Source organism: Malaclemys terrapin, chromosome 15 (genome assembly GCF_027887155.1).
Source record: "Malaclemys terrapin pileata isolate rMalTer1 chromosome 15, rMalTer1.hap1, whole genome shotgun sequence".
NCBI classification, from domain to species: domain Eukaryota; kingdom Metazoa; phylum Chordata; order Testudines; family Emydidae; genus Malaclemys; species Malaclemys terrapin.
The window spans coordinates 31,502,033-31,790,390 of NC_071519.1; the positions used below are offsets into that span (position 1 = coordinate 31,502,033).

The following is a 288,358-nucleotide window of genomic DNA, read 5'->3' on the forward strand; positions in this document are numbered from 1 at the left end:
GGAGGAGCTGGTAGGACAGTGCACTGGACAGTGTGGGGGGTGGATGCTATGGTTTGGGCATGAGGCCCATTAGCTCAGCTGTGGGAGGGAGAAGACCAGAACTGGGAATTGCAAGAGACGGGGACTGTGGGTCAGGGTTGAGGTGTACTGGCAGAGCTGTGTGGGGCTAGGGAGGCCATGGCTGAAGTAGCAGGGTCTGCTGAGGGTCAGATTACAGGGCATCTGCACAGCTCCAGATGCACTCGAGGACTGGAACAACAAGAGTGGTGTATCAGGACCGAGGGGCATTGTCAGAGCCGGGTGTGGGGCAAGTAGGACAGGAATAGCCAGGATGCTGGTTGGGCCAGGGTGGAAGTGATACGCTGAGCTGCCAGGGGTCCTGGTAGGGCTGGAGCAGGAGTGGGTACTACATGTGAGGAAGACCTAACGTCATTGAAAGAGGTGGGTACAGAGAGCTCACTCAGGCCCAGCCTGTGCTGTGCCTAGCTCTCGCCGAGAGACTGACCCTGCTGACCATGGACCATTGCTGCCTTCCCCTGGCAGGCGTCTATTTTGTCGTGTGCATGGCTTTGCTGGTCATCAGCTTGACCGAGACCATCCTCATCGTGCGCCTGGTCCATAAGCAGGACCTGCAGCCTCATGTCCCTGACTGGGTCAAGCACCTGGTGCTGGAACGAGCCACCATCCTGCTCTGCATCCGCGACAGGAAGAAATTCTCTCCCAGCAGGACACAGAGTTCAGACATCAGCCGGCACCCGGAGAATAACGACAGCACAGGTACGAGCTGTGGCACTGGGAAAGGGGGTAAGGGCTGTAGGTAGCTGGCATCCTGGATGCATGTTACCATCACCACCAAGGGGGGAACAAGGTGCACAGGATTAGAAAGAACTCAGGGCTCACCTGGTAGAGCTAGACCATGGTGCAGTGCAGCAAAACATCGGAGCCTGCATGATGGGGTCAGTGTTGAGCCCAAATCCTCTCAGGGCTTTAGCCCCAAAACATGAGAGGGGCACCCCACTGCTCTCAGCGGGACCCCAGGGAACAGCTCTGCCCAGGAAGTCCATGTGGCACATGAAGGAGCGATGGAGCAGGATCTCCTTTGGGCCACACAGCCCTATTGCACAGGCTTAGAAAGGCACCCTGGGCATCTTCACTCCCTGCTGGCCCCGGGGCAAGGTTGCCAGAGCACGACCCCTCTTTGGAGCTCAAGTCTCTTGGCCTAGCACATAGAGAAAAGGATTTTACCCCCCTGCCCACTCCCACAGGCTATTTGCTCTGGGCCAGACACTGGGGAGGGGGGCTCAGAACCCCACCTCTGGGGTGGTATAATGCCCAGCACAGCCCAGCTCAGCAGTGCAGGGCCGGGACCTCTGAGAGGCTGCCCCTGTCTTGTTCCTGCAGCCAAGCTGAACCACTACGGCTGCGAGAACCTCCGCGAGTACGAGAGGGTGGCAGGCGCAAGGCCATTGCCGGCACCCCCGGCACAAGGAGACAGCTCCCCGGTGGTGGCCAGCATCCTGCAGGAGATCTCTGCCATCCGCCAGTTCCTGGAGAAGCGTGACGAGTTCCGCGACATCGCCCGCGAGTGGCTCCAGGTGGGCTACGTGCTGGACGTACTGCTCTTCCGGGTGTACCTGGTGGCTGTGTTGGCCTATAGCATCACGCTAGGCACCCTCTGGTCCGTCTGGCAGTACGCATGAGCCGTGCCGGCCTGTGCAGGCAGGGTGCTCCGCTGCCATGCTTTAAAGGGGTCATTCCCAGGTCCACAGACTCCCTTGTATATTCTAACCACAGAGATCCAGGGCCTAACAGTTCTTCAGTGGCACTGGTGTACCATAGGTTGGGCTCCAAACACCATGGCCGGGAGATGGTTAGAGAGGGATGAACAAGCTTTAATTAAATCTGAGTCAACATTAAGCTTAGCCTAACCCCCTTTCTGGCCTCCAATTAACTCCCTTCCCACTTGCACGCCGCACACCTGCTCCCCCAGTCCCGTTCCAGCTCCTCTCTCATTTCCATCAGGATGCAGAGAGCAACGTCCCACCACACAGGCTGGCCTCCCTGTGCATCCCGCCACAGCAGAAACAGGAGATGGTGGGAAAATATCAAGGGAGCCTGAATGTGCACAGTTCCCAGGCTCACACACCGCCGAGCTGACCAGAGCCCTTGGAGGGTGTCTCAATCCCAGTCCAGACCCAAACGGGGGTGAGGGGGAAGGTTCACATCCATCCATTTGTTTATGGGGGGAAGCTCTCAGCCACCTAACCCCGGCCTCTCCATGCCACTTCAGTGCCTTGCTGGCTCTGAGGAGTGCTTTCCTGACTTCTATGGCAATCCACGTGCTTTTTCAGCCCCTTACATCTCTTATCCTCGCTCTTACCATACACTTTACCAAGCAGGATTTTCTTGTTCGAGTATTTCTTTCAGGTTACTGTGCAGTCTCTGTGAAGCCGCATGCTGCCAGGAACAGCTGGTAATTTGATGGCATGGCTCTTTTGTGAATAGCATCCCACGTCGTCTACGTGCTGTGTAGGGGGTGTTGTTACCAGTTTCGATGGTCTTACCCAAGAGATCTCGGAAAACTAAATAATAAACTGGATGTTTCATTCGCTAAACTGAAGAGGACAGCGTGTGACTTCATGTACTGGCACGTGGGCGTTGGATAAATCCACTCGGCAAGGCGACCCCAGGAAAGCATGGTAGGGTATTTGGAAAATGTCTCCAGCAAGGGCACGCAGTACTGGCCTAACCCTGCCCCCCTGGGAGCAGAGAAAGTCCAACGCTGAACACGTTCGCACATCCCGCCCTACGTGACTGGCACTGGAGTAAAGATTGCGCCAGGGACACAGCCTACAGGAGAAGAGCACGGATTGAAGGCTTTGTGTGGCGGGGAGGAAGGAAGGGCTGTTTAAATGCTTCTTAACTTTGCTGAGGACTCTCTTGCTCCTTCCCTTTAAGCCAAATTGAGGCAGAGGCCCATTCCCGTGGTGCTTACTGTGTCAGGCTCACACACTGCTGGGCACAGGGGCGAAGAGCAGGGACCAATTTTTCATGCACCTAGTACAGTGGCCTCCTGGTCCAGGACTGGGGTGCCTCAGTGTGACCACAATCTGAATAAGCCCTTGGGGTGGCTGTGGAGGTGCTGGCCATGGGGAGACCACTTTAACCTCACTACTTCCATCTGCTCTGTGCTCCTTGGTCAGCTTATCCCATCAGCTCTCTTTGCCCGTGGATTCTGTTGTAGGGCATGAAATCCGCATAGCGATGTTCACATGTGGACACTGAAGGCCAGGAGCTCAAAGCCACATGGACTGGGGTCAATACTGTGGTGTCACTTCCACCATTCCTGCCCCTCTGCCACCTGGCACGTTGCCCCAGTGCTGCCGAATAGCATTGGCACAGCAGAGCCCCAAGTGCACACTTCACACACGTAACCCATGCCACCACAGTGTCTCCCCCTCTCCCATTCTGACTAGGAGGATCCTTGGGCTTTATACTAAAGCCTGCATGCCACATGGCTCTGGCGCTCCTACCCCACAAGCACAGACAGTGAAATGACCTGCTTTGGCCATCCAGGAGAAAAGAGCAGAGGTTGGGTGAGATCAGGACCAAGCTGGAGGACACAATACTTCATTCTCACGGATCCAGAAACACTGAGCCCTCCTGCAGCCACAGGTCACTTCCGTAGTCCCTGGAGGCAGGGCTCTCTATCTATGTGTTGTCTCACAAGGCTGGTTCAGAGAGAGCTGCCTTTTGCCGCCGTAAGGGGTGAGGCTGTGTGGTGGGATGGGGAGTGAGGTGGAGGGGACTAGAAATTCCAGAGGTGACCAAATGGAGGCAAAGCTGGGGCCAATGCAGGAAGAAACGGAGCAAGGTGGGAACGGGGAGCATAGGACCTGCCTCCCATTGTCACATCCTAGTGCTCTTTATTGTTCACCGACTGCACCTAGCATCTGTTATTGCCTGCACAGCTAGCCCAGTTCCTTCCTGAATGTCCCTTCCTTCCCCTCACTCCATTCGCTTCCGCTGTCTTCATCGCACGCAGTGGTTGCTCTCACTAACTCCATCAGCACAGAATAAAGCACCCGGGCCTGTTTCTGACCCTCTCTTGCCCGCCATTTCATCGCTCACCAGGCTTTGCATGTTTCTTTCCCCCGCCTGCCTGTATTGCATGCTTGGCTGACAAACTCCCCTTCAGATTCCCACTCTGCTGTACGGTAACTGGAAAGCACTAATAGAGTGATGACAGGCTCAGCTTAACAAATTGGTGGGCTGACAGGGTCACTCTCCATCTCCTCCAGGGCCAAGGTGCGATGCTGCCCTGGGTTGAGGAGGTAAAAAGCACCAAGGGAGGGAGCTGTGCCAAGACTCCAAAGGGCATGAGTCACTAGGGTCCACTCAGATCCATGCACACACTTCTGGGCGGTAGAAGGAACGAGAATGAATGAGATCGGCGCCTTTCAGGATCTGTCAAACTTCCCAGAGTTCCAGGAAGATTATTGCCATCTGCCCTCGACACAGGGATGTATCAGCTAGACCCTGTGAAACCTCATACATGGCTCACTCTGCTGGCCACATACCTGGGCCCCCAGAACCATGGCTATCCCCAAAAAGGCTGGAGATGAAAGGAAATGCCTCCTCTTGTTTCCAGAAGCACACTCTAGTTTGTCCTAGTGTTCTAGGCTGAGGAGAATGTGACGAGCATGGCAATTTCCTGCAATATCCTTGGGAGACCTTATTGAAATCCATGTAAGTATCTTTGGGGTCCATTGTATTAGATGAATGGTTTACATATTCATGTGGGCCGGGATCCTATGTAACCTCTTAAGGGGGCAGATGTGATAGATGCAAGACCTGGCAGCTCAAAAGGACTATACTGAACAATGGTCCAGACAAGAACAGAACAGTGTGAAGCAGTTTTCCTGGGGCATCTCTAGGGGGAGGTGAATGCAAATTCCCTACCTCGGGTTATGCCAAAACCCTAGCCTTTCGAAGCTATGCCTTGAGGAGTGGACCATTGTCTGCTGATCGCCTGGTACATGAGTAGCCCCATATGCCTCCGACATTCCTCACCTTGGGCACAAAGCAGAAATCAGAAAGGCAAAAAGAGTCTTCAAGCAATTGAGCTTCCAGGGCTGCCCCCCAGGGGCCTGATGCTGTCAGTGCTTCAGGGTCATAGCCACCGAACACTGCTTGTGGAGAAAGCGCAGTGCTCCTGAAGACACACAGAGCACAACTCTGAGCCATTGTCCACCACCCCAGGGGGACCCCTTGTCTAACTAAGACAAGGCCATGTGCAAGATCCTCCCGCTCCCAATCTGTTCCCTTTCTTCCTCACCACAGCCTGACACCTGATCCCCGATCCAGTCCCCAGGTCCTCCTGGGTCTCCCCCACGTGCTCATGTAGTTCACTCTCAAGCATCGTGGTCCGTAGGAAGCAGCTGTTCCAGGGGAGCCATGAGAAGCGGCACTGAGCTGGTCTCAGCTGGGGGTCATCTCCGTTTGTGGGATGGCTGCCGGCCTGGCTCCATAGCGTAGGTCACTGAGCACATGGCCTCCTGAAGCCTTCACCTGCAAGAAAACTCAGCCCTGAGTGACAGCTGGGGACCGGGGCAGAGTGGGTTCTTGGCAGCACGACCTGTGTTAATGTGCTGATGGTCGGTAAGTGGCTGGCTATTGATGAGGTGTCCAGCTAAAGAGTTAGTAAGACACTAAATCAGCCCATTGATCCTGGTGAGATCGATGGTGCTACAGACCTGATCACTGCAACGGGCAATTAACATCCTCTGGAATGAGCTGCCTTCATGTAACATCAAACGCTTCAATGGACAAATCCAATCAGACCACTGAACTGGGCCCTCCCACCGCGGGGACTACATATCTGCACGGTCCACGCGGATACCTGGAGAGGGCATGCAGACCCTGCTCTAGCTCCTTGATGTACAAGGAGGCCCCAATCTCCCCCCATGGACTCCCATGGCACTGGGTTGAGTTGGGGCTCCAGGGGCCGCATTTGCTTCCCTGGGAGAGGAATTCTTATAGATGAACTAGAACAATAGAAATTTTAATCCCCTTTCCCAGCCCCCATTAATTCCTGTTTACTTGGGCACTCACCTCTCCCACTAGCCTCCCCCAAACCATGTAAAATGGGAACAGGGACAGGTTCCACCCTTCTGGCTCCAACCTCCTCCCCCTGCGCAGCAGAGAATTGCCCTCTGAGTGAGTGCTTTGGGGACTGGGCAGGAGTCACCTGGGACTCACCTCACTGGAACAGGCCCAGGTGCTGCCTGTCCAGCAAAGCCCAGGGCTGTGGGGGATCCTGGAAAGAACCATCCCTCTAGCCAGTCCCACAATGCTCAGGCCAGATCTTGGGGGGCAGGAATGGTTGGGAGGAGGAGGGAAAGCATGTTTCCCTTGCTGCCTTCAAATGCTAAGGCCAGCTCTGTGCCAAGCCCCTTGATTGCTCTACGAGAGAAACCCCAAATAATCTTTACTGCGCTTATGCAGCGAGCACGTATCCCACATCGGGGCATCTGGGGCAAGGGATGGAGGGAGTCCGAACCGCCCCTTATAGGTGCATGTCCATGCAACCAGACAATACAGCTGCAGCACGGAAAGCCAACGACCCCGCTGAAGTCAGATGGTGGATGAGCAGATGTCTCCTGGACAGGCTTTAGGCCCCATCCACACCGCCATCCGAGGCAGCTTACAAGTCTCGGAGGAGCTGCCCCTGTCATGTGGGCTTGGGCTGGGAGGAGAACGCTCACCCACCTTTTAGTAGACACTGGGGTTAAAAAAAAAGAAAATGGTGGGAATCATGGCAGTTCTGCTTGGCCTCAGGGCCCCTGGAAGGTGCTAATCCCACTGCAGAGGGCTGACAATTCAGATCCACGCCATGCACCTCTCACCCACACCAAGGCCTCTGCTGCTGTCCATGCTCAGCTCAAAGCTCTCAAAGAACCAAGGCTCAGCCAGAATCCATCCCTGCCCCTCGTGCATCACACGGGAGGGCCAAGCCATGAGTCCGTAGCCATGTGCTCTACCACCACTCCTGCATGGGACAAGAGGGCCGAACAAACAGAGGGGCAGGAATCCACCCTTCTTTAGGCTGGAGCCAAGGAGCAATGATATCACTAGCAGGATTACAGCTGCAAAATGTAATCCACCTTGGTAATCGCTTACTTAGGGAAGGATCCGCTTAGCAGTATGGTGTGGCCAGGTTCACAATCCAAGTGTCTCCGTGCTGGCCTGTGCTCGGAGTGCCTCATCTCCAGACCCAGCAGGCAGGTGTCCATCATCCCAACTGGCACCAGCTGCCCCCTCGCTGGTAGCCTCAGCAGACAAGGCAATGGCTGAGTGAGCCACGGCGACTGGACTCCCCTCTGAAGCTAGCACAGGCAGGTGCCCTTGTTCCAGCAGGGCTCAAGCTAGCAGTTCGTTGCTACATCTGGTCTAAGCTTGGTGCCTGGCACGAGTCTCCACTGGAGCAGCAACGGCCACGCTGCTATCTTGAGTCTGCGTCGACCCGGCCGGGTGCCTCGTTCCCAGCTGCAGTGTAGGCCAGGGAACAAGGACAGGCAGCGCCTCTAGTTTGGGCTGGACCCCGCTGCCCAACTGCCTCATTCTCACGCTGGTCTCTGAGCCGAGCAGCCTGCCTCCCCTCCTCATGGACACCCAAGCCAAACCCCAGCCTGTGCTCTCAACCCCCGGGGGATTCCCGCTCATCCCAACCACCGGGCTGGGAACCGCGCAGGCAGAGCAAGTGAGGGCACTTGGCAGGGCAAAGGGTGCTGCAAGAGGAGAGGTAAGGAGTTGGGATGGGGCCCAAGAGAGATTCGGTGGGCTCCTGGGGCCCACAGCCCATGCTAGGTGTCCCAGGCTTTCAAGATGGGTCAACAGTGGTGATAGTACCAAGGTGTTTGGAGCTGATCCCAACCATGGCAATCCCTGAGCATAGCTGGTCGGGGCCCGGGGAAGTGATATTAGCCTGTGCCTTGCTGCTTAAGGCAGCAAATCCTGTGCGTTTGTTCCCAAGTAGCACTCATTCAGGCCTGTGTTCTGTAATGGTCCAATAAATGCTGGCCCAGGGACACTCACCAACGAGCCCCGTGTGGCCAAGGGAGCCCACTCCTCACCCCAGAATCCCCAGCAGCACTAGGGATGTCAAGTCAGACTGGCCCAGGTGTGACCCCAGCCTGTGGTCCCATGACCACTAGAGTCCCCATCAGTGGGGATGGGAGCTGGTTCCTCCAGTGCAAGGAGCTACGTACACACTACAGCTATGAGTCAAGGCCCTGGCCCTCTCCACGCAAGATCTCAGGGACTTCCTCAAAGGAAAGGTCAACAAGATCCGACATGAGCTCCGTCCTCTCCCTCCCAATGCCAAGCTCAATCTACTTGATTTCTAACCTGCCCCTTGGTGCTCACCCCTCCCAGCTACTCACCTTCCTTCCCCACAACCTCACCCCCTCCTGTTCCTTCACTTGGGGCTCTTGTTCTGTATGGGTCTGTCCCCTACATGCTACGAGCATGCCCTGATCTTCTCCATCCGCTTCTCAACCTACCGTCCCTTCCCCCATAACTCATGCAACACCCGCTCCCCCAGCTACAACCATTGCCTCCAGTTCCCCGCTGTCACTGGAAACATGCTGTTTTACTCAGGGCGTCAGCATGGGCCGGTGGATCGTCTCTGCTATTGACCACCAGGTGACGTTAAACAAGTCACCTCTCCACTCTTGTTTCTCCATCTGTATAGGGAGACCACTAATGACCTTTCTTCATTAGGTTACTCATTTTTACGACAACCACCACATTAGTGGCAGTGCGGACATTAGACCTACCTCTCCTGAGTCCCACTTCAGGGCCTGAGCCATTAGACCATGGTGTCTCCCTCAATACAAGAGTTAAATATTATTGAAACACTGCCAAACGGTTCTGGTATTAACACATATCTGCTCCAAGGCCAGGCCCCACATGGAAAATCGGGCATCAAGGTTGCACAAGGGGCTCTGGTGTCTTTCTTCAAGGTTAAGCTTTTTCCCTTCTAGACAATTTGGAAAAGTTCAGAGTGCAGGGAAAGTTGGAGACGTCTCCTTGAAATCGCGAGCCTGGATTTTCCTCTTAAAAAAAAAAAATCAATAAATCTGAATCTAATCTACTAATAAAGGTTTAATGAGGACATAATGTTGATGGAACAGAACATTGCCGCAGAATAATCGCTCCCAGCTGCTCCGTGAATGCGCAGACAAAGCCTTGATCCTACGACAATGTCCCTATTATAATAACTTCCTTTCTGTTAGGCCAAATGCTTGGAAGGATTTCATCTCCACTCTCTGAGGGGGGTTGGTGCAGCAGAGAGCCAGTCGCTCGTTGAGCCTAATTTAATTTAGCCACTGCCCCATTCCAGGGAACAATTTTCTAACTTTCTAACCAAAATGGCCATAGGAAAATGCTTCATGGTAAAGCAGCTCCCAGAGGCTGTTGATCAAGGTCTGATCTTAGACCATCCTCACATAACCTGCCATGGCAATATCTTAGCCTCGAGTTTGCTGACATTGCATGTTCCAGTTGGCACACCTGCTTTTGCTTCAGCCAATCCGAGACAGCCATCAAAGAGCCTTTGGGAAAGTTAAACTGGTTTCTGAGTGGCTGGGATTTTAATGGTCCCTGATTAAGGCTCATTCACCCAGAAGTCTGACTGGCTGTTCCAGATTCCACTGGGGCTAAAGCAATGCGCTATCTAGGTCACCCCTTCTGTCCAGGTCTGCTCCACTCTCACCAGAATGCAAAGTCAGCGTCAGGTCTGACCCTCGAGTGGGACATCATCTTGTGGACAACTTCAGCATCCGATGGCTCTAGCGTATTGATACGGTGGGACAAGCCCCAGCCCAAACGTGGGCTTGGCAAGGCGGGCTTTCAATGTCTCTGCTGCAAAGCAGAGAAGCGGAAAATCCACTGGCCTTTTAAAAGCCAGACTCTTCCCGCAGCCAAACTCACCAGCAAAAGTCTAGCGTGGTTCACTGCAGCCAAGGCCCAGTGGAAAAGGGAGTGCGTCCTAATTTTCCTCTTCCGCTCCACAGTAATCCTGCCATCCTGATGCTCACTGCCAGACTCAACCCCCTACAGCACCCTTCCTTAGGGGCAGTGAGGGGCGATTAATTAATTGCCCACAGCTGGCCCAGCCCTGCTACCCAGCAAAGCTCTGTATTCAAGGCAAGCAGCTGTCGTCCTTCCTCTAGCTAGGAGAGCGTTAACCCCTCGTTTACCAGCCTCTGCTTGGGTCTGTGCTCCTCAGCTGTGCTTGGGGGTCTCATGGCTTCCATGTCAACAGTGGGATTATCTGCAGCAATGCTAATGTTGTCCGATGATCATTTACTGGGGGTAGGAGGGGGGTTTCATCATACCTGTCCCCCATACCTGTCCCCCACCTATCCCCATCCTGTCCCCCATCAATCATACCTGACCCCCATCCATTTTTATCCAGAGACTGATAGGCCCAGAAAGATCCCAGGATGCTGAGTAGTTGGGCACCCATCCAGATACATGGGGTTTCCTGGATCCCTCTCCATCTGGTTTCTGACCTGGGTGGGGACCTGAGGTTAGTATCCATGACGGCTGCCCACCTCCTGGCTGTGGCCCAGAGTAAGGTGCGAATGCTGGTTTTGACCATCAATCTTTGCAGCTGTTGGACACGGGGAACCAGTTGACTTGTGTGTAGGATGGGGAGTGGTCCATGCAGTGAGCCTGTATATGCCCCTCAGACGTCCAATTCGCACGGATCCCTGTGTCACACCAGCCAGCAGCTCCTCCTCTAGGCAATGAGGCCGTGGCCCCCTGCATGCCAAAGTTGCCATTGAAACAAACACCTGTACCCGGAGCAGAGGCACCAGCCTCCCTAGCTCTCACCCCCCCCCCCCCCCCCCCGCCCATAGCTTCCTTTCTGCTCCCACAGCCCAGCCAGCACAGACTTCGACCTCTACCCCGACGGAGCCCAGAGCATTTTACAGCTCTGCACTCTGCACCCCAGGTCGCAGGGCTGCCGCTGGCCCCCCCACGACTCTGCAATCTGCAGGAGCCCAGGGGAGGTGGGAAACAAATTCATTTCTCTGGATGCTGCAGTCAGAGCTTAACGGCTCAGCCTCCGGGGCAGCTGGCTCTAAACCATACAGCAGAACAGCAGCCGACTGGGAATGTGAATGGAGCACTGGGTCAGTTAATGCTAATAAACACCAACCCCCCCCCCGGGCCTGCTCCTCTCCCACCGGGCCTTCGCCAGCAGGCCAGAGCGTTTCCACACCATTGCTCCCCTTCCCCACACGGTGGCAGTGGAGCCCAGTGTTTCTCTGGAGCGGGACGGGAGAGTGGCAGGGAGAAGAATCTCAAAGGAGCAGCCGGGCCAGTGTGACTGACCAGAGGAGAGAAAACACTCTGGGCTGTGGCAGTGTCTGCGGGCACTGGAGCCGGCCAGGGGCTCTGGCCAGAGCTGGGCGATAGGACCCAGTGGCAAAACCCAGAACTAGCCTCTGCAGCTCGGGTAGCCCACAGGCCACCCCACAATAAACAAACCAGCTCGCGTAGCCCACAGGGCGACCCTACAATAACAAAACAAACCAGCTCGCGTAGCCCACAGGGGCGCCCCTACAATAACCAGCCCCATAGAGGCCTCAGCAATACAATCTCCCCACAAACGGGCTCAGCGTGGCAAGCGCCATGGAGCTGCTTGGAGGCCTGACCTGTCAGCCCAGCATGTGTTCACAAGGACCTGGGTGTTTAACCCAGCCCGAGCCCCCTCCCTCAGCGCCCCTGCCTGTGCGGAGAGCTGGGTGGTCTCCAGGAGGAATGTGGGTCACTCTGGCAGGAGTATAAATAGTCTGCATTCCTTCCAGCACAAGGCAGCCGCGCTTCTGTCCCAAGGACCTTTGCTAATAGGCAAACTAGCCCAAAGGAGTTTATAGCCATTGTGTGGGGGATCCTGGTGGATTATGGTGCTGCGGTGTGTGTATGGAATTAAGGGGACATGAGAGGGAAGGCTGCAGCCTGGATTTAATGCAGCATAAACTGGGGGCCAAAGCCCGAGTGAGGCCTGTTGGAAACAAGCCTGCCCAGCCATTTGCTTGGGCTGGAATCATGCCACCCCACGTGGGCTTTTGCCTGGCCCCGCGAGGAAGGTGGAAGCTTTCTCCGAGGAGCCACGGTGAAGCTTGAGTCCAGTGGAAAGACTCCTTGGGATGCTGGGATGCAGGGGCCAGGCTGGGGCTCCCCCTCACTGTCCAGCAAGATGGGGGGGGTGGGCGCTAAGAATGGCACTAACGTGCTAGATGACGGTTCTCCTTTGCAAGGCCCAAAGCCAGAGTACTGGGGGAGAGCTCGTCTCACAGTCCATTCCCAGCAAGGTACCGGTCTCTTTTCCTGGCTATCGGCACCTACAGGGAAGCTATGGACTGGTAGGTAGAGCACAGGCCTGAGAGTCAGGACTCATGGGTTCTTTGCCACTGACTCTTGTGTGATTTGATATTTAGCAACCTCCAACGCTTGGGCTCAAGCCCTGAGGCCGAGATTTTGCAAAAATGACTCATGATTCTGGGCACGCGACTTGGGGACCTGGTTTTGCAAGTGGGCTGAGCACCTGCCCTTTTCGGGTGTCCCATTGCTCAGCCCCCCAAAGCACTAGGCACTCGGGAAATTCTGGCCTTCCCTCTGAGGGCCTGATTGTGAAAGGTGCTGAGCACAGACCTCCGACACAGAGACAAAGCGGTCACGCTTCACCCAGCGCCTTGCACGGGCGGTATCCCCACACGCTTCAGCCTGAAACACGGCAACAAGCAGAGGCAGGGAGATGTTAAGAGGGGAGACCAAGTCCCCGGAGGGCGCTTTGGGCATTGAGTTTGGGGCAGGATGCGCCTCGCCTTGTTTACAGCAACGCAGGGCCCTGGAACGCAGTGTGCTTTGCTGGAGCGCAGGATAATGACTACGTATTTCATCAGTCATTTAAAATATAAATAGCACTTTATATTAAGTGACACTAATTGCCCTGGAGCTTCCCCGCAATTAACATTTAACCGTATTTTAATTTCCCATAACTCCCCGGATTGGCTCGGCAGCCCTGGCGAGGGTACCGCACGTGGGCTCGTGCGTCGCACCGGGCCATGCAAAGGCAGCGGCAACCCGGCAGGTGCTCGGGCAGCTGCTCCCTCTGCTGGGAGAGCTTGGCGCTAATTACCCAAGAGGCAGCTTGCTCCTTCGGGACACCCTCTCAAGTGTTAAGCTGGGATTTCGCACTCCAGACCAGAGATGGGGCCGGGGGTGGGGGGAGTTATTTGCACATGGGACACTGAGTCCCATACGTGGAGCCTGTAGAGAGCAGTACAGAGGGGCTACAGGGGCATCACCTCCCCCCACAAACCTACATGAGCAGGGGGCTTTTTAACCAAGTGCCCCGAGGAGCCTTCCCACACTGCTCTTGCTTGTGCTGGAAGGGAGGGAGCGAGAGGGAGGAAAAAGCAGAGAGAAAATATATTAATTATAGCCCCTGCCTCACCCCATGATGGGATTGTATCGAGCAGCTAAATAAGAGCATGAGTGCAGCATGCCATGGAGTTTGCAACTAGATAAAAGGAGCGCAGGCTTTGCTGTTAATGTAGTCAGTAAATAAATAAAGGAGGGTTTAAGCTTAGTGTACAGCAATCAGTTTAGAACTACAGGATAATTAACACAGCAGGGGGCCAGAGTACTCTATAGTCAGGTTTAAATGAACGAGTTCACTTTCATTGAAGCAAACTTGCTCAGCTCCCTGGTGAGCCCAGAACACATTTAGACGAGCCAGCGAAGGCGGCTGAGATCCGAGGCGCGTGCAGGCCTCCAGGCACGCGCACACAGACTTCCACACACGACGAACAGCCCACAGGCGTGCAGGCACACACAGAGGAGAGGTACGGGCGCATGCTTCCCCCCACCCCCTGGACGGACACTTAGAGGACAGGTGCAGGCGTGTATACACACCCACACAACAAAAACCACAGACCCTTCCTTCCCTTCACCCCGGTGCCTTCCCCATGTTTCCTTCCTGTAACAGTCTCCCCAAGATTTTATTCCCTTTACCTCCAACTCGTTTCTCACTGCCATCTCCCTCAGGGCCTACCTGGGGGAGGTCCTGTTCCTCCTTGTGCTGGCCATTTCCTCGCTGCTCTATTGACTCATTTAGTGCCAGGAATCAGTTTATTCTGATACCGGATTAACCAGATCCTGATAATCCTGTTGGATGGGAACCAGGCGGGCGCTGTTTCCTCCCTCTTTGCGCAGACGGGGCCAAACTGGGGGATTGAGACTTTCTAAAAAAAAAAAAAAATATAATCGACCTGGCGCAATTGTGATTCCCCATGGACTCCCCCTCTTCAGCCTCTTTTTGTGTTGGCTTAACTCGTCTACCTGGTTGAGGGCAGACTGTTCCCTGCTCCTGGGGGGGCGGGGCGCGTCATGCTGATGGGAAGAGCGTGGTAAAGTGGTCTGAGCCACTGAAGAAGCTAAGGGGTCTGTTCCCAGGTCTGCCAGGAAGCCTTGGGCAAGGCAACGAGATGGTGATGTTCCAGAGTCTGATTGCAGGAGGTTCCCAGTTCTGGGGCTTTGTCTCAGCTCCCTGAAATCAAGAGCTTCGGAGCACCCCCCAGGCCAATCAAAGCTGATGGCAGCTCTGGGTGCTTGACCAAGCTGAAAACTCAACCCTAAGGTGCATTGTGTTGGGCAGCCCCAAAATGGAAACACCTGAAATATTGGCCGCTTCTTGCCTCACTTTCCCCAATGGCAGCAAACAGTTTTATAAAGCACTTTAGATTGCTGGCTGAGATGCTGTCTAGAGGTGCAGAGCCCCAGTGTGTCTAATCTAGAAAGGGGAAAAAGTGTCCAAGCAGCAGAGTATTTGGGGCCTGATGTTAGTTCACTCCAAAGCCCCTTTATGGCACACTGGCAGTGTAAAGGGGTCTTCTGGGGGCAGTACTGTAATTTCCCACAGGTTAAGGCCCCTTTACTCCGCTGGGGTGCCGCAAAGGGATTTCAGAGTAAAGCAGCATCAGGCCCTTTCTGTTTATTTGTATCTTGCGCTGTTTGTTTTTCTTAAAGTCTCAACTCTTGGAGTCCCGTGATTACGCAAGGAACAGCTTTCATTGGAAAACATACATTTCTAGCCTTCATGGTGCAGAGACAAGTGTGAAAATGCGACCACAGGACACTCTAAAGATTCAAATCCCAGAAGGCAAATAGTGCACAACTTTTATTCCTTGGGTTAAAGAGGTCATGATTTTTAACCATCTCATGATTTCTGGGGCCCCAACTCATGATTTTTGAAGGCGTGGGGTTGCGAACACTGCGAGATAACTGGAGTACAGGAACCAAAATATTCATCCCACCCTCAAGTGTTTATTCTTGGGTCCACAGACTCATCCTTTCCCATATAAAAGAACGTTTCTATTACAGCCCATGGGATGTGCAGCTTTCATTTGGCTCCTCGGCCACTCCTCACGCTAGAGAGCAGCGCCTTGCTCTTCCCCAGAGCTGTAGCATGAGAAGCTGGGTTAAAAAAAAAAAATCTGCTGCCAACTTTCAGTGAAACAGGCCAGCTTTGCGCTGTACACGGGGGACTCTTGCCCATTCTACAGCAAGCAAAAGTAAACTGAAAGTGAGTCTTGCTCACTCTTTTCTGCTAGGTCGTCCCGTCGAACGTGGCATGAGCTGTTATTGCAAAGCGGAGGTCGCTCGACTTCGTGTCCCCTGGCAAAGTGGACAGGAATCTCTCCTTGCGCACCCCGTGAAGTGTCACTCAGACATTTGGGGAGCAGATTCCTGAGGCTGGTCAAGCGCTCTTTGTATGTTCCAATGCATTCCCTTCCCCAGCCCCCGAGCTGTGCACAGCCGCTGAGGCTGTATAAATATGGTTTGAGGGATTTAAATGAAGGGCACAAAGCTTTTTCATGCTCGCGCTGTCAGGGCCCCTTTTTATCCATTAGATCATATCTGGGTCAAAGAGCACATAAGGATGGGAAGCCCTCACTGTCACACAAAGCCTATTCAGCAGGGTCGCTATTCACTCACCTCTTCTCACCCATATCCATGGGGCACATGACCCACCCGGAGCACCTAAGCCTCTGCTTTGATGTCATTTAGCAGAAAACTGCTATTAAATGTTGTTTTAAAGATGGAAATCGTGCTGCCCTCCCATCTGTCAAGAGAAGGCTTAGACGAGGCCTGCTCCGGCCGGGTGCGTGCATTGGAGATATGCACTCAGCATGTTGTGAGGGGCAGCAGAGAAAACTGAGCAAGGACTGGGGGGTTTGCGAAAGAAAAACATTCCTCTCCCTCCCCCTAGATAAGCAGGTGCTTGCCCTTTCAGAGAGACCAACGAGTTTGCTTTGCCTAAACTTCCAGGACAAGAGAGACCACGAAGGGGCCACGATATCCGAGGCGACGAGGTGTCAGCAGTGACAGCTCCCAGGGATGCAGCCACTCAAACAAGCAGCAGCAATTCCAGCGCGTGGAACCAGGACACAAGCTGTGTTAGGAGGGGAGGAGCCTCGTTCGTGATGAAACTCGCTGGCTTCCCCCGCACAACCCTGGCCTACAAAGCTGAGCTCCCAGGGGCCACATAAAGAAAGTATAGATATTTTGTAATGGTTCTTCACCGTCATTTGCAAGGGAGGAGGGGTGGTGAGTACTGCATGAGCTGCAAAAGTTTAGCAGGTTCTTTTTCTCCTCCTCACCAACATTTCCCGCAATGCAGCCGGGCTTCCGCCGAGGAGACAGGTTAGCACCCACCCCACCGCCCTTGAGCCCTGTGGAAGGCTGATATGGAGCAAAAGGAGAGGGAAATCGGGTCAGACTGTGAGCTTGTTGGGGCAGGAGGCATCAGTTATCTGTCCCGGCAGTGCCTGGCCCAATGGAAGCTGGAGCTGGTTGAAGCCTCTAGCTGCACATGATACGTAAGTGACGATCGAGAACATTAGAGCAGAAGGCCTCTATTGTTTCTGTGCATTGTCAAGGACCAGTGCACTGTGCAATAAGCACGGCAGTGCTCCAATTTTAATTGCCATTATAATGTAACCGTCTAGTTAGAGGGAAGGCATTTGATCAGAGAATAACCCGCCAACTCCGTTTTACTTTAAGTTAAAACCATAGGGATTTCAATCACAATTTGATTCTCGTTATCTGACCTGGCTGAATGACCAAGGTATCCCAGTTCCCTATGGTTTGAACAGTATCGCCCTCTGTGGTAAGCAATCTCATCTCCAACTGCAGGGCCGGCTTCCATAGCAATGGGGACAAGACTTTCAACAGTGACCAGCGCTTTATGGTACCCATCTTGAAACAACAGCGAGTGCTCAGAACATTGGGAAAAATCAGGCCCTTTTAAAAGGTGTCTCATATTGGGCCGTCAAAAAAAAAAAATAAAATAAAAAATGGAGCCTCCCAAAATCATTAGCAGCTCTGGAAAAATCTATGGCCTTATGCTGTGTGAGAGACTCAGTTTCTCCACCCATGAAATGGGAGGAAGAAATATGAAGTGGCCATGCGCATGGCAGTGCAGAGAGCATATTGGTGATGAGATCTAAGTATTATTTCTCTAATTGAGCTGTCTTGAAATGATTCATGGTGATTATTATGTCGGAAACACTTGTGTCAGGGAAGAGCGGTTGAGGTCAGTCACATTATCTCACAGCTATTTCAAGGCAGTCCCTCACCCCCAAACCACCAGAGACAAGAAGGGGAACTGCAAACCATCCTTGTTTATTTTAGAAGCCACAGAGCCTGTTAAAATGGGAGCCAGCAGTAGTCCAGCTGCCAACTTCAGCTCTGTTTGAGGCTGACATCTGCTGGTATATAAAAAAAAAAAAAAAAAGCAAAAATCTCTCCAGTGCTCTCTGAAAGGTGAAGGCCATTTGTATGGAAATAGCATCAGCCTTCCAATCCAGTCCCCTTATTTCAGTCCTGTTCAACGGGGATCAGGTAAGGTTTTAGCTCACTCAATGGATTTCTCCTTTTCCTGGCGAGAGAAACATCTGAGCAAAGAATAGAAGGAGGAGGCGGCAGGCAGAGACGACTGAATTAACTTTATTATTTTTTTTTCTAACTGCAGATTCAAGGTATACAACTGAACATTGCTATTTTTCTTATGAGACTTATAAATAAAAATACAAAAAATGTTCACTACAAAAAAATCTACTGTTAGTAGGATGTAAAAAATATTCTCTTTGCTATAGAAGGCACGAACTTCACTTAGTGACACATGGAGAGAAAAAAAACCTGCAGCAGTAAATTCTTTTTTTTTCTTTTTTTCTTTTCCTCTGTCAGAAACACTGAAGTTTTACAAAGAAATGCATCTGAATCTACACAGAACGAAGGCAGATGCGGAGAGCTGCAACTAGGAGACATCACAATTTGGGAAATTTTTTTTTTCCTTTTTAAATTTTTAGCTAACTGCATCTGTGGCTAGAGAACGGACTCGCAAGCAGTGCTGCAAAAGAAATGAACAGAACGAGAAAACAAACAGAAGATTTGTACAAAAAATAGTAACCAATAATCTGAAAAAACAAACAAACAAAAATTGGGCACCTTCTAAAATTAGGCTAACAGGAGGTGCTGAGGTAGACAGAACTATAACATCAATTAATTAAAAACACTATTTTTAATACAGAGCGATCAGACTGGCACTTGTGCTGTCACGACATAAAAGACAAGCAATGAAAACAAGCCTTCGTTTGCTTGGTCCAGCAGGGCAGTTGGTCCTCAGTGCTATAATATACATATATATAATTATATATATATATGGATAGATGTCATGGAGCTTTACCATGGCTTCTTAGCCTTAAAAGATCATGCATACATAACACTATGTGAAACAAATACTATGATGCACACCAAAAGGTTGGTACTCAGTGCGGAAGGATGTCATGGGACCAGAGACTTCTCATCAGCCACATTCATTGGAATGATATTTCAAAGCTGTGTGTTGGAGGTGAATTTGCTGCCTTTTTTTGGTCAACCCTCTTTTCTGTCCTATGGGTTAAAGCAGTCTTGGAATGACACCCACAGAAGCAGATGTCCCGATGAGGAGGATGGGGCGGGGACGGACAAGGGGAGACCAATGAGATGTAAGTGGAGTGAAAAGTAATCAAGTGTTCTCATTTTGTCTGATGAGTTTTTACTCAACAAAAGTTCTGGTCTTTAAATTTAAAACATCCCTGATTTTGAAATTTTTGGGTCTGGTAGGAAACAAACTTCAGTTTGCACAGTGCCAGGTGGTGCAGCCAAAATGTGCCAACACCGGGGGGGGGGGGGGGAGTGGGGGCGAGGAGGAAGAGAGGGTCTTCCAATGGAAAATAAATTGTGTTGGAAAATTAGTTGTTTGCTCCATTGTACCATGACATCCCCCCAGCCAGCAGTACCAATTTACTGCAAAAAGGTACCATATACTTGTGAGAAATCGCAGCAATTTTTTTTTCTTTTAAATGTGAAAAACTGTTTTCAGGCACAAAGATTAAACAAGCCATTCTCCAGAGTTACAACCTGGATTGTACTAAATCAGCATGTGTTCTGCTTCCCATTCCCAACACAAAACAGCAAAGATATTATCAATCCTATGTGTGTGTGTGCGCGCACGCACGCACCTGCGTGTATGCTTTAATATATATATGTATTGTATATGTAATGCATAAAAAGGATCTTCATGGTGTAAATTGAGAGACAACACTAATTTTATTCCCAAAACACCACCAGACACAGCCAGGTACAAGTTCAAAATGGATGATATGAACAGAGTAAGGTGTGTGCATATAGCCAGTTTTCTGCTTTGCATTTGGAGAAGTTTTGAAAGAACTGTTTAAGGCAGTTGCAATTCTAATTCACAAAGAGTACTATATACTGTGATAAGCGGTGTTCAAAATGGTAACTGACTATCTAAAACGGAAATTACTGACCTGGCCAACGGAGCAAAGTGATGCTGCTCTGAAGATAAAACTGCACACAATATTTTCCCCTGTTCCCCCTGCCCGCCCCGTAAGATTGTGCTCTCTAATGGAAGGAGGGAGAACGTAGCTAGATTCACCCTAAATTCCAGACCTGTTCATGTTTGCCTGAGCTCCATGTGAAGTCTGTCACCCTGTCTACTTCTGTACGTGTTTGTGCTCTGCCCCTGACGCATCTGAACTGCCTTCACATATCCTCTAACATTCAACAGCAAATAATATTTTTTAGATTGGCGGGTTGAGGAAGAATTTGCTTCTCTGCAGTTAACAGTAAATACAACTGATGATTGCCAAGGAGTAATGTAACTCCAAACAATAAAAAGAAATTATTGTTAAGTCATCAATACCTACAGTACTGCCTGTTCCCCACTCTACCTCAAGCCTCTGTTAGCAGATGTAGGAAATCTGCATTTGACATGCATGTTTGCATACATTTCCTGCATGTGATTTTGAAGTTGCAATATTTTGATTTAGTACCATCCAAAGCTGCAACACTGGATTACAACAATACTGCATGATTTAATACACAACCACACGCACAAAAAGCATACACACACGCATACGCACGCACACACAATTCCTGTTCACATTACAAAAGGAAGGGCAAGGTCCTGTGGAAACTGACACAGGGACTAACAAATATTACAAAAATATTACACTTTGTAAATATCAGTTCAACCCTTTCAGCTTGGTGAATGGGGGACGGGGTGGATGTGAAGAATGGGTTCATTTTGTGGAATACCTTAAACATTTTTGACATCAGGTTTAGTTTTGAGACGGAGATTATCTCATGGCCATCGCTGGCTAACGCAAAATTGATGCGTTAGTGCATATTTATTTATCCAAGTTCTGCCCTAAGTGATTTTATACTCACATTTTTCACATTATAAACAAGACTCTACTGTTCTAGTCACATATTCAAGTTTAACTCTTTCCTTTTCAAAGCACTAAATCTTCACTAAACGGTAAGTTACCCTGCTCCACTGTCACATGAAGTTATTTCCCCCAGTTTTAAGGCCTTCAAATTTTTCCTGACAGTTGAGACAAGGTTGGGGGTAGGGTGGGCACAGCAGTATAACACCCCTCATTTTTTTCCCTTTACTTCCATCTACAAAACGCTTCCCTAACTTTTTTTTGTTTAATATAAATGCAGCTAAGTTACAAAATAATATACAATTGCAAGTAAAGCATGAGATGAAAATTGAAATGACATCACAAAGCGAACACAAATATTGCAAAATGTGCTTTCATAACTGCAAAATAAAAACAAAAACCAAACATAAGAGGTAGCTTTCAGAATCAACGACCCCAGCTCTGTCAAGGCAGGCCGTTAAAAAAATACCAATTTTGGTAATGATAATGCACAAAAACCACCGTAAAATTACTTTTGCGGCTGTCGTGGCACTTTTGCACTCACCGAGCATGCGATTCTTACACCGCATGTCACCGATCTGCGGCATGGCCTTTTAAACAACCCATCCATTTAACAAAACAAAAACCTCCAACCCAGCAATAAAAGCTCATGAGGTCACAAAAAACCGAGGTAACTTCAAGTAAAATGTGCTAAACAGAAATATTCAAAATTAAAACAAAAACGAAACCCCCCAAAGCCAAACACAAAGAAAAGCCGTCTTTTACCATTCACTCCTTCATAGCTTCCTGGACAGAGGGCTGAGCAAAAAAATTAATTGGTATGTTTCTGTTATGAAACATGGAAAACAAACCCAAAACCAAACGCATCTCCCCATTCAGAGCAAAGCTCTTGCAGCCAGATGGGATGGTTTCTAAAGGACTCTTACTTTAAAAAAAGAAGAGCACTGTTGAATTGCAAGGCGTAGCATAAGCGGAGACACAAAAGTGAGCTACTGAGCAGCAGGATACATACAAAATCCATCACCTGAACTTGTGAATTACTCCCCAATCCTCAAATCTCTGACAAATTTAGGCCAAACGGACAGGTTAGCATTTAACCAGCCTGAGTCACTGTAACGCATTGCAAGCCAGGGGGATATATTGCATGTGCCTGCAGGAGGAGGGAATACGAGCTCACCCATCATTCCTTCAGACCCCTGGCAATACCCAGGCACCAGGGGGCAGTTTAAGAGCATCTTGAACTGTGACTCCCTCATCTGAAGACACACTTGTCCAACCACTGGGATTTGACAAACAGGCTGGAAGTTTTTGCCCTTTTGATCTGGTTCTAATTCCCTCCCCTCAAAAAAAGAAAAAAAAATGCATAGAAAGGTCTTTGGTCAGGAGAGAGGGTTACAGCCTAGAGGCAATTTTTGCAGCCAAGTTCTAAGCTCTTGAACAGACTGGCTTTGGCCCAAAATACCCAAGTAGCTTTTATTATAGCGGGACAACCACCAGCACCAACGGAGTTGGCCATAAGAGGAGCAGTGACATTGATCAAAACATCCAGGGCAACTTTCTGTGCACGAACGAGAGGTTCAACAGCGGTCAGTTTCCGATCGTTCCAAGTGGTAACGTAACAAGAACTTTGCTAATTGAGGAGTCTGATTGAGGGGGGCACTCTGAAGGCATGCTCCATACTAGGTTGAGAAGTCACCCTACCTGTCCTGTGCAGCAGGAGAATTACTATCCTAGTCTAACTCGCCAGCATGCTCCTGACACCCTGCACTAAGAGGCATGCAAGCAATCTGAAGCTCACTTAGTTTCCATCGTCAAATTTATTTTAATAGTTTCCTTCAAATTGAATTTTTATTCAAATTCATTTTCTCCAAAACCGTTTGTTTTCAGATTTTATTAATAAAATCTGAAAACGTTTTCAGGAAACTATCTGCCATCTGAAACACAGCAGCCCAGGGGCAGTGGGGGAGGGGGGGAAAACTGTAGCAAAGTTCAGGTTTATTTTACTTATGCCCAAGCAGGTGCAACATGGGCCAGGGGACAGCCTTCCCTTGGCTGGATCTGAGGAGAGACCCAGCTACGGCCACCCATACTCCAGATAGCAGTTCAGGGTGGCCCAGCGGCCAGGGACTTGCCATGCACCCAGGAGGTAATGGGTGGGGTGCCCAACGGGAGAACCCCGGCCAGAGTCCTGGTGCTGCTGGCTGGGAGGGGAGGCCCCGGCATTTCCCGAGCAGGGAGGGAGGAAAAGGGCTGCAGCCTTGATGCCAGGGCTTTTCACGGGGAATGGGGGCACTGGATGCCCATGGGGCTGCATGGTACCTTCCCGCCCTGTGCTGCCTGTGATGTGCCCTGCCCTGGCATTGGTGCCCAGGCGTGGCACATTCCACTACTTCTTCCCCTGGCTGCAGCCCCACAAACTTGCCTGTTGCTGGCTCTGTTCTCCGAGAGCCACACACCAAACTGAGCCATGCTGCGCCCACGGGCACCTACAGCCCACCGTCTTCTCCACCTGGGGCCGATGCCGGCTCCAAAGGGGTCGTCTCCCTGGGCCCCCTCCTGAGGAAAATTCCGGTTGTGCCTTTACTTACGCCAAGCTCTGCCAGACTGACTAGTGATTCCGGCTGCCCGGCTGGAGTCACCGACGAGGGTGATCAGCATGTTCTGAAATTCAGGGCGTCTCAAGTCGGGCAGGCAAAAAAATGCCAGGCTCCCCAACTCACTAGTTACTTGGGGAAATCTTGACTGCAATGTGACCTGCCACATTATTAGCACGACCAACAAACCTCCAGAGCATACAGCCTGTCATGCTGCGCATCATCTGCCCTGGTATTTCTGAGTACCCCAAAGACAGGGACGTTCGATCTAATTTTTGGGGAAAACCTCTGAAGGGGATTTTAACAATAGGCGTTACACTGCCACCTACTGGTGAGGTTGCACGAGAAGGCAGCTGAATAAAGCTGATGACTGAGGGTAGGTAGGCTGCCCTCATTTTTAAATGTAGATGAGGCCTGAGTAAATTAAGCAAATGTGGCAAAAACAGGACAAAAAAATTCAAACCCAAAAATCTCAGACCCCAAAGCTTGCGCTGGGACTGCCCCTTCCCCTCCCACCCAGCGACATTTCACCTGCTCTTTCCAAAGCCCTTGACATGCGTCGTCACAAAACATGAGCAGATATTTGGCTATGGCTCGATTCGGATGCGTTTTCTCATTGACTGCACAGAGAACCCCCAAATTAAAAAGGGAATTATTCCCCCTCCCCCACACAAACACCTCACGAGCCAGAAACAAAAACCGAGAATCCCTTTAGTAAACAATAGAATAAAAGGCCATGGATGATGCATTTTTTTGCCCAGTCCTTCATGACTTAAAATCTTCCCCCTCCATGTCCCTTAAACATAGCAAAGGTAGAGATAGGTCTTCTCTATCCTCCAGTCAGTGGGGATCTCCTCTGGCTTGTGGCCCTTCATGTGTTTCTGCATGGCAGACAGGCTGGGGCAGTATTCCAGGCAGATAGTGCACTGGTAGGGGGAAGCGCCGTTGTGGGTCCTGAGATGTTTGATCATGGCAGAGTAATCTCGGGACCTCTGGTGACACAGCTTGCATTCAAAAGGCTTTTCACCTGCAGGGGCAACAGGGGGAGAGAGACAAAAGAAGGGTGAGGCGGCAACCACGCTGACATGTCTGTGGCACTTACGCAGCTGTCCAGCCCTGCAGTATCTGGGTGCCTCGCGGTCTTCAAGGGGTTTATCCTCACCGTGCCCCTGTGAGGTGGCGACCCATTGTGCAGCCAGAGAGCTGAAGCACAAAGAGGTTAAATAACTTGCCCCAGGACACATAGGGAGTCTGCTGTAAAGCAGAGAATCAAACCTGGGTCTCCCACATTTCAGGCCAGTGCCCTAAATGCTGGGCCATCCTTCCTCATGGCCTAGGGATGTGGGGAAGGAAGGAAAGGTAAGGTGATTTTCAGGCATAACAGGGCATTAGAGGCTGTTGCCTAGAGGACAGGACACTGGATTCGAGACTCAAGAGAGCAGGGTTTTAGTCCCAGCTCTTCCACTGGTTTGCTACATGACTTTCCCTTCTCCATGCCTCAGTCCCCCTTCTGTGTAGTGGGGATAATGATGCCCATCTCCTTTGAGAAGCACTTTGAGATCTATGGGTGAAAAATTCTATATAACCTCTAGTTGTTATATATTTTGTAGCGGTCTCCACTGAATATTTTTAAACCAACCTGAGTGTGGTGGGCATTATGACCCAGTGCACTATTAGCCTGGGGAATCCATTGCCACAAGATATCATGTTTAGCAGGATCAAAAAAAGACTGGGCCTTTACATGAAAAAAAATCGAGACTATGCAGAGTTACAACAGTGAAAGGTTTAAAAAAAAAAAAAAAAAAAAAACGACAGCAAAAGTTTTGGGAGAGCTAAAACCCCCTGCCTGCTTCAGGGCATGAGCCCAACTCTGACTAATAGGGGTCAGGCGGAAACTTCCCCCAGGGGCACGTTATCCCATCACTGCAGTATTTCTTGCACCTTCCTCTCAAGTAGCTGGAGCTGGACACTGTTGGGGACAGGATGCTGGTTAGATGGACTTGGGTCTGATCGAGTCTGGTAACTGCTATGTTTCCCATACTACCCAGAAGCTGGGTCCCTGATCTCTGCTCCAGTTGAGTTGCCCATATTTTTGGGTTATCGAATCTCAGCAGAAGCCTTTGAATCATTTTGATAACATATGAGGCTGGAGCTGAGATTTCAGGGACTCGTTTCAATGCAGTAATTAACTGCCTGGCCTTTCTGATATTGATACTTGCTCTGTGCACAGACACAGCGAATAACGAAGTAATGAACAGCAAAAGTGATCTAAATATTGATCCACTATTTACAATAGTTACATGCTGATGCATGCAGTGATTCATTATCCCCAGCAACAAGCCTGGATTTCTAAGGAACTGCAGCAGCCTACAGCAAGCGCCCAGGATTCAGGCAGCTTTGGATGTGGGAAATAGCGAAGTATTTAACAGACGAATATGACCGTAATGCGGGATGAAAACACAAAGGAGAAAACTCTCTAGTGCCTCCCAGACTTGCAGCTGCCCCGAAACGACAAGGTAGCAATGAGTTACACAGGGAACCTGAACACTGGGATTAGGTGTGACATGCATCAAAGAATGGCTGGGTACTTCGGCCCCACTTGCAGCTATCATTAATCTAGTAATAGGGACCTTGGTTTAGCCACTCCTAGCACCTATCACTGCCCTATATGGCAGGAGAGCCACATCCCTGTGTAGGAATGGAAGTGAGGCTGGGCTCTGCTGAAGATGGGGGTCTCTCCTGCATCTTCCAGTGGCTAGAGAGTCGGAGGCACTGTAAGTCTAGGGCTGGATTTCTAAGGTGCCGAACTCCCGCAGGAATAGACGTCCTGCTAACGTGGGCAAGGGACTGGGACCCTAGGACTTTTCTCCCCTGACTCCTGCTGCTCACTCGCACAAGCCGCTTTATTGCGATAAACGACCCCAAACGTCCTGCCAGGATCCTTCAGGCAAGAGCTGGCGAAAGCAGGAAGAGTTGTGAGTGGAGTAGCTGTCCAGCCACAGTCACCACACGCTGCAATGATGGAGGAAAGGTCTGCGCTCCCTCTTCAGCTCTTTCTGAGCCTGCCATGCAAAAGGCAGATGGTAGGTGGGCACCATTTGACGGCACCATTTGACCAGGTCAGCTCCTGCATCTAGTAAAAGCAGGAAGAGGGAGCAGCACTGCTTAGCTCTCTTTATTATCTCTCCAGAGAGAGATGAGGGTAATTGTTACTAATCGGCCCTAATCGTTTCAGTATGACAAGGACTCTGGCCTATTCCTTCCCAGCCTGCCCATGACGCCTGCTGGCGCCTTGCAGAGCTTTCGTTTGGCTGGCAAAGGGGAAGGATTCATTTTGAAAAGGGGCTGTGGCTCAGGGCGCGGGGGGATGGAGATGGGGGAGAGGCAGCCATGAAGTAAAAGTAAAGTGGAAAGTCTCAAGCGTATTTTCATTTTTCCCAGCTTTGTACTGCTGTCACACCCCTCAGCTGTCAAATGCCCAAGCAAGACGTAGTTCTTTCCACATCACCTTTTATCTCAAAGGATCCTGAATTGATACCTAAAACTAGATCCAGGCATCACATCATCCTGTCCTGGGCTGGGGCCCAGCAGCTGTTTAACAACGCACATGGCAGGGCAGGAAGTGAAGATACTGTATTTGACAGAAACTGCAGGAGGAGCTTAGGGAAACAGTGCAATTACCAGCATAGAACTTGCTGAGGACACAGGAATTAATGTCCCGAATCTTGGGCAGAAAACCGTGGTTAAATAACTGGTTTGAAAGCTGGGTGCTTTCAGCAGCGTGACATCCCATCCCACCACATGTGGGCAGCAGTTCGATACCAGCTCAAGGGAAGAATGCTCCCTTGCGAACCCCTCACTGTGACCCTAGCTCTGACACTGAACCAGCCCAGCCCTGTTTAGCTTGTGAAGTCTAAGGGGATCCCAGTCCACGGTGGCGCGGCTCACTCACGTGCTGCTAAGGCAGCTGCAGACGCGTGGCAGCGGGACGGTACCTGTGTGCACCCTGTAGTGGGTCTCCAGCTGGTGCTTGAGGCTGAATTTCTTGCCGCAGCCGTTGCACTCGTACGGTTTCTCTCCAGTGTGGATACGCTTGTGGCCTTTCAATGTGCTCTCATCCCGGAAGCAGCTGCCACAGAATTCACACTCGTAGGGGTGGTCACCTGGAACGACACGAGCATGGGGTTAGATGCAGTGGGGAACATGGTACAGCACTACGCAGATCCTGCAGCCTGCACCAGCACAACCCTCTCTGTACTGCCCCCACCTCTCGAAAAGCCATCTATAATTCCCCCCCGCCATCACCAAAGAAGGTCAAGGGGGAGGAATAGACAGTGGTCACTTCACACCCCCATGACATGCAGCTGGCTCTGGGGTGCAATGCAATAGATGCCTAGCAACGTACAGCAATGCTGCACAGCACCTTTGGACTAGAAGTGAAGAAGAATCCTCCATCCAGCTGGAAATGCAGGGAGAGTAAGCATCCCAGCTGCAATTTATCCGGAGCAGTGGGGTTACACACATTCTTTTCTAAGCTCAACACCCAGATGGAGATACTCAGGATAAGAGGCCACCTAATGAAACTTCCAACGCCATCTCCTGCTGTACGTTATTGTTATTTGGCATTCATTTAGACTCTCTTTTTGTTCTGTTTGTCTAGCGCCTAGCTCCTGGAGTCCTGGTCCATGACGATGGCTCCTAAACCCTACAATAATAGAAATAATAACACCACCACCACCCTAAGGTCCCAGGACCCCACAGTGCCAGGCGCTGCACAAACACAGCAGGGAGAGACCGTTCTTGCCAAGGGGGGGGAGGGGAGGAGGAGAGTAATGATAAGATCTGGCTGTTACTTAGGCTAACAATGGGAAGGATATGACGACTCCCACTTGTTTGTAATGATTTACTAGTTATTTACTGCCCCTGCTCTGGCTGACTGATTCTTTACAGGTACTGTGGATTTAGGGGGCAGAGGAGGACCAGTTCAGGGAGCAGACCAAAGGGCTGTCCAGTACAGCAGTCTTCCTCTAATCAAACCATGCCCTAACTCTTCCCCTCCCGTCCCCATGTCGGTTCCTCTCATCCCCTGGCCCCCCAGAAATGGCCTGTCAAACGGGAATGACAGAATGACGGCCATCCTTCCCGCAGTTCAGCAGGGTGGGAAGGACCTGCTGCCCCGCTGCACACAGGAGACCCTCGACCTCGCTGATTGGGTTGGAGAGGTGCTAACGAGGCAACCTGCTTCACCATCTCAGCGCAGCAGGGGGGGGAAAGCTTCACAGAGCGAGCGGCTTCTGACTGGCTGCGGGGAATAGCGCCATGGCAGAGAAGGTAAAGGCTCTCAGTCACACGGCTGCTTCCTCAGGCATTGTGCCTCATCAGCAGAGAGGGGAAGCAAATTGGGGAGACAGCCCGCCTCACCTCAACAAGCCTCACTGAGGCATGAGAATTCCAGCAACGGAGAGGTGTGACTGAAGTCCCACCGCTCCCCTGCAGCGGAGGGGTTTGTGGGCTCATTTGTCTGCCAAAGAGAGGATCATACCCATACTTACAATGGGGAGCAATCACAAGCCATTTCCGTCTCGCTCGCCAGACAAATGCGATGCCACCCCGGGCCAAAAACTTTGGGAGCCAGAGAGGTGTTTAAATATTCCAGATTGGGTGGCTGATAAATGTACTTCAGTGTAGCACCAAACTCGGAATTATTTGAATGAAAGGTGAGGGCTCTAGCTACTTATTTATTACAGAAGTGAAGGCAAGGACAATAAAGATAGATTGATTGCCCAAGACTTTGTTCATGAATATTTAAATATCACTGATTTGTCTTGTCACTGTAATTACAATTTCTCTGTGCTGCATATCCTACAACCACAGTTTATGGTAAAGAATGGCCAACTGTATTTCACTTGTCCTACTGCAGATGTGCAGAGCTGCCAAGCGTGTAATGTTCCTCGCATTTCATACATTTTCTTCAGCTGCTGAAGGCTTAAGTCATCCACAATGACCTACGTTTTTTCATTATCCCCATGTCAAACTGCACTCGTGCTTGGGCATAAATTGTCCTTCTAGTTATATACTCAGATGCCTGTGCTTTCACTTCCTCTTTAAAATGATATTTCACTCTCTTTTCTCTTTAGACCCTCCAACAAAATCCACCCCTCCCAAATGAAGACCTTCCTCACATAAATTCTGATTTTACATTAGCGTTTCCAAATCTTTCAGGCAGCACTAAATGGTTTTTTAAAGCATTGTGTATAATAACTCTGATATTTCACATTATTTTCCCATTGCAGGAGACGAGCAGAGAGCTCACAAGGTTTAAATGCATTTGATCCTTAAAAACCACTACGTACACACAGCTCACGAGAGTGGTTTGAGGCGTGGATGGCGGTTTGAAAGAAGGGAGAGGGTTTCCCTCTTTGGATGCTTTTTAAACGTTCGTTTGTACACAAAAGCTGAGCCCAATCTGGTATAAATCGGGGTAGCTCCACTGACGTCAAGCTGCATTTATTCTTTGTTCTATGCTGGGCCAGACCCCTCACTGGTGTCAATGAACCTGGTTCTATCAAAGTCAGTCCATCAACTGAAGCTCTGACAATTCCTGAATTTCTAACACAGAATCAATATGTTTAACTATGATCACCATCTCTAGATGTGCTGGTACTATGGCGATAGGTTCCATGTATGAATCTATCTAGTAATATAGATTCTTTTTGAAGGGGAGAGAATGGTGAAACAATGGTGAATTTTGAGGTTTAAAAAATCCATGTATAAAGATGGGGCTCCGCTCTGAAAACATGCAGCCAGAACCTCGGTTGGTGGAAAACAGACATAATTTGCAGATTTACACCAGCTGAGCATCTGACCCATGAGTTTTCTGTGACAGAAGTGGGCAGTATGGGGGCTATTTACATTTCAGAATTACTGTTTCAGTATTCCATTCAGCACCTTGCTCAAAAACAAAAGATGCCGGCGTGCTGGCCAGGCCCCTGTAGGAGGGCTTCCAGAATTTGCATTTGTTAAATTAATTTTTTAGAAAAATGTATGAATGGAAACCAGGTGAATAATTCACATTAAGACCCAGCCACTGGCCTGAGTAGAGTTTTCCCCCTCCCCCCGCTGTTTCTTTAGAGCGCCCTGGTACTTTAAATGAAGTGTTAAACTCAGGAGCGAGTTTGACAGGATCTTAGTGAATTTCATTATCAACTCGATCACATGTTAAAGGAGTTTAAATATGGAATCTTGAGAATCAGACCAAATAAAAGGAAAAGGGAAATGCACAGCACCTGGCCTGTAATCCTGACACAGGGAGTTGATCAGACCCACGGCCTTGCAGCGTGCGCAGAACTGGCAGCAGAACTCAAAAAATCCAATTTGTGGCATGTTGATTAACTTTGTAGGGCCCCTTAATGAGCTTGACATTAAGAGCAGGACAAACGGGACTAATTAGAGCCCCCACTGGCCAGCCTTCTGCACCTGTGACCCTGGTTTTATATCGTTACCTGGTGTATTTGTTAGTCTACTGAACAACCAATCGCAGGGCCATAAAATGCCTTTTCTACACAGCTGAGAGTTTATTATATGATCAGCCGTGTAAATCAGGGATCCATCAATGCCAAGGACTCTGCTGGCCTGCACTACCAAACACAGCTGCTGATACTAAACATGCAGCAATGGTGGCAAACGGGCTAGGAACAACGGAATATTAATGAGGCGAGGCACTGTGTGTGTGTGTGTGTGTGTGTGTGTGTGTGTGTGTACATACGAGAGAGAGAGAGAGAAAAAGAGAACACATACACAAGAGTGTGCACCAGGCTTATGGCAATTCAAGCATTAAATAATTTATTTTTTGCTCATCTTTAGTAAATAAGAGGTCTGATTCAAAGACGAAAAAACCTCCAGGCCAGACACTCAGCTGGCGAAATTGGCATTGTGCTGTTGAAGTTGATGGAATTATGCTGATCGGCACCAGCTAAGGATCTTGCCTTCACCTTTTCCAGCTGGAGTGATGAAGGGAGATTATAGGGACATTTTTAAAAGGGAAAGAAGTTGGGCTTCCTGATGTTCAAAAGAGATGAGGAAAAGGAAGGAAAACAGCAAAAGACCCCAATGGCAAAAGACACTGACATAATTCACACTGTATCTGGAAAATATTGTAAAAAGAGTTCCTAATAAGAGATGTAACAGAGGCTACAGGCAAAAGACCTCCTGCATCATTATTACACAAGCATTCAACACCAAGATTGCAACCCATTGAGTAGGTGCTGTACATACGCATTGTAAGAGTTCCTGTGCCCAAAGAATTGACATTCTAAGTACCTTAGACAAAGGATAGGAGAGAGAGTGTGTTAATTATCTCCATTTTACAGGTAGGGAACTGAGGCACCGAGGGATTAGGTCACTTGCATATGATCACATGGGGAGCCTGTGGAGGAACTGGTAACAGAATGTAGATCTCCCGAGTCCCAATCCTGAGTGTTAACCAAAAAACCCACCATTCCTCCTCCATCATCTAGCCCTATTTTCCCATCTCAATACAGGATTATGCACTGAAAAAGTAGGTCTCCCTGAATGGGACATCGCAGAGATGCTGCTAGATATAGTAAGGGTTGTGTCTATTTGGTTTTCTTTAATTTAGAGTCGGAACCCCACATTACTAATATTCACTGTGGCACAGCCGTCTATGTATCTCATGGAGGTTCCAAACCAATGCATGGATTTTCCCCAGCACTCAATGTTTTGGGTGCTAGGGATAAAGTAAGATTGGAATGCTGTTGCTTGATCTTTTTTAACCTTTAAAAACGTGCGTGAACACACTCATATTTAGAAAAAGTGGCCACATTTTACATTAGAAGTACAATTTAAGCATATAAGAGGTTAACGCATGATTAATAGATGTTTTAATCAATGGATAATCAATTATAGATAGTGAAAGTCCAGCAAGTCAGCAGATTGCTTGCTATACCCACGTCTTATAACCATCTAAACACATTCTACTAATATGCTTATAACATCTATAGGCTATACTAATGTCTAACATGCTTATATCATCGATTCACCATCCTTTATTAACGTACTCAATTTAAATGTGACCAAAAACCTTATGCCAAGCTTTCCTACTGGTAAAAGAGATCATCTTCAGAGAGGTCTTTACAGCTAGTGTCTCTTTCCCAAAGTGAATGTGCATCCCTGGGCACTATAAAAATTAGGAAGAACCAAATGAGATTTCCTTGCATCCTTAATTTGTCCTAAACAAAAGCCAAAAGATCACCAAGGAGACTCTGCGAGGGCGGGGGAGGGTCCAGCTGGAGTCCGAACACCTATACTGCAATTTTATAGCCCCACAGCCCAAGTCAGCAGACACAGGCCAGCCGCGGTGTTTTATTGTAGCGTACGCATATCCTGAGGATCGATGGAGTAGTCAGGGAGCCGTTGCTGCCGCTCAGCGTTTCTCCTCCTCCTCGGGCCCATAACGGTGTTGACTTTGCTATGAGCAAGGCCTGGAATTTTGCAGGGGCCAACAGTTTTCAGGCTGACTGCTGGGCTGGGTTCTGCTAGACTTGCCATGGGGAGAGCTCTTTCCTTCCACCTGGTGGAGAGTGGGTTGTGACAAGGATTTGGGGTACAGGTAGTTCTTGTTTTTCTCATATTCACATCATCAAGCCTGACGGGCCAACCCAGGGTTCGGCCAGGCTCATCTGTGGGTCTGGGAATCAGCTATGAGCAAAGCGAAGGTGGAGAATTTGGATAGGATGTTGTTCATGTGGATATTTGAGTCTCCCCAAGGCAATGGGTCTCATGAACTTTATCCCCAACTCAGGTAGGGTCTCTGTCTGCTGCTCTGGGAAGCTCTGGTGCCAGGAGGGTTACACATTAGCAGGATGCCCAAGTTAATGGCCCAGATTAAATGAACAGGCTCAAAGGACTGTGATTTGAGTAAGCTTTTCCCGAATGAGAGCCCAAAGGGAACAGACTAGCTACTCCACCTTCAGGTCAGCCTCTCTGGGCTGTGGGAAACGGTATATTCTGAGGCGAGCCCGCATCACCCCATACACCAGCAGCACCCGTCTGCCAGGATTTGGTGTCACAGCCTAGTTCAGATGACGGACCCATTGCACTGGCGGCAGGAGGCGGAGGTCCTGAGACATGCCTGCAAGGTAGCTGCCTGCACTGGATTGGACATAGCTGCCTAGAGATGCTTTCCTAGGCACTGACTGGCATTTCCTCTGTTAGTTTCTTCCTGTCAGGAGGGTGACAATTAAAATAGGTGGAAATGGAAACTTCCCTGTTTGTGGGCAGCCTCATTGTGAACGGCGTATCACGCACCACTCCCACCAACCTGCTCGCTCTTGTGGCTCCAAACCCCACAGGCATCTCACTGCTGGAAGGGAAACATGAGCCCTTCAGGGAACTATCCTGAGCAGGGGACCATCGTGCAATTACCCTGGTTAAATTAATCCCAAGAGGGGCTGACCAGCCACATCTCCCACTGATCTCAAGGGAGTGGTCGGTGCCCAGCACCTCGCAGGATTAGTCCCTGCATTTGCACACCCAGATTTTGTATTTTCTGATTTCTGAACATACTTTGCTGACCTTCCCCAACTCTAAAACTTAGCTAAGCAGAAGGGTTGTGTCCGGAGCCTCTCCATCCTGAGCTGCCCAGAGTGCTCTCCACTCCCAATGGCACAGTTTCCACTGTGAAAACACACCCGGCTGGGCACATTAAGGAGACCATCCTCTTTCTCAACAGTGCCTGAATGAAAACGCTGAACCACAATTCGCACTGGCCTGAGGCTGGCCACCCTGGGGAGAGGTGTGTGAAATCCCACTAAAACTCACCCCCTGCTGGCACCAGGAAATTTCATTTTCCAGTGGAGAGAGGAACACCCCCTGGCTAAAGCAACAAATGCATCTGACCCTAGATCAGTAGCGAGGAGGGAAAGGGAAATCTAGACGCCAAACTCACCTGCCACCACACCCAGAAATTAAACTGCAAACAGATCAAGCAAGGAAGAAAATTATTTTACCTGGAAAATGATGGGAAGAAAACATTTCCCCCACATATCTGCAAACAATGCCCCTGTTCCCAGACAATGTCATTTCAATCCCTATGATTCGTAACAAGCCTGCAAACTACACATCAGCCACTATACCATATAGAGCAGTAAAGTCCAGATAATTAGTGAGCCCAAACATAAAAGTCACTGTTCTCCTGTGATTCATGACCGTATTTTTTACACATTCATAGGGCGGGTGAGGGTTAGTACTTTGATCCTCACTGGGGCACGAGTGACAGGAAAGATCATAGCTTAGAGAAAACCCTCTTCCCTTTTACACCATGTAATTCATCTCTTGCAAGAGAACAAGCCAAGCCATGAGCAATAATCAACCACCACCTGTTCCATATTTGCACACAAATGGTTTATGGTACAGCAAACTACTCCAATAAATTGGAGGCAGTGTTGTCCATGAGGGACTGGGAGTCAGGACGCTTTGGATTTATACCAGACTATGTTAATAACTTGCTCTGTGGCCTGGGGTAAAGTGAATTCATTTCTCTGTGCCCCAGTTTCCCTAGATGTAAAATGGGTGTAGTAACACTTGACCCAGATCTGGGAAGTGCTTCGAGGTGTTCCGAGGAAAGGTCTTACGCAAGCGCTAAGAACTTATTTGAAAAGGAGCTTTTGATGTACACCTTGGGGAATGCTGCGCTGTTTAAAGAGACATCTACGACATTGTGTTCAGTTTTTCCACAAGGGGACAACAACCGCCACAGTGGGCAGGTGTCATCTTTAAATGTGTTCTTGTCAAAAGTCTGGTGCAAACTACCTGGTGTATATATGCTGCTTGCTTGGAAGGGGTGAGGCGCTTCTGCAGCAGACTTTTACTGTTGGGAAAAGTCGCAGTAATCAAATCTCAAGTGAACTCTTAACCACAGCGATGGCTACTAATGGGAACGGAGGGGCAGTTTAGAGGCACCTATGCTAAATTAAGATGAGAAGGATAAAAGAATTACAACAGCAGCTTTCCATCACCTTAGCCCGTCTCATCCACGGGTCTCGAAAAAATGTATGAGAGTTAATTCTCACACTCCGCCCCCTTAATTTAAGGTTGATAAACAAGGCTGGATTAAGGCACAGGCCCAATAGGCCCATGCGATTCCAGTTGAGCACAGCAGGCCCAGCCCACCCAACCAAGCAGATGGCCCTGTATTTGCCCAACAGCCAGAGTGTGTCATCCTGGAAAAGGCTAAGGACTAAAGAGGAAACTGAACAATATCCTCAAATTGCCTATACACAGAAGAACTTCCACGGAAGACCCTATGTGTTTGGGCCAAAGGTTTTCCAGAGTGATTAGTGATTTTGGATGCTTGATTGGACACACTATAAAGAGGTCTGATTTTCAGAGGCTGGGTGGCTCAACAGGGTCTGAAAAACAGCCCCCTTTACAGTGTCTCAAGCTGGGATTTGAGAATCTCAGCCTTTTCACTCTACTTTAAAGGCTATGGATAAGTATGTATCCCCTCCTTAAAGAAAGGTCACTTTTCATTTGTAGAATTGTAGGCTTTAAAAATTACTTTCCTCAACATTACAAGTCTCGCATCCAAGCAGCGAGTTTTCAAATTTAGGGTGCACATGTTGGGATTCAGGGGCCCAAACACCTGTTCTAGGTGCTCAAGGGCCTTTAGGTAGACTTAGCGGGAACAGTGGATGCTCTGATGTGAGCACTCTGATTTGAAACCTGGAAGTATCTATAGAGGGTTCAAAGACAGGGGCTGCTGCTCACCTGTTTTATATCCCATTTTTACTAGCTGTAGGTAGAAGGATTTGCCTAGTGGAGTTTAGCAAGCTGCTTCAAGTGCCTTATAAAAGTAGAAGCAGAAGCAATGGCATTATCTTCTAGAGTTCGAACAGGCATCTGTTTCCCACGTTTGGGTCTCAAAGACTCTGTCTGAATCCACCACACAGCCCACCCATGTCAGTGGTTTGACTGCCCCACTGCTCTTCTAAGCAAACAGAACTTGACTGGAACATTTCCCGGTGCAGTTTAAATACCACGTACACATAGCAGAGGTCACTATAATCCCATTAAGGCACGGTACCAGGCCGATTATGTGCATCTAGTGCTTTAAGCCGATGAGGTACATTCACACCCCCACTAATAAGGTCACATGCCATGTTACACAGGATAACAAACTTACTGCACACCGCTTAAAAAGCCCAGAAGAGTTCTACTGAGGAAGGACATTGCCTTTAATTTATATTTAAAGAAAATCAAAAAGAAAACCCCACCCCAGAACCCTCCCCCACTTCTCTTTATCACTAAATCTCCACTAGGAATCCTTCATTAGAGTTTCCTTTTCCCAGTCATGAGCCGAACCCATCAAGTCTTGGAAGGGTCGTATCCACTACTAGGAGACTGTACTTAGGGTGAGAGCCATGCCCCACGCTTGGTGTATGCAGCTAGGATTGTTTTGCTGGTGTCTTGCCCTACCACTCCTTCCTCCTCCCCCAATTTGATTCTTGCATCCTCTCCAGCAGTGCAGGTAGGCCGGTAGGCTCCGGTACGCCATACCAGCAAGCTATAGCCGGTACAGTGTCCTGGAATGACACAGCAGCAGCCCCACCGGAGAAGAGGGCTGTGGGGCAGGGCTGGGAGTTTTGCTCCTTTCCCCACTGGGAGGGGCAGCAGCGGGGAAAAGAAGCAGAACACTGGCTGCTCCTCCGGCGGCTGTACCCCCGCCCCTAGCCTCGGCCCCCCAGTCCTGACGCTGGCATAGCCCTCCTGCCCCAGGTAACATGGGATGGATGTGGGGAGGGGAAAGGGAGAGCATGGGGACCCTGGGCTGGGGCGGTGAGGAGTCACATGTGCCCCTTTAGCTGGTGCCCGCCTGCCTCTGGTAAGACATGGATTTTATTTGCACCACTGACTGTAACTTTCAGTATGTCCAGGCTACAGTGGTTCAGCGACAGTGCTGTGGTTGTGCCGCTGTAGCGTAGATGCATCCTACGCTGACAGGAGGAGGTTTCCCATCGGTGTAGTTAATCCATCGCTCAGAGGCGGTAGCTAGGTTGACAGAAGAATTATTCCATTGCCCTAGCTGCATCTAACTAGGTCAAACGAGGACGCAACGTTTTTCACAGCCCTGAGCAACATAGCTTGATCAATCTAATCTTTAAGTGTAGACCCGGTCCACAGATCTTTGGGGCAGGGATTGTCATTTAATAAATATTTGCACAGGGTCTAGCATGACAGGATCCTAATTCCTAACTGAGATCCTCAGGCACCATCCTAGAATAATGACTGCCCAGCCATTACATTAATTTACCTAAGGGAGGAAACTGGGAAAGTTGATGCTAAAGAGAGTTATTAGGCCCACCAAGGGAAGTGACAGAAGCCTCGCCGCTGGACACACGTAGGTCTACACTAGACAACGAACTGGGGATGCAGTGTAGGGAACAATCCTGTAGTGTCAGAGGTGATGCACTAGATGGGTCCTACTGGGGCTGTTCCACAGATCTCTATGCAATGGCTCATGAACACAGGGCTCCCTGTCTTGAGGCCCAGGGCTTGCATTAAGCCCCGCTCCCTATCCCCTCGCAAGGGCAGGCAGCCAGCTCATGGAGCGTCCCAGTGGCAGCTAATCATGGCCACAGTTTACCTGTATGTGAGCGCAGGTGCCGCTTGAGGGCGGTATGGCTGGGGAAGGTGCGGTTGCACTCGCTGCAGATGTAACTACGCACTCCCGCATGCACTTCCATGTGCTGCTGTAGGGCAGTCTGCGTCTGGAACCGCTTCCCGCACAGCAGGCAGAAGACGGCCATGTCAGTACCTGGGGAGAAAGGGAGACATTCTCGTCAGCAACCTTTGCAGCAGATCCTCTGACACGCTGCCATTTCTGCGGACAGGATGCCGGGCTAGATGGCCCACTGCTCTGAAGAATTTGGGCCACTCTTTCTTACTTGCGATTGTCCTGTCAAGGCAACATGCACTCGAACGCAGCACCATTCAACCCAAGGAAACGGTCATAGGAAGGGACAGACCTGAGCAAACTACTGAAACAGACTAGCGAGAGCATCAACTCACAAGCACTTCGGCACAACCAAAGAGGAGTCACGGGCACTGATCGCGTCAGGTCAATGCTTCCTGAAGTGCTTGCCAGTCATATTGCACGTTGGCTCGTAACCCCTCGACAGCCAAAGCCGTCTCCGTTTATTTCCCTATAATAACTCTCCGATTCAGGAGGAGCAGATGAAACGGCTCGAGTGGATTAACAAAACTGGGGTGTCGGTTTAGTACTCTCAAATGGAAACCCCATCGCTACCAATCCCCCATAAAAATGTAAAACAAATAAAAGGTCGATTTGAAACTCACTCTATTTTTATTTCCCCGACACATACTCAGTGGAAACTGGACATCTACAGTTGTACTGGGCACGGGAAACTTGTAACACATAGTAAAGCAAATGGCAAGAATTTTCCTTTGCTGGGTTGCAGAACAATACATGGCAACATTTCCATTCTATTCCTAGAGCAGTATGGCCAAAAACAAAGGGAGACGCCAACCCCTTCATATCTAAGCAGATACCAACCTGCACAGCGTAGCAACTATAAGATAGCTATCAAATGCAGTATCAAGAATGTATTATCACAGTACCCCCGACCTGATTAAACTGGCTGAGAAGCAAATTAAAAAATAAAGGTTATGAATGTATATATGATGGCTTTCAAATTGAATCCGTTTAAATTGGAAGAAAATAACTTTGTAATGTGCATATAGAATATGGAGCACAAAAAGTAATTTTGGGGGAAAAAAATAAAAAGCACTTAACTATTCTGAAAGTGCCTCATTGGTGATCATGGACCAAGACAGAAAAGTGCTTTTGGTTCATCTTTATCTGACACTAATAACAATAAAATCTTTACATGATGACAAAATCCTTCATCCTAAAGAATTCGACAAGAGCTTCATGTGCTATGGAGGAATAGTGGCCTGATGAAATGCAGCTACCTATAAGGCAGTTGGGGCAGTACAGTTAAGTGGAGGGGAAATTTTGACCAAATCAGGACACCACAGCAAGCTCGGATTCTTTCCTCCTAAGCCGATGTAACAAGTCTTGGAAAGTTCACCAGAAACCTTTTATGGAAACATATCCTCAGGATGGTAAATGAAAACAGTGTTGTATATAGCACTTTTTACATTGCAAAGTGATTTTCACAGGGTGGGCCAGTTTAATTGTCCTCATTTTATAGATGGAGGAGAGCAGGCAAGTGACATGCCCATGGTCACATGTCAGCAGGAGAGTCAGAAGTAGAACCGAGGACTCCTGTTCCATCCACTGGGCCACACATCATGTAGAACAAATGCAGGCTTGCGGAATGGTGCAACTAGTTCAAGTGTTTTATGGTGCACCCGATACAGCTAGAAAGACTTCCATCTAAAGCCCAGTCCTGTAACTACAGGCTCTGCAATCTGCCATGTCAGACGCCTCCTTTCCCCCTAACTACAAAGTCGCTGTTTTTAATAGTTTTCTGCATTCCCTCTCAAACGACGATCATGCTTTAAACACTAGGCCTATACACCTATGTGAGATTTAAGCAGAAAGTTCTCCCAAGACACTGAGTATCTCTGCCCCCTTAAACCCTGATGTAAGTGGGACCTAGAGACATTGCTAATGGGAGTAGCTCGGAACTCTGCCCTAGACACTAGAGGGTTGAATGTAATAGAATAACATCCCCGTTATTGTTTGGGATGCTTAAGAGAAATACAAACAGAAACTTAATCCTATGAACCACACACAATTATAAAGTTGGCTGCAACAACAGAAGAAAAAACCCCCAGATATTTACACACTGCCAATAAAAATAAGACTTTTGTGTTATTAAACATTTTTTTTAGTTTATGCATAGCTGATTGTTCAGAATCCATGAGTCAGTGCAAATTGTATTATGCTGGGAGATTAAGCCAATAAATGCTACCTTTTTGGAGACACATTAAAATGTGGGGACTATGGAGATAAAATTATCTAGAAAATTGTATTAGCAATTCATTAGCAGCAGCAAGATGTGCAAGGTAACCACTGAATGTGCATTGCCCTTAAAAAATAAAAAAGCCCATTTTGCTTATTGTACGTGCCAGAAATTAACTCTGCAGGAATATGTGGCGAGGCAAGAAATGCCAGGCAAGCCTTCTCGGGCAAAAAAGCCACCACTGCTGCCTGTTAAAAAGTTAACCTGCGGGGTGGGTCAATATACTAGAGCATGCCTAGGCCAAAGCAACAAATCTGTTCCGATTGCCGGTACAGATGGCTGGGTAGAGGCAATCGAGACGGTAACAAAGCAGCAGGTTTCCGTGCCAGGCATCAGACAGGGCTGGCTCTGCATGCTGAGGGAGGCTGCTGGCAGGGGAGGTCCGAGAAAGCAGGGTGTCTGAAAAGACTAAGCAGGATGCGCCATTGCAAGGACAGGAGCTGTTGTCCTTGACAGACTGTTCAGAGAGCAGCCTGCCCGAGTGTTAAAGGCTGTCTGTGGGTGTCAGAGTCAGGTCCCCAATCTCTCTTAGGAAACCAGGGTAGGTAGTAACTCTAACTGCTGGCCAAGGAATGAGGGCAGCAGAGATTAACGCATTGTGAAACAGATACCAGACAGCTGTCCTGGTTTGTAACATTGGGATAATATTAATGATAAATCAGACTGCACCATGCATATTTCTAGCACCTTTCAATCGCAAAGTACTTTGCTAACATTAAATAGGCCACACCTCTGAGGGTGGCAGGAACACTTATTTTGCAAATGGGGAAACCTGAGGCCCAGATGTTCCCGTATGACCACAGTTAAGATGTGAGTAATTGGCCATGCTGAAAACAAATAGCGAGTTCTGAATCCCAATCCTTTGCTCCAATCACTAGGGAACACTCCCCCTCCCACAGCCAGGAACAGAATCCAGGAGCCCTATCTCCTGTTCCTTGCTCTAACCAGACACTGCGTTCAGTTAGTTATTTTAAAAAAATATATCTGAAGTAAGTGAAAACTTACAAGTTCTATCACTAACAACAATATACACGTTTATCAATGGCCCTGGCAACAGAAGAAGGAGCGCACTGTACAGGTCTCTAAGCTCCACTTGAATGGCAGTGAAGGCAACAAAAATGCTAATTACTGGTGGAAAGTTGTGATTTCATTAAAGTGAAGTCATCCTGTGCTCACTTAAGGAAATTATGCTTAAATCAAATGGATTTTTAAAAATCAAACTACAGGATGACAGATAGAAGTAACGGTAGGGACACAAATCTAGCTGTTAACATTTTGGTGCTTGTTTATCCTCAGTTTCCCCCTTGAGCACCCAGCAAATACATGGAATTAAAGGATGCCCAGGTTAAAGCTGTACTTTTTACCTTGCACTGTACTATCAACTCCCTTGGTTGTACTCAGAAATTTCAGGGGTCTCCCACTAGTGGTTGTTTTTCAGCATCCTGGGAGAAATCCTGGCTGCACTGAAGTCAATGGCAAAGTTTCTATTGAAAATAATAGGGTCAGGATTTCACCCCTTATATTTAAATCCTAAGTATTTTTCGGTCTATAATTTTTGTTAAGTCATCTGGTGTCCCCCTTGGTTGCAAAAGCATTGTTCCCTAGAGTACGTGTGATAACTTTCTTAATGCTTTTCCTATTGCATTATACAAGGAAACCTTAACTCAGAAATCTTTTACTGTTGTGGGTTAAATTTAGGCAATTACTCCCCAACATCAAACGTAATTTTGCACAGGGGAAGGGGAATGTGTGCACACTGAATTGCCAGGCCTCAGGACATGGGGACCTCTCTTTCTGGAACATGCCTCCCGCCTCTGATCTCCAGGGGGAGAAATTTGAAGGGTTTCCTACTTGTTATCCATTGAGCTTGTCACAACGCCCACCCCCCCGTATCCCACTGCCCCAAGAGAGACCTGGGACTCTAACAGTGCCTGCCTGTGCTCTGTGTGATGCTAGCCTCAGATTCTCAGAGGAAGGCACTAAATTCGCCCTCAGAAAATACTTCAAATAAAAAAAGAAAGATGTTTAGTTTGAGGTGAAGCCAGGGGGCCGTCAAAAATGCAGAGGAGATTTCAGTGCACCCAGGTGACTTTCTGGATCATGAATCACAACAAAATCACTATGTTTATACCTGTGCTGTTTCCATACCAATTCGATCTTTAAGGGAAATTACAGAGAGCACGAGAGAGCTGAACACAGCTGGAGAAGATTTCAGGTGCAGCACCTTTCCCAACAGAAGGCTCTTATTATCTTGAGCTATAAGCGTTTCCCTAATCAAAGGAGCAGAGCCTCTAAATATACAGTGTCTTTTTTGGTAACAGTTCAGCAGTTAGCACGGGCATTAGAGAGCCACAGAAGGTGTCGGCAGACCACTAAATAATCGTAAGATCGTGGTTACATGACTCTGACCTTCCGATCATAGCTGGTGTCCTATCCAAACTTTCTACCGTAGGGCTGGTTCCCCTATTAGTCAGCGAAATGGTCCCCTCTGAGAGCCTGCATTCATGCTCATAGGATACAGTCCTCATAAATAACAGGTCATCACCACATTCATCAATAACAGTCACCACTTTCATTCAAGGATGGGCTGGATATGATATACAGGTGCACGCTGACTCGCAGGGAGACAGGTTTCTGTCTGCATCTTAAGAGGATGTAAAAGCAGTCGAGGGAGGATTGTGGACATGCAGTTCCCCTTCCTACCATCTGTATGTGGCAATATTGCCCTTAACTTCTGATTTAGAACCTTGATGAATTCTGTCCTTTCCCCCTTTTCAGCCATTCCGAATGAATTGCAGCAGGACCCTGACAGATTTCAATAATTTTCTGCCATGCATTAATACCAAATAGTCTCTCTCTAACACACACTATGTTAATGTGGAGAGCTTACCAAATGTGTATAAAGTTCCTTTCTTAATGCAGGGTTGTTAGAGATGGCCTTTTCTTTCTAAGATTAAAAGTCTTCAAAGAACCTTATAGCTGTATAATCTTTAATGTAAGCTTGGGCAAGGAGAAGGTATGATATGCTCTCATATTCATTAGTCAGGAGACCAGTGAATCCTCAAGAAAAAGGCTCCCTGTATTATGGATTAAACGAAGTGCAAACAGAATGATTACATTTTAAAACTCTAAATGCAAATGAATATGCCAAACTTCCGTCAGCACGTTCCAAGGAAGACAAGCTCACCACTGCTGCCTCCTGTATTTGTTCTGCAGTGAGCAGACACAAGTGCATTTCATTATATAGCACCTCCAGCTACAGTAAACAAATTTGTCAGCTCACTAGCTCATTAAGGTGTGTGCCCCGGTACATGTGGGATTTATTGGTACTCGTACAATAAAAGTAACATGAATAGATTTACTAATTTTGTCAATCACTTCAAGGGAGGAGGGGGGGAAAAAACGTTCCAGAGAAAGGACTTTGGAAGCAGAGACAAAAACAAACAAAAGCATGAATGAAACGTTCTTGGAACATTTGGACATTGTAAGTATTTTCAGCACAAAGGACTGATATGACAGTGTGCCTTTTTGGATCTCTGCCACAAGCTCAAGTTACAAGGTGGCTCGTGTGTTTGTGTGTATTAAAGTCTCAGTTATTCTGCCTTTGATTGAGTGTATGCAAGGCAGGCAAAGGCTATGTTTTGAATCCGATGAGGGAAGAATTTACGAAGCGAAGAATTAACACGCACAAAGCGACGCAACCGTTCTACCACCCAACAGTAAGCAAAGCCCGTTTCACCCTCTCTGTTGCTTTTTTCCCCCGGGGGGTCGGGGGGGATGCCAATCGGGCTGCTGACAAAACTCTCCGAAGTGTCCAAAAAAACCCCAAAACAAAATGGGTCGCACAAAGTAAATCCCGAGAGGTATGCAGCCTTCTGGTCTGTAACTTTCAAAATGACAGCAGGATTGGGTTAGAGGTCACTGGGTCTGAGGCCTTAAGTACCACAGCCAGCTGTGGAGTGGAGGCCCTGAGCCGGCAGGACGCCTGCCCATATAAATCTGCAATAAGCAGCACCCGCTGAGGGAGAGAACAATGGTATCCAGCAGGGGTGGAAGGGAGGACAAAGCAGCCAGGCCAGTGCGCAGGCCCGTAACAAATCCTCGATGGCACCACAGGACCCTCATTTGTGAAACTAATTGGCCCCCGATTGAAAAATTGGACTAACTTCAACAGCAAGAGTGTTAGAGATGAGCTGCCTTTTGGAAGCAGGGGAAAAAAACCCCACTCAGAACTGCGTACGCTCAAGGACGCACCCACAAAATCAGGGAGGTTGTTTACAACTAAAGGGTACATTGGCTCACAACATATGGCTTGTTAAAGGGGAAACGCACCCACGTTCCAAGTGTACCTAATGTCCGTAATTAAGCCTGTGAATTAAAATTAATTTATATCTGGGGCAAAGGAGACAGACACGCATGCGCGCGCGCACACACACACACACACACACACACACACACACACGGCACAGCACTCCTAGTGAGTGGGTCCGTGTGGACTTGATGATCAAAGGAGGTTCCTTACATGCTGGTGGAGGGGTGACTTTCTGCAAAGAGATAGCACCTGCAAAATATAGTTTTAAATTACACCCCCTTCCACCTCTAAACTCCTCCACCTCTGTGTTGCGATGCTTAAAAGTTAACAGTAACTTCCCAGCTGCCTTTTAAGAATACTGAAGTTGGGGGAGGCATTAATGAAAACAGTGAAAGGAGACTATAAATTAGGAGCAGAGCAGCCTGAAAACACAAGTAGGGAGCATTTTAAGTTAAGCATTAGGAAAGAAGAAATGTTTCTAACTAGGAGGTCACTTGGGCAATGGAATAGTTTGCAGAGAGAGGTCAAGGAGGCTCCTCATCGCTTGAGGTCTTCAAAGAGGCGGCTAGATATGACACATCCAAAGGGTTTAAGTGCAGAAGACAATCCAGCACTAAAGCAGAGGGACACAAGAGAAGACCCAGGAGGTCCTGTCCAGACCTACTGAATTTAATGCTAACAGGCAGGATGCAGTCCATGTGTGGAGCAGGGGGAAAAAAAACAACTTGTTTTCAGTCCTGAGGCAGAATTGAAACACATTTTCAAATGGCTAAGGACAGTGCAATACACAAGAGGGCTCGCATGGCTCTGTGGGGCACTTTCCGCTGTCACTCGGCAAAAGTTTTTAAAATGAAGGGGGTTTTAATATGAAAGAAAGTTTGTTGAATGATAAGTAGACCAGGAGGATGCTTATGCAGGATTGGTGAACGAGGAGCTGGCAAAAATACAGTCTCCTGTAAATACATTGCTGCATTGTCTCAAACTCACCTGACTTTTGGATCAGTGTCTGAGCTTCAATGCTTGGGCCATCTGATTTGATCATTTACTTATGATGCAAAAGCCTTCACTTTAGGGGTGATTAGCATTATACTTTTGTATTACAGCAGGGCTGGAAGCCTCAGCAGAGAAGAGGGCCCCACTGTGCTTGGAGCTGTACATACACATATTGAGAGAGAGTCCTTGCCCCGAGTAGTTTACAGCATACTAAACACATAAGACAAAGGGTGGGAGAAAGGAAGTATTGTTATTCCCATTGTACAGGTGAAGCATGGAGAGGCAACCTGACTGGGCCAAGGTGTTTCTCAGTCTGCGGCAGAGCAGAAATTGCACCCAGATCTCCAGAGTTCCATTCTTCCTCCCTGGTTCACCTTAACGAACCTAGATACACCAAGCTCCTCATGTCTTCCTCGGTATTATTTCCATAGCATCAGCAGTGCGCGAAGGGTTTTAGACAAGGCTGACGAGGCCTCTGATGCAAGGAACTTACAATCCACAAAAGATGAGGGATGGGATAGAACAAAAGCAAGTGACGATGCAGTAATCGTTTGCCCATCTCCCAACCCAGGGTTCTTCCCCCACTTGGAATGATTTTTACACTCATTCAATCCTCTGACCTCCCCACTCCCCTGCCCGCCATTCTCCCTGTGGCCTGTTGGGTTGACAATTATTTGAAGGGAGAGAACCACATTTTACAGGCCTCATGAAGTAAGTGTGTTTTCAGGAAAAGTGGGTGGAGGCCTGGTAGATTGGAGAAAGGGCTTCAGCCGAAGGGGTTAGGTGGTGGAAGGAGCAGAGATCATAGTGACACAAAAGATAGAAATAAATAGCTTCCTCTCCCTCCATCCCTGCCCAATAGTGGCAGATGCTCGGGGGGGGGGGGGGAGAAGAGAGAGAGAGAGAGAGTTTGTGTGTGGGGGGGGGGGCAGGCTAGCTGGCATCTCTCCAAGGGATAACAAGCTTTCTGTAAGTAAAGCTGTGCAGAGGTGACACAGGGACTTGACCCAACTGATGGCAATTGCCAAGGGGATATGTCTAGACTCCCAAGCCACCAGAGACTGCCAGCTCCAGTCCCTTCACCAAGCACCCAGCAAGGTTGGCGTAATTTTATCCATGAGGCCGAGACCAATCTTAGCAATAAGCCGCCGTCCCCTTGTGAACAAGGCGTGAAGATGGCACAGAGTTCTGGAACCCTGCCAGCACTCTGACAGGTCACACCAAAACAGCTCAGATACCTAAATAAGGGCCGGATTTTCAGGAGTGCTGATCACTCAGTAGCTCCCACCTTGGCGCTTATGACCAGATTTCGGGAAGAGCACAGGATGCAACGTGCTGTGCTCTTTGGAAAAATCAGGCCACTTGCTTTGCTGCTTACCTGGGAGCTGAGCTCATTTGAAAATTTGGCCCCAATGACTGGAACATCTGGCCACAGACAGTGAACTTGCTGAGCAGCACAAGAAACAAAACACCGAAAGGCTGAGGAGGGAGGAAAACAAACCACCCACAAACAGAGCCAAGTTATTTGAAAAGCACCTATGCCCATAAAGTACACTGAAGTCTCTGCCTGTCACTGTTAGGAAGCTAGAGGACAACAGGAGTTAGGAACCAAAATGCAACTGATGCACGTAAGTTGCCAGTGCTAATACGCAGAGGATAAAGACTGGCTCAGCAGTACTCCCTGAACTGTAAAACAAGAACCATTGGGGACTGAGCCAGTGCACAAGGACAGAGAATGTTGGAATTCCAAATTGAATTTTATACTTGCTTTTCAGACCCCAAACGTATTGCTGGTGGTGTTCTCCCCGAGCCCCTCGTCCGGGACGACTTCAAACACACATAAAACCAAAATCTCAAACAAAATGCAGCGCTATTGTTTCCAAGCCACATTTGAACACTCCAGCGTTGAAAGAAAAATCACCCCCAGATAAATAAACCACCACCACACAGACACATACAAAAAAAAGAGGGAGACGAATTTATTCATTTCACTGACATTAATGGTGTTTCTCTCCTTTTTTTCCAGGAAGATGATTACAAATTAAGCAGCATTTAAATGCTTTTTACTGTCAACAATTAAAAAGAGAGAATATGGAACAGAAAGTATAGTGGCCATTCATTTCCACGGTAACGGTGCTATCAGAGAACACCAAGGGGCCTTTCCTGTACTGTACACTGCACAATGGCAAAAAGTATACCATTAATTTTGTAGAACATTCAAAAGCAAATTAAAATATAAAAAGCTCTAGGCACAAAGATAGATACCAAGAGAGAGGGCAGAATAGGTCAAGCTTGTGGAATTAAAGTCTTAGCAACAGTAGAGATTTAAGCATAGCCCTATTACACTACATTCAATAGCCATCTTCTCTTTTTTTGAGAGAGAGAGAGAGAGAGAGACTATGTGCTGTTTTCTCAAAGCTTGCAGTAGTAAACAATTAATACAGTGTGTGTAAGCGATGAAGACTTCAAAGACAAGCTATATCTGCCATTTAGATTAGATTTTGGCTGCAACAAACTGTTTGGAAGAGAGAGGTATCCGATACATGCAAGACGCTTAAACAACAGATTATTTGAAAGCTGATTTTTACTGGATTGATACATACTCAAGGGAGGAAAAAACTCTAAACTAGTGGCTGTAAGTGGAGAGATTTGTGGGGTGTAGGGTTAAACTATTGTTTACTCTCCCAAAAGCAGCATTTTTCCACTTACCTATCACCAGAGACTTAACGACAAACTAGGTATTTTTCAAATACACTTACGAATATTTCTCCCTTTCCAGACTCCTGGTGAAGAATGTTCAATTTTTTACAAGGTTAGTGAAAACTAGTAATCCTCCCCCTCTCCCTCGGAGTCTGCAGAGAATGGAATAAAAATAAGATTTGTTTGGATACAAGCATATGGGAGGATGCAGGATTAAAGAACAACAACAACAACAACACAAAAAACCAGGAGCTGTGCACATTTCTGTACCGTAAAGTTTAATATGCAGGAGGTACGTCAAAGAAATAAGAGAGACACGTCCCCTTTAAAAGGAAATATAATTTACAGTGTGCAGCCAGGCGGTCCATAGTTTCAATCTCGTTTACTATAGAGAAAACTCTGCTAGCTGTTCTCTATCCCACAAATCCGATTTAATCAGACAAGCCAGCCAGCGTGGCATGAAGTAAAAACGGATAATTAGTAAACAGAGAGCTACTTCAGTGCTTCATTGGCATTCGAGCCGGGCTAGTGTGTCGCATTTAAAATGCAGTCTGATGAAGTTTACAAAATCAAACCATTTGTTACTCCTATTGAAGAGGCTTCAGGCCACTTGCAATTAAATTGGAATTAGTGCTCAGAATGAGATACAGCAAATTCATACTAAAAAGGGATCTGACTTTGAGACATTTGACTTCAAGTCCCCTCCACCCCGTACGTGTGTTTTACAGAAGCACTTCTTCCTCACCCCTGTCTATCGTAGCTCCCTTACCCCAATTCTCACCCTCCTTCTCCATTCACCTGACGTGGGGTTTTAAATTGATACGGGGAACACAGCTGATACCAAACGCACGGCCAGATGAAGCGTGTATCATTACCATGGCGGAATGGCTGGATCGACCACAGTACTTTGGACCCTCATTGGGTTTTCTTAACTGCATAGTTTAAAGTGATCCAAACGGCCAACTACAGCTATTCCAATTGCGAAAGGAATTGAATGGGAGAAGAGGGGTGGGAATAAGCAATGGTTCTGAGCGGGTTATGGTTTTGGGAAGCGATGATCTCTCTTTAGGATCTCTACCAAGCTCCCATCAACACCACAGTTGCGTTGCCATTCTCTTCTGCAATCTGGTTGTCTCAGGACAACCAGTGACTATGCCTCGTGCTTCACCCAGCAGACCATGCACGAAATGGGCACACGAGGGGGAGGGGTGTGAAATTTACACACCTGCCTAAGAGCAGAGAAGTGAAATGGTGGCATGAACCCTACTGGGAAAAATGAGCATTTTATGGGCGGGGAGGCATATTGGATTTTGAGGCCACGTGGAGTCTCCTTGCTGATCAGGCACCAATCTTTAGGGGAGGGATGTAGGAAGAAAACATTACTATGAATACAGCAAAGAATGTTGTCTCCCAGGCTCAGCCGAAGTCAGGAATAAACAAGAAGGTGCTCCTACATTAGACCACTCTGAGATCAAGTATACCCTATAGCAAGAGAAAACCTGATGCATGCTGAGCTGGTCCCTTGAAGAGCAGGGTAAACGTCTGTAGCTATACAACGCGTGGGGCTTTAATCATGGAGCGGCTTTTATCTCCTTATCAAATATTCATTCTTACATTTTTAAGCAGGTTTCACTCCACAGCCCTGGCACTACTGTAGGGGCCAGAGGACAGCACACGTATTCTCCCCCTCTTCTCCTCCGTTCCCCAGAAAAAACAGGCTCAGGCTCTCTTTGAAGGGGCCTCCTTGCTTTCAGGTTCACAAATCGCCTTAACTCCCCGGGTCTCCCAAGCAGCAGGAAGCTCCCAAGCGCGTGGAGTGAAGGGTGCGAACAACGCGGGGATATCGTGCTGTGCTTTGGATATCCTGACGCAAGTTTCCTAGGGCAAATTACAGGCCATTTAACTCTGAATTGTCCTCTGCATGCAAGTCTAAATTAATATTAGCAGTTTGTGTCTACTAGTTGCCAATGTTTCCTTTTTTTTTTTTTTTTTAAAAACACTGTTCATCTTTTTAATAACCCTGCCTGTCCCAAACTCCAGCAAATCACTACATAGCATCAGAGATCCTCAAATCAGCAATTTACTAGGATGAAAAACCAGAAAGATTCTACGGTATCAACATTTAAAAACAAAGGACACTAATCCCAATAATACACAGTAAGCACGAGTGGCACTGAAATCCATACAAAGCCCTGGGTGGGAATGCTACTCAGCTACTAGACTGTACACCTTTAAACACTTCTTTGGCTGTAAAACACGTTCTGAGGGTTCTACACAAAGAAAAGGAGATTCTGGCCTACACTAGGGGCATGCTGTTTGAAGAGTGACATTTTTAAAAAGCTCAAAGCAGTTTGAGACACTGTTATCAATATGCTACGTACATGGCACGCACCAAAAAAACCTCAAAGCATTTTACCCATCTTCTGTAATTATCATTTGCCCCATTTTACAGATGGGGAAATTGAGGCACAAAGAGGCCAGGTGACTTGTCCAAGGTCACACAGCAACTCTGTTGGTAGAATTTGGAATAGACACCACAGCTCCTGGGTCCTAGTCCTGTTTTCTACCACCACATTATGCCACCTCTTGTACACAGAGATTAACTTTTTCCTGCCACGCTAATAACCTGAACATAGTGAAACTGATTAAACCATAACTACACACACACACACACACACACACACACACACACACACACACACACACACACCCACCCCTCTCTCTGGGTCAGGAGCCTTGTACAACAAGTTTCAGTGTTCGTTCAGTTTGTATGTCTAAACAAACTTCACAAAACACGTGATTTCATAACAGAAATGCCAAATATGTACTCACTATAGTAGGCACAGAAGAAAATAGACAAGATGCCTGGTTCTTGCAATGCTAGATTTCAGAGCAGTTTAATTAATTTATTTTCATGTGGACTACTACTTTATAGAAAGCATCTCATGGACCACTCTGCTACTATTTGCAATTGCACGACATCCCAGTGGTTGCTTACCCAGAAAAGAGATATTAGGAAAGTAAATGTATTTTTAGCAGTCTTAATGCAATGCAACAGCTGGAAACAAGTAGCAAGAGGCAGCACCATGCGTTCAGCCAGATGTCCATGGACTACCAGTGGTCCACGGACCACAGTCTGGGAACCACTGAGCTACAAAATAGCCCTTGTTTCACACTGAACCCGCAGCAGCTTATAGATGGTGAGAATGCTTATTGAGGGACAGATGTTTTGCTTGAGGAGTCTACATAACAGGTTTTCTTAGGTCTTAAACGACCTAAGTTTAGGTTTCTCCTGGTCTTATGCTACCTCCAAGCTTATCCACTGACCTTGGTTCTTGCCCCCATCCACATTTTTATGATCACTTTTCAATGTTGTAATAGTTGTGGTGCTTAGTAGGCTACTGGTAGTGGGCTTTTTATTTCTAGGTTGTCCATCTGATGCTGGCCTACATTGGCCTGATCCAAAGCCTGCTGAAGCCAGGAGAAGTTTTTCCTGTTGACTTCAATGGACCCTGGACCGGGCCTAAGTCATTACCATTTGACTGCAATCCAGTGTCCTAGATGAAATGATTTGCTGTGTCACAGCCCAGTTACTAAGAGGCAGATGACTGTAGCCCATATTTAGCAAAGCACTTACACACGTCTTAAATCCCATCAAAATAAAGGGGACCTCAGCACTTGCTGAAGTGCCTTGCTGAATCAGGGCCTTGATCAGTAAAATCTATACGCATTGGATGTCCCACTTGTTGGCAGTTTCAGAGCAAGGTGCCAAGGACTATCTGAGCACTGGAGACAACTCCCATGCTTAGAGGCTACCCTCCAAGAGACGCCTGAAGCAGCAGGGAGAGAGGTGAACTTCCACCGCCTATGCGCCAATTGTTCCATGGAAAAAATGTCTGTACTCAGACCCTCAATCTGCATCTTTCCCCAGCACGGAGTTAAAGCAATAAAAAAAAAAAAAAAAAAAGGGGCCTTGGTGCATTTTCTACCATGTTGCTATTACAGGAGAAATAAGCATATATCCAACAAAGAGTAGCAATATAGCAAAAGATGGCAAAACCAGTAGTAGCCATGTAATGTATGTTTTTTGAAACAGTACCTGGGCTGTCTAATGGGATGTTCGTTCCCTGTCAGTGGCCCTTTAAAGCTGCTCCCAGGCATCATATGAAAGATTGTACTTTGCCCCAGAACTTTGCTAGATGTGCATTGCTAAGGCGAAAAAGATTAACCTGATTTCAGTGTCCGTTTCTGCGATTCTGTGAGCTCCGATGAAGACAAGAATAACATCTATTAGTTGGCAACATCAAAGCAAGCCTGTATGGAATGTGTGAAAGAGACCTATGCTAATTGCAGTTTTTCTGACCCCCCCCCTTTTTTTTTTTTTTAATAAAAGTGTCATCCCAGCACTCAGCAAACCCATCCTTTTACAATTCTCCCCTCTCATGTCACTCCCGTGCAACACTTCTGCCTGAAACAATGACCCTATTGAGAGATGATTGCTGTTTTCCGTTAATACTATAGCAGTGCTGGAATGCTAAAAACACATTTTTAAAAAAAGGATACTGTATTTGAAGAATCTTTCAAAGGCAACACAACAGCACGGTTTTGGAGCGGCTGAAGAACACAGGACTGTGCTGCACACGGAGTAAGAGAACGACGCAGGGCACCCAGACACAAGAGGACTGATAAATACTATTTTAGCTGAGCACAGGGTTGAGAGTCAGGAAGTCCTGAGTTCTAATCCTGACTCAGCCACTGACTTGCGGGGGGATCATGGACACACCACTTAGCCTTTCTGTCTCAGCTTCCCACCCGTAAAACGAGGATAAATAATACGTATCTATGATGTTGCGAGGATATCTGTACAATGCTTTGAACATTACAAAGCATGACCTAAATGCTAAGTAGTAGTACATGTTAACAATTGGACAAACCATCCAAATGCATTTCTTGTCATGTCTTACTTTACCGCAATCTAACAGACGCAGAATCGAACTACGGACTTCTAAAAGTAATTGTAATGCAATGTTGCCGGTCTCAGTCACCTAGACCCCAAGGATTGCAAAATGCTTTACAAACGGTGAGTCCAGTCTTCCAACGCAATTGACTCAGTTGGGCACTATCGCCATTCGCAGAATAGGAAACTGAAGCAGAGAGCTCAAAGTTACTGGATGAAGGCCAGAGTACGAGTCGCCAGCAGCGCCCGAGCTGGAATCCACATTTCAGTGGAGTGTGCCTGGACTAGAAAAACCATCCTTCAGTTTTCTCTTTGCAGACCTAGTTTGGTCTTGGTCATCAGTGAAAATGGAATTTTGCCCAGAGAAATGTATATAATATGTGACTAAGCAGGGACACATTAATTTCCCCAGAGGGGGAAACTCAACCAAACAAAAAATGCTCAAAGAGATGGGAAACGAATACACAATAAACCACCAAAGATACAATTCCTTATATGCTAGAATCACCATTCATCCAAAACCAGTTTCAAAGCCTGCCGCTGGATACAAGGACTGAGCTTTCGTACTAATTAACATCTTTATATAAGGGAAATTCTCTCAAGGGGGCATTTGCTCGATTATTATTTACTCAGAGATACCACAACTTTCTTCTTAAGTTTAACGGACTACAGAAAATTAATTCTTAAAAAGCAGCACAAGCCACCTCCTATTCGGCTGCTGATTTTCCTTCCTTTTGTGCCGGTTTAATGCTGTAGCTACTGGGGGAAGAGAGACCTACCCTGTAATGGAAACTTCCAGAGTGGAAACCTCTCTCTCTTTAAAGCAGTAGGTGCCTCGTTGTCTTTTTTCACCCAAATTATGTGCAACTTCCCACACAAATATTACGAGCAGAGCTGGCTGGAAAAGAGTCAAAACTTTGATAATGAAAAATGGGGAAGGGAGAATTCCTAATGATTTCTTTTTACGGTGAAATTCTTCCCCCCTTCCCATGTTTTGACTAGTTCTTGTTAGAAGCAACCTCCACTAGAAACCAGTGAAGATGCTATTTGGGAGACTTGTATTCAAGAACAATATCAGGGTTCTTGTGTCTTTGGCTGGCCAGCGCTGTGAATGCCGCAGCCATGGTGCATGCACGTAACAGAGTCTCCAATTTATTTTTAACAGAGTCTCCGATTTTATTTTTAACCTTGATTGTCTCTTTCTACAGCACTGACTGAAGGAGAGAGCAGGATAAGGAGACATCCAAGTCTTCCTCCTTCCCCTCCCCATGGTTGCACAGCTGTGAAGCTCTACCAGATGCCTTAGCTGCAGGCAGGGTACGGCCCCCATTCGAAGGCTGAAATGGGTCGGTCAGACAGAGATACAGCCAGGATAAAACAGGACAGTTGGTAAACATGAGCACCTTAGAATCCAAGTGGGGGACAAAATCCATTCTCAAATCTCAAGACTCCCAGCACAGAAAGTAGGGGGCGGGGAATGATGTCTTTGTTAGAAGACTTTACAGCATATATTTTGGAATCTGAATGGCTATTATTCAAGGGTGGGTACTTGGTTATGTCATTATGTTATACTAGGCAAGCAGTTGAACAAACATTCTTGTACTGGAAGTTTGTTTATGCCTGAGCTGATTAATTCCAAGGACCATCTGGACATTGGGAACAATGTGGTCCCATATCTGAATGACCGGGCACATTAGTCACACCCTCTTCACTCGACCTCTCAGTCCCTAATCTTCACACTTTCTCTCATTCTCTTTTAGTGAGGCAAAATGACCGGATCCGTTTCTCACCTCTCCTTTGGCTGGCGAAGTTCACAGGAGACAAAAGGCCCTGAGCCTCAGTGCATGTTGGTGCAGTAGTCAAAAACGACAGGCTGCATAAAAATGACATATGTGGCTTCCCTCCCACCTCCCATCCTCCACCTCAAAGTCTGGCTTCAAGATTCCCAGCAAAATATTCCTTCTCACACAACCTGTGTATGGAGCCCAAGCAGCTGCTGCCCGTCCTTCCGCCTTCTTATACTGTAGGGAAGAGAAACCCAACCCAGAGGAGACATTTTACCGGAAACCCAACCCAGAGGAGACATTTTACCCCTACTCGCAGTTGCATCATACTGCTGAACTTGGGTGTTAAAAAATGCCTTGCTTCCTTTATTACTGGGGAGGGGGGGTGTGTCTTGTGTCGGTAATCGCTGCTCTGCTTGCTTTTAAACAGGACAAAAGGAGTCACAAGTGCTTGCAAAAATAGCCAGATCCACATAGGAGGCTGCATATAGTTTTATGGTTTCAGAAAACTTGATTGGCCCTTCCGGACAGAGCGTCTCCAATTTTAAATCCTTTGTTCGTCTGACACGCATTAGAAAGTCACTATTCCAAGTAGCTCTGTGCCCCTCTGCTGCCCTTCATCATCATCATCAGTTTACTTCTACTTTATTACACTTTTCGGTAATTGCTCAGGGAAGAATTATTACGAGGGAGCGGGAGAAAAATCAAGTGACTATTAGCAGCGGTAGCTTTATTGCAACAGGCACAGAACTCATTCATTTCATGTTTTGCAGAATATAAAAGCACTGAAACATTTTAATTTTAAATTCTTATCATTGAATTTACTGCTTTTCTCTCACAATGATTTGTGTTGCTTTTTAATTTTTACAGTCTCTACAGAAGCCAGATGCTACCGCCTAGGGCCAAAATAATAAAAACCCACTGCAGTCATGAGTTACAGAACAAAAAAGAAACACGCAGTTGACAGAAGTTAATATCTCAATTTAACAGTGCTGCTTTGCTAATGATCCTTTGATATGTGTTTATTTAGAAAGGTCTGATCTTGACCTTGAAGGCAAACTAAACCACAAAGTCTTTATGAGAAAAGAAAAAGACTTTATTTATAGAATGGCTTTGTGTCAATCACTGAAGCAGCTGGATTTGAGGTAAAAAACATCACTAAGGAGGGTGCGGGTTCATACACAAAGTGTTAATTTACGGATATGATTTTTGGAGAAAAATTAAATTCTAAATAAGGATAGGATGCGTGTGTTTAGCAGCCTTATGAGCTAGGCTAGGACACAAGACCTTAGGTTAGAAATGAGCTGCAATTTCTATTTGCAAACGAAAATAGAGATTTGGTTCAAAAACATTATTCCAGACAAGCATTAAACCGCTTCTGTTGTTACCGCACATAGTGCTGCCTGCTTTTGAAGACAATAGCCTGTAAAAGATGGCCCAAGGGATACAAATGTTACAGTGACTGATTTCGATGCCCAAAGCTGAAGGCTGCAAAGGATGGTCACTCTTCAAGCCCAAAGGGGTTGTTTGTAAGAACTCCTTCCACTCAATAGAATAGCCGCTGCAGGCCAGACTTTGCCCTCAGAAATGCTAGTAGCGCTAAAGCCAACCACATTTGGGAGCTGTACACACGTCCAACAGCACAAAAGCCTGCAAATCTTCTGTGCATACATGCACCTGCAGTATTGGCCATCTTGGCATTTTCTGAAAGCACGGTACATCTAGGCAGAAGATAACCCACTGCTCTACCATCTATGTAAGAACAAGAGTCTACCCTCCAATCAACCTATTTGTTCTCCGTGGTAATTGTACAATCTCTCAGGTTTTTGAACTGGTGCCCATCTCTGTATCTGAGCACCAGATTGCAAGAGGTCTTCATTAATGGGAAGTCATTTATATGGTGCCCAAAACACCCACCCAAAATATGCTAGGCATGTTTATTGGTGATAATATCAAAGGATGCCTTTTGGAAGAGGATGCAGAGCTAAGAGAACTATGCTGGACTGAAAAACCACGGAGCTTCCTAGCATTGCAATAAAGGCTGGGAAACTGTTCTACAGTGTGGTTTTCCCTGATCAGATACTCAGAGAAACACGTGTGCCCAGTATACGAAAGGGGACTAGGGAAGGAGTTCACCCACTTGTATCATACTGCGCTCTTCCACCACCAAAGTGAGTACTCAACCCCCCTTGCGGAAATCCTTTCTTTAGATTATATTGTGCACACGTGAACAGGCCCAATCCTCAGCGTGAGTGGAACCCAAGCATCAGAGGACAGAACTGGACCCACTGGGATTAAATGGGGACAGGGAGATGTACGCTGTCCTCTCTTGAGCCACCTAAGACCTCTGTGCCGGATGTGAGGTTCAGCCCTGCAGAAGGCTGGCAGCGTTTTCACTGCTGCCTTTGCTTCCGTCACAGCTCCACCGGTAGGAGCTGCTCAAGGGTAGGTGCTGGATAAAAGCCCTCCTAGCACATCTCTATCTCTGCTAGTGACCCCTGCTTTCCTTGCTAAGCTGCCCCTCACTGCTACACCGAACAAAATAAGAGGGACTGCTCTCCACTACCTCAACCCCAGCAGATCAGCTGATAGGGTTTAATCCCAGGTAAATCTAGGTCTGTAATTTGGAGACAAGGAATGTATTTAATATGTATTTTCAATAGTATGCACATCTACACAAACTGTAAGAACAAGTTTCTCTTTCCAAGGAAACCAACAATCACACAAACCTTATGATTTGAAATGAAAATAAGATTAACTTTTTTATGGACCAGTTACATTTACTGCATCTTCACCATTCGGTCGGGAAATCAGAGTTTCCCAAATTCCAAATGGCATGGAAAGTCTAAAAACCACACATTGCACCAAAGAGATTTACACATTTAAGGAAGTTTGAGTGTTCAAATTCCATTTATAGGTTAAGTCAATGCACTTATTTCAATAAATGACATTATAAAAAATTCAACTGGAGCCAGTCCCTCTCCCCCTCCCTTTGATATTTTGTTTTAGGAAGCTAGCAAAGGCTCATACCTACTCACGTTTTTACCAAGCAAAGGTCAAACAGTGAAAATGCTCAGAAGCCCAGCAATGCAGAAGCAGGGTTAAGGGAAAAAAACCTTCACATTTTAGCATTGGTCCCAATTAAAAAAAAATATCTTGTCCCATTTAGTTTAGAAGCACCAAAAGAGTTGTAGCAACAGAAATACAATCTGCCTGCAGAGATTGGATTATTCTTTTCTGGGCAATGATAAATGTCAGAAAGAGGTTTGCTCCCTGGCACTGCTAACCAATGCAAACTCTAAACTGAGTCAGTTACAAAAGACCTCTTTATAAGTTGACTAGAGAGTTTTCAACGGAAATAAATGTGATTGAAGAGTCCCATCTGGTCAAGCAACCTAATAGGAAAAGCTAAGTGATATTACACAATACACTCAAACTCATCTAAATGTAGATACATGTAAGACAGCAATGATATTTCAACTTAAAACAGGTATGAAAGATTGATTGATCAATCATAGGTTTAAGATGAAAGTTTTTATCTCAGATGAACGACAATTCTATGTACATAGTTCACTGAAACACACAATGGTGGTGCAGAATTATTCCTGTTATTCGAGCACGGCAATTCTTTGTCCAATATTAATGCAGGAGCAATGGTCACACTATGCCTATCAGGGTCTGTGTGTCCACAACTTAACAGGATAGTGATGAATCTGCCCTCTAAAATCCTGTTCCCAGTCTAGATAAAACAAAATGTGAGGTGGGAACTAATGTAAACCAAAGCCATTATCACCTCTTATCAGATTCCAGGTCTAGACTCTGGCTCAGTAAAGTGTGACTTGGTGCATACCCCAAAGTTTAGTTACAGGCCCATTCATAAATTCAGCCTTCGCACTGTCAGGATGTGAAACTTCGCTAGTGATCCATACTGGTCTGGAATTACAAGTTGTTTATTTAATAATCAGCAATCTCCTCAATGGAATTTCTAGTTTTAAAACAAAATGTGCTCATATTTAAAGCATTAATATAAACACAAACTCTGCATGAAACTACTCGGGAAATAATTTTTACTACTGACAAGTGGAAGAGAGAATAATTTGTTTGTTTTATTTCTCAGGATCACCTACCCATAATTTCAGTTAAGGCAAGGAAGCAGGTTGTGGGAAAGCAATGTTGGCCTCACTTGGAATTTGCAGGTTTCTTAAACTCCTTTCGATGTGGTGTTTCTCCTAGGCAATGTGTGGACATGGCTCCAGTTTCGTTGTTTTTAATTTCCTGGAGGCGGAGATTGGACAGATGACCATCTGTTAGCACCCTTTGGTACTATTGCCCTCTCAGAACGGGGAGAATGGTGCAGCATTTTAACAGCTATGCAACTTCTGGTGAGGTTCCCAAAGATGCTGATGGGCAATTGCTCATCAGAATATAGTGTCTCCCCTTCACATATGGTCTCACAGAGTTCTATTCTCTCATTCCTCCTACTCAAAGCATTTGAGACATGAGTGTTGAGAGCAGGTTGGCTTGGGCTGCAGTGCCATCAATATGATGGAGATCTAGGCCCTTTTTTTTTTTTAATTAACAAGTGACTGGAGAATTTGGGTTCACAAGTTTTTGGATTCTCCGCTAAGGACATATCGATGGGGTTTGGTTTACAGGAGGGGTGTGTGTGTGTGTGTGGGGGGGGGGGGGTGGGGAATAGGGGATGCACAAAATCACTTTTGATAATCATGGCTGTAGTCTCTAATGGAAAAATATGAAGATGGACAAGTGCTTTTATGGAAGTGGCTTGAGAGTGGGTAAAATGGAAGGAAAAGTCCATCCTGGGTCATCTAGGGCACCAGATCCACTCATTTTTAATTTAAAGCAAGAGTCCTTTGATTTAAAACAAAATATCACAGCTGAAGGCTTGGAATTTATTTGGGTCTTGTGCATGACAATGCTGGCAATCAGGTGCAGTCAAAGTATTATTCATAAAATTAAAATTACCACTTGTTTTTATAGCACTCAAACAGCATAAAAGGTTATACTTTCAAGAATGTCTGTGCTGAAATATAAGTGATGGATCAGCATTCACATTGCATTCCCCGTCAGTACCTGGCTCAAGCCGGAGAAAAGTCAATGATCCAACCAGTGGATCAAATTCGGCAATGAATCCTGGTCACGTATCACCTGAGCCATGTTGCACATATGCTAAACAGTAGTAGTGATGCTAACTGGACTGCACTTCCAAATTCTCCAAAAAATCCCATATATTTTATAATTTTAAGGCCTACAGAGCAACAAGAAATGGTTCAAGAAATGGAATGCATGCCAACTGCATTATTAAAAAACAACAAAAAAACCCAACCCTTCCTTTTCAACTAATTATTGTAGGCAAGAACAGGATTTGATTCCCTAGACTACTTTGAGTTGACTAAGAGGAGAACCAGAAAAAAGTACACACAGGAAAAGGACTATCAAGACATCTAATCCATCCCACTGCCAATGCACCATTATTCCAGATGGTATCGTTTTCAAAGATTACCTTAGTCTGCTTCTGAATGACTCAAACAATGGAGTTCCATACCTTCCCTCGGGAGATTATTCTTTGATAGAATGGGCATTTCTGCCAGGAAGTTTTCCTGGTACGGAGCTACGGAAGCTTGGTTACATATAGTCAAACTTGAAGGAGAGAGCAAGTATATAGAGACAATAACCATGAATGTCTCGACTAGCCTCTACCTCCTGGCAAAAGTTATTTGGTCAAGTTACATATGTTTACATCTTTCAATATCTCACCACAAATTGGTCCTTCCAGCTTCCATTTCTGTTACGCTTCTCAGAGCTCCACCCGGTAGGTCATCTTTCTGGTATAGAGATGCCCTGAACTGAACATCACTAGTATGTTAGGTTATATCAGAGTTTCATAAAGAGGAAACATCACTTCCCCTTCCACGGAACGTGTATTCTTCCCTGCTCAACCAAAAGCAAACTGCTGTGTCATTTTGGGCCACCATGTCACACTGGATGCACCCATCTAGTTAATTGCACACATTATGGCTTCCCAGAGATCTTCTTCCAGTTCAGTATTTCAAGTAGAACAGGCTGGGGAAAAAACATTTTCTGTGAAAAATTTCAAAGAATAACTTTTTAAAAAAACATTTTATTGGACTGAAATTTTCAGATTTTTGATGATTGAAAGTTTTTTCAGTTTTCAGGTTGTCAAGTTTTTCAAAAAAATTGGTTTTCAATATTTCAACGAAAAAAACCATCAACAAAATACAGTCTCAACGATTTCTGTTTAGTCAAAAATTATCAACCAGCTCTAATGTCTAGTTATACTTTCCTCAGAGACCTTTGAAAAAAAATCACAGTCTGTTCTTCCTTGCCCATTTCTAACTTGTCTAGATTTCCTTGTATTCACTCCCTTTTAATGGGGTTTGGAACATCTCCTTGATTTAATACTTTCAGCCAATTGCATGTGGTGTTAACCCTCCTATTTGAAGTTACATAAAATTAGGCTCAATTTCCAGGCCTTCGGTGCCTCACCGCACACTCAGCACAGTTTAATTCATTGCCATTTGTTTGCAGTTCAGCAGCAGTCAGCGTTCAGCACACATGACAATAGTCATATCAGCGCTAGCTTGAATTTTTCCTTTCAAGAATGATTTTCTGAGACACCGTATTAAAGGCTTTATTCTCGTCAAGCTGCATTACATCGGCTGCATTCCTGAAACATTGAGGGAAGAGAGGAAGAGCCCTCACAGGGATGGTTTTGAAGCTGTGCCAAAACAATCCATTTCACTTATTAGCACCTACTTTTAGCTTGTATGTTTGAGTTTCCCATTGAAAGTCCATGCTAATGCAAAACACTGAAGTTTAACTAAGGTTGGTAATGCACGTTAAGGTCTTCAAATGAAAGGCGTTTATAATTGCAAAGCCTCACACAGTGCCTCTCTCACTGTGCCTCCACGTTAGTCCCATTCCAGTTTGAGATGCCACCAACAGTCTCATTTCCCCCCTTGTTCGCATGTCCCTATTGCAGCCACTTGAGCTGACCAAGTGGGTAGACAAGTCATGTAGCCAGGTGCATTCAATGCAACAACTTCCCTGTTCCCACCAGACAGAGGAGCTGCCAGCACAAGACTTCCACCATTACTGATTGGCAGAATCACAATATTTTCCTCATGTTCCAGTTGGGGAGGGGGAGGGGGGTGTCTTAATTCTCCTTCTAAGTAGTCCAGTGTACTAGGTTTAAGCAGGGCTGGCGCAACCCATTAGGCTACCTAGGCAGTCGCCTACGGTGCTAACATTTGGGGGGCGGCGACCGGATCTTCGGCCACCCCGGTCGTCGGTATTTCGGGGGCAGGACCTTCCGCCGCCTCTGTTGGGGGCGGGATCTTCCGCCGCCTAGGGCCGCAAAAAAGCTGGTGGCGCTCCTGGGTTTAGGACACCATGAGAGCAAATTACACATGGTCAGCCACATTAAATGAGATATTCCGACACATTTTCTTCCACAACTTGCACATAATGAAACTGACAGCAAGAAATGAAAATTAAAAAAAAAAAAAAAAAAACCCAAACCCAATATTGCCACACTTTTTTGTGGTTTCAAAAACCCAACAACCCCTGCCCTCAACATCCATTCAATAGAAATTGATTAACATAGACAACAGGTATAGTTGGTTTTCCTTTTGTGCTGTTGGAAAATAACTGAAGACATCAGGACAGACAAGAGGAATACTGACAACGTGGCAAAGCTGATTTTTTAAAAACAGGTTATTCAAAACCTTTCACCCTCAATTGCTAAATCTTCTCCACTGTACCAAGTCACAAAGCTACTATCAAGTGAAGTGAAGTTACTAGAAAGTTACCTGCAGTCCCATCACCGTATGCAAGGACCTTTTCAGCACTCAAGTTAAGAAGAAACTGGTACAGTATGTTCAGGGTTTGGCTGAGAGACCTCCAAAGGGCTGGTGATTTGTTAGGTGGTACTCTTCTCTCTGTGTCTGTAGGGAGTGAGTGCCCAAACATGGGTTTAGGAAAGCTGCGTGGTTGACATTTGGCTAAGCTCCTGACCTCCAATGGGCATTCGTATTCCAAGCTCTGTCTCTTTGTATGCATGTACAGTGCCTAGCACAGGGGTCGGCAACGTTTGGCACGTGGCTCGCCAGGGTAAGCACCCTAGCGGGCCGGGTCAGTTTATTTACCTGCCGACACGGCAGGTTCGGCCGATCGTGGCCCCCACTGGCCGCGGTTCGCCGTTCCGGGAAAATGGGGGCGGCGGGAAGTGGCACGGGCGAGGGATGTGCTGGCTGCGGCTTCCTGACGCACCCATTGGCTTGGGACGGCGAACCGCGGCTAGCGGGGGCTGCGATCAGCCGAACCTGCCGCGTCAGCAGGTAAATAAACTGGCCCGGCCCGCTAGGGTGCTTACCCTGGCGAGCCGCGTGCATTAGTGCCCACAATGTGCCGACCCCTGGCCTAGCACATTGTGGGCACTAATGCAATACAAATGAAACGAAACAAAACAAAAAAAACATGGATGGGGGGGGAGGGGAGAAAAGAGAAGAGTAGTGTGTAAACCTGGTAATCTGAACAAACTCCAATCTGTGTAATCTCGTTCACCCCATCTTAAATTTCGTCTTGGTTTTCATAGGGTATAGAAGTTATTTCCTGCCCTAAACTTTGTCAGTATGTGCTGTTAAACAACTGCTGCATTCTACCCCAGAGATGACAGCATATCAACATTGAGTGAAGCAATCCCTGTATATAGTTCATCAACTTAATAAAGCACTTTGGGAGCCTTTGGGGAGAGAGAGTCATAATAACTTTTGTTTAAATCTATTGTCATCTAGCTGCAATGAAGAAACACTGGGGGTGTCTACTTTACACATCAGTAAATAAGATTCTGCTTTGAAAATTTAAAGCACATTAAATTTGTTAGTGCGAAAGTACTGAGCAGACTAATAGTATCAGAATTACCAATAACTTTTAGGCAAATTATTAATTCTTTCTTCCACTCCAACCCCTGTATTTTTTAAAGGGATTAAAAAAGACCTTTCAGAAAAATCATAAAGACATTAATTAGTAATGGAGGGGAAAATCTCTCTCTCTCTTTTTTTTTTATTTAAAGTAGAGAGGCAAGAATCCGAGGACACAAAAGTAACTGTTAAGGTAAGTTAAACCTTGTCAAGATGAACTTTCCTGCTACTTTTAATTAAAAGTTCTTTAGAATTAAAAAGGACACTATTCAGAAAAAGCTGAAAAAAAATTTCATTGACACCAACCCGTCCCCCTCCCCTTTTTCCCAAGGAAAAGAAAAAAGCTGGTTTTGTGTGTCTGCTCACCCAGCCCTCACTGTACAAAAGGAAGCGGATTTGCAGCAAGACACATGAGATGACCCTTTGACCCTAAACTGCTGAAAAGTCCTCAATGGCATAAATACCAGATAATCAATCACATACCAGGAGGGCTGGTCTCACTGCCCTTACCCCAGTGGCCGAGTTTATGAGAGATGCACTGTAAATGGACACCAGCTTCTTAAGGGAGGCCCCTTTCGGCATTCCAAGATCAAGCTGGAATATTTTACTGTGGACTGAGAGACCCTTGACCATCTAGTTTTACACATTTCATCGCTAATTTATAAAGGGCTTGCTTGGAACAGCTGTGTTTCAGGCACACTAGACAGTGTCTACCAACTAGTGACCACTGTGGCTTGCAGGGGAAATGTAAAGATGTAGTTAACAGCCAACGGAGATTGTTAAAAATGAGTTGTTAAAGTCATTGAGGGCTTGGTTATCTGAAGGTGGATGGCGTAACAATCATGCACCCAAAATAAAATGCATACTTAGATGCTCACTAATATTTCAGGCTGCTAGTGCTCTGACTCCATGCCTTGGAAAGCTGAAATCAAGAGATCAATGAGCACTTTTTATCATCAGAGGAAAATGTAGTGTAATTACCGCTGGCAAACAAAATCAAGACATGGGCACTTGTTCTCTTTGCTAGAGCAAATGCTATGGAATTATAACAAACTATTTAAATCCTCCAAGCAGACTGGTACATGAAGAAAAATATAATAAAAAGGAGGGTAAAAAAACCAACTAGTCTAATCTTTCCAGACCACCAAAAGTTTTGTTTGTTTGGAGTGTTTTTGTTTGTTGTTTGAACCCTAGGCAAGTTCCAACACCAACTGTACAGAAGTTGGTTCTCTTATCTGTGCTCTGACAGCCATCTCAAATCTAAATAGAAGAGAGTACTGCTAAATCTCTGAATGTTTCTAAGGTAACAATAGATTTTAAAGCTTTGCTTTGCAAAAAAAAAGTTTGCTGAGATACTAAACTAGTTCAGCTAAACGGGGAACCACTTGGCAACTAAATTTGATAATGCTTTTGTTTGAAGGTCAGAGGTTAAATATGTTCACACTAATCCCCTTCATCTAGAATTAAAGGACAAGAAAGATTTTTCTGTAGCTTAGCAAGAGGGGTTTTCTCATCAGAGTTTAAATAGTATTTGCACAGGAAAATTAAATGTAGACCGTTGGCCATTTAAGTACTGGTTCATAGATCTTGTACATTTTTATTTATTTGCTTATTTTTAGGTAAGCATGTCTGATCAGGTGAGCCTCATTCTTGTTACAGTTCCTGACAACTTGATCTTTACAAACAAACTTGCTTTGAAGTTTATTAGCTTTTTTTAATTAAAATGTTTTTTTTAAAAATGGTTTAAAAGCCAGAGAGATTCCCAGTTTTAGGAATGTGTGTTCAGACTCAAATTTCAAGCACAGCCACAGAACATTACTGTCAGACAAAGAGGCTCTGTGTTAGATACTGAAGAACCAAAAAACTCGCAAAACCCAAGAAATTCTGAGTTAAAGGAAGAATAAAACTGTAACCTTACCTCACCCTGATGTGAGTGCAGCATGTGATACTCAATAAAAGTGTGCTGCGCACTCAGACACCTGCAATACCTAAAACTAATGACAAATGGCTGAAATTCCCAGTTCTCCCCTGCTGTTCAACAGGAGACCCAAAGATTTCCACCCTACAGCACCCTGCTAACATTGCCACAGTCACCGCTGGGTGGAGAAGATCAAGTCAAACAGCCAGGTGAAGTGGAGGAGTAAATATTTCAAGTGTGGGGATATTATAGCCCTGTGACCCCTGATGATCTTAATAGGATATGACCGAGTGCAATTCTTTGAAAGTTTAACCCTTCATTCCTGGTTTGGGCAGTCTCTATGTACCATAAGTTTTAGTATAGTTACATATTACAGGCAACTTCAGCAACCATCTGAGTGGATGTAATCCACCTGCCTAATGGGGAAAACACTGAAGCCATTACAAAAGGTAATTTACCATATTTAATATGTTAAGTTACATACTTTTCCCAAATTGGGTCCATTGCATTCAGCACAAGAGTCAGGTTTCAGAAGTTAGGGGAATGACAAAGTGCGACTCGAATACAGGCAAGTTGTTAACATTATATCATCAGCTGTTGGTGTGTAGCTTAAACCCCACTAGAAACCCAAGTTCAGGTGAGATAATCACTGCCTGTAAAATCACATGTTGCGAAAGAGATATACTTTGGATTAGAGAAAATATGTTCCAAACCAATTCGAGGTGGGTTGTTGGGGGTTTTTTTTAAAAAACACACTTTTTTGGCGTCTTTCCCAAAGTTAAAAATGCCCGAAGCATCTTTCAGAAATGTGTATTAAACAGCAAAAATGCATCTGAATCAACAACATGCACTCATTCTCAGCCTGTTGAAAGCTTTAAGGGCTGAATTTCATAGAGAGCGAAGGGGAGAAAGAGAGAGAGGCTAACAACAGAAATGCTGATAGCATTTGCTATGACACTGTTGGCCAGTGCTGGGCATCACTCGAACATTTCTCTTTTACTTATTCATTTTGATCACTTAAAGGCATGGGGGTGCGATAGGGCAGAAATGCTGGCCCCTCACAATTACAAGCTTCAAATTCTCTCCTTGGGAGTGTCATATCACTAGCTAGATTGGGACTTTGTTTTGCTTTTTTGGGGGTGTGTGGAGCGGATTAAAGGCTGACCGAGCTTTAATTTAGGATTTTTTGGTAGCTCAGTTTGTATGACTGATTAACAGGTGAATCTACACAAAACATATACGGTAACCGAGCCTGGGAAATTGGCTTTTCCCGTCAGATGCATCACATGATAGGCCTATGTTTGGTAGGAAGACATGTAGCATACAGCAGTCACAGAAAGCATGGCGGAGCTGAGACAACATGATGTTACTCCAAAGTAAACCTGCTTAAACTGTAAGCTTTGCAGGGAAGGGACTCAGTATATGTCTGCACAGAGCCTACCACAACTGGGCCCCACTCTCAGATGGAGCTTTTAAGTACTACTGTAATTAATATAATTCAGGACAGAATTAAATTGAATGCATCCCTATGGAAACAAGTCATTAAAATTAATAATTAGTGCTTCTACTCCTGCAAGTCCTTCACAAGCATCCTTCACTATAAACACATATGAATCCTTCAGCGCTACAGCATTAAGACAACACATACTATATTTAAAGCTAAGATTTTGCTTGCTGGGACAGCCTCAGGAGGTGTAGATCTTGTTTTAGGCATTTCATTTTTAAAACAAAGCCAAAATACACACCAAAACATTTTGGTTGTACATCACAAGGCTCTGATTATGTACTGATCCTTTCAAGAGACACTGGCTTGGGTACTTTCTGTTCTTCTGTCAACACATGAATGGCATAGTTCCAAGTACATTATGAAGATTCTGTTACATTAAGCAACACTTAGACCTCACTTGTTTAAACGTAACGCTGAATACAGCAAGTCTATGATTTAAAGGTAGCTCCTGCGTCCGTACTTAGGCACTTAAGTAGGTGGCATGATTTTCATAAGTGCTGAACACTCACTGTCCTCAATATGAGATGCTGGGTGCTCAGCCTTCAACACCACCACCACCACCGAGGCCACATATTTAGGTGCCTAAATATGGATTTAGGCTCCTGCTTTTTAAAACCTCAGGCCGGTTGCTTACGAAACAGGCTGGGTGTCTGAAACAAAATGTTCTAACAAAAAAAGGGTCCCTTTAGTTCTGTTGCAGCCCCTCTCCCTGTAAACATTCACATAAAGTGCACCAAGATCACAGGCTCACAAAGATACATTTCAGTCAGGGAGTTGGAAAATGTCATGAAAAGAACTGCCACCCCGTGCTCATTTTTATCTTTAAAGGCTGCCCATTTGTTAAACTGTCATCGTGAATTATGCTCCCAAATTAAGAAGGCTTCCGATGGGAAGTTTAGCTGTCACAGGCATTGTTTTTATAGAAATAAATGTTTACCCCCAAAAAAGCATCCCTTTGAAGAAGTCAGCTTACATATAAAGAGTGCTCGGGTGAAGGGAGAGGCAAAGAAGAAGAAATTCTCTAGTAAAATAAGTATGCTGTTATTTCTCTCATTTGTGCTCCTTTCAGTCCCTTAGACTGATAAACTTTGTTCAAAAGTCTTTTGCTACCTCCTTCTGCAACTTTATGTTGCTAGTGACCAGATCAGTGCATAACTGTTGGAAACTGAGATTGCAGTGTGCAGGTCAGACCTGTGCAAAGCATTTTCACATGGAAAGTAATACCGGTGAACTTAGAGGGTGTGTGCAAACAGACCATACATTTTCACAAGAACAACTCTGCAAAACTCAAAAGAGGAATGGAAAGTTGGGGAAGGGGGAAAATCACCCTGTAGGGGACAAGTCTGCACAGCCAAGGGGTTGCCAAAGTGCGATCTGTGTGTCACCAATGGTTTGCAGAACACTGCTTGATCACATTGTTTGGTCTCCTCTTTGCTCTCAGCTGTAGAATCCACTTATTGAATGCAAGATTTGTGGTTAATAAAATATCACCCAGCCATGATCAGGTTGAGGCCTCTTGCTTTCTGCATGTACATAGAGCTGGCTTTTGTCTGGAAGGTTTTTTTGGAGGAAGAATAATTACCTGTTAAAAACTTAATGGAAATTAATTTTATTTTTTTCAAAATCTTCAATTTTTTAAAAATGAAAAATATCAGTTTTAAATCCCCGTTTTTTCTTTCCTTCTCCTTTCCTCCTCTCTTTTCCATTGGGTTCCCAATAAACGTTCGGTTTTAGGATATTTTTTCCACCCTTCTGAAAATTTCAGAAAAAAAAAAAATCAACCTTTTGTAATTTTTTTTTTTAACATGCTTACTGTGATTCAACCAGCTCTGTCCACAAGAGACTGGCTGTAGGGCATAGCGGGACCAGTACAATTGGCTCCAGCTGGCTGCTTAAGGCAGAGGGTAAATTTTGGGTCATATTGTTTGCCATTTGAACTGAAGTGCTGGTGGAGGTCTCCTGCACAAACTCAGTTTGAAAGAGTCTCTCTATTCGGTGAGCAAGAAGAAACTTGGGTAGAGATCACGTGTGCTGTGCTATGAAATCCCTGCATGAGCTGATAAAGCTCCTCTGCTGCGGTGATGGAGGCATTGAAGCAGATAGACATGAAAGTTACTGAGCACTATATCCCCAGTGGTTCTTCTGAAATGGCTCAGGATTTGATGGCCACCATAAGATCCAAGGTAACCCAGGCCACACTGTGGATCTGGCGTTTACATTTGATATTATAGTCATGTCACAGTCATTGCAGTTGGGCTGCCTTCGGATGGTCTGACTTCCGATGTTGGTGGAACTGAATTGCGGATCTGTCCAGTATTGTTCACAGGACAGACCATTCTATCATGGCTAGGTTTGCAAACTAACTGTCCTATCCTGTGAGATAGCATCTGACTTTTGATGCTACATAATATATTTTAATGCACTTCAGGGGAAATTAGGATAGCAAATTTTATTTTTAAGTCAATAAAGTCACACTAAAGAAAGCTAAAATGCATTAATATTGCTTCCCTAAAAGGACTTTTCTGTGTGAGAAACTGTGGGCATTGCCAGAGGGATATTATCTGATTGCTAATAGTAGATGGCCCAATACACATAAGCAAGCTGGGAAGTAGTGGAGAACTCCTAGACTAGCTGATTTAGGAAGGTCCTTCCCACCTCTAATTTCTAGGATTCTGTACGTTTTTGCCATGAGCAAATGGCAGTTTTCACCAGTAAAAAAATACTATAAGCAACATTTCACCAAAGTAACTAAGTTATTTCACAATAGAGACTGGCCAGTTTAAGATAAATTAAGTAAAAGACCGATGACTTCTGCACTGTAATACTTTACAAACATTCAGAAATCCAACCGTCAGTTTGGCAGCAAAAATTTCAGACACTGGATGTTCTGTTGATTCTGCTCAGCTCATCAGAAGTTATTTTCTGCCGTTTTCTAGGAGGGAGTGTGGAAGTAGAAATCAAGATTACACACACACACACACACACACACACACAGAGGCACAGCCACAGCCACCTATTTATTCCCCCCCCCTCAAGAAACCGCAAAAGCAACTTCACAATTGCCTGTTCTTATTTTTAGTGATCCCTGTTTTACTGAAATAGAACAAACCCCAGTAGGAATCTTCTGTGCCAAATTCAAAATGTTTCTCTTTTCTTTTCTCTAACCTGATAAACAACTCCTGGGCAATATGAATGATTCAAGGCATCAGGAAAGACGTCCTTTTAACCTTCACAAGAGGTGCTTAAAATTTCCTTATCGATGGTGGCATCCCACCGGATACCAGATGTGTGGTTCATCTGCTAGAGATTACCAATTCTTTCTAACCCCAGGCTCCCACAATGGGAAGTCAGTTTTTTCCCCACTAATTCATTGTAATCCACACACAATTTCTACTTAGAAACCAACACCAGGATCAAATCATTTAGGCCCTGGATGTGGCAAAACTAGGCTGGGATGATTTAGTGGGTGTTGGTCCTGCTTTGAGCAGGGGGTTGGACTAGATGACCTCCTGAGGTCTCTTCCAACCCTGATCTTCTATGATTCTACGAAACTCTTCACTCTCGTGTGGAAGGGCTGGAGGGATCAGGATCTTGGTGTATTAAACTAGGATAGCAGCAATATTTTCAGTATTGTCAACCCCCAAGTGTTTAAAAATGATGAGTCAGGCCCCAAATCATCATGAAATTGGCTTACAAATCATTAGACTTCAAAAACAACAACATTGGGGTTTTTATTTGACTGATTACTTTTTCATGGTTAGTCTTCATGCTTTCCAGATTTTCTTTTGCAGCCCCATGGGCTGAACATATACTTTGTTGCTTTCCCCCCTTCTTTTTAATGATAACTGGGATTCTGGTGTATCCACAGGACTCCAGTTTTTTGGGCTTTTAGAAAAATTCCCAGATTTTCAAGAGTTGCAGTAGAATTGCGAGAGTTGGCAACACTATTTTAAACTTTCTTCATTGGCATTCAAAAACCAGAAGAACAAGTTTGTTACCTTTGTACAAAAACCTGCAATTTTTTTTTTTAATTATCCAATTGATCTAGTCAGGCCACAATGTCATCTTTCTCATTATTAATTATTATTATTATTATTTCAATTGTCAAGTCCCAACAATGATACTTACAAAATCAGTAATAATAATAATAATAAATTAGAGCTAGTTAAAACAGTAGAGGATTTTCACGAAAAATTTAATGGGAAAAATTGGCATTTTGTCAACATTTCTATCAGCTCCAGTAGTTATTATTTAACAGGTGCACATAAGACAAAATATCAACTCTTTCATTCCTGATTTGCAGGGCTTCCCTACTGCCTGCAGCTGGCTCAGAACGCAGCAGCACTTTCATAGAATCATGGAAGTGTAGGACTGGAGGGGACCTCGAGAGGCCTTCTAGTCCAGTCCCCTGCACTCATGGCAGGACTAAGTATTATCTAGACCATCCCTCACAGGTGTTTGTGGAATCTCCATCATTGGAGATTTTTAAGAGCAGGTTAAACAATCTCCCTGGGCAATTTATTCCAACACTTAACCACCCTGACAGTTAGGAAGTTTTCTTAATGTCCAACCTAAATCTCCTTTGCTGCAATTTAAGCCCATTGCTTCTTGTCCCATCCTCAGAGGTTAAGAAGAACAATTCTTCTCCCGCCTCCTTGTAACAACCTTTTATGTACTTGAAAACTGTTATGTCCCCTCTCAGACTTCTCTTCTCCAGACTAAACAAACCCAATTTTTTCCAATCTTCCCTCATAGGTCATGTTTTCTAGACCTTTAATTATTTTTGTTGCACTTCTCTGGACTTTCTGCAATTTGTCCACATCTTTCCCAAAATGTGTTGCCCAGAACTGGACGCAATACTCCAATTGAGGCCTAATCAGCACGGAATTACTTCTTGAGTCTTGCTTAAACACTCCTACTAATACAATCCAGAATGTTTGCTTTTTTTGCAACAGTGTTACACTGTTGACTCATATTTAGCTTGTGGTCCACTATGACCCCCAGATCCCTTTCCGCAGTACTCCTTCCTAGGCAGTCATTTCCTAGTTTGTATGCGTGCAACTGATTGTTCCTTCCTAAGTGCAGTATTTTGCATTTGTCCTTATTGAATTTAATCCTATTTACTTTGGACCATTTCTCCAGTTTGTCCAGATCATTTCAAATTTTAATCCTATCCTCCAAAGCACGTGCAACCCCCACTCCCTGCTTGGTATCGTCCGCAAACTTTATACGATTATCTAAATCACTGATGAAGATATCGAACAGAACCAGACCCAGAGCTATTCCCTGTGGGACCCCACTCGATATGCCCTTACAGCTTGACTGTGAACCACTGGTAACTGGTTGGAAAGCCATTCCCAGATTAGTTAAGCACCCACCTTATAGTAGCTCCATGTAGGTTATATTTCTCTACTCTGTTTATGAGAAGGTCATGTGAGACAGTATCAAAAGCCTCACTAAAAAGTCAAAATATACCACATCTACTGCTTCCCCATATCCACAGGCTTGCTCTTTCTGGGTACAGAAGTTAAGCTGACTGGTCTGTAATTCCCCAGGTTGTCCTTATTCCCCTTTTTATAGATGGGCACTATATTTGCCCTTTTCCAGTCCTCTGGAATCTATCCCATCTTCCATGACTTTTTGAAGATAATCCCTAATGGCTCAGATATCTCCTCAGTCAGTGCCTTGAGTATTCCAGGACGTGTTTCATCAGGCCCTGGTGACTGGAAGACATCTAACTTGTTTAAAGTAACTTTTAACTTGTTCTTACTTCATATTAGCCTCTGACCCTACCTCATTTTCACTGACATTCATTAAGTTAGATGTCCAATTGCTAGTAAACTTTCTGGTGAAAACCAAAACACAAAAAAAGTTACTTAACTCTTCTGCCATTTCCACTTTGCTCATCAGCACGAGCAACTTGGAAAAATCAAATAAGCAAAGAATGCCCTGTCTGGAAAGGCCAAAAAGAAATGGAGTAAGGCTTTTTTCAATCAAAGCCAAAAGAAAATCTAGAGTGTGGCTCATTGCAGCCTCGTGGAAGAGGGAGGCGCTTCCCGATTCTCCTCTAAGCTCTTTGGAAATCCTGCTTTCATTGCAGAACCCAGGTTCTATCTTCCCCAAGCATCACTATCCCTCTTATGAGGAGTGAGGTGAATTAATTAATTCTCCACAGCTGGCTCAATTCTGCTACCAGCATTCACTCAAGATAGGCATCAGTGCTCCTTCCTCCAGCCAAAAAAAGATGGCTAACCCTTTTGTCTGTTGACCTCTGGGTTGGTCCTATACATCATCACACCCCTATGCCTGATGGAAGAACGATTCAGGAACATTGGTGTTTAACTCCGGGGTTCACATGGAATAGAACAGATGTCTGATCGAGGAAAGAATTCTGTCCAGTGGTTTGAATTGCTCCTACATTCATGGAAAGTTTTCTGTTCTTACTGAAAAGCAAAAAAGTGTTTATTGTTCCCTTGACCATATTTCCATCTGAAATTGGAGCAATTACAGGGCAGACACGCCAATTCCTCACGCAGCCAGGCAATGTGCACCAAAGCCTTCAAGTATAATCTCAAATTTAACTGTTTCTGCCGTAACTAGCACAGTTCTAATGATGATTGAAACAGTGAAACAGGCAAGTCCGATCCTAATTTGATCAGCCTGTGGTTAACAGGGGAGAAACTGACATGCAACATATTTAAATATCAGAAAAGTTGCTACCAGAACAACCTGGTGACAAAAGAGTTTGGTCTATAGACTCGAAGGGCTGGATGTTTGCCTCCCATACCAACATAAATCAAAAGGAACTCCACTGAAGTCTATGAAGTTCACACCACTGTTAGGGAGCCAGAATGAGGCCCCAAAAGCCTACCTCTGTTACTGCTCAAAGTCAACTAATATATGCCTGTCTACCATATCCACCCACATTCTATTCTGCACCTGCTGAGTCTTCCCTCCTTTTCTTTTTGTTCATGTAACTAAAATGACTACAGGAAAGATAATTACCCTGAAACATACTTAATACTACAGTACATTATCTCTATCTGTGGAGAAGAATGGTATCGGATAGTATTTTTCCTCATACGCTTAATCAAGCTATTATCTTAAAACTCTCCAGAGTACTGTGAAGCACTAATAGGAAGTCATAGGCAGTCTGGGAAGATTTTATATTTGTTTTGTTGAGGAATACATGCTGACTGTTTGCAGGCACTTTGAGAGGCTTTACACGTGTAATGGTGCCATTTTAGAGAGTTTTACTACCAGTGGGCCAACTGATGCTCAGAACATACGGATCAGCCCAAACCATAAAGTGATCTTTGAAGTTCCAGATATAGTTTATAATATGAAGTCTCTCTTTTCATTTTTGCACACACTTGCATTTTCAGGGGGACTGATCCAAAACCTACTGAAGTCAATGGGGAGATGGAATGACTCCCACTGGGTTCAGTAGGCTTTGGATCAAGCCTTGAAAGAGGAAAAACCAAGATGAGTCAAGAAAGGTAATTCATGCTTCCAACTGGTGTGGACTAACGCTAGGAAATGGAAGGTGGCTTTTGGTAATATCACAAGACCCACCCCAGAAACCTAGGAAAAGTAGACAAAGAAAATGTATCATGAGCTTTCCAGCCGCACATTGCAGATCTCACAGAGCTTCAGATAAGCATTCAAAGTGTTGGGTGCTTAATTGAATATCTCAAGGTTTCTCACTTCCCTTCCACTCCATCCCCATGCCTTCTTCCATAGGTGCCAGAGACGGGGGGTTAAGGGCCTTTCATTGCCCCTCTACTTTTTAGATGAGGGACCATGCATCCAACTTTTAAGAACCTGAACTCATAGGGGGCCCAAAAATGATGGGCAGAGGACCCCCTTTGGCCCCTGACCAGAGCTGGGTGGCGTAAGGGAGAGCCCTTTCCCTGCTGCCATGATTGGGCCAAATGTGAGTGAGTGTTGTGATCTGGCACAGAGGGTCACAATGTCGGTTGCCTCCCCACACAATGTAGCTGTCCTTCCACGCTTACTTTACGTCTTCCTTTAAAATAACCAGACAAATCTGCCACTGAACAGCCCTTGAGAGGGGTCAGCTGTCAAACAGGTTTTAAACAGAAGCTACCATAGACTTGCTCCTGTATAAGAATGGAATGAATAACTTCAGAGAAAAACTGCCCAACAGAACCAGTTCATCTCATTGACAGAAGATATCTGATAATGTGCCATGCAACAACAAGCATAAATATCTCTGCACAAAATACACTGATAGTATAGTTGATTTGGACAGGTGTTAAGATGAAGACCCGCAGGAAGGACCGTAACATCCCATTCACCCCCAATAGCTTGTCTGTTTGGTTTTTTTTTTTAAGTTTTTTAAAAATTGAGATGCTTAGCTTTATGATTTGTAATCCTAACTAATTTAGACAGCTTCCATCTATCAAGATGTCGACTGACTAGACCATGAATGGGTATACTTGAAGGAAGGTGAAAGGGGTTTCTCTTATGTCACAGGAGAACTCAGCTTTATATTACCTTGCAGTAATTACCCTCCTAACCCCTCAATAGCTAGATGTAGAGGTGGTTGGGAATTTTCTGGCAAAATGGGGGTTTTTTTGGGTCAGAAAGTGGAGATTTGATTAAACTGAACTTGCTTGCGGAAAAGCATCAGTTTTGATGAATCTCCTAATTTGAACTTAAAAAAAAAAAAAAAAAAAAAAGTTGTTAAACTGTCAGAAGGTCCTGTTTAGATATTTCTAAACCAAAAAGGATTTGGTTCGAAATAACTTTGTTTTTAAATTTTATGTAAAAAAAAAATTATCTAAATCAAAATGCACCGCCTCGGATTTTTGGTTCTTGCAAATTTGAGATCTCAATTTTTTGTCCTGATTCAGGATAGGAAAAATTGCATAATCTCAGAAGCTCTTGTTGGACCAAACAAGCAAACCATTTCCGGCCCAGCTCTTGTTTGAGGTCAGTTTATGGCATCAGCACAAATTGTTCATGCAAACGCATACACGCTTCCTCCCTAGAATTCTGCCAGCGCTTTTCAGGGCTGATGTGCAGCTCCCGCTCATATTCCAGAGACCGGGCTTTGTCCTGGCACTGATGGGTATAGGAAATTTCAAGCAACACAGCAATTTTTTAAAAGACTAATTTTCTCTTAAGATTTTTAAAATAATGTATCATTAGGTCTAAAAAACTTGTATGTTAGGTTTCAATTGTTCTCACCCAACCGATTTATTTTGATTTCTGCAAAATAGCTTAACAAATAGTTAAAACAAACAAACCAACCAACCAACAACCCCGATTTTCAGACTAACCTTTTAGGGAAAAAAGAAAAACTCCACAAATATCAAGATTAAGTTCAAATTTCCTGGGCTCATGGAGCAAAACGGTACGTGACACCGAGAAAACAAGGGTTTTAAATAAATAAGGGTTAAATAAATGGGAGCCTATTTACCATTTGACCCCCAAATCCATATTTAGACCCCTAAATAGCATCCTGATTTGTCAGGAACACCGAGCACCCAGCAGCTTCTATTGACTTCAGGGGGAACTGGCTGGTGCTCGGCACTTTTGGAGGGGGGGGGGGGGGGAAACAGGCCACTTACAGAGGCACCTAAAAACGGACTTAGAAGCCTAGCTTTAGGACCCCAACTCCAAACAGGCTTGGGCAAAATCCACGTGCATACCAAGAAGATGGGCGGCCATTCCCACACCTTGTGCTATTCCATCCTGTATAAAATGGACACTGTGAAACACTGGAGCCTTCTGCAGCTTATCAGCAACTGGCTACAACACATATACCTTTCTCGAATACGTTGTAAGGATCTCCAGAGTGAAAGCCATATGCATTGTCAACTTCTCCTTTCCCCATTTGTGCACATGTAGAATCTACCCCCCCTCTACCTCCACTTACCACACTACTGTTTTGAATTTCTAAAATAATGTGACAAGTTAATGATGGCACAATTATCTAAATGTTTAACAGACATGTTATCTAAGTGAATCAGATTGAGATTCCATCCCGCTGACAATAAACATCAATGGCAGAGCAGAAAGTGATAGGCAAATTATCGCAAACCCTGCAATTTCAATGCTATTAAATTTGGAGGAATAACAGCCCTGAGGCCTGTAAACTCTGAATAAAATAGACCCTTGTGTTTGTCCAACTATTAAATCAAAATGCTACCAACATCCCCTGGACAACACCAAAGTGATTTATAGCTTTTCTAGTTTCACTTACACATTGGTTTTATTAAATCCATTCTATTATGTGTGCACCGATGTTTGGATGTCATAAAGGAGTTTTTTTCTGGCTAAAGGATGCAATGGGGCAGCAATCAACGATCAGTAGTCAGGTTTATATAAAGAGAGGGCAGGTTTAAAGCAGACAACAACTTCCTCTTAGAAGGGATGGAATAAGTGCATTCACTGTTAGGACCAGTGACATTTAATGTATTTATCAGTGATCTGGCTTGGGCCGGGTGAACAGCGAGGTTGCAAAATTTATAGGTAAAATCATTTTGGTAAAATTACAAAGGTAAAATATCAAAAGAACCTAAGTGATTTTGACGCTTCAGAGTCATTTTCAAGCGTGATTTTAGCACCCACAAGGCTATCTCCCATTGATTTTCAATGGGACTTAAGCTCTTGAGTGTCTCTTTCACTTTTCACAATGAGACTTGGGCTTTAAGGCTGGGTGTCGTTGAAAATTTCACCCTTCACCTAAAGCACAGAAGACTGTGGGTCCATCTACATCTGAACTGTGAGGTATGATTCCCAGCTTGCATGCACATACTTGTGCTAGTTCCGCTCAAGGTAGCACCTAAAAATAGCTCTGTTGGGCTAGCTGCCTGAGCACATACCCAGGGGGTCAGGTGGGATTGTATGTGGGGTGGCCACCACGGACACAGCGCTATCTTTAGCCACTAGCTCCAAGCGCCCAGCTCAGAGATAGATATACTCTGTGAGGAAGTTCAGAGAGTCCTAACCAGTCTAGGGCCACGAGAAGCATAATAGCCGATGAAACTCAGTGTTGACAAATGCAAGGTAATGCATTCTGGAAAGAATCATTTGAATTACTCATACACATTACCAGGTTTTAAATTAAATGCAACTACTCTGGGAAAAGAGATCTGGTTGTCATTGTGGACAGCTCCATGAAAATCACGCCTCCTTTCAAGCAGCAGTCAAGAAAGCATGCAAAATCTTAGGATGCATGAGGAATACATGAAAAGTATTATAACACCATTGTAGAAATCAAGTGGCTGTCCTCACCTGGAATGCTGTGTTCAGGTCTCTGTATCCTATCTGAAAAAGGATATAGCAAAAATAGAAGGGGTACAGAGGATGAAAGTGATTAGTCATGGAAAGTTTTCAGAGTAGCAGCCGTGTTAGTCTGTATCCGCAAAAAGAAGAACAGGAGTTCTTGTGGCACCTTAGAGACTAACAAATAGACTAACAGACTAACATATGCATATGCATCCGAAGAAGTGGGCTGTAGTCCACGAAAGCTTATGCTCTAATAAATTTGTTAGTCTCTAAGGTGCCACAAGTACTCCTGTTCTTCTTTTTAGTCCTGGAAAGACTTCTGTATGAGTAATTGAAAAGACTGGGATTTAGTTTAGAGGAAATGAATGACCGGGGACATGGCAGAACTACACACAATAAAGAAAGCAGATCAGATCAGGTGCAGTCATTCAACTGTTCTGTTCATCTCCCACCTGCAAGCAACCATTCCACTGAATGGAACTGAGCTGAAGTATGAAGTTCTGCCTGGGAACGGTGGGTGGGTGAAGGGACCCTTGCCATCCAGGAAGAGGACAGATAGAACTCCCACACATTGTGCCTGTTTTCTTGGCAGTTCTTCACTGAACCGACATTTGTTGCAGTGTTGTTGTAGCCATGTAGAAAGACAAGGTGGTTGAGAGAATACTTGAAGAGCTCTGTGTAGCTCAAAAGCTTGTCTTTCACCCACAAAGTTGGTCCAATAAAAGATATTACCTCATCCACCTTGTGTCTCAAACTGTTCATTTCATTTTTCTAAGTGAATTTCTCCCATCCCATCCTCCCCCTTTCACTGGAACAATAGGATAGTTCATCATTGTGAAAGGGTTCTCATTAGAAGTCCAAATGCAGGTTTCCTCTTAGTTCAGTTCTTGCCACTATGGGCAGAATACACTCCGGGCGGCCAGTAACCAGGAGCAGCCCTGGCCCATACCAAATATGCCACAAGAATGAAGTGCCTTGCTGAGGCTTCTTACACCTGACAGGGAACAGTAGCGTTGACCCCACAAATCAAAAAGTGGGCTGCTTGCCATGATGGAGGCGAGGGCATATGCTACGAAAATAAATTCTATATTAGGCATAAAACATGCCTCTGTAATATCAGTGTGAAATTAGGTCAAAAGTAAATCTATGCTAACATACAGACAGTCCAAACATATGCACATGACGCTGGTTACGCAGCACTTCTGTATCTGTAGCTTTCTCATGTTCAACATCTTGGCACATTCATGGAAATACTATACAATTCACCTATGATATTTATAAAAGTCAACAGCTATTATATTTTAGAGTCAGCAGCTCACATGAACCCACAGAATGAGTTCCCATACCCCTATGCATGGGAATATGGGTGCAGTTTTTAAAGTTATTTTATTTTTGTTTTAAATTTTAGAAAAAAGAATGCCTAATTTTCCACACTTTCCCAGAGGCATGGCAGTATGCTTCCATTGCTCTGAAGATAAGCCAAAACAGTTGCTGCTTTTTCTGTTACTGTAGGATTCAGGCCAAGTAAAGTGAACACCCAGAAAGAACTTTTCAGTCCTGAACCAACGGAGCTACGCTACACTTATAGGGGGAAAAAACATTAAAGAAAGAAAAAATTTTCATCCTGTATCCAAAACTGAAGCTTCATTTTTCTATCATAAAATTGAGAGGGTCAGTTTGATAGTAGTCAACATAGTCTTAAATTTAAGACAAATTAGGATGCAGCCTGATAACCTTTCTCTAGGAAGCAGTGAACAATGTGAATGTGCTTCCCATATTTTTAAATTATTCCATCCCAGAGCTGTCTACACACTTAGGTGGGAATTTATGAGCTTCCTTTATCTTATCCATACCCTTTGTAAAATCATCATCTTCTGATCTAGGAAAAAAGCTATGCATCATCATCAACATTTTGTACACTTCCTTAAAAGATTTTTACTAACTGATGTATAGTTGGCTCAGAGTCTGTGGCCCTTCTGAAAAAATTGCATTCGGGAACAAGTCAGGTCAGCCCCCCCTGGACACTGCCTCTCTCTCATTTCTCTCTAGAAAGAATCATAGTAGCATGCTTGCGATGATCTGCCAGAGCAGGTTCAAGTAGTAATACAAACTTGCTGCACCTCTGCAAAAGGAAGGTCTTTCACCACGCTTGTCAAACAACCAGCCGACGAGGACAAAGGAGGGACATAAGAAATCTTTTCTGCAAGAGAGAGTTATTTGCAAATCAAGTTTCTTTAATACAGCCTCTATAACTAATGTTTTTGTACCAGAGGCAGCACTATTTGAGAGCTCCTCAACAACAGGAAGCTATCAATTTCTTGGTGAGTGTGGGTTCCTTTTGCCATAAAGCCCCTTTCTGATGTGTAACTGAGAAGCACATGTTTACATCTTGAGGAGGTGATGATAAACCTGTTTAATTTGGGTCCCTGTGACCCAGGAGTCCTATTTTTGTTCCGCCAAGCTAAGTTTTCATGTCACCATTTGATGCTTTGGCATGAGCGTAGCTCTCTTTGGCAGTCTCGAACATTCCAGTCCCAAGGCTTAAATCAAATACACTTAATCGGCTCACATTTTTCAAGGTTATTAGTGAAACCTAGCAGCTGCCCTGTTTTAACTTTATTTTCGTGGGACATGTTGAGCTTCAGTCATCATTAAAGGCCTTCTTAAGAACACACATTCCTAATGCTGCACCTTCTCGTCAGATGTCATAAATGACCTGATTTTCCAAAGGTGCTGACCAGCCAGAGTCCCATTTATTTCACTGGGAGTGCAGAGAGCTCAACAGTTCTAAAAACAAAACAAAAAAATATTAAGCCATGAACTGGTTGCTTCAAGACATTTAATCAAGTACTAGCGTAAGTTTATTTCTTTGACTCCATAATCTCCTTTCTAGCGGAGAAAATCTTTGGATCCATCCAAGCTATCCTAGGCAGAGTGAGAGGAGACACTCTCATATTTCAGCCCAACAGAACTGTCGTTGCAAGCCACAACTCTGTCCCCATCAGTTAGCTGAGCAGGTTAAGGACACAGACAGAAATGTGACATGTTCGGCAAGGATTCCAGTACATCTCCTTATACATGGCACAATTCTAGCACAGAAACACAGGAATCATCAGATCAGATCAAAGGCATGGTCTGTCTAGTCCAGCATCCTGTCTGACAGTGGTCAGTATCAGCTGCTTCAAAGGAAGGTGCAAGAAATCTCGCAAACCACACTAAATTTCCTTCCATTCCCCATCTGTTAGAACCTAGCTTATGCCCGGATCCCATGGAACTGGCAAATTATGTTTATATGTGAAAACTGGTTAAATCAAATTCTACCTACAATTACAATATGATGTCTGGGGTTTGGGGAGGCAGAGAGAATATTTGAATGGATTATTGACATACACCTTCTGTCCTACCCAGGTGGAATTTTCATTGTCCCCAAACCAGCAGCCACCACCAAACTCATGGAGCAGGTACAAATTTTGGGGTGTTGCTAACTGAAAGTCAACTCTGTACAGCATGCAATGGGTCACATATGCCATACATTACTATTAAATACTTATGCTGTAGTCATTTCCAATAACCAAGCAAGTCAAGACCGCATTGCGTCAGGTGCTGTACAAACATGTAGTAATAGCATTGAATATAAAGTACTGTCAGTATTTAATCCCTCCTGTTTTGGTAGCCTGTACATTCCAAATCCTTTTTTCCCCCCTTTCTCTCTCTTCCTAATCCGGTATAGACAGTTGTTTAAACAACATTATTATTTGTAAAAACCAATCCTAATTAGTTTGACTTTGAATAAGGAGGGTAATTATTTGAAAATTTATTAACTGCTACTTGGCCAGTGAAGTTTCCAGATCAAATGACATGGTGAACCTACTCCTGTTCAGTGATGCAGCAATTTATATTACTGATCGGTCATTAAAACCCCTGGCACAAAACCGGTTGTGTTTTCCAAGCCAACATAGTGTCCGGGTGTCAAATTTCAACCTCTGAGTATAAATTAAGACATTAATGGTATTTATCAGTTTATCAGTAATAAAAGACTCACTTGTACTATATTAGGAACAGCTTAATTTAGTACAAAAAGAAGTGGGCTCCTTCCCCACACACTGCTTTTAGTTTTACTTTAGAGAACTGGGTAAAGACTCTGAAATGAAATACTTGCTCCCATTGGAGCTGCCTAGCTGTTAACTCTTCAATGCTCTTTAACAGAAGCATTCTAGAAACTACAGCGTTTGCACTATGTATTTGTCTCAATAGACAACGCACAAGGAGTTCCCTGCATTTACCTATGACTGTACCGAAATAAAACAACCAACCTGCAAAAAAGCACAACAACAAAAGGAAACATGATAAAAACAGTTTGCTTTTTGGTAGAGCTACCATCATTTCACTCACCACTAAATTATTTAAATAGGAAATTAATGGTCAAGTTAACGTATGTATGAATTGGAAATACCATTCTCTACATCCCCGTCCTTCGTGCTGAGCAATGCCTGCAACAAAACCTTAACCACACATGGCATGCATCATTGCATACCACCACTATTTATTTTGATAGATCCGTTTGGTGTATTGTGCATTTACAAACCAAACTGAGCTGGAAGGGAATTAAGACAACACTGCCATATAAACATTACTGTTTGTTAATCTACCGTACCCTTCAATGGTTCAAAAATGACTCAATATGCATAAATGGTTCTTTCCTTGCCTTTGCTTGAACATCGTGTGCTAGTTAGAATCACTACGTACTCAGCTTGTGCTTTGAGATAGCAGATGGATTCGGTTTTTGAATATACAGATTTGCCAGAGCCATCAAAGCTTCATATTAAAACAGGCAATTTATTAACAATAAAACTAAAGCACTCTGACCCAAAAAAGAAAAAAAAAAAAAAAAAAAAAAAAAAGAGAGTTCAGAGTTATTAGCACAGTTTCACTGAGAGGCAGGCTCAGTATACCCTGCAATAAACAAGTATCTATTGGTAGCAACAAACGTTCAGGGCATATAGCTAAACAAGTCAACGGCCAGATCACTAAGCAACCACCACCTACAGCCACGCACAACTCCCATAAACCCCTGCATCTCGCCATGCTCCCCTTCTCCACTAGGTGTCATCACTCAACGGCAGGCCGTAATTGTGTCTTGGAGCCACTCTGTTTCCAAGTGTTTCAGAACAAAGAGCAAAAGAAACAACTCCAAGGGATTCATCCCCCGCATCAGCCACCTATCAAGCCTGTGGTCAGTCTGGCAGAAAAAGGAAGTATAGACGTAAGAGGGAGATACAATGGCTGGCCACTGCGGGGAAAGGAAAGGGAAGAGAAAAGCCATTAGCTTTTGGACTCGCTCTGGGTTTATAAGCCTATATGTGGGGAAGAGCACCTCAGCAAAGAGTCCCACAAGACTCACTCACACGGGGGAAAGAATTAGGAGCTCCCATCTAGAAGCCACTCACAGGAGCTTCCATCTCAGGGACCACTGCACTCAAAGCTTTGCTCTTTAGATCTTCAACCGCAGACCAAGCCCTCTAAGAACCTAGTTCTCTCTCTTTTGGATATATTCTTAAGTCAGACATCAAAGAGTCTCTTCTGCAATGCAGGACTAGGCACTCTATCTATGGTGACGATCCAGTCAACATCTTGACATCAACTACATGTGTCCTATGCCAATGAAACATGGCCTCTATAGCGTCAAGATAAAGAACAATTAATTATTCACATAAATAGGATGAAAAAGGGCACTGATCTGTCAATTCAGAGTGAGAATCTTCTGAAGTACCTAAATGATTTAGGAGTACTAGTCCCATTGACTTTGAGTCAGACTCCTAAAACACTTTTGAAAATAGCACGCAAGTATTTTTGAAAAAAAAAAAACTTAAAATCATCAGCTTTTAAGATGAGTAATTATGGAGATGGTCAGATTTCCTCCAAATCTTCTTGCTGAATATTTCATCTGATTTTGGATTCATACCGTAATCATGATAAAAAACAGTGAACCAACCATTGAAAAACAAAAACAAAACACAAAAACGAACTGGTGAATGTCCAATTTCAACAAAACAGAAATAAATTGTTTGTTAAAGACAGAGAGCAATCAGTGACTAAGAAATGTAACCAAGCAACAGCATTTATTTCAACCCCTGTATTCAAAGCCCTGAAATGATAAGGGCATTACTAGCCATCACCCAACAGGAAAAAATAATGGTGTCCTTTCTCGTGAGTAATTGCAACACCCTCAACACCTCTTGGTTTGTTTTTTGCTAGCAGATGAGAAAGTTCCGCAAGACAAATGTTGACGCAGTTAATAAGTGCTTCCTGTCAGTTTCCACTTCTCTGGTGGTGGTAACGCCTCTGAGCAGCACACGCTCAGACAAGCCCTAAATGAGAATGTCTCCAGCCTTTGTTAGAGACAACGTGGGTGAGGTAATCACTTTTATTGGACCAACTTTGGTTGTTGAAAGAGACAAGCTTCACAAAGCTCTTCTTCAGCTACTGTGACACTTTGAGTACCTTTCCTAGACCTGGAGAAGAGCTCTGTGTAAGCACAAAGCATGCCTCCTTCTCCAAGAGAAGTTGGTCCAATAAAAAATTATTACCTCACTCACCCTCTCTCTCTCTCTCTAATATCCTGGCACCAACATGGTGACACCACCGCTCTATCTTTTGTTTTCTTTTTAAAGGAGAGCGATATTCCAAACAGATACAGAACTTGCAAGAATAAACATCTACCAAGGACACCATTATTCCCATTTCTCTAGTTCTTCTCAACCATCTTTGAGCTGGGGGAGGAGGGTAAGTGTGCAGTTAAATCATTTTAGGGGAAACCCACAAGCATGTAAAACCCAGCTCGGCAAGATGCAGCCACTACAGGTCACTATTTATGTGAATGAGCCTTTCCATAGCTGGTATACATGACCCTATAATGGATTTATCAACAGGTTCTTCATGGAATAGGACAACAGCTCTGGGGCAGGATGTGCTATCATGTAAAAGACTGAAAGCTCCCCAACTCAACTTCTGTTATACAAGAGGTTTTAACTCCCTGGCAACGGCATCCTGAGACTCCTTCTCTTAGATTCCAATCAAACCATCTTAGATTTTTGATAACCGAGCACCGAGTAACATTTTGACAGATCATTTCACATCCAGCGTGTGTAGCCGCCAACCCTTTTCTACACTAAGGTTTCAGGTCACAGCTGATAATACGATCTGATCTTTCAGAACACATTTAGCTTAGTGGAGAGACAGGAAATATTAGTCCTTCGCCAGATTTTTCTGTTTCATCCAGAAAGACCTCTGAGCTTTCTGCTTTCAACAGCTGTACGTGAAATTTAGTACAAGGAGAAAGAGCTTTCAAAGTAAGGAATGGGGGGAAAAACATTGGTTTAGCCTTGGAAAATTCATTTTTGTAGATTTTGTAATGAAATAGGAGATCTCACTGCAAGTCTCAGCCAAATCCCACATGTCAGACAGCTGGTTCTTCTCCTAAATGTTTCCCAGAATGGCCATGGTGGTGAAAATGCAGGTGCAATGTCATACTACACAAATATTCAGAAATATCCAGCAGAACCATACTGTCCCCCCACCATCAGAGGGCACTGAGAAAAGAAACGTTGGGTAACAACTCCTAAAGAACGGTCAGTGGCTTATATAAACTAGAGATGCTAGAAAGCCCCATATAGTCAATCCATTTCCCTGCCTTAGCCAATGTTTGATTGTTCCCTGCAGCATGATATCTAGGGTTTCATTCGGCTTAATTTTAAGTCTTCTCAGGCAACGAGACTTCAACTAAATTCCTTGTTGTCAAACTGACTTTAGACTTGAGTTAAAGGAAGCCAAAATAGTTAAGAGCAATCGTTTAGTTAGTTTCAACGTCTCACCTCTTTAGAGCCAAACAGGGTCCTAGGCGCTGAAACGAAATCCAAAGCAGAAAGGGCTGTGCCTAGAAAGCAAAGCCCTGCATGCAAGAGGGAGACAACACTCAGATCTGGGAGTTATCAGACGGGAGTGAAACCTCTAGCTGGTAATAGAGGCAATCTTACCCACCCCCACTGCCCTGCTCTGACCTGGGTAACTAAAAAAGAGAAGCAGCCTGTATTGTTCTGGAAAAACATTTCTCAGTGTTCCAGAACAGTATCTGAATGATACACAAGACACATGGGCAATATTTCCCAATAGGGACCAAGAGTAAACTTGTAGTTCCCCTGTTGAGCCATTTCATAGAAGGTAGTCAGGTCACTTCAGCTCCACCTCATGACTAGTGTAACCAGGGCAGGCCTAGGTCCTGTTTATTTTTTGGCTTGGCAGAATTCAGGTTTTTTTTCATAATATTGATGGATAATATCAGTGTTTATTTTAAATATTTTGTCGATTTAAATTTCAACAGTTGTGGGAAATTATGGGGGATCAGACCATAATTATTTAATGACAGTAGACGTTGAGATTCAAACAATTAAAGCTTTATAAGCCGGCTGTTTTAGCCGAAGTGTAAATACCTGCTTTAGGCAGCATTCATTACGACGTGTTTTGTACACATTCAAGTGGGACTCGAGTAAGTTCTCAGCAAGATTTCTTACTTTGCCTATTTCTAAATTTTGATTACCACCAAGGGATTTTTTATTTTTTTTTTGCTGGTTTGTGCATGTGCACGTGCAGTGAAATCAACATTTACCGAAAAAAAGCGAATTCTTCCAATCCTATGTATTCTGCACAGTCTTCTACAGAAGAAATTTGAGCATTCTTAAGAAATGGGGCTCCTGTCCCTCCCCTTTGCAAGGATCACCTGTTAGAAACTGAATGGGAAGGGGGGGGGCAGAAATGTTCACCCTCTCCCCCCAAGAAAGCACTCTCTTTTCTCTTGGTAGAAAGAACTATGATTTTGGCTTTTGATAGAAGAGGGCTTTTGGGAACAGTTCTGAGAGTTAAGAAAAATTGTTTGACAAAGAAAAATCTTGCTGTATCAAGCTGTGTGTGAACCTGGGGAGGGAGGGTATGACCTGCTATCTCCAGTTGGAGCTAACAGACAGGTGAACATCACACAAATTGTATCATTTATTCCTCTGTCTGGCTCTCTCCAGGATTCCTGGAAAGTTTTGCTTGCTCAACCAGGTGTCGTTGTGCAGATCAACGATGTTTTTTTGAGGATGTATTTAAAAAAAAAGTCAACATACCGGTGTGTGTCTGTCTGTGCGCCTCCAGGGCATCTTCTTTAGAGAACTGTGCACCACACTGATCACAGACAAACGCTTTGGCACCCGCTATAGAGGGGGGGAAAAATAAAGAAAGAGCATATTACGAAGACACCCAGGCACAATATATGGCTTCAGATGATCCAAAGAAAATACAATCTATAAACATCTTTGTCAGAGAAGATATTGCAACAGGGACCATTTAATGTACAGCAGGAAGGAAAGACAGACACAGACAACTTTAAGGTAAGAGTCTCTGTGCCAAATAAAACCGTGTCAGACTCTTCAGAACACTGCAATTCATGTGGATTTTGTTTGTAATAAGCCAAACCAGAACAAGTTAAACAAGTCTATATCCAACATTGCTAACTAAAGCAGTATTCCAATCAGTATTTGATAATGCAATACCAATTATCCATGCTCAAGAATAGGATAGAGCAATTCTCTATGGCACCACTTTGTGCTATCATTGTGAAAGTGAGACAAACTAGGATAATTTCCAAAAAGGGAGGAAGTGTTCGCTTTGTAGAACAGGAAATCCATTCAGTAGAAGGATCAAATATTTTGCACCTAATAAGATAACCCATAGATCCCAATTTATCCAGGAGCAGTGGGTCTTCTGCAGCACCAAAAGAATAAACACAACAAAAGAAAACATACGGTTGTAGTAGCTCAGAAAAACAGCCTAATAATAAAATACACGATTAATATTACATTGCTCTTTAAAATCAAAGAGCTGCTTTCCAACAAATTAGATATTTGTTTAAAAAAATCATTAGACATCAGTGACTTTCACCAGAGTTGTAACTGATCTAATTTTAATTGGTTTTCCTGCACACTCTGCCAATTGTAGCAGTTATTACCAGTATCTAAAGAAGAGAGGAAGGAAAGAACGCAGCAGCATCTGATAAGAAATGTGGCAGAAACAACACAATTTAGTGAAAGGCACAGATATTTCTCTGACTATTAGAGAGATGTGGTATTTGTGGGAATTCTTAGAAAATTGCTATCAACATGCACTGCATATAGTGGGTCAGAGGCTCTAGTTATAATGAGAAAAAAACAGGATGTCTAACAGCAGATAAGTAACTTACAGATAAAAATAGATTAACAATATACACAATCTTCTAAGCATATGCTGCCAGGACAAAGCTGTGAACGCATGTGTTAGATTTTGAAGTTTGATTCATCTGCTGTAAGAAAACTAAACAATGATTAGAGTATGACAAGGTAACCTTCAAGCTGGTATGATGCAGGGGAAAAAAGCCAGCTACCTCACTTGTTGTTTGTACCTTAGCTACATAGCTTCCCCGGCTACATTTAAAAGCGTTCCCATCATGAGACACCAAAATGCTATGTGGCTTATTTCCAGGAATTCAGAAGGCATTTCTTATCCTCATCCCGTCCCTCCAAATTTAATACAAAGAAAAGTACTTCACTGCCCCCCCTCAAAAATACAGGGCTTTAGAGAAAGGTACAGACAGAACAGGTTCAGAAAGACAGAGGTGCCATGAGATCCATTAAACAGAGAATTCCTTTGCCTTTAAATTGTCTTAGTAACGGCTGGCTCACGGGCAGAAATATTTGGCAGCAGTGAAATTAAAAGTGATAAATTTTCTCGCCAAGCTTTGATCGATAATAGAGGTCTCATCTGTTAATCAATAAGACAGTCTGCCTGTTTACTGTGCATATGTTGTTCTCTGCTGCCTTCGGTATGATGTCAAGTTTGCATTCAAAACAACTCAACTGTGCATAAACCACATGGCTGTTCCCTAAAAAAAAAGGCACTCCAGTGACATCATATAGCCGGTTACACATTTAGAAAGCCATTAATAGGCACTTGCTTCTTTCAGCTACATGCAATTTTTTGTAAGTGTATATATTTTTATTCAGGCAGATTATTTCTTAAGAGCTTCTTTATGGGATAGGACCGGAATACAATATAGATGTGACCAACTTGACTTCCAGCCAAGCTTACGCTACCCTAGTTCAAAGAGGAAGGAGATAAAGGGAACAAGCAAGGATAGGATGCCAGCTGCCCCTTTCCTCCACTAACAAAGTACTGCTTTAATAACAAACACAGCTCTATTACCAACATAATTAGAAAGGTCAGTTCTATTACAGTCTGTCATGCCAGAGATTACCCAGAGAATGTTTTGTTCCTGGATCATTGACCCAAAAGGCCAGTACAGTTCCTATTGGTACTGCACATGCACAGCATAGCCAAAGGCTGACATCTCTGAGAATTAGGGTAGACCAGTCTGATCGCAGACAAATGCCAGCTCGTTCTCAAGCCATTTACTTTTTCCTAAAACAGCACACACACACAAAAAAGTGTGTAGTTCACATTTAACCCCAAGCATATGTTAATTTGTGGCAGGTTTTTTTTTTTGTTTTTGTTTTTTTAAAGAAGATACACTTTTGGGTTCCTGCACATCAAATACAGCATGTCTGAAATGACTCACTTCTGTACTTGCTCTGCTCTTCTGGCTGGCCGCACTGCATTAGAAGCGGCAATATACGACAGGAGGAAGAATGCTAACAAGTTTGGGGCAGTCTGGGACAACTTCCTGCCATACCTAGAAAATGGATAAAATGATGCATGCAGTAGGCAGAAAGTCAGTTTGAGCGGATGGCGTGCCAAAAATGAAAACATGCATGCAGATGTATAGTAGGGCTTTAACAGCCCGATTCTCGGAGGGGCTCAAAACCCCAGACAGCCACGCAACTCAATGGTAGTTTAGGAATGCTCAGCAACTCTGAAAAATCAGGCTATTAATTTGATCAGATAGAATAGTTTGCCCTAGCTTACGAATACAGACATGCATTGTTAGCAATGCAGCCCTGTCTTCCAGCGTCAATCAAGTGGTGTATCAGTTTAGTATTGGCTACCTCCATTGGAGGATTATATCCTGTACTCGAAGGGAAGGACATACTCTTTGGTCTAATAGACCCTTTCAGTCTCTAACTTCCCTGGAGCCTATGATATACAGAACACCTTATTGTTAGGTTTCTGTGCTGTTCTTTATTAAAATAAAAAGCTTTGATAAGCAATTGCACTGCACTGTCCAGGTTTAAATTAATACAGCCCAGTTCTATAAACTCTTGGGAAAGCAATCGGTGAACAACGGATAGGCCAAGGTATCCTGAAGTATGAAGCCACTGAACAATGTGCAATGAAAGGAAAGTTTGGCCAAAGCCTTCAGAAACATCTGTAGTAAGAAGCACGTATTAACTTGCACTTAGAATACAGATTTGTTTGGTTAATAATGGGCAAAAAAATTTCAAAACCACTTTGCATAACTCGTGTCAATGGGAGTTAAGCCCCCAAGTTACATAGGCACTTCTGGAAATTTTACCCGCTGCACATAATGTACAGTAAACAGTCACTGGGGCAACAAAACTACTCAGATGTGTCGAACTCCTTCAAACCCCCAATGGGAGGCACTACCCCGGAAGTTACATCAACCCGATACAGCAGCAAGTTTCACCAACGTACCACATCAGCTAAGACAGCACAGTAAATAGGTCATCACTTAAACACCTTCAAGTCATTTTCCGCTTGTCCTGGACACCATTAAAACCTTGATGTTCACTGCTCATGGCTGTATTTGCAGCATTCCCTGACCCAAGTGTAGCAGTGTTGTCTCTTTTACCCGTGTGGAAGATAAAGTTTCCTGATTGGGTAGGTCCAAGATGTTTATCAAGGGTCAGGGGCAGGTGAGTCAGGACACTGTATGTGCCAAAGAGATCTGACCGGGACCGCTACAATGTTGTGTGACCAGGACACAAACCAACCTACAAGGCTGTGATGCTACCCAAGCCTGACCGCAGACTCTTGTTGGGCTGGAGAAGCAAACAAGCCAACCACCACCACCCCATCTTCAAAGGAGACGAGAACCATCAAGACAAGATGGGAGACAGGCAACACTAGAAAAATCTTATTCATTTTTCCAAGCTCAGTAGGCAGTTTTTGCAAAGCAACAGAAAAATGCTCCCCATCTGGGAGAAGTTGTCTCATGTCCTTGGACATGCCTGGGGTATGGCTACTGCTAACCCCCATATGCCACCCAAAAACCCACCAACAAAAATTGTGAGATCTAACTGGAATGAAAAAGGGGTGGGGGAATCTCAAAGACTAATATTACAAATGCAAAACAAGAAAATAAAGAGCTTGCCAGCATCTAATGGAGGGTTTGAAAAATTCCTTGAGATTTTAAAATAAACATCTTGAATGTTCTGATGAGATATGCATGCTTGGTTACATAAGGAAGTACAGAGTGTACCAAAACAGCATACCCAAAAAAAGCATAAGCTGTCAGAACAATAAGTACAGACATAGGGCATTTTACAACAGGCTATGCCGTACAGTTTTATTTACAGTACCTCTTATCAGTCAGGGAACAGTACACTGCCTGCCAATTTCAAAAGGCCAGTACTGTGTGTTCTTTCACTCAAGTAGATGTGTACTCCAGGCAGGGAATTTTTTTTTTTAAATCAACAAAACAAAAATTGATACAGAGCCAGAATTCCTGTAACGTACACATGCTCGGGCGGGAGAAGGGGGCAGAGAGGAGAAGAGAATGCAGTGATTGAGCATGTAAATAGTTCAAGGTTAATTTTAATATGTGAGTCACCAGGAAAAATGTCATCCAACATCTGCGCTTATTATAACAGGGTTTAGAAAAAAATTGAGATATTTATTAAAGAGAGCTCTGGAGATGCCATGCTTAAGAGCAATACATCAAAAAGGTTCTGGTGTTACTTAAGAAAACACCTATAGAAACTATTAGTCCATTAAAATGTAAATATTGTTTGGGGTATTTTTAATAAGGGGTTTGCATTGCCTACAGTATATATCATCAGATGATCTATCCAACGGGATGGAACTTAGCGTGCTGCCAAGGGTCAGCTGTGATGGAGAACATGCCTTGTAACTGGCACAGAAGTCTCAGAGGCTTACATTTATATTTGTGCAAGTAAATTTATAGCCTGGCCTAATAAAGGTCCATGCTGCAAAGGACTGGCATAAACATACAACGGAGCGGCTGCTTTTTCCATTCAGCAGGATTCTGCATAGTCACTGCTGTCCTCTAGACTGGCTGCAAAGCCCCACACTCCTCATCCCTCTCATTCAGCATTACTCTGTTACCCTGAATGTAGGAAACAACTATAGTCCCTTCTCCACAGCCCCAGAGACACTAATTGTACCTCCCCAAAAGTAACCTCCTGTGGTCACCAGCACCCACAAAGAACAAGCAAGAGATACAAGACAGCTTCTGCTGGCTTTTGGAGAGGGAGTGGTGGCAGTGGAAATAAATAATCCAAGCATAAATGTGGATGAAAATTAAGAACTGCTTTTTTCGAGTGATGTATCCAAACTCAACAGTAAAGCGAAGCCTGCTTCAGCACTTGAACTCCATTATCTCATAAAACCTGAACACGAAAAACCTTTGTGCCTTAGGACCACCAGCATTAGGGGTAGGGAGTCTGGTGGCCAAGAAAGAGGCTGAGCACCAAGTACCACCTAGCAAGGTTTCAGCACATAAGCCTCCTTGTAACTGGCCAGCATCACTTTTTGGCCTTGGAAGAAGAGACTTAGTAGCCAACAGAGGAAACATCGGCATCCATATACTGCACCTACCTATTATTCTCTTGGTCAAAATTAAGGAAGATTGTCATTTGGGACAAAGGGTTACTTTAAACGTTGAGAAAGTGAAGACTAAGCGTGAATCCTTGACTGAACCAACTAGTGTCTGTATTGCATTAGCATCTAGACATCCAAGTGAAGCATCTCGGCCCACTGTGCAAGGTACGTACAGAGGGAAAAGATGGTAGGAGGGAAAGATGCCTCACAGAACATTTAATATTTTTGTTTATTAGTAGCGCTTTATTCATAGATTCTAGGACTGGAAGCGACCTCGAGAGGTCATCAAGTCCAGTCCCCTGCCCGCATGGCAGGACCAAATACTGTCTAGACCATCCCTGATAGACATTTATCTACCCTACTCTTAAATATCTCCAGAGATGGAGATTCCACAACCTCCCTAGGCAATTTATTCTAGTGTTTAACCACCCTGACAGTTAGGAACTTTTTCCTAATGTCCAACCTAAACCTCCCTTGCTGCAGTTTAAGCCCATTGCTTCTTGTTCTAGCCTTAGAGGCTAAGGTGAACAAGTTTTCTCCCTCCTCCTTATGACACCCTTTTAGATACCTGAAAACTGCTATCGTGTCCCCTCTCCATCTTCTCTTTTCCAAACTAAACAAACCCAATTCTTTCAGCCTTCCTTCGTAGGTCATGTTCTCAAGACCTTTAATCATTCTTGTTGCTCTTCTCTGGACCCTCTCCAATTTCTCCACATCTTTCTTGAAATGCAGTGCCCAGAACTGGACACAATACTCTAGTTGAGGCCTAACCAGCGCAGAGCAGAGCGGAAGAATGACTTCTCGTGTCTTGCTCACAACACATCTGTTAATACATCCTAGAATCACGTTTGCTTTTTTTGCAACAGCATCACACTGTTGACTCCTATTTAGCTTGTGGTCAACTATAACCCCTAGATCCCTTTCTGCCGTACTCCTTACTAGACAGTCTCTTCCCATTCTGTATGTGTGAAACTGATTTTTCCTTCCTAAGAAGGACAGTCAATAGTTTCCTTCAAATGTGCCTTGGCTCTTGGCTGGTTGGTTAGTTCTCTCTCTCTCTCTCTCTCTCTCTCTCTCTCTCTCACACACACACACACACTTTTTCAGGCAAAACATTCCAACATTTTTCAGGGCCTGTCGGTCTTACTTTGGGTTTGTACAATGCCTGCCCAATGGACCCCGGCATCTCATTAGGCGCTACCAGAACAAGAGACAGAACAACCGAGTTCAGAAGTTATACAGAACGGAACAGCTCCCCAAAACTAGGTCTCTGATAAAGCGGTGACTCTTCTGACAAGGCTGCAAAAGGCAATTATAAAAGGAACCACTACAATTATTATGGACGAGAGAAAAAAAAGAGTTCATTCTCACGTGGCGAATAAGATCAAACTGGAATTGCGGAACATGCTTGAAATGGAGCATATTAAAAATACTTGGCCAAGGAGTGCCAAGTTTTAAACTTCATTCAAGCACATCTGGGCAAACTCCGACAGGAACCTGGCAGCCAGGAATTTTCTAGCACTAGTTAAATCTGCTCAAACCCAGACGGTTCCTGCAGCTTAGCAAGACCACATTAAAGCCATTCTAGTAGAAACAGGCAACCCATCATGTTTCTGCCCAGTTCTGAACCGGTTAAACCTGAGCCACAACAATCAAATGGAAGCTAGACTGGCAGCTTTTGACATTCTTAGAGTGACAAAGAAGGGGCACATAGGAAAAGCACAGGCTTAAGACAAAGTGGACATGGACTCACAGGTGACATGCTTATTACAAACTGGTTTCTTCCAAGACCTAGAATTCGAAGAGAAATAAAGAGGGTGGATTATCAAAAAACAACCAAAATGTGTCCCAAACACAGTCATTTCTAATATTCATGTAGAGTATCTCACTTTTCTTTGGGAACCAGGTCTAATGATTTGTCGTCTAGCTACCAAATTACTGGGGAAATGTGATAAACTCTCTCCATCCAAGTGAGAGAGCGTTAGTCTACACTTAATTTTACTGGTATATCTATACAAAAGAAAAAAAACACGGTCCCCAGGTCTTTTGCTCTCCTCTGGATGTTACCAAGGTGACACAAGAATAATGTATCCAAGCTCCTCATCTCATCTGGGGTACTGATCTGTAGAACGGTGGTGAGTTTGTGACAGCTTCTCTTTCCGCCTCCTGGAATTTAGACCAAAAATCCAAAGGCCTCAAACCACTGTAACATGGCTTCAAGCCTTGAGGCGGTTTCCTTCTTCTACTTGCAAGATGGTTTTATGCTCTGCTAGGCTTTTCTGGTTCTAGTTGGACAGGTTTACCTCCCAAGGGAGCTGGGCTCATGGGGACAGGCCCACTGTTGTAATTACACAGCACGAGTGACTTTTTCAGTCTTAGGGGGCCCCGTAGGAAACCAGATCCCCAAACTAGTACCTAGGGTTTTCTGTTTGCTAAACTCAGTGCTGGTGCACGATGCTCCTGCAGATAGGAGAAAAGCTACAGAGGCACACAACTTGCCCCTCTCCAATTACTGATTACCAGGCAGTCTGACCCTTTGCATTCCTCCTACAATATGAGCATATTGATATCCTCCTCCTTCTACTGCTCTCCCTGCCTACACAACCACCAGGATTGCAGGCAAAAAGGCATATCAGTTTGGACTGGAATATTCACCAAATTCACAAAACTTCTGGGCAGAGCCAGGGATAACACACCAATCTCACTGACTGTTCAGTTAAGCTGTGCTAGAATTCTTCAAATAGGCTTTATTCAATTTGATTTTGGACTCTCCATCTTGAACTGAGATCTGGAAATTGCATGCATCAATGTGAAGGAATGATTATGAAAGATAAAATGCAAAAACCACTAACAAAACTGGTCTCCCGTAGATCTTCTAGAGGATCTTGTGGGTTCTTGTGCAATACAACCGGATGCTACCCAGGCGTTCAACTCCTTCTTGCCTCTACAGCCAATATCAATGGGATATGAGCCTATATAATCCACTTGCCTTCACAACGTAAATGGGCATTTGACAGTTTCCCAGCCTGTCTGCCCGACCCCAGTCCTTGCTCCTTTCCTTCCACAGGAGAGGTGGTTACCTTAGGGTATGTCTATACTACCCGCAGGATTGGCGGGCAGCGATCGATCCAGTGGGGGTTGATTTATCGCATCTACTCTAGATGCGATAAATCGACCCCCGAGTGCTCTCCCGTCGACTCCTGTACTCCACCAGGCCGAGAGACACAGGCGGAGTTGACAGGGGAGCATCAGCAGTCGACTCACCACAGTGAGTAGATCTAAGTACATCGACTTCAGCTACGTTAGTCACATAGCTGAAGTTGAGTAACTTAGATTGATCTCCAGTGTAGACCAGGCCTTAGAGAGACTCACTAAATGAGTTGGTTACATATACAAGGCCAGGCCCTCCGCTTGTGTGGCTTCACTGAATTCAACGGAGCTTTGCCAAGAGAGCTAAGATCTGGCCATTGTACCTGCCAGAAGCCGCAGATAAAGATGAAAATGCCCTTGGTGATTTTTGCTTAATAAACCAAAGGCACCCAAGAATTTCACTCACTAAGCCCTCACTATTTTTAATCCATTTAAAAGAAAGAACAGAATCCTTCAGACTCCCCTGGGCATTTACACTGCAAAATGCAGAGACAATTGATCAACTGCCAGCTGTCTGGTTCAACTCTGACTTTAGAATAAAGCAAGCAGCAAGCCTTATCATTTGACTACATCTTCTGTAAAATATCCTGAGTCTCAAAGACGCAGCTTAAAGGTCCTGGTTAAGTGATACCACTAGGATAGCCCTACGTCTTCAGAAAACCTCAGCTGATCTGAAAACAGAGCTTTCTATTTTTAGTCACTATCAACCTAATAATACTTCCCAACACTCATTCAGTTTAATTACTTTATTGAGGACAAGAAATAGGCTCTCCAGTTTTAACACTTCTGATGTTAGGAAGTAGTAAAATGTTCTAACTGGTTAAAAATGACACTCGTTGGCTTGCCTTTGGTGTTTCTGAAACCTTAATTGTGGCTCAGGCAGGGGATCTAAAGATCCTTGGCTGTTTCATAGCTTTGATTTCTACCCCCCTTTCACCATAATTGAGGTGTTGCATTACAAATATGGCAGTGGCATTTTCAGAGTAAAAATATATGTTCTGGGAAGCTTGACTTACAAGACCGAATTTTTCCCCATCATGCTGAATGGCTGTGCTTAGCTTTTTTTATTGTTTTGTTTTGTTTAGCCAGGAGAACGGTCCGGGTGTGTAACTGTTTATTGTATTATGTCCTGAACATTAAAATGTACCTGACATCTAGAATGACATTCAAATTGGGGCTTGAAAACAGAAGTGTTTGAGATGTAATAGAGGACCAGAAAATTGTGGGTATGGAAATGCACTGTTGGTAACGGACTCTCACGCCCCTTTGCTACTTGGCAGCACAAAGCATCCAGAGGTGTGTTTCCAACATACAACATGAAGATGAAACCGACTGTTCCTACCTCAAACACCGTGTTTTAAGCAATCTTCCACCCCCTCCCTGCTTCTACTAGATTTCATTTAGAACCATAAATGTTATCAAGACGACAGACTGAGCACATCTGTTCAAATAGGGTTTTATAAAAGGACCCTTTTGCCTTTAAATGCTGCAGGTCCACTCCTTTGCTTAGGTGTTCAGCTACCTTCATAAACCTGCCTTTCCTACAAAGGCAGACAAGTAATGCCTCATTAACCTTCCCAACTAATTTTACAGTTTACTAAAACACTGTTTTCCTGCACCCATTTAACCATCCCTGACTGTGATAAACTTTTATGGGGATGGCAGAGAGGAGAAAGGCAGAAGACAGGCTATGACTGGGGAAGAGATTAACAGACAACAACATGCTTCCGCATTAAAGGGTTGCAATTTTTATTCACAGGAATTGGATGACAGGCACAGCCTTAGAGAACAGTAGTGGCAGGAGCAGTGTCTTTGTGTCAAAGGGCTACCAGAGGTCTTCCTGTCTACAGGAATCTCTCTGCAAGAGGATTCCTTGATGCTCTGACAATTACAAGGCACCTGACTCACAGGTGCGTGAAGGGCGTAAGCCACAGATGAATCTGACCAGGACTTTCCCTGCTAGCCTTGTGTTAAAGGAATGGAATTCTCTTCAGATTTCTCACCTTCGTGGTGTTACTTTAATTCAGCCCAGCCCCACAGCTCATCTCAGAGCCCAGGAAAAGCCCCTCTAATTCACCAAAAACCTCCGCCTGGTGGAGAGAGATTTTCCAACAGGATTGCATGAAGTCTTGCTTATGGTACTCATTTAAGACCTTTGACCAGAAAACTGCAACTGCATATAGGTATCATCCTCACCCTATCCCTCCAGGACAACATCCAACTCAGGGCTCGCATGCAGCCATTAAGTGCTTTACTACTGTCATATAAACAGGAAAAAATAAATAAAGCTACCATACAGGTTAAGGTCGCCTAACAAGATCACCAAAGCAGTCCAGAATTCTTGGACTTCTGTTCTCTCTCTCTCAACGCATCGCAATTGCATGAATTGCACAGGGTGTTTTCTAAGTCTTCTGACTCCCATTAAAAGTCAATAGAAGGAGGATAGCTAAAAACCTACACAGCTATAGAAACAGGCTCCTGTGGTTTCTTAAGTAACAGCCACCAATGACCATCTGTAAGCAGAATGGGGAACCTCTTCTCTCTGACAGGGGAAAGCTGCAGTCTTGGCTGGGCTGTTTGGGAAATGACAGCTGTTAGACCCACTTCCTTTCATCATGCCCTGAAGGCCCAGAAAACCCTCGACCCACTGTTTTGAACACTAAACTTGACTGCCACGTAGGTGTTCCATTTTAATCCTAAAGTGTGGCATATTATGTACCCAAGTTTGAGCAAGCATTTGGAAAGTGCATTCCTTCAAAACATTTAGCCAATTTACTTTAAAATAAAAGTAGGGGATAACACTTACTTCTCTGGCATTGTGTCTAGTGCAAGGAGGCTGAAAGGAATCTGAATGACTAAGTGAATACCGGATTCCCTTCCAGCTGTATTTCCACAACTCACCAGTGAGCGTTTCACGGATAATAAATATAGTCCCACCCCATTCTAAAACACAAGAGATTAATATATAACTTCCATTTTTTTGAAATGCTGTACATGACAAGAATGTGGGGGGGAAATATAGATTTTTTTTTTAAATTGCCAAGTAAATTTATGCATTGTCGTCGCTTTACTACCTAATTAATTCAGTAATTTCAAAAACAATTGTATTTATGTTCCATTTACCACATCAAAAGTACAAAGAAAAAAAAAACCACTGATGCTAAAATAATACCTCAAGGCATCTATTTTTAATCAGTTAAAAAAACTGCTTTCTATACAATCTCTCTTGGGCAGAACACCAACTCTAGGAGAGAGAAAACAGCCAAGCCCTCTATGAGGGCCTTCCTGGCTGCCGAAAACAGAGCTTGTCAAAAAAAAAAAAAAAAAAACCCACACACACGCACACACACACACACACACACACAAATCCATAATGGCCTGAGGCTCCTCTCCAATCTATTTTCTGCTCAGCTGGTTTTAAATGAAGTTATTATGAGTCATTAAAACACCCGCAAGCCTGTGGAAGTCAGCCAATTACAATTTTAAATTTAGCCTGTTCTCTATCCCATTCTCTTGTTTTCTTCTTTTGCCCACATAAAGCCGCTGTGGGTTTTTTTTTTATTATTATTATTTTTTCCCTTTTCCCCTATTTCACCCAAAGTGGAAGAGACAGTTATAAAAATGTCTTGTATTTTATGTCAAAAATACATCAACGAGCCAAAAGAAGGAAACCAAGAATAGATTCTGTGATCAGGAAATGCAAAAGGTTTTTTTTTGGGGTGTGGGGGTTAGTATTTAAAAAAAAGTAATCAGTGAATATAAAAAAAATAAAAAGCATAGGTTTTAAAAGGTAAAGACAGACTTCTAAATTGAGCATGAATGTCAGGGTAAGTCACCAAATATGATGAGCTCATTTCGTTTTTAAATCTGGAAGGTAATGGTCTGTGCTGTGCTATTAGAGTAAAGGAACAATTTTCAGCTTTCATGTAAACCTCATTGTACAATTGCCTGGGATATAAAAGCAGCCCCCACCCAACCCAAGTCGAGCTTGTTGAATACTGTTTCCTGCATAATCATAATGGTTTATGCTGCTTAAAGCAGGTTTATAAACATCTACTGTTATCTTTGGGACAATCTGGCTGACTAGCGCATGCATTTCAAATCAGCCTGAATGTTCTTATTTGCTCTCAGAAGGTGGAAAAAGATCACCAGGGAAGAAAAATAGCATCCAGGTTCAATGGGAGAGCACCACATCCATAAGGACACCTTGGCCATGTAGATTAAAAAAATCCCTGTGGCTTCTGACTCACACCCAGCCCACCCTCTATTCAAAACCTACACAGCCCTCTTTCTGCAACAGATAGATTCCAAGCCGCCCCACAAATAGCCTTGTACAGTGGTGGTGCTTTTGGTTCCGCACAATTAGATCTGTAGCAAGTTGTTATAGATGTTTAGACAATTGTTAAAGCCTCTTGAATAGTTCGCATAAAGGGTGTCTGGATAACCACCTTCACATGCTGTGAGGTTGACGGGGTGACCAGAGCACGTTTTCCGGACACTGCCAGTGCTCCCACATTACCCCAGCAATGGCACAGTGCACAACCTAAATTTCTGACAGCATCTCAAATTTAGAGGTACACTTGACATTTTTATTCCACAATCCATTTCATAATGTCCTAGCATGGACCAACTCCCTTGGCCAAAGGCCCAGTAACCTCCCCTACATGAAGCGAAGTAGGGTGACCAGATGTCCCGATTTTATAGGGACAGTCCTGATATTTGGGGCTTTTTCTTATACAGGTTCTTATTACGCCCCACCCTCTGTCCCAGTTTTTCACACTTGGTCTCTAGTCACCCTAAAGCGAAGGCCCCTTTGCAAGAGAAAACTCTTTGCACTTATCTGTCTCCCCAATTCCCATCCATCGATTGATTTTACAAGATATTTCAATCCACAGACAACCAGGAATGCCTTTGAAAACCCAGTGTGGTCTAGGACTATGGGTAGAGAGCCACCACCCAAGTTTTGTAGTTGTATAAAGGACAAATGCTCAGAATCAGAAACTTTGGCATTCCCCAAGAGGGACCCTCTCAAGATGGTCTTAATGGTTCCTCCATTCTCAGCTTCCAGTATAGGGTTAAATATATAAACCCAGCGAAAATTTTGTCATTGACTGCCATCCCCTTCCATGCTACGGAGATGCAACACGTTGACTTGATTCTGATCTCTGCACTGATGAAGTAATAACTCCTGATTCACACCAGCATGAGAGCAGAATCACTTATGTTCACTCAATAAGGCTTTGGGTGTTGTGGACTAGAGCTGGGGCTCCCTGAAGAAACATTCCTTTGGGAATTCCTGATTTTCGAGGGGCTGCCAACTCCCCTTTCCTATTTCCCCTCACAAAGCTGAAAATTGTTGGCTGGGTGGCCAAGGGATGGCTCTTTTGGGGGACACATGGCTAAAAATCTTTTTCCAAATGGTTCCCACCTAGTCAGTAAATGGCAGCAAAACTTATATAGCTATAATCTCACATACCCAGTGCATCTGAATAGACCCTGAACAATTTCAGAAGCTTCTTACACTCAGAAGAATTCTGGCAAGACGTTCATCCACAAACTTCATCTGATTGAAGGGAGTTCTTCCCAAAACAGGAAAACGGGTTTTGTTTTTAATGCAACGTGTAAGTGGAGCTTTTAAGAGGTGACCCCTTTTGCCACCAACTATGCCAACCGAGAAGCATCACAAGCGCTAGGTCAAAGGAAGAACTATCAGCATTCCAAATCACATTCTAACAGGTCAAATTGGGATGGAGGAAGAGGGAAGAAGAGCATCTAAATGTTTGGGCTTGTTCCTTAAAACGTTCAGGTCCTATGAAGGATTCAGCTTTCAGAGGCAGGCTGTGCATGTGTGATGCAAGAATCATGCCATCATCTAGGGTGCAACTGAAACTGAGAAAGGCACGGAGGTCAGGCTGCAAATTCTGTCCATCCAACTTTGCCCTTGTGCCTAGGTACTGAAGTATTTCTGTGCCACATCGCAGCAGACTCTGAGTCACCTACCTGCAAGCAGGGCAAAGGTCAGCACTGAGTAAGGGACTGGCTGCTCCCAAGTTCCTGGGTTTTGGTTGGCTTTTGTTCTGCCACGAATGCCGTTTAGCATGTCTGGGTGTCACCCACAACATGGCTTCTGCCTCCCAACATCCCTACTCGTCATGGTCAGGCAGCAAGAAAAAAAAAAAAGTTAAGAGCTTTTGTAAAATCTGGAGCATTCCACCATTTTGGCCCTTTGGTGTCCTGCCTCTAAAAAAAGTGCTCCCACCAGCCCTTTAAAAGAAGGAAGCCCCACATGAAGGGGAAAGCTTAGAATTCAGAGAAAAGGAATACATGAGACGGAAAGGCATTTGACTAAGCACTAACCACGTCATATCATCAACTTCATTAGCCTGTTCCTCCCCACATAACAGCTTATGAATTTGTGGGACTATTTTGGGACTAAAAAATAATTTCGGTTTAGCGAAAAATAGAGGTGGTTACACAATTTCCACTTTTCTCTCCACCCTTCAAGTAATGTTCTATCTGACAGCCTCCTCTCAGAGGGGAAAAATGACAAATCCAATCCAAAATTCAACAGCCTGTGTTCTGTTCAGAAAGCACACAGTGTACTGTACAGCCCATAAAACTCCAAACAGCCTCCAGACACTTCTGCAATCGTCCTCCATCAAAACACTTTGTCTTGCATACAAAAATAAGATACAGTGCTGAACAGAATACAAAATCAGCCCATTACAGTACAGGGAGGCTGCTACTTAGCAACAAGGGGGCTTTAAAGCTGCGATACTCTACAGGAAACAAAATCTGTCAAGCCTGTTGGGCAAATGATAAACATTAGCAGTATTAAAAAACACAAAAGCTATGTAAATGGATTGCACACAACATGGGGAGGAATTTCAAGAACACATCTTGGGGTGAGGGGGAGGATGGTTTGATTATCAGCATCACCCCCAAATCTGGATGCCGAGTCCGAGCATGTTTATGTTCTCCTGTTCAGGAGGGAGGGGAGGTTACGGAATGTTTTCTAATACCGCAGCCTACAGTGAACTTTCAGAACTTTCCCATCTCGCATGCATGATGAGAAACCGGAGCAAAAATGGGTTATGGTGTGATGATCACATATCTTTAGCAGTATTAATGTAGACAGATGTGCATAAGATTTATTTGCTACAGAGCACACTATGGTGTAATGGGTCCTGGCATTATGCATAATGCTTAGCAGAACACCTTGAATAACAAAAAGCATCCAGAAGAGGGGGAGGAGTAGTGAAGGCTGCAAAATAAATGTATTTCATCAGGTAAAGGGGAAAAATACCCTGGCTCTGGAATGGCAGCAGGGGCTAGGACTCCAGCCAAAACGGGAGCTAAAAAGCAAACCATATTCTTCCAGTCTCAGCTTAGACTCTTGAGGCAGAAAAGGAAGGCAGGGAGGGGCTGGGGGAAAAGAAATGTATTTTTCATCAGCCAGTGTATAATTTATAAACAGCATTAAACAGTTTGTTTTCTTTTTTTCCTCTCTCCTGTGTATGAGGGTTGGACAGCAGTCAAGCCTGCATTAATTTCTGCTTTGGGTACAGTGTGTTCTTGGATGCACATCTGCGAATGATCATAAACTCTCTGGAATGCTGGCAGAACATCCAGACCTGCCGGCAAGCCGATGACATCACTCTGGGAATAAATTTGGGATGCCAGCCAAAATTCAAAAAGGGAGGGGGGGGGAAAAGGGTAGAGGGAGGGTGAACAATCTCCAAAGAATCTCAGCGCTTCCCTTTCTTCTTAACTTTGCATTGATGCGCACCCCGACTTCAGCAAACAATAACCTTTTTAAAAGGCAGCGGAGAGGGAGGCAGCTTAATTCCAAGATGAACTATCTGCTCCATCTCAGATACTTCATGAGAAAACATCTTCTGTGGCTCAACACTTAATAAGGAGATAAGCGCGGAACATGAAGAGGAAGAAAAGTTTACATTTATTAGAGACAGGTAGCAAGTGAATTAACCACAGCTTTAGATCTTGGCTAGATAAAACCAGCCCACTAGGACACACAACGATCGTGGGACATGCCAGCAGAGATGGGGAGGGCACGGGGTTGGTGATTGCACAACACAGCCGATGAAAGGAGGTGGCTAGTGAACCTTGGGCATCTTTGCTCCATGCATTTTGCCGCTGTTTTTGTTGCAGCCTTTCTGCTCCTTCATGCCAGGCCCCAGATTTCAGCTCCTTTACTCTTGTCACATCAGCAGCTGAAGTCAGAAAGCCTGCATCACCTCGCCTTCCTGTCATGCAGATTATACATCAGGCGGAAGGAAGGAAGAGGCAGCTTCTCTGCTTTGCAGAATCCTATGAGTGCTCAAGCAGTAGCAACCTGGGAGAAGGAGACCCCAAAATCTCATCCCAACTCCACACCACCCAGTCACGCGTGCCAGGGACGGACTTCCCCTCATCCCCAAGAGCTCTCTAACCCCCTGCACGTCCCTAATGCCAATTCAACCCTTCCCCACACCATAGCCAGGTCAACTTTTCTTAGTGGCTAAAAAGCTGGACTCAGATTTTGTCTGCCCTTAAAAACAGGGTGCAAGATAAAAATTATCCCCCCCACCCCGGGCAGAATCCCTGTGTTCCTTAAAGATGAGAGGCCATGGAATTTTAGTTCTGGCTGTGACACTACGGGCCACAAATGGGATTTAGTTCAGTAGGGCCAGGCTGTGGGCAGACTAGTCTTCCCCTCACTGAAATCAACAAGCAGTTTGAGGCCTGCTCAGATGTGAACGTCAGTTGTAGCTTAGCAGTTACTTCTAGCCACGTAGCCCCAGACTGGCCATCTTTGTCTCCTTGCCACAACTGTGTCATTAGCAGCAATCTGGCCGGAAATGCGACTCTCCACTGCCCTGGGCCACGTCACAGACACTGACCTGCTAAGCAGCACAATGGAATTAAGTCAACAAACAACACAGCCACGCTTAGGGCATTATTTTAAGATTGAGAATCTGCCAGTGAGGGGGTTACAAAAACTTGAATGAACACCTGAGCATTCAAAACAATAATTAAAACAAGGAATCACACCTTTGTGAGTGTTCCTTGGCGTTGCCTGTTTGGGATTGCATAGTGGATTAGAAAGCGTGTAGCTTTTTCGTCTCTCACACAACACACACTTTACAATGGGTGCCTCCTGAAGCAATCCCTCATTTTAATACATTGATAACTTTTTGAAACATTCCCCTTCCGAGCTCACTAAGTCCATAACTGGTCTTTACATGGAGAAGAGTTTTGTTTGCCAGGGGGGTGGGGGGGAGGAAATAGGGGTTCTGTTTGTACTCTCCTCATCTCCGATTTTGGACTGGGGAGGGGAACCATCCTCATATATACAAAAATTACAAGCACCAATAGCTGAAGCTGGAAGCATGGAATTTGCCCTGGCCATCCTCCGCTGTAACAGCTAGGCCTTGGTGTGGTTTGAAGAAAAAACTAAAAGTCTACAATGAAGCCCAATGCTGGCGACTTGCTAACTACAACCTGAGCATGCAGAGGTGTTTTGGATCAAGGCTATACAGATGCACTTAAAAAGAGATGCATAGATGTGTAGCTAGCATTTGTTGGTTCAGAGAACTCAAAACTCTGCTCATTAAGTCAATGGAGCATGTAAACTGTATGTTCTAAATACCTTGAGATTTTTCCTTTCCCACCTCCCGCCCTCCTTTTCTTTTCCTGGGAGGAAAAAGATTTTAAAACGTTAACATTTCTTAAGACCCACCTTAACTCAACCCCATGGAACACATGTAAGGCTTTTCACTACTTTGTCCCTCATTAAATGTAAACCTAAATAAACTATGTTTCTACCAGAACACCCTTAACACAGTATTAACAATAGTGTTTGCCTTGCAGTTTTGTAATGATCATAATCATGCAATACTCATGCACACACTATTCCATGAGAAACACACTCCTAAATGGAGGGTGGCACTTCTCCAGACCATGTCCCCACTCTCTCTGCTTTTCACAATGTCACAACAGCCCCCATACATGTAAGCATTTTAGCTCTATTTGACTGTATTGCCACGTTCTGCAATACGCCAGCAGTGTGCTATGGCCTACCCGCTCATATAGGAATATATGAGCCAAGTCCCAAAGAGCTCTCAGGTCAGAGGAAAACCATATGTAAAGGGAGGAGGGACAGGGACAAAACTAGCATTAAAAAAAAAACAAAAAAAAAAACAGGACAGTATCAAGCCATCCCCTGCACCCGTTCTTAGCCATTAGTAGCAGGTGTCACAGCAGAGGTGGGCTTTGATATGGCGAAGACAATGGCTTTATATACCAGTTCTGGGATCCTCTAGACTTGGCTGCATAGCACAGGGCCTAGAATTACCCCCAGTGTTTCATGGACTGAGTCTATACACCTCATAACTAAGCCCAAGCACTTTTTAAAATTTATTTTTAGGAAGGCATTCCATGAGCCTATTAATAAGAGCAGGAAAATGGAATATATGACCAGACCTCAGAGACACGACTGTTTTAAAAGACTAAAGAAAATGGATAGCTAGATTGAAAAGAAAGAAGAGGTGATGATGTTAGACACAGCAGCCTTCGTTTCTAATTCAAGTGTTTTCTTCTCCTTATATAAAAGTGACGACATGGGTCAAGCACGTTCAAAACTGCCAACTCCAAGTGTTCAAAAATCACATGATTTGCTTAAAAATCATGAGATTAAAAAAAAAAACCAACAACAACAGTTGGGTTCTGTTTGCCTTCTGGCGTTGGAATATTTAGGGATCACAGTTTCCAGCTTTTCTCCACAACTATGAGGGCTAGAAAACTTAAAAATACACAAAGCCGAGCTTGTCAAGCAATCTAATTTCGGCAGCTAGAGCTTTAAGAAAGACCACTAAATATTATGGGACTTGCGAAAACATCAGGAGAGGTGGCAACAATGCAGATTCACCCCCTTGCTCTTTTCCTCACTAAATAAAATGGATAGAAACTGAACTGAGCACCAGAGAGTGAGGGCCAGATACTGGAGCTATGTCTATTTATACCAGCTGAGGATCTGGCCCTACAGTCTCTCAGCTTCCCAGAGAAATCTAAAAGTGGGAGAAAGAGAGGAAAAACTTTCTAACTAATCTCCCAAAGCTGCCTCAGAGCATTTCTCCTTTCCCATTGACAGGAAACCCCCCAAAAAGATTTCCCCCAGCACATCACTGAAACTGACAGCAGGTTATGTGAAAGGAGATGCATTGAACTGTATGCTACAAAATAAGCACCGATTTAGTGCTCATCCCTCCCCAAGCCCCTCAACCCCCATTACAGTGCAATATGACCTCAATAGGAGTCACCGAACCAGGACGGGCCAAAACAATCTCGTTAGTTAATTCATTAAGTTTATTGTTCGTTAATTAAACTTCTCTTGATCATCAGGTATCCCTCAAACATTTGATTAGTTGAACACATTACAACTGAAATGAAAAAACTTCAGTTAAACCGAACATTTACTACTGCCATCATCTAAGGCCTTTTGAGGAGCTGGGGGGACCCCAAGTCGTAAGGGTCTCCTACAGGGCAAATTTCTAATTAAACAAATTGTCAATTTGGGCAATGAAAACTGATTTAGGAGATTAATTTTAGTATGCTAGTCACTGAAAATATGAACTCACGTTGTGGCTCCAATATGACCTCATTTCATGGGGGGGCAGGGTGGGGGGAAAGAAGGGGAAATAAGAGGCGCAAAGGTCTCGTGTTTTAATAAATAACAGTGCTGGAATTTAATGCGGCTGTTTTCGAGCGTTCAAACCGCTCCTTCTGTCTCCTCTCCCTCCGATTTCACCCAACCCCAGACAGATTAGAAAAAAAATTAATCTTGTATGATGACAAACTTGGCTCAACGTTCACTGTACATACTGTACCCACAAGGCTGGCAGCCAGCCAGCGACTGGCACGGGGCCAAAACGACAACAACAAACACAGGCAGCGCAAGCCAAAAAAGGGGGAGGAGGAGGAGGAGGGGGAAGGGAAAACACAGCTGAGATGCTAAGTGCAGTACACGCGGCCTGCCACAATGCCAGGCATTAACCAGGGCCTCAGAGGCGGCAAGCGATGCACCCTCCCCAGACAGCGTATATTCATCACCAGACAGCTGGCACCATTGCCTAGAGCACTGCAAGTGCGACCTGGATTCACTCCATTGGCTTCAGGGGAGCGACTCCGGGAACCTACACCTGACCGTAACGCCGGTCAGAATCCGGCCCAATTAAAATGGCATCAAATCAGAGGATCCAATCCTGCAAATACTTACTGCTGGGAGTCGTGCGTATCACTGTGAGGACAAAGGGGGGCAAGTTGCCTACGCCTGAGAATTAGGATCATGCTGAGTTAAGTGCGTGCAGGATTAGGCCTTAAAGGCAGAAATAAAACGGGGCCATTTTCTTTTCATTGATTTATAGCTAGTATTTTTTAGAATAAAATCTATAACGGGACTCTCTTTATAAAGCCAGTCACAGCTGACTCTCAGATATGTCTGAAGGAACACTAGCCTGGGTACAGGACACAGAAGAAAGAAGCAGCACTGGAGTTATTGCTCTTGGTTTTTTTAAGAGGTGGGGTGTCAAGGAAATACAGTTCAACAGCGGCTGGATTCATTTCCATTTGGAATGCCAAACTCACGCATGTGGGAGGATCCAGGCGTGGCAGATAGCCTAATACATTGACTACTATCACCATCATGCACCAGGAGTTCAGAGTCAGCCTTGGGCGACAAGAGAGGAGGAACAGTGAACAGATCTTTGCTCGGTCTGTACAGCGCCTAGCACACAAGCATTCTAGGTATTACCGCAATACCATTCAGTATTTGTGCCAGGTTACTGTGCAGGGGGGTTCTGTGGTGCATTGGTATTCCAGAGACCATTCACGCACCTGACACGAAGTGTTGAGGAGAGGCCCATAAGTAAAGGGGTAGAGATGCCAGAGGAAGGGAGCAAGGTGAATTGCCAGAGGTCTGGGAAGAAACCTGTATAGCAGCTGCAAGATTCCTGGCTCCAGTTTCTGTCATCCATCTCCCAACAGCGCCACGCCCCCAATCCACGCCCTTCTCGGGGGAGGTACTAAATTGCACCTAACACCTCCCCACAGGACAGCTGGAAGTTCAGCTCATTTAGGGCCAGGCTCTCAAAGCTGGGACTCAGAGGTGCGAGCTCTTACTGGGTCAGGAGCATTTCTTTTAGAGACTAGAACAATCCCCAACAACCCTCCAGACTTGGGTGGCTTGGATACAATGGAACAGAATCATCCCTTATTCTCACAACGGGAAAATCTAGCCCTCCTCAACCACTCTCACCATGTGCACGGTGAGTCCTCTTGTGGAGTCTAGCTGCCCATCCTCCATCAACACAGAGCAATAGGGAAAGCCAGGCGTAATACGGCTTAGCTCTGCACAAGCCCCTACATGACCAGACCTGCTGGGGTACCTCACACATGACCTGCTTCCCATATTCCAGCCACACGCCTCCCCCTTAAGCAATGGCTGCCAATTATGCCATGTTGCTGGGTAATTCTGTGCTATGGAGAAGAGACCCTTGGAAACTATTCGGAGATCCTCTCAAACTCAGTTCACTGGTGACTTATGCCAGCTTTGAAATGATACCCGAGAGCTTGCTGTCTTACTCCCCGTGTGCCATGCAGCCCTCTTCCCCCTCCAAGTTTAATTTCTCATAAATCAAGATTAAAAGAAATATAGCGTCAATACCCAGGACCAAGCACACACTGCAGAAAAAAAAAAAAAAAACACGGAGGAATAAGAGAGAGACACTGCGTGCTCATCCTCCACAGAAAACAATTTGTGAAGCATTTGAAAAAAACTGATTGTATTTACTGTGCACCACCTCTTTATTGGTGGTTTATCCCACATTTGTTTGCATGTCTATGGTCAAATGATCGTGTTTATTCTAGCCCTGTCAGGACCTCTAGAGTCCATGTGCTGCTGGTTTATGTCAGAGGAGATTCAGTGATCTGTGATCAACCATCCAGGGATCATCTACTAGGAGATATGCGTGTGCTTCGATTCCCACTCTGACCCAAGCAGAATGGCAGAAGCAGCTCTCAGTGCTTAAAGAACAAGGACAGCAGCAGCACTTCCATGAGATGCAGGAACAGGAGTTAGAGAATTATCCTGTATCTAATCTCTCATACTTGTTACCAGTCACTATTTAAAGCCCTGGCAGGGATCAGAACCCTTAGCATTTTATGGAGGTAGGTGAGTAAGTGTTAATTATCACCATTTGACAGGTGGGGAAACAGACCGTTTGTTCTGTGTTTGTACAGCATCTAGCACAATGAGGGCCTGGTCAATGACTAGGGCTCCTAGGCAGGAAGATAAAACAAACAAACAGAAGGTGCAGTGACTTGCCCAAGGGCACATAGGGAGGGAATAGCAGAGGAAGGATTACAACTCACTGCCTTCTGACTCCCCACCCTGTGCTTATTCCTACAGACCATATGGCAGAAAGTTCTACAGGGATGCTAGCATCCTTCCAAAATTACTCCAAATGGGCAGCCTTGTAAACTCATGTGGACCCTAAGGGTGTGTCCACACTGCAAAAAGCCACCCCAAAGCAGCGTCTCAGAGCCCAGCTCAGCTGACTGAGGTATGCAGTGCACAGCTAAAAATACCAATATAGGTGTTCCCCCTCACTGGGTTTCAGAGCCCAGGCTCCAGCCCGAGCAGGGATGTCTACACTGCTATTTTAAGCTCCCTATCAAGTCCTCCGAGCTGGAGTCAGTTGACAGAGGCTCAGCCTCACTGCTGCCTGGATGGGTTTTTTTGGTAGTGTTGCAGTTATGTCTATCCTGCACACTAAGCCTAAGTCTGCGGGACCTGGGCTTGTGGACTCGGCGTTTCCAAGCCTGCATTTGTGTGTCTGTAAACTTGGCTTTACGATGGCTGGAGCCAGGTCTCAGAGCTGTACTAATGTATCCATACTGCGCTACAGAGACCTTCTGACTCAGGACTGACCTGTGTCCAGACCTGCAAAATGACAGGGCTTGCACCCGAGTCACAGTGGGACGTGGGCTCTGACCCACCTCCCCAGCAGTATTGCAGGACCTCAGTCCTGAGTGTTTGCTGACCCGACGCAGACTGATTTGTGCGTGTGGACAGAAGCGTGGGGCGTGAGCTCAAATCTGAGTAAGCGCCCAGGCTTAGTGAGCAGTGTGAACATACCCTAAGTGATTTAACCTTGAATGAATGAGACATGGATTCGTACGTACACTTCACCTTTGAGCAAATGGATCCAGTGGCTGCCTGCCGTTTTTTTTTTTAAATACAAAAACTAATTGCATATGGGGCTGTGCGCCCAATAGGAATTTCAGACTAAATTAACTTGCAAAACACAACAACATCTTCTCACTAGTTTAGCATTCCAACCTTTCTATATCTATTTAATTAAAGGGCCTGCATAATTTGAACCCAATAGTTAGATTCATTAGACGGAGTGCCTAATTCTGCAACAGTTTTGCTAATGAAACTGCAGTGGGTGCTTGTACGTGGCAAATACAGCATTCACACACACACACACGGAGGAAAACCACTCCAATATCATGGCCGAAGTGGATGGAGGCAATCGAATAGCACTCAGCCATGCAGTAGTCCAAGTTTGTTATTCCAAACTCCTGAGGACCTGCAAACATTTCCCCAGTTAAAGAGCTGAAAACAAAAACTCTGAAAATTGAAGTAACTAGGTCTGGAATAAAAAGGGAATATATTCATAATTTACCATTCTAAAATGGTTAAAATAACCACCCCACCCTACACACATGTGCACTCTTAAAGTTTGTCTGGGAGTTTCAATAGATTTGGGTCAGTATGACAGGCAGCATTCGCCTCACGCAGCATCAATGTCTCTACACCTACCTGAGTGAGCCAGTAAGTGCATTCGGAGCCGCAAGCTATCCAAGAATCGTTTCCCACACAACTCACATCCATAAGTCTTCATACCACTGTGAAGCTTCCTAAGGAAAAACAGAGACGGATTAGTCCTCTTGCTTGTTTGGGGAGAGGGGGAAAAGTTTTTTATTTAAAATGTTAACACGGAGACCTTTTGAATATTTCATGAAATCTACACATTATCTGTGAATTTTCTCATTAGCTCAGCAGGAACACAAATCACAGACATACTTGTTTCATACAAAGCTAGACAGCCGTAGGGACAGAGGGAAAAATGGAACTTCGGCTGGACAGCAGCAACGAGGAAGCTTACCCAGAATATTCAAACATCAAGGCCTACTCAGCTACCGAGGCTGCTAAAAGCAAAGTCATTTCTTGGGTGTCCTTTAAGCAAAGGGCTTTAACTGAGGAGCACATGGGACGCCTGCTTGAATCTTCTCCCCAAAGCTTGATTTGGCGAAGTCCAGAAAGTTTCAGTCCTGTAGGATCCTTCCCCTAACTGGTTTGTTTACAAAGCCCCTATCCTACCTGCCTTTGTCCAGAAACAGAAACCCTACAAGCAAACCCCAGTGACACCATGAAGTAATTAAAGCTTAATGAGAAAGATTACGCTTGTGAAATTTCTAGAGGGACTTAAAGTCCCTTTGGTAATAAAGGGATCAGAACTCTTACTAGGACTGCCAACTTTCCAATCGCACAAAGCCAAACACCCTTGCCTCATCCCCTATCCCGCCCCTTCCCCAAGACTCCGCTCACTCCATCCCTCCTCCCTCTGTCGCCCACTCTCCCCCACCCTCAGTCACTTGCTCATTTTTACCAGGCTGGGGCAGGGGTTGGGGTGTGGGAGAGAGTGAGGGCTCCAGCTGGGAGTGCGGGCTTTGGGGTGGGACCAGAAACGAGGGGTTCATGATGTCTGGGGGCGGGAAGGCTTCTGGGCTGGGGCAGGAGATTTGGGGGGGTGGAAGGGTCCGTCTTGGGGTGCGGGCTCTGGGGTAGGGCAGGGGATGACAGGCCTGGGGTGCAGGAGGGGGCTCAGGGCTGAGGCAGGGGATTGGGGCACGGGAGGGGGTGCGGGGAGCAGGCACCGTACTGCACTTACTTTGGGGAGCTCCTTGGAAGTAGCAACATGTCCCTCAGCTCCTAGGTGTAGGGGCGGCCAGGCAGCTCTGTGGCGTGCGCGCTGCCCTTACCCACAGGCACCACCCCCACAGCTCCCATTGGCCATGGTTCTTGGCCAATGGGAGCTGCGGGGGTGGTGCTCAGGGAAGCGCTGGGGCATTGCACAGAGGCCCCGTGGTTGCCCTTATGCCTAGGGGCTGCAGGGACATGTCGCGGCTTCCCGGGAGCTATGTGGAGCCAAGTAGGGAGCCTGCCAACCCCATGCCAAGTGGACTTTTAATGCCAGGGTCCCTTTTCGACCGGGTGTTCTGGTCAAAAACTGGACACCTGGCAACCCTGAAGAGATTGAGATGTAGAAATGCACCCATCCCTACAAATACTTCATGAAGAACTTCAACGCTATCCTTTCCACTGAGTGGAAAACGTTACGATACGTACATCGATTATGTATGTTCATGCATTTCACACCAACTGGCGCAAGGGCAGCAACAGACTAGCACTAGCCGAAGCAGCAGAGCTCAGAAGCAGATTAGAGCAGTGGCCAGTCTGGAAAGCAAACAGCAGGAACTCCATTACCCTAATACTGCTCGCTACGGCAGTAGCAGAGTCTATGTTGGGGGGCAAGGTCCCTGCTGAGAAGTGCCACCCAGATGTTGCTGGGTGTTTGGAGTGCTGATGAAGCAGAACCACAGCTCACTCTTCTGGCTAAATACTGCACGTGAGAGACACTCCACAAATCTCCAGGCTAAGTACCAAAGGAAAGGATGAGGATGGAAAGAACAAAAAAAACCTCACTAATGCTTCTCCCAAGAGCAGTACAGATGGGACAGAATTTCCTTGCAGGATTGCAATGGAAGAGTTTTACTATGACTGATCCTGAGATGAGCATCCTTAACTCCTATTATCTCAGTAGGAGCAAAGGGAGGGGGCTGTGTCTCTTGCAAGTTCACCCCCAGACAGAGGACAAAGCTATGTCTGTTCCCAGAATGAAGCAGCAGATGCACAATGCAGAGTTTCTATTTAGTATTTTACAGTTCAAATTTGCTTATATGTAGTCAACAGGTTTAATGACAAGTGGCACTAAACAAGGCTCTCCTTCACTCCTTGCTCAGAATCTGAATAGAAAGGTGGGCATTACAGGGGGAAAAGTAGGGAATATTTAGGGCACTAAAATCCTTACATATATTTCACTTAAATGGATCCCCCCCTGTTGAGCCCAGATTGGAGAGTCTGGTGAGATGGGTAGTGCATCAAGGCAGTGAAGAAAGCACAATCTAGCTCAGAACCCAAACCATCCTTGCTGGAAGGATGTTCCTCCTTCTTCATAAAGCAACGAGATCACTCAAGAGCAATTCAATAGGTCCCAGTGCACTCTACTAGATTAAGTAATATTTAGCAGACACTGCTTGTGCAGATCTGGACAGCAGCGTTGCCCAAGCCAGAAAAATATTAAGTTATCATTAAAATGCAAGTGATGTGTTAAAGGCACATGCTCCCTGGCAGCACAAAGCACACGAATGCGCTAAACTCAGAAGTCTATGGACAGTCATGACCCTGACAAGAGAATATAGTATCCTAGCAAACAGGAGCCTTCTTTCCACTCCTCATCTCACACTGCTATAGCCACAGAATTCTTTCAAGCACAGTTTTCTGTTATTCACTCACCCCCCCCACCCCAAACCCATCTTTTCCTCCACCCCCTTTTAAAGCCAATTATTGCTCAATCACAAGTCTCACGCACATTGACATTGCAAGGCAAAGTTCCAAAGTTAACTCACGATCATCTACTGTTGAGCCAACTAAACTCAGAAACGTTAAACAGAAAACATGGTAAATGAACTCTCTTTTCTTTGACTACTTCACAGTGTCAGAGGTTGATAAATGTATTGTTTAGAAGCAACCCATGCTTTGTAGTTGACACAAGCATTGAAAAGCTACCAAGCCAAGTTTGCTACATTTTCCTAAGAGAGATGCACACCCATTTATTGTGATCTTTTCATACAGATGGAAGTGGAAGAGTCTAACAACAAAAAACACATGCAGGTTTCAAAATAAGAGTTTTTTGCTGATGTTTTCATCAGGTGGTACAGTCAAATGACCTACTCAACCTTTTAATCACATCCACTATTTATCATCACTTTGTTACAAGACAAACATGTTTTATTGCATTGGTGCCAAATATAAACTACAAACTCTAGATAATATTTAGTCCTGCCAGGAGTGCAGGGAACTGGACTAGATCTCTCGAGGTTCCTTGGAGTCCTTTGATTCTATGAAACAGGTCTGTGCAGAACTGGGCAGGGTATACGTATCCCTGAAAGCAGGGATACATTGACACTTTCGTTGGCCATCCAGCATCAGAAGACCTTGAAACTCAATGGCTGGGCCCTAGTACCAAGCCACAAATTATGGACAATTAGGAGTCTGGTGGCACCTTAAAAACTAATAGATTTATTTGGGCATAAGCTTTCGTGGGTAAAACACTTCAGCTTATGCCCAAATAAATCTGTTAGTCTTTAAGGTGCCACCAGATTCCTCGTTGTTTTTGTGGATACAGACTAACATGGCTACCCCTCTGATACTTGATTATGGACAATTGTTATCTTTACTGAGGATGAAGTTCCGCTTTCCTCCAGTCATCCTTCGGCTAAATCCTCCAGCACACTTTAAACAAAAAGTGACCTGAAGTGAATTTTGTGCTGGTGAAAGAGTGACTGATTGCCATTGCTAGAGACTAGAATCCCATGTCTACCAACAGAACGGACATGCCAGAGGCCCTGCTGTGCAAGCTACCCTCTCCAATGTGCAGCTTAACCTGGACCGACTGGAAGATGATATTTTAGGTTCAGTGCCCCAATTCAACCCTCAGCCTTTCTGTTAAAAGCTACCAGGGACTGGAAAGAAAGCCACCAACTCATTCGGTTAAATGTTATAGGAATGGCTTTTTGGTGTTTGCCATAGTCACCAATCTGAATTCAGAAGCCCTAATGGAGGAAGGTTCCATACCCTATTACCGGTTTCCTTGGCAACTGGCAACCATTAAAACAGCTTGTGCCATTAAAATTAAGTTGAATAGCAAGTGAAAATAAAGCTGTGACCAGTTAGCCTCTCTTGATTCTGACAAGAGGCTGATAGTGGAGCAAACCCATTACAATTATCTTTGTGATGGGGACAATGTAATGTGTAAAAAAATATGGCTTTGTTGAGAGGTGTTAATTCTGGATCAAATAATGTTCGGTTTTGCTGGTATTTGAGCCTGGATACTAAATGACTCTTCAGAGAAGTTCTCTTTAGAACAGGATCAACAGGAAAATAAACTAAACTAAATTAACCAATTTACTTTTGAGTGAAAAATATTTACAATAGGTCCCCTTTAAGAAATTTAGCACCCTGTATCAGTACATTTTTTTGTCCAGAACGATTTGAGAATAAACACAAACTCTTCAAACTTCTCAACATTAAAAACACACTAACATCATGTGCATTGGCTGTATTTGAAGATCTTTATTTTCTAATAGTCTTTTTTTTTTGGGAGGCTGTTCTAGTTGACAGGTTTTTTTAAACTAGGTTCACAAATGAAGAACAGCCCTTTTCCCAAATATCTACCATCTTTTATTCTAGCTGGGACTGAGTTCACAGGAGCCTCTTAGTTAAGTGGCCCTCTTTCAAAATGGCCATTGTTTCCAAAGAGCATAAAGCCAAGCTGCCCTCAGGGAAGATGGTGGCCCCAGACAGCATCACGTTTTAAAGGTTGAGACTCCGCATCTTCAAACATTAGCAATATCACAAAGTAACCTTCTTCTTTAGTGTTCATTTATGGAATTTCAATAATTTAAACAAAATTTGCCAGATCAAAGTTAAATCCTCATCTTCACTCCAGTTTATCACTAATTTACAGGTAAAAAACACATTTTACAGGGACATGGTGATTATCAACCATGTTTTTAATGTCTGGAAAAGCACAAGTAAGGAAGGCACCAAAACAACTCTAATTCTATTCTGTAGTGGTAAGAGGAGAAATAAAATAATGGGGGGGAGGGGGGGAAATCTAGTGTGTGTCTTTAAAAATCAGTAATCTAATCTGGGACCGTAAAACACTGTTTGGCACTAATCTTTGCTGTAGGATTACTGCATGGTGTTACTACCAAGCAATTTTAAGGACAACTACTAACCTTGGCTGCTGGGGAAGGAAGGCACATGAATCCCAGCCTTCCCAACAGCCCATACACGGATGGCAACAAACCACGAAACCTGGAAGTATGGGCAATTCCACATGGCAAACAAACCATTGCTGCCAATTGCCACCCCTCCTCCAGACCCTCCCCTTATCTAGATCTCAAAAGTATCTCCCAGATGCACATGCACCAATTGCATCCTGCCATTTCTCATGCCCTACAGCTGTATGAGATTCTACCCAATCCCCTCACACAGCGGGTAGTAAGAAAGCACAGTAGGCATACCCAGTGCAAATGCTACTTTCAGGAGGAATGCCTAAAGATAGTCTGAGCACAGGTTGTCAGGAGCTTGAAACAAAAACATTGTGTCTAATTTAGATCTCTCCCAAGGAAGAGACAAACCCTGAAAATACAAACGCTTGCACTCATCTTGAGTCATCACTCAAACAGCACTCCAATGTTATAACGTCCACTTGAACCCCAGGGTCCTTACTGCCGTTCACTTAAAAATAATAATAATGGAGGAGGTGGGTTTAAGAGGCACAATGGTTAACTCATCTTGGAGTAATGGCAAAACTCCCATTGACTTCAGTCCCAAGAAGGCTGCTGCTGTCTTTCCTAACAGAGCTCTGGACTGGGATACAGAGAGTTGGGTTCAACTCCCAGCTCTGCCATAGGATTGTTGGGTGACGTTGAGAAAAATCACTTCCTCTGTACCTCCGTTTCCCCATCTGTAAAATGGGGATAATGGTACTGATCTCCTTTGTACATGCTTTGAGATCTACAGGTGAAAAGCACTATGTAAGAGCTAGGTATTATACCATAGTGGATACACAAGTCACTAACACACAAGCTAGGGCATCTTTACTGCAGAAGGAAGGGGAATATTTGTCAAGTTGCCAACAATCCGCTTATCTTAAACACACACCACACACACCATCTGTGTGTTTTGGCCAACAAAAACTTTTCCTCTCTGATTTCTAGACTAGAATGTCAAGATAGAATGGAGCTGAACACATGGTACCTTGACAGAAAACAAATGTATTAACCTGACCAGAGATACCAAGATTTAAGCCAGGCGCACTGGGAGCAAGGTTGGTTGGGCCAATGTGCAGGACAAGGTGATGTGTGTGTATGGGGAACGAGGGTATATCGGGAGAGAGAACAGCAGTGGATACACGTCATGAGCATCTGCAGCCTGCAAGCCAGCCATACCCCCTTCCTGCCCAGTAAAAGATGTGAAACACACCATCAGGTTTTTCTTTTTTTGGTACAAATTTGTATTATGGAGAGCTATTTGACAAGATGTTAATGCTCCGCTGGTATTGCCACATATTATGCTTGCTAGCAATAGAGCTTGTTGCTCCATGATTAGTCAATATTAATAAACATTACCAAAGGCGTTTACAGCACAATTTACTTGTTTAATATAGATAGCACTTGATGCTCTCCATAAAGTAAATATATCAATAAAAGGCAAGAAATTTCAATCAGATTTAAAATAAAAGCACAAAACGTTAACTAGACAAGTTAAAGAGAGGAAATACAGGCGTTCATTGGATAACTTCTCTTTTAACCCTTTCACTGCCACAGAACCAGGTACTTGGCTTAAATCCATTTGTGTCGATGCACTGTAAGGATGTGGTGAATAAGGCATGTCAGGAGGGTATATTTACTACACTGAACAGTACCCTACCCTCAAGTGATAAATGATGTGTTTGATCGCAATTTCTGTACGGGGACCAGAACACAGTGTTCCTGAGGTTTTTAAGACAGTTTGGACAACACCAAATGAAAAATACTTGAATGCGAGGGATCCTGGGATTGCCAGAAAAGCAGATGCATGCAGCCACGTTGCCTTGTGCTGGAGCCCTGTCAAACCTCCAACTAACATGGACGGGCCAAGTCAAGATCTCTCAGTAAACATCAAGGTGATGCAGGGAATGTGCTGGGGCAGAGGGCCCTCCTCTTAGAGTCAGCACTGAACCAATGCCACAGCACGGTACTAGGGGACACTTGCTGGTGGAGGGGACGTCTTTTTCATGAGACACAATAAATTAACTCCTGACCACTTATTAGATGTTTAAAGGCCCCTCTTCAGATATGATGTTACCCCAAGCTGGCTTCCAACCAGAATATTGGGGTTACCACCTTCTACCTACTTTAAAGCCCACCCACAGTTTCCATTGGCGGCAGTCTTCTTCTCTTCCTGACTTAACCAACCGCTGTTGCCTTCCCCCTCTGAGGGGGCTGCACTTCACCCACTATGGAAGTGTCCCTTTCACAAAGAGCATGTATCCCCTCGCTCCCAGTGCAATCAGTGGGAAATGAAAGAGCTCAGGGCTTTACACAAGTGGACCCCACTACTGGACTGGAGCCAAGTTTATACTATCTTGGGATCTATCCCAGAATCTATCACATTCTTTGGGTGGAATGGTGCTATATAAAGTTACACTTTGAGAAATAGGGGGGGAAACTAAAAAACACAAACAACAAACGTTGTTTCCTGCATTACACTATCGTATTAAGAAACACGCCAGTTCCATTGTATGTACACAGTCTGTAAGTCAGGCTGGATGTTAGTCGGGCTCTGGAGTAGAGCAATTCGTTCTGGTTCTTGTAACCGTAAGGACAGACAATAGCATTTGAAGCTAACCACAATCCCAGTAAAGTGCTTGCAGATAAGACTTTTCCTTCTCTTCCCCCACCCCCCGGATCCTCCCCCACCAGAAAGAGTGTTAGAACAGGGTGTCAGAAACGACAAAAGAACACATTAATCTTAGGAGTGCAGCAGCTCACGTAGAAATCTACATGGCAATCAAACTTCAGCTTTGATATTTCCGGCCGTTACGTAACCTGCTCATTGTTTTAAAATGCTCGAGTTCAAATAAATTACCTAGTGAGAAATATCTTTATCGACAAATTTCACCTGAGCACAAAAGTTTTCTCATTTGGTGTCTACTTATAGGACGATCTTATCGTGCACAATCTTATATAGTCTCTTTCAACAAGGTCTTAAAAGCGCTTTATCTTCTAGGTTCCTGGTAGCAAAATATGATTGAAATGTTCTATTTATGCTCACTGGATTAAGGAGATGTTGCAAAACTGCACAAAAACCTGGCAGATGTAAGCAAGGTATTACAGCCGCTCAGGCTGTTAAGATCTGAGAGAGGAGATCAATACATGTTTCTGCACTTTTACTGAAGTTGTACCTTTAAATTGGGGGGGGGAGGGAGAGTGTTAAGAACATTAAAATAGATCTCTCTTCACGGATATTGTCCAAATTCAGGTACACAAAGATAGACTGAACTTTATGACGACAGCTTGATGCTGAAATTAAATTCCAACTATTCGGTTTGTCCCGAGATGTCCTTATAAGCAAACTAAACTAAACAAAAGGATATTCGGGGATTAAAAGGAACAGCAATCTGGAAAGGTCTTTCTTTCCATACAATCATGCCACGCTTTTCGATATAGTTATTACTAGTCAATACTTACAGAAGGCAAAATTACTTTACTGTGCAACATTAAATGAGCACGTCTCAAAGTATACAATTTTCTGCTGCAACTGCTGGAGAAACAAAGGCCTCGTGATAAATTCCTGCTAAAACCCTAGATTTAGGACACTATAATGGCTCAAAATCCAGCTCTTTTGATTTGGAGGAGACTGTGCTACAATGCAAGAGTATGCGTCAGCCTTGGAATATGTCCAGAGGAATGGCAAGTCGTGTTGTACAATTGAATTTCCTCTTGGAAACGGGGTTTGCTGCAAAGGAGTGAAGAATAGAGGGACATGGATAAGGATTTCCCCCCCCCCCCCAACACCTTTATATGCTCTACTTCAGGATTAAAGCTTCCATTTCCCTCCCTCTTTACCAGCAGGAAGAGGGTGCTAAAGATCTGACCTCAATTCTGTCACATGGATGTAATACCTACAAAAGGGTTAAGTTGGTCAAAAGAGGCTTTGAGAAGTAGCTGGAAAAAATATCACGTGCTCAGGGTATGGCCAACCAATGAGAGTTTGTCCTGGTGACATAATAGTTCTAACCTGGCTTTTCATTAGTGGGACATGCTGTGCCTTCCTGGTCTCCTGATAGAGAATTCTGGGAATGACGTTTCTATGAAAGCTTAAAGAAGCTTCTTTCTTCCAGTTCTTTGTAAATGTTTGTTTTCCTGCCTCACCGCTGGATTCAATTATTAGTGCTTGAAATATTATAGCCCTCAGAGTTCATCCAAGTCCCAGAGGAACTGCATTTCTGAGAACCTCTAAGACAAGAGAACGTCATGGCCTTTCCAGTCTTCCAACATTCCCCACCCTCTGTCTGTGGCCTGCTGGGGACAATCTCTTTTTCTGTGTCCAGGAGTAACCGTTTTATTAGTTCAATACCTTCCAAACCCGTCTAATGCATTTCAAACTGTGTCAGTGCCATGGTCTGGGTTTTTAACTCCCAACAGCAAGACACCCTGCTGAAGATTGGTAGACCAGCAATATCGTGCTACTCCGGCCAATACAATCCATTTACAAGGGCTGCAATGTAGCCTTTCCTTTAGCACAGAGAGAAGGGGAAATTTACCAATTCTGTCACAAATACAAGTGGGTCACTTGCTGACCATGACAACTGCATACACCCCACCAACAGAGCATCTGTGTAACCTCAGTCACACTACATACTATGCACCAGGCTGCTGGGGAGGTGGGGGGGCGGGAGGGAGAGAATCGGGCCAAATAAATAAAGTGAAGTTGTAGAGAAGATCTCACCATCAGAAAAAACACCTGCCCTCGTGGGCGGACATTCCAAAGAGTTTTTTTTTTTTTCCCCTTTAATTATGGGTTATTAAAAATGCACATTTAAATATCAAACCAGCTTGGAGCTAAAGTTTTCAGGTCATCAGATCAGATATTACTCAAGAATGTTTTGGCTTTGGAAATAAACTGTATTTGCTATTCCAACCTTCCTCCAAGTAAGGAAATGAAAAATCAACACATGACCTTGTTTGTGGAGAGGTAGCACAGAGCTGTGATTATGCAACTATCTTTGTTCGAAGGCCTAAAAGCCAGGAAGCGTACACTACCTTGAGGAGTAACTATAGACCATTCAAAGCAAACTTGCTGAAGGAAGAGCCCTTCCCTAAGTAAGAACCACAAAGACAGGTTTGCCAACGAGTTCCCTATACTTAAATAAATAAATAAAAATAATGCAGCAATATTCCTTTCCAACAGGCATTGGAAAGAACAAACAAACAAAAGCTGGAATGGAAGTAGGCCCCTTACAAGCTGTAAGTAATTAAAAAGGCCTGTAAATGCCCTGCAAAAAGCACTTCAAAGAGACAGTAATTCCAGCAATGGCTAGTCAAGAGCGTGTGGTGTAAAAATTATGAGTTTTCCCAACAGGGTGCTTTGTGTGAAAAGGACAGGATTGGTGGCAAGCGATTCTGCACCACTCAGGAGATTTTTATGTTCGGTTGCATACAATGGGCATGTGCAGGCATTTATCAATATGTACTTTATCCACGTGTACACAGGAACAGTGTGTGGAAAGGGGAAATAAACTACCAAAGGCTTTCCTCATTACGAGCTTTGTTCCAACTCTGTGGCAGTGAATTCACGGTACCGAGGCTCCAGACTAATCCACAAGCTAGCCCACAGAGTCAGTACTAGTTACACAGTGACTACTGCAGTAGCTAGGAGGGAGATTTCCAAAAGCTCCTGGGATTTAGGAAGCACAAATCTTACTGCAAACTTACATAAGTGACACAAGCCATGTGATGAACTGCCATGCACATTTTTGCAATGGTTATTTCATACCATCTGTTTGCATTATGACCTTACTGATTTTTTATTTTCCTAAAGTTCCTACAGGAGTCTTTTTTTATTACTCAGCCTTAACTCTGTTATTTCCCAGTCACACAATAGCTAATCTTTTATCCTTCCAATAATTTATTTCTCTCTCCCTCTAAGAGGGGAGATAGGATGTGTGTACAGTCCTAATATGTAAAAATCACAAATAGCAAGCAGCTCGATTCTGCCATAAACAAACCCCTATTCTGCTCAGTTTACAGCCTCACTCTAACTCCGCCTGCTTAAAAACATACATAAAAATGTCTTTTACTATTTTTCATTTAATGAGTTTTCATTCCCTGTCCCCACCTACTTCCTCTTCTTTAAATGAGGAAGACAACAGCCTGCCTCCTAACAGAAGTGATAAACTAAACCTGGGGTAAGCTTTCCAAACGGATTGCAACTTTGTGGGAAGCCCTCTCCACTCCCCACCCCTAACCTGCCTCTCCCGTCCCCTCCCCCCCCCCCAATAACCCCTACCATTCCAAACAAGATGTATGGATTTTGGACATTTGATTACTTTTAAGTATATATTTTTCCCCTCAAATAGACTGAATACAATGGTTAGGAAATTTGACAGAAAGCTATTCTGAGCCATTTATTGCCTTAATACGCACCTTTGTCCAACAGGCAGTTTTGACAAGAGCGATAAATTCCAAATTTATGTCAACAGAGCATATGTTGAACACCTCATTTCTGAGCTAAAGCGGCGTGCTGCCCCATAAATCACAGTTCTGTTTGAAATGAAAGTAGATTACAGGCCTGTGTTATTGAGCAGTTAGAGCTATAGTCATATAAATCAGAACTTTTAACTCTAGGCGATCCGTTGTGCAATTAACTAAAGGGTACTTTGTCATTTCAAGTCTTGTGCACAGACTTGGCAGGGCGCACAGCTACTCGGGAAAGGCAAAAAAGTTATTGGCCACTAACAGCTTTAACACTGCAGAGTTTTGCTAAATACCAGTTGAACCAGTTAATTCTATGAACAACCATGCCAATAGAAAACACAAACATTTGCTTCACAAATGTGATGTAGATACCCAACCATGCAAGCCCTTTGCTCTAAAAAAAGTCACACACACACACACACAAAGTACAAACTATCATTTTTCTTTGAGTATAGAACCCTTGGTGCATGTCTCATTTTGTGTTCTATACAGTGCCAAGAAACATTATTTGAGCTCAAATAATAAATAAGAATAATTTGCCATTCACAACAAAGTTAGCCACTCACTTCCACTATTGGAGAACAGAAAAAAAAAGTGCATTGTAAGGATCTCACTACAGCATCTCTCATCAAATTGAGGTATTTAGGGCTAATGGAGAAGTATCCTCTCTGCTCTTTAGATATCAGTTGGTGTAGCAATGGCAGCCGACATTCTGAAAAGAAGCGTTTTATTGTGTTCAGCACTAGCCTTTCCACCATGCCAACTGCCAATGCAGTCACATCACCGGCCAGATAAGTAGTAGAAATTCTTTTCCTACCTACCTGCTTCATAGTGTTAGTGAAACACCTGTTTCAACACTGCCAGCATCCAATGGGTACCAGTCAAGAACTTTGAAGGGCAATGCCAAGACTGCTGGCCAAACCTGACCTCTGAAGAATGATCCTGTAAGTTTTTGCCTTCATTTCCCCCTCCCCCCCTCCAAACTGGTCATGCCTAACAAAAAAGTATTGAAAACTGTCCAGCTAGGGCAGGTGAATTTATTGATCTGGAAACCTTGACAACATCCCTGGCATTCAAAGATGCTGACTTCTCAAGATGCAATGTTGGTCTAGCATGGTAGTAGAGTTGCATTAATCTAGTTGGCTTTCACCGTGATAGAGGACAAACTTGCACAGAAACTCAGTGTACCTAAACAATCCCAACATGCACCACACAGGAATGCTACTTCCTACAGCTATAAAAAGGGATTTCCAGATACACCAAAAAAATTGGTACACTCCAAAAATTACGACAGAAGGGGAGATATTCAAATTTCCAGCTCCCAGTGAACGTCAATGGAAGCTGGGCACCAATCTGCCTTTAAGAGTTACTCAACACCCAGCAGATTTAATTTGTGATGCAAGTCAAAGAAGTATCCAGTACCATCTATTCATTTGTTTCTCTCCCAAGAAGCCACAAACACTAGAATCCAGCATTTGACTTTGGTCAAAACCAAAGTAAGCTGGGTCAAGACAACTTTTTCCAGAGACAACTACATCCGGGGTAGTTCCATGAATGGGGAGAGGTAAAAGAGAGCACCGGGGAAGGGTGGTGTCTGACATGTCTGGCATAAACCAAAAGAAACCTGACACGTTCATGAAAGTGACAAGGCACGTGAATCATCATCTCCTTGCTCATCCCGGAGATTTCCTTTCTGGGAGATTGTCAACTGGTGACAGCAGCAGGTCTTTATCACCCTTTCCTCATTGCACATGAGCAATGAAGTGATTTCCATTAATTTAGAGCCCATGGTTTTCCTTTATAGGCTGGACCCATCAGGAGAGATCTTACTGTTTAGAATGCTGGAAAATTCATTTCTCACTGAATAAATTACTCATCCAGAGCCAGACAAGTGACTTTTACTAAAACAAAAAATATATAGTTAAGGAAGAGCAAAAAGCACCCCTAGGATGGCTGATATCCAGATCCATCATTCCTGACATTGCACGCTCAACCAGGCCAAAGGGAAGGGATAGAGTTGGCCAGAACACCACACCCAAGTGCTGCATTTTCTGAGGAAAGGGCACAAACATTAATCCCGATCATTCAAGTGTCAAATTTCTCGTGCAGTGCCTTCCACATACATCACCTCAATAGACCCCACTCTTGCTCTCTTCGCTCAGAGAGCAGAGACTACCCTTTGACAGAAAAGAACTTCATTTGCCTTCCATAAGGCACAACTGAATTCATACACAAATTGTCACTTTGCAAGCCTTTAGGCCCTTCACACATGAGTTGCAAATATTTGGAAGTGTCACTGGTTAAGAAATTCTCAGATCTAGTCATAATTTAGTAGCCCCCTGAACATTCAAATTATAATACTTTACAGAAAGCGAACATTTCTTTGCTGGCATAGGCAGACAGAGATGGAATGCAGAGGACACCGGAAGAAACAATTTTTTCCACATTCTCCAAAAGTCACCTAACTGAATGAAATTCAGTAAACTGCAGCTTGTTAGTGGATGTATCTATGTCCAAAATTAATGACTAATATGAGGCCCGTTCAGGTAAGCGTGGGAATTTGTGGGCGTCTTATGACTCAAACCAACATTCTGATATTTGTTATCATTTGAAGAAGCATGGAGGAGATGGCTTCTCACAGAAGTTCTACATTTCTTTAGCAGGCACTGATTACTTCATGATAAAACATTGACCAGTACTGAGTGAAACCTAAAATCGTTCCACTAAATAGGGAGACATCAGTAAGTTACAGACTTCCACAGAAACCAGGATGCCTTGCTGAAGCATAGATCTTTAGGTTTTTCCACTTTATGGGTGGGTGTGCCTCACAGGACTACAGGTACTTTCCCTTAGCAGCCAAAGGATCACAGAGAGACTTGAGGTTCTAAATTTAAACTGGCCACAGGCTTGAAAGAGAACTGCGGAGCTCAGTTTGTTTAGCTTATTAAAAAGAAGATTGAGAGGTGACTTGATTATAATCTCTTCATGGGGAGAAAATACCCGGTACTAAAAGGCTCTTCAGCCTAGCACAGAAAGACAGAACAAGAAGCAACGGCTGGAAGCTTAAGCCAGAAAAATTCATATCAGAAATATGGCACTTTTTTGGGGTGGTTCTCCCCTCCCTCCCCCAACAGCAAGGGTGATTAACCATTGGAACAACCAACCAAGGGAACTGGTGGATTCTCCATCTCTTGAATTCTTCAAAGCAAGATTGGATGCACCCTTCTGGAAGATATGTGGTAGAGAAATACAAGTACTTTGGATGCAATGCAGGTGTAACTGGGTAAAATCTTGTAGCCTGTGTCATACAGGCCAGTCGATAATCTAATGATCCCTTCATAAGCTATGAATCTAGGTAGCTTCACTGAAACAGTCAAGGAGAGATTGATGCACCTTAAAGTCTTGCATCAAAATATCCTCCACTTACTTCAAGGTTATCTACTCAGAGCGTCAAATTTTCCTCTTAACCAATTTCAAATATAACTATCTAAATCCCCAGTCAGTTGTTGTCGTCACTTCCTTTTTCTTTATTAGCAGCCCTGCAAACTCAACCTAGAATCTGAACCAAGCTAGGTTCTACTTGACTCCCGAATCAACAAGTTTCTGCAATCGGATCATAGTGAAGTTTGTTGGGCCAAAAGAAAAGAATTTCACAATCCTAGAGCTGTACTGGCTCTGGAGTTCCAGGAGGAGTAAAACATTTATTTTAGTTACTAATCCGGAGTCAGGAGGCTCATCTCTGAATTTACACAGGAAGCAGATCTATAGATTAACAAGATGCTAATTTTACCAAGTCACTTTTCAGAGTAAAACTGTATTTGAAGACATTATAAGCAATAATCCCACAATGCCGGCTTGCCAAACAGCTCTGTATTTCAACTTTACCTTTGCTCCATCCTCTCCGTTGATGAACAAGGTGGGTATAAACTCTGGGAGGTGGGACAGAGTTGGCTGGTGCCCAAAGTTCATAAAAGATATTTGGGAAATAGCTATAAACTTTTACAAAGTTATTTAATACATAAAAAGAGCAGTAGTAAACCCCTTAGCGTCTTCTGTGTGAGGAAATGGTGAGAAACAAGTGCTAATCAGGTGTGCTTCCTTACTACTAGGGTGCCAATGTGAAACAAAAAGTTGTTTGAGAGAAAAATATCTATAAAGTGAGTCAAGAGCTTTATAGCTCAAAAGAACACTTCATTAATCACACAATATGTCCATTCAGTTATCATTAAAGGAAAACAGAAGTCAACAATAAACAAAATATATACCTCCATGGTGGGCAACAGAATGCAAGGAGAGTAAGAGATGGCTTTTCGTTCCCATGTTATGGCAGTTCTATTTCTATGCTGTTTGGTATATTTCAATATCATGGGTTCCTCAAGTCTCAAAGCAAATATCAGTGTCTATTTTCTGCAGCAGGGCAACTCGAATTCACAGCCCACAATTACTGCTATTACAATCTCATGCCAACTACAAAAGCAATGATGTTAGTTCCAGATTTATGTAGCACATCCAACAAACAAGCCAAGTCCTTTCTCTGATGATGCAAAAAAGAGCCATTGGGAATACTACCCAAAAGCTAGGGACTAACTGTAATGGGTCATTTCCCCTCCACACACCCTCTGTTCAGGAGCTGAATTCATTCAGTAAAAGCAAAGATACAATTTTTTCTGACTACCCCTGTATTGAAACAAACAAACATGCATCTATTTCTCAGGTATTTCTAAGGTGCCTAAGCTCCCAGTGCCATATGCAGCCATGTGCATTAAAAAAACAAAACAAAAACAAAAACATGTTCCTTTCGCATGGCATTTTCAGCCTCTGTTTCCATGAGCAGAGCCAGCAGATCACAACATTGGTGATCCTGGTTCACACAACCTGAATGTGAAAACAAGACAAGATGGTAAAAAACACAAATAGATGGGTTCTCACTAGTGCATTCTTGGAGGAGAAGGGAGGTTGGTTAATATTAGGTGGGATTTTCTAAACCCTTAGGGAGTGAATTTCTATATCCAGGTCCCATTCATTTTAAATTAGGTAGCTATGAAAAATCTTACTCCAATCCTCTGATAAAGACCTCCAGGGACTTAACACACAACTCAACCTTGAGTAAAAAAGTCATCCTGAGAAGACCAGCGGAGTCCCATGATTTATAAGAACAAAAAGGACATTAAATGAAACTGAAAGACCACAACATCAAAAACTCACAAAACGGAATCCTTTTGTTTCATTTTCATAAAGATGGCGAGTTAAATTTTCCAAAAGTGCTTACGAGACTTAGAAATCTGAACCCAGTTTTTGAAAACTGATTTGGGCACTTAGGCCCAAATTTTAGCCACTTTCGAAAAGGTGACGTAGGCACTTCTGACTATTTTACCCAGTCTATAAACAGCCTGTGGAACTCATTACCAAAAGATATCACTGTCACTGAGGCGAAAATCCTCAGGAGGATTCAAACAAGGATTAGGTACTTCTCTGGATAATGAGAACTCCACAGGCACATTAGATAGAAAAATATATATTTTTAAAAAGCAACATAGAATTTTAGGATTCAGGTCACCAACTATGGCAGAGGTTAGAAGGAAACTGTCCTTTGAGTAGGTTATACAATAGCTGTCTACTAAAGGATTTTCTTTCATCTTCTTCTAACGTAGCAAGTTCTGACTTCAGTCAGAGACAAGGTACTAGACAGGTGGTCCACCAGTCTAAATTCAGCATGGCAATTACAGTTTTCCTACCAGCTAAGAAAAATACCCAAAGGAGTTCGGTATCAATCCCATGGTATTAGTGTCAGATACTAGATCAAGAGAATCATCAGAACACTTCCTCTTCCCCCTGAACTGTATGGGGAAAGACACTGATAGGGTTCGATTCTGCAATTCTTTGTGTTTTGTTTCTTGTTTTTAAACACATGAACAAAAACATAAAAAAAACATTCCTGAGCTGCATCAGTCATTCCTTGAGCCAGAAAGACAATTCTTATTCAATTTCTAACACACTAGCAATTTTTTCTCATTTTTCCCTGCTGTTGACTTTGAAGACTGGGAGGTGGGGGGAGGGGGAGAGACAAGGAAAGCTGACCCAGAACATGCCTCCAGAGTGAAAAATATATGGCTCTGTTCTGCTGTAATGCAATTGAGAGTTGGAAACCAAAAGCTTTCCAAGGTTTACAAATCATTCTTTTCCCTGTACCTATTTTGGCAGCCAACAAAAACACAAGGGGGAAATCATAAGGCAGACAAAACTAAGATCTCAGAGTCCTCACAAGTTAAATTCAAAGGGAAAAAACATGCCTTAACATGCATAGACCCAAAAAAGCCACAAAATGAAATCTGATGTCCCAAAAATTCCACAATGTACTTATCTGTGTCCCCTTGCCTGAGCAGCACAGCACTTATGGATCCAAGTCCCACACACCATGCAGTACTAAGTGTTACTTGTAAAATATTTACTTTATCTAAATACTGTAGGTTAAGTGAAAAATATTTTGCCAGGGTTATAGGGCCCTCCAAGGACCATGTGTGATGCAAGAGCTGGTATAACTTGAGCGAAAGTGGTTATAATGGAATCTTAATAGATTTGCAAGGAAATCTTTCCTGGGAGGAAGGAATGCGAGTATCCAAAACCCACAGACGTTACTACCGTGGGTTCTAGGTTCTTCTCACTGACTAATTCCCTAGTTTCTCTAACTGCTGAGCACAACTGCTTAGTGACTCTCATGCAAGACGATTTTGTAGTTACTGAACTCCTAGATTTACAGATCATTGTGGAAGCAAGTTAGGATACTGAGAGGTTCATGATAGAACAACTACAGCTGCCCCTTGTGCAAACTCACAATCCCCTTGGAGCAGGCTTGTTCCTGAAGGAAAGTTCCTGCCATTATCTAGAACCAGATATTTCAGAGTCAGTGGACCCACAAATCATAGAATAGAATATCATAGAATATCAGGGTTGGAAGGGAAGTCAAGACTCCCAAAGTGGTTTCTGAATCTCTCACACCTAGTACAATGGGCTATAGGTAAAATACCTTCCTACCACCACCGCCCCCAACACACCCTTCAATAAGGGGTACTCTGCTCAGCCTACTGACCTGGAAAGACGGGTGCGGCGCGGCTGTCACCACTGGAAGATATTTAGGATGAGATTTTTTCAAAGCTGCCTAAGGAATTTGGAAGCAATTCCCAGTAAAAATTAGCACCTTAATCCTGAAGGTGCTGGCTCCAACATCCGGTAGCAGCAGAACAGGGGTTCATATCTAGAAGCCAGCTACTATTCTAAGTGCAACTACGTCGATGCCAGAATGCTTGGACAGTGACCCCATCTTGCAAAGGAGAGAGACAGATGCAAACCAACATTCTCCTGTGTTTAAAGAGACGAGGATCAGACTGAACCCTCAGGTCGCCAAGTCCATTCCCCTGCATCCCAGTATTTGTACATCAACTGAACTGCAGCAAGCATACTTTAAACAAGCCAAGTGCAGCCATAAGCAGCAACACGCTTCCAGGTCTTGATGTATAATTGAGGGAGGTCAGTTAGTCTGAAGTGATGTCCACGTCTCTCCCAGAGCCACTACTCTAAGCACCAACTGAATTGTGATGCCCCCAGATCACCTGCAATAAGGTAGCAAGATATTGGGGTTGTATGCTAATGAGAACCATTTTCCAACACAACAGGCTGATAGGACATAAAAAGCCCGAGCATTTGCAGTGGAAGTTTTTGTGCAGATGTAAAAGTAAAAAATAAATAAGGGGGAGGGGGTGTATTGTGATTTTTGAGAGAGATCTGGAAGGTTACCAGCCTTACGAGTAGCAGCACTATAAAAAGATTCAGACACTAAGTATTTCCTTTCCTATAAAATATTCATTGCAGTATGTGAGAGCCAAGTAGCAGAAACCTCAAGCATTTCTAACTTTGTACTGCAGTAATAACAGAGTTTTATAGGAACCTTCTGATTTTATTTATATCGGGCTATAAATATGTTGTTCCATCCGATACAGAACTGTGGGCATGTACGTCCCCTTCTCAGGCTATACAGCACACAGACAAAATAGAAGCGAAGCAAGTGGAATTGGTTTGCTTTAGCATTTTGAACGGAAGCGGACAAAATAATCGGCAAAAGAAAATCATGGCTTTTGGAAAAAGCTCATTTGGAAAAGGCCTCATTATCCCTTATAATGTTTTGTGTGAGCTCAGATAAACAATAGCTCCCTTAGGTTAAGCTCACTTATCCCAATAAAACAAATCAACTGTCAGTTTAGATCTTGGATTGAGAGAATATTTGAGAACACCTATTCTGCTTATAAGACCTGGGGAGCAGCACCAGCTGCTTAAGGAGAGATGCCAGAGTGAAGAGATATTTTTGTATCTTTTTGCTAAATATTTCACTTTCCAGTTTTTTATTCATTATTGCTTATAAAACAGATTTAAAGAGGAGAGAGATTACACGCAGGACATATTGCACACAAAGTATTGTGCGCAGCTTTACACGGTTATAGCCGTTTTCTGCTTATGTCCCCTTTAAATTTCTAAAGAATCTACTTAGCTACCATTTTGTGAGGCAGATGTGATGCAGCATTTTAAAAAGGAGCCACACACACTGTCCTCTCCCCACCTAGGAAAGTTTGACTCTTGATCTCACTGGTTCTCTTACTACTCTTAACCTAAATTAAAAATAGCTCAGACTGAAAGGCTATGGATGCTTCTCGTGGATAGAACCATGTTGTTTCTATGGAAAGTTTACCTCTGGGCTTTTGCAGCCATAAGAACTGGTGATGCCTTAACAGTTCTCTCAGTAGAAAGGCAAATAACCAGGTGCTCAGGTAAGCAGCACATGTGTATACATGGGGACACACACAACATCTCTATCTTCATGGCAGGATTTGTCTGATTCACACTCCTGCATTTCAATTTCAGACAAAGCAAATTGGTGGATTTTTGAGGTATGTACAGTATGTGAACGTTTTGGTTTTGACACTGACCAGCCTGCTTTGGTTAATTTGCCTGAATTTTACATGCTCCGAGCAATGGTTTATTCCACTTAGCTTGCCAAGAGCCACGATCTGAATGAATTATATGCAAAGGCAGGCAGACATGTCACAGTTTCTTACAGTAGATGCTCTCTAACTTTCCAAGCCAGCTGCAGTTCCAAGCCATCTTTGGGCGAGGTCATTAAGAGATACTTGATTTTCACACGCACCTTTCTTGCCTGAGTAAATCAATATGAAAATCAATTCATCCACTGATATACTTTATCAAGATACATGTGGCGATGCCACATCTCATTTACAGTGTAGATCTTGTGGAAACCCAAGGTCACTAGATAGAAAACAGTCTACAAAAAGCATTATATATTGGCTGCAAATAGAAAAGTGAATGGAACAGGGAGGAGAGATAGAAAAGGAGCCTGGGGATGCAACAATTATTGCACTGGGAAGGCAGAGTATCGGCTTGGCTTGCCAAGCTTGTTTAAATGTGAAACCGTTAGATTTGGAATTAGAGAGTATTTTCCTCCGACCACTCCAAAAACAAGGGGAGGGGGGAAGAGGGGAAAATGGTTTCATTGGTGTACAACCTGCAGAATGCAAAAGCATTTCAGAGAGAGAATGAATCAAGAGCACACACACACAAAAAAAAAAGAAGGAAGGCAGGATAAAAAGGATGTTTCCATTTGGTGAAAATGAGAATAGGAGTGCACACACCTCAGATTAAAAAAAAAAATTTATCTTTGTATCTGAGAAGGGGCATTTATTTTCTTACGCGATTTACTTAAAACACATAGTGACAAACTCTGAGCCTTCTTGAACAGATCAAACTATGTATCAAATATACCTGGTAATTGCACAGTCACTTCTGCCCTCTCACCTCTAAACATAGTCAATTAAAATAGCACAAAGAGCGATAACAACTGGGTTGGGACTCGGCTGTTAAAAAAAAAAAAAAAAAAAAAAAAAACCACACCACTACAACTAGCAAATGCTTATGGCAGTAAGGATTTTGCTGCTGATTTCTAAACTTTATATTTTAAAGGGGTAAAAAACAAACAGCCATCAGACCACAGCACTAACATTTTGTGACTAATGGTTGTGCAGTATTTATATTTGCAACTTAAAATAAATGCTATGATTTCTCCTCTCCACTTATGACACATTGACATTTGCCAAACAATACCTTCCCTTTACAAATCTTCAAAAAGATCAGTTGTTCTGTCCCACCCACACCAATCGCCCTAAAGCTCCTAGGTTCCACTCTCAGAAAATAGTACTGACCACTATCACGCCCGAAAAGCACAGGCAGATGCTCCAATTGATGGACATCTGCAGGTAGTACATACAGGCCACAATTTCCACCCCGATTCACTAAATCCACTTCCTGAGAAATTGCAGGTGTTTAGCCCTATTGATTGTAATATCAACCAAAGAAAAAGGACAAAATTGGCAAAAGCAGATAGGGCTGCATGGTTTTTTTTTTTTAATTTATTCAAATGCCTCGGATTCAGATCAGCTTTCTTTGTTCAATATTCATTATTGTTCACATGCCTTGAAATGAGAATTTTGAGCACTTTGAGGAATGTATTAAAGGGAACCAGCCACTTTTTCTGTAGTTTCTTGCAAAGCTGAAATAAAATTGTTTTGTAGTGTTGTGCAGCCAGCAACACCGGTGAGTAAACCACAAGACATTCACCCACACACACAAAACTTTGCAGTAGTGGAATACAACAAAAGCTCTGCAAAAATCAGGACCCTGGCTCTATTCTACATCAGTCCCAATAGGCCCAGCACTTAAACCGCTCGGCATATGAACTTTGAGCTAAGGAGACAATTTTCAGAGTTTGGATGGCGTAGTCAAAAACTGAGCAAGTCGGAGATACCAGAAGAAAAATACCCCTTTTCCAGAAAGCGCTTTACACTTGAAATATCTGGAAACTCACAAGTGGCTGCACAATGCAAGCTGTGAGTTAATATAAAAATACCAGATACCCATTTGGGAGGAGACGGGACAGTCAATTAAACTGGACTTGGCCTCAAGATATTTTGGGGTTTTGGCAAGTCTGGACTAGGGGCTGCTCATACTGTCACCTAAAGATTAGGTTGCCTGCTTCCTTTTTCCTGTACCCAAATTTCAGAACATTTCTTGAAAGCAGCACCAGCCGCTGGCATCGTGGCCAGAAATACCACCTCTACCCTGCTTAAAATCAGAAGGTTGAAACCAGGGCCGCCCGGGGGGGTGGGGGGGGAGGAGGGGCGGCGGCGGCAAGTGGGGTAATTTGCCCCAGGCCCCTCAGGGCCCCCCCGAGAATACAGTATTCTCTAGTATTGCAACTTTTTTTTTAAAAATGGAAGGGGCCCCCGAAATTGCTTTGCCCCAGGCCCCCTGAATCCTCTGGGCAGCCCTGGTTGAAACACCATCCTGCAGCAGCACCATTACTATCACACCAACATTTATTTTGCTGAGATAATGATTCCTGCTTTGAGGGTTCGTTTGCATAAAACCTTTGCTAAAAATCTGACACTGGATCCCTAGCCTAGATTTCATTTCACTCAACTGTAGCAGAGAGCCTTAGGCACAGAAAGCCACGTTGCTTGATCACGACAGGATTGTTCTTCCTCTTCCTACCAAGAGAGCATACGTTTTGTTGTGATCAAGCAACGTGGCTTTCTGTGCCTAACACGCTCTGCTACAGTTGAGTGAACTGAAATCTAGGCTAGGGATCCACCTTGCCCTTGCCCACAGCCTCCAGCAGAATGTAGCCAGGCAAAACAGAGGGACTGTTTTATGGTCTGCAAATAAAAACGTGCCAGTTATTTCCTTAGCGTATGGGCACGTTTAAATGGTAGCTTTCTTCTCCTTACAGTTATGAGTTCCCTATAACCATTAACATCTTATTTCATTTCAATTGGTCTGTGGAATTACCTAGTGAAATAAGTCCTCAGACACCCACCAAAAAGTCTGATCTGCATGGATCGATAAAGAACCCGCCCCCTCCCCCTTAAGGATTTTCCATTACAAAGTTTGTGTTTTAGTCAGTGTTGTTTTCCTTTTCTTGTTTCAGCCCAAGAACCCTTCAATCTACTCACACCCACACAGGATCAGAAGCCTGGGGGGCTCTTTGTGGTACAATATCCTGCCAGTGTGGCTGAAAGACTCTCTCTATAGGCTTGATTTGTATTACAAACGTGGAACAGCATCATTAGGTGCCACATACACGCACAGTAAGGGACAGTTCATGCCCTACAGACTTTATCATTTCCACAGGCCAGAACGGCAGAAGGTCTGCAGAGAAAAGTAGACAGGGGAAGCCACTTGCCCAAGATGTCACAGCAAATCAGTGGCAGAACCTGGGTCTCCAGAGCTTCAGTCCAGCCCTCTACCCACTCAACAATACTGTGCTCTATGTGCTGCGGAAAATCCCCTACACGCTATATGTCAGGTAAGATTGTACCTTACTGTTACCTTATCAGATTACAGAAAAAGCCTCCCCAACCTTCCTAGCTTGGGGTTTGTTCCTCAAGGTACGTTAGTCAAAAATACAAAAACAAATAAGCCACCCTGAAGTCTGAATGCTAGGGAACGCACAGGCCCCAAAACAGCACCAACTTGGCTTTAAAGGCTTTTCTACTCCACCACTGGATTTTCCGGGCTATTTGCAATATTCATTTTGAAAACTTAGTTTGCCAATATCAGTTATTTGTTCCGCCACTTATCTGCTGAATGGACCCATGACCTCCTGAAGTTCCAGCTGCTAGAAATCAGGCACTAAAAGAGTTAATGTAGAGGTATCACAACTTGCCAAGATGTTTTCTTCACTGAAACCCCTGGGCTATGGAAGTGGGGATTTCAGCAATGCTTAAGTGCTAATGCATTTTATCAGCAGCTCGAGGTGCAAGCAGCAATGGGTTAATGTATTCCGATTCATACAGCTCTACTTAGAATAACCAGCACTAATTCAGGAGTCCGGAATCATCATCTATATTCTTTGGGCATCTAAGGACACTAATGTATTAAAAACTAAAAGAATAGTGTTTGCTTTCATGGGTTACATTGACCCTGCAGGGCTGAGCTTATCATAACACTTGTTTTGACTATTAAATTGAGCAAACATGACATGGATGTCATAGGTGTCAAAGAGGGAACCGGAGGAACTTATTTTAAAAAATAAAATTGAAAAAAAAAAAAGTGACCTGAAAAGCAGAATACATCTGCTGAGGCCGTGAAGCGATTATTCATATGTTTTGATTCCTAATTCAGAAATAATAAGTGGTTCATGGATTCCAAGTTTAAAAATATATTCATCATCTGGTTTCCTTAGCAGCATGTATTCCATTGGTGCATTAACACATTCCACAAATTGCGAGCTGAGTGCTGGGTCTGTCTATTTATTAGTTCAGCCATAAGTGATGGGAGTGCAGGAACTGGTACAGTTCCTTAAAAGTGTTAAACAAAGCAAAGCAGAGAAGTACCTATTTACTAATTCTACCAGCCTGGAAACAGATTAGGTTTTCACAAGACTCAAGCCTTGAGTTTTGCACCAAGCACAGACCAACTAGCAAAGGTATTTTTCTACTAGACACCACGGCATCAGCATACAAACAAAATCATTCACAAGGATGTTGGAAGAGCTGTTGGGAGTAATTGAGGATATTAAAAATATTCCAATTCAACCTCAATACCTGAGCTTCAAGGTTATATTTGCCTTTTTTTTTTAAGTTTGAAAAAATCCTCGAAATGAAGTCTTAAAGTTTGAAAATGTTCAATCTTTTCACTGATAAGATCTTCTTGCAAATCAAAAAGCTATCTTTCAGCCATAAATTTCATCGCAGAGAACTCTGAGAGGGCCAAGCGGGCGGTGGCAGCTTGTTTAAATTTTGAGCCCTTTAAACAAAAAAAAAAGTGAGGCCTTTGGGGGCATGCGAGAAAGATTGATGAAAAATATGGTGCTAACTTTTGCAGAAGCCCCAGTTATTTTTCCTTAAATCAACTTCAACCAATTGTATTCAGACCCAGCACCTCTTACCCACAAGAAGATTCCAGTTAAACAGGCAGACAGCAATACATCTACCACCACCTCAAAATCAAAAAAGTTTGCCAATCTCCCTGGGTGAAGCACATTGGGCCAGATCCTCAAGTGAGCAAGCTGGCAAAATCCTGAAGCAACAACTTCAATAGAGCTATTGACACCAGCCAATTTGGCTCATACGTCTTCCAATAGGCATTGCAAGACATCTTCTCATGCGCCGACCATGAAAGTGGGGAGGGCAAGCTGCAGAAGAAAGGGCCAGGGGGTACTTGAGAAAGCCATGGGAGCAACATGACACGTATTAAATGAAGATAGAAGTGGCAAAACAAGTTAAGAAAATAAAGAATCCACAAAAATAGGATGCAGAAAGAAGAGAAAGGAAGCGGACAATAATATACTGGAATATGGTCTCGCATTTAAGTCACTGGCTTTCTGGCTGGTTCAGACAAGCACAGTACCTGAAATGCAGCATAAAAGTCTTGTATTCTCCGACAGTCTCTCTTCCCCTTCTGCTCTTCTCCAGTCATCATTATTTGTATTTTAGTAGTGCCTAGTGTTTCGAACCCTAGGTCTCTCGAGTCTGAGTGCTAAGCACAAGACCTTTCTTCCTCCCTTAGTAGAGCTTGGCAGAAATAAGGACAGACGAGACCACCTGGGTCAGCCCATTACCCATCTCTCTGCCCTGAGCTCCCCGGCTCTCCTCCTTTATCAGGGGCTCTTCAGTAAGAGATAAACGTCCTCCACAGAACAGCAAGGCAAGGTGGGGTTGTTAATGGACGCCAATAACCGGGCTCTACTGTAACCTTGCCACAGAGACTGTGCACAGCTGCATTCTCGCAATGGGCTTTGTACCCTCCCTTCCTTAACCCAGGAGCAGGGCCGGATCTAGGTTTTTTGCCGCCCCAAACAAAAAAAACAAACAAAACAAAAAAAAACCCCAAACCTCCAAGAGCGTAACTGCCGGAAAAAAACCCCAAAAAACCACAACCTCACGGAATGCCACCCCCTGGAATTGTGCTGCCCCAAGACTCCTGGAATGCCGCCCCTGGAATTGTGCCGCCCCAAGACTCCCGGAATGCCGCCCCTGGAATTGTGCCGCCCCAAGCATGTGCTTGATTTGCTGGTGCCTAGAGCCGGCCCTGCCCAGGAGGAAAAAAGTTAGGGCACAGCCATAGCTAAAGGCCATCTGCATCTTCCTCCCACCACAGTCTCCTTACACTGTACGACCTGAGCAGCTGTAAATCTATTGGATACTAATACATACAAAGACACGCCCCCCCCATCCAGGTCTCCCTGGATTCCTGGCTGTGCGTTGCCAGGACCCTGATCTTGCATTTTATTATGGACCTCAATTTACTGCTGAAATGATTCATATTGCCACATTGTTAACCTGCTATGGCACTTTGTCCCTTTCCTCCAAGCTCATTTTTGGCCACTTGTACAGCATGAAATAAATCCATCAAAAGCTCAGAAGCTCTGTCATGTTGGAGGGACACGTGTTTTCCCAGCCACACTCATCTCGTTATAAAGATTTCCGTTCCTCCCTCCCTCCCCCCACTCCTTACCCATTGTTTATAATTATTTTCTATCCCCTGGTTCCATCCCCCAGTCGCAGTCAGGTGTATAACTGTAAAACGATATCCAAATGCATTCAGAAATTAGGAGCAAATGGGTTTCTTCAAATGCATGGCCCAGATCCTGAGGATTTTATAAGGTAATCAAATATGCAATAGATTCAACAAACTAATTTCAAGAACACACCTGGGGTCCTCTGATAATGTCAGTTGTGTCTATACAGCGCAAGGATTAAAATTTCATCGAGTCATGATTTCATCAGTCACTAAACTACAAAGGATTAATTAACAGCAAGGGAAGAGCTCATGGGTTGAAAATACAGTCTTAAGGAAAATATCTATCTCAGCTCTCCAGATGTCAGCACATATCGGAATAAAGTACTTTGATGAAAACATTTCTTTATTATTAGGGACTCCAAAATATTGTTTCTGTAGCTAGAATTAAAATGTGTCTAGTTCCAAATTCTTCTAAATAATCTCTAGTAATCTAAAAATGCATTTGAATTTGCATGTCGTCCCCCCTTCCAATTATACAGAGATAGAAAAACCTCCCTACCTGCCACCCCCAAATAGCTTTTGGAAAGCTCTTGTGAGCACAACATTAAGCGCTTCCCCCAAAGGACAGCTTCCGAATAAATATAGTTAGAGAATCATATACAGAACTTCAGGTCAGCTTGATAAAGAATATTTGAAATAAGGACAGAAGAAGCTCATGCCGATACAGAGAATGGGTGGGGGGAAAAAACTATCAAAAATAAGCAAGACCATTTGGAAACCAAGAGTCACTACTGTGGTATTAGGTAGAGCAATTTCGATTCATTGTTTCAGGGGTACATCATCTTCCACAGGCTTGGAACCCAAACTCATACAGTCTTAGAACCCAAGTTGGTCTAGTGCACTTGGACTCCCCACAACAGCTAGACAGGCAATGCAAAGCAGGTGGCAGAGCCAGGGCCGGCTCTGGCTTTCTGGCCACCCCAAGCAAAAAAAAAAAAAAAAAAAAAAAAAGCGCGGGGGGGAGGGAGCGGGGGAGAGAGAGAAGGGGGGCGGCCAGGGCTTCAGCGGGGCACTACTACACGGCCCCGACCTCCATGCCCCCTGCCAGGAGGGCTCCACTCCGGTCGGCTGGGAGGGAAGGACGCGGGCTGCCCTGCCGGGCTTGCTGCAGGGCGCTCCCGTCCTCCACGCTGCCACCCCCTACATGGCGGCTGGAGCGGAACAACAACAACAGCGGCCGTGCCGCCCTAGGATTGAGCGGAATGCCGCCTCCTACAAGCTACCGTCCCAAGCACCAGCTTGCTCGGCTGGTGCCTGGAGCCGGCCCTGGGCAGAGCCCACAGATTTGGATGCAGGCTAAAAGTGACTGACACACACACACACACACACACACACACACACAATAGCCCCTAGGATGGCATTTGAAACATGGCCTGGACTGGTCTGGGATTCAACCTACAACCCAGGTTTCAGAGTAGCTTGGCGATTGGTGGCCATTGTATGTGGAAGGAGGGAGAGAAAGGAGTCTCCAGATTTTTATTAGAGACATGGAATATGCCAAGCTGAAGAATGAGAGGGGGAGGAGGTGACAGACTAGGGTGGGGAGAGGAAGGGAGAATTGTTTGGCTACAGACAGGTACAGAGAAGCATGGCCCAAGTCTCACAACATATCCATCAAACCTTCCGCACAGCGTATTGGTACCCTAAAGATTTCCATATCGTAAAAAGAACAGAAGCTCTAAAGCACTGTCAGCGGTGTCACCCTGAGTCCTGCCTACAATTATTTAAGGTCAGACATGTCTGGTTATATCCCAGTGGACAGAGTTTTATCTTTCTCTTGCGCGCACACACCTGAAACATCACTGCTTTCAGCGAACCAGAATGATCAAACTTCTTAAAAAATGCATTAGCGCGCCCCCCACTTCCCCCCTGCCCTTGCTCAACTGGGCCCAGAGGCATTCACAGGCCTCAAGAAGGTTCCTGCTGCACACTCGTATGGCCCAGTTTCACTTGATAGGTCAATTTAGTTCACAGGTACTAAATTACTAACCAGTGCCCAAGGACTATTAATAGTACATCACAGATTATACTGAAGAGGATGACAAGCCACATGATTAAAGTATCAACAAGTTCTTCCATGCCAGTGCTACTCCAAATTTCTTAATCTAGGACTTGGGCTGGGGGGAGCAAAGGGGGTCGGGGGGCTCCAATTTAGTTGCCTTCCTCCTCTGAATAAAAGAGAAGGCGTCTCTTCCCATTAGTGCCGCCAACATCCTTACCATACCAAAACGAGTTAAGAAAGAGGATTTCCTGGGTTTATGACACACCAAGCTCAGGATTTAGATTTAAATAGTAGAGTCTTCAAAATTCCAGAAGCAACGTATATATGATGATTAAAAAGAAATTTGAGACCATAAATTATAAATACATTGCTAAGTGCCAAAAGTGCTGACACACGGCACCTTTAACTACCAGCTCCATATTTATTACACAACAAGTTAGTCAAGTGCTCTCCTTGAGAAGGATTATTTTAGGCCAAGCTCTGTTCTGCACATTGCAAGAATCTGATCATCTGGTGCACCGTGCACAGGGGTATCGTACCCACAGGCTGACGGGAGCACAAATTCAGGCCAGGTTTTCTTCACTTATTTTTAAAATCGCTGGGGAAAGTGAATACTCCTCTCAACCCACAGGTTGGGAGAAAAAGGCTTTACTTTGTCAAACATTATGAACTCTTCCCAGCATGCACGGAGAGGCCGAGAAGCCCAGCTTCCACGTTGCCAAGCCTCAGGCTAACACAGCAAGTGTCTTTTGGCCGAGTCTTCCAGCTCTAAAAGAAGATGCATCTAACCAGTGAAAAAAGCAATAGGGCTCTAAAGTAACACTATCTGAAGGACATTCTAGTCAACCCCATAGCTTCTCTCTGTGCCACCCCGGGAAACAAGAACAAACTCGGGTACTTCATTAAGCAGTAAAGAAATTAGTAGAAACTAGTAAGGAAGGAGTTGAGTTGGGCAAAGACAACTAACAATCCGAATACTCTGGTGTAAGGCCCCAGTTCAGCAAAGCACTTAAACACATGCTTAAGTCCCATTGACTATCACTAAGCGCCCTCAAACGTTTTGCTGCATCAGTACCACAAAGGAGTATCTTAGATGCTAGGCCAAAATTTATCCTTGGCATACGGTGCCATCGATGCTAGACGGGATGGAATTACCTCACCAGTGATTATCCTGTTCACCTGGCCTGAAGGGTTCTTGAAAAGTATATGCGAGGTTTGCATCTTTGGAAAGCAGTTCATTGCAGGAGGCTGAAGAGAACATGAAAGGAAATACTATCCCCTCTCCTTGAATCGCTGGTGAGTGATTTACTCTGAAGCCTTATTGTGCCAGGCTTCCCATGAAAATATGTATTTCTCCTTCCCCAAACTCAGGACTGAGAGCAGGAAGAGAGAAAATTACCTCTTTGAATAAAAATAGATAACCATATACTTTTAGTTATTGAACAGTTTGGTCATCATGCCGGGCAGAGAGGCAACGCACAATACTTCACTTTGTGCAAAATAAGCCAAGCATAGGGTTTAAACCTCCACAGTAAACATGTACACACCAGCACTGGAAACAAGCAATCGCTTCCATTTCTGTACAGCAAGTGGGCATCAGCACCCCCTCCCCCCGTTTCTTCCCTGGGAAGATAAATTAGCAAGCTGTCAGCAAAGGACAGCCAAAGCAGTTGTGTTTCTGTAAAGGGGCAGTGGAAGTGTCTTTGATTAATGAAACCTTAATACTTGGCTGTTAGACAGCCTTTCTTCAGACAGCCCCAGGAAGATAGATCCCTTCAGACGGACTTAAAATATCACGATTTCCAAGGATCCCAGAGAAAGATTTCTCACAAGTGCAGTTTGTTTTCACTCTTGGAGGAATTAATTTCTCTCTCTCTCCTACTTTTCACATTACACTTCAGGCTTCTTTACAGAAAAGAGAAGGAATGCAACATAGTTCCTTCCTAAGGGCAAGAATGCTGTTGTCATCTCACTAAAAGCCATGCCTGCTGATGTGCTGAGAGTTTGCTTCAAGTCTTGACAATGCATCAAAGAAATAGTTTTGGAGGTTAAGAAAACAGGCAGAAAAAAAAACCCTAAAGAAAAACTCACCTTTAGGAGTCTGGCTCAGAGACTGACCAACACACTTAATGCATTTCATGAGGCTTTCCTTGTGCTATCATACACAATGACTCATTCATTCAGAAACTGGATGAAGAAAGACACTGAAAATTGTACTCTTCAGGTAACAGTCTGGTGTTTGGGAAGAAACAAAGTTTGATGTGTTTGTTAGGTCATCTCTGGTGCTCAAAAAAGTACAGAAGGGTGTTAATAGGACTTTCATTTATACCATGGGACATGCTTATAAAGAACTCTCACCTAGTGCAACTTTGTCCCCAGGGTCTAGCAGAAGCAGAGACCCAAATTTTCAATGCACTGCAAAGCGCAATTCCTGTTCTAGTGAACCCTCCAATCAGAGGTACATTGTTCCAAGTAATTTCATTTTGTAGGAGATCCCAGCGTTTACACTTCATATAAAATAAAAGCATTCTGACGTCGCTTAGACAGAACACTTCAATGAGGTTCTCTATCTATTTGAATTTATAAGCAACAAAACCCCATTTTTCCCCTTCATGATACCATCAACAGTTTGAAAATAAAGCATCAGCAGGCTTCATCTTTGCTAAGAAACATGGGCACTTTACCTTGGGCTAATTTTGACTTGAAAAAAGTTGACCCTACAAATGAAAAAAAAAGAAGGGACGGTGTCAGACTATCATCTTACAGGATGTTCTGTTGCCAGTAATCAAGAAAACCTGTACCCCTCTTCCCCAGCCCTTGTGACTACCCCTGGACCAACACCATTCCCTCAGAAATTCCAAGGGCCAACAAAACTAATTATTTCCAATTAGAAGCTGGGAGAGGAAGGTTGTATACTTTGTCCACCTAGTAAATTAATGGTTCTGAACTACACTGGATCAGTGACAGCCCACGATACCCAAAGCAAGGAGGTGGCAGTAAGTGGTGCTTAAATGCATAAAGCCAGAATCTGCAGCCATCAGGCAACAGAGCTAAATTCAAGTGTTGGGTTGCAGATGGCAACTGGGTTCTTGACAGCATGCTTCAAAAGGACATCAAGAGCTTGACTGAAGGTCAAACACTGGGCAGCTGAAGTAAGGGCAATAATGTTATCCTGGCATTGTGTGGCATGTACATTAGCTAGTAACAGCGAGGTTAGTATACGTAGGAGGTTGTGGATCTCCGCATTAATATTAAAGACACTATTTTAGCACAGGGCTCATCACTACAGAACCTGCTTGTTTTTATAAGTATAGGTCATTTTAAAGTAAAATAATAATTTGAGGACCTAGAAGAAGAGTCACCAACACGGCATGAAACAACCCCGTGGGTGTCACTGTAATGCTTGTTATTTAAAAACAAAAAAGAATGATTCAATTTGACAAACTCATGTGTTTCCATGATCATGCCCTGGCTGACATTATTGCATTAGGGGCCTGATCCAAAGTCCACTGAAGTCAGCGGGAACATTCCTATTAATGCCGATGAGCTTTGAATCAAGCTCAGGGAAAGGAAAACCCAAACATGGATTTTCACCAACGAGATGACCACTAGGATCCACTTTTACTTACAAGGGAGGGGGCAGAAGGCAGCCATCCAACTAACTCCAATTTCCTCAGCTATCTCCTCCAAATAATCTGAAAATGAGGAATACAGGCCAAGATTTTCAGCAATAGGAATTTCAAGTTATGTAGGAGTCTAACTGGCCTGACTTTAAATAGTGATGAGTACCCACAGAGGTCATCGGGAGCTGCTGGGCACTGAGCACTCTTCAAATATCAGCAACTATTTAGGAGCTTAATTTTCGGTATTTATTTCTGAAAACCTGGGCCACGCATGTTAAGGCACTGGGCGCTAGGAGATTCCGTTCCACAAAGTTCCCCTTTCTCCAAACAAGTCATTGGAATACAAAGAAACAAAAAAATGCTTGTTATCAACGTTGGCCAAAGTTGCTCTGAAAAATATTTTACTTTAAAAAAAAAATACATACATAAGGTGGGGAGGAGAAAAAGTAGATGTGATTTATGTAAGTGACTGGCATTGGTAATGTGGGGGAAAGATAGGACTTCAGGCTAAGTCCATTAGAAAGTCATCTGATAAAGTGAAGCTTTTCTAAGTAACACATAGTTTTAGGGAAAGACTGTCAAGGCAGGAGGTGTCAAAATCGCTTGTGTAAACTAACTCCCAGAGGAGTTTTCAATATTACATGGTACACGGTGGTCTCTGTATCTCATTCATAATGTTTGATTTGGCTTCAGTTCTAAAACCACAAAAACATCTGTACAGAAGGAAGCAACAGATTCAGTGAAGTCATTCTGCAAACTTAACATATTTAGAGGAATCGCATGAAAGAACAATACAGTTAATGTTACTGCTGGAAGAACACTGTGGTTAGTGGCTGGAGCCAGTTCCTTTCACTTGCACACCAACGGGTAGAGGGGGTGGGCAGCAGAGACGACCATTTAAGGAATATGCCCTATTATAAGGCCTGGCTTTAATTTTAAACCTGGTGCTTAAATACCAGCAGCCTTGCCTTCAACTCACTGAAAACTGCAGTGCAATTAGTTTCACTCAACTTAAAATGTATCCAGTTAAAAAAAAAAAAGGAAGTGTATATAAACACAAGCGCGCACAAAAGAAAAAAAGCTATTTCCACAACTTCTCCCCCCATGAAAGGCTTCAACCAAAAGTACATCCATACCTAACAGAAAAAACAATGATTCCTAACAAGTCCTTCCATTTTGCGACCTTCTTTAAAGCAGTTTACTCACGATTAATTAATTTATGAATAGTTTCACCCACCCCCACCTCCCCCCTCAACAGGCACAACAGGTTCCATGCAAATTCTGGAGCTTTTAAATTATACTGTTAATGAAAGCAAATAAAGGCAGTTAAAAGGCAATTTGCTCAATTGGTGTTAATATTTAAGCACAGCATGTGTAAAAACAAGATCACAGAATTCAGTTTTTCCTAAAGAAAACTTTTAGCTCTAACTTTTCTGCAGAAAAGATAAAGCGCATTAAGCATTTTTTTTGCGTGTTTTTCCTCCTCCTTTTAAATCCCTCTCAGCATTAGGTAATGAGGCTTTTTATTAAGTAAATTTTTCACATTAGCCTCATCGGTTTCTATTGCATAGAAATTCCAGTCTATAAAATGAAATCAGCTTAATCATGGTTAGATTAGATCCTGCATCCTGGAGGCAAACAAAATTGTTTACGTCTTCTTACCCCGGACTCAGTCAGTTACACTCAGGGTTAGAAGACTTTGGTTATTAAAAAGGTTCTGTTTTACCACTTTGGCACTGCGTTGCATTTTACCACCCCATTTTCCCTATTTCAGACTTTAGCAGGGAAGCCTGTAAATTAGCATTTCAGTGCTAGAAATTCATTTACCTTTCTGCCCCTCCCACCCACCTGGCACATCCCACCGTAATCTAGGAAGGCTCCAGAATTTCCCTTTCTAATCAGCACTGCACATCTCCATTGCATATTCTGCTCTTATTCAGAGTATGGTACTTCCATTTCTTCCACTTCCCCAGGCACCTAAGGGTGGGCAGACCCACTGTGCCTTCATTGTTTTTTACCCCATGCATTTCCCTTCCTAAAGGAGTTTCCCACCCCATACAAAAACTAAAAAAACCTTCCTTCCAGCTCCACCCCTGAGAAAAAAAAAAATGCACCACTGATGCCGCATTTTTCAATGTATTGATTTTAACCTTCCACTCCCAAGGCGTGCAAAGACCGCTTTGCAATTTGCCTCCCACCCATTACAACAACATTGGTTGAAAACTCTGAAGTCCATCATTTTTACACCTCACCTTCCCAAGCCACGCAAGGGCCAACAAGTTATGGTTGCAAAGAAACCTTCCCAGCAAGAACAGATCCTGTGCTGTCTTACCGAGCAATCGCTCTGCTGGAGAGATGAAACACCAGCATCACCTCAACAGGGTGCTGGCCCTGAAGCCTAAGGTTATGAGTTACAAGAGTTATCTGTTTTGCTACCCATTCAAGCAGAAAGCCATCCAGCCTTTCTGGAACTGGAGACGGAGTCTGGACACCAGCCCGTATCCAGCCCACAATTCTTCCTTGAACAAATGAGAGATTTTCTCTGTTCTGAAATATACACCAAAATCTGAAAGACAAATTAGTTTTTAAGCCTTGTCCACTGAAAGTACCATCAACTAAGAAGCCATTGGACTATGTGAACTAAAAGAACCCTGGCAAACCCATACACAGGGCTGCCAATCTACTGGTTGTATTTTATCCTGTGCTTTTGCCATATTGGGTTGTAATGAACTAGAGAGTCTTACTCAAATTCAAGGGATCCAAAACCTATATAAAAAGGAAAATCAGCAAGTTCCTCAGAGCTATGATGCACTCCCCATGTATCTATCTAGGTACTCATATGACCCTCCAACATGCCAGTTTCAGAGCTCCTCATGAACAATGAACCGGCTACTGTCAGCATCCCTCTGAGGTAGGGCAGCATTGTGATATCCATCTGTAAAACAGTGAAATTAAGGCACAAAAAAGTGCTAGGACCTGCACAAGCTTACAAGGCAAGTCAGCGGTAGAGTCATGAACAGAACCCAAGAGCATTGACTTCCTGCTGTAACTTACTAGACAACATTTCTTCTCCAGTTTTGCTTGCTGCTTTATTTAGTAGTGAAGAATAATATTTATAAAATGAACCAGACTGGTTTCTTTTGCTGCCATCAACAGTCAACCTTAACCCCACCCAAAGCTCTGGAAGGCACTTTGTTAAGCAAAGGAAGCAAGAGCAGTTGGCCAAATTGTTTTACATTAGCATAATTCTCCTCCTGAAGACTCAAGCTGTAATGTGGGAGTCAGCCAACACAAAAACAGGCTAAGAAGCATGCAGCCAAGAAAGTAACGAACACCCTCTTCAGACATGCTGCTCTTCATGTATGAGAAGTTGTCATCAGGATCCAAAAGAAATTAAATTAAGAATGCTAACTCATGTTAATAGTATGAAGATCAGAATGTAATTTCCCACCCAAAACCATTTGGGGACTAGTCCCAGTTTTGTCGTTTTAACTGAAGACTCATAGCTGCCCCTCTTCCCCTGCCATTCACCTTCCCCCCTCCCCCCCAAAAAAAACACACACAGTGGACAATGCTATTCATGTTTGTCCTGTATGTCAAGAACACCAAAGAAAATCCATTTGGGGAGGTCGTTTTCCCCCCTTGAACCGTTTCCACTCGATTAACGGGAACTACGGAAGAAAGGATGTTTATGTTAGCCTCATTTCCAGGCCTTCGCCCATCCTGAGGGAATACATTCCTGACCAAAGCAATGGCACAAGGTATGCAAACCATCTGGGCACAAGGAGCACACAAGACTAGCGTGTGTGGAGGAACAGAGCCCCTTTGGACAAGGAGTCGCCTGTAGGGCACATTAAGTTGTACAAAAGCAGAGATTCCAAAAATGCCAACATCATAAACCTCCTTGGAGAAGTGCTGAGAGGAAGAGGGGAAGTGGCATGAAGTGAGGGAAACATTTATAAAGCAATGTACCTTCAGAAGGAAAAAGATGAGTAAGTCATGTAGACAAAGGGAAACGAATCTCTTCATGAGGCACATCAATTTGCATGCGTACACACTCCAGAACAGAGAGCACCCGGAAGTGTGGGATCAGTTATTTTACCCCTGTAAAGGAGGTGTCTATATCTATTTATACCCCCTTTATTTATATAGCGAGAGACACAAATAGTTACATTTACACAACGTTGCTATAGTTACTCAAATGACTTAGCATTCCACCTACAAAACATCCCAGTCACAGCACGTCATTACAGCCACATGTAAAATGAATACATAAACATGCAAGGAATGCTGCAGATGCCTGGGTAAGCAAGCTTTTATACAAATGAATTGAAGCTACGGAAAGACCATATAAAACTTAACCTACAGAGTATTTAATGTTATTACTATTTTCTACACATGCATATCCACTCCTGCAAGATTTACTTCTGTTTGGATATACTGTCTGTCCTTTCTAGTCAGAATAATTTGACCACTAACTACACAAATCCCCTCCCCCTCTCCTCCTCAAGTCTAACCCCATGAGGTCATTTACTCAGACACTGGGATTCAGGATTTTACAACAAGACATCTCTGAACCAATGCTCTGCAAGGCATCTCTCATAGGCATTAGGTAGGAGCAGGTTTTGTTCTCAACTGTCTACTTTGTGAAAGACTCAGGTCAGGGACTGAGACTCCAGTGACTAGATATTGCAACTTCATTTCCAAACACAGACTCTCAGAAGCTGAACAAGAATTCCTGTTCTCCCACCATGCACACTTAAAAAGAAATAAGCCACTGTACAACAGTCCCCTGAAGCTCCAAAAAACAGAAACACACACACACACACACACACACACACAAAACCCATGACACAAACAAAAAACTCCAGCGGGTTTGTAGTAAAATTTTCTGTTTTAGTTGGGGAGAGGGGGGGGCGGGAAAAGGCAGCAAAATGTTTTGATCAGTTTTTGTGAAAAAATTCTAGGCTAGTCACAAAGGAGTGATCTGATGCAAAGGTTATATATTTAAAGTGAACAAATTATTAGGAATCTCAAACTTCTTGATTTCCTTGTGCAAAATATAAACTTGTATTTGGCAGTGAAGAAAGTATAAGCAATCAGATCTTAATATTTAAAAAGGCAACTATATAAAACTTATAAAGTGCTAGTTCTCAGGTTCCTAAAATGCAATTACAAGGCAATAAAACATGCCAATAGTTGCCTATTAATTATGGGGTTTTTTTAATTTCAAGTTTTAAAAGTAAAAAAAAAAAAAATAATAATAAAGGAGTGTTTCTCATGACAGAAGCTGCCACTGAATAAGAACTTGATTTCTAATGGTTGGAAATATTTTGAACACTCTGCTGCTCCCTCTGTACCCCTTTGTCAGGTCCAAGGTCTTCAAGCTAAAGCGTGCACCAAAAGACCATCTGTAGCTACCGTCTTTACAGAGAAGTTTAAATAGAAGGATGAATGAACACAGGAATTAATGAATGATAAAGCCGTATGGCCTCAAGCAGCCTCCCACACTTGCATGTGGTATTCAAACCCTCCCAGCCTTCTGCTACAATGAGAGGTTTCTAAGCTACAAAAAAAGGCAGATTTTTAAAACAAAACCAGCAACTTGTCACAAAGTTCCCACAAGATTACCCTGCTCAAGTTATTTGGAAAAAGGCACATTTTGATCTAGAATGACAAGAATTAAAAACAAAACAAAAATCACCACGGTGTTTTTTACCAGAGACAGCTGCAAATACGAAGCAGCATCAATAGACAGAAATCCAAAAGATTATGTTTTGAGTTTTAGTCATCAATAATAATGTATTAAATAAAACTAAGATCAAGTATTTCCAAAGAAAAAATGTAGGGCAGAACTTGCACACCCCCAAAAAACTGACTTTACTAATAGGGGTGTGTGTCTGCAAGAAATGTGTTTACAAGGAAGGCAGGCCCTGAAAGGAGAAATTTGAATAACTTCAGAATGCAAAAATCATAACTACAACACATTACATATTAGCTGTATACACATACCTACCAGAAATCTTTCCTAGAAAGGGTTTTAAAGAATATCCCTCTCCCCATCCCCTTTACTTCAAGACTAGAGCATGAGGACTTAAAGGAAAAGTGCTAACTTACGTACCAAAAAAAAAAAAAAAGAACAGGACTACTTGTGGCACCTTAGAGACTAACAAAATTATTTACCAAAGGCACCACTTTAATCATCATGGAAGAAAAATGTGGAATGAATTAAGCAGTGGATTCAGTTCTTTGGAGCACAAGATGCTGTAAAGTGTCAGTTGGCAAGTCACTTGGGTTTCACTTCAGGGTCCGGCACTGAATGACTCTCTCTAAGTCACAAAGGTTTTAAACTTTTCCTCAAATAAATATTCTATTTACCAAGAGCAAGAAGAGCCTCCTTGAGGGAACATCAATAAAGTGAATTAATAGAGGGATTTATTTAAAATATGGGTTTTGTTTGGATACTTATAAATGCTGAGCTACAGTAAGTGTCTAAGACACCTCCTGTCTCACAGTATCTGCATTAGCAGGGCTGGGTGGGTTATGGTTATGGTTAAGCAGACATCACCCTCCCCCCCACACTTTTTCAACGTCCATTTGGTGCAGATTAAACATGGCCATTAAAAGCTAACAAACCTTAAAAGGCCCTAATGGGTATTTTAAGCAAGAGGTCGTATGGAGGGTGTGCACCATGCTCAGAAGTGCATTCATTATAAAAGCAGCACCATAAAGAGTGTGGAGCTTGGTGTATAGGCTCAGACTTTATCCAGGAACACAGCAGTGACTGGTGATTCACAGTTGGAGGTTGTGTTTGCTCTGCTCTGTGAATGTTAACAGCACAAAGATGCTGCTTCCCTTCCTTGCCACAAGCGCTTTGAAGAATAGTTAAAAGAAAGGGTTACAACTGTTTCTCGGTGTTACAAAATAAATAAATAATAATCGAGACCCCAATTGTATTCTCATGTGAAGTAGTGTAACCCCAATGGGTTCACGGAGGTTACTCCGGATTTTGGTACGAGAGGAGAAGCAGGGTCTAAAGTGTCTGATTTTCCACTCTCATACATCAGTATAACGACTGACCTCACATAGTGCTACACTGGTGTAAAAAGTGATATAAAGGACTAGAGAGTCAGGCAAAAAAAATCTGGTGCTTTTCAGACCTTTACCCCCGATCCCCATCCAGATATCCATCATGAATGATGCAGAATTACTTACTCTGGCACGAGTCTTGTAAGAAAAGATAATGCCCTCGGCACGGACTCTGTGGGTGCTCTGGGGCTCAAGCACCCACTGAAAACAAAAATAGGGGGTGTTCAGCATCCACCTGGCCGCTCCAGCCAATATTTGCACAGGGGAGGAGAGGTGGAAAGGAGCACCCCCCGGCAAAAACGAAAGTCAGCGCCTGCGGATGCTACAACACTGTGGGCTGGGTGGGAAAGCTTAGAAAGTGAGAGAGACCGAAGGAATCCTGCGCCATTTGCCAAGCACAAAAAATACAAGCCTGAAAGTGTCACGCTAAATTGAGGATCAATATCTTAAAAATCTTTTAGATTATTCATTGACTTTACTCTTCAAGGAGCTAGTGGCGGATTCATTCTCTCTCTAAAATGATCTTTTGCAGCTAAAGGTTAATATGTACATGAAAAAGCATTATGCAATATTAGAATGCTACTTTTATTTTAAAAGTCATCATGTGTAAAGCATTAGTGATTTTGAAATTGCATTCTTGAGTTAATTAAATAGACAATCTTTTACACATAAAAAGTGAAAGGAAGCAATTAAAAGCTAAACGAAGAAAAGCTGCCTTTTCAGAGCTGTGCACTACCCCATCACTTTATATTAACTTCTCATGAACACAAGCATCTCAATAGTGCCACTGTCCAAATGTGGCATTTTCAGCACCATTGGTGTCTGTATGAGCAGTATTTGTTTTCCTTCTGTTTGCCTACGTTACTTAGTAGAACATGAATATCCCCACTTGGGCAGCGTATCAGTAACAAACAAGGAAGACACGGAGGTTTGTAGCTTTAGAATTACTAACCAGCAACAAAACCCCATGAAGGGAGTCCCACAGGAGTCAAGCATGGCAAGGCAAGTGGAACTTCGGCCTCCACCCCCAGCTCGGCCTCTGGTATGGAGGTACGCCCTCAGGATCAGTACAGGAGGTCACCCACACATCTCAAGCCACAGCAATGCCTGGGCAGAGCGTGAGCGTTCCAGGCGGGAACGGCAGTCTGCATTAGAGTCTGAATCCCTTTTTGCTCAGGAGTTTGGGCCTACGTTGACTCCAAAACGGCTCTGACTCAGACAAGTACAAAAGGCATTCCCACAAAAGCGAAGAGGTGGAAGGGTGCATACATATGTTTGTTTTGGGACAAGAGGTAAAAGTAAGCTTCCACGTGACATGGGAATGTGGTCTTTCTGGCCCAGCTATGTTATCTAGGTTCCCCAGCCCAGAAGCCTGCCATCCATGCTCTTTTGTGTCCATTCCCTTGAAGGCATTGTCCCTGTTCAGGCATCAGCTTAGCAAGAACTGCGGTTAGGATCCAATCCTCTTCCCACTGCCCATAGGGACAGCAGTAGGGACTGCTGGAGGATCCAGGAATGGAGCCATGCCTGAGATCCGAGGTCCCATCATGACACAGATGTACCCAGTAGCAACAGGTGTAACAAACCAAGGCAGATCTATTGGCCTACAAAAAAATATATATATATATATATATATATACAGCCAGTAGTTCCAGTTTCTGACTCCACTCGAGCCAGGTGAAAGCTGACAGCCCACGTGCTTGACGTCTGTCCCCAGCCAAATGGGACCTGCTGGGTACTGTAGCCCAAGGCCTGGTCTAAACAGTAGAAGAGCAACCTGCTGACAAATCAGAAACCCAAACTGAAGGGCTTAGGAAAGCCATAGTGCAACCAGTTCCGACTCCTCCAGTTCCGACTCCTCCTTCTCTGCCCTGGAAAACTGGAGGATGCACTTTCCCATTTCAAGAAAGGATGGGTCTTGACTATCTCAGACGCCTCTGTCCTTTTGGTAGTTTGGAAAGACTCTTCCATAAATGGTTCCTCCCGGCCCCCGCAACATGCACACGTGTGTCCGTCCCCTACCAAAGCACCACCATCCCTGTCGTGGGTGCAGGGCGGGCTATCTGCCCCTCCATCCCCTTTGCTGTCTGAGTTCACCGCTTCAGGCCTCCCGCCTATAGCTCTCCCAGGGTTGAATTCCTGGAATTGGTACCTGGATTAGGCTGTATTTCACTGGTAAAGGACCATGGCCTCACAACAGCCCCATTTGCTAGACAACCCCAGTTCGTTCCCAGAGCTGATCCATTCCTGGCACTGAAAAAGGAAAGGTGGGGAGTGATAAAAATAGCATGTGATCACGTGATTAATTCACACATAGTAGAGGGATGAATTCAGGTTTCAAGGGGAACTTTCATTCTGGCATTTCCTAACAAGAGTGCTTGACTTTACAATCTTAACATTCTTATACATTGCATCCAAAAATGAAAGTTAAATTTTGCTATTCATGAGTCTAAAGAGAAGAGAATGTGTCTTTAAAAAAAAACAAAAAACCCAACACCACCTTCTGCAATAATGAACTAGAATGATGACTATTTTAAAAGGACTCTCTCATTCCTTAGCCATGTTTTAAAAAATAGATAAAGTGTAATTTCCCCATGACAAAGAACAGTTGAGAGTTTTTCATACATGGAAATTGTTTGCCTTTAAGTCTCACACTTTGCCTGAATTCTTCTAGGCTTAAACACTGGCGCTGCTCCAGTTTTAATTATTAGAGGGAGGGGCAGAGAAAGGAGAGAGAGAGAGAGAGAGAGAGAGAGAAAATACTAATATTCCAGACTCATACATTTCATAAAGGAGGGGCTGACAAATCAGATGGCTAGAAAGTAACAGAGGGTGACTGTTGTGTACCTCAACAGTAAGGCTAGAAACAAAACCTTAAAGGAAATAAAGTGACGTTTCCAACTTTTTTTTTTTTTTTTTTTTTTTTTTTGGCCAAATGTTCTATCCAGTGAGGAATGGCCAGCAGCCAGGAATTCTGCTTTTCAGGATTTCGGATTGCTATTATAGTGATGAATTTACTGAGGAATCTAACTCCAACTACAGAAGCACGAGCAGTTGTTCACTTAAAGGGGAAAACAACTATATGTAAGAGAAACAAAGACAGCAATTTTCTCTTTTATTGTTTAAATAATTGCTCACTGCCACACTACCAAAGACTCAAGTTTTTCCCAGTGTAAATACACAGTCATCCAATTGCATAGTTCTCACTTCATCCTTTGTGCTACAAAAGTTCTGTAGTATCACAAACTAAGTGTGCGTGCGTGTGAGAGAGAGAGAGAGAGAGACAATAGGTAGTGCTGAAATGATGAGGGGTGTGTGTATACACACACACACACACCCCTCATCATTTCAGCACTACCTATTGTAGTACTTTTCATCAGAACACATTGTGTATAAGCTCATTATAGGAGACACAATGCAAGCAGCTGACGACACCTCTGCTTTCGGACCATAAGCAAGTTTGGTTCCACACTCAAGGAGGAACACCTCTCCCGGGGTCTGACCAAAGCCTACTGAAATCAGCATAAAGACTCCCAGTGACCTTACTTGGCTTTGGATCAGGCCCTCAATAAACTTTCCATCTTGTCTCACTTTTTTTTTTTTTAAGGTTACTTGCTGAGAGCTACTTCAGAATATGAAGACAGATTTCACCATCCCATTATAGCTGCATCTGTAACCACACGTTTTCTGCTGAGGCCTCAGGAATGCGAAGGATTTAGGATGGGTTAAACGTTACCTTTATTTTTCACCAGCTCTCCAAAGAATCTGATAAGCACTGAAAAAAACATCCTGTGGGTAGTAGACACAGACTGAGGCTAACATCAACAGGTACTGTAGAGACCATCACAAATGAGTTCTACTTCCCTCATAGCATTCACAAAATGGGTTTAGCTCTAATTTATATTACATGAAGTTACCAAACAAACAGAAACTCCCAAACTCAAAGATGCCTTAAAAAAAATAAATAACCCCACAGCCATCACAAGAAGTTTTGCTCTTTTGGAACCTAAGTTCTGTCATCTACAATACCACCAGCCGACAGTGTTTCCCGAACAGGTTATACCAGCTGACTCTTTAAAGACTCTTGCCCCATCAACACTTCTCCGATGAGGATACAAAGAGTACGAATTCCAAGTTCCCACCATTGTGTCAATGTCTCATATCCCAACTTCATAGCAAAAACTGATGAGAGGAAGACCGCTCCCTTGAATCACAACACACCATTGCATTCACATTAGGTCTTATGTATGATGCTCATTCAGTGGCCGTTACATTAGTGGACTGGGCGGGATTCTGCTGTCATACAGAGTTTCTGGAGCAGTAACTATTCCATCTTACAAAAGGTGCTTTTTTAATGTCTTAAATCAGGAAACAGGATTTTGAGGATTACATCACATTTTTAAACAAGAGGCCACCAATACAGTCTTCACGAAATGGATTTGTAAACCAATGTTAGGGGAAATTATGTACTGGGAATCATAATGGTCCCTTCTGACCTTAAAGTCTATGAGTCTATGAGGTTGAGCTACAATTTTCTAATGATTCCAACAACACAACACAGCCGGGATTTTAAAATTCCAGAATATTCTACTCCCATGACAAAAAAATCCAAACTTCACTAGTACACGATGGGAATCTATCTAGCAGCTCCCTCTTCCCTGGATATTAATGCAATTAAAAAGTCACACACACAAATCAATATTATACATACACACACAAATCTGCTTTATACAAAGGCATTCACTTGCTAACAAGGGTGTGAAAACTAGCATCAGTTAACTTAATGCAATAAAAACCTGACCTTCAGTTTAGGAAAGAGGTAAAGTTCACTATTGATTGGACCCACCATAATCTGTTTATAATTACTATTATCTCTGACTTAATCTTGTAAGAGGTCAACGGTTTTAGAAAAAATCTTGCAAGTCGTGTTATTTGCCTCCTAACTTCATATCTGGGTCAAACAGTCAATTACTTTCAATTGCTAATTTTAGATTTCAAAAATAAAATGAGTAATTCAATTTGATTTCACCTTCTGATCCTGAGATTAAATTGCAGACAAGAAAGTAGCTGCCAAATTTCATTGACTTAATTTCAGTACATTGTAGAATGCTACACGGTGCCCACTCAAACATTTCATCATGTGACATAAGCCAATTGCTTTCTAGCCCCCAATACACTAGTGAACAGTCATCTCTCTATGTCCAACCCTATCATTCTGAGGCACTCTTATCATGCCACAAATATCATCCCACACTGTACAGGAATCAAAAGAACTAAATAGGCACCAGCCTTCTACAAACAGAACAGCACGACCAAGATTTTTAAACATGATTGCAGAAAGTTGACCTCCTCTGGGCATAGATAGGCAACTGAGTAAGTGTTGAGCCTCGCTAAAGTCATGGAGTGTTGCTGGGCACTCAGCACTTCTGGAAATTGGCCCATCTATTCAATTGCCTAAATATGCTCTTAACAGCCTAATCTTAGGCATCCCTGGTTGAAATCTTGACCTAAGAGAGTGAAATGCGCCATCCACAAAATTAATTTTTAAGCAGCATTTGCCAGTCAAAAATGAAATAGAAAAATGGAAAGGAAAGAGACATATATTGGCACATGCTTTGGGGGGCTCATGGAAACAGGAAAGATGGTCTCATTGCACTACTAGTGGGCACTTCCCAGGCCGTGATACATGGACTGCTTCCCCAGGAAGGGCACCTCTCGCTGGCCACACAGGATTCACTTGGGTTTCCACTACGCAGCAAGAGTTCTCGAGACCTTCCAGCATCTGCTCCTGCTGGGAGAGAGCAGCTCAAGCACAAAAGGAGACCTCTTACCAGCCCAGGGCCACTCAGAGGGAGAGTCTGACAGCTTGTGCCTCCTCATAGCTGCCAGAGCCTCAAGTCTGGTTTCACTAGGATGGTGGACTGAAAGAGAGAGAGAGGCATAGTCTCACTTTCCAATACCACTTCCAGAAGTGAGACATAAAAGAACTACCTGTCCCTGGCCACTTATTGTCCCAACCTAACCTGCCAGGAGGACAGAACACAGTCTGTGCAGAGCTTCACCATTCTCAGTCTTCTCCACATTACCTGGTGCCCCTCACGCAGGTCATCTTGAGACTGGAATTTCAAAACCTGACCTGTACAAACATTGCAGGCCCTCAGAATTTCACTAAATGCCAAAAGTTAAGGAGTTCAAAACCACACAAAATGAGTTAAGGAAAAAAAATAAAAGAGTTAGAGAGCATGTAGCCACATACCATCTTACTCAGTCTTAAAATAATCATAAAATTCCCACATGCTTGTGTCTATTAGAATGGTTTGGGAAAGGACTCCACCCTCCACAAAAAGTTTTCATAAATAAAACAAGAAAAACCCACCCTCCTGAAAATTGCAAGTTCCCTCCCTTCCTCCTCTCCTGCAGTTTTTGGTTATCAAAAACCCCTCTAATTTCCATTTTAGTACAAAAACCTGAGAAACCCCTATCAAAATGGATGTTTCCCATGGAAGCGTCCATTTAGACACAAGAAAAATAGCTTTTTTTTTTTTTAAATCAAATAACATTTAGAATTAAAATTTTTGATCTATAATATATAATACATACCCACTCACCTACAACACCCCCTTCTCTCTCCCGCATGTATTTTCTCCTATACAAGCTCATGTTACTATAGCCTTCACCCTCATCTTCCCTCCTATTCTCCTGGACTGTTGATGCTCTCTGGCATTATCTTAAACAGTACCCAATCTTGCAGGTACTTCAGTATCTACATAACTATACTCACATGAGAAACGTTACACAAGTTGCTTAATGTTTTCAGGATTGGGGCACCTTTGTTAGGCCTGACCCAAAGCCCTCTGAAGTCAATGGGAGTCTTTCCGCTGATTTTGATGACCATTGGATAAGGTCCTGAGATCAGTTCCTGGAAAAGCGACTATGTTTAGTTGGATGCATGGAGTAGTTCTGTTACTGTGACTTGTTCTGTCAAAGTACATCAAGTAAAGCACAGGCCTAAACGTATGTAGGATCAGGACCTTTAATTGTAAGCTATTTGAAGCAGGAAATCTGCCTTTGTTTTTGTAAGGAGGAAGACAAATCTTTGGCACTGTGCTAGGAATAACAGATCTCCTCCTACACCTAGACATGAGTTAATGCTTACATTATTCTAGTAATTGACAGGTTACAAGATATCCATTTTATCAAATAAAATGTAATGCAATTCTCAGGTATTTATGCAACCTCTCTCCCCCACCCCCCAAACACACACACATTCAATGAATATTTAAAAATAAGGGATAGGCTCCCAGACTTATTTTTAAAAGATGACAAGGGAGAAACCATGAAGATGCAGCTCGGTCTCTCATTCGACTAGCCTATCCTTCATCCTGCTTGACTGTACAGTATAATCAAATATAATCACTCACAGTATTTTACCATTTACATTTTTTTGGACAAAGGGAGACTGCCACTGCTGTTAAGACAGCAGTGTTCAAAGAGCGCAATACCATACTTGGAAAACAAAAATCAATAGCTGTTGTTGCACCCTTTCCTGTAAGATCATGACTTGGGTTTAGGAGAATACAAGCTTCTGAAATGTAGCCTTAACAAACAGAACATTGCTCAACTGTTCTAGAGGCAGGTGTCATAAACAAGCAGGCACATGGCAAACATATTGATTTCCTGAACCTTATCGCACAGCAACCAGTGCTCAGTTACCAGGCTACTTTAATATGTAATTTACTGCAAGAAGAGGGAACTAGACGAAGGATGTCTGAAATATTTACTGTAGAATCAACGGGAAGAGTGACTGCATACAGGCGGCTTGTTGTTGTATATTGTAAGCAAATATGAAGGCAGATACTGCAGTTGTTGCTTCTAGCAGTCATTAGTATTTTCAAACTGTTAAAAAAAAATCTTCTCTGCAATGAACTGTTTACACAGATGCTATTAATCTTCTGCAACTGTTTACGCTATGAAAATAGTCTCAGCTGCCTGAGTTCTCCATCTCCTTAATTTAAATTCAGATGCTTAATTTCTGTCAAAACAGAGCCCATGGAAATTACCTCCATCTATTTCTTGTGCTAAACTGGCCTTCAGTCATTCAAAAGCCCACCTGGATTTGAAATTAAATAAAAACAACAACAACAACTGGAAGAGTGAGGAACGATGCTGCATTTGAAACCCTTCTCTGGCCTGTCCCAGGCCCTGTCTCTACTGAACAGTTGTGAAAAAGAAGATTTAAGAATTTTTGGATCTATGTACCCTCATAGCAGCAAATCAAAGTCACTGCTATCCTAGATTAGCGTGTGTTATGTATATGGCAAGTTCAGTAACATCAGCAGAACACATCAATATTAGAGGTGGTGGATTCCAAAATTTTGTGCTCAACCTATAGATTTCACAACCCTGAAAGCTTCCCCCACCCCCACAAACACACAAACGAGAATCTGGATTATTAAGGACTCGGGTACTCGTTAAAATTGTTTACTAGACTAACATCACAAAAGCAGTTCAAGTTTTAAGAAGTTGGAGTCATTTCGCCACGGTGTAAAAGTCATCACCATCCACACCATATTTGCCCAGAATTAAAAAGGAAATATGGAGCAATTTGTCAAGTTATCAAAATAAAGCCCATGAATGCTGCCGCAGCAAAAAAGCCAGCCAGAGATAACATTACAGAAGTACTTGTGTAATGCTGCTGCTGTTGAAACCTTCACTTTAGGAGGAGATCACTAGAGTTCAGTATCAGAAGTGTGCAGGCAAGGATCTGTAGGGTATGATCAATCTAAGTTTAATGGAAGAATTAACATGTTTCAACAGAGCAAGGCCTTTTATGGGACAACAGTGCTAAAACACTAAACTATATTTGGCAATAAGTAACAGTCAACATGGATTTGTCAAGGACAAATCATGTCAGACCAACCTGATAGCTTTCTTTGACAGGGTAACAAACCTTGTGGATGGGGGGGGCCGGGGGGTGAAAGTGGTAGATGTGGTATATCTGGACTTTAGTAAAGCTTTTGATACGGTCTCCCATGACTTTCTCATCAACAAACTAGGGAAATACAACCTAGATGGAGTTACTATAAGCTGGGTGCATAACTGGTTGGAAAACCGTTCCCAAAGAGTGGTTATCAGTGGTTCACAGTCAAGCTGGAAGGGCATATGAGAGGGGTCCCGCAGGGATCGGTTCTGGGTCCTGTTCAATATCTTCATCAATGATTTAGATAATAGCATAGAGAGTACACTTATAAAGTTTGTGGACAATACCAAGCTGGGAGGGGTTGCAAGTGCTTTGGAGGATAGGATTATAATTCGAAATGGTCTGAAGTAAATAGGATGAAATTCAATAAGGACAAATACAAAACTGTCCACTTAGGAAGGAACAATCAGTAGCACATACACTAAATGGGAAATGACTGCCTAGGAAGGAGTACTGCGGAAAGGGATCTGGGGGTCATAGTGGGCCACAAGCTAAATATGACTCAACAGCGCAACACTGTTGCAAAAAAAGCAAACATCATTCTGGGATATATTAGTAGGCGTGTTGTGAGCAAGACAAGAAGTAATTCTTCCGCTCTACTTTGCATTGATTAGGCCTCAACTGGAGTATTGTGTCCAGTTCTGGGCAACACATTTCAGGAAAGATGTGGACAAACTGGAGAAAGTCCAGAAAAGAGCAACAAAAATGATTAAAGGTTTAGAAAACATGACCTATGAGGGAAGACTGAGGAGGGACATGATAACAGTTTTCGAGTTCATAAAAGGTTGTTACAAGGAGGAGGCAGAAAAATTCTTCTTAACTTCTGAGGATAGGACAAGAAGCAATGGGCTTGAATTGCAGCAAGGGAGGTTTAGGTTGGACGTTAGGAAAAAACTTCCTAACTGTCAGAGAGGATAAGCACTGGAATAAATTGCCTAGGGAGGTTGTGGAATCTCCATCACTGGAAATTTTTAAGACCAGGTTAGACAAACACCTTGTCAGGGATGATCTAGATAATACTTAGTCCTGCCATGAACGCAGGGGACTGGAATAGAAGACCTCTTGAGGTCCCTTCTAGTCCTATGATTTTACACCTACTGGGAAATTAATTATAGCAATGTAGGGCTAGAAGGGACCTCAAGAAATCATTAAGTCCAGCCCCCTGCATCGAGGCAGCACCAACTAAACTTAGACCATCCCTGACAGGAATTTGTCCAACCTGTTCTTAAAAACCTCCAGTGATGGGGATTCTACAACCTCCCTTGGAAAGCTGTTCCAGAGCTTAGCTACCCCTAGAGTTAGACAGTTCTCCTAATATCTAATCTAAATCCCCGTTGCTTCAGATTAAGCCCATTGCTTCTATTTAGTTCTAACAGAAGCTCTAGTGCATTAGAACCAACATTTTGCAATGCAAGAAACAGCCTGTGGACTCTCCTGGCTTTTCCATCAATCCCCACAAAGTCAATATTTTAAAACTGAGATTGTACTTTAATTTGAAAAATAGATACTGTGTTATCTTTTATTTATTAAAAATAAAATGGTCTGCAATGTTTATGCATAAAGCCCAGTAAATTTTATCAGCAATCTGCCTCTGAAATCTGGAAATAGTTAAAAGTGTTCAGAGAGATGCACATAAGACATAAGTAAAATGGAGGCAATTTTACATTCCTTTGAGAATATTTTAGCGTATAACATTACAGCATTCTTTAGTTGTTCAAGCCATTAAGAGTTTACATTTTCATCATGTAAAGTTTTTAAAAAATCCTTTTTATACAGTGTCTAAGTAGATCTTTTGGAATTTACAAGATAAATACTTGTAATTTGATTCTTATCTTCTCCAAATCCAATTCTAAGCCAATTCTGTGTAAAGGACACTAATTATAGCCTACAGGGAAAGAAAAGGTAACCTATCAGTGAGAATACACTGGAAGCATTTAAAAGGGTATGGGACAGTGAAAAGTTAAATAGATTTCAAACCTGCTCTTGTAAGACCAATAATTTGTTAAGTGAAAATTATTCTCTGTGCCCACTAACGCGCATTTTGTAATCTTATCAATGCTGCACTGAACATACTCCAGTCAATTGTACGTACCATTTGCGGTTGTTTTGTTTAAGCCTGCTGATCTTTTTAAGACTGCCCAATCTTTCTGAGAGCAAGGCTAAGAAAAGAAGAAAATCTGGGTAATCAGATCTTTATGCTAAAGAAAGATTGTTTTCTTCCTATGCACACCCTACACCCACACCCTTCTTAAATAAAAAAAGGAGTAGTTAGTTATTTCAAGTGAGTAACATTTCAATTTTAAAAGAAAACAGCATTCAGACCAATTTTTCTAGCAATATTTATAACATGGGGCAAATATAGCATATAGGTCAGGAGAGACTCTACCATCCAATTGCTCAGGTGATGTCAGCTTTGCTGCATGCTTCTCTGATAGCGAGTAATACCGTACCATGCAAACGGTGCAAACACTTATCGTTAGGCTTGGCAGGATTAGGTTTCTATTGGTAAAAGTGCTAAACTTTGATTTCCTCAGACACAAACCAAGGACCAATTGTTTCCTCTGATAATCAAAATTTACAGTAGGCAAAGACAGACAAATACTGCTTCATAACTTACTAGAGTTTAAGGATATTTATTTTGTCTATTTTACAATGTGACGTTGGCAATGTGTTTTAACGATTATAAAGTGAACTTTCTGGAATCTGAACGTCTACTGTCAATGTCTATGGAATTAAATAACTTCTCTGACACTATAATTTCCCATATCTGTGAAAATTTAAAAATAAATAAAAAATGGGGGGGGGGAATGCTTAACTCATTATTTTGCATAACTGAAAAGAAAAAACATGAAAAAAATGCTTGAAGACTAACGTCAATATTATCTGTCAATTATAAAAAATAAAAATTTAATTCTGCCAAGTCTACCTTCACTAAACCAGAGCGAAAGGGCAGTTTTATGGTTAAGCCACTGGACAAGGACTCTAGAGAGCAAGATTCAGTTCCTGGCTCTGCCAGAGATTCCTTCTGCAACCTTGGACAAGACACGTAAAGTAACCTCTTCAAAAGCTATGCATGCCTTCAGAGCCCAAGTCTTAATTTCAAAAGCATCCAACTCCCATGGAAAGTAAATAGGGCCAAAGGGAAAAATTTCCCTTAATCTCTCTGCTTCAGTTCCCCCCAACAGTAAGATAGGATTAAATATCCTTCCAGTCTCTGAAACCTTTGTCCTGGATAGATGATCGGCTCTTCGAAGTAGGGAGGATTTCTCATATGTATTTACAGCATTTGGGACAATGAGGCTCTGATCTCAAATGAGGCATCTATGTGCAATTAAAATACAGATAATCAGCAGCCCAAATTGGTAGCTTATTTTGGGGAAAGTGGCATTCTGTGTCCTTCGCATGAGCATCTCTGAGCGCTGCATGACATCCAAATTGGTCACTGCAGGTCCACCTATTTTCAAGGCTAAGACTAAACTGCATTTCCAAAGCCATGGGCATCTTTGGTTTGAGGGTGTGCCCATCTCAGCATTCACACTCCATCTGTAATGATCGTTCTGCATGAAAGGCCAGCAAAAGCAAAATGAGAACTCAAAGCATCCCGCAAGGTATCGGAATCAAGGCTGAGCAATCCAGAATGAACCGTTCCCATGAGCGACCACAGCCACGGCAACCGAGAGAGGCTAAAGATCAGCAGTCAAAGATCACAGGAAGTAGATGCGTAGCAATCAGCAAAATAGGCATTTTAATAGCGTGCGTACTGAATGTTTCCTTTTGCTGTAATTTGCTCCTGAATGGCCTAAAAACTTGTCCTCTTGAACGCAGGGCCCTGAACGAATTACCTAGAACAGAACCTGCGTTCAAGAGGACAAGTTTTTAGGACATTCAGGAGCAAGCCTTCTATCAAAAGAACCCAAAAATTCAATAAAAGTTAGACAGACCTCGTTTAACTAGTGCCTGTTAAGAAAACTGAGACAACAGGGCAGGGCAGGGCAATGGGTTCTGCTCACTCGCTGACAGTTTTAAAAACTTAAAGTGTTGAGTTTTTTTTTAAATGGGGTTACACAAACAGTCATAGGTCCAGGCTAACAACTTCTGTCATAAGAAAATTTTCTATGGCCAAGATACTACGGTCTGGAAAGGGAGTGGAGACTATATGGCCAATTCAGTGAAATGCTGGTGTGAGAGTCCTTGAGATAATAAATAAGTAACATACTGATTGGTTGAATGGATGGCAGTATAGCTTCTCTGTCTAGGTTAATCATCATGTGTTAAGTTCTGTTATAGCAGAACTCAGGAACCCCAGTCGAGGATCAGAACCGTTGTACGGACATATGAAGGGGATGGAGTCTGCCCCTGAGAATTTACAATAAAAAAAAAAAACCCAGACATTTCAGTATATGTATGGCTTTAAGCACATGAAGAAACCGATTGTTGAAGTCAACCAGATACATTCCATGCTTCACTTTAAACCTGTGTGTTTACAGGATGAGAGTCTACTTGAAAAATATGTGCAGAACACCTGAACTCCAATTTGTACTCCATCCTTTCTCCCCAGACACTCCAAACACAACACTGGAGGGAATTTCCAAAAGCACAAGTGATTTAGGAACACAAGCACCACTGATGTTCAGTTGCACCTGCACTCCTAAGTCATGTTGGCACATTGAAAGTGTCCACACTGGAGTCTGTGGGTAAGTACACTTGCCATTAACCTGCCAATGGACCACAGCTAAAGCCAGCATAGGAATGGGAATACAATGCCAATGTGGGTAATTTGACACAGTAGAGATACGATTTGAAATAGACCAACATTTTTTGAAGGAAGAAAATATTTTGCGGAGGTGGACTCACCCGGTGTCCAAAGAATTAAGCAACTGTCATTTGATATCAGACTGAAATATGTCTATTTCCCATGCAATTTTGGTCATTTTCTATTGGAGGAAACATTCACACACACACACACACACACACACACACACACACACTTCAAATCAATAGACAGAGATCTCATGAGAAAGACAAGAGCACCAGTAAAATACCACTACCAGCACATTTACCAGAGGCCATAGGAAGAAACTAATTAAAATGCAATACTGGATTAAGACATCTGCAAACAAACTTTCCCCCTTTCAAATGGAATGATAGATAAATAAGAGATCTCTCTTGGTTTCAGTTGATTGTAGCATTTGTAGGTCAGTCACGAGCTTATCGTTAATTTGTTAAAAGGCAAACTAAATTGGATATCTTGCACTTAACCCATTAGATAATTTACCAACAAAGTGAAAAGTTCATAAATAGGAATATTTAATTTAGATCAACTCTACAACCATAATAAAAAAAAATCTCAAAACTATTGTTCCTCAAAAAATATTTGATGTTTTTCTGCAGCTTAAAAATACAATTCCTACCCTTTCTCAAAGAAAATACCATAATTTTGCTCACTACATTTAACAAATGGACCATTTTTAATTTGGGCCAATAAAGCAAGTCAGTTTGAGAAGAGTCTGAGCAGTGACCATTGCACAGCATTATTTGAACATTATGGCACCTATAAAATAATAAAAATCCTGCCCCACCACGCTGCTGAGCCAGGATGCGGAACAAGATCCAGGAAGAATCAAAGGGATTTGACAATCCAAACAGTGTTTTGTTTAACAAGTGCTGAGGGTTGTAACTTTACGCACCTCAGTATCGCCCAGCCCCATGCAATTCTTTACAGAAGGGCCGTCAGGACTAAAAGCAAACAGAAGGCTTTTAAAGCAAGTATGAACAACAACAACATTGTGAGGCGGCACTAACTGGAATCAATAAAAGGTGAAAAATTCACTCCTCCCACATAGAGCCCAAGCAATCACATGGCATGTATAGAACTCCATGGAGTAGGATGGAAGTTATCCTTAAGAACATAAGCATGGCCATACTGGATCATACTAATGGTTCATCTAGCCAAGTATCCTGTCTCTGACAGTGGCCAGTATCAGAGCTTCAGGGGAGTGTACAAAACAGGGCAGCTGGAACGATCCACCCAATCTTCCAGCTTCCGGCAGTCAGAGGTTTAAGGACACCCAGACCACGGGGTGCATCCCTGACCATCTCAGCTAATAGCTGTTGATGGACCGATTCTCCATAAACTTATCTAGTTCTTTTTTTGAGCCCAGTTATACTTTTGGCCATCACAACATCCCACGGCAACGAGTTGCACAGGTTCCTTTTGTTTGTATTAAAACCTGCTGCCTATTAATTTCATTGGGTAACTCTTGTTTTTTGTTTTGGGGGGAAAAAGGGCAAACAACACCACTTCTCTACTCCCTTTTTCTATATCATTCATGATTTTATAGACCTATCATATCCTGCCTTATTCTTCTGGCCAGCATGCAGCACAGTCTCACTGTAGTTGCTGGCCCCTTAACCCTACTACCCCCTGCAAAAGGAAAATGCAAGAGAGTCTGGGACAGTGGGACCTAGCAGATAGGACACTGGACAGGGACTGAAGCAATCTGGGTTCTACTCCTGGTTATGCCAACCTAACCCCTGGTGTAGACACTGCTAGGTCAATGGAAGAATGCTTCTGTCGACCTAGCTACTACCACTCAAGGGGTGGATTACCTATAGCAATGGAAAAACCCCTTCCATCACTGTAGGAAGCACCTACGCTCCAGCGGCACAGCTATGGCACCATAGCTGTGTCATTTTAGTGCCTGTTGTGTAGACATGGCCTAAATGAAGTTAAGGCAGAGAGGGGATCAGGGTAGGGTGACCAGGCAGCAAGTGTGAAAAATCAGGACAGGGTGTGAGGTGGGGTAATAGGAGCCTATATAGGAAAAAGACCCAAAAATCTGTACTGTCTCTATAAAATCGGGACATCTGGTCAACCTAGATGGGGGAGAAGGAAGAAACCCACAAGAAAACGACAAATAACTATTTTAACACTTACAGGGGGAGGGTGCTGTTTTGTTTTAAACAGACAGACAGTCTAGCCTTAATCCTCCAGGTCAGATACTCAGCTAGTGAAATTCAGCATAGCATTGATGAACTCAATGGAGATATGCCAATTTATACCCAGGGCCAGTGCAAGGAAGTTTTGCGTCCTAGGCGAAACTTCCACCTTGCACACACATGGGGAGCCCTGCGGCAGCTCCTCCCTCCCTGCCCTGAGGCATCCCCCCTGGCCCGGGGCAGCTCCCCACCCCAGCTCACCTCTGCTACGCCCCCTCCCTGAGCACGCCATCACTGCTCCACTTCTCCCGCCTCCCAGGCTTGTGGCACCAACCAGCTGGTTGGCGCCGCAAGCCTGGGAGGGGAGGAGAATTAGAGTGGGGGCGGCATGCTTGGGGAGGAGGCAGAGCAGAGGTGAGCTGGGGTGGGGAGCTGCCACACGGCTCCCCGAGCTGGGGGTGGGGGGTGGGGAGTGCCGCGGGGGAGAAATTGGGAGCACCGCTTTTTTGCGCCCCCAAATCTTGGCGCCCTAGGGAACTGCCTAGTTTGCCTAAATGGTAGCACCGGCCCTGTTTATACCAAGCAAGGATCTGGCCCTCTCTCGCCCTTAATCTCTGAGACCCAAACCTGGGGAACAAAAAAAAAAAAAAGTTTTATATTAATACCAAATCTCAGAGAATATCATCCAGCAGTAGTACCAGGGTTTAAAAAAAAGGAATGTATGCAAACATTCTTGATTACTCCAGTTCCATGATTCAGCAATTCCACCCACAGTAATTCCCCACCAATAAAAGTGTGATAAACCTCACATATTTATGAATAAAAATGGTAAATTCAGGCCTTGATTGACTTTTGAGAACTATGGTGTTAAGTTTTTTTTTTTTTTAAATAGCTATATATATATATATATATTTCCTGTATGAAAAAGGAAAGAGAAAAAAAATCAACTTAACAATGAAAATCTCTCACAGCAAAATATAGAAAGCCGTTTGAGAATGAGGGAAGAATTAACCCAATGTATTTAAAGAAAAAAAAAACCTATATACAATATACACCCAGCCATGAACCATAAATTAGCTTAAAGAGACGGCAGAAGATGTCTAAACAAACATAAAACCTTTCGAAGGCCTCACACTATTGCCCTTCTCCCCCACCCCCGTCAAGCCTGGCTGCAATTTACAATAAGTCCCTTTAGTCCACTGTAATGCCCCCAACCTTTGTACACTGTGCTCTCAAGCCCCATGAAGGCCTGACTGAGCAAACACAGTACCCTTTCAATATGGCCTCTTGGGGCTCCGGCTTCACTTGGCCAATGAAAGGGACTACTGTAAATAAAAGAGGCCTGCTTGACCTGCCCATTGTCATCTCCCCAGACCCCTGCATCCACCCTACTGTAACAGAGCCGGCTCTGCACAAAGACCCCACTGATGTCTTCTCTGCCTCAGAGGGGTACACCCACTGGGACTGAGTTTCAGATGAAGAGGGGGTGGGAGAAAAAGAAAGAAGAGTCAAGGTTTTAAAACTTGCTGAGCAGGAGGTGGTATCTTTAAAATAGAGAGACGCCGTTTATAGGCCAGCTACGTGAGCTCTAAAAGCACTCCAGTTCACGGCCAAGCACCCACGGCTCTCGTTTGAGCTCTGCTACCCATCATCCATATATAGTTCTGATTGGTCTCCAATTTTGGTATATTTTGCAACCCAGTTATTTGTATGTAACATGCTTTCAGCACAACCCATCAGACGTGGAAATTGTCTCTCTTAAAGAGACTGGTCTGCCACGTATACTGTCCAAACAGAGAAAACAAACAAAACCAACAGAGGTGCACAGTGCATCCACAAGCGCGGCTAAAGCAGCTAAGGAAGTTCAGGCAATTTAAAATAAAGTGGTTGCAGAGGCAAATGCGGCACAGCAATCTCAGAAACAACAAGACGGCTGATTTTTTTTGCATAAAAACACATGCACACATGTGCGCGCGTGTATACACACACACACACACACACACACACACACACACTATTTTCACTCATACATCCAATCCTGGAAAGATTCAGTTCCCTGTTGTCTGCGGGATGCTGCTCGCAGGGAAGTCAGCCAAGACACTGAACCAAAACTCTGAGCTACTAAGATCCTTAACATTTACAAGACGGACAGGATAAGGTTTTATTGTTCCACATGAAGACCAGGAGAGTGAACCTTTCAAACGGAAGGTAATTAGCAGGGAGACACACACTTGGTTCAAAATAAACACTCCTCTACTGCCACTTTCAAAGGAAAAAAAGAGTCCAATTCTAAGAAACAGAATGCTATCCTGGTATGAACTGCCACAGCCAAATGCACCTTTTGAAAGAAGGTTCTGCAGAAGAAGCTGTGGGTAACAGTTTCCACAGCTTGAAACCCTGGACAAAAAACTAAATACAGAACCCACACAGAAGCCACCACTACTTACATTACAGCTGCTCATTTGTGCCAATCGTGCACAGGGTTGATGAGATCTTTCCATCGTCAGCCCCTGCTTGGAGGGGCTTCATACCTTTGGATGTAGTAACTAGTTCTCAGTTGAAATTTGTCCTACAGGGTCTTCATTTAACACCGTTTCCCTTCTATTCTTAGAGAAAGATCTTTATTTAAAAAAGATGATATTTCTTGGGTTTTGGTTGAATTGTGTTCCAAGGGCAAATTTATTTTCAAGGTGAGGGGTTGCTAGTCACAATCTTGATTTATCTCAGAGCAGGAAGGCAGGGACAGGGAGCAGCCTAAAAAACGATGAGCCAATTATCCATAGAAAAATAAAGTACTAGACGCTTGTTCCCAGCCCACCCAGACTTGTGAAACACACCAATCCTTAACTGTGCAATGAAGAGCTCAGGAGTGTCGGAGAACAAGAGAGGGTTCCAGGTAAAGTAATATCGGGGATTTAAAACTACTTTTTAAAAAACGCAACTTTTTCAAACATTATACGAGATTTTCTAACTCTTTGTATAGATGAATACTTGTGGGTTTACAACATTTTGTGCCAGTTGCAATGTTTACTTCACACGCAATCAGTTGCCCATGAAGAGGTTCTTAGCATTTTAATTAGGTGGACTCCACGCACCAAAAAGCTAAATACACTGAGAATTGGAAAGAATTTGTATCTTATTTGGTAGTTGATGTGGCAGATTAAACATGGCCCTTCCCAATACAGTCTAACTGGTACATTGGGATTTACAATAACAGCTAGTATTTCCTGCACTGTTCCTGCCCCCCACATCCCCAGGGTACGTCTACTCTGGAATTGAAGACGTAAAGAAGATATTTGCACACAGCACACTAAAAATAGAGATATAGCCACGGCCAGAATATGCATCTATGGTCTTGGAAGAGATTGTTCTCAGGACAACTAGCTCCTCCTTCCGCCATGGCCACCCCTCTCTCATTAGCATTCTAGCTTGATCACAGCTCTCACAGGTAGGTCTCCTCAATCTGGAAATTACACCGTCCAGCTCCAGTGTAGACACACCCTCAGTTTTAAACCAATGTTAGGAAGAGCCAAAACAAAGGATGGGACACTCTCCCCTACTGTTTGGGCTAAGGGCAGAACTCTCTCTTGCACCTACGTCTGCATGAGGCCCTCTGAGCCAGTTCCTGGGGGGTTCCAGTCAACAGAGCAAGGGGACCAGGTGGCTGCACTGAAGGGGGTGTTCTCAACTTTACTAGGAGGAGGAACGATCTCCATTGCTGCACATGACAGGGCACTGTTGCCGACATACTAAGGAATAGATACTGGAGCCACATTTACATCAATCTAGTGCCTCAAAATCCCCCTCACTGGACACTCAGAGAAGAGCAAGCACCGTGCCAGCCGGCTGGCATGGGAGCCACTGAGCAGCTGCAGTGGAGAAAGCGTGCCGAAGATAGAATTGCAGCCTGCACTTAGAACTTCACAGAGACTATGTGCTTTGGGGCAGGGCATGTCTTGTTTGGTGTTTGTACAGCGCCTAGCACCGCAGGAGTTGGTCCATGACAACATAAACTAAACAACATTTACAGCCAGGCAGGCGAGACTCATATTCTGGCTCTTGTGTTACATTTTAGCATCTCAATCCTCTCCCCGGTGGCCTCACCTTGTTACTGACAAAATGGCACCAGCCCAGAGTCCACAATTACCTCTTCACACTCACTCACGCTGCCTTGGTTTGACCTTATGTGATGTCAGCATTTCATGCTACAGTTTCCCACTGTGGCAGCTCTGCTGGGTGTTCCCAAAAGGCTCGACATCAAGGCCCACGGCCTCACTGTTGGGCCCGCCATCTGCGGTGTGAATCATCTCTGCGGTGAGCAGCAGCATACTTCTTTCAAGGCTCTCTGGCCACAGGAAGTGAGGTACAGGTCTGCTACAATTGCTACTGGAGGGAAGTGTCTACCCAGCCGAATTCAGGCTCTTAATGTTAGTACATTGCTGTAATGCCTTCCACCTGGAAAGATCTTCATGCACTTTGCAATGCAGATCAACACATGCTAAGGAACTGCTTCACCTGCTTTGGAGTGCAGCCACCTCTGTGGTGGAATGTGGCAGCTGTTTAAACAGCCCCCAGCTTAAGACACAGAATGAACAACACTGGATCCAGTTGAAACTGCAGGTGGATTCTAGGGAAGCAAAATAAACCTGACACCTGAATCAACTCCTTTATTGTCGAGAGCATTGCTATGGGGGTCCTTAAATGGCCAGGAGCAGACAGACCTCAAGCTTTACATATACTAGGCCAGACCCTCAGCTCTGGTAAAACAGCATCACTCCATTGGCTACGGTGGCTTACAGCAGTTGAGGATCTGGCCCACTTTCCTTAAGCATCTGTAACCCAAATCTTTACAAAAAAAGGAGTCCATTTTTTTGTGATTTCCACCACTAACTGGGCAGATGGCTTTGCAACAAGGGGGCGGTGGGAGAACCATCACTGCACAAGATTTGCACGTACACAATCTTGCATGGAGGTCACAAATAGCTGTTACAACACACACAACCAGAAGCCCGAAAAGCCAGTGCCAAGCTCAGGACACTCAGACCCCCCACAGCCCCCACGTGGATAGTCTGCTTATAAATGTTTGGTGGGGGAGGTGCGGGGGAAGGGCAAATTCCTCTACTAGTTCTGCCTCCGGGATGCTTAGTGGAGTTCATCAGTTCCATTTACAGGCTATCCAATCAAATGGAATGAGAGTGGGAGGGTGGAGGGACACAATTTGCTTCTCGTCCTTGGCCTGCTTTACCTGATGGTTGTGACAAAGCAAGTAAACAAGGGGTCTGATACATGAATACCTGTGACTGCACAATAAGCAATTGTGTGTGCTGTTTTATGACCCCTCTGCACACACATATCACTATCAGGAAGCTCGTCACTCGGCAACCAAGGTGCGCTGCTTTCCACCCAAAGTTGGAAGAAGATTCTGCTCAGCGACTCTGGGATGCAGGTCCCTTCGCCTAGATGGCTTTTGTTCACCAATGCCTACAGGCCAGGAGATAATTTTTTGGTGCATCCAAAAGAAAGCGCCATGCCAGCATAAAAGAAAGGAGGAGGGTCCAATTCTGGGCATTTGAATTCTAGCGTACCGTGATCACCTGCAAGCTCCTTTTGCGCCTATGAGCCTGGTAGGCAGCTTTAAGCCCACAGCAATTAAAATGAGGTGCAAAAGGTGAGCTTGTCAACTGCGTCTGGTATTCCTGGCCAGAGTCCAAACTCTCACTGAAGCCAACAGGAGTTTTGGGAGGCAGTCCCGGAGATAAGATGCCTACATACAAAGACACAAACCTGCGTGAGCACACAACACCCTTTCTCTCACCCCCTGGCTCCCATTCACCTCCGAACCCTCTCATCTAACGGTCCCCTTTGCCATCTTCTCCCATTCCTGGTGTCATACTTTTACTTGACTGGGACAGCCCCTCAGTGGACATCCCCCAAATTCCACCCCCTCTCCCTTCACCTTTACAAGTCACTTCTCTGAGGAAGCTTTCAACACCACACGTCTCAGCAACGACCCACATCTCAACCACTGGCTTCTGAGTCAGACCTGTCTGCATTAGACTGTAAGCCCTTCAGAGCCAAAGACTTTCCATAGCGTTCTCTACAGCAATGTACGGGACCACGTCAATGATAAGAGCTCCTTTCCCTCCCCACCTATGTTTAGTGGCTTTTCAGGCCATATGTCTATCACTTTACTTGACTAGTTCTCAGTTCCTCATAGTCCACCCCCCACCCCATGCCTGCCCCACAATACCTGTGAACCGTGATGCATACACCAGCCCATCCCTACATTAGTTTCCGAGGAGGCGGCAGCGGCTTTTACCTCTCTAAATAATGCATTTACCAGCCCTAATTAATGCAAGAAACGGATGATACACATTTCTCGGTTGCTTTAAGTTACATCTGGTTAGACACAGAGGGGAGCAGCCTCTAGCTAAAGGGTCAGATAAGCTAAAAATCAATATAAGCAACTGCCTCTGAATGCTTTAAATCAGAAACCCCCATTCCAAACTCTCCCGAGAGCGAGAGTAAATAGAGGAGCCCATGCAGCAAGACCTGACTATGTCTCAACACCATTACGATGGGAATCCCAGTCTGACCACACAGACCCAGGACTCCTCTCAGCTAACATGCACCTGAGCAAAAACAGAAAGGGGTGGGAGACAGAGGGGGTGCAGTGAGATCACCCTGTGCTTTACGCTGTGCTTTGTATACGAAGCACTTCAAGCAACGGCACCCAAATTTTGTCCAGCTAATAGCTGCGCTGGCAATCAAGAGTGCAAGCCACACACAAATTGTAGCCAGACTGCAGCCTCCCGCATCTTTAAATAGAGAGTTGTTGTGAGTTCAACTCAGGCTTATGGGTCCTGGCATGCTAGGGTGACCAGACAGCAAGGGTGAAAAATCGGGACAGGGGATGAGGGGGGAATAGGAGCCTATAAAATCGGGACATCTGGTCACCCTATGGCATGCCAAGATGTGAATGGCCCTATTCTCCCCTTCATTACACCAGTTTAAGACTAGAGTTCTTGAAAGACACACAGTTTTGTGCAAAACACAAACAAAACCCCCACCACTTTAGAAGAGTTTTTTGACAATACAAAAACAAATATTTCCTTTTACTTTCATTTTCCCCATCCTCTCCCCTGCTCCACCTTGGGGTTTTTTTTGGGGGGGGAGGGGGAGGGAAGGACAGGGGAAAAAAAAAGAAAGGTGGGACCCCAAATTAAAAAATTGTTTTTATTTTCAACTGGGAAAATAATTGGATTTTTTTTTTTTAAATGAAAATGGGAGATTTTCACCAAGATGAAAACGTTCATTTTGGTGAAAAAAAAAAAAAAAAAAAAAAAAAGTCATTTTCCATGGGTGGGGGGGGAATTAAAGTTTTGATGAAAACTATTCAATCCATTTTATTGCATGCCGATGATTTCGATGGAATTACACCACTGTAATGGAGAAGACAGTCAAATTCCACATGGGCCAGCATTCCCAGCGAAGTAGTGCCTGACTGCATTTAGACCCGTTGCCCATGCTTTGGTCAACCCTGATTTCAAAGCAAAGTTGTTGTTTTTTAAAACACTGGGTAGAGCTGACTGAATTTTTCTGAGCTGCAAGTTCCACCCAGCACCCCAAAACGGGCCTTTCTTCAAAGCATTTTTCCACAGAGTTGTCAGCACCATTGACATTTTTTTTTTTTTGAATGAGGGGGAAAAAATGGAAATCAAAACTGTTTCAATAAAAATATGGGGAAAAAAATGGGCAAAGATTTTAAAAAACGGTTCAAGTTCTAAACCCTTCAAAACAAACGACTTCAAACCTTTGTGACATTCCTCTCCCCCCCCCCCCCCTTTGCCTAGAATCCACAGAGCCAGTAACATCCCTCCTCATCTCTGGACTCAGCAACGAGGCTTCAGTCTGACTGAAGCCAAAAAAGAGTTTTATGCAACTGTCAAGCATCATTGGTCAGCACTGACAAAAAAACCATACAGCCGGGGTTTTAAATGATTTCTTTAAAAAAAGAAAGGATCCACGCTAATGCCCATGATGTGTGGTGTTATCATTGTTTCCTACAGCCAGCCGCAAGCGTGTAGACGCAGAGCGAAGGAGGGCCATGGAAATGCATTTCAAAAATAGTGTTCTAGGCAAGTGCAGAGGGGCTGGCTCCTTTGTTGAGGTTAGCAGTTACAAGAGAGCTGGGGAAGGAGGACTGGCAAATAGACAATGAACCGATATTACACAATGCCTCTGCCTTATCTCTCCTACGCAAAGTCAGTTTGTATGTGTTGCGTAGCACACTACAACCACAGCCCCTACCCAGCAATAGATAAGATATCCGTCACTGGTGTTAGCTACCTAACCCAGCTTAGCAGCAGACTCCTGCATCTCAAGCAAGTCCCCAGCAGCTAACCTGAATTTGAACAATTCAGGAACTCTTAAAAAAAAAAAAAGATAAAAATCACACTAGCCAGTTTGAGTTTCTTCCTTTGCTACTGATAGCAGATATTTCTACTGATCCAGTACAGAGAGCTGAAACGGAGTTGGATCTTGTCCAAGGGAGGGGAATATGGACAGCGGTTTGCAGCATGAGATCAGGTCTCACTCCCCTGTCCCTTTCACACACTGCCATTCAGGCGTGAGCCCGAGCAGCGGCTGCTTTAGCGGTTATTAAAAATAAATGTGATGGGAGCACAAGGAGTCCTGCAGAGATCAGGAGGCCATTGTGCTAGGTGCTGTCCCCTGCCCAGCGACCTTCCAGGCTAAATAGACAAGGTGGAGAAAGGAAGTATATTATTCCCATTCAACAGGTGGGTAATGAAGGCACAGAGCAATCAAGTGACATGCCCAAGGTCACACAAGGAACTGATTGCACAGCTGGGAACTGAACACAGCTCTCAGGAGCCCTAATTCAGTAGCTTAAATCGCAAAACCATCCTTCTACTCCAGGATGACAGCGAAGGCACTGACAGTAACCCCCCCTGCCAAGCAGCGTTACTGCTCAGGAGTTTTGTGGCAACAACGGGCACCAGTTCGCCAGCAACCCAAGTGAGCACTCTGGTCTGCATTTTGCAACCCAGGTGGCTCTCTGAGGTAGCTGGAGTGTCTAATTTAGGGTGGCACTCAACATGCGCAAACATTTTCATGCCTGACCAGAGGAAATTCTAGCACTCATAACACTTGTTTATATTGGTTTGGTTGACTAAAAACGAGATCTCTTCTAGATACGAGTGTTAGAGCCCAGCAGCAATAAAAACCCGATGCTCAGCACCTTTGCTTTCACTCTGCAGTTTTCAGGAAGAGGATGGTTATGGGTAACAATTCTGGATTCCCATGGGCCACACTTCCCAGTACTCGGGACTTAATCTAGAATGGGGTGCCCAAAGAAACCACCCAGAAGCCTTAGCCCTGTAAAATGAGGAGTCCAACACATGTAGTAAGAGATCTGCAAACTGAGTTGCCAGCCTGAAAAACTGGTGCATGCATTTCCAAGAAGAGTGACTTACAAAAAATGCATAATTTGTGCTGTGGTTAAATCTAATTTCTCTGATACTTATAGTTCACAGGCTTGGCTCGGCTGCTCCCAAATTAGCAAAACCTGGCCTTAAATACCATTAAAAAAAAAAAAAAAAAAAAAAAAAAAAAACACATAGTAAGCACTTTGCTTTTATTTATATCAATGATTTCAATGAGAATGACTCATGCTTGCTCCTTAACACTCCTCACCATGCATTATTTATAGTAAACCATATTAGAAAAGAGAGGGGGAAAGAGGGAACAGTGTGCAGAATATGGGCCATTGCAAATACAGGTGCCCAAAAGCTCTGGTGATACTTGTTGGCATAAACATAGGAAATAAACGGCTTCCAACAGTAGGAGTGGTTTTGGGGACAAAGTACACAACTTGGAATTAAAATTCAAAGGATACTAATCCAGTTACACAATGTACATTTGAGAGCTTGACGTCTGTGTGTACAAGTTCTCATATACCTAGAGCGTTAAAATCCTGCCCCTACTGAAGTCAATGGCAAAATTCCCATGGACTTCAGTTGGGCCAGAACTGCATATTTTCATTCTGTGCCTAGCAAATTTTTAAGCTAACTATGCCTAACAGTACCCTAGAACCTGGATGCAAGAGACATATTGTTCGTATAGATCTCTCTGCAGCGGAGTTTAGCATAAAAGAAAAAGGTTGTGCAAGTTGCCCTACAGGGACTAGGACTCAGAGCACAGAAGCCTTTTAACCCATATTACACAGGTTGCCAGGCCTAATGCAGTGTGTATAATGTTACACACACACACACTCACCTGTGCTGCTATTTGCTGTCTCCAGCTTGTCTCAAGGAGTGGACTTTGTGGCATTTCACATTTAGTTCATAGTAAAATAAATGCTCAGGGAGATACCACTGTTCTTTAAATAGCACTCTCAAAGGTCTGCAAACATGACGGCACAGCTATCAAGGGCCAATTCCTATACGAACTCTGGTACCTAACTTTAGTAGTTTATTTGTTCTCTTTCAGACCTTACTGGGCAAGTAATGGAAACAGTTTTGTGCTTTTCCCCCTGCCCCACACTCATTCAATTTCTGACTCCCTTATAGATCAAACAAGCAGGAGCTCTGCTGATCACCCTTTTGTGTTTTATGAAGTCATATAGATAGATATATTTACAGGTGCAAATTTAATTTTTTTTTTAATTGAAGACAATTATATGCAAGCCACCCCCCAAAAATACACAAGAAACAAACAAACCTTTCTAACTCACCACTCCTTTCTTATCAATTCCGACAAAAAGGCCAACATAAAACTTTGGCAACTGTGGAAGTTAATACAAGGCTTGGCAGGGAAAAAAATACTTTAACTGTTTTTTTTATTACAACCATTGTTTAAACAAGGTACCCACTGTCTGCCATCAGGTGCTTTGTACATCTTTGTATCAATCTTAAATAGCTTATCCTCCCCGCCTGCCTCCGCCTCTTCCCCAACAGTTTATCTTTGTATATTGGAGAAACTGGTGTTTAGCTATATACGAGGAACAGATTACTTGATAAACAGACCACAGGGTTATCAGTTGAACTGATATATACAGATAAACAGCAAATCTCCTATGCTAACATAGGTATGAATGCAATGCATCTTATATTTACCCTCAATAGATATATTTAGGCCAAACTTGCATTTTATCACTTGTTTTAAACAGAAATATTTTTCAGAAGTATAGATTTCACACACATTGGTTAAACAAATGTGCCAAAACCCAACTACATTAAAAGGGGCAATAAAAACTAAACTAAAATAGTGGGATGAATTATGGTTGAATAACTAAAAAAAGTCAGTTAACACTACAGCGAAAAATTACACAGATTACACTACACTCCATCCACGATACAAAGGCTGCACCCAAAAGACAAGAAAGCGAGCTGGAGTCTACAACCCTGCTCACATAAATAGCCTATACCATTTGATTCCTAGCTACTCCTCAAATACCATGATAATGGGTACCTTAAAAATGCCTTAAGAGATAACTACTGTCCAGGCTGGATAAAGATTTTGAATGTTCCATAATTATTCTTAGCATAAAAGAACAGACTCCACTATTGAACTGAAACTGCTTCATATATGAAGGTAAATGTAGAAGTTAAAAAGCACTGAACATTTGTATAGAAGTATCCTATCCCTGTGGTGATCATCTGTATTTTTACCCATACTAACATACTTTGTCTCCTCCTGCTTGTGTGCATATACATAGACACACACCCCTCTTTATATTTGTTTTTTCAGTTAGTTGTAAAACTATTTTACTTGTTGTCTGAGTTTATTATTTTACAACTGTTAACCTTTCCATAAATAAATACAAATACATTTCTGACAAGAAAACAAGTCTGTTTTATATTTAATCATCTAACTAAATTCAGACAGTTAAAAAGGAATCACTGGATCCTAAATGATTGCCTTAGTTTAAAGGCCTAGGTTGGATTTTTGTTTTTCTCTAAAACAAAACTTTTTAGTCAACTATGAAAAAAAAACCGTGCAGTGTCAACAATTTTGTATTTATTAAAAGTCAGTAACAAAAATAGTAGTTCTTTGCTAAAATAAAATTGCAATGTTTTGTCAGCACTCTTGTGTGCAAGTTCCCTATTACTCGGCTGTGTGGTTTATTCGAACTATGCTATACCTACCTGGAAAGCGTTTTAAAGCTTTTTTTTAAATTAAAAGGTGCCCACAAGGCCCTGGAGAACTGGTTAGTGAGGGAAAGTTTCAGATTAGAATACTAGGGAAAGCTAGCATATATTATTTCTAGCTTTATTTCTCCTGCACAGCAGCCACATTTGCATGGTTTTAAAAATGTAAGTTTGTCTGATTATAAGGATTTTTTTTTTAAAAGACCTGACACAGCTTCAAACTATTCTGGTGATAACTGCAAAACAAGCTGTTCAGTCTTATAATCAATGTGCATACACACTAGTAGGGCCTTTTGTGCTTTATTAGAAGAGAAAGACAAATGTTGGAAGAGTTGGGACAGGCATTCAAAGCCAACCTTAGATCTTTTGACGGTGACTTGCACGCTAAGGTGAGGGAGTGACCAATGCCAAACGAAGAATTAAACCTACCATAAAGCACTTAGCTGCCTCACACCAGACCAGGGGGAAAAATTGTAAGAAGAATGACACAATCCAGGACTACCCAGAATGAAAGAATGAATGGAATAGGCTAATTTACACAGGAAGTGAGCACTTACCAGACCCTTCATCCTAACACACAAAACCCTCTGCCATATCTGGAAGCAATTACATCCAGTTAACATGATCTGCCTGCCACTAAAATTAACTGCAAAACAGAAATATTTTTCACTTTTGCAACAGGAGATGCCATGGCCCCGTGTTTGGCTGCCGGAAAATATTTAGTAATTACTCATTTAAAGTCTCTCTTGAAGCTGTCAAGGGGGGAGGGGAGAAGAGGAGGAGTAAGATTGTGGCTAATTATGAACTAAAAGGAAAATGCAGATCACTTTACTATATACAAGAAACACATTCTACACACACAGTGAACAGTGTAACGAATGGAGTCTGTATCAAAACACACGCAGATAAGGTTGCTCATATACTTGGTCAAAAGTTTAAGGTTTCCAAAGTTATTATAGGGCATTCTGCCACATTTCCAAGCACGGAGGGAAAACACATTTTATGATAATATCACCCATGAAATACCACACAATTTCTGCAGCCCATTTTTCCATACAATCAATGAGTTGTCTTTCACCAAATATTAGTTTACTGTTCAAGTTAAGAGCTATAAATATGCAGTAAATCTTACTGACCTTTTCCTAAAGGCAATGAAACAAGAGCACTTTGGAAAACAAAATGCCTTCCTAACTGGATGATATTTGGTTTAAAACTCAAGGCCCCGACTCTGAAATCAGCAGAGCTCTGCACAGACACAGGAATTGCCCAGATGGAGCAGCTGACAGGGATCATGAGCAAGCAAGCAAACAATTTTGGAAAGGTGAAAGTGCTGTCTAGGCACTTATAACATCCTCATCCATTAATGTGGAGTCATCTTTGTTGTACCTTCAGACTTTGGCTTAAACAAGGTTAAAAAAAAGAGCATAGCAAAAAAAAAAAATTATTTTTCCAATCAAAATATTCATATTTACTCTGAGACACTTTATTCTGACAGTGCCATTTAAGAGACTAATTAGTGTCTAAGAACCTTTTTGTTGAGAAAAAATTGACTACTTTGCTGTAGCATTACATAGGTTATATTCTGCCCCCCCCCTCCCTTCCCCCAGCATATCTGTATCAAACTACAAGGGGATTTGAAAATTTCGCAAGGAAAGAACAATGGTATTTCTCTGGGAAAACTACAAAAACCTCCTACCAGGAATTGGGGAAATATTGCTGTTCCCAGCAAGATGAATTTTAGATTTCTGCTTTCAAGAGGCATCCATCCCCCACACCACTAAAGAAAGCAGAGAGCGATGCCTGATTGATTGAACAAAATAGTACACTTAAAAAGAACTCTTCCCTCTTCACGCTATGGTCTCTGTATGGAAATGGTTAAGTACCACCCCCCCCACTGAATAAATCAAAAGTTCAAGGCTGCAACATACCACAATGTATTCCCTCTTTACATATGACAAGAGCCAGAGAAAGCCTGAAATCCCAAGCATCCTGAGCGGGGTCTCCGCTGGCGCTCACAGGTTACATGATCAGGGTCAGAGCTGTGGACCTTAACTGCAACATTCATTTCCTGAACAGGGCAAGTTCTCTTACCCATAAAGCTAATAAGAACTTCCTCGCATGGCAAGCTCAAACTGACAGAGCTACTTGTCAGTGACCACGCAGTAGGAGAATGCTGGTTTCTATTAACATGTTATGATGCCAGGTGCCACTAATAAGGTCCATCAGCAAGGAACAAGAGCCTGCTAAGTTGTCTTTCAAACTCTGGAAATAATCAGTGTCCAAGTTGGGGGGGGGGGGGGGGGGAAGAGAAGGGGAATTGTTTTGATTCAGATTGCAGCAGAGTTTACCAAACACCTATTGCTGACTGCTTAAAATAAAAAAAATTACACAAACAAAAGAAAAAACCACCACAACTACTGTATCAGGCTACCAAAATTAACACTAAGAACATCTCACAAAGCACTGGGGATCTGATTTATCACATTTATTACTTTAATGGTATACTGCATCTGTTTCTCGCTGTGACATGTTGCACGGTGCCAGTGGGTCTAATGGCATTAATATTACAATAGTCGGCTAATCCACTCAAAAGATAAATGGAGGTGAGCCCGGCAAAGAAAGAGCCAAAAAGCAGCAATACTTCCTTATCCAGCTGCTTAAGACCCGCTACTCTCTTATTGTCACAGCTCCATATTCAGAAGAAAAAAAAAAACAACAAGTTTAGTGGCATTAAAATTACCAGGCAAATGTGCTTTGGCAAAGGGAACATGCGTATAAAAAGAAATAGGTTGTGCACTGTAGCTACATCTCCTGCACCATATTCTGGGATGCCAGAATGGATTTGGGATTCCACGCTACAACTGGACACAGATCACAGATGAGGATGAGGTGACCGGTCAATTTCCCTGGCACATTCCCAACTCTTACTCATAGTCCTCCTGGCATTAAACAGCAGTTGCTATTCAGTAAATGGTTTGAAGGGGCATCAGGCCTTAAGTGTCTCAAGTCAGGTATCCAAAACTAGTGAACAATTTTGAAAATTTAGACTTAAGCATTTTACGTGGGGAATAGAACTCATGAATCCAGACTCTGCAGTGGTTTGTTCCAACCACTAAGCAACTCTGCCTCAGTCATGGAACCATTCATTTATATAGTTGGTGTAAAATATGGCATGGATTGCCATTCTCGCCTTGCTTGTTAAAGAGAACTGCCTTTCATCCAAGGATCTCCACGTTACACAACGCTGTGCATAAAATACAGCCAAATTGTATATTAAAGTAGCTCTCAAGATCCCAGTCAGGATCAAGGAGCTGTTCCTTTGGGCACCAAATAAATAAGCCCTGACCCTCTAAAATACTTACACCAGAATAGTCCCATTGAACCCAATGCAACTAATGATGGGTATAAGGGTTAAGAACATGCTTAAGTGTTTGCAAAACTGGGAACACAGAGAGAGAGAAACAGTCCCTGAACTAAAAAGCATACAATTCAACAACAACATATGATGGGTGGAAGAGAGTACCTTACAAGTAATTAAGTTTATGGATCTTATCTTCAATCTGTAGTTTGTTCCACTGTTTAAAGAAATCCAATTTTAAATCAAATTAAAAACCACCATAAGTATCAGCAAGTTTAAATATTTTGACTTCATGATAGAAACAAACTGAAGTTCAATTTAGTATAATAGCAATTTTCAAAGTTCATGAGTGATTTTTCAAATGCAAAAAGGTTGTTGAAATATAGCTTTTTTTCCCTCCAATTAGAAGCTGCAATCAATACCAACATTAGATTAAGTTTGAACTTCACTGGACCTAGATGGAAATCTTTTATTTAAAAAAAGAATAAAGTTGCAAACTCAATACACAATTAGTCAGAAACATAAGCTCAGTAAAGAAAATATGGATTTTAAAACAGCCCAGATGTTCTAGACAGAAATTCAGCTGGGACTCCAAACCGTGAACAGATAATTGTGATGATTCTGCTTCCAAAAGGTCATAATTAACTGTTCTTTATTAATAAATTGTATTATAAAAAGGCATCATCAGATGACAACTCTGTCAAGAAAGGAAAGATGGTTGTGTCACTACACCACTAGACAGGAATTAAATCCAGATCTCCTGGGTCCCAAATTATGTCTGACTCTCTGCATGACCTCAGACAAGTCACAACGTCAGTGCCTCGGTTTCTCTTAGGAAATATTGTTAGTTCCATTTTTACCCTTCTCCCACCCGCTCTCTGATGTGTTTAGATGGTGAGCTCTTCTGCATGGGAACCATCCCTTATTAGATGTTTGGATCTAGGCTGGGGCCTCAAGACACTATCATAGTACAAATACATAGTGACTAGCCAAAAGGACTTATATTTATTGCCCACATTATCCACTTGCACATCCTTATGCTAATGAAAAATGGTAGGAAATACACAATGGAGAGGGAAAAAAAATAAATCTATTTCAGCTGAACTCTACAGATTGCGGGGACCTATTGGTTCCTTAATATGCTCGTTAATACTATAGTAAACCAGTGGCACTTCTACTGTGGTTTTGACACAAACTATGGTCTATTGTAGGCATCTGCAGCCTTAAAAAAAGAAAAAATAGTTCTACGCACACAGAAGTTACTGTTTCCAAATGTAATTGTCCCAGCCTTGCATATTCAATTGCTTCCTTGACCACCTTAAAGACCATCAGTCTTGGTTCACAAACACAGCATGGGCGAATGGAAATATTCACTAACCAAGTCAGTGCAGAAGAACTCTCTATGTTTAAGCGGAGGTTCTGTATACCAGATCTGCAGAAAGGGTGGGAAGAAACAAAAGAAGCCATTGGCATTTAGTTGTAGCTTACATGTGGGCTAAAAATGAACCTGCCGGCACCTCACAGAGTTCACTTCAAGTTTAAAACATAAAAAACGTACAACTGCTGCAAAGCAGCTTGGTGACTAAACAACCATCCTGCAGCAACTTCAGCATGGCCGAGACATTCTAAACACTCTTATAAAGGCTCAGACTGGTCATCCTAGAAAAGAGAGGACTGAAGGGGGATACGATGGAGGTCTATAAAATCATTAATGGTCTGGAGAAAGTGAAGAGGGAAGTGATACTGCCCCTTCACATAACACAAGAAGTAGGCATCACCCAATGAAATGAATAGGCTGCAGGTTTAAAAACAAACCAAGCGAAGTCCTTCTTTATACAACTGCAGTCACCCTGTGGAACTTGTTGCCAGGGATGATGTGAAGGTTGAAAGCGTAACTGGGTTCAAAAACCAATTAGATAAATTCATGGAGCACGGGCCCATCAATGGCTATTAGCCAAGATGGTCAGGGATGCAACCCCAAGCTCTGGGTGTCCTTAAGACTCCAATTGCCAGAAGCTAAAAGACTGGAAGACAGGGGATGGATCCCTCAATTGCCTGGTTCTGTTCATTCCCTCTGAACCATCTGACACACTGGCCACTGTTGGAAGACAAGACACTAAGCTAGATAGACCATAGGTCTGACCCAGTGTGGCCGTTGTTATCAGTTTAAAAATTGGCTTACATGGATTTAGCTTGCATTGGTAAGTTTACTGTACTGACAAGCTAAACACACACAAACCAAGTTTGAATCAAGTTAAAAGTGTCCACGCAGGGTTTGGTATTGGTTAAACTCAATCTGTTTAAAAAATACACTTAGTTAAACTAGTGCAAAATTTGTGAATGTCAGAACTACAACCTTATTACAGTACAAAAGAGATCAAAGTGCATTATAAGTGTCAGATCATTTAAACTTCCAACTCCAATTGCAGCTACAGAAACAAGTACATCTCATTATGCAGCAACCTGGCTTAAAACGTTTGTCCTCTCATTCAAAACATTGAGTCATTCACAATGAGTCTCCTCATCATGGGTGTGAATTAGGGAGGTTCTAAGCTTACAATGAGACGCGGCAACGATGGAAGATTATTGATCAGCAATGGGAACTCTAGAGCAGACTCAGCATTGAAGTGCTCCATTTAATCTCTGCCGAGCTGACCTCTCAGAGTTTCTAAAATAGTTTCTGTGGTACGTGCAGGAGCATCAATTGTTATTCTTTGTACTTTAGAAAGGAGAAAGGAAGACATTTAAGAACATGGCAGATAGCCATGTTCAAATTCTCTCCAGCCATGCACTGCAGCTGCTTTTCAATGACATTTAGCCCGCATCGCTTTATAGTAAGCGCATCAGCCCAGATCCTCAACTGGTGTAAGTCAGTAGAGCTCTAGGTCCAATTTACAGCAGCTCAGGCCCTGGCCCAACGTGTCTATTAAAAAAAAAAATGTACACAAACTCCAATGGATGATATCCATGTTCTAGAATGACAATGCAGGAAGTTGCTGTTTACATACCATCCGAGTAAACAAAAAAGAAATCTGTTTTGCCAATGGGGATTGCTGGCATACTGCTATCACCTATTTGTTTAAATAGAACTGGCATCACAATGTGCACACAGTGTCATAAACTAGACTGAGATGCCATCTGAAGAGTCGGACAAACCCATGTGAGGGTGGAAACCCCAGAGTTAAGGCTGCCAGGCTGTACTTAAAATGAAACAAGTTGAACAGGCAATTGATGTTCTGAGGCCCTTTGCGAGCTACAGATAATCCTCGATCATTTATGGATGGCACAACCAGAGTTCAGATCAGAGTGGTTTTCCTACAACACACACAGGCGAGGAAACAAACAGCCAGAGCCTCGTGTGTATATTATGTACATTAAAACTAATTAAACTTGTTGGTTCGTACAAATACTGGAAGATGCTCAGTCTGAATACTTCAGAGAGGCTCCTAGGAATTCTAGCGTCATCCGTGATTTGAATTCTACTAACAGGAAATCAGATTGTCATGTACTTTTGTCACCCCCATGGAACAGAGGGGCTGCAACATGGCACACACACACAAACACACACCATGAAATGCTGACATGTCAGTAGAATCAGCAGAAACGTCCGCACGAGGAGCGAGCAGCCCTTCGCAAGGCTGTTCAGTCAGTTCCTACCCCTGTGATATTAGCACATCCAAATGCAGGAACAAGTTAGGGTTCCTGCTCTTACAGTTTAGGACAGGAAAAATCAGAGCCCTGATCCCACAAGCTGATGCTCACCCGCAGACCCTTACACTCACAAGGAGCCCTACCAGCAAACAGGGCCCTGTGCAAGCACAGGGGTCGTCCATCTGTGTAGATCAGCCGGCAAGATCCGCTCCAACAGACCCACTAAATGCTAGATTCTGTTCTCCTTTACGGTAGGTGTGAACCTAGAGAAATGCTACTGACAGTGGAAAAAAAAAAAAAAAAAAACCCACACAAACAAACAACCACCACCAAACAACAACAACGAGGAGTCTGGTGGCACCTTAAAGACGAACAGATTTATTTAGGCATAAGCTTTTGTGGGTAAAAACCTCACTTCTTCAGATACCCACGAAAGCTTATGCCTAAATAAATCTGTTCGTCTTTAAGGTACCACCGGACTCCTCATTGTTTTTGTGGATACAGACTAACACGGCCATCCCTCTGATACTTGGCACTGACCACGTAGTTACTCTGGACGTTCTCTTGGTTCAAACTCTGATCACTATGACACCAAAGTCATCATCTGACACTTGTTTGAGAAGCAAGAAGGTAAGTATTTCATACGGAGTTACTCAGTGGGGAGCGGCATCATGAGACTGTTAATTTTACACTCTGTATCAATCCAGAAGGCAGAGAGAAAAATCCCAGAGTCTCTGGAGCAGGATGTGAGAATCCAACATGCCTCCTCCCAATGTTAAAAAAACAAATTACAGCACATACCTAGCCCTGGCATCTGAATGCACGTTAGGACATGGAGCAAGAAAAGGACAGACTATTGCCTGAGCTGAGTGCCATCCTCTTTTCAACCCAAAGAAGGAAGTGCACATCTTTTTGGAACTGGTAATAAGATAGAGTCTTTCCTATCTGGGTTGTGAGCTCAAATCTGGGCGGGTAGTGACCGTAACTCATTGTCTTGGCTAAGTAAGTTGGTGCAGCTCAGAGTAGTTCTCCACAAACAAGGGTCCCCATCATAAACCTCTCCCTAGGCCCTCCCCTATTTAGTTTGCAGCTTGTTAATGCTTTACCCAGTTGAGAATGCAGTAAATTCACACATGTGCAAAGGGCCAGCAAGAGGCCTATGCACCACTAAGGTCCCACTTCTTGACGTCTTAAGCAGGAACTGAAGAGTGATGCACAGGCTTCATGAGAGCCCTATGCACAGGGGTGAATTACCCCTAGATGGAATTCATTTTCCTCTACTGGGGTCAAACCTGCCAGCACTAAATTCAACTGAACAAAAATACAAAACAAGCTGATTGTGACATGAACCATCAAATGTCAGGAGAGACGTGCTACCACATCAAGACTAAACGAGCGCAGAGGACTTACCTGTGTTGTTCCACCGTCTCGTTGTCCGGCAGTTCTGCGCCACAAACACTGCACTGTTCACCAATGGCTCGGTTTTCAGTTTTCATGCCAGCTGCCAATTCACCCAGCTTACTGAACAGCTCCCTTTGAATAAAGCCTTGAGGCAGAAGCCCCCCGTAAGCGCTGAAGTCCATGGACACGGCAAGAGCTGGCTGCATGTGAAGAGCCGATGTCATGGAGGATGGCATGCTGAGCATCGAGTCAGTTTTGTGATTTGGTAGCACTGAATATATACTCAGGTGTTTCTCGCTTTGAGAAATCGAGTGCTCCGGTCCGACTGGCACTCCTTGGCCCAACTCGAGGGGTTGCTCTGCATTCTCATCCCGGGCATAATGAAGTTCACGGGCACTTGTGATAACACTGCTACGCGTGGGAGTACCAGGGCCTTCCTTGCTTTTGTCATCCGACTTGTCCCCTCCAGAAGTGCTGGACTCTGCTGTCCTTGGGCTTTCGTGGCTAGACGCCTCCTCCACTTGCATCACTTCTGTTTTTACTTCGGAGAGACTGGGGTGGCGGCTGCTCGTGGAATGCAAGTCCTCGGAGGCGTTCTGCTGTAGAGCCCCTTGCAATAATGACTGCCCAATGGTCATCAAACTATCCACTGCCGCCTTCGTGGGGCTCATCGCGGAGAGTCCAAATGAAGTCGAGACAGATGGGCTCTGCTCCACCATTGCCCCCGTTAAACTCTGACTGGCCATGCTGGCATAACTACTCTCTTCGCTGGAATGCTTGGAGATGAATAGGTTTTTGATGTACCTAGATTTCCTATCCTCCTCCTCTTCAGTGCCACCATCTGTCATGTTGACTTCTGTATCATTCTCATCAGATGCCTGAATGGTCTCCAGGATCTTCAGACACTGTTCTTCCAGATATTCTATTTCTAGGATCTCGGCTGCGTAAAGAAGATCATCCAAGTCTTCAACTTTAGCCTGGAGGGTGGCCGTGTAAGCGTATTCCAATATCTGCTGAAAAGTCTTTGGTGAAAGAAAGTCCAGGGTATAATGCTGACTGTTGCGGTGGAAGAGGATTTCAAACATTTTACTAGTGCAAGCCAACACTGTCCTGTGAGCATGGAATTCCTGATTGTCCACCATGATGACCACATCACACAGAGTCCCTGCAAGGCGCATTTGGTTGGCTTTCTGCAGGAGCCCCGTGGGGTGGCTGGGGTTCTGGAGCTGTATCAGACCCATTTTAGTCAAATCCATAGTGCGCCTGAGATTTAGTCATTAGGGTGTCTGTCTTTGCTCAATCCGGGACGAGCTTTAGGTGCCCGTTGTCTGTGAAAACAAAATAGGGGGGGGAGGAATAAAAGGGGAAAAGAACTTTTAGTTTAGGATTTGGGCAGCAAGTTGCATACAAAGTTTCTACAAGTAAGTTTTGGAGCCTGGAAACTGTGGAAGCTCCAAAAACATCATAAACCAACTTCCCTTTACAAGGGCTGAAAGGCACAGAGGGGACATGGGGAGGGTCGCTGGGTTCCAAGCTGCAGCACTCATTGGCCTTGCACAGTCCAGCTCACCTGGCTGATAAACCGGGTCACCCTCCAGGCACCTTTGTGACATGGAGACAATGAAACCTGAGGGAATGGAGGGGGACCTCTTGTTGTTGGAAGCTGAAGGGGGGGGGTGTCCAGGCTTCTCCCCTGCCCCCCAAAGAAATCACAGCCACCCTCCTTAAACCAGCAAACCTTGTTGTGTCTGCTACCACCCACTGCCTGTCAGACACACCATGGACCCCCCCCCCCCAAACACAGAGAGTCCTACCCACACCTGGCACCCCAGAGGCCTCTCCCCTAAATACACGCACATGCCCTCCACACAAGGGGCCACCCCGCTGCCCCCTCGTGCCCCCGGGGAAGGGGGGGTCTGTGCTCCTCTGGGCCCCACCCCGTTGCCCCCTCGTGCCCCCGGGGAAGGGGGGGAAATCTGTGCCCTGGGGACTCGCTTCCTCTCCCACCCTACCGGCTCGCCCCTTCGCCACGCACGCTTGGTACCCGGCCCCCCAGCGGGCGTGAAGCAAGAGGGGTCCCGCCGGGCGGACACCCCACCCCGCCCCAGGACCCCGGGCCAGGGCAGCCCCGGCCCCCCGCTGCCCCAGTCCCAGCCCGCCGCGGGGCCGCTCCTACCCTCTTTGTCCCCGGGCAAACACCGCGGGCAGCGAGCGGGGACGGGGGAGCGGCTCCAGGGGGACCCCGAGGCACCCCTCAGATCGGCCCCCTCCTGGAGACACCCCCCCCCACTCGGCTCCCCTCCTCCGGGCCTGACCCCCCCAACCCAGCTCCAGAGACACCCCCAGGCTCAGCCTTCGGGCAAGACCCCCAAACCCTCCAAAGGGGGCTCCAAGGCCCGGCTCCCGCCCCCACCCCCAAACCCAGCCTCGGGAGCTCCGACGCGGGGGGCCCCAACTGCCCCCCGCATTTTGCCGCGGCCCCCGCCCCCAAACCCAGCCTCCGGGGCTCCGACCCGGGGGCCCCAGCTGCCCCCCGCACCTTGCCGCGGGCAGTATCATGCTGGATCGGGTCAGGGATGGGAAAGCCCCGGGGAAAGCAGCGAAGCTTCGCCCCCAACCCGGCGCTAAAGCTGGGGCTTCTGCATCAGAGCCGCCGCTGTCCGCCTTCCCTTAGCCCCGGGGAGAGGCACCTCGCCCGAGAACAAAGCTGCCAGGGGCGAGCTGGAAGGGTTAATGAGTGAACTATTAAAACCCTTTATCAGCTCCGGATTGGGGCTTGTTCGACCAAGTTTCAGCAGCGTGTGTCCGTCCTTCCCCCTCCCCCGCCGCAAGCAGCCCCCCAAGATAACACCTACCCCCTCCGGGACCCACACATCCACCAACACAAATCACGGGGAAAACCAGCAGCATCTGTTTTAGTTATTGGGCAGAGGAGGGAGCCCAGCTCCGCACTTTAGAGCCAATGAAAATCACAGCTTCTATCGCACAAGATAATCACCAGTCCCCCCGCCCTACTCGGGTCGCTTTCAACAAACTTCAACCACCACAATCAAAGAAATAAATAAAATAACCCAACAGCGTTTGAAACCCACCCTCGCCCCGAACCCACCGCCTGCACTGACTGGTTAAACCGGGGGACAAGCGCCAACTTCCTCGCGCAGAGGAAGCAAGGGGAACATTGGAAGATGGGATGCAAAATATTGTAATTCTCGCAAAAGCTGTTTGCACACTCACACGACTCTCTGGGGGGGTGGGAGGGGAGGGTATTTGTCTCAACTAAACGGCACTTGGCCAGAGATAATCAAGATCAAATGCAGACCAGCCTGAACTCCATGTAGCGACCCCACCATGGACGGAGCCCTGTCCGTGGAACTGTCACGTAGGGCCGGGGAGGAAAGCGAGCTCTATTGTGGGATGGAACAGGGAGCTGAGGGGTGAAAACAATATTCCGGCTTGGCTGTTTATCCTGCTCGCTCCCAACTTGGCCAGCGACCGCCAGGGATAGAGATTTGCACCCGGCGAAGGAAGTTTTGAGCTGGACAATTAAAAGACAGACCCCGCTGTATTTACAAGGCATCAAATAGTCATCAGGTGCAAAGGCTGGAATGAACCCAGCCGGGGGGATTTTTATTTTTAGACCGATTTTTATTTTTATTGTAAGGCGTTTGCATTACAACACCGGGCACCCAACATTTTTTTTTAATTGCATCTTTCCAAGCAAAGAAGGCTGAAGGGACAGAAAACCGAAGGGGCCCGGCTCGATCCCAACCTTCCCGAGACGCTAATTGCAAAACTAAAATGAAAAAAAGAAGAAGAAGAAAAAGAGGAAAATCGTTTCCCCAACCCTCCCGTTAACCCTCCCCAGCCCAGAAACGAGCTTTTTCGTTCTGAAACCATCACAGGGCTCCACCTCCCCACGCACCAAATAAATAAGGAGGGGAAGTCACATTTCTCTCCTGCGAGCCCTTCAGAATACATATTAGCCAGTACATCACAACAATTGCTTCTCATCTTCCTGCCAGCTCCCCCCCCGAACCCAAAGCGTCCCCAGTCCTCCCTCTCCCATTGCAAGCACCCCCTCCCTCAATGTCCAGTTGCCCGTCACCCCCCAGTTTCCCCAAGGGAGACCCGGCGAGGTGCAGAAATGACAGGCAAGACAATTTATCTCCTTGCATCTCTCTCCCCTTGCATCCATTCACGAGCAAACCCGAACAGCCCTCCCCGCGCCCCCTCCTCTCCAGAGCCCCCAGCAAGTTGTTGCAAGCCGCCCCTGGGCACTCACTGTCTGGTGCATGTCAGGAAGCTCCCAGCAGCCGGGCGGGCTTGGCGGTGGAACTGTTGCTTGTTATTAAAGCAACAGCATAATCCGGCAGTTCGCAGTACCCGCTCTCATCCTCTCCAACTCCTCTCTGCTTTAAGGTTAGCAAATCAACACCGCGCTGACTGACGTGCCGGTTTGCGCCCCGCGTCAGGGCCGCTCCCACCCCAGCGAAGCCCGGCCCGGGCACCATCTTTACTGCTGGCACGGGGCTCGTGCCCACACCGCTGCCCCACACCCTGCTCCCGCCCCACACCCATAGGCGCAGCGCCTTGCAGCCAGAGCTGCCCCCCGCACGCACCTCGGAGCCAAACTGAGCTGCCTGACCCCCGAGCTGCTGAGGTCTCTGCTAGGAGCCTCCACCTGGCCTGGAGGGGGAAACTTTCCGGACACCCACCCTGGGGGAGCTCCGCATGGCTGGGACGTGTTCAGGGGCCCAGGTTTGAGGCTGGGCCTCTATCAGGGAAGCTGCTGCAAGGAGTGAAACTTTCCCCTGCCTGGGCTTCCTCTCGGGCAGCTGGAGTTGGAACAGAAGCGGGTGCCTGCCATCTTCCCATTTCTGCAACACTGCGGGGTTGGGCTGTTTTTCCCCCTAACCTATTCATACTCGAGGGACTACTTCGGAAAGGACGAGATGAAATAGTGACTAGCCCTTGCCCCCCAAATCCCACACGCCCCCCCTTCAAACTTGATCAGCAGTGCTGATTTGGGGAGGGGGGGGATGAGGGTTGATTTTCGGGTCTCTCTGCAACCCTGTGTTAGGATTTAGTCCGCCTCTCGTGCAATGCAGCTGTTGGTTTCCAAGGAGGGAGCGGATTGCGGAGACAGGACACTCCGGGTTTATACTATCCTATGCGTTAACTACGCCTTGCAGGGTGAATGAGAAGCATTTTGTTAGTCTGGGCTGCGCACCCGTTCCCCACACTGGTGCGAAAGGCGAAGGAAACCGGGCTCAGAGTGGGACGCCACAGAACGCTCCGGGTCCTTTCCCTCGGGAATCGCACCTGGGCGATCCGTGTGGAAGGACCAAGCCAGAGCTCTGTGCCAGCCGGTCCTTTCTGGGAATTGGTGCTGAGCCGGATTAGGCTCCAGATTAGGAGAACGCAGATGGGAACCGCTCCCCCTGAGCATCCCTCCTTCGCCAGTCCCTTGAACCGCCCCTCCCAAGCCAGCCGCGTCTCCTGACAGCTTGTCCTGCCCGGAGCTGGGGAGATGCAAGCGGGGTGGGGGGTGTCTATCGTAGCGCTGCTGGGGAGGTCGCTTCTCGGTTTGCTCCACCAGAAGGATCGGTCCCCAAGTCCTGGGCAGAGGCGTGCCAGCCCGCGGGAGATGCTGGCAGCGATGCGGGGGGGGGGCAGCCCTGGGCTCGGCTCCTGCCCCATCCCGAAGGAAGTCACCGAAAAGTTGCAAGGGGTGGGGGGAAGGGAGCGCGGGTTTGCTCCGGCTGCTTGGCTTGGGAGATCGGCAGGAGGGGATGGGGAGGGAAGGGGGACGCTGATCCCGAGGGCTGCTGGACAGCGCTTGGCTCCGCTGGCCTCTGCCAACAACAAACATGGAGGAGCAGGCGGCTGCCTTTGGGAATCAATGAACCGGAGCCAATGCCTCCAATCCGGCTTTAGAGCGGCTCCGAGGGCGCACCTGCTGCACCCCTCCGACAGCGGGGGGTGTCACGGAGCAGCGTGTGGACAGGTGCCCTGCGGAGCGGGGCGCTCCCAGAACAAGTGTCTCCCGGGCGGTGGCTGGGGGCAGGCTGGATGGCTTCAGGACAAGGTGCACAGAGGGGAGAGAGACCCGTCCACACACACCGCCCCCCCAGCCCATGGCACGAAACGTGGCTCGGAGGCCGGGCTCTGGCGAGGTTGTTTGACACACCAGAGCCCCGCACTCGCTCACTTTTAATCCTGCCACTGGGTAGGTCACCCGACGGCTGCTGAATTTTGTTCCCTGGCCGCAAACGCAGCTCCTAGGTTGGACACCTGCCGCACTGTCTCCTCTCCCCCTCAGACCTGACAGCCAACTCCTCCCTGCTCCTCGCATCCTGCTCCACCTCGCCGCCGCCCAGCAGCGGAAATCAAACTACAGGTCTTTGCCGATCAACTCCCGATGCCTCGCGAAGTGCGTGAGCCAAGAAGCCATAACACAATCATCAGGAGCCGGGTTTAAATTAATCCGCGCCTTAATTAATGCGCGCGCAGCGCTCACCCAATGCAAGGCATTGAGTAGTATCCACTTTAGTGCACAGGAGTCGAGGTTGCGTTTTCTCTTTCACACCCTCACGCACCCCTACCTCCGCACCTAGTAACACACCCGAAAGCTGGGGATGCGGTGGGAGCAGCAGCGACAGGGTTAAACCCCCAGCGTGTTAATCATGAAATCATTAAATCGAAAAGCTGCCTAACAAGCAGGCGGATATAATTGACGGCGCTACAGACAAGTTAAAAAAGATACATTTTAAACTTGTTGAACTTCTAATGTGACAACTGCATCGAGGCGAACGATAAGGCTGTCTGTCATTCAGTCCTCTGTAGCTTGCCTTGCCTCACAATGACTTTAACTCGCTGCAGACTCACCCTAGGAGGGAGTCTATCTTCCCAAACGGAGAAATACACAATTAACCCCCGATCCTAATCTTCAATTAATCCTCAAGTCAGAGAAGGCCACTTGAAACAATAGAAAGCCAGAACAGTCCCCAAGATTCCTTATACAAGAAATCCCCCTTGCTTAATAAACTCTGCGCTTTGAAAGCCCAGCCCCTTGCTAGTAAGTGGTGAAGGGAGACTGAAGCCTGAATTTGAGAGAAGGCGAAGGTAACAAAGACAAACCCATGGGCTTGGTGCCAAATTTTGTCTGGAAACTGTTTCTGTTAGAGTTTAATGTCGGCTTGATAAGGGTTATTTTGCCCGGATAAAGGCACTGCCCCCAAACAAGCACCGTTTAGAGGAAGGGCAGGTTCTTGTGACATAAGAATAGCAGTGAAGTAGTTCTGTGGCACCTTCTAGACTAACAGAAGTAATGGAGCATGAGCTTTCGTGGGTGAAGTCTGGAGCAAAGATTTACTACCGCAGCCTCTAAAAAAGAACAACAAGGAGTCTGGTGGCACCTTAAAGACTAACAGATTTATTTGGGCATAAGCTTTCGTGAGTAAAAACCTCACTTCTTCGGATGCAACCGAAGAAGGTGCATCTGAAGAAGTGAGGTTTTTACTCACGAAAGCTTATGCCCAAATAAATCTGTTAGTCTTTAAGGTGCCACCAGACTCCTTGTTGTTTTTGTAGATACAGACTAACACGGCTACCCCCTGATTCTAAAAAAGAAGGGATTTAAAAAAAGCGAGAGAGATGGACAGACTCTGGGTTACTCCAAACTTCCTGTTTACAAAGCTACTCTTGGAGTGGAGATACTGGAATGGTGCAATTCATAAAGTCTCCAACCTACTTCGGTGCCAAAGTTCAACACATTTTAAAAGCCAGGTCTCCTTATATAACAGAAGTATTCAAAGAATATAACACTTATAACAGGGGAGAGTGAATGAAATAAACGAGATAAATTAGGTTTCCAGGGGACATCAAAATATTAATCTGTAATGGGAATGCTATAAAGACTTTTCCTTCTCCCTTTGTATGGTGCAAATAGTGTAGGACCCAATATTGTCAGCTAAAATAGCAAATAAGAATGGTATTAGTACAAAGATAGCCTGAGGGGTAAAGCAGTGTGAATGTAATCTAAAGAGAATGTTATAGGGAAGTGTGTTTATAATTATAATGGGATTTAATGTACTTTGGGACCAGATGATAGCAGTCATTTAACAAGAGCAGCCTAATAACAGAGGCCCCATAATGAAGGAGACAGCGCGGAGGGTTATTAGATAAGTATTACAGTGTGGCATTCACAGTAGCATAGTTAAAGATAAGGCATCAGCTAAACCCCTGGAAAAAATGGGGTTATAACTCTGCCACTTTAATTGGCAGCAAGCTGAAATTTGGCATGCAGGCTGTCAGCCCAGATACATATTTCCCCCTTTTAAATTGCTTAAATCCGTAGAGCTGTTGTGTGTTTTTGTCTTGCTTTGTTTTTTTTAATAAAAAGTGAACTAGAAGAAAATACTGTGGCGGGAGGGGGAGTGTTTCAGGTGTTTGTTTATCCTGCTCTAACTTTTAAGAGGCTTGATTTCAGAACTGAAATTTTGCAGACAGCTAGGGGTACATTTTTAGTGTAGCTTGCATGAAATTAAGCTGCATGAGTCCCATTAGCAATAATGGAACTCCCAAGGCTAAATTCTCAGGCAGCACGCTGAAGATTAACCCTCCTCCCCCAGTCCTTTCTGGGAATTGGTGCATTTCACTTTTCTTTAAAAAAAATAAAATAAAGTAAAAGCTATTGAGCTGTTTAACTTTAAGAGACTTAATTCCTATTGCTATTTTTCAAAAAGATATTGGATTGATGACCCTAAAACTGAAGTCCTCATTCATCCACAGAATTAGTATAGCTTAGGCAACAGTGCACTTAAATACTCCCGCAGTTTCAAACTGTGCCTTAATAGTTATATTATAGTGGCTCTCAGAGTCCCCAGTCAGAATCAAGCCCCTATTGCGCTATGTGCTGTACAAATACAAATTAAAACACAGTCCTTGCTCCAAAGCTCTGATCCTGCAAACACATATGCACATGCATAAACTTCACTCACCTGACTAGTTCCCCTTAACTGCAATAGGACGAGTTACGTAACAAAAACGAGGAGTCTGGTTTAGCACCTTAAAGACTAACCGATTTATTTGGGCATAAGCTTTTGTGAGTAAAAAACCCACTTCTTCAGACTAACACGGCTACCCCCTGATACTTGAGTTGTGTAATGTTACTCATCGCATTCTTATTTTCATCATTTGAATTGCACAGTAGAGCCTAGGAACCCCAGTCAGACTAGGACCCCATGGTGCTAGGCACTGTATAAACACACAACAAGATGGTACCTGACCAAGAACATACAATCAAATAAGTAATTGTTAGATATTTCCCTAAGAAGTTAGCCTGCATATTCCCTGGGAGGGGCCTTCTCACCTAGGGGAGAGAAGGGAGTTCTGACTACATGGTCTATTCAGTCCCAACTTTCTCTGCTGAGGCTGTTAATAAAGGTACCAAATATGTGGATGATTTCTATGGTGGGGAATACCTTTCCCGTAGGAACCTGACTGAGACCCTCTTTCCACATGGCCTTCAAACAAGCTCAAAGTCTAAAATCACCTCCCATGGCACACACTTCTTCCCCTTGTTATATCGTGGACACCATACATGGATGCACTTCAAGACACTTTCTTTTCTCAGAGAAGTTTTCAGTTTTGTCTGTCTTTTGCAGATAAAAGGCATCAACAGATAGAGCAGGATAGAAAATTCGAGTGAAACTTATTTTCCCATCAGAATGTGTCAAAATGAAAGCATTTCATGGAGACAATTTGATTCTGACAAAGTTCCATTGGAACCCTTCCTGGTTTCATGCCAGGCTGCTGAGAAGCCATGTGGATGAACTATCTGGTGGACTGCCTTGGAGCTGGGAATCCCAGGACTTTCAGGGTCCATGGTGCCATCCCCTCACAGAGAATCTCACATTTTTGCTTTCATTCCAAATTGGAAAAAAAAAAACAATTTTCAAAATGTCTCCCCCACTCCTCCAAAACTAGAACAATCTTTCTCTTCACAGCTCTGGTTAGGAGACCTTGGTTGTGCCACTGGCATTAAGAAAGTCGCTTCACTTTCCTTTCCCCTCATTTTGTCTTGTGTACCTAAACTGCAAACTCTTTGGGGCACTGTTTGTCTCTTACCATATCTGTGTCAGCAGCTAGCACAATGGGGCCCTGATCTTTAGTGGGGCCTCTAGGCCCCACTGGAATACAGACAACATGTCAGGTCTGTGTATTACATTCTTTTGCAGGCTCCATTCAACTGAAATTCAATTTCCACAGTTGCCACATCTGAAGAGGTCTTTGGAATTGGCGAGCTCAGCGGCAGAGTCCGATCCTGTTCCAAACCTTGCACTCTCTCAGATCCACATCTGTCATCTCTGCCTGTCTCTCCACACTCCCTCTTCTAAGGTCCATCCACCCACAACCCTCACCCTAGCTGTTCCCCCCCTTCCGCCGCTGCCCTGAACCATTGCAGTAAGGGTTACTGTATTTCACTGCACATATTTTGGTCACTGGGTGTATACATATGATGTAAAGAAGTCACTTATTGCTTGAAGCCATGGACCGTAGTAAAAATTTGAACCAATATTTACCATTACATTAGCTTTGTTGTAACAGCCTGGTCAAGAACGTCTGTTGATTGACAATAGCAGGAACAAGGGAGTCCTCCTCAGAAAACACTCACGCCACTAGGAAGTCTGCCTCTCTACTTCCTTCAAGTATATCCTCCTCCACACACATACACTGAGTTCAGACACTATCAGTGACCATAAAGGAAGTGAAAGGCAGAGCAATTATGAGAGGTATGAAATAGGAAGATGAAAAAAAAAAAAAACACAGTGCTTGTGACCTTCTAAATGTCAGTCCCTTGTCTTTCAGTGAGACCATATATACAGTATGCACAGGAAATGTTAAAAGCAGTTTCAGCTGTGAGCAACCCTCCCCCTGCCTCCCACCTCCTGTCTTCTTGATTTAGATAAAATAAAACTTTGTTTTCTCCTCCAAATCAAGTCAAATACAAGACTTGGAAGTTCTGACACCATAAGCAAAAGAGACCATCTACCTGGTAGTTGGGTGCCTCGAGACCAACAGAAAAATGGAGTGTAAGTGAGATTCCAATAGGTTCATCTTTTTACTTGTGTAGTGTCATATAGAAGCAAATAGAGACAGACACCAGTATGCTCTGAGTGCTTTTGTAACAGCAGAGCTCCCACAACCTGCTCCGTGCAAAGTTTTCCTGCACTAAACTAAACTCCAGCAGTCCTGGAGTTCTCTTGTTACAATACAGAAGTCTTAAAGGGACAGTTCATTACAGCTTGCTACAGTAAGACCTAGCCAGGTAGGATTGGAGAAACTGAAGATCTACTTAAAACTCTCGTCCATCACTCACATCAGCTCAGTCAGAGGAATGGGGAAAAGGAGACGATCCCAAACATCTCAGCTGGATTGAATCCAGCAACAGTAACCTGTGCCTGCACCTGACAATAATGTGTTTCCACCTGTTGCAAATATCATCTCAATCCCCCAGTCTTTAATTATCAGTCACAGAGATGCTAGATGTTATAGCAACGGGTACCAATTTAAGAGCTTAGTCATCAGGCTTTGGGGCTACCTATCCACAAAGCAAGGGCTATCCTTGGGTTTTGGGACTCTCTCTGCAAAGGAGTTATCCCCTACATTCCACGAGTTGCCTTTTTTCCCTTCTACTGTGCCCCACCCCTGAAAAATCCATTGCACGCTGACCCCTCTCCCCCATCTCCAATTTACTTATTTTTGAAAACATAATCCTCACCTTATCGAGTAACAGGTTTATTAGAAAAGAACCAGCACATGAAATGAAGCCGGGCTGGGTTTGTCATGTTAAATAGCAGTCATGCCCAAGTGGCTCTCCATGTGCCATTACTCCAAGTGATTGAAGCAATTTCTTCCTCTGCCAGAAGCTTACGTTGTAAATCTCTCAACCAGACACAAAGGCAATGATGTGCTGCCTGTTGTGATTATTATTAACCTTTACTATTAAACTTGCAAGACTTCCAGGATTTCACCAGAAGATCTTCACAGCAATGTGGCATTAAGAAAAAATTTCCACTTGCGGAAACCCAGGGAACATTTCAACACTACCCCTTGTGTTACCAGTGCAATGGAAAGAGTTATTTTCCGAGCTACATGATGACTGAAGTTGGAGGGGACATCATCAATTTGTTTAGGGGCAGCAGTGCAGTAAGTATTTTATAGACACATAAAGGGAATGTCTCTGAACTAACTGCCAACCATAGCACTCCATATATACCTGAAGGATAGAAATATCATTAGCAAGGCAAAGGGATTGTTTAGGTTGCTCCAAAAGGGATCTAACCAGGTGTAGCAGGATGGAATGAGGAAAAGGTAAAAGAGTCCCCCCAAGAGGAGATTAAATTGTGAAATAGTCTCCCAGTTAAGGAGTGGAAAAGCCACCACGCAAGATATTTGAGACTAAACTGTAAAAAGCAGGAGAGAATGTATTTCCAGAAATAGGCAGCATAGTCCTGCACTTGCTGGTGAATTAACTAGATGACCCAGAAGATCTTTTCCACCCCCAACTTCCCTCATTTAGCGGATAACCTTTAGACATTGCAAAGGCCTAGAACTGAGTGTCTGACCAGTGATGTTCAACACTCATGACCAGACACAGTGGGGGGAAATGCTGGTCTTTAAGGGTTGGAAACTCTATAGTACAACAAACCAGAAACTACAAAGGAGTAGGTCACCCGCTTCTTAAGGGGCAAACGACAGGGCTCCGCTCTGTTAAAGGGCAAAGCAAAAATCTAGAACATAGCTCACTTTAGCCAAGGTCCCCAAAGGAGCAAGCCAACCTCCAGCTTGACATTTCTACCTCCTCTTAGGTATCTTAACCTCGTTTGTTGGACTCAGCCCACAGCACCATCCTTCTCATATGAGTAGGTGGAAATAATTAATTCCCTCCCACTGGCCCAGCCCTGTTACCCTGCAAATCCGTGCACTGAGGGCAGGGAGCTATGTTCCTTCCACTAGCCAGAATTAACCACTTCTTTGCTAGCCTCCAAAAAGATTCTATGCACTGTCACATACAGTATCTTTTCTTCCAGCCTTTGTCAGTATTATACAGACTTGCTCTACTCTGTTAAATGGCTAGTGCTTTCCACCCCAGAGGTGGCTGCATCTTAGTGGTGAGTGAAAAGATGCCTGTATATCAGTTTGTTAGACTTAAAATTGGGATGAAAGATGCTATATTAATGGAAGTTAGTAACTCTGCCTTTTTTTAAATATAGGGATAAGTGACCCTGATAGGAAAAAGTTGAATCAGTTTCACTGTAAAACCTAGGCTAGATAGGGGGTTGGGCGAGAGCAGGAATTCTATAAATGAGAGCCAACAGTTTGTCCCATAGAATCATGGAGGCTTTCATCTAGCATGGAGAGCTGTCCATTTGTTGCTGCCGAGGGACTATTGGGATAGTGGTTTAAAATGTTATCAGCTTTAGGGAAGGAAGAGAGGCTATTTTGAGTTAAATACTAAAATCTAAGGCTTTTAGCATCATTTTAAAATGATGGTCTAAAAATCACAAAACTATGACCAGACCTTTTTTATAATTTGCCTTTATAGTTCTAGGCCCTGATTCTGCAAACTTGTCACCAAGGGCTTAGGACTCTTACCATCACAGATGTCATATTGTTGGTATTTGCACCAAGTTCTTACTGCACATGTGCAAGGTTTGCGCTGAGATTTGAGCATAATTCACTGCTCCAAGTTCACATATAAAACAAGCTGACAGCTTATGAAAAGATGATTCAAAGTGTTAGACTTCGTTTTAAAAAAACAACAACAACCCCAAAGCTGTTTTTGGAAGAAAATAAAAATTTTACAGGGACCCCGGAAGGCTGCTAAATGTGGATCTACAGAATGTTAAACTTCATGTGAAATCCATGGATTAGTCTGAGTTTCCATCTGAGCTGTTCAGATACCGGACCCAGGCAGATCATAGCTGCACGCTGGAGTTGAGGAATCATGAAGAATCCCTTTAGTGTGACATTGGCTCATAATACCAGAGAGTAACAGGGAGAGAAGAGCCGCTTTTGGAGAATTGCAGGCTAGGATAAGAAGTGGTTGGTTCCCACACATTTCTGTTGGTTTCCTGCATTTCTGCAGATTATCTGTAATTACAATCCGTATTAAAATACGTAGCACCCATTGTTACAGCAATACAATTTTAATTGAGCTAATATAATCATGGAGGAATTCTCCACTCTTGCTCCAGGGAAAGGTGCATATGTAAGTTGAATGGATGTGTACATACCTTTGTCCTTCCTCCCTGCATCCCCCTTTGGCTTTTTACTTTAACTCACTGCATCACTTTTAAAGTTAGGACCCCGTTCTGAAAAAAAAATCAATCACACAAAAGGAACAGGGCAACACCTGTGAGGAAAGTTATATGCATGCTTAAGTGTTTGCAGAATCAAGCTCTCACACTCCAATTCTAAGGGGGGAGGAGGGGGACACACACTCATGTACATAAGGAGTAACTTCACACGCCTCGAGTCCAGCCGGACTCCATGTGATTATCCAGATGCAAGAACATTTGTAGGATCGAGGCCTGTGACTCTTTGGAGTTAGGAACACAAGGACCAAGATGTTCAAAAGTGACTCATGATTTTGGGGGCTCAGTCGGGCTCAGCTGGAAGCGCCCGGATTCTCGGAAGGGAGGAGGGTCAATGCTTTCCGAAAAGTCAAGCCCCCTAAGGGGTCTCAAATCAGACCCCCAAACACTAGACATTCAAATGCACTAAGCCCCAGATCTTCAAAAGGTATTTAGGTGCCTAACTCCCATTGATTTCAATAGGAATTGGGTGTCTAAATACCTTTGGGGATCTGAGCCTAGGTCACTTTTGTAAATCTCAGCTCCTTGCATCGGTGTTGCAGAAGGAGGGGAGGGGCTGCACGCACAACAGTATTAATAAGGCAATAAAAACACAAGGAAATTGAATACATTCAAAGAAGAGGTTAGGACTATCCTGGCCCTTGGAATGTCAGCTTTCAGTGATCAAATGGATCAAAAAAGCTACAAGCATGTGATAAACTAGTATTTGCATAATCATTTCTTGGGCTTGCAGATTTTGATGCCTTCTCTCCATTCCTTCCTCCTTTGTCCAGGTTATATATACCGGGAGGACTGGAAGACAATAAGGCTAATTAGCAGCTTATGGCCCTAAGCCTGCAAACACTATGAGGATCATTGTGAGTTGTGACTCAGGACCATGACAGCGGAGGCCAGCCTGCCCACATTCCATGACTAAATCCCCCAGCACAAAAGGGAATGTATCTACAGTGACTCAGCTAAGGAGAGCAAACTTTATAATGCTGCAAAACGGCAGCCGGGCTTTGAACTGTCGTATTTATATTTTTCCACCAACAATCCAGGGTCTAGTTTGTAATTAAATAAAAAAAAAGTCTCTGCCAAGCAATGTATGACCTAATCATTTGTAAAGTACCTATTTTTAGAATTACCCTTTGTACGCGTTCAAGATAGCTGAAGCCAGAAGCAGCAATGTGTAACTCTTGAAGTCTTAATAAGCAGGGGAGTTGCCCTGGTTTAATTTACTGTGTAATTATTTTTCCTCTTTTTCCCTTTTCTTAACCTAAAATATTTGACATCTTGCATGGGATGGGGAGGAATATGCGATTAGATTTTAAATGCCAGACCTAACTGCATGGTACAGAGGGGCTGTGCATATACTCAGTACAGCTCATCCTAAAATAACTTTTAAGTAGAATAGAATCAATTAGGGACTAAACAAAAGAAGATCATAGACAGCCCAGGTTTTCCCGCAAGTGTAACTGCCCTCCAGTCATTGCACTCATCATGTTGTAGATTGGTTTTAGGGTTTCCCCCCTTTGGTTTTAAATGTCTCTTTACAATGAATTTAGGGCTGGGGAAAAGTAGTGGTTTGACAGCTCCAGGAGACCAATGGTGACTCTTTATCCCAAACAGGTCAAGCCCAGGATTCTGACCTACCCCTCCAAGTACCAGTTCCTCATTCCCCTCCAGAATAATGAAGCCCGTCCTGAAGAGACCAACTCTGTAGGCAAAGGGGGTGTGTTCTCCCTCCTTTCAGTCTGTGGCCACAAAAGGAGACCAATAAGCAGGGAACACCTGTCCACAAGGAACCGAACTAAGGTTAACTCCTTTCAAACTGGTGACCAACCAGCTAACTATCACTGAGTTCAATGGGAGTTTAGAAGTCTCAATACTTTTGAAGATTTGAACCTTAGGCACATTTGAAAATTTTACCCCACATGTCTTGCCCAAGGTCCCAAAGGAAATCGGTGGAAAAGAATTGAATTCAGGGCTCTAGGCTAGCAGTCTAACCACTAAACCATCCTCCCTCCCCAAGGAAGTCAAAGTTTCTTATCTTATTTCCAACTCCCTGAGCCATCGAACCCCCTTTCCAAATATCAGCCATTCTTTTCCTTGTCACGGCCAAGAATAGTCCACATTTGTGGAACACTTGTGTTTGTTTACTGCAGCTTCACATGCGATACACACACAGCTGGGGAAATTTGTTCTATCAGAATAGGCTCCTATTTGCTTGATTTCTTGCAGAAGAGAACATCTAGGTGACTGAGTCACACATAACAAAAACCTGGGCAGCATATAAAGTGTTTCGATCAGCACATGCAGCTGTGTTTTAATCAAAGAATTTTCTCCCCCCCCAAGATTATTCTGAAAACCTACACACAGGACACAGAACTCCAAAGCTCCAAACAGAGGCTGAATAAGAGTTTACATCCTAACATTACAGTTTGGATTCAGGGTTAGATATTAACTGATTTTATTTTCTTAATAATTGCCAGGAGATACAACAAACCCTTGGTATCTTATCTATTTAGAAATTCCTAAGTGACTGAAACCTTAGATAACATTTGTAAATCAAGACAATTTGCAAACTACCCTATTTTTTAAAGAGCTATTTATGAATCCCTTTTGAAGGCTGGAAGAAATTGGGGCATTCCAAATCAGTCACAACATATTTGTCTGTGCACTTAGCAGCAGAATTTTGCAAGTGGGTCAGCATTTGCGGTGGAGGGAACATGTTGAAGAACTTACTCCTAAAAATGCCCTTGGAAATTTGACTTTCATGCAGGAGGGAAAGTTAGTGAGTTGCATGTTTGGCATCCAAGTCAATTCAATGGTGGAATAGCTGGACTAGAGTAGGAAACGGATGGAGGGAAAACATTCTTGCAGAGCTTTCCTGGATAAGAACTAGTTTCTGAGAGCCACATTTTCAAAGACATTTAGACATCTAGTGAGTGGGGGGTGGGCACACAGGGAAAGCACACGAGGCATCTCGCTAAATTTTTAGGCCCTAAATACCTTTGAAAATCTGGGCCTCAGAAATGAGTTCTTACCCAGGAAAACTCTATGCAAGAATGTTTCCTTCCATCTATTCCCCAATCTAGTCATCCCAATATAAATTTTACCTTTGATAATCTGACCTTGAGTAGCTTGCCTGGCTCTCTGTAGCCAACCATCTTTAGTGCTGTAGATGCCCTATATGCTAATTTTGTCAGATGCTGACCAAAACTCCACTCTCCTTCACTCTTTGACAGGGCTTCTTCAGTCACAGGCTCCTTGTTACAAGGGCTTTGTGACATCAAAGCCTAACCATGTAAAAGAATAGGATATAACCAGTTTAACATTAGTTCTATCCTGTGGCATGAAGGAAATGGCCCAGATGGGAAGGGAGCAACCTCTTCTTTAAAATAAAAATGGCCTCACTTGTCCCATGTGACTAGTGATTGAGTGGGGACTCAATTTTAGGAAGCCAAACTTGAGAAACTACTAGAGACATAATGTTCAGAGGATGAGTGCCAAAAAAAAAAAAAAAAAAAAATTGCTAGTCACTTTTGAAAATTTAGACCAATATTTCTGATAATCATGAAACAGAGCCAGGGCAAATTATGAAGACACTAAAAGCAGACTGGGATTTAGTGAAAGGGGTACATAGTCTCTGGAAGATTTTCCCAGCTTTAAAGCCCCACTTTAAATTAACCACCTCTCACTGGTGTGGAAAGGCTACTGCATACCATGTCATCCGGCACATATCTGAACGTATCAAAAGAACCGTAGAATTCCAGGCGCTGGTTTGGTAAACTCTGTCCATCTACCTCTGAGGCGGAGTACAATCCAAAAGCCAAAGCTCTTTGTTAGCAGCTCCTTTAGGAACCCTGCTCATTATGAGAGCTTAGAGCAGGAGGGACAGAGCCATGCGTGGAGAATAATTGGTTGCAGACAGGCTGCCTGTGTTGATGTGGGCAACGGAACACACAATCAGAATGAGCCTGGAGATGTGGAGAATGAGAGAGGCAGATCCAGCAAAGATCAGATGGAATCTAGCTGGGATGAATTGAGATGAGGAGGGGAGGGAAAAGCAGCTCTCACATTCACAGGCCGCGAAGGAGGAAGCCAGGCAGAAGGCCTTTTATGAAGGCAGAATTGCAACCGGCATCATGAGGGACAGACTGAGCCGAGCATAAAAGGAGTTTAAAAATGACCAGCTGGGGCTGGGCTTAAAAAGCGTAACCCTGACTCCAAATCAGGTGGCAATGGAGAGCCACATGGCTCAAGGGCTTGCCAACGAGCTATGTGGTAAGAGGCCAGGATCCCCGTGAATAAAAGTTTCCCACATCTGACTGGTTTCCAATGGCCGGCGTGAAACAAGTTGGTGATTAGATTGTAAACTCTTTGGAGCAGAAGCTGTCTTTTCATGACATGTTCCAGGGCCAAGCATGATAGGGGCCCCATCCCTGACTAAGCGCTGTCTAATTTCAGCCCAGTTCTTAATGGATAGGTATCAGCATCACAGCTGGACCCCTCAGGATAACTCGGTAGAGATGCTCAGGGATGAATAAGGCATGCATAGTGGCCCATTGGCAGGGTACTGGGGGAAGTTCTCCTTACTGCTCACTATGCTGTATTTGTTTGGTAGATAAACAGAGGACTTCAGTCTCAAGGGCTGTCCAGCCAGCATCTTTCACCCCATTCAGCACATTAAAGAGTTTTAACTTTGGGGAGGGGGTGGGGATGAGGGATAAAGAAGGCCTGACAACAGCCCTAGGGGCTTTCAAAGTCGCATGCTGAAGAATCAGCTTATAGCAAAGCTCGAGTTCAGCTCCAGGTAAGAAACACTGGAGCTGGTGTCCATTCAGCCCAGCTCAATGGGCACAAATAGGGCCAGATCATCAACTAGCATAAATTGACATGGCTGTATTGACCTCAGCAGGACCTACGCCATCAGCACTAGCTCAGGCTCTGGTCTTCCATTTCCGTCATCTTTAAAGTGACTAAATACAAAGTCCAAGAACAAATACCTGCTTCTCCTTAGAGGGGAAGTTCACTTTATTTACTTCTTACTTAAAAAGTCACATTAAAAAGGGTTCACTTTTCTCCCCCTTCTTTGGATTTCCAAGTCCTGCCCTCTTCCTCCTCAAAGCCAATAGCCTGGCTTGTGCTAGAAGCCAAATCAAGCTCAGAACAAAGAATCATGAGAAATATTAGATGCTCTCCTTGCATTCTGCAGTGAAAACTCACTCCAGACAAGCTAGGGCCCTTATCTCAGCAACTCCTGCTGACCTCTAGCGGTTGCTGACAACAACTGAGCCAGCTCATGCACTGGTAGCAAGAGCCCAGCGTGTATTTTTTGCTCTTCAGTGCATTTGTGTTCATTCCTTGGGCACCTGCAGCTTCCATCTGGATGGAGTGCAGGGGTGTGCTCACACCGAGAGGTCAGGAAATGAAAACGCACTAAACCAGCTTTAAGCCACAGCCCAGAATAATGATAATTAGTAGTGCAAGAATACACCAGTGGTTTAGTTGTTAAACATTGAACTGGGAAGGGGAAGCCACAGAAAAGTTTCAAAGTTAACCAGAGTAAATACTAGGTCATAATATATTCAGCAAATGATAACAAAAGCCCCAGAAAGAATATACACTTAAGCAGAGGAAATCCATCTAGGATAATATTCTGAAGAGCACCTAATGGGAGGTAATGCTAAATCCCACAAAAACAATGAGGAGTCCGGTGGCACCTGAAAGATTTGCTTATGCCCAAATAAATCTGTTAGTCTTTAAGGTGCCACTGGACTTCTTGTTGTTTTTGTGGATACAGACTAACACGGCTACCCCTCTGACTCTCAAGGAGATGTGGTTCTGAAGTGCCTGAATCACTTTGGAAAACAGGGCTTAGATTCCTAAGGCTCAGCTACTCCAATGGATTTAGGTGCCCAACCCCCTTAGGTGAGTTGATTTCAATGTGAGTCAGGTACCTAAATATCTTGGAGGATCTGAGCCTTGGTGCTTTTGAAAGTTGTACCCCTACTGTTGGTTTACATGGTTACAAGAGGCCTGCCAGAAATGCTTTGTGGGGGCTGACTAATCCCCACCAATAAATACAGGACAGTTGTAGTTGGTTATACCTCTCTGGTGTCCCCTTGGAGAGAGGGTGGGTGTCACTCTTGTCTCAAAGTCCAGAGCACAGGCCTCCAGCATGGGCCGTTCAGGTCATCTGGCTCCCTCACAGGGCAGGTAAAGTAGCCCCACAGGGGCAGACTCCAGGGCCTTCAGGGAAGACAAGCAAAAGAGAAGAGAACTGGCCTCTCTCCCTTCCAAGAGTGCCTACCTGGTCCAGGCTCCCAGGCGGCTTCCCCTGGCTGAGGAGTATCAGCCTTACTTCCCTCAAAGTGCCACCTGCCCCCAGTTGAACTGGGAGGCTCCCTTGTAAGGACCCTCTCCAGGCTTGATGGGATTCACCAAGTGTGCCAGGTTGGAGCTCTTTAACCCCTTCCTGTCTGGGGTGGTGGATCTGCCCTGCCCAATAATAAATGAATTGAATAAACTCCCCTGCAGTACGGAGGTGAATCGATTGCCTGGGGTCAGCTAGCCCATGAGTGGAAGAGCCCCAGGATTAAGACTCCATTGCCCTGACTCCCAGTAAATTGTTCAGATTGGTAGACTACAGCCTTTCCCAGCACCCATCAGTCCTGTCGCTTAAGCGCAATCCTTAAAATACAGTTTTCCAGCAGGGGGCAGGAGAAGATAATTTCAGGCTTCCCTTCCTCAAGGGACCTCTATTAGGTTGACCAGCCCTTCCCTCCAAAACACTGCATTTGATTGGATCTGAGGGGGGCTGGGTTTGCAATCTGACCATCCATTCCTCTAGCCCTGGGCCTGTGCACTTTAACACAGGGCCATATGCTACTATCAGGCATACGTGGAATGCCCTCGTGAAGTTCCCTGCACAGAGCCGGGTTGGGAAATAACCCCACAATTTCTACCTTGTGCATCACTTTCAAACACTTGGTTCTTAGTCTGAGAAGTTCTAAAAGCTCCACACACTACTGACTAACAGCATTGTTTCCGTCCAGACAGGAATCATCCTCAATGCTGCTATCTAGGAGGATTTTGGTTACAGGGCTAAATATAGATAAAGTGCAAGGCCCAGTCGAGTGACATTAATTTCTAGCCTCTACGCCCAGTTACAAAAATCCTCTTCAGCTCATCTTGAACCTATGTGTAATGTTCCTGAAAAGTAGCTCCTGTGTGTGTATGTATTTTGTTCTTGCTTATTGGGCAGCAGGTTTAAAACAAATAAAAGGAAGTTCTTCTTCACACAGCACACAGTCAACCTGTGGAACTCCTTGCCTGAGGAGGTTGTGAAGGCTAGGACTATAAGAGGGGTTAAAAGAGAACTAGATAAATTCATGGTGTTTAAGTCCATTCATGGCTATTAGCCAGGATGGGTAAGGAATGGTGTCCTTAGCCTCTCTTTGTCAGAGGGTGGAGATGGATGGCAGGAGAGAGATCACTTGATCATTACCTGTTCACTCCCTCTGGGACACCTGGCATTGGTCACTGGTGGAAGACAGGATACTGGGCTGGATGGACCTTTGGTCTGACACAGTACAGCCATTCTTATGTTCTTATCACCGCCACCTTTTCAGTTGGTTGCTGCACCACCACGTCCTCAAGCTGCATGTGAGGTCACAAAACTGTTAATTGCTTTAGGATGCAGAAGCGGTTTCATTGCATAAAAATAGAAATTGGGAAGTCTGTCCCTCTCTGAGGTCAATGCTATAGAAAACGGAAATTCAGCAAGGAAATAAGGCTCAGAGTTTCAACAGTGAGGGTAGTTAGCCATTGGAACAAAGTACCAAGGGATGTGGTGAATTCATCATTGCTTGGCATCTTTAAATCAAGATGGGATGTTTTTCCAAAAGATACATTCTAGTCCACCCACAAGCTGTGGGGCTGGATGCAGGAATCGCTGTGTGAGGTTCTATGTTTGTGTTATGCAGGAGGTCACACTGGTCCCCTCTCACCTTAAAAATCAATGAATCTAAGAATAAACCCTTGCCCATCACACCCCTTGCTCCTGTCTTTTAGTGTTTTGTGGGCTGCTTATTCTCACTCCCAGAGATACCTGATCACCCAGAATGTCCCACCTTGTGGGCGGTGGGTAACCTTTGGTAAAGAACCAAAAATGGAAATAAAAAGTTTCAGAAATAAGAAGTAAAGAGATCAGCAAGAAAAAGCAAAATATCCATAGGAGAGCACTGGCCTCTTCACGTCTATGGCCTGAAATATCATTTTAACAACAGGAGCCACTGCTTACACACACTTACTTATATAAGAATTAAATGGAAACATGATTGTTCCTGTTCACTGGAATAAGAGGTGAGCATGCTCTGTATAGCTAAGGCTTGCCTAGAATGTGCATCACCATATTTATTATCTAATTGCAGCATGCCTTATCTCCTTGGGCGGTGATCTAATCAGATGCAATAACTAAACATGATTGGGGCTGGTTGCAACTTGTACAAGAGACCTCCAAATAAAACCCAGGTGTCACAAGTTGGGTTGGTGAATTCAATAGAAGATCATTCTTTCTTTGAGTCACTGCTGAAACCAATGCCCCAGGCTGGTAAGGGTAGTGGGGTCCTCGGCTGCTAGATATGCCATTTTTCAGATGAAATAGGAAACTGAAGCTCTGAGTGGCTGTGGTCACATAAAGATGCCTTCTGCAGGAATAGAGCTGTTAGCTGTAATATTCCAGCTCAGATCATGTATCTCAGAAGAAGTTTATTAGCCCCATAGTGTTCAGTCCTCTTGGATGAACAGTACTATATCCACATAAGGAGTTATTGTTAAACATTGCTGTTGGGTGCCACAATTGCTCTGGCCATGCCAGATGGCATCAGCCCTGTTCCACTCACTCACAGTAGTGCCTCACTTCCTGGGGATCTGTGATGGGAACATATTTAATTACTGACATCTGTATGATCCATGTCCTTCCACTGACATCAGTGGGAACTGGGTCAGGTTCTGTCATAGAGGGGGAGTTACAGCAACTGCAGGTTAAATGTAGTCTAAGCAGGAGGAGAGAAGTCCCCAGCCCCCAAATGAGTTGAACTCTTAGCAAGAGAAGACAAGTCTCTGCATGGAATTTCAGTAAGTGTCTCTGGGATCTTGGATGGTGCCCCCACTCCTAACAAAGTGGGGCATTTACATTAGGAACATCCTGAGAAGTATGGAAACGAACCCAGTTCAAAAACAAAGTGTGTATTTCCCAACGCAAGGCTCTTGCTGGGGTTACCTGGGACTGCAAACCACCGTATTTTTCTCACCAGTCCTGGAAGGCCCATCACTGAAACTGGCATATCTGGTTGAGTCAGTGTCCCTGCTGCTCATGGTACCATGTCACTCTCAGTCTGTGATGATGTCCTTTCCTGGATCAGTATCTTCTGAATACCTAGGAGAGAGGAGACTACAGCATGAGGGATCAACGAGACAATCATAGATGCTGACAGGTAATGGTTACTGAGGTGGTCACCATTTCCAGTAAATCTGGGAAGACTGAAGACAGAGAAACATCCAATTTAATCTTGAATTATTATCATAACTTAAATTACACTTTATCAGCATCCTCCTTCACGTGTTTTTCCTTCTAAGAGTGCATCAAATCCCCAGACTGACAGTCCTGGAGAATATCCACAGAATAGGTGTATCAGGGCACCTCACCTCACCCCCTGTGGGTATGTTACACCCCAGGCCAGGAAGGAGCACCTATAATGGCAAGAGAGAATGTTAATCTCCAAGAGCCTTTTAATCCTTAGCCTTTCTGATGAGACTGCCAACAAGAGGATCAACCGTGATGGCAGTTTTTGTGACATTGACACTAGGAACTGAACTGAGATGCGAGCTTTTTCCCCAAAGGCCACTGAATAGCTGTCAGATTGCAAGTCTTTTATTCTCTACTGCCTGGGTCACAGCTGAGCCAGTGACCTAGAGGTGAAAAGCTCTCTGTTCCATTAACAAGGCCCTGAGCCAGCTGTTGCCTGTTGGATGTTTGAGTGAAGAAGGCTCAGAACTTTACAGACCCTATCATTACGGAGGGTGAATATCATCATCCAAAGTGCTTCGATACCAGGGCCACAATTCCTTTGGCTGGGACAAAGGTTGGATTGTTACAAATCGGAACTGCATATTATGAACATTCTCACCCATAGCAAAGTCCCATTCAAAGGTAGTTTTGCACATGCACTCGCCCATCGAAGTGTGTTTGTGGGCCACAAAACCAGGGTCATCTGCAATTGAGATTTAAAGCAATAGATATATATATTTAAACCAGACTGTGAGAAATAAATTCTGCCTCCAGAGCCCTGAACATGTATGAAGCAAGAGATGCAAAAACCTCCAAGGAGTTAAAAAAATACGTGATGGGAAGGGGAGGAAGGAAGAGACAAAATCAAACACTTCTCTTTCAAGATCATATCTCTCTCTCCCTCCCTCTCCTACCCCCCTCCCCCCCGCCACTTGATTTCTGCTAGTGAGCTGACCAAATCCATTTCCTCGTCAAAATAGGAAGAGCTTTCACAAGAAGAGGAATGGGGGTGGTGGGGAGAAGTCATTCCCAAGCCAGTTGCAAAGAAGCATTTGAACTTTAGTAAATCTCCAGCTAGGGTGACCAGATGTCCCGATTTTATAGGGACAGTCCCGATTTTTGGGTCTTTTTCTTATATAGGGTCCTATTACCCCCCACCCCCGTCCCGATTTTTCACACTTGCTGTCTGGTCACCCTAAGCTCTGCCTTCCAATCTTCTGCATCTTGGGACCTGGATCCTCCTGGTTTGTTTCTCTTAAACAGCTTCCTAGGAAGAGGGAGGAGAAATAAATGGGGGAGAGGAAAGGTGATGAGTGAGAGCATTGCCAACTGCAAATATTGACATAGCTATTATAGGCATGTATAAAACTCCCATTTGTGTTATGCAAGTGTTATATTCTTTGAATACTTCTGTCTGGAGGAATTCTTTATTTCGCTATAGAAGAAAAATGTTTTCATATTCTCTCCTGCCATTCAGACCTGCAACCCAGCGAGCCCTTTTGCCCTTGAGAGCCATAACATTATTTGTTAACATTTTTATGATGCCAAATGGTCTGTGCTAGAACGGGTGCCATTCTTTAGCTGGGAAACCATATGGCATGCCGAGTAATAAATAAGGTATTGTGATAGTTAATGAACCTAATTGCTAGCAAAGACTTTAATACAAAGAATGTGCTGCTGAGAATTTAGCACCACATTAGAGATGCAGCAGAGCTCCTCTGACTTCTGAGGCTTAATTTAAGTTCTATATTGCAAACTCCAGAAAATAATTCCAAACCCTCCTGCTGGAAAAGCAACCTGCTGGTAGACTGTGATTATACTGAATTACTAAAATCGCAATCAATTTTATACCCACAGTTAACCCTTGCTAGGGAGTTCGCTCAATGATTTCATATTAAGCCACTTAAAGATCCATTGGGTCCAAATGGGTGTAAGCATCATTGTCGTCAGCATAAACATTTCTTTTCCTTAGACATCTCCCTATGCCGGGAGCATTCTCTTTAAAGATCTCTCCGGGCCTGAGCCAACCTGACTAGAGGCAGAACAATGAGAGGGCTTCAAGTAAAAGCACCAATTCTGAACTGTTGCTGCTATTTTTTTCCATAACTCAATGTTATTAACGAGCAGCGATCAAAGTGCGGCACCCAAATAACCCCCCCATGGCATAAAAATCAAGCACTGAGCAGCTGACCAAGTTTTCACACCACTTTAAAAGAGTAGTGCAAGCAATATTACAAGTGGAGAATGTTTCGGCCTCTTGCAGCCCCAAAGAGTGGAAGAGCTCCTCCTCTCACAAGTGCTGCTGAAATTCAAAGCGTCATGACGGGCTACAATTTTTAAACACAGGCAGTTAAGTTGCAGCCACAGCCACTTACATGTGACTCTGTCATGCCTGCAAATGGGCATCTGTGCACCTGGGCACAGTGCACGCGCATGCGATTACCTACTCTGCCTTTCAGAAGCGGGATTTTATAGAGCTATTTGCAGATGCTGTGAGTGACAACGCTGAGCCACAGCCTACTGAAGTCAATTAAAGACCAGAATATCCAGAGTTATAATAGTTAAGATTTAAAAAGATAAACAAACAAGACTTTTGGAATGGGTATAAAACCCTCCAGCTTCAGGGCATTACCCAGTTGCTACCCGATGGGGGTTAGGAAGAGACTTTTCCCTGGAGAGCAGTTCTCCCATAACTGCAGGGTTTCTTGTGCCTTCTTCAGAAGCAGCTGTTGGTCAGAGGACGGATGAATCCTGATCTCATCCAGTTAGAAAACTGCCACGTTCTCACTGACTCATGCGTCCAATCAAATCACTTATTTTACACACAACAAGCTGCTCTCGAATTTTTTTTTAGACTCTCCTTCCATCCGCTTATGCCCTGCCCTTAATGGGCCATCCGCAGAACACCCAAGCAGCAAACCCTCATGAGACAAGACAAAGGAGATTTTTCCCCCTTTCAGTGACGTGATCTGTCTGGGCTGCGTGATGCCAGTGTTTAAATGGGTCATGCCCTTGCTTTAAGCCGTAGGTGAGGGTTAAGATGGCTGGCCCTGAGCTTTGGTGTGGCTGCCATCTCTCTGGCTCTGGGTATGGCCTCATTGTTCCTGGCTGCTGTAATTTCAGAGGAACCTATACCACGTACCTGGGTGCTGGGACCCAGGTAGCCAGACCAAGTCATTAGAAGCTCAGGCACATGGTGCCAGGAACCCTGCTTTAAATCCCCATATCTCGGGAAAAGATGGACAGTCCCTGAGTCTACGTTCAGTGTGGAATTGGATCTCACCTTGGAATAAGGACATCAGACAGCATTTGCCTTACCAGCTTTTTCTTGCTTCTCACGGTCCGCTCCCCCTTTTACTGCTGCAAACCGCTGGATTGCCAGCTCCTAATGGGCAAGCTTCTCTGCCTCTGTTTCTCCAGACAAGGTGATGAAGGCTGGCTTTCCCTTCTATCTCCCTTCACGTGCAGGCGACGGAGTCAAGGCCAGTAGCTGGCATACCCCTTGGCTTCCGTCCACGGAGCCAGAAAGAGGAGAGTCACCCCCAGCACTCCCATGGTTCTGGCTCCCTGAGTGCGCCCGTTGTGGACTCTGAGCCACGTCCCTGCTTCTGTCCCATGTGCACTCCCCCCAGGGCGAGGATGCACCCAGCTGGCCTGAAGCAAGGAGATGAGCAGGGCTAGTTTCCCCCAGCCCTGCTCTGTTTAAACAGTCAGGTAGTTAACCGTGGCAGACCCCTCCCTGGACCATTTGCAGTCATGACTGTAGCCTACAAAGCCCATCTGTGTTACCTAACCTGTGCACCAGGATTGTGCACCAGCTCCCCGGGCTCTGTGTTCAGGAGTGCCACAGACAGAACACACTAGACCTGGGAGAAAGCAACAGAGAGCCCTGTGGCACCTTTAAGACTAACAGATGTATTGGAGCATAAGCTTTCGTGGGTGAATGCCCACTTCGTCGGATGCATGTAGACCAGAGATGTTACTCCATCATTGGCCATACAATATGATGCACACTTGCCTGGGGGAGGAAGTTGGCACCTGTGTGTGTGTGTGGGGAGGGAGACAGCAGAGGACAGAGGGGTGCTTGCTCTTATGGTTGGCCAGAGCAGACTGGAGGTTTTGTATGTATTTGTTCTCTCAAGGGAAACTCCCAGGGATGGACACGGCCCTGACAGGTGTCATTGTCTGCTGCTTGCTAGGGATACTTCTCAGGCCCTGCTCTGTTAAGCATAGCACTAGCAGCTTCACGGTGAAGAGCTGAGAGTTTCCCTGGATGGGCAACTGACCGGCAAGGCTTCATTCCACTTCCAGGAGCATCCCATGTCTGTTGGCCTCACCATAAGCAGCCTGGGTCGAGTCTGTGGGATGTTATCATTAAGGGCCATCTTCCACCGACATGCCTGCAGCTGAGGCATGATGTTATTTGATTCCTTTGGGATGCATTCCCAAAACCCATCATCGGCATCACCTGGGAACCTCTGGCAAAATCTGCTTGAGTTTGGGATCCATCTTTAGCCTGCACGCTATGGACAGAGTTCCTTGTGAATACATCTGTTTCTGCAAGACCGGAGCTGCGATTAAATTGTCCAGCGTGCGCCACTGTAATCCCAATAGCTGTCTCATCTCTGGGGCACACTGCATACTAGGCGAGAAGGGGAAATCATAATTTATTATTCCTTTCAATCACTCCCAGAAGCAACAACATCTGTAAAAGCTGGAACTTCTGTGAGTGAATGAAAGAATTTAAGAAGGGAGAGCAATGAAAATATTTCCTTGGTGTATGTGGCACCCATGAAAATGAGTAAGAGCAGCTGCCATTGCCTCAAGGTATAATCAGACAATAAGACTTGGGCTGATGACTTTTTATGTAGGGGGTTGTTATGGCTAATATCACCATAGTATTTAGTGTGCCACATACATTAAGGGATTTATCTATGAGGTAGGAAAGTATTATTACTAGAGATTGTTGAAATCTGATTAAAAAAAAAACTTTTTGCAGAACAATGGGGCTTCATCAAAATGTTTTGTGGAAAAAAAAAATCATTTTCAACAACAAAATCTGAAAATATTTTGATTTTTGGCAGCGGAAAATTTTTCAATGAAAAATATTTTTTTTCCCTGTGAAAAATCTGATTTCCTGACCTGCTGTAATTATCCCCTAGTACACAGAGAGATTAAGGGCTAGACTGGAGCCTTTATTCATGTTATGGGGACACTATTCTGAGCAATCTCATGGATATCATTTGGACTATTTGTGTGTGTAACTGCTCACCAGCATGAATAATGGTTGCAAAATCTTGCTCTAAGTTACTTGCCCAAGTTCACATAGGAAGACTGTGGCAGAACAAGGCATTGACTGCAGAGAACAGGCCCAATACCCTAACCACATCTTAACCCCGCCCAATACAACCTAGCTCACTCTGGAGTTCAAAGGTTTGGGTGTTTTATGGTATTGAGTGGGATATCTAGCTGCAGAATTTGGGCGGGAGGGAGCAACTGTGGAAGCTCAGAGAAGCTCCTCTGGCCTCTGGGCAGTTCAGCACTTATCAGCTTTGTTGTTCCTATTCAACCCTGGATTCTGAATAACTATAAAGAACTAAGAATTCAGAGGTGAGTTGGAGTCTCTGGGTTCATTTCTCAGGTGTACCACAGACTCCCTTTATGACCCAGGGCAAGTCATTGCCCCCCTGCGGTGCCTCAGTTTCCCCTTCTGTAAAAGTAACACAACAACAGAGACCTACCTTACAAGGCAGGCTGCGAAGCTTATGGGGTGCGCAGACAGGTCAGACAGCGACGCATGCTGTTGAAATCCAAAACAACAGGCATGAGCCTAAACCAAGGATTCAAGACCTCCCAGAAGTTCCAACGTTTGCTACTCAGGCCTAAATCAGCTAAGTCTGGCCAAGCTGCCCCCCTGTGTTTGGAAGTTTCTCAGCCGCGCTGACCTGCCACTGAACGCCATCCTGTGCTTCTTTCCTATTGCTGAGCAAATAGTATCCTAGGAATAATACCCAGGTTTTGATGTTCTAGTCCATTAGTAAAGAGCGAGCTGGAACATATAGCTCATGCTGGTTCTTCACATTTTTAAACATTTCTGGGAAGAATTCACTCTGGTGACTGCCTCTGTGGTGTTCGTCGCTTTGGAGCACTTCTTACATCACTCTCTGCAGACCAAGCTACCCGCTGGCCATGTCGACAGAAAAGGATGCTCCTTTGGGAAAGCCGACACGCGGTAACTCCTTGGCCACCAGGTACATACAAGAGGAGCCCAAGTCTCCAAGACCTGCTTCTTGTGCTTCCTTTTAGCTCCCATTCACAGAAGCTGTGAAACGTGGCCATTCTGACTTGGTAGCATTATGCACCACTTTGTAGTGCTGGAAAGAATTATACAAGAGCCAGTGGAATCAAACTCTTTCATTTTTCCACGGACCATATAATCACAACATTAACACACAACGGGTACTAGGTAGTTGTGCTGGGGACCCCTGCTCTGAGTCTTGCATAAAAATCAGCATGGCTTATTCAAGTTTGGTTTTCCCCATGTCAAGGGGCAGGTTAGGAAAGGGTTTTTTTTTTAGTTTTCCATTACACCCACCAGTGCTTATTCATGTGGTCAATAGCTCCCTGCACTTCTACCTAAACTTGATTACTCTTCAGTGGCATCACAGCTGGGACCTCTGCATTTTAAAGGATCTCAGAGAAGAGCACAAAACCTCAGGGATGGATGGCACAGGAGAGCTGATATCCAACACTGGGAACTTAGCAGCTTGGGATGGGTTAGTCCTTAGCATGGAGCACAGGGACTCAGGAGACCTGGCCTCTATTCCTTAGTCTACCATTGGGATACTTTGTAGTTTTGGGCAAATCACTTCCCTTCTCTGTAAAAATAAACATAATCATGCTAACTTCCTCTTCCAGGGAGCTTCTTTAATGCATGTTTGCAAAGGACTTTGGGATCTGGGGGGAAAAGTGCAAACTCGTATATAATTTTTATTTATGCCACTACCTAAGTGTAACTGAAACAGATTTGGTGCATGTGCTAATTATACAGAGTATTATCGCCGAGATGGAAGGTGGCTGGGGCCAGCCCCGGCAGTGGCATCAAATGAGGAAAGTGCCAAGATATAGAGTCACATAGTGTGGATTTAATACTGTACATAAATACACTTTACAAGCGCAGGAAGGCTCTGTACTAAGAGGAAACCATTGGAATATTTTATAGTGATGCAGATCGAGTGAAAAGACTGTGAATAAATAAAAGGGAAGATAATTATTTGATGGAGTTCTCTTAGGATATGCCACAGCAGGGAATACTTACGGAGAATACATATTACTGGAGAGACACAGCTATTCAAGCATCAAACTAACCTATAAATTGTCACTGGAGAAAATTGGAGGAGAGGAATAGATGGGGTTTTGGGCACTGGTCTCATTATTAACATCGGGTTCCTCTTTCTACCTTGCTTGTTGCAGTTCCCTGCGCCCAAGGAGTTGCAGTTCCTGAGAAAAGGGAAGAGACTGAGTCTAATAAATGTCTTTTAGAAATTATGACTGAACCACTACAGTAAAAAGATGGCATCGTTTATCTCTCAGCCATCTGCGTGGGATCGTTTGGCCTGGTAGCAGCAGCCTGCTCCCAGGAAGTTTTATATCTTGAGCACTTCATTCCTCCTACCCCCCCCCTCGCCCAATTTCTAATGTGTGGTCTTGTTAATGTCTCCCCCATACTCCATGATGCAGGCACTGAGCCCACAATTTGCTAGAATGGCCTCTGATTTTGGGTGCCTCCATTTTTTGGGTGCTATCTCTGAGACATCGCTTGGGCCTCATTTCTGGAGGTGATGAGAACCCACTCCATCTTTCTCCTGGCCATTGGGTTGCGGTCTCCAACTGGAGAAAGAGGGAAGATGAAAAATGGTGGAAGTCCTATTGATCTGCTGGAGTGGATTTTATTTCACAAGAACTGCAGTCTAGCAAAACATCGCAATCTGAAGCAGATTTACTGAGCTTTTACAAATATGTGACAGATCCTATGGACCAATACACAGTCACTGCCAGACCAGATCAGACCAATGGCCCTTATAGGTTTGTCTCATGTATGTGGCAGTGGCTAGTACCTCATGTTTCAGGGAAAGTCTATAACCCCATAACGAACAGAATCCTAGGGAAAATCCTTTCCTAACACAGAATCACGTCTGGAAAAGGCTTGCAGGTGCCATCCTGTCTGTTCCTCGCTGGGGACAATGTAAGATCATTCCCTGCTATGCATTTTCTATTGCTGTATCCATAGACTCAGACTTAACTAAGGAGCCACAAACGGGACCTCCATAATAAGAATCTATGGTACAAACTGATGCATCTATTAACAATAATTTACCGTCCCATAAAGCCTGTTAGCCAAGTATCTCAAAGCACTTCACAAGTCCTAATTATTTAAGCTTCATTCTGACCTACATCACCAGGGGGGCGTATCATTCTCCTCATTTTACAAACAGGGAAACGAAGGTACACAGAGGCCAAGTGACTTGCCCAAAGTCACAGAGCTTCTCAGAGACAGGTCTGAAAATAGAACCCAGGAGTCCTGCCTTCCAGTTCCACTACTCTGTCCAGCCAACACCCTTCTGGGCCCGTAGATTTGAAAGTATAAAAGAAATTTTTTTAATGATTAATTAAATAATTCAAATGACTTTATCTTATTAGTCAGCATGTTTAATAGCCAGTTGCAGCTTTAAACAAGACACATACCTTGCTCATAAAATCTAAAAGTTAGATGGAACTAGTTGCAATATTCATGACCAATCAGTTGTTATAAACATATTGATCCAGAAAGGTTTGAGCACTACACAATAGATCTCTCTATAAATGTTTGTCATAATTGGTAGGCATGTAATTAACAAAACACAACCATTCTCCTTTTTACTTTCTAAATTGAATCCTTATTTCAGCATACAACCCCCGAACTCTCACTTGGCTCATAATATATATATATTTTGCTGGGAGATCATATGATTTAAAGCCCCTATTCTTGTCAGGGGGAGACCTAATATACCCCAAAGAACTAATGTGGCCGAAAAGTTTCTAAACATGTTCAATGAATGTAACAGTAACACAGCAGGTGTTCATTAACCTTTCCCCTCCTGGTCTAGTCAAAAATTGAGAAAAATAATACCTATAGTATAACTAGGGAGGGAAAATGTTAGCCAAAGCTGGAAAACACAATATTACCATTCTGAAGGATCCTATAAAAACTGCGTACACAAAATCGAAACCATGCAGATACGGAGTCACTAGGTAACAATGATTTGTTTTACAGCTTTTTTAAATAAGTGCTGTTTCTATAGTTTCTCTTGTTCCATTATTTTTGGCAATTCTGCTGCTCCCCATCCCACCTCTTTCATGCACAACTTCACTTTTCACTTCCTATGATGCTGGAAGGCTCAGTAAGGGCTCCAGGATTGGGAGAGAGGAACATATACTGGTTCTGGAAAGCGATTCAATAGTTCTCTTTCAGGAGAGACAGGGGAGAATTTAGTGCATGGGTCTCTCTCCCCCTGCCTTGTGGTGAAACTCCCACTGGAAGTTCTGAGGTCTTGGTCAGAATTAAGACCACGATCCCACCAACACTTGGGCACATGTTTAACTTGTGAGCACATGCAGAAGCGTTTGCCAGACTGGTGCCTAGTTAAGTTTCCCCAGATACTATCTTCAATTCTGGGCACCGTGGGACCCAGACAATGCCAGCCATACAGAGGGTAACCAGAGAACATCCTGCTTGGAGAGGAAGGCTAGTCCAGTGGTTAGGCGGCTGCGAGAGGTTCGTTTCTGTGGTACATCCTTGTGGCCCCTCACAATACAACTCACCCAGACATGGGTCTCCGCTGGTAGGTCGCTGTCCTGTGCGAGATCCAATGTAGCATTGGCCAAGGCACGATTTAGTCCTTCCACTTCTGGGATGTTAAGGTCCAAAAGAAATCATGGGAAAAAAACCCAAACGCAGCTCAAAACAGGGTCATCCAATGAACCTTCAGCAGGGCCCTGATATTCAGGACTTGTCTTCAAATAACTAGTACTTTAGCTGGTCTCCCTGGGTCCAGTCATGACAGTGCATTTAAGCAGCAAGCTACCTCAGTCTCTGAGCTGCAACTAGGTTTCTCTCCCCTCAGAAGAAGCAGAACACTGCTTTCCTTTCTGGTCAGCCCTGACCTAGGCGAGGTCCAATTAACTCCCCTCTCTGCACCTGACACCTGCCGTAGTCTAGCTGTCCAGTCCATGGGCTCTCATTAACCCTCTCCTTGCCAGTCTAGGGCCTGTCTGCCCCACTCCCGTCACTAGACCGGGGTTTGAGAGGGCTGAATTCAATTCCCCGCTCGGTCACAGACTTCCTTGGGCAAGCCAGTTAGTCTGCCTGTACCTCAGTTCTCCACTTGTAAAATGGGGTGGCTAGCACTGCCCTGCCTCACAGGGGGGTTATGAGGTTAAATCCACTAAAACCTGTGAGGTGCTCGGGTATTGTGGCAACGGGGTCCAGATAAGGCCCAAAGGGACTGATTTGGGAGCAAAGATGAAAAGCTCTACATTCTGAATGCATCTTGCTTGTCCACATGAAGACTAAGTGGAGGAAGACATAGCTATTTGCTACTGCACAAAGGGTGTAAACCATCAAAGAAGTAGGGGACCTGCCAAGAGTGCAACAAAGGGGTAAACACCAGGGTGATAGGATGGAACTCAGCAGAGGTTTAATATCAAGGAAGTGTTTCCTAAGAGTTAGACTGTGGAATAGACCCCCCAAGGGTGGGGTAGGGCGGGGGGGTGGAAGCCACATTACTTGAATTGTTTGAAAACTAGACTGGGCAAAGCCTGAAGAGAGAACAGCCTGTAGGGAACACACCTGGCCCAAGCTGGGAGTTGGAGTCAACAAGGTTTAATTGGCCTTCCCCATCTTTTGATGCGTTGATGCCAAGGAGGTGAGTTAAGGATGAAGTCTCAGTCTTGGCTCTGATGGGTTTAAGGCAGGCCTGGAAGCGATAATTTAACTGCGTGTCAGTGTTCACAGGAGCACGTGGATCTCTGCTGTTGCAGGGCTGGAAAGGAGTTACGCCAAAGGAAACAGAAGCATGAGCCCTGAAACCCCTGAAGAAAGGTCAGGTGGAGAGGTGTCTTCAACCCAGTCCGGCTTTAATTGGCTATTGACTTGTTCATAAACCAAATTCGCTTGTGAACCTCTTTAACCTGTGAGCGTGTGAGGTTTATCTGGTCATCAGGGAGAAGGGCTGGGTGCTTTGCTGGGGTAAGTTTTCATTGCCCCACTGAAGCGAATGGAACCAGCCTGATTTACGCCACCTGAGGATTTTGCTCTGAGTCTTGCCCACAGGGTAGATGCCATTAGCTCTACATGTATAGGGGGTTAAGAAAGTGTTGGTTCTTTTACCCAGGAAAGGCAGAGTGACTGTTTATATGGCAGATACGGAGCCTAATGTCATTAGAGAAGACACTCATTTTATTTTAAACATCTGCCACGGCTTCAGAAGTCCCGAGTGAAGGCAACACTGAAGGCGGGCTGTCGTTAAGGTTAGCTCCGACTGCAAAAATCAAGGGCACAACGGGGCTCCTCCCTCCCCCTCTCTCAGTTACAGGCACCCATCGCAGGAGCTGGGATCCATTACTCTCGTTAACTGATTCCCCTCTAGTTCCTATGAATTAGTGGGACCCAGGAGGCTAGCGTAACCCACCTGTTCTCATCACCTGCATCCCTGCTCCTGACTGACTTTGACATTTGAAGACTTGGTAGCAGATAGAGGCGCTGGCAAATGATATCATAAACCATTTGATACCGTGATATCTGCCGGTTTGCATCTCAGCCTTGATTCCCCTCCTCGAGTAAATCCAGGGCACCAAACTGCATGCAACAGCAGGCCTTTCCGTCCATCTGTTCCTGCTCCCCTTAGCTCCCTTAGGGGGTGTGAGCGAGGGAAGGGGAGCATCACACCTGAGTGAAAGCGCAGAGATGGCCAAAACCAGCTAACACATTTTTAAACACAAGCTATTTCCCTCGTCTAGACATGCCCAGAGAGGCAGCTTTTAAAAGTACAATAGGGTGGAGATTTTCAAAGGCACAAAAAACACCAAACTCCCCTTGACTTTCAATAGGCCCTGGGGAGTTAACTGCCCTTTGTGCCTTTGAAGTCCGACCCATCGATATTCACAACCCACAGAACGTTCCCTGCCCGTTTTAACATAGAGAAACTTTGAGCCTTAACAAGAACTTCTGCACAGCATTCACCATACACAGCACTGTGTTTTAATCCTGTTGCTGACATTTTGGGCCATGTGGCTGGTCTAAGCAAATGGGTCTTAAGTGCATTTTGTGAAATAAAAATACATTTGACTGGATGAGGAGGAGGGGAGTGATTTTTAAAATCCACGGTGTCCTCCTAATGTGATGAAATTACTATGTAGTGAGTGAGTGACTGACTGAAAACGACAATCTGCTGCACCTTTCTTGCAATCCTTTGATTAAACAGGCTAGCATCTCAGCTGTTTTAAATAAATTATAAATAAATTAATGGAGATATCCCATCTCCTAGAACTGGAAGGGACCTTGAAAGGTCATCGAGTCCAGCCCCCTGCCTTCACTAGCAGGACCAAGTACTGATTTTGCCCCAGATCCCCAAGTGGCCCCCTCAAGGATTGAACTCACAACCCTGGGTTTAGCAGGCCAATGCTCAAACCACTGAGCTATCCCTCCCCTTTTTAAACACTTTTTAAACACTGCTGCTCCATTTTATTTCTCTATTAGCCTCTGCCTCCTTTCTTCCTCTCTGAAACTCATAACCACAAACACGTGCATCCCCCTACACGCAAACAATGCCCCTTCTACATGTGCACACACATAAGTTGTATAAAAGTGAAGTCACTCCGCCACTCAACAAAACACAGTGGTCCTGATTTTCATCCCAGATCAATATTTTTTACACAAGTACAGCTCTATTGATTTCAGTGTGCTCGCTCCTGATTTATACAAGAATAACCAAGAGCAAAGTCAGACCCATTTCCACACACCTTCTTCCCAGTGACTCAGAATTTAAAAAAGCAAACAAACAAAAGCCGGAAATAATTTCTGTTGTTAATAATAAAACCCACCACCACTGCCTTCGGGGAGTCCATCAGATTAGGTTAGCTAACCAGAGGCAACTGAACAATAGAAGCCAAATTCTCAGCCGACGTAAATTGATATTGCTCTCTTGGCTTCAATGAATCGATGCCAATTTCCACCAGCTGGGGAGCTGGCCCTTAAAACAGCTGTTTTACCAATGTTTCTAAATCCATGGATTGCTGTCAAGCTCCCCTGGCTTCCCCGGACATCTGACCAAAGGCTAATGTCGCTGCTGGTAATAGAAGCATTTCTCTGCTCTGCAGTGAGCAGAAAAGAAGCAAGATATGAATACACTTGAAAGCACTTGACAAGTCATGTTTCTGACCACTGCACCAATCTAACAGCTCTGTCTGGAGGTCTGACCTCTGTGCCGATTGTACTGACTAATTGTGTTCCGAGAGAAGCAAGGACGAACCCTGGTAAACAAAGCAGCGGGCATGTTGAAACTTCTTAGCGAGGTTGTGTCATGTAATGTTATATAAAAGGCAACGTGACAACTAGTTCTGGCTCATCAAGAGGCTGGATAAATATTTGTGTATACCTCCATGTGCTGGAGCAGGGAGTGAATAATGCTCTCCCATTGCACCAGATAAGCCACAACCCCGAGACATTCCAATGCAAGGAGAAGGTCTACGACGCAACTTGTCTTTACGAAATATGCCCTTGGGAGAATGTCTACACAGAAATTTTTAGCCCCACATCCTGAACCCGAGTCAGCTGTGCCGGGCCAACGGCAGCCATGCCACAGGGCTTTTATCCCGGTGTAGATGTACCCTTTTGTGGCCCTGCCACCAGAGGGGCGCAGAGAGTCCCACGGTGTAAGTGTGGGTTACAGTAGGAACAAAGATTTTGCCAGAGCAGAATATTGCTTCATCACAGCTGGTATCCTGACTTCAGCAGCAACCCATACCTGATGCTTCGTGGGAAGGGGAAATCCTTGGCCTGTTGAGTACTGCTGCAAACTCCTTCATGAGCCCTGCAGGGATGAGATTGAGAGAGAGAGATCTGATTATTCCCCCTTCCTCAAGCACAGCTACAACTGTTATTATCCGTCATAAAACCCCCGTATTGCTGACACTAATCTTACATGTGCGCCTCTGTGCTGGCCTGACGACACCATTCCATGATCTCACCTTTTGGGTCAGATCATCAGGAGGTCTTGATATCTGAGACATCAGTGATGGAGCGGATTTATTATTATTAGCTCTTTGTATCACAGTGATGCCTAGTGGCTGCAGATGACATCAGAGTCCCACTGTCCTGAGCACTGCACACCCAAATAATGAGAGAACTTAGAGCCTAAGTAGGTTAGCCAAAGAGTAGCAGGGGAAACAGAAGCACAGAGAAATGAAGTGCCCTGCCCAAGGTTACACAGGTGGTCAGTGGCAGAGCTGGGAATAGACAGCAGCTCTCTTAGGGCTTGTCTACATGGGAGGGGTTAAACCAGTGTTCAGTGTTGTAGCCACAAGACCACACTGTTTCTCCTTGGTCTATCTAGCTATGTTTTTAATGTTATTTCCACCAGCTGGAACGGTGGAACAGTGATTGTATTAACGCATGCAGCACAGCCAAGCTTTTTGGAGTTCCTCCTCCAACCCATAACCTCATCAGTCCTAATGCGACTGTACGAATTCCCTGACAGGCACCTCAGTGCGCATCACCCGGGTGTATACAGATATATAGTCAATTTTGTATCTGATGTTATGAATAATGATACATGCAAACAAATAGGATAATAGTATTCAGCAAATTATAACTTTTCCACTGACACTTCACATGACCCATCTTGTACAAAGCACATCATAATTATGCCATAATCATATCACAATAATATCCCCGTGAAGAATATGGAGTGCAGTATCCCAGTGGGGATTTTTGTTTCTTTATGGTGGAGAGAAAAGGCCTGAAATTATTATTTTTTAAAATTTGATTTTTCTGTTTCTGTCTTCATACTAGAAATTCAGATCTTGCCTACCCTGACTAAGGACAAATGGAGAATGAGCAGGTTTAGGACATTAGACACACCAAGGCAGAAGAAACTTGATTTGACGTGGTATAGATTTTTGTTCAGATTATATAAAATTTGTTGGGCCTGATTCTCAATTACTCTGTTCATTTCCTTGGTGTGGGAATGAAATAGGGAAGATGGGGGTGGGGGTGGGCAAAGGTGGCTTTAACCTACAGTGGTTTCTCGGTGGCTGGCCCAAGATTTTAGCATGAACTTCCCCAGGAGCTAAGGACCATCTCAAACCTGACCACCTTCCACTTCTGGGTCATCAGGCTTTCCTTATCCTATTTAAAGCAGCATACGAGAGCACACACCAGAGCTGCTAGAAAATCTTCTTTTTCCAACAGAAAATGGCTTTTTGACTAAACGGGAATTTTTGAGAAAAAATTCTGGTTTTGTAGAAAAATTTGGGGCTTTCAGTGCCAAAAACTGGGGGGGAATACAGCTTTTCCTAAAAACCTGAACATTTTCAACAGAAATGAAAAAAAAAGTTGTCTAAATTTTTTCACAAGAAAAAAAAAATCCTTTCCTATCCCGTTCTAGCACACACCCATAATTTCCATCTTTGCAAGTCATCTTTAACAAACATCTGATCTCTCCCCCCTAGACATGGTCTTGTATTGCCAATAGATCGACTGTTTTAACTCCCCAAACGGCAATGCAGCTTTCCACCAATGCTTATTGAAGGGTGCCCTGGAGTTCTTGAGAAGCCCCTGAGGAGCTGTTTGAAAGTTTAATTTGTGAAATTAAATGCACTGTACCCTTTAAAAGCACACTCGTCTCAATGTATATATATATATTGGGGGGGGAGGGGACTCAAAGAACAGTCGGTCTCCTTTTCCAAAAATACATTTATTAATGGAAATATTTGCTTTTAAGAAACATTATCTACACTTTTCGGTGCAAATAAAAGGGGAGGGCTCTTGAATCTTAATCCATTTAGGAAAATTTAAAATACAGAAAGGAGCTGTTTTCTACCACCAAACTTAGCAAATCACCTCATTTCTTTTCCCACTCAGTTTGCACCATTCAATTGCCTTCTACAGAGCCTTGCACCTCTGCACAGTAAATTGCATTTAGCAGGGGATAAAGTGGCATTTCATCTGTATTCGTCTTTCCTTCGAATTCCTATTATATGTTGGTAATAAGTGCTATCTAAATCAAAGGCATCATTGTTATTGTTGTAGATATTTCTTTGCACTTTAATATTTTACCTCCTGCCAATATATTTTTAAGTCCAGGCTCTATATAAAACTCTACAAGATCAAGCTGGGTTTCACCTTTGACCTAAGGGAAATCCTTCCCTATGACCTCCAACATGAAAAGACCTGATGACACTGGGCTATAGGAAAGCCACTGCCTCACAATAGACAAAAGGGCTGGATTGCTCCACTACTGCTTCTTTTGGGTTTTTTAGCCAGCTTTTAATTTAAGCTGGGGGGAAAAAAATCAATTATTTGCCACATGGTGACTTCCCAGTGTCATCCTTCTCTCTGATCTCTCTCTCTATCCCACCCTCTCTATGTCAGCGGCAGAGCGAGAGTCATGAATGGCATGATAGTCACAGATGCTGAGTACTCACAGACCTCCTTGAAGTTAATGGGGGCTGTAGATACGTAGTGCCTCTGAAAATCAAGCTGCTTTAAGCTGCCCCTTCTGAATCCAGGGGGTGGGGTGATGGCGTTATGCATCAATTTGATGGGACTAAGATGAGATGCTGCACAGAGCTCAGACCCCTTAGCCTGTGGGGGGTTGTATGGGGTCCCCTCCCTTAATGACAGATTTAATGCATTATCCTGTAATACTAACCAGAGAAATAAGTTCCATTCAACACAGTGTAAATATCAAAATGCTGTTTCTATCAAGCAAAGAAGCACTTAGGAGGAGAAGACAATGGAGCCCTAATCATACACTTTGGTTGAACTAAAAGTATTAGGGAAAATGGCAATCAGCAGCTATCTACAGCTGAGATCTGAATAGAGCTGGTGAAACGGAGAGATACAGGGAGAGTGTTCCAGGCAACAGGAGCTGCAGAGGGGATGGTTCTGCACAGAGGTGGGAGAAGGCCAATTCCATACCACCACCAGGCTGGCACAGAGTCAGGTAATGGTGACACACTGTGCTGGGTTCGGAGCCAAGATGGAGAGGTCCCCCATGGCCCACTGAGATTTTGCAGCCACAAATACCATTGGGCCCCTCTTGTCTTTTGCAAATTCATTTTTATCCCCAACCCGCTTTGCGCAATTTCATGCAAATGGACTATCCTGACAGAAACACTGGAGCTGCTCTGTGGGACAAGACCAAAAAATGAGCCCAAGCCTCAGAGTTCGGAGGTGGTTCCAATCTCTCCCAAAGTGAAGGGGTGTTTTCATCTGATATTTCAGTCCAGTCCATTAAGCATGAAGCACTTTGGATCTGGGTACCTTCAAGGGTACTTGGACAGGAGGTTTTGGCTCAGGGTATCTCTACAACTTGATACAGACTCAGGGAGTTAGGACTCCTGGGGTCTATTCCTATTACACAGGCTCACTGTGTGACCTTGGTCAAGTCATTTTGCCACTCTCTAAAACGGGGACAGTATGTACTTACGGCACAGCTAAGGTTTAACGTTCAACTAATTCATGTTGTAAGGTACATTGAGATCCTGGATTGAAAGGGGCTAGGAACTGGACTCCAGGTGCGGCCTAGAAACTGGACATTTCAACTGCAGGTGGAATTCTTCCACAGTGCCCCCGGCCTGATGTGTGAGGCTTTTCTGCATTGAGCATCTCCTTCCAGACCCATGCAAGACGTTATCCTATGCTCCAGTGCAGGAGAGATTATGCCTCTTGGGCCATCTGACCTCATTTCCTAGTGAGTGCGGTTCAGTGATGGAAATCCCTCTTGGAATCCCACAAGAGGATTGCAACGAAAGAGGTCGCTCAGAAAACCTCACAGCTGGTCTGATCTATTGCTCCGTGTTCGTATCTCACCACACTGAAGACATTAATGAGAAGACTCTGGAAACCAAGGGCAGCCCATGCAGTATCATGGCGGGTTTGCATTGCACGCTCCGCCTATTGTAATGCCTCGTGCTAACACCGCAACTTTCCCCGGCCTCAAGCGAAGGTTCTATCTTGTGTGTAAACAGTAAGGCTCCACCACGTGGGAATGGCGTTGCATTTATACTCAAGGGAACTAGGTCTAACTTGGGGAAGACAAGGCTATTCATGCCCACCGCACTGTCTGCTTTGACAGCACGCACCTACGTCGCAATCCCAGCATAGCTCTTGCCTGAGGAGCATTGCTGCTCAGTTGTGGGGCTCATGCTGCAATCATGTGACCTTCGTTGCCCTATGCCGAGAATATGGATGCCGGAGGCTTTTGCAGAATCTCTCTGCTTCCTGCTCTAATAGGGCAGAGAAGGGGAACTGTGATGGTGATGGGAAAATGAGCTTGGGACCTATGGATCACTGAGCCCATTAACTCCACCAACTGGAGCCGTGACCAGAGAGAAAAGGGCTTGTTGCACTCAGCGTCCTGGCACCAGTAGCTCCGTTTCCCGCTGCTGTGTGACCCAGGACTGACACAGCCAGTGCAGAATTAGCCAGTCTCTCACAGAAACCCATCCCCTGGCAGCATCGTGCTACCATTACCCTCCGGTGTTGGATCGGACGCAGTGTCCGGTCTCGCACGGGACTGGTTCAAGCAGGTCGGATTCTGGAATCCTGTTCCAGCAGTGTGCACCAGGGCAGGGGAAGGCAGTTTCCCCCAGTCCTTTACAGCAGCAGAGGGAGTGGCTGAACAGGTCATCAGTTCAGCATGCAAATGGAGGCTTCCTTTCCCCCCCAGGACATGAGCATCTGTCCATCCACAAGGAGAAACAGGTGCCCTTCAACCCTCAGTGTCTGAGCTAGGCCTGCTACCCAGGGCACACTGCCCTTTCAGGACTGTATGCGCCACAGTGCAGGGCTGGAATGGAAACAACCACTATTCAGTTCTTCAGCGGAAAGATTCTGTGTTTCTCCAGGTCACATTTACTTAAGGAGCCAGCATCAGCCTTGATCAGGGCCCAGACTGGCAGCAGTTGTTCAGATCTGGCTCCCTGTGTACAGAGCTGTGGTGATTTTCTTGGGAAAAGACCAATTTCTGGGGTTGGGATAGGGAAATGCCCCCTTCCTTCACTGTGTCACGTGGAATCCTGCCCTTCTATAGTTTCACAAACACAGTACACTTTAGCCCTTGGTGTTCTGCAGCGTTACCCAGCTGAATGTTTACAGGGAACCACAGAGAGAAAGACGTGGTCGACTGGTCTGAGCACAGGACTGGGAGCCAGGAAGCACCCGAATGCCAGCCCGACTATTGACTGTCTCTGTGGCTCTGGACAAGTCACTCAGAGAGAGAGAGAGAATAGTCAGGTGACTTGCCACAATACAGAGGAAATCAGCGGCAGAACTGGCATTAAATTCAGGTGCTCCTGGGTTCCCAGTTCTTTGCTCAGGCAACACCTGGCTCTCTCTCCCTGCCTACAGAGTCTCCTGGAAATTAAGCCGCACACTTCTAGCAGCTCCCCACCTCTTAGGAACATTTCCCCTACCTGCAGCAAAGTCGCAGCCTGTGACTGCCCCATTCTCAGTCCGTTCTCTGAGCGATGCTTTGGAGGAGTGCTCCCTGAAGCCAGGCCTAGAGCACTGCAAGAGTGCTGAAGGGGGAGTTGGAAGAACTGATTCAGTATGTTTGAAATGGAGTTTGCCTAATGCCCCCTCTGATGTAGTTACCCCTTCCCCCTGGAGCTGCCTTTGAAGCTGGTCCCCCCCTGTCGGGAGCAGCCCTGCAGAGCCTCAGCGTGTTCTCGTCCCTGGGGATGGGGAGGTGGGGGGAGTGAACTTGCTAGCTCTAAGTCAGTTTCAAAGAGAATGTAATTGGAACCAGGAGAGGGGAGAAGAAGGGGTTTATTGGGGAACACCCAGTGCACAGGCACTAGCACGACTAAGTTAGTGATCACCCCATCCAGTGGGCAGAGACCGACTGAAGCCCAAACCACAATTTAATTTTCAGTTTTAATATTTTAACTCTGCTGCTGGCATTTCTACTTCAATGAGAACAGACCCCGTGCAGCATCGGAGGTGTGGACAGAGGTTGCATCTTGACCTGCTACGCAGCCTTTCAATGGGAAGATCCATGAATCCAACAGGAGTTTGGAAGTTCCCACTTTGGGGGGCCTGTCGGGTGCAGCACATCATCATCATCACAGTGCTCATTCTGTCCAGCGCACGATGAAGGCCTCACTGTGGGGCCCTAGGGCATCCCCTTCCAGAGCAAGCGTGGCCATGGAGAGCAGGCAGCTGCTTCCAGTGGCGTTGGCTCCCCAAGTCTGCTGAAGGTGGTGCCTTGCTGGTCTCCTTGCTGAAGGTTGGAGTAGGTGCAAAGAGCAGTGCCCACAGCCGGAGGGGCATGTGGCCATGCAAAGTGCCTCCGTGCTTTATGCAGAGGATAAGCCGGAGCGGCCCCAAAATGGCGTAAGTGGGCGATTCCCCACTGTCATCTGCCAGAAAGCGGCACCTAATTCATGGAGAAAGGCCGTTGCCATTACCTAGCTGGCATGAATTCCAGCTCTCAGTATAGGGACATCTTCACCAGCCCCACCATGCCCAGTGCTCTAGCGCCACCTACTGAGACCATCGTGGCAGCTCCTGAGTGGCCCAGAAATGCACATGCAGCCAGGCAGGCGTTGTCACCTCCCCCTGGATTTGTGCAAGGCACGGAGGGGTGCGGGGACGGGATTCTGCTCTACAGCCAGGTGCAGGGAAAGCTGGAGATGCATGAACCTTTCCACTGTGAGGCAGATGCGAGGCCCCTTGCTGGGAGGGAAGTGCTTGGAGTCCCACAGAGCAGATACCCCACAGTATCAGGGCATGCCTTCCCCATCAGGGAATCCCCTCTCTGGCCCTGTCTGTGCTGGGGTTTCAGCCACTGGTGCCAAGCCCCCGGTGTGGACACAATTTGGTTTCAGACCAGAGTAAGTTGCATCAGTGCAAATCTTGATCACAATAATGATTTGTGTCAGTGCAGCTGTGCTAGTGGCTGAAATTCCAGTGTAGACGAGGGCTAAGGCTAAAAGAGGAGGTTCAAGTCTACGACTCAATCTATGGTTTCTCTTCTGAGAGACCAGTGCTGGTGAGTCCCATGGCAAGGTACCAGTCCTTCTGGGAATTGCATTGAGATGGCTACCTCACCTCACTTCCATTTTGTTCTTTTTTCTCAGGGTGCATCTATTTCAGGGACTTCTGTAACTCAGAGCAGAGCTAGACAACAAGGAATAAAAATATACATGTACTGTGCCCAGGTTCTGCTGCACACTGTTGGGAGCATTATCTTGGCTGAGTGCCGAAAAGTGAGTAGCAGTTTTCCTAATGCAGAGGAGGTCTTCAGTGCCTGCTTTGGATACTATCTGCTGCCAATATGGAAATAGACTGTGTGTGGGAGACTCTATTCCCCTTTTCACTGGTGGATCAGGGTGGGAAAAGCTCACACGGTTTTTATTTCTGCTTTATCAGACCGGGGAGCTATTCCCAGCCCTGCCACTGACCTGTTAAGAGACTTGAGGAAGTCACTTCCCCTCTTTGTGCCTTCATTTCCCCATCTCTAAGATAACGATGCTGACAGTATTGGCCTCCAGACCCCCTGGGTGTTGTGGGGCTTATTTAATGACTGTTTATAAAGTGCTGTGAGTTCCACTGACAAATAATGTTTGGTATGAGAATGAGTTGCACTGAAATCATCTGAGTCTGTGTGAATAGCAGCTCAGAGCTGCTGTGCTCAACGCACTAAAAAGACGGCAACCTAACTAAAAGGTTCACCTTTCAGGTTTGCAAATTTTGTTTTTTTAGCTTTCCTTTTTTGGTAGCTGGTTTTTACCAGCAGGACTCACCACACATGCTGTCTGTAAAGTGGGGTTTATTAAGCAAAACTACCTCAAGATCTAACATAGAAATGATTAGTATGACTATTACATAGCAGCTCATCTAACCGTCATTGACGATGACAGCTCTTTAAAAAAATAAAGGCCAATGATCTATATTTCGAGTTTGTAATGAACCTAGAATTGTTGGATCATTTTGGCGCCTGCTGTAATTGCTCATAGGATGAGATATTTGAGACCAGTTCATCAGTTGCTAGGATTCTCCTTAACATGATCCTTTACTTCCCCTTAGTGGTGAGAAAAGAGAAAGCAGGATGAAAGCTGGATAGGATGTATCAACAAGCGGCTAACCTACTTCCCCATCCTCATCTAATTCATGTAATCAGCTGTCCATGTGCCTACAGGTGGCAAGAAAGTCACATGCAGTGCCAACGCCTGCAGTGGTCAGCACTAGGAAGGCCTGATCCCTGCGTAATGAGCCTTCTCAGCAGATCAAGATTTCCTTATGAAGCAAGACAAAGGGGTTATAAGGCCGAGCACTGGGCTAGGTGTTAGGATTCTGGGTGTCTAATCCCAGCTCTGCCCCTGCCTCATTGTGTGATCGTGAGACAAGCCACCTCCCTTCTGTGCCTCACTTTTACTCATGTTGGGTGTTGTGATCAGGGCAGTGAAAACCCTGCAGATCCATTCATGGGGACTGGACACCAGTGCTTAATTTATCTGGGCTATGTCATTGGCTTGTCTGTCCTGGTCTGTGACACAAACCCAGGTTTTGTGTGGCTCTTTGTTGGGGGAAACGATCACTATAATGTCTGGTGTCCACTCACAACTGGTCTGTAACAAAAAACAACCTATAGAACAAAAATACTGATGGAAAGAGCTGCACAGTGGAAGCAATTTGAAGTGCAGAACTACAACAACTTTTATAGGTCTTAGATAACCTATGTACAAAGCTACATATTCTTGAGTGTCAACTAATAGCACATGATCAGTGAACTATCTACACGTATACAGACATCTCTTTAGGAGAGCACTTTGCAGTAAAAAGTCTGGCTCATTGTGGCCGTGCTTTGGCCCTACTGCACAGGGCTGCTTTGCGGATTCATTAGCTAGTTTTTGTTACAGTGCTTTGAAGATGAGAAGCCCTTTATAAGTGCTATTAGTCTGTGAGATCTGACCCTCCCTCCCCTTTCTGCATAGTATCCACTTGAAATGGAATACTGTACCACCAGCAAGCCTGGGATCCGCTCCTGTCTCTGCTACTGACTTGCTATGTGACCTTACCCAAGTCTCTTCCCTTCTGTAAGCATCAGCCCAACCCAGCCCAGCCGCTAATCAGGGATAGTGCATGGACCTCTCTTTGTAAAGCACCTTAAATTCTATGGAGAAGAACACAAGAGAAAAGTATTTTGATTATGATTTGCAAGAGATGGTCAAACAATTTTCCATTACAGTGTTTTCTTGATGGAAAAATGGCTTTTCCATCAAAAAATGGAATTGTTTGAGAAAGCTGTCAGGTTTTGTTGAAAAGTTTTAGGTTTTCATGGGAAAAGTGAAAACTTTTTCAGTTTGAAACTAAAAAAAAAAAAAAAAAAAAATGCAGTTGAGTTGCTACAAAAATCCCCAATGAAAACCTGAAAAATTTCAAAGAAAATTTTAATGAAAATTTGAGTTGAAATTTTCTCATGGGAATGATAATTTCCCAACCTGCTCCAATTACATGGCAAATTCCCCTTCAGCCTTCTTGCAGGAAAAAGCATGGGAGTACTTTATTAATTGACTCAACTTCATTCAAATTCCCCCTTGCCATTAAATTACTGAATGTACTTGCTTGAATCTGTTTAATAAGTCAATAACGATGCATTTTTTAATACTGTTTAGAAAGCTGATGGATTGTAAATACCAGCTGTACAAAAAAAAAATCATTGTTTTGTTTTATTACTATCAGTTACTGAGAAATCACAGGCATATAATTGTAATCCTAGGGATTGTCCTTAATTACCGTAACTTGATCGGGGTGGGGGGGAGCTGCATGGCACAGGAGTCTGGTAAGGGGATTAAAGCATTTTGCTTATGGAAAAACTAAAACTGAGCAGAAATAGACATGCAATAAAAAGTATGAGCTGGGGCATCAATCATGGACAGAATGCAGAGAAACAGACAGGAGAAAAATCACTTAACACCTTCTAACAGGAAACTGTCATGTTTGTCTTTGCTCTGGATCACTTACCCAGAGGAAGAGAGCGGGTGCAAGTGAAATATCACAAGAAACACGATGAGTCACGACTTCGGAAGAGACTGTATTTTCTGTGCTTCTGCTGGAGGGAACAGAAAGGCGCCTGATAAATACGCATACAACCATGGCATAGGGAGGTGGAAGAGATCTACTAGGTCTCATCTAGTCCAACCCCTGAGGGCCAGTGCAGGCTTATTCTGTATATGGTATAGAGGGGGTGGATATAGGAGAGATATTTACAGTTTGATTTTCACAATGGAGTTAAACTGCTCTGAAAAGCTCAACCTTACCTTGTAGGATATGGGGAAAATTTTGAGCAACTGTGTGCAATATCCTAACTGACCTGATTTGCAGCTTATTCCAGGTGACGTTAGCAGTAGAAGTGCACTAAGAAACCAGACAGTTCCTGTATCTAAACTCAGCTGCTTAATTTTTTAGAAGAGTTTGTTTCTCGCTCCCTAGAGTTGTTCCTCTACAATACTTCAGACTTGCTCATACTCTGCCCTTGTTTTGTTTATGCCTATTTATTGGCTCATAATCAATAGCCCTGTGATATTTTGGTAAGAAATCCATATTGAAGCAGCAATAACTAAGCAGCAATAGGATTCCTCCATGAACAAGAGGAATACTTCTCTCTTTTCATGCTGTGTCATCATCATCACCACCACCTCTACTGGTGCCCTGCTACAGGGTGCTCTACTCACCGTTAGGACAGCACCTCCTCCTGGTCATTCTGGGGAATAGCTTGCAAGGTCAATGTCCCTTCCCATGGTTGCACACTGTCTCTCCGCCTCTCTCTGGGTCTGCAGCGCTTTTCTTGCACCATGAGCTGATGCTGCCTCTTCATAACTTGGTCCTCAGGCCAGGTCACCAAATGGTTTCCCCTTCTGGCATTGGAAAGTCTCTTCCCACAAAACAGGCTCCAGCATTCTTCCTATTCACTTCCTTGTAGTGCCACTCCCTCAGTGGCTGGCAGGGGAACCCAGGCCTGTGTGCTTGCTTGCCTGCCTGCCCACTACTCCAGGCCAGCAGTCAAGGTCTGTTCCCTCCTGGACATTACTGCCTTTCCCTGAGCCCTGTCCTACCTTCCCGGTTTCTCCTCTTTGGGTCTACCAGCCCACACACACCTTCCTTCTCCCAGGGAGTAACTATAACCTTTCCCAGCTGTCCCTTTTTGCTGCCAATTTCCTGTCTTTAGAGTCACAGCCTAGCTCCTTCCTCCTCAGCTGGGCTCCCTCATTCAATCAGGGGATTGCATAGCCACCTGATTGCTCTCCACTGTGGCCTGTTGCATTAATTAGCCCCATCCTCACTCTGCATTGACCTTTCTGGGCCAGTGTGGGGTGAACACCCCATCACATAAACCCATTTAGTTTAGATGGGTAAAATTTTCAAAAGTGCCTAAGTGATCTAGAAGCCTGAGTCCCACTGATCATCAATCAAGTTTCATGAGTCACAGATTTGATGGCCAGAAGGGATGACTATGAACATCTAGTTTGACCACCAGCATCACACAGGCCATAGAATTTCACCCAGTCATTCCTACAGTGGAAGAATTATTCCACTCTCCTACGTAAGTGAAACATTACAGAGCCCAGCAGCTTTGGCTGAACTAAAGAAGTTCAGGAGGTTATCAGTTATTGATTTATGGTTCGAGAAGGAGTCAATTCTTCTGGCTGAAGTCTAAGAGAAGCGTGGTAGCAACAAGCTGATCATGCAGCATTTTAGCTCGACCGTTAGCCTGTCAAGGGACCTCTGGGACATGTGGATCAACTAATCTAATTGCACAATCCCCCAAAATGTATGTCTACAAACATCCCATCAAGAACCACCACAGGGCAACATCTGACAGAACAAACTCAGCAACCAAAAGTTGCAAAGTAACAATTGATCTTTTCGATTTTCATTTTGGGGGGAGTAAAAATACACTATTTCTTAAAAAAAGGGAAATTTCAAAGAAAACAAACTGTTTTCACTAAATATATACACTGCAACCAAACAGCATTCCGGACAATATTTTTTTCATCAAGAAACATTTGGTAAACCTTAACTGTAACCCTTTGTAAAGTGGTGTGTGTTTGTTATTATTGATATTATTATTAGGCAAATTCCCCCCAAGCTCTCTTGAAGGAATGGATACATGAGTCTATTGTTAAAAGACCCAGCTTCATTAGTACCCTCCACCCCATTCAGTTATTTGACTGTATTTACTGGTATCTATTTTTAATAAGTAAATGTAAAGCACTTTTTAATACTGTTTACAAAGCTGTTACATAACAACCAGTGATACCAAATTACATTGTATTGGTCTATTACCACCGATCACTCTGTGCTCAGACATGCTGTAATCCTAGGTATTGTCCTTATTCACAGTCATTTGTAAATGGGATTGGATGGCTCAGAGGACTGGTAATGGGATTAGTGTATTAGTGTATTTTGCATATATACCCTGAATAAAACTATAAGGACAATAAAAATCATGTTCCGGAGTACTGAGGAGTTGGTCACGAATAAGAACGGGCTTTATGCAGAAGAATTACACTTCCAAAAAACTTGCTAATTGAAAACACGGAATTATTTGTCATTGTTCTGTATTAGTTGCTGTATCAATTATATTAGATTGTAAGATCTTTGGGGCGGGGACTGGGTATTATGCTGTTTCTATACAGCACCTAACCCAATGGGATCCCATTCTCCATTGGCTCTTAGGCACTGCTATAATATCATCAGTCAATCATAAATAATGACAAAGCCATATATTTCCGAGGAAGAAAGTAAAGTCAAGTAAAATAGAACAAGAAAAGGAAAAAAGTCCCAACTCCAGGCAGAGACTGTGGTTTTCTGTGCTTTTTGGAAGGAAGGGAAAGGTGCAATATAAAAATTCAGAGAGCTATGCAATATGGATGTGAGAAAGCCATGTCAAATCTCATCTAGTGAAACCCCAGGGGGCTGAGCGGGATGGTTTCCTGAGAGACATTGTCCGGGTCCCCTACCATGTTTCTGTACAACATATATTTAGCCTGATGTTTTCAAAGCCATGTCGGAGATCAAGACACACGTACAGGGCAACGGTAAATTGTAAATTGGGTCCAGACGTGCAGCTCAGCAATACCAAAGACAGCCCAGGCCCGAGATCCAATGGGATTCTTTTGTCCATGAACAGGGTGCCCCTTTGCTAGATATCTTCCATGCAGTCTCACACTGTAGCAATCCCTACAGCTTCCAGCAGTTTAGTGAAGGCACCTTGCAGAGCCCCTGACATATGTCAATGAGGGGTCGATTCATATTAATGCTGCAGCGTGGTGTATGAGAGTCTACGTGCTGCTGAAGTTGATCTTTACATGATTTTCCTTTCTCTCTTCACCCACTAGCACACTGAAGGCTGTGACGGGACCCTGGACAAATCCTCAAACCCTTCCACTGTGCAGGTATCAACTTGTGCCCTCTGGAAGGGGAGAGGCTGGCCTAATGCTATTAACTATTCATAGAACTTTATATCAGCTTCCAGCCTGGGATTCCTGTAGGGACCTGTAATCTGCCCTGGAGCTGTGAAAAGCAAACAGGATTTAAAAAAAAGGTTTTAAACAACAGCAAGTTGTACATCAAAAGTTGAAGACCGTAGGGGCTGAGTTCCACAGCTGCACTCTTCTTGCAGGCACATGAAAGTGTTAAATGGCAGAGTTCACCAGGGGCAGCTCTCTGTGGGCAGGGAACCCAGGGAAAACCAGCACAGTTTATGTGCAGACTCGGAGCGAGCACCATGGCTGAGTTCACCGGAGGAGATGATTACCAGGCAGAGTTTGATCCAAAAACCTATCTCAAACATTATAAATTTGGGGAAGGCACCTGGGGAGAGGAATATCTTAACTTTGTCCTGAAACATTATTGTAAAACCTTCACTTCAGGTGTGGCCTCTTGGTGGGATTAGGGATTTATCCCTGGCTTGTCTATCTTTGTCTGTGACAAGCCACAGAGGACAGGACAAGAGGCAATGGGTTCAAACTACGGCACGGCAGATTTAGATGAAATCTCAGGAAAACTTCCGAACAGTAGGGCAATGGAATAGATGCCAAAAAAAATTAAAAATTCTGTACTTTTTATTTTTCAAAATAATCACACCAGTTTCAATTACTTTGGTAATTTATTTAAACTACAATACATAAAAAAAAATCACAATAACTATTCAGCATTTCGTAAACGCATGAAAGTTAATTTACAAATACTTGGTAAACAATCCCCTCTATTCCAGTTCTAATCCTGGCTGGCTACTTTGGGAAGTGCTTGGTTCTGATTGTCCTGACATTTTTTTGGAATGCTTGACAAACTTTTATGTGCCCTCAAAGTCTTTTTTTTTTTTTTTTTCCAAATGGGTAAATAAAATAGCCCCTGAGCTGTAATCTAACCCCATTGTGACTCAGGAAAAAGGGAGAAAGCCCATAGATCTCCCTAGCTGACTGTCATTTATAATACGGCTTCTTTACATCGCTCTGGCAATGTAAAGGAACCTTAAAACTTTTACACCTGCCTTATGCTCCTGGGAGGATTGACTAAGAATGAGAACAATGAACTAATAATAGGAACATTAACAACTACACAGGCAGGCTGCTGCATGAAAGCGTTAAAAAGCTGGATGATGCAACGCTGATGAACACTGTTAAACACTGTTTACAAACCTGTTGGATTGCAAATGCCAGCTCTATTGCATCACCTTGCATTTTTTATTACTAACAATTACTTCAACCCCCTAGACACATTGTGTAATCCTGGGGATTGTTTTTAAGGACAATAATTGGTAAGAGGAGATTGTAGGCTCTGGGGACTAGTAATGGAATTAGAGCGTCTTGCATTATGGAGACATTAAAAATGAATAGCAATATAAGTGCAATAAAAAGTACCTGCTGAGGTATTAATCCTGAATGAAAGGACTGAATGCAGGAGACTAGACAGGAGAAAATCACTAACACCTGGTGACTGAAACATTAATATTTGTCTTTACTCTGTATCAATTGCTTTACGCATTGCAGAAGAACAGTTTATATGAGGACATACGGTGAAGGTCAATGGTGAATTTGGTCCATGATGTGAAGCCCTGTAAATAATCTTTATTGAGCACACCTCTGCCTGATGTACAACAGTATGGATACTGAGTACTCGGTCCGTATGCGCGTTCTTTGCCGTGTCTACACAGGTGCAGAGCAACTGTAAATCGGGTCCCAATGTGCAGCTCCCCAATACCCTTGTGAAGATCCTTACCAGAAACAGCTCTGCCTGAGGTCCAATGGGATTCTTTTGTCAATGAATGGCACACTCATTCAGTAGATATCTTCCGTTCAGTGTCTCAATCCCTACTGCTAATGCTAGTTTAGTGAGGATACTTTGCAGAGTTTCTGACATGTCAATGAGAGGTTGATCCACACTAACGCTGCAGCATGGGGTATGATAGTCTACATGCTGCTGAAGATGATCTTTACGTGACCTTCCTTTTTCTCTTCACCCACACACTTACAGCACTGAAGGTTGACACAGGACCATGACCTAATCTCAGACCCCTCCCACTGTGCAGGTTCCCACTTGTGAGCAGTGGAAGGGTGGAGGCTGGCCTAGTGCTAACTATTCACTGAACTCTGTATCAGCTGCAACAGCTTGGGAGTCTTCAAGGGACCTGTAACCAGCCCTTTAGTTGTGAAAAGCAAACGGGAGTAAAAAGGAAGTTGAAGACATTAGCAAGCTGTACACCTGAAGGTAAACGCCGTGGGGATGAGTTCCACAGCCGCTCTCAGGTTGCAGAGAGGTGAATGTGTTAAAAAGCAGAGTGATGCAATTTTAATACTGTTTACAAAGGTATTAGATTAGAAATGCCAGCTAGCTTGCATCAGACTGTATTTTTTTATTACTAACACTTACTGCAACCCCTAAGGATTGTCCTTAAGAACTGTAACTTGTAATGGGGGATTGCAAGGTTCCAAGGACTGGGAATGGAATTAGAGCATCTTGCATTACAGAAAAACTAAAACTGAATAGAAATAAAAAGTACGTGCTGGGGGATGAATGCTGAATGAAAGGGGACTGAATGCAGGAAACGAGACAGGAAAAAATCACTAACACCTGCTAATTGGAAACATTAATATTTGTCTATACTCTGTATTAATTACTTTATATATTGCAGAGGAAGAGTATATGATGACGCAAGGTGAAGTCAGTGGTGAATCAGGTCCATGCTGTGAAGCCCTAGTAACTAATCGATATTGAGGACACCTCTGCCTGATGTACAAGAGTATACTTACAAACTTAAGCAAAGAGAGTACTCATGCCGTGTATATCTTCCATGCGGTGTCTACACAGGTTCAAGGAAACTGTAAATTGGGTCCAAATTTGCAGCTCAGCAATACTCTCGTGAAGATCCTTACCAGAGACATCTCTGCCTGAGATCCAACAGGATTCTTTAGTCCATGAACAGGATGCTCATTCAGTAGATATCTTACACACAGTGTCTAACACGGTCACGATCCCTACTGCTAACACGACTTAATGAAGACACCTTGGAGAGTTTCTGACATGTCAACAATGGGTTGAGTCACACTAATGCTGCAGCATGATCTGTATGTGACTTTCTCTCTTCACCCACATACTTAGAGCACCTAAGTCTGTAACAGGACTCGCAGAACCCTTCCCCTGTGCATGTGCTTGTCAGCTCTGGAAGGCCTGAAGTTAGCACAGTGCTATTATAACTGTTCACAGAACTCTGCATCAGCCGCAGCTTGGGATTCCTTTAGGGACCTGTAACCAGCCCTGTGGTTGGGAAAAGCAAACAGGATTAAAAAAAAAAAAGTTTTAAACAACAGCAAGAGACATATCTAAAGTTAAAGACCGTAGGGGCTGAGTTCCACAGCTACACTCATCTTGCAGGTATACAAACACGTTAAAAGGCAGAGTGATGCAATTAATACTGTTTACAGAGGTTTTGGAGGGCAAATGCCAGCTATATTGCATCACTTTGTATTTTTTATTACTAACATTTGCTGCAAGCCCATAAACACATAGTGTAACCCTAAGGATTGTTGTTAAATAATGTAACATGTTAAAGAGGATTGCATGGCTCAGCGGACTGGTCATGGAATTAGAGCATCGTGCATTATGGAAACTAAAACTGAATAGAAATATAAGTGCAATAAAAGGTACCTGCTGAGGTATAAATCCTGAATGGAAAGGGACTGAATGTAGGAGGCTAGACAGGAGAAAATCACTAATACTTGCTAATTGGAAACATTAATGTATGTCTGCTCTGTCTCAATTTATTGATACATTGCCGAGGAAGACTTTACATGGTGCCACAAGGTGAAGGTCAGGGTTTGTGTCTGGTCTGTGGTGTGAAGCTCTGTAACATCCTAGTAAATAATGGTTATTGAGGACACCTCTGTCTGCTGTACAGGAGTATCCATACTCCTTGTTCCATATATATCTTCCATGCAGTGTCTACACAGGTGCAGAGAAATTAAATCAGGTCCGAAGGCTGGCCTGGCACTAATAACTATTCACACAACTCTGTATCAGATGCAGCTTGGGATTCCTTTAGGGACCTGTAACCAGCCCTGTGGGCGTGATAAGGAAATGGGATTTAAAAGAAGGTTTTAAACACCAGCAAGCTGTACGTCTGAGGGTAAATACGGTAGGGCTGCATTCCGTAGCTGTTTGCAGCTTGCAGGGCTATAAAAGTGTTAAAAAGCAGAGTGATGCAATTATTAACACTGGTTTACAAAGCTTTCGATTGCAAATACCATTTATGTTGTGTCACATGGTATTTTTTATTACTAATAATTACTGCAGCCCCATGGACACAAAGGGCATGTCTACACAGGGATAAAAGACCTATGTCACAGTTGTGGCTGGCCTACCTCAGTTGACTCAGGCTTGCAGGGTGTGGGCTGCAGGGCTAAAAATCACTGCGTAGACATTTGGGATTGAGCTGAACCCTGGGCTTTGGGACCCTCCTCCTTTGCATGGTCCCAGATCTCAGGCTCCAAGCCAAGTCCGAGCATTTACACAGTGATTTTTCAGCCCCAAAGCCCTAGTCCCACAAACCTGAGTCAGCTGCAGGGTTTTTTTATCCCTCAGTAGACACAGCCATTGTGTAATCCTATAGATAGCTCTTAAGTAAGTAATTTGTAACTGGGAATTGCAGGGCTCAGGGGACTGGTAATGGAATTAGAGCATCTTACAATTATGGAAAAACTAAAAGTGAGTAGATATATAAATGCAATACAAAGTACATGCTGGGGGGATGAATGCTGAATGAAACAGGACTGAATGCAGAAGACTAGAGAGGAGAAAATAACACCTCATTGGAAACATTGTCTGTCTTTGCTCTATATTTATTATTTATATATTGCAGAGGAAGAGTTTATGCGATGACACAAGGTACAGTCAGTGGTGAATCAGGTCCCTGATGTGAAGCCCTAGTAACTAATCGATATTGAGAACACTTCTACTTGATGTACAAGAGTATTCTTACTTCCTCAAAGAAAGTACTCATGCCGTATATATCTTCCATGTGGTGTCTACACAGGTCCAGGGAAACTGTAAATTGGGTCCAAATGTGAAGATCCTTACCAGAGACATCTCTGCCTGAGATCCAATGAGATTCTTTAGTCCATGAACAGGTTGCTCATTCTGTATATATTTTAAATGTAGTGTCTGACACTGTCACAATCCCTACTGCTCACACCAGTTTCGTGAAGATATCTTGCAGACATATGTCAACAATGGGTTGCTCCACACTAATCCTGCAGGATGGTGTATGAGAGGTCACATGCTACTGAAGTTGATTTGTATGTGACTTTCTTTTTTCCTCACACTAGACCCAAACCTAGACTAATCTCTGAACCCTCCCCCTATCTGCTTGTGAGCTCTGCAAGGGGGAAGGCTGGTATAGTGCTGCTAACTGTTCACAGAACTCTGTATCAGCTGCAGCTTGGGATTTCTTTAGGGACCTGTAACCAGCCCTGGATTTGAACAAAGCAAATGGGATAAAAATAAGGTTTAAAATAATAACAAGCTGTACAACTATAATTAAAAACAGTAGGGCTGAATTCCCCAGCTGATCACAGCTTGCCGGGCTATGAAAGCGTTAAAAGGTAGAGTGATGCAATCTTTAATACTGTCTATTAAGCCATTGCAATACAAATGCCAGCTATATTGCATCACATGTTTTTTATTATTTATTATTATTATTACCAATTACTGCAGCCCCGTAGACACAGAGCGTAATCCTAATTATTGTCTTTAAGTACAGTAATTTGTAATGTGGGGTTGCACGGTTTAGAGGACTGGTTAGAACATCTCGCAATATGAAAAAAATTAAAAATGAATAGAAATATAGGTGCAATAAAAAGTACATGCTACGGTATGAATCCTGAATGAAACAGGACTGAAATCAGGAGACCAGACAGGAGGAACCCACTGGAAACATAAGTCTTTGCTCTGTATTAATTATTTTATATATTGCAGAGGAAGAATGTATATGAGGACACAAGATGGTCAGTGGTGAATCAGGTCCTAGTAAATAATCTTTATGGCGGACACCTCGGCCTGATGTATAAGAGTATTCTTACTTCCACAAAAAGAGAACTCATTCAACATATACCTTCTAGGCAATATATACAGGTCCCAGGTAACTGTAAATCCGGGCCAAACGTGCAGTTCAGGAATACTCCTATGACGGTTCTTACCAGAGACTGCTCTGCCGGAGATCCAGCAGGATTTTTTAGTCTACAAACAGGTTGTTCATTCGGTAGATATCTCACGTGTCACAATCCCTACTGCTTACACCAGTTTAGTGAAGACACCTTGCAGAGTTTCTGACATCTTTCAATGAGGGGTTGATTCATATTAATGCTGCAGCGTCAGGTATGATAGTCTATGTGCTGCTGAAGTTGATCTTTACATGACCTTCCTTTCTCTCTTCACCCACACACTAGAGCACTGAAGTTGGTGACAGACCCTCACCTAATCTCAGGACCCTCCCACTGTGCACGTACCCAACTTGGGAGCTCTGGAAGGGGTGTACACAGAACTCTGGACCTGCCGTAGCTTGGCATTCCTTTAGGGCCCTGTAACCTGCTCAGTAGTTGTGAAAAGGAAATGGGATTAAAAAGGTAGAAAAGAACAGAAAGTAGTACGTCTAAAGGTAAATACCATTGGGCTGCAGTCCATGGCTGTTCTCAGGTTTCAGGCCCAAGAAAGCGTTAAAAGGCAGAGTGATGCAATTTTTCAATACTGTTTACAAAGCTTCTGGAAAGAGTTAAAAGGCCGAGTTCAGATTCTGGGCTATCAGGAGCCGCTGACTGTGCACAGGAATCCTAGGGAAAAGCAACGCATTGTATGTGTGGATTCGGAGTGAGCATCATGACTGAGTTCACCGGAGGCGACGTTTACCAGGCAGAATTTGACCCGAAGGCCTTCCTGGAATATTTTAAGTTTGGGGAAGACACCTGGAGAGATGACTTTCTTATCTTCATCCTGAAACAATACTGTAAAACCTTCACTTCAGGTATGGCCTGTACGTGGGATTTGGGACTCATCCCTGGCTTGTCTATTCTTGTCTGTGACATCAGAAACCGGGTTATTATCATGGCTGCTTTTGGCCTGGGTTGTGGTGAAGTATCCTGTAATATGCATTAGTTATTTGGTTTCCATGGTCACTCCTATCTGATGTGCAACAAACATGCTATGGGAGTTCATTAAGTCTCACCTTGCGGCACAGGGGGGCTGAGGACCCTTCAGCTAGTGTGTCTAGATAAAAAGCCCATTAAATAGGCTAAATATTATTGTTCAGCCTTTGGAAGTAGCACAGGTCCACAGAAAGCTTTCCCCATCCTCCCGTTTCTGCAAACATCCATGCACTACGGCCCTGGACTGAGACTCAGGACACCTGAGTTCTGTTCTCAAGCCTGACACTGACCTTCCCATTGACCCCGGGCAAGTCACATCACTGCTCTGTGCCTCATTTCTAAAACAGGGATAATGACATTAGTGTTCCAGTCCAAAGTGCTTGGAGCTGTACAAATGTAAAGCACTAGACAGAAAAGTTAGTTATTATTAATTATTATCTAGCAAATTTCCCCTTAGCCTTCTCCTGGGAGCGGAAATGAGGTCTTTTATGAAGAGCTCCAACTCTGTTCAAAAATCACCCCTGCAGTTAAATTTTTGAATATACTTGCATCCCTTACTACGAAGTAGATGTGATACAAATTTTAATACCGTTTACAAAGCTGTTGGATTGCAAATGCCAGCTATAATGCATCACATTGTACATTTTCTATTTCTAAGAATTACTGTAACCCCATAGACACATGGTGTAAGCCTGGGGATTGTCCTTACGTACAAAGCAACTTCTAAGTTTGGTATTGCATAGCTCAGGGGACTGGTAATAGAATTAGAGCATCTTGCATTACAGAAAAAATAAAACTGAATAGAAATGTAAGTGCAATAAAAAGCAATACTAAGTATAAAACCAGAATGAAATGGAACTGAATGCAGGAGACTAGACAGAAGACAATTACTAATACCTGCTAATTGGCAACATTAATATGTGTCTTTGCTCTGTATCAATTAATTTATACGTTGCAGAGGAAGAGTTTATGTGACAACACAAGGTGAAGGTCAGTGGTGGATCAGGTCCATGGTGTGAAGCCCTGTAACAGCTTAGTCAATAATTGTTATTGATGACACCTCTGCCTGATGTACAACAGTATTCTTACATCTACAAAAAAAGCACTCATTCCGTATACATCTTCCATGCAGCGTCAACATTGTCATCTTCTATACTGCTACCGGGGTTAGTTTAGATTTGCAGGAGACTATATGATGTTAATGTGCATGTCAAGAAGCATTGAGGACTTGCAGTCAAAGCTTGATAACACTGAAGTCACTAGGCGTTGGGCCATTGCCTTCATGGAAGCAAGATTTAGCTCTAGATGTATTAAAACTAGATCAGCTAAGTTTAATTGAGACAAAGTTGCATTTAGTCTGGTTAAGATGCAATGAGCGCGAGGAATTCTGTATTCTGAACCAGGTGGGGTGAAAGGCGACACCCTGATTGATATTGGCAGTGGGCCCAACATTCATCAGCTCCTCTCCGCCTGCGAGTCCTTTAAGGAGATCATCGCTTCAGACTATACAGATCGGAACCACCGGGAACTGGAGAAATGGCTGAAGAATGAGCCAGAAGCGTTTGACTGGACTCCAGTGGTGGAATACGTGTGTGAGCTAGAGGGAAACAGGTACAGGGACTAGAAAAAGCAGATTGCCTAAATCCCTTGTATATTGCTTAGTCTGTCTATGCAGCATCATCTATTTATACTAATCAGCAATATAATCAGTGGTGAATACAGGCAGCATTTTTGGGGAGAAAATAGAAAGCTGGAGGAATGTGTTTTTCAGTCATGATAGAGTCTGTATAGGGTCCCCTGTGGGTCTCAGTATCCGAGACCTTGGAGAGAGCTATCAACTGGTAAAGTGTTGCTGAAGTAAATTCACCTGTTTGCTGATTTTCTTACAAAACCACAATTCAATCAGGGGGTCCACTGAAAAAGTAGCCAGAGTTCATGACCCCGTTAGCAAATTGGGATGAGTTCTGAGCAAAATGTGGTGGCTTTCCGGCATATCTTAAAACTGACCCAGGGAAAAGGGAACTAAAGATAAAGTTAACACAAGATCCTACAAATAGACATCATTCTAGCAAACAATGTTTTCCTCCTAATACTCTGAGTTTCTGACATGTCAGACACGGAAATTGCAGATAACCCTTTGGAGTTCATCCTGTATTGTACATGTGTATGTCTGTAGGGAGAAGAAGGCTGAGAAAGAGGCAAAATTAAGGAAAACCATCAAACAGGTTCTAAAATGTGATGTCCACAAAAGCAACCCCATGGATCCAATTGTCCTGCCTCCAGCTGACTGCCTCATCTCATCACTGTGCTTGGAAGCTGCTTGCAAAGATCTGAACACTTACCGCAATGCTCTGAAGAACATCAACTCTCTGTTAAAGCCAGGAGGGCACTTGGTGCTGAGTGGAGATTTGGGCTGCAGTTTCTTCATGGTTGGCCCCAAAAGGTTCTCGTGTTTGGTCCTGAGAGAGGAATTTCTGAGGGAAGTCCTCAGTGAAACTGGCTTCATCATTCAGGAGTTTGAGGTTCTCTTCAGGGGTGATGATATCATCGACGACAGCTCTGATTTCTCTGGGATGTACTTCATTCTCGCTCGCAAAGAGGAAGCAATATAAATCCTTTGGGGAGTACGGGTAAAGCAAATCCTCCCCGAAGGAAGGGAGATTACTAATAAACATACTAATGAAATGAATGCAGTATTTTCTCCAGCAATGTTAACTACATTAACGCTTTGTTGTGAAATACATAATGCAGGAGAATATAAGCAGCTAAATTGCTGCTGCAGGATGAACTTAACTGAGGAAATGCTTCCTTGCAGGATGAGTTCCAACAGACAATTTTGGTTGCTATTTTTTTTTATTTTATTGCAATTTTTGAACAATTTTTACCCAAGTTCTGCTTTGGTTCTTGGTATTTGCCAAAGAAAAGCTCCAATGAGCTACATAGTGAGAGGAATGGTTTTGTTTCTGTAAACATACTTAGCTCCTTATATTAGTTTGATGGATGCTCTTCTTGTGTTAATGAAATGTCATGTTACTCCTTGAAATCTTCTGTTTTACGTTATGAAAAATGTGTATTTTTTGTGTGAAAAAACTGGCCTCATTAAATATTCCCAGTGAGGAGACTGAGGTGGATTTGCTCTATTCGAACCCTATCCAATGTGCATGGCTTTCCATTGCTTTAATGGACATGGGCTCGTGGTCTCTAATCTTAATTTTTTGTCCCCTAGTTCATGTTTCTCTGGAAAGGCAGTTTTAAATAGAATTAGATAACATGGCCTTGGTCTTCTGGTCCAGCCAGTCTGTGTTCAAGCAGCACCCAACTGAGGTGAGGAGATGAACGTGGTTTTGTGCCTCCTTCTCTTCCCCCAACCCTTTACCTCCTGATCCTTTAACTGACTGGCGGCCAGGTCAGCCCTTTGCAAAAATTAGAGCAGCTACTCTAAATTGCACAGGCTAGTAAGAGCCTGCAAAGGACTGTTCCAGTAGCCCGGGATACTGGAACCCAGAGATACTCTGGTCATGACCCCCACCATGGGCCAGTCTCTGCCACATGTATGATCCATGCTATTTTATCAGCAAAGCACAATGCAGCTGTAAGATTATATATAATTCTGTAATGTTCTATGGGTCTGGGGCATACGTTGTTGGATATTACCAAGGTTTTATGCTCCCCAGTTTCTCGCGACTGCTCTCACAAAGTGGGACGGCACTGGCTGGACTGGTCAGATAGGTCAGATTTCCAGATAAGAATCTGGACGGACTGCAGGTCTAGGGCTGGGAGAACTTTAGGCCCAAGCACCTGGTCGTGTCAGATCTCCTCAGAGATGTGCCTGAGCTGCCAGGCTCGATTGCAGGTCTTAACCACGTGACTGAAAGTCAGTTCCCTTCTCTGTGCCTGAGCAGAGGTGTGCAAAGTGCTGATGGCGGGACAGTGCTCAGACCAAGAGTTCCTTTGGTGGGGGCTGGAGGCAAACCAACCTGCAGGTTCAAGGAGCGGTCTCATGAACTGAAACCTCCAATGGCAACCCACACAGCTAGTTGCCTTTCAGCTCTCACCCTCCCCCCCGAAAAAAGCCCCGAGAACTTGCTTCTTTTTTCCATAAGGCATGTCTACACCTCAAGTGCTACAGATGCACAGCTGCAGCTCTAGCATTGTAGACACTTACTAGTGTGATGGAAGGGGTTTTCCCGTTGCTATGGTGGCTCCATCCCCTCGAGAGGTGGTAGCTAGTTCGACAGAAGAATTCTTCCATTGACCTCCCTGCGTCTATGGTGGGGTTAGGTCAACATAACTATGGCGCACAACATGTCCAATTTTTCACAACCCTGAGCGGTGTAGCTAGGTGTAGGTGGGGTTTAGGTGTAGACCAGGCCTTGGAAGCCACCAGCATGATTCTGAGGCTTGTTGAGGGAAGAAAGGAGCTGACGGGGTGGGGGGAGTTCACCAGCTCCCCCTTGGTGGGAAGCATTCAGCTTATGTCCACCAACCTTATGAGAGTCCGGGCTGCCCTCCCAGCCTCAGCTCATCAAGAGGGAATGGGGGGCGGGGGGGGTGAGAATATTTCACTTGGCTCCAGCTGTGAGGCTCTGTGTTTGTAAAGCCCCGTGGCCTCCTCTGACGGGAGAGGCTGAAGAGGACACAGCCGTACCCGTAGGACACACGGCGTATCCTGGCTGCTCTAGCATAACAGAGAGTCGTGTCACTCTATGAGCTTAAAGGCCCACCGAATCCACTCCTCTGACCTCCTGCGTATCACAGGCCACCAACACCACCCAGCGCCCGCACATCGTCTGAAATGACACCAGAGACTAGGGGGGACAGAGGTGCACAGCCTATGCACCCTGTGAAGTGACTGGGCTATTTCATTTCTGAGAAAGGGCTGATTGGGCCTGATGCCGCAGCTTGACACGAGACTACCAGTGTGCTGCTGAAGCTGAATTAGGCCTCTGCACCCACACACTAGCGCACTGGTGTCTGAGACAGGGACTTAGCTGTCTCTCACTGTGCATGTGTGATGGAAGGAGCACAGGGTAACCAGACAGCAAGTGTGAAAAATCGGGACGGGTGGGGGGTAATAGGTGCCTATATAAGACAAAGCCCCAAATATCAGGACTGTCCCTATAAAATCGGGACATCTGGTCACCCTAAAGGAGCATGGCTGGATGCCCTAGCACAGCGGTTCTCAAACTGCATTGCTCTGCGACCCCCTTCTGACAACAAAAATTACTACGTGACCCCGGGAGGGGGGACAGAAGCCTGAGCCCCGGCTTCAGCCTTGGGTAGGGGGGCTTGGGCTCCAGCTTCAGCCCCAGACTCCAGCAAGTCTAATGCCAGCCCTGGCCCCCCCATTAAAATTGGGTCATGGGGTCCCGGCCCACAGTTCGAGAACCGCTGCCCTAGCATGTTGCTAGGACTCATTGACAGAGCACGCAGGTGGTATCGAATCTGGTTTCAAGTCGTTTGACCTGTTACCTTGAAATCTAATGTGATTTAAAAAAAAAAAAAAAGGCAGAAAAAACAAAAAGAGCAAAGTGCCAATCTGAACAACCGAGATCAATAGCCTCTGCGCCTTCGCTACTGACAGGGCCAGGAACCGTTTCAGAGGCAGAGTTCTGATGCTGGGTTAGTTCAGACAGAGTTCAGATTCCTGGCTCTGACTGCGGGTGGGAGGTCACAGGGAGAACCAGAGCAGAATCTAAGCTGTCACCGCTCACAACACCAACTGAGCTGAGATTGCGAAGAAGCTTTAAAGTCTTAGGGGCAAAGCTCTGGGCCACTGAAATCAGTGGAAGTTTGGCTATTGCCCTGAATGGAAGCCGGGCATGATTTTAACTGGAAAAAAAAAGGCATCGGAAAAACAGCCCAGTGTAATTGAGCTGCAGCTGCATTTAGCCTGGTTAGGAGGTGATGAGCTTGAAGAATTCCCCAGTCTGAACCAGGAGGTGTAAAAAACACCTTGGTGAATGTCGGCAGTGGCCCCACTATTTACCAGCTCCTAGGTCCTTGCAAGATCTTTAAGGAGATCACTGCTTCAAACTACCGGGACCGGAATTGCCAGGAACGGCAGAACTGGCTGAAGAATGAGCTGGAGTCGGACTCTAGGGGTTGAACTGTGTGCATGAGCTGGACAGGACAGTTACTGGGCTGGAAGAAGCTTGTTATTTAAATCCCCTGAGTACTGCAAAGCTGTTTTTCTGTGGGGCCAGCAACTCTTAGTGATCAAATGCAAATTTATCAACGAAGAGATCCTCAGGGAAAAACTTTGTTGTGGACAGGCCAGATGAGTTTGCAGCAGTACGGAATGCAGGCAGAAATTTCAAGGGAAAAAAAGGGGAGTGGGATTGAGGGGAACTACATGCGGGGGAGGGGTTCAGAGTCTCTTTAAGGTCCCCAGTGGGGTTCAGCATCAAAGTCCTGTGGAGGGGGGAAGCTGTTGGCAGAGAACGGTAGCGTATCCAAACTGAAATCTTGACAGGGAAAGCATTAAGCTGAGATGCTAAAGCAACCTTATCTAGTTCAAGATATTTTTACAAATCCCTGCTAAAAAGTTTGCTAGGGTTCAGGATGCATCAACAACCTTGGGATGTGTTCTGAGCAAAATTTGGCATTAAAGTTTGGGCTTAGTTTCACTTGGAGATTTGGCATTTGTTAAAATCTGATCCACAAACCAAAAATAAAAAAGGTCCCTAAAAGACCCTGAAAATACACATCACTCCAGTAAGCAATTTGTTCTCTAATATTTACACCTGTATCATGCTGCAAAGGAATAAAAAGACATTGAATTTTCAGTTAACCAAGTTGGTCCATATTTTGCTTTTTCCTTTAGGGAAAATTGGGCTGAGAAGGAGGCAAAGTTCAGCAGAATCATCAAACAGGTTCTAAAATGTGATCTCCACAAAAGCAACCCCTTGGATCCAGTCATCTTGCTTCCAACTGACGGCCTGGTCTCATCACTGTGCTTGGAAGCTGCTTGCAAAGATCTGACCACTTATCGCATTGCTCTGAAGAACATCAGCTCCCTGTTAAAGCCAGGAGGGCACTTGGTGCTGAGTGGAGTTTTGAGCTGCAGTTTCTACATGGTTGGCCCCAAAAGGTTCTTGTGTTTGGTCCTGAAAGAGGAATTTCTGAGAGAAGCCCTCAGTGAAACTGGCTTCATCATTCAGGAGTTTGAGGTTCTCATCAGGGATGATAATATTGATGACAGCTGTGATTTCTCTGGGAAGTTCTTCATTCTCGCTCGCAAAGAGGAAGCAATATAAATCCTTTGGGGAGTATGGGTAAAGGACCCCCCCCCCCGAAGTAAGGGAGATAATATTACTAATAAACATACCAATGAAATGAATGCAGTATTTTCTCCATCAATGTTAACTACATTAACCCTTTGTTGTGAAATACACAATGCCTATGACCAATTGTTACTGGCTAAGTACCAATAAATCAGAGCTAGAAATCTTGTTAAGTATTTTATTTTTTGTTCTTCTCTTTCTTGGATGCCTTAAAAATAGAACTAACCCAGAGATGTCCTTGTTAGGCATGAGGCTAACACAATGCAAACTTTTTAAAACCCTCAGATGCCCACAGTGAACATGTTGTTTGGTTGTGAGCAGACTGCCAGCTGTTCCAGGGACTGGGATCCCACAAACTCTGCCAGGACATCTCAGTCTCCACCCACAGCTAAACCTGGTACTCCTGTGCTCGTCACCCAGAGCTATGCTGCCCATACACCTCCCTCATACCAAGTGTGGCATTCATCACACAGTGCCTCAGCTTCACTAATTATATCCCCGTCACCGTTTTTCCTCAACATGGATTTTGAAGCCCATTGTGCATCAGGGAAATTCTTGACACATTTCCCTGGCTGTAATTCACTTCACAGGCATGTCTCAGGATGTGTCTTCTGCTTTCTGAACATTAGGAGGCATCAGTGTCTAGAGCTGATCTGAAAGCAGAGTCTATAGGCAGACAGACCTGGACAGTCTGTTTGTTTGATTTTTTTTTTTTAAGATTGTGCCTTTCTAGGTGTCTGTGCAATGCCTAGTCCACTTGGCTGCTACTGTAATACCAGTACAGATACTAACACTGCAAATGCTGGGTACCTATTAACCTAGCTAATCATGCATTCCCCTTAGGAGATGGTTGGGTTTTTTGCTTTGGCTTTTGCTCAGTGCCTTTCAGCCTGTATATTACTACAGCAAATCAGGCAAACCTAACCCGGTGATCCAGCAGGTGATGGAGCTGCAGGTCTTTTTGTCTTTGACTTTTCCAAGGAAAGCACATTCCCGGCCCCACAGCCAGCGCTGACACCTTCCCTGTGGCTCCCAACATTCTACTACTAACAGTCTCTCAGGGCAGAGCAGCCCGGGTGGTTCACAGATTATGAGGCAGTTCCTGAGTGAGCTTCTCAGATCCACCTTGGAAAAGAACGTGTGTGTGTGTGGGGGGGGGGCGGTGATTGGGCACCACTCCCACACCAGTCTGGGGGCACTGCTGTGCCTCAGTTCCCCTCCTTCTTTGCCCCCTGAGGCACTCACACACCCACCACAGGTGATTCAATATAATCCCCACCCCCTCCCGATCCCTGCTTTATTGAGCCAGAAACAAAAACACAACAACCAGTTCACTTGGCTCACCTAAGCATAATCTGTTTTGTTGTCATCTTTGCAATTTAAACATGAGTGTCACAATATTTGGTGTTTTCTTAAAGCCCCACCTGCTGAAGTCACCTGATGATGTGAGAATCTCAACTTTCTTTTTTTGGAGGGCTGTGGGGAGGGGGTCAAGTAACTTTCTAGCCCTCATGGTTTTGGGGGGAAACCCTGAAAAACACGACCTGACTGTACCCAACAGGCTCAGCAAGCAAAGATAAAGGACCCAGCATATAGTATTATTATTTTCAAGTCCCTTGATTTTAAAGCCTATCATGATTTTTGGGGCCTTGTGGTGTTTCCATGCTTGGGGTTGGTCATACTGCTTTCCCTTGTCATTAGGGTTTCCCAAGACAGTTCTGCTACCCTTCCCAGCAAGTCTCTCTTACGCCATTCACCTAGTTAGTGTGTAAACTTTCCCACCTGGTTCCCTTTCCCCAGCGCTCTCAGAAAGAGAGCGTGCGGGGCGGGCAGCCCCTTTTATAGCAGGCGTGCTTCCAGCCTGGACTCAGGTGATCCTAATCTCACGCTCTTAGGCAGTCCTGTGCTCCCCCTGCTCAGGTTTTCAGCAGCATCGGCTCACCCCACCCTTCAGCGGAAAACCAGGACAGTTAGAGATATGCCCAAGCTGCCTTCAAGGGCGAGCTCACCTTATGATGGGGCCACAGGGAGGAGATGGAACACAGAAGCCAATGTACACAGGGCAGCCCTAGAACAAATGGTGCCCCAGGTGAGGAGTGTCCTCAGCGCCCCCTTCTCCCCCCCACACACACATTAGTTAAACTTTTGAATACCTTACAGCACCCTGAGCTCGGCACCCTCCCAATCCCGGCACCTGGGTCACCTGCCCCTAAATCTGGCTCTGATTGTATGTACTCCTATCAGATTGTCACTGCACCCCTGACCCAGATTCCTGGCTTGTGAAGTGTCCTCAGAGCATCAGTCAAACCTGTTTATCCAAGAACGTAACACGAGGCCAAGTCGGAAGTTAATCTAAGTAACTGAAAATTACCCAAGAGAGTCAGGCAAGGGAACGTGGCTTAGTGGCACGTAGTCCTAGTCCACTTTCTCTGAGATAAGATGAGGGGTTAAGTATCAAGTGCAAGAGCAATAAAAGTGTTCAGATACAAGCGATGTCAGGGCAGTGCTTTGATAAACAACATATTTCAGTTGACCTCTTCCCTCCTGTGCAGCTGGGACGCTGACCTGGTCGAGGCTGAAATGGAAGCGGTGCCTCTTCGGACATGAGGCCAAAGTCCCTGAGGACTCAGTTGACTTTGGTGGAGTTACGCCACCAGCAGAGAATTTAGCCCAATGCTCCTTCTACAGAGAGGCTCCTTTCCAGTCATGGGGATTGCCGCAGGTCAGCGGTTCCCTTTGCCAGAATGGGTTGAGTGCCACAGATTTTGGGGCAGTTATTGCAGAGGAATTAGCCAGAAGAGTTTTAGGCCTGGATCCACAAAGGGACTTGGGCGTTGCAGCATGCGGCATCATGGCGCATAACTTTTAGATGCCTAGAAAGTCACAGGAACAACACGGCGATCCACCAATGCAATGAATAGGGAGAGACAGGCATCTTTGAATGGGAGCCACCAACTCCCGAATGTTAAGAACGGAGCTGCCCAAGCTAGTCCAGGGGAAATGCTGATGACAGGACAGAATGTATGTAACTGTGCAACCAGCTCACCACAATGTCCCCACCGCTCCCATGTACTGCTGGTTCCTGGTTTGATTGTGATACATTTGAGTATCTTGCAGCAGTGCCACCATCATGGGCTATGGTGGCATCAGAACCTACAAGCAGAGCCATGCTGGGATGAACGGTACCTGTCCAGTAGCTAGAGAGGGGCAGGAGATGATGCAGTTCCCTCTCTGCTGATAGCCAGGGCTCAGAGAGGAGCCAGAGTCCACATGGAATCCCACTTTTACTCACTGGCTTCCCCCAAGAGAAGTACAGAGAAAAATCAGCCCAGGGGAGAAAAGAGTTCAAGGTTCATGAATGGTTGGGGAGACACTGGAGTTCGGGGCGGTGATGCTGTATGGAATATGGGTTTATAATAATTTATAATATTAACAGCAATATTACAAATTGGAATGAATCATGCTAGATATGCTGTGTAAGGTGTTGGTGAAAATGATTTGATTTGCCAAGTCTAATAATCTTGTTTATGTTTGTATTGCCTTTGTATTGTGAGTTAGAGATATGTAGGGTATATATGTATTTCCAAACTTGTGCTGTGTTTCAGGGTGACACCACCCAGGCAGTTTGACATCAGCACTGCCTAGCCTGTTTGATGGTCCATCAAGGATCATCGGCTGTACAATTGACTCATTGAGAGAAGGCAAGGGATACATCTTATGAGTCAGCAAGGCATGTAGTAACCGGAGTAACTTTTCTACAAACAAAGCTCTAAACAAAGTACTGAAAGACCCATCCAAGCTGTGGATGTGTTCCACAGGGACTTCCAAGCCAGCAAACTCACCAATACACCTAAGAACATGATATATGGACTTGGAAGTTTCTATATGTGTTTGAGTGCTTTATCATTTAACAACTCTTTATAATAAACCTTTAGTTTTAGACACTAAAGGATTGGCTGGCAGCATGGTATATTGGGTAGGATCTAAACGAATGTTGACCTAGTAACGTGGCTGACCCTATGGGGTCAGAAGAACATTTGGTATATGTGAGCAGAGTTTTTAAATGACTTCTCCCTGTACTGGGCCTAGGTGCTGATTGGGAGCCAGAAAACTGGAATGGAATTAGTGGACTGGGGGGGGGGGGGGTTTAACTTCTTGATAACCAGCGTGGGAGATCAGAAGTACGAACTGTGACTGGTTGGTGAGTTTAACTTCAGTGTTAACCACTAGTTTGGGGAGTATCTGCTCTCCCTTCTGCAGCCTGGCCTGACCTTGGCATTTTCAGTGAGGGCAGCCCCGGGCACCCCGGGTCACAGGGGTGTGTGAGGGAGTTATGAAGAAAGCCTGTAATCTGATATTTGGGCAAAAGAAGGTGGAGCCATGGGCTGGAAGAGCTGAGGAACCCAATATTAACCCAGATCGGGAACAGCCAGGCAGTTGAACATCTGCAAACTCAGAGACAAAATGGACCAGAGCCGCACTAAGAAAGAAGCTTTGGAGAAACTTTTTGATCCAAAAGAGTTTTTGAAAACATATTATTCCTTTGACTCCACAAGCAGTGAAAAAAATGATATTTTGATGTTTCTTTTGAGAAACTTCTTTAAGACCTTCATTTTGGGTGAGTCGGGTGTGTTTTGTGCCATTCTGTTTGCACAAAGGTTATTTTATAGTGGGATGTGTGTTGCTGGAAACATGTGTGTGTAGATCTGGATTTCTTTTAGCAGAGGAGATTTTCCCTAATTATCTTCTACCCCTGCTTTATGGCGTGATGGGCCACAGCTGGTCATCCTCATTACAAAAGCCTGCCACAATAGGTGCATTGAGAGTAGTATTGTCCTCTAATGTGTGCAATGACAACACTGGGCTGTGCTAATGACCTAAATGGGTCTCCCAAAGTCAACAGGACAGTCTGAGATGATGCATTAAATGGGGGCCACTACAGGCTGAAGAATCAACAGTGGAGAAGGTGCACCTGGATCGTGGCAGCATGGAAGAGGGGTGTGTGTGTGTGGGGGGGAGAGCATGCATCAGTGCTTGTGCACAGGGTCCTGTAGGGTGCAGTGGTTGGCGACATCACCGGTGACAGCGGTTATGGCACAGATCAGGACAGAGCAAATCTTCCTTTACTAGTTTGTGCCTTAAGTACAGTCTCCCTACAAGATTGACCAGCTCCTCATCCCATGCAGTAGAGCTCTGTGCCATTCCCCAGCAAGCCCTGATCCCAGCATTGCGATGATGAATGGCTGGTGGTAGATCAGAAGCCGCTCGTGCCACTGAGCCAGGAGTCGCCAGTCCAGGAGCTCCCCAGCGGTCCCCGAAAGATGTACTTTCTCTCAAGCTGTTTGTGTGTCTAGGCTTGTGGGCCTGTAGAATGTACTTTTAAAGCTACCGGGGTTGTGTGAGTATTGCTATCTCCAAGCCAAGTGAGCTTAAATAACAGATGTTAAAAACAACACATCTTGGGTTTTGTTTCGGTGCCTTCTGGATTTTGAGCTTTTCGGGTTGTTATTTTTTTAAGCTTTCTCCACAACTCTTCACGCTAGAAACTAGCTTTAATTGAATTTATTTATTCAAAGGGAAGATGAGATGAGATCTCCCGGTGCCAGCTTTAAGAAAGATATGGACAAATCGGAGAGGGCCCAGGGGAGAGCAACAAAAAAAGAGAGAAGGCTTGAAAATCTGTCTTCCAAGCAGGATTGGCAGAATTCAATATTAATTTTTTATACTTTCAATGGATAAGATGAATGTTTATTTTTAAGCTTCGTTATTTTTATTGATTTAAATTTTCACACTTGTGGGAAATTATATGACACTCGTGTGGGGAGGGAGTCAGACAACAATTATTTAATGACAGTAGACACTGAGATTTAAAACGTTACAGTTTTATAACCTTTAAAACACCAATTGTCAATATCACATGCCAAATATTTTACAGCTAAATATCCTTAAATCCAAGTCAAATAAGTTCTGGAGCAGGATATCTCTTACTTTGTCTAGCTGTGTATTTCAGTTATTATCAATGGAAATGCTTTTTAATCAGTTTGTGTGTGTGTGTGGTGAAATCAACGTTTATTGACGTTTACTGATACAAATCTACCATATTTTCCGGCGTATAAGACGACCTTGTAACCCAGGAAAATCTTCTCAAAAGTCGGGGGTCGTCTTATAGGGCGGGTGCTGAAACTTCCGAGCCGGACTGGAGAATCTGCGGTCACCGCATATGGTGGGGGGGGGCTCAAAAACGGCTGCGGCCGCATGGAAAGTAGCAAGGGCGGAGCAAGCTGCAGGCGTCCGGGACGTCCGGGGTATGGCAAAAAGAGAGAGAGCGGTGCTGTGCCCAGAAAAACACGCCTCTTTCACCCGTCTGGCCTGCCCTTGTATCCTATTACCGTACCTCCTTCTCTGACTCTCAGATCTCACTCCTGAGGACTGCAGTGAAGCGGTGCAGGCGCGCATGTGCGAGATCTGAGAGGCAGAGAAGGAGGTAATAGGATACAAGGGCGGGCCAGACGGGTGAAAGAGGCGTGTTTGCGCTACCGCTCTGATAGTCTTGAAGACAGGGAGGGCTGGGCAGGCAGGGAGAGCTGACCAATCCAAGCAGGCTTTGTATACAACAACCAGCCAATCGTCGGTAAGGTACATCGCTTGCCGTGATTGGCTGGTTGTTGTATACTGGGTACCACATACAGTACAGCACCAGTATCTGTACCTGTTCATACAGTATAGCACCAGTACATACAGTACAGTATACAAATGTCCAACAGTCAAAACCCCATCATGGCTCCACCAGCAAGAAGAAAGAAATATGAAGCCAGTTTCAAACTTAAAGTTGTAAACTTTGCCATGGAACATAATAACTGTGCTGCTGCAAGACAATATGGAGTAACAGAAAAGATGGTTCGGGACTGGAAAGCAAATGAAAAAGCATTAAAGAGTATGCCAAGGGGTAAGTGTGCATTAAGAAGAGGCACCCCACATTGGCCAGAACTCGAAAAACATGTAGCAGACATGGTGAATGAGCATCACCAAAACGGTTATGTAGTGACACGAAATAAAATACGTTTGCACTTCAGTGGGCCAAATCTAACCCAGATCACAGCAACAGATTTAAGGCCACTGTATCCTGGTGTACTAGATTCATGGAAAGGCATAATATGGTACTGAGGCAAAAGACGAAAATTGCCCAAAAATTACCTGCAGATCTTGATAGCAAAGTAAATAGTTTCCATCGATACGTAATACAACAGCGCACTAAACATGGCTATGCGTTAAGTAGTATTGGAAATATGGATGAAACTCCAATGAATTTTGATATGGTTGGAAATAAAACTGTCCATCAAAAAGGTGAAAAAACAATTTTAATTAAAACAACAGGACATGAGAAGACCAGTTTTACAGTGGTACTAGGATGCACAGCTGATGGCGCCAAACTGAGACCAATGATTATTTTTAAAAGAAAAACAATGCCAAAACTCAAGTTCCCTGTTGGTTGTTTTGTACATGTGAATGAAAAAGGCTGGATGGATGAAGAAGGGGTAAAGCTATGGCTTGATAATGTATGGAGCAGGCGACCAGGTGGACTTATTCAAAAATGTAATCTACTGGTGTGGGATATGTTCAGGGCTCATTTAACGCCCAGCACCAAGCAAAGGCTTGCAAGACTAAACACAGATGCGGCAGTTATTCCTGCAGGATTGACATTGTTGGTACAGCCACTGGATGTGTGCCTAAACAAGCCATTTAAAGATCGCATTCGAGAACAGTGGAATGAATGGATGGTTAGCGGCGAAAAGTCATTCACAAAAGGAGGAAACATGCGTGCTCCACAGTTGGATGTTTTGTGCAAGTTTGTCATAAAAGCCTGGAATGATATTGATGCAGAAACAGAAATCAAGTCTTTCAAGAAGTGTGGCATATCAAATTCATTAGATGGTATGGAGGACGACTACTTGTGGCAAGATGAAGAGGAAGCCGAAGCTGAGACCACACCATCTGATACGGAATTCGATCCATACGATGACTGCCTTACAAATGTATCACAAGATGTCATTGATGTACTTATGATATCAGATGACGAACAGGAGAATTTTGAAGGCTTTTAAAGGGAAACTGTCACGCCAGCAAAACCTGTAAAAATAACGTAGCTTGCAGTTATGATGGGCGTTGCTAACTCGCCAGGGACTTGCCTGGCACTTGCTCTCTCTCTATTGTTTGTTATCTTCCTCCTATCATCATCAGTTCCAGTTTGGTTGACAGCTTAGAAAACAAAAAGCATGGCAGCTCCCATGGGTTTATTGTCTTATCCTTCCTTTCGGCTTTAGAGTGAATTAGGAAAAGTTTAATCCACTTGCACTGTTTTATGTTTACATGTTAGATGACAAACAGCCTTATGTTTATAAGTGACAGTTTTCCTGCTAAGTACCTGCATGTCATAAGCATTTGAATTAAAATTACCATATTGAAATCAAATCTGATGTTTTTTTAATTTTTATTTGGTGGGCGTTGGAAGAGGGGTAGTCTTATACGGCGAGTATATCCCAAACTCTATATTTTAACTGGAAAAGTTGGGGGTCGTCTTATACGCCCAGTCGTCTTATACGCCGGAAAATACGGTAATCCTTTTCAACCTCCTTATAAGGCAACCTCATCATACCATCCCCTCCAGAAACTTATCAAGCTCAGTCTTGAAGCCAGTCAGGGGTCCTTCGCTGCATTTTACCTCTGCTGGAACTGACCTTCTTAAAACCCTTTATAAACCCAGAGGGGAAATTGTCCAGCTTGTACCCTCGGCCCCCCAAAGCTCCTCCTCTCCCATTCTCTGCTGCTGTATGTGCTGATACACAGGTATTTTGCATTCCAAACCAGATGGCGTTAAAGGCAACACCTTGATTCGAATTGGCGGTGTGCCCAGCATTCTCGAACTCCTTTCTGCCTGTGAGTCCTCCAAGGAGATCATCATCACACAGAATAGGGCTCGGAACTGCCAGGAACTGCAGAAATGGCTAAAGAAAGAGCCGGGAGCGTTTAACTGGACTCCGGTGGTGAAATACGCGTGTGAGCTGGAAGGGGACAGGTACGGGGAGGAGACCTAGCTCTTTTACAATTCACCTAAAGAAAATATGTAAAAATCCCTTTTAATTTGTGGGATCTTCCTTCTCTGGGGTGCTTTTTTCCTAATAATTGTTATGTATTATGGTGGTGTTCAATACGTATAAAAAGAAAGAAGTGGACTGGATTGAAGTAAAGGAAAAATTTAAGAGAAGTCTGGAACCAGGACTCCCCTCCAGCTACCCCTAGCAAGGGATTCCTCTGAATTCAGCAGACTCAGAGCTTGAACTTGCAATGCTTACAAGAGGAAGGTTTACTCCTACAAGGGTAATTCCCCCCCTCCCACTCCGGCAGAGTGGTGAACACTTCAGGATTAGACACCACTTCACACTCCCATTTTAGCCAACCCAACAGAGATTTCATGTGACCATGTAACTCATCCAGTGAGCTGATTGCAGATATATTGACTGTGTGCACTGGTCCTGGATATGAAGGGCTCTTTGGCACAACAGTAGCACATTTCTCTTCAGTGTTATATTTATCTTTCCAGGAAAAAGTGGGCTGAGAAGGAAGAGAAATTACGAAGAACAGTCAAGCAGGTTCTGGAATGTGATGTCACCAAATTCAACCCTGTGACCTTTGCCTCTCTGCCCCCTGCTGACTGCCTGCTCATCTGCCATTGTTTAGAAGGAATTTGCAAAGACCTGAGTACCTACCGTGCTGCACTGAAGAACGTCAGCTCCCTGTTAAAGCCAGGGGGTCACTTGCTGATGGTGACCCCAATGAAGTGTAGTCATTTTGTAGTTGGCCAACACAAGTTTCCCTGCCTCTTTCTGGAGAAGGAGGTTCTGGAGGAAGCAGTGAAGGAGGCTGGTTATGATATTTTGCAGTTTGAGGTGACTCCCATATGCCATCCAGCTAGTTTGGTAGAGCATGAGGGGATCTGTTACCTAGTTGCTTCCAAAGGGAAGGGCAAAGAAGTTTAAAGAGAAAATACATCAGCTCAATGCAAGTAGAGAGGCAGAATAGATTAGCTGTAGATGCTGGTAGACCTGAAGCTCAACGTTCAATGTGGAGCTTTGATGATCTCCAAGAACTTTGGAGAACCAGTTTGTTCAGGATCCACTAGCTTGAACCCCTTGTTGTGCCACTAAAGCTGCCCTCATCCCCGTCCTTTCCCACTCAGAGCTGCCATAACGTCTCCCTGGCCTCCAACCCCACTGTGCTTCATCCAGTGTAGCTGCACCCCACTGGGCTTCATCTTCCCCCTGCTCTTGCCATGTTTTGCCTAGGCCATGCTGCAGCTGTGCAGCTAATAAAACCCATCTACAGGCCCAACCACCCCAGATTTTAGGAACAGAGGTTCTGCCCCTGAGCTGCCTCTGGATTCAAATTCTGCAAATAGCTCCATTTGATAATGGGCTGAGCTACTCCTTTCTTACCTCAAATTTTGCAACTGGCTCCCATGTCACGTGTTTAGCTTTGTGCCTTTCTATGCATCTGCATTAGACTGTAAACTCCTTGGGGCAGCCATCCTGCCGCCTTGGGAGTCTTGTCTCCCGGCATTGCGAGCATGGCTCACATTGTACACATCATCCTCAATACTGCCTATAACCTCGCTGTGATTTTAATATTGATCCGTTTGAACTGATTGGCTGGGGCCTGACAGCTGCACTGGGCCATGGTGTTGGTTGATTGATTTGTTTTGGTGAATAATTGTAATCTCCACCCAGTCAGTGCTTACCTAATAAAGATCTGTTTCCCATATGCAATAATCTGTGGTTCCTGGTCTTACTATTACCTTTGCAGAAGGAGATTTACAGGTTAATATATTTGGATTTAAACTATATCACTATGTCTACACAGGGATAAAAATCCTGAGGCTGGCCCAGGTCAGCTGACCAGGGCTCGTGGGGATTGGATTCCGGGGCTGAAAAATTGCTGCATAGACATTTGGGCTTGGACTGGAGCCCGAGCTCTGGAACCAGAGCAGCCCCGGCCATGCCGCAGGTCTTCTATCCCTGTGTAGACAGACCCCGAGTCAGTCCTCTCTTCTCTTAAGGGGACACGAGTGAAAGGATCTAAATTCTCTCCTGAAAACCCTCTGAAGCAGAGTCTCAATGCTGAATGTAAAAGGAAAGTTGAGTGAAATACCACTACACTTTTTCGCTCCCCAAAAGGGGAAAATCACAGCCAATGTACATCTCCCACCGCTGCAGAATACAGCTAAAACAGGTGAAAAGACGTCGCAGATACCATTACTGCGCATTTGGCAGATGCATTCTTGGGGATCCATCACGCATCCCCAAAAATGATAGCAGCGGCTCAGCGAGAGCCTGTAGTCTGTGACAGGAACTTGGCCTAATCTCAGAGCCCTCTCACTATGCAAGTATCTGCTTCTGAGCTCTAGAAGGGCAGAGGCTGGCCTAATGCTATGAACTATTTATAGAACTTTATATCAGCTTCCAGCCTGGGATTCCGTTAGGGACCTGTAATCTGCCCTGGAGTTGTGAAAAGCAAATGAGAGTAAGAAAAAAAGTTTTTAAGCAACACCAAGTTGTACATCTAATGTTAAAGACCGTAGGGGCTGAGTTCCACAGCTGCACTCATCTAGCAGACACATGAAAGTGTTAAAAGGCAGAGTTCAGAGAATGCGTCAGTAGGGGCAGCTCAATGTGGGCAGGGGACCCTGGGAAAACCAGCACAGTTTATGTGCAGACTCGGAGCGAGCACCATGGCTGAGTTCACCGGAGGAGATGATTACCAGGCAGAGTTTGATCCAAAGGCCTATCTCGGATATTTTAAATTTGGAGAAGACACCTTGGGAGAGGAATATCTTAACTTTGCCCTGAAACATTATTGTAAAACCTTCACTTCAGGTATGGCCTGTTGGTGGGATCTGGGACTCATCCCTGGCTTGTCTATCCTTCTCTGCCGTGGCACTGGAACATTTTTAATAGTGGGGGAGCTGAAAGCAGCCCCCTTCCCCAGTCCATGCCCCACCCAAGAGCTGGGGCTGGGAGGAGAGCCGTGTCTCCAGGAGGGGTGGACCCGAACAGGGTAAGGGGAACGAGGCTGGGGCTGGCAGCTGGGAACCCAGGAGCGCGCGGATCCGGCGGCTGGGACACCATGTGCAGGGCCGGGAGCAGAGCCCAGCGTAAAATCTGAGGCTGCTGCAACACCTCCCGCAACCCTGATTCCTGCGTCTATGCTTGTCTGTGACATTAGAAACCAGGTTATTGTCATGGCACCTTTTGGCCTGGGTTGTGGTGAAGTATCCTGTAATATGCATTAGTTATTTGGTTTCCATGGTCACGCCTATCTGATGTGCCAGAAACATGCTAGGGCAGTTCATCAACACTCACCTTGCGGCACAGGGGGGCTGAGGACCCTTTAGCTAGTGTGTCTAGATAAAAAGCCCATTAAATAGGCTAAATATTATTGTTCAGCCTTTGGAAGTACCACAGGTCCTCAGAAAGCTTTTCCCATCCTCCCCTTTCTGCAAGCATCCATGCACTACGGCCTTGGACTGAGACTCAGGACACCTGGGTTCTGTTATCAAGCCTGACACTGACCTTCCCATTGACCCCGGGCAAGTCACATCACTGCTCTGTGCCTCATTTGTAAAACAGGGATAATGACATTAGTGTTCCGGTCCAAAGTGCTTGGAGCTGTACAAATGTAAAGCACTAGAAAGAAAAGTTAGTTATTATTCATTATTATCTAGCAAATTTCCCCTTAGCCTTCTCCTGGGAGCGGAAATGAGGTCTTTTATGAAGAGCTCCAACTCTGTTCAAAAATCACCCCTGCAGTTAAATTTTTAAATATACTTGCATCCCTTACTACGAAGTAGATGTGATGCAAATTTATATTCTGTTTACAAAGCTGTTGGATTGCAAGGGCCAGAGATATTGCATCATACTGTATTTTTCTAGTATTAACTATTACTGTAACCATATAGATACATACGTAATCCTGGGGATTGTCCTTAAGTTCAGTAACTTGTAAGGGGGAATTGCTTGGCTCATGGGGACTGGTAATAAACTTAGAGGATCTTACATTACAGAAAAATTAAAACTGAATAGAAATGTAAGTGCAATAAAAAGGGTATCTGATGCTAATTTGCATGTCGAGAAGCATTGAGGACTTGCAGCCAACGCTTTGTAACACTGAAGTCACCAGGCGTTTGGCCATTGTCTTCAATGGAAGCAAGATTAACGCTAGACATATTAAACTAAATCAACTAAGTTTAATTGAGACGAAGTTGCATTTTGTCTGGTTAAGATGCAGTGAGCTCCAGGAATTCTTTATTCTGAAACAGGTATGGTGAAAGGCGACACCCTGATTGATATTGGCAGTGGCCCCACCATCCACCAGCTCCTCTCCGCCTGCGAATCCTTTAAGGAGATCATTGCTTCAGACTATACAGATTGGAACCTCCGGGAACTGGAGAAATGGCTGAAGAATGAGCCAGAAGCATTTGACTGGACTCCAGTGGTGAAATACGTGTGTGAGCTAGAGGGAAACAGGTACAGGGACTGGAAAAAGCAGATTGTCTAAAGTCCTTGTGTATTGCTTAGTTTGTCTGTGCAGCATCATCTACTTATACTGATCTGCTGGAAGCTGCAACATAATCAGTGGTGAATACAGGCAGAAATTTTGGGGAGAAAATAAAGAGCAGGGGGAACGTGGTTTTCAGCTATGGTAGGAGTCTGAATAGGGTTCCCAGGAGGTCTCAGCATCAAAGATCTTGGAGAGAGCTATCAACTGATAATGGCATTTTTCCCATCTGAAATGCAGAGGCAAGGGTCAATTCATCTGGTTTCAGATTTTTTGAAAATCCAAAATTCAGACAGAGGGTCCACTGAAAAAGTAGCCAGAGCTCATGTCCCGTGGAAAGGGAACTAAAGATAAAGTTAACGCAAGGTCCTACAAACACACATCACTCTAGCGAATTATGTTTTCCTTCTAATACTCACACCTAGATCATAGGAAGAAACAAATTGCAGATAACCCTTTGGAGTCCATCTTGTATTGTACATGTGTTTGTCTCTGCAGGGGAAAGGAGGCTGAGAAAGAGGCAAAATTAAGGAAAACCATCAAACAGGTTCTAAAATGTGATGTCCACAAAAGCAACCCCATGGATCCAATTGTCCTGCCTCCAGCTGACGGCCTGGTCTCATCACTGTGCTTGGAAGCTGCTTGCAAAGATCTGACCACTTATCGCATTGCTCTGAAGAACATCAGCTCCCTGTTAAAGCCAGGAGGACACTTGGTGCTGAGTGGAGTTTTGGGTTGCAGTTTCTACATGGTTGGCCCCAAAAGGTTCTCGTGTTTGGTGCTGAGAGAGGAATTTCTGAGAGAAGCCCTCAGTGAAACTGGCTTCATCATTCAGGAGTTTGAGGTTCTCGTCAGGGATGATAATATCGATGACAGCTCTGATTTCTCTGGGAAGTTCTTCATTCTTGCTCGCAAAGAGGAAGCAATATAAATCCTTTGCTGAGTACGGGTAAAGGACCCCTTCCCCCACCCCCAAAGTAAGGGAGATAATATTACTAATAAACATACCAATGAAATGAATGCAGTATTTTCTCCAGTAATGTTAAATACATTAACGCTTTGTTGTGAAATACACAATGCCCATGAGAAATTGTTACTGGCTAAGTACCAATAAATCAGAGCTAGAAATCTTGTTAAGTATTTTATTTTTTGTTCTTCTCTTTCTTGGATGCCTTAAAAATAGAACTGACCCATAGGTGTCCTTGTTAGGCATGAGGCTAACACAATGCAAACTTTTTAAAACCCTCAGATGCCCACAGTGAACATATTGTTTGGTTGTGAGCAGACTGCCAGCTGTTCCAGGGACTGGGGTCCCACAAACTCTGCCAGGACATCTCACTCTCGACCCACAGCTACGCTTGCTTCTCCAGTGCTCGTCACCCAGAGCTATGCTGCCCATACACCTCCCTCATACCAAGTGTGGCATTCATCACACAGTGCCTCAGCTTCACTAATTATATCCCTGTCACCATTTTTCCTCAACATGGATTTTGAAGCCCATTGTGCATCAAGGAAAATCTTGACCTTTCTCCCCCATCCCCTGTAATTCACTTCACAGGCATGTCTCAGGATGTGCCTTCTGCTTTCTGAACATTAGGAGGCATCAGTGTCTAGGGCTGATCTGAAAGCAGAGTCTATAGGCAGACAGACCTGGACAGTCTGTTTGATTTTTTTTTGTTTTAAGACTGAGCTCCTCAGAGCAAGGATTGTGCCTTTCTAGGTGTCTGTGCAATGCCTAGTCCACTTGGCTGCTACTGTCATACCAGTACAGATACTAACACTGCAAATGCTGGGTACCTATTAACCTAGCGAACCATGCATTCCCCTTAGGAGATGGTTGGGTTTTTTTGCTTTGGCTTTTGCTCAGTGCCTTTCAGCCTGTATATTACTACAGCAGATCAGGCAAACCTAACCCGGTGAGCCAGCAGGTGATGGAGCTGCAGGTCTTTTTGTCTTTGACTTTTCCAAGGAAAGCACATTCCCGGCCCCACAGCCAGCGCTGACACCTTCCCTCTGGCTCCCAACATTCTACTACTAACAGTCTCTCAGGGCAGAGCAGCCCGGGTGGTTCACAGATTATGAGGCAGTTCCTGAGTGAGCTTCTCAGATCCACCTTGGAAAAGAGCGTGTGTGTGTGTGTGTGGGGAGTGGCAGGGGTGATTGGGCACCACTCCCACACCAGTCTGGGGACACTGCTGTGCCTCAGTTCCCCTCTTTCTTTGCCCCCTGAGGCACTCACACACCCACCACAGGTGATTCAATATAATCCCCACCCCCTCCTGATCCCTGCTTTATTGAGCCAGAAACAAAAACACAACAACCAGTTCACTTGGCTCACCTAAGCATAATCTGTTTTGTTGTCATCTTTGCAATTTAAACATGAGTGTCACAATATTTGGTGTTTTCTTAAAGCCCCACCTGCTGAAGTCACCTGATGATGTGAGAATCTCAGCTTTCTTTTTTTGGAGGGGTGTGTGTTGCGCAATTGACTTTCTAGCCCTCATGGTTTTGGGGGGGAAACCCTGAAAAACACGACCTGACTGTACCCAACAGGCTCAGTAAGGGAAAAAAAAGGACCCAGCATATATTATTATTATTTTCAAGTCCCTTGATTTTTTAGCCGATCATGATTTTTTGGGGCCTTGTGGTGCGTCCATGCTTGGGGTTGACCATACTGCTTTCCCTTGTCATTAGGGTTTCCCAAGAGAGTCCTGCTACCCTTCTTCGCAAGTCTCTCTTACGCCATTCACCTAGTTAGTGTGTAAACTTTCCCACCTGATTCTCTTTCCCCAGCGCTCTCAGAAACAGAGAGTGAGGGCTAGGGTGACCAGATGTCCAGATTTTATAGGGACAGTCCCGATTTTTGGGTCTTTTTCTTATATAGGCTCCTATTACCCCCCACCCCGGACCCGATTGTTCACACTTGCTGTCTGGTCACCCTAGTGCGGGCAGCCCCTTTTATAGCAGGCGTGCTTCCAGCCTGGACTCAGGTGATCCTAATCTCACGCTCTTAGGCAGTCCTGTGCTCCCCCTGCTCAGGTTTTCAGCAGCATCGGCTCAGCCCACCCTTCAGAGGAAAACCAGGACAGTTAGAGATATGCCCAAGCTGCCTTCAAGGGCGAGCTCACCTTATGATGGGGCCACAGGGAGGAGATGGAACACAGAAGCCAATGTACACAGGCCAGCCCTAGAACAAATGGTGCCCCAGGTGAGGAGTGTCCTCAGCGCCCCCTTCTCCCCCCCCACACACACATTAGTTAAACTTTTGAATACCTTACAGCACCCTGAGCTCGGCACCCTCCCAATCCCGGCACCTGGGTCACCTGCCCCTAAATCTGGCTCTGATTGTATGTACTCCTATCAGATTGTCACCTGCACCCCTGACCCAGATCCCTGGCTTGTGAAGTGTCCTCAGAGCATCAGTCGAACCTGTTTATCCAAGAACGTAACATGAGGACGAGTCGGAGGTTAATCTAACTAACTGCAAATTACCCAAGAGAGTCAGGCAAGGGAACGTGGCTTAGTGGCACGTAGTCCTAGTCCACTTTCTCTGAGGTAAGATGACGGGTTAGTTAACAAGTGCAAGAGCAATAAAACTGTTTAGATACAAGCTATGTCAGAGCAGTGCTTCGATAAACAACATACTTCAGTTGACCTCTTCCCTCCTGTGCAGCTGGGACGCTGACCTGGTTGAGGCTAAAATGGAAGCGGTGCCTCTTCGGACATAAGGCCAAAGTCCCTGGGGGCTCAGTTGACTTTGGTGGAGTTGCGCCACCAGCAAAGAATTTAGCCCAATGCTCCTTCTACAGAGAGGCTCCTTTCCAGCCAAGCTGGACATACGTGTATGTGGCTACCTGGGGCCTTTGTCACAGTCATGGGGATTGCCGCAGGTCAGCGGTTCCCTTTGCCAGAATGGGTTGAGTGCCACAGATTTTGGGGCAGTTCTCGCAGAGGAATTAGCCAGAAGAGTTTTAGGCCCGGATCCACAAAGGGACTTGGGCGTTGCAGCATTCGGCATCATGGCGCCTAACTTTTAGATATCTAGAAAGTCACAGGAACAACACGGCGATCCACCAATGCAATGAATAGGGAGAGACAGGCCTCTTTGAACGGGAGCCACCAACGCCTGAATGCTAAGCACGGAGCTGCCCAAGCTAGTCCAAGGGAAATGCTGATGACAGGGCTTTGCATATTGGGGACTGCCCAGAATGTATGTAACTGTGCAACCAGCTCACCACAATGTCCCCACCGCTCCCATGTACTGCTGGTTCCTGGTTTGATTGTGATACATTTGAGTATCTTGCAGCAGTGCCACCATCATGGGCTATGGTGGCATCAGAACCTACAAGCAGAGCCATGCTGGGATGAACGGTACCTGTCCAGTAGCTAGAGAGGGGCAGGAGATGATGCAGTTCCCTCTCTGCTGATAGCCAGGGCTCAGAGAGGAGCCAGAGTTCACAGGAAAGGCCATGGAATCCCACTTTTACTCACTGGCATCCCCCAAGAGAAGTCCAGAGAAAAATCAGCCCAGGGGAGAAAAGAGTTCAAGGTTCATGAATGGTGGGGGAGACACTGGAGTTTGGGGCGGTGACGCTGAATGGAATATGGGTTTATAATAATTTATAATATTAACAGCAATATTACAAATTGGAATTAATCATGCTAGATATGCTGTGTAAGGTGTTGGTGAAAATGTTCTGATTTGCCAAGTCTAATAATCTTGTTTATGTTTGTATTGCCTTTGTATTGTGAGTTAGAGATATGTAGGGTATATCTGTATTTCCAAACTTGTGCTGTGTTTCTGGGTGACATCCCCAGGCAGTTTGACATCAGCACTGCCTAGCCTGTTTGATGGTCCATCAAGGATCATCGGCTGTACAATTGACCCATTGAGAGAAGGCAAGGGATACATCTTAGGAGTCAGCAAGGCATGTAGTAACTGGAGTAACTTTTCTACAAACAAAGCTCTAAACAAAGTAATGAAAGACCCATCCAAGCTGTGGATGTGTTCCACAGGGACTTCCAAGCCAGCAAACTCACCAATACTCCTAAGAACATGATATATGGACTTGGAAGTTTCTATATGTGTTTGAGTGCTTTATCATTTAACAACTCTTTATAATAAGCCTTTAGTTTTAGACACTAAAGGATTGGCTGGCAGCATGGTATTTTGGATAGGATCTAAACTAATATTGACCTGGTAATGTGGCTGACCCTATGGGGTCAGAAGAACATTTGGTATATGTGAGCAGAGTTTTTAAATGACTTCTCCCTGTACTGGGCCTAGGTGCTGATTGGGAGCCAGAGAACTGGAATGGAATTCGGGGACTGTGGGGGGTGGGGGGAGATTTCTTTTTTTTTAACTTCTTGATAACCAGCGTGGGAGAACTGAAGTACAGACTGTGACTGGTTGGTGAGTTTAACTTCAGTGTTAACCACTAGTTTGGGGAGTATCTGCTCTCCCTTCTGCAGCCTGGCCTGACCTTGGCATTTTCAGTGAGGGCAGCTCCGGGCACCCCGGGTCACAGGGCCGTGTGAGGGAGTTCTGAAGAAAGCCTGTAATCTGATATTTGGGCAAAAAAAGGTGGAGCCATGGCCGGGAAGAGCTGAGGAACCCCATATTAACCCAGATCGGGAACAGCCAGGCAGTTGAACGTCTGCAAACTCAGACACAAAATGGACCAGAGCCGCACTAAGAAAGAAGCTTTGGAGAAACTTTTTGATCCCAAAGAGTTTTTGAAAGCTTATTATTCCTTTGACTCCACAAGCAGTGAAAAAAATGATATTTTGATGTTTCTTCTGAGAAACTTCTTTAAGACCTTCATTTTGGGTGAGTGGGGTGTGTTTTGTGCCATTCTGTTTGCACAAAGGCTGTTTCATAGTGGGATGAGTATTGTTGGAAACATGATTGTGTAGATCTAGATTTCTTTTAGAAGAGGAGATTTTCCCTAATTATCTTCTACCCCTGCTTTATGGCGTGATGGGCCACAGCTGGTCATCCTCATTACAAAAGCCTGCCACAATAGGTGCGTTGAGAGTAGTATTGTCCTCTAGTGTGTGCAATGACAACACTGGGCTGTGCTAATGACCTAGATGGGTCTCCCAAAGTCAATAGGAGAGTCTGAGATGAAGCATAAAATGGGGGCCACTACAGGCTGAAGAATCAACAGTGGAGAAGGTGCACCCGGATCGTGGCAGCATGGAAGAGGGGAGAGGAGGTGGGGGGAGAGCATGCATCAGTGCTTGTGCACAGGGTCCTGTAGGGTGCAGTGGTTGGGGACATCACTGGTGACAGCGGGTATGGCACAGACCAGGACAGAGCAAATCCTCCTTTACTAATTTGTGCCTTAAGTACAGTCTCCCTACAAGATTGACCAGCTCCTCATCCCATGCAGTAGAGCTCTGTGCCATTCCCCAGCAAGCCCTGGTCCTAGCAGTGGGATGACGAACGGCTGGTGGTAGATCAGAAGCCGGCTCGTGCCACTGAGCCAGGAGTCGCCAGTCAAGGAGCTCCCCAGCGGTCCCCGAAAGAGGGACTTTCTCCCAAACTGTTCGTGTGTCTAGGCTTGTGGGCCTGTAGAATGTCCTTTTAAAGCTACCTTGGCTGTGTGGGTATTGCTAACTCCAAGGCAAGTGAGCTTAAATAACAGATGTTAAAAGATAACACATCTTGAGTTTTGTTTCGGTGCCTTCTGGATCTTGAGGTTTTCGGGTTGTTATTTTTTTAAGCTTTCTCCACAATTCTTCACGCTAGAAACTAGCTTTAATTGACTTTATTTATTCAAAGGGAAGATGAGATGAGATCTCCCAGTGCCAGCTTTAGGAAAGATATGGACAAATCGGAGAGGGCCCAGGGGAGATGAACAAAAAAAAGAGAGAAGGCTTAAAAATCTGACTTCCAGGCAGGATTGGCAGAATTCAATATTAATTTTTTTTATACTTTCAATGGATAAGATCAATGTTTATTTTTAAGCTTCATTATTTTAATTGATTTAAATTTTCACACTTGTGGGAAATTATATGACACTCGTGTGGGGAGGGAGTCAGACAACAATTATTTAATGACAGTAGACACTGAGATTTAAAACGTTACAGTTTTATAACCTTTAAAACACCAATTGTCAATATCACATGCCAAATATTTTACAGCTAAACATCCTTAAATCCAAGTCAAATAAGTTCTGGAGCAGGATTTCTCTTACTTTGGCTAGCTGTGTATTTCAGTTATTATCAATGGAAATGCTTTTTAGTCAGTTTGTGTGTGTGTGTGTGTGTGGTGAAATCAACGTTTATTGACGTTTACTGATACAAATCTAATCCTTTTCAACCTGCTTATGAGGCAACCTCATCATACCGTCGCCTCCATAAACTTATCAAGCTCAGTCTTGAAGCCAGTCAGGGGTCCTTCGCTGCATTTTACCTCTCCTGGAACTGGCCTTCTTAAAACCCTTTATAAACCCAGAGGGGAAATTGTCCAGCTTGTACCCTCGGCCCCCCAAAACTCCTCCTCTCCCATCCTCTGCTGCTGTATGTGCTGATACACAGGTATTTTGCATTCCAAACCAGATGGCGTTAAAGGCAACACCCTGATTCGTATTGGCGGTGTTCCCAGCATTCTCGAACTCCTTTCTGCCTGTGAGTCCTTCAAGGAGATCATCGTCACACACAATACGGATCGGAACTGCCAGGAACTGCAGAAATGGCTAAAGAAAGAGCCGGGAGCGTTTGACTGGACTCCGGTGGTGAAATACGCGTGTGAGCTGGAAGGGGACAGGTACGGGGAGGAGAGCTAGTTCTGTTACAATTCACCTAAAAAAAATATGTAAAAATCCCTTTTAATTTGTGGCTCTTCCATCACTGGGGTACTTTTTTCCTAATAATTGTTATGTATTATGGTGGTGTTCAATACGTATAAAAAGAAAGAAGTGGATTGGATTGAAGTAAAGGAAAAATTTAAGAGAAGTCTGGAACCAGGACTCCCCTCCAGCTACCCCTAGCAAGGGATTCCTCTGAATTCAGCAGACTCAGAGCTTGAACTTGCAATGCTTACAAGAGGAAGGTTTACACCTACAAGGGTAATTCCTCCCCCGCCCCCGCCCCGGCAGAGTGGTGAACACTTCAGGATTAGACACCCCTTCACTCCCATTTTAGCCTTCAAAATGGGCCGCAAGCACTAGATGTTCCAAACAGCTGAGCACACGGGGTGCTGAGCTCCTTAGATTATTGGCCACACTTTATATAATCTTCCATTTATATGAGTGGGCTATAAAGGGTGAATAAATGGTGAGTACATGTTTTAATAACGGGTTAGTCTATTGCTCAAAAGTGTTACAGGGCCCAACAGATCAATAATGATTTACACCATTTTCTACAGATTTGCTGATAACCAAACATTTATGACGCATAGCATTTGTGTCTATAAGATGCCTGTGTCATTTATTAACCCTTATAAAACCATTAGAAATGGGAGCTTCATATAACGTGTGACCAACTCTGGCTAAATGGGAGCTGAGCTCTTCTGAAAATCTGACCTTAAGCAGGTGAATTGCACCCAACAGAGATTTCATGTGACTATGTAACTCATCCAGTGAGCCGATTGCAGATATATTGACTGTGTGCACTGGTCCTGGATGTGAAGGGCTCTTTGGCACAACAGTAGCACATTTCTCTTCAGTGTTATATTTATCTTTCCAGGAAGAGGTGGGCTGAGAAGGAAGAGAAATTACGAAGAACAGTCAAGCAGGTTCTGGAATGTGATGTCACCAAATTCAACCCTGTGACCTTTGCCTCTCTGCCCCCTGCTGACTGCCTGCTCATCTGCCATTGTTTAGAAGGAATTTGCAATGACCTGAGTACCTACCGTGCTGCACTGAAGAACGTCAGCTCCCTGTTAAAGCCAGGGGGTCACTTGCTGATGGTGACCCCAATGAAGTGTAGTCATTTTGTAGTTGGCCAACACAAGTTTCCCTGCCTCTTTCTGGAGAAGGAGGTTCTGGAGGAAGCAGTAAAGGAGGCTGGTTATGATATTTTGAAGTTTGAGGTGACTCCCATATGCCATCCAGCTAGTTTGGTAGAGCATGAGGGGATCTGTTACCTAGTTGCTTCCAAAGGGAAGGGCAAAGAAGATTAAAGAGAAAATACATCAGCTCAATGCAAGTAGAGAGGCAGAATAGATTAGCTGTAGATGCTGGTAGACCTGAAGCTCAATGTGCTCTGTGGAGCTTTGATGACCTCCAAGAACCCTGGAGAGCCAGTTTGTTTAGGATGCACTAGCTTGAACCCCTTGTTGTGCCACTAAAGCTGCCCTCATCCCGGTCCTTTCCCACTCAGAGCTGCTATCATGTCTCCCTGGCCTCCAACCCCACTATGCTTCATCCAGTCTAGCTGCACCCCACTCGGCTTCATCCTCTCCCTTCATCCTCTCCATCCTCTTGCCATGTTTTGCCTAGTGTCAGGCTACAGCTGTGCAGTTAATCATAGTTACATAATGAATCATACAAAGCTCTTCTCACTGATAACGGACTGGAGCCTGCTCCCAGTAGTCAGTGGCAAAACTCCCATTGGCTTCAGTGGTGCAGGACTGGGCCCAATCAGTGCTGGGTTTGGAATCATTGGTGGATGGGGTTTAGAAAGAGGATCAAAACCCATCTACAGGCCCAACCACCCCAGACTGTTAGGAACAGAGGTTCTGCCCCTGAGCTGCCTCTAGATTCAAATTCTGCAAATAGCTCCATTTGATAATGGGTTGAGCTACTCCTTTCTTACCCCAAATTTTGCAACTCGCTCCCATGTCATGTGTTTAGCTTTGTGCCTTTCTATGCATCTGCATTGGACTGTAAACTCCTTGGGGCAGCCATCCTGCCTCCTTGGGAGTCTTGTCTCCCGGCATTGAGAGCATGGCTCACACTGTACACATCGTGCTCAAAACTGGCTATAACCTCGCTGTGATTTTAACATTGATCCATTTGAACTGATTGGCTGGGGCCTGGCAGCTGCATTGGGCCATGGTGTTGGTTGAATGATTTGTTTTGGTGAATAATTGTAATCTCCACCCAATCGGTGCTTGTCTAATAAAGATCTGTTTCCCATATGCAATAATCTGTGGTTCCAGGTCTTACTATTACCTTTGCAGAAGGAGATTTACAGGTTAATATATCTGGATTTAAACTATATCACTATGTCTACACAGGGATAAAAATCCTGAGGCTGGCCCAGGTCAGCTGACCAGGGCTCGTGGGGATTGGATTCCGGGGCTGAAAAATTGCTGCATAGACATTTGGGCTTGGACTGGAGCCCGAGCTCTGGAACCAGAGCAGCCCCGGCCATGCCGCAGGTCTTTTATCCCTGTGTAGACAGACCCCGAGTCAGTCCTCTCTTCTCTTAAGGGGACACGAGTGAAAGGATCTAAATTCTCTCCTGAAAACCCTCTAAAGCAGAGTCTCAATGCTGAATGTAAAAGGAAAGTTGAGTGAAATACCACTACACTTTTTCGCTCCCCAAAAGGGGAAAATCACAGCCAATGTACATCTCCCACCGCTGCAGAATACAGCTAAAACAGGTGAAAAGACGTCGCAGATACCATTACTGCGCATTTGGCAGATGCATTCTTGGGGATCCATCACGCATCCCCAAAAATGATAGCAGCGGCTCAGCGAGAGCCTGTAGCTTGCTCACGTGCCCTGCCCCAGTGCCCCTGAGGCTTCCCCTTAAACACTGACTCAGGTATATTTCATTCCCCCTCTCTTCCACCAACAAATACTTTTCTGCTTCCTGTGGGTTCTGCAAGTGTCTACCTCGGTGTGAAGAATTAAACTCCCCAATGGATACATGAAGAATGCAATTTGTTTGTGCAATAAGGGGTTAAAGTGTCAACCGGAAGGACTACCGGTATCCAGCAGGATCAGAGGGCAGGATACAGATCCATTGTGTAAGATGTAATGTCCAGATACGTTTATCCCCCGTTATGCTACCAGACATAGGCAGGAGATAGTGAATAGAAATGGATGAGAAATGCTTTCTTGTCATGGCCAAACTTACGACATTTCAAAAATGTTCCTGTTCTGCATTGCGAGGGACCTGAGACTTTTCAAGTTTTTCTCAAATAACTAGCAGTAGTGAAGGACCAAGCCAGACTTGCCAGTAGCCTGAGGGGTAGGGCATTCACCTGGAAACACCAGGTTCAAGGTCCTGCTCTGCCTTATTTAAAGCACTGACATAAACTTCTCCCGCCCCCTGCTGATTGCCCAAACCACCAGGCTATTAGCTATTCTTAGGTGTTGAATCTCTGCTGTGTTTTGCTCTGCGCTGTCTACACCAATGCTGCATTATAGCTGCAGATATTATAACTGAAACATGATTTCACACCTGGAGATTGTCTTAGTTACCTTTCACCTCTAGTGGTAGGATGAGATGGGTCAGTCATTCTTGTTAAAAGAGCCTGTTACCACAGCTGCACTGAGTGTAGCATTGTCCTCCAGAAAATGGCCAGCAACTCCAGTTTGTGCTGTGACAACATGACTGTGCCCAGGAGTCAGGCAGGCCATCCAAAGTCAATGGGAGAGTATGAGGGGAAGCATAAAAATGGGGTCTCTCAGAATCCAAGGGTATGTCTACACTACGGGATTAATCCGAATTTATATAATTCGAATTTTGGAAACAGATTGTATAAAGTCAAATGTATGCGGCCACACTAAGCACATTAATTCGGCGGTTTTCGTCCATGTACCAGGGCTAGCGTTGATTTCTGGAGCGTTGCTCTGTGGGTAGCTATCCCGTAATTCCCGCAGTCTCCTCCGCCCATTGGAATTCTGAGTTGAGATCCCAATGCCTGATGGGGCCAAAAACATTGTCACGGGTGGTTCTGGGTACATCCTCCTCCCTCTCCAGGGAAGTAACGGCAGACAACCGTTTTGCGCCTTTTTCCTGGGTGAACAGTGCAGACGCCATACCATGGCAAGCATGGAGCCCGCTCAGCTCAAGACAACAATCATGAACATTGCAAACATCTCGTGCGTTATCGTGCAGTTTATGCTGAACCAGAACCTGCAAAACCAGGCAGCGAGGAGTAGGCTACGGCAGCGTGGCGGCGAGCGTGGTGAGGACATGGACATGGAATTCTATCAAACCGCGGGCCCCGGTGCTTTGGAGATCATGCTGTTAATGGGGCAGGTTATAGCCATGGAACGCCGATTCTGGGCCTGGGAAACAAGCACAGACTGGTGGGACCGCATAGTGTTGCAGGTGTGGGACGATTCCCAGTGGCTGTGAAACTTTCGCATGTGTAAGGGCACTTTCATGAAACTTTGTGACTTGCTTTCCCCTGCCCCGAAGCGCCAGAATACCAAGATGAGAGCAGTCCTCACAGTTGAGAAGTGAGTGGCGATAGCCCTGTGGAAGCTTGCAACGCCAGACAGCTACCGGTCAGTCGGGAATCAATTTGGAGTGGGAAAATCTACCGTGGGGGCTGCTGTGATGTAAGTAGCCAAAGCAATCACTGAGCTGCTGCTACGAAAGGTAGTGACTCTGGGAAATGTGCAGGTCATAGTGGATGGCTTTGCTGCAATGGGATTCCCTAACTGTGGTGGGGCGATAGATGGAACCCATATCTCTATCTTGGCACCGGAGCACCAGGGTACCCAGTACATAAACCGCAAGGGGTACTTTTCAATGGTGCTGCAAGCCCTTCTGGATCACAAAGGACATTTCACCAACATCAACGTGGGCTGGCCGGGAAGGGTTCATGACGCTCGCGTCTTCAGGAACACTACTCTGTTTAAAGGGCTGCAGCAAGGGACTTACTTCCCGGAACAGAAAATAACCATTGGGGATGTTGAAATGCCTATAGTTATCCTTGGGGACCTAGCCTACCCCTTAATGCCATGGCTAATGAAGCCATACACAGGCAGCCTGGACAGGAGTCAGGAACTGTTCAACTACAGGCTGAGCAAGTGCAGAATGGTGGCAGAATGTGCATTTGGACGTTTAAAAGGTCGCTGGCACTCGTTACTGATTCGGTCAGACCTCAGCCAAACCAATATCCCCATTGTTATTGCTGCTTGCTGTGTGCTCCACAATCTCTGTGAGAGTAAGGGGGAGACCTTTATGGCAGGGTGGGAGGCTGAGGCAAATCGCCTGGCTGCTGATTATGCGCAGCCAGACACCAGGGCGATTAGAAGATCACACCAGGAAACGCTGCGCATCAGAGAATCTTTGAAAACCAGTTTCATGACTGGCCAAGCTACGGTGTGAAAGTTCTGTTTGTTGAAAACCCACCCCCTTGATTGACTCATTCCCTGTAAGCAAACCACCCTCCCCTCTTAAATCACAGCTTGCTTTTAAAATAAATAAAGTCACTATCGTTTAAAAATCATGTATTCTTTATTAATTGATTATAAACATAGGGAGAGAACCGACAAGGTAACCCGGATGAGGTTTGGGAGGAGGATAGGAGGGAAGTAAAAGGCCACTGAAAAAATTCAATATAATGACAGCCTTTTGGTTGAGCTGTCCACTGGGGTGGAGTGGGAGGGTGCACGGAGCCTCCGCCCCCCACGTTCTTACACGTCTGGGTGAGGAGGCTATGGAACATGGTGAGGGGGAAGGGAGGTTATACAGTGACTGCAGCGGCACTCTGTTATCCTGCTGCCGTTCCTGAAGCTCCACCAGACACCGGAGCATGTCCATTTGATCACGCAGCAGCCCCAGCGTTACAGAACTGCCACCTCTCATCTCGAGCGTCCCTCATGACCTCACGTTCACTGGCATCTTTCCTGTACTTAGATACCGTGTCCTTCCACTCATTCAAATGAGCTCTTTCATTGTGAGTGCATTCCATTATTTCCGAGAACATCTCGTCTCACGTCCTCTTTCTCCGCCGCCTTATCTGAGATAGCCTTCAGGACGGAGGAGGGAGGCGTGGAAAATTTGCAGCTGCTGGAGGGATGGAAAAAAGGAGAGAAGTTTTTAAAAAGATACATTTTACAGAACAATGCTTATACTCTTTCACGGTGAAAAACACTATTCACATTACATAGCACATGTGATTTCAGTACAAGGTCGCATTTTCCATCTTAATATTGAGTGCCTGTGGCTTTGGTGTTAGAGATCACAGACGCAGGTCCAGGCAACAGAATTCGGCTTGCATGTGGCCATGGTAAGCCATTGTCTTTCTGCTTCTGCGCCCTCCTTTCCCACATACCAAGCAAAGCCCGTTGACTGCTGCGGTTTTCCTGTTAACCTTCAGCAGCAGAAAACAAACCAACCCCCCCCCATCTAATTCTCTGGGATGATCACTTTATCCCTCCCACCACCGCGTGGCTGGTATCAGGGAAGATCCCTGGTAGCCAAAGGCGAAAAGCTCAGCGCCAATCCCCCCCGTCCCCGCACTTGGCTAACTGCAGGGAAGGATTTCTTTTCAGCCACAGGCAAACAGCCCAGTAGGAACGGCCACCTCTGTCCCCTTAATTAAATTCCCGTATTTCAACCAGGTTACCATGAGCGATATCACTCTCCTGAGGATTACACAGCGAGATAAAAAATGGATGTTGCTTGAATGCCAGCAAACACCGGGACCATATGCTGCCAGGCTTTGTCAGGCAATGATACCAGATTACTTGCTACTAGAATGGCGTGGTCAAGTGTCCTACCATGGAGGATGGAATAAGGCTGCACTGCCCAGAAACCTTCTGCAAAGGCTTTTGGAGTAGGAGAGCTTCATAGAGATGTCCCTGGAGGATTTCCGCTCCATTCCCTGACACGTTAACAGATTTTTCCAGTAGCTGTACTGGCCGCGAATGCATCCCAAGTCCTCAGGGCAAATTAATCATTAAAAACCGCTTGTTTATAAACCATGTTTTATATTTTAAAAGCTAAACTCACCTCAGGTCTCTTACATGGGGTCATGGTCTTGGGTACTGGCTTGGGAGGGTACTTCAGTCAGGGTGAGAAAAAGATCCTGAGAAAAAGGGGAGAACGGAGTGCTGTGTGCTCTCCGCAAGCTCGTCCTCCTCCTCTTCCCCATCCGCAGAATCCTCAGGTGTAGCTGATGAGATTACCCCCGCCTCGGAATCCACGGTCAGAGGTGGGGTAGTGGTGGCAGCCCCCTCTAGAATTGCATGCAGCTCGGCGTAGAAGCGGCATGTCCGCGGCTCTGACCCGGAGCGACCGTTTGCCTCCTTTGTTTTTTGATAGAGCAGTGCCGCGTGAAAGTCAAGGAGCTAAGACAAGCCTGAGTCCCTATTGTGGCCTCTCTCCATCATGCCCTTGGAGATTTTTTCAAAAGTTTTGGCATTTCGTCTTTTCGAACGAAGTTCTGCTAGCACTGAATCCTCTCCCCATATAGCGATCAGATCCAGTACCTCCCGTATGGTCCATGCTGGTGCTCTTTTTCGATTATTGATCATCAGTTGGCAACAGCAAATGGGACAAATGCCTAGTTTGGCAACAAAAGTGGGGTGCACCCCCTAGCGGGGCATGGAGGAATGTGCGGGTGGAGGTGGGAGAGTGGCAATGCCAGCCCTGAGAGGAAGGGAAGGAAAGCTCAGGAGAGCAGCTTGGGCTGGGCCAGCCCCACGCGGGTGGGTGGCAGGGGGCTTCAGGCTGGCCTCGTGCAGGGGGGCCTTGGGCCAGCCCCACACAGTGTCCCATTTTCCCTTTGGGAAAATATGGTCACCCTGCCTCAGACACACTTTCTTCCCCGTATATTCTTTTCAGCTGCTGCTTCTTTTGATTCTGCAGACTGAGAAAATCTTGCAGAACCTGTGGGGGTTTTTTCAGCCTGAAAAATGTCCTAGTCTGAAGTGAAAGTGAAAATTGTCAGTACAAGGAGGGGTTAAAGTATCAACAGGAAGAGCTATCCGTCTCCACTGGGAACAAACGCAGAGCAGAGGTTGTTTGTGCAAGATGGAATCTCCAGCTAGTTTCACGGGGGGAGAAGCTTACCAGAAAGATTTTGACCCTGCAGCGTATTTGAAAACCTACTATTCCTTCGGTTCCAGTCATTGCCAAGGGAATGAAATTCTGGAATTAAACCTGAGAAGCCTGTTTAAGATATTCATTTCAGGTGAGTATAGTGTCCTGCAGGCATAGTGCACTAGGGCTGAGAAGTTCTCAGCTCCTCCCCTGTCCTGTGATCGCATGCTCGTTTAATAATGCTGTCTGGCGGGAAATGACGAGGCTCTATAAGGGTAGTAAGGCTTTGGGGACAGGAGTCTTGTCTTCATACTCATGGCATGTTTGGCGCATGCACATAATAAATAACATTGAGAGTGTTTCTAACTTTAATTAGCAGCTGTAGAGGCCATGATGGTTCAGTATGATGTGGGGTTTTGTATGTCACACACCCTAATCTCTAGAGCTACATACTCACACTAAGCTACCGAAAGTATGTCAGAGTATGTCAGCCCCTTCATTTTCTAAGTGTTACCGCTAGTGTTAGCTACTTGATTTTCCCCTTTAAAATCCATATGTCAGGGGCAATCTCAATTCTGGAGAGGTCGAGGGCTGGAATAATGGGAGGTGCTGTGGGTCAGGATTGAGGGGTATTGGCAGAGCTGGGGCTGGGGGAGACCTAGCCTAGAGAAAGGTAGGGACGGTGAGTCAGGATTGAAGAGCGTCTGCAGAGCTGTGTATAGTGAAGCTCGGGATTAGAAGAACAAGCGTATTGTAGTATAGGATTGAGCCGCATTAGCAGAGCGGTGTGTGGTACAGCCCAGGAGGGGAAGAGCAAGTGGAAGCTGAGGCTCAAGAATAAGATGCAATGGCAGAATTGAGGGTGAGGCCCAAGGCTGGAATGGCAGAATCAGGAGGGGGGACCCAGAGTAGGGAGCCATCTGTGTCATCAACCCCAGACTTTCACGAGAATTAAAATCACTGACTCGGCTGGACTGCAAATTGCAACTAGTAAAGGAGCAGGTGATCTGGTTCCCTGCATCCTGTTATGATCAATGTTGCAATCTGGAACTGTCCTCACTGTTGCACAAGCAGTTAAACCCTTGAATATCACAGGAATTAAAAAAAAAAACCTGCCTCTTCATAAATTAATCTGATTTCTTTCCTGTTATATATTATGAAAAGTAACAGATGTTGCCAGTTGGATTCTAAACCTGGAAATGGACTAGGGGTTACTGATGTTACTACAAACCCTGGAGAACTTCTCCACAGGATTTTATAGCATATGATTGGGCTCACAGCTAAGCAGTTTATAACTTGGCTATTCTGGGTTACCTTTTCCACTGCCGGTTCCCTACTCTGGTTTTCTAGTTTTTTAATCTAACCTAGCAACATTTTTAAAGCATGTTCAGGATCATGGTATCAGAACAGCTATGATAATGAGCTTCTATAGAATGATTATTGTGATAGTGTAGAGAGTCCCCAGCTGAGATCGGGACCCTGTTTGTGCTGAGCGCTGTACACGCACATAGGAAGTCCTTTCCCTAGAGAGCTCTGAGACTGAAGTCGGTTCCTTATTCATGGTTCCTAGACCCTTATTCAAAGACCAACATTATTTAAAAATGTATTGATCAGTGTGATTGAACCAATAAAAATGTAAAAGATAATGATCTGATTATTCAATTACTAACAAAGTAAGGAGCTGGGTTTTGACGGGCCGAACATGACAAAATTAGTCTTGGGTCACCCCAAGTGACACACCCCGGTCACTGTTAGACTATTCCGAAGGAACTGAGGCATGCCGCTGGCTGAGTTTAAGTTTTGTTACTGCGCAATGTCACACTGCCAATCCACTTCTTTGGTCATTCAATTAATAAATAAGTAATCAATCATTTACATTTTTAGCACATTCAATCACATACATTTGATGAAATTTCTAAAAATAATTAATCTTACATTGACATATTTTTAAATAATTGTGGAGGTTAAATACACAGCTGGGAACAATGGATAGGAAGCTGGTACCACAAACAAGGAATTGGGAATAAGGAGCCAACTTCAGCCTTGGCAGAGAGTTTATAATCTAAATAGACAAAATGTACAAGGCAGGATTGTCATTCCCACTTAACACACGAAGGATTGAGGCTCAGGCAGATTAAGTGACGCGCCAAAGTCACACAGCGAGTCTGTGGCAGATTTATTTAGTCCTAGGCAAAGGCCCTAACCAGGACACACCTCCTTAGATGATGAGGCTGTTGCTGGAGGTGTGTTCCATGCTACATACCATTCGCATGAGACGTCAAAGGAGCAAATAAAACAAACAAACAAACAAAAAGCCCCCCCCAAAAAACCCCCAACCAGCAGTGAGTACAACTTCTCCGACTTATGGGTCGTGCAATGCGCCAATGTAACTTCGTTCCCCGATGTTCCAAACCAGGTGGGGTGAAAGGCGACACCCTGATTGACATCGGCAGCGGCCCCACCATTTATCAGCTCCTCTCCGCCTGCGAGAACTTTAAGGAGATCATCGCTTCGGACTATACCGACCGGAACCGCCAGGAACTGGAGAAATGGCTGAAGAATGAGCCAGGAGCGTTCGACTGGACTCCAGTGGTGAAATACGTGTGTGAGCTGGAAGGAGACAGGTAAGGGAGGGAGACCTGGCTATTGATGATCCGGTGAGAGGAAACATGTCTTGTCACTGAAATGAACCCCTGCAGGGGAGGGGACCTCTTGCTAGAGTATGATGTAAAAACACAGGACTAGGTCACCCAACAGGCTGACATACGACAGACGCAGGGAGGCTCAAGAAATGAGAATCTACTGGAAGCGCTCGCTCATGGATCCAACTGCCATGTATGGAAGCTGCCAGCTGAACCCTATAGGTCATGCGTCACTCTTATTATTAGTTATAATTATTATGATATTATCTTAATTACCATAGTACCCACAAGCCATAGCCACATAGTTGCTGGAACTAGGGATGCCGCAGTACCACCTGGATTGAACTGGTTTCCATCATATACAGGGTTTACAGTTTGGTTTAATGGCTCTCAGCACCTCCCCTATACAAATTGTTCCAGCACCCCTGCGCTGTAGTAATACAAATAATCAATAATAATACATTGCCTGAAGTGAAGCAGTGTATAAGTGTTTCAGGATCAGGGCCTAGGGCTTATCTCTGTGTTGTGTAAAATTTTTGACTAGAATCGTGC

The 288,358-nt window shown here is 44.7% G+C and overlaps 7 protein-coding genes and 1 pseudogene across 17 annotated transcripts in view; 7 read left to right on the top strand and 1 right to left on the bottom strand.

Moving 5' to 3' along the window:
* HTR3A (5-hydroxytryptamine receptor 3A) overlaps window positions 1–1,700 on the top strand; it is a 15,028-nt gene extending 13,328 nt beyond the window's left edge. Inside the window, exons 8-9 of the mRNA XM_054005664.1 lie at window positions 544–777; window positions 1,402–1,700. Of these exons, the coding sequence (XP_053861639.1) occupies window positions 544–777; window positions 1,402–1,700 (533 nt within the window). The remainder of the gene's footprint in view (window positions 1–543; window positions 778–1,401) is intronic.
* A 16,373-nt stretch (window positions 1,701–18,073) lies between these two features.
* ZBTB16 (zinc finger and BTB domain containing 16) lies at window positions 18,074–226,775 on the bottom strand. 11 transcript variants are annotated; one of them, XM_054005235.1, is made up of 16 exons: window positions 224,285–224,560; window positions 223,258–223,343; window positions 219,138–219,196; window positions 217,683–218,038; window positions 214,591–214,663; window positions 214,016–214,099; window positions 213,109–213,264; window positions 211,333–211,484; window positions 209,933–210,074; window positions 203,757–203,834; window positions 189,463–190,781; window positions 112,762–112,859; window positions 88,061–88,147; window positions 38,136–38,306; window positions 27,469–27,636; window positions 18,074–24,500 (listed from the first exon to the last, which is right to left on the bottom strand). In XM_054005235.1, exons 11-16 carry the CDS (start codon window positions 190,707–190,709, stop codon window positions 24,271–24,273), a joined length of 2,001 nt encoding a protein of 666 aa, XP_053861210.1. In that variant the 5' UTR covers window positions 190,710–190,781; window positions 203,757–203,834; window positions 209,933–210,074; window positions 211,333–211,484; window positions 213,109–213,264; window positions 214,016–214,099; window positions 214,591–214,663; window positions 217,683–218,038; window positions 219,138–219,196; window positions 223,258–223,343; window positions 224,285–224,560; the 3' UTR covers window positions 18,074–24,270. The 11 variants fall into 11 exon arrangements, with proteins under 11 accessions (XP_053861210.1, XP_053861211.1, XP_053861209.1 ...); XM_054005236.1 differs by having other exon boundaries at window positions 213,140–213,264; window positions 216,715–218,038; XM_054005234.1 differs by having other exon boundaries at window positions 216,715–218,038.
* Window positions 226,776–248,027: 21,252 nt separating this feature from the next.
* On the top strand, window positions 248,028–251,664 carry LOC128849111 (nicotinamide N-methyltransferase-like). The gene is made up of 3 exons (XM_054049465.1): window positions 248,028–248,240; window positions 249,765–249,972; window positions 250,538–251,664. The coding sequence occupies exons 1-3, from the start codon at window positions 248,072–248,074 to the stop codon at window positions 250,971–250,973; spliced, it is 813 nt and encodes a 270-aa protein (XP_053905440.1). The 5' UTR covers window positions 248,028–248,071; the 3' UTR covers window positions 250,974–251,664.
* On the top strand, window positions 251,632–255,805 carry LOC128823389 (nicotinamide N-methyltransferase-like; annotated as a pseudogene).
* Window positions 255,806–260,111: 4,306 nt separating this feature from the next.
* Window positions 260,112–266,464, top strand: LOC128823390 (nicotinamide N-methyltransferase-like). The gene is made up of 3 exons (XM_054005636.1): window positions 260,112–260,265; window positions 264,492–264,720; window positions 265,246–266,464. Exons 1-3 carry the CDS (start codon window positions 260,112–260,114, stop codon window positions 265,679–265,681), a joined length of 819 nt encoding a protein of 272 aa, XP_053861611.1. The 3' UTR covers window positions 265,682–266,464.
* A 758-nt stretch (window positions 266,465–267,222) lies between these two features.
* LOC128823178 (nicotinamide N-methyltransferase-like) lies at window positions 267,223–270,387 on the top strand. The gene is made up of 3 exons (XM_054005306.1): window positions 267,223–267,574; window positions 269,017–269,224; window positions 269,754–270,387. Exons 1-3 carry the CDS (start codon window positions 267,406–267,408, stop codon window positions 270,184–270,186), a joined length of 810 nt encoding a protein of 269 aa, XP_053861281.1. The 5' UTR covers window positions 267,223–267,405; the 3' UTR covers window positions 270,187–270,387.
* Window positions 270,388–274,649: 4,262 nt separating this feature from the next.
* Window positions 274,650–279,395, top strand: LOC128823227 (nicotinamide N-methyltransferase-like). Its single transcript, XM_054005392.1, has 3 exons — window positions 274,650–275,085; window positions 276,822–277,029; window positions 277,950–279,395. The coding sequence occupies exons 1-3, from the start codon at window positions 274,932–274,934 to the stop codon at window positions 278,383–278,385; spliced, it is 798 nt and encodes a 265-aa protein (XP_053861367.1). The 5' UTR covers window positions 274,650–274,931; the 3' UTR covers window positions 278,386–279,395.
* A 4,143-nt stretch (window positions 279,396–283,538) lies between these two features.
* Window positions 283,539–288,358, top strand: part of LOC128823500 (nicotinamide N-methyltransferase-like) — a 10,064-nt gene continuing 5,244 nt past the window's right edge. The window contains exons 1-2 of the mRNA XM_054005821.1: window positions 283,539–285,315; window positions 287,581–287,788. Of these exons, the coding sequence (XP_053861796.1) occupies window positions 285,156–285,315; window positions 287,581–287,788 (368 nt within the window). The 5' untranslated portion in view covers window positions 283,539–285,155. The remainder of the gene's footprint in view (window positions 285,316–287,580; window positions 287,789–288,358) is intronic.

Excerpts from the sequence above, each read along its gene's own strand:
- LOC128823178 (XM_054005306.1), top strand. The coding sequence starts at position 267,406 with ATGTGCAGACTCGGAGCGAGCACCATGGCTGAGTTCACCGGAGGAGAT. Across the intron at positions 267,575-269,016 it reads TTGTAAAACCTTCACTTCAG|GTATGGTGAAAGGCGACACC; the intron begins GTATGGCCTGTT and ends ATTCTGAAACAG. Across the intron at positions 269,225-269,753 it reads TGTGAGCTAGAGGGAAACAG|GGGAAAGGAGGCTGAGAAAG; the intron begins GTACAGGGACTG and ends TTGTCTCTGCAG.
- LOC128849111 (XM_054049465.1), top strand. The coding sequence starts at position 248,072 with ATGTGTGGATTCGGAGTGAGCATCATGACTGAGTTCACCGGAGGCGAC. Across the intron at positions 248,241-249,764 it reads CTGTAAAACCTTCACTTCAG|GTGGGGTGAAAGGCGACACC; the intron begins GTATGGCCTGTA and ends ATTCTGAACCAG. Across the intron at positions 249,973-250,537 it reads TGTGAGCTAGAGGGAAACAG|GGAGAAGAAGGCTGAGAAAG; the intron begins GTACAGGGACTA and ends GTATGTCTGTAG.
- ZBTB16 (XM_054005238.1), bottom strand. The coding sequence starts at position 190,709 with ATGGATTTGACTAAAATGGGTCTGATACAGCTCCAGAACCCCAGCCAC. Across the intron at positions 112,860-189,462 it reads GAGACGGTGGAACAACACAG|GAAGCTTCACAGTGGTATGA; the intron begins GTAAGTCCTCTG and ends GTTTTTCCTTAG. Across the intron at positions 27,637-38,135 it reads GCACCTGCGCTCACATACAG|GTGACCACCCCTACGAGTGT; the intron begins GTAAACTGTGGC and ends GTGTCGTTCCAG.
- LOC128823390 (XM_054005636.1), top strand. The coding sequence starts at position 260,112 with ATGGACCAGAGCCGCACTAAGAAAGAAGCTTTGGAGAAACTTTTTGAT. Across the intron at positions 260,266-264,491 it reads CTTTAAGACCTTCATTTTGG|GTATTTTGCATTCCAAACCA; the intron begins GTGAGTCGGGTG and ends GCTGATACACAG. Across the intron at positions 264,721-265,245 it reads TGTGAGCTGGAAGGGGACAG|GAAAAAGTGGGCTGAGAAGG; the intron begins GTACGGGGAGGA and ends TTATCTTTCCAG.
- LOC128823227 (XM_054005392.1), top strand. The coding sequence starts at position 274,932 with ATGGACCAGAGCCGCACTAAGAAAGAAGCTTTGGAGAAACTTTTTGAT. Across the intron at positions 275,086-276,821 it reads CTTTAAGACCTTCATTTTGG|ATGGCGTTAAAGGCAACACC; the intron begins GTGAGTGGGGTG and ends ATTCCAAACCAG. Across the intron at positions 277,030-277,949 it reads TGTGAGCTGGAAGGGGACAG|GAAGAGGTGGGCTGAGAAGG; the intron begins GTACGGGGAGGA and ends TTATCTTTCCAG.